This window comes from Ovis canadensis, chromosome 1, assembly GCF_042477335.2.
Source record: "Ovis canadensis isolate MfBH-ARS-UI-01 breed Bighorn chromosome 1, ARS-UI_OviCan_v2, whole genome shotgun sequence".
In the NCBI taxonomy this organism is placed as follows: domain Eukaryota; kingdom Metazoa; phylum Chordata; class Mammalia; order Artiodactyla; family Bovidae; genus Ovis; species Ovis canadensis.
Window position 1 is genome coordinate 30,378,265 of NC_091245.1, and position 288,358 is coordinate 30,666,622.

At 44.3% G+C, this 288,358-nt stretch overlaps 1 protein-coding gene, 1 long non-coding RNA gene and 1 other non-coding gene across 4 annotated transcripts; 1 reads left to right on the top strand and 2 right to left on the bottom strand.

Moving 5' to 3' along the window:
* Positions 1 to 28,279: 28,279 nt before the first annotated feature.
* Positions 28,280 to 190,680, top strand: LOC138441527 (uncharacterized). Of its 2 annotated transcripts, XR_011257383.1 has the most exons (5): positions 28,280 to 28,414; positions 44,205 to 44,397; positions 58,340 to 58,486; positions 84,236 to 84,341; positions 189,618 to 190,680. It is a non-coding gene; the product is annotated as an uncharacterized lncRNA (long non-coding RNA). The 2 variants fall into 2 exon arrangements; XR_011257385.1 differs by lacking the exons at positions 84,236 to 84,341; positions 189,618 to 190,680 and adding an exon at positions 61,096 to 63,068 and having other exon boundaries at positions 28,284 to 28,414.
* On the bottom strand, positions 104,704 to 109,854 carry PHF11 (PHD finger protein 11). Its single transcript, XM_070289460.1, is given in 8 exon segments — positions 104,704 to 105,110; positions 105,113 to 105,193; positions 105,257 to 105,291; positions 105,293 to 105,350; positions 105,353 to 105,451; positions 105,454 to 105,563; positions 105,565 to 105,668; positions 109,846 to 109,854. Coding segments are annotated over 8 exon segments (903 nt in total).
* On the bottom strand, positions 136,206 to 136,310 carry LOC138431591 (U6 spliceosomal RNA). Its single transcript, XR_011253748.1, has one exon. It is a non-coding gene; the product is annotated as a U6 spliceosomal RNA (small nuclear RNA).
* Positions 190,681 to 288,358: the final 97,678 nt, after the last annotated feature.

The following is a 288,358-nucleotide window of genomic DNA, read 5'->3' on the forward strand; positions in this document are numbered from 1 at the left end:
TCAGGAAAAAAAAAGTTGTTACAAGATAATGGTTATAATCCCCTGTGCTATCCGATATTTCCTTTTGCTTACCTATTGTATACATAGTATTTTGTATCTTGTAATCCCATAGCCATATTTTTTTCTTCTCCTCTCATCAGTGTATTTCATTTTAAACAACTTTTTATGATTTTTGGATAAGGGATATATGAGAAAAAAGGCTAAGTGTGTTCCCAAAAAGTGGATATCATTTTTACCACTTAAATTTACACTAAACAGTTTTTTGTGCCACATTTGGAAAATTTTGAACAATGATTTTGCGTTGTTCAGGATCCCTCTCATCATTCCTGCACTGCTATTATCCGGGTTTAGTATGAGTCCATTCACTCGTTCAATGGTGGTTTTCCCTGAGCATCTACTTTGTGGCAGACATGGTTCTAGACTCTGGGGAGACAGCAGGGAATGAAACCGTCTCTTCTTTCATAAAGCTCAGATTCCGATGGGAAGCAAACGTATATAATTTGATGGACTGGATCTTATTTCATCTGCCTCAACGGGTCCTTCTTGTGTTTTGGAAGTAGGAACAAGTCCCCAACCTCCTTCTATTTCACCATCTCCAACATGTGATTTTTGGGACAGTTTTTGGGAGAACTTGGCTATTTGTTAGCAACGCCTGATGACTGAGTTTAATTAACCGTCACAATCCGGAAACTTTTCTAGTAGCTGACATCACAATACCAAGAGGAAGAAAGGAATGCTGCCTTCCAAGGCTGAACTAGTTGTCACAGGGCCGCTGGTCCTTGTGCAAGGTGTGAGAGGAAGTCACACTGCATATACTGCCTCGGGCGGTTTAGCATGGTGCCCACAGCATGGCTCTGAGAACTCATGGACCTGGGTCCACATTCTGCTTTTGCCATGTGTATGTCTATATGGCTTTGGGCAGATGACTTAACCTATTGGAAGCTCATTCTCTGCCAGTTCCCACTCCTACCTGCTGTGGAATGAGGAAAGCAATACCTCAGAAGCTGGGAGTGATGGGTCAATGAGATTTTATACATGTATGTGTGTAGATACAAGGCCTGGTATAGTGAGTGCCTGGCAGAAGGCTCAGTGAATGGTAGCTGTTATTGCTAAGTATAATTGAGTGCTATTACTTCCCTCCTACTAGCTTTATTGAGGTATGATTAACAAATAAAAATTGTATACATTTAAAGTAAAGAGCATAATGTTTTGGTATATGTATACATTGTGAAACAATCACTACAATCAAGCTGACTAACGTATCCATCCCCTCACATAGTTGCATTGTGTGTGTGTGTATGTGTGTGTGTGGTGAGACCACTTGAAATACATACTCAGAAAATTTTGAATATAGAATATGCAATTACCAACCGTCTCTACCAGCTGTTTCCTTTAGTCACTATACTGTACACTTGGTTCCAGAATTCATTCATCTTATAACTGAAAGCCTGTACCGTTTGACCAGCATCTCTCCATTTTCCCCAGCCTCCAGTCCCTGGTAACCAACACCTACTCTGTTACTATGATTTTGACAGTTCTAGATAACACATATTAAATGATATCATGCGGTATTTGTTAGTGTTTCTTAATTTTTACATATAATGGGAACTTGATTAATTCTACTGTAATTAGAAAGCATATACCATACAGTTTGACAAATGCCGAGACAAAGGAAATATAGGTTGGTACAGTTACATATAGCAGGGACACCTGGCAGTCTAGGCAGACTTCCTGGAGGAGAAGTAAGTTATAAGCATAACACTGAAGAACAAATAGGATACAGCTGGTGGAGAAGGTGTCTATGTATGGTGTCTATGTAAGGTGTCTATGTCAGAAGAGCGGTGGCTGAAGGACCTTAGTTTTACAGAGGAGACTTATCAGTGGACAGGACAGATGCCAGTGTAACTGAGTAAATGTTATGAGGGGGGAGAGCTTGGTTCGTTAGGAGCCTGGCAAAGTATAACAGTTCTGCGTCATGAAGTTATGGATGTGTAAAGCTAAAAGGTGTGCTGCATGTATAAACTCATTCCTATCAGACCTGGATTTGAGTCTTCTTTTGCTGCCTAACAATTTTGTTGCTTAGATGTCAGGTCGTGTCCAATTCTTTTGCGACCCTATGGAGTGTAGCCCACCAGGCTCCTCTGTCCAAGGGAATTCACAGGCAAGAATACTGGAGTGGGTTGCCGTTTCCTTCTCGAGAGGATCTTGCCAGTTCAGGGATCAAACCCACGTCTCCTGCATTACAGGCAAATTCTTTACCACTGAGCCACCAGGGAAGCCCACTTAAAAATTTTACCTTGGGCTGGATACTAGATTTCTTTCAGTATCAGTTTTCTCATCCTTACAATAGAGATAAAAATCCCTGCCCGGCAGGATCAACATGAAGCTATCTGAAGTACATCAGAGACAATCAAGCAATTAGTAAAAGGCAGGTGTCTGGGTTCTGCTAGTGGGAGTGGCTTCAATCCCCGGGTGTGAGTTCTTACAATGCCACATTGAGCCTCTGGCCCACCGAGAGACTCTGAGGTCATTCTACCACCGCAAAACACCCAGGAGGCAGCAGGTGGAGAGGACAAGAATAGCCAGGAGCCCTGACAGGAGGTGCCTGTAAGTATGGTATACGCTGTGCCTGAGGCAGAGTCCAGCAAGCTGGTGTATGCTGCAGGGCGCATGTGCAGAGTTCCAGGTGGGATGATTTGGACCTTCTCAGCTCTGCACAAACCAGTCCAACCTAAAGAAAATCAGTCCTGAATATTCATTGGAAGGACTGATGTTGAAGCTGAAACTCTAATACTTTGGCCACCTGATGTGAAGAACTGACTCACTGAAAAAGACCCTGATGCTGGGAAAGATTGAAGGCGGGAGGAGAAGGGGATGACAGAGGATGAGATCGTTGGATGGCATCACTGACGCGATGGACATGAGTTTGAGTAGGCTCTGGGAGCTGGTGATAGACAGGGAAGCTTGGCATGCTGAAGTCCATGGGGTCACAAAGAATCGGATACAGCTGAGCGACTGAACTGAGCTGAGCTCTGCACAGCCTCATGTAATGAGCTTGGCCCTCCTGGGTCTCAATTTCCTTACAAGAAAAATGTAGAAGGAGTTTGCATGGCAAATTTGATCCTCCCCACCAGCAATGGAGAACTAGTTTGAGTGGAATTGAGAAACTTTGTCCAGATTCAGTGGGAAAAAGAGGTAAGATCAATCAGTAGTGTCTTCTCTGAGTAACAGGGGGCTAGTAGCATGTAGGCCATTTACTTTTTACCCTGGGAACTTGCTAGGAACCTCTAACATCATTGTGTGTTTATTTTGTACCAGGCGCCATACTAAATGCTTCTTGTGAATTGTATCATTTAATTCTCTTAACAACACTTTTAAGGCAGGCATTATTGTTATCCTCATTTTGCACAGGAGAATTCTGGCACAGAGAGGTTAAATAATTTGCCCTAAGTGATACAGATGTTAGTTGTGACCAGTGTCTTTTCCAGCTCTCATTGTCTAATGAGACTGACAGTTCTTTGAGAAAAGGAGCTTTATCATACTTATTTTTGAATCTCCAGACTATGATGCTCGGAGAAGGCAATGGCAACGCACTCCTGTGCTCTTGCCTGGAGAATCCCATGGGTGGAGTAGCCTGGTAGGCTGCAGTCCATGGGGTCGCTGAGAGTTGTACACAACTGAGCGACTTCACTTTCACTTTTTCCTTTCATGCATTGGAGAAGGAATTGGCAACCCACTCCAGTGTTCTTGCCTGGAGAATCCCAGGGACAGGGGAGCCTGGTGGGCTGCCGTCTATGGGGTCGCACAGAGTCGGACACGACTGAAGCGACTTAGCAGCAGCAGCAGCAGCAGACTATGATGCTGGGAAAGATTGAGGGCAGGAGGAAAAGGAGAATGAAATGGTCGCGTGGCATCATCGACTCAACAGACATGAGATTGAGCAAACTCCGGGATGTGGTAAAGGGTAGGGAAGCCAGGAGCGCTACAGTCCATGGAGCTGCAGAGTTGGACAAGACTTAGCAACTAAACAATAGGGCCTAAGGGCTTTCAGACCATGTTTATTTCTATGCTGAACTCCGTGGCTCTAATGGACCATGCAGTCCCTTGGGACCTCTGAAAAACTTCTCACACCTGGGCCTAGCTTCAGAGCACTTGCCTCTGAATCTCTGAGACTGGGGCCTGGGTACCTGCGCCTCATGATTGTGGCTAAACATTCTGATTCTTTTTTAACCAAATGGTAGCCCTCCTTCCCTCTTTCTGCTTCATGGCACTGGGGGGTGCTGTTGGATAGTCTAAGAAATAATATTTCCCTCAACCCAGGAAAGGCATTTCATTTTGTTTTCAAATTTATTTTGTGTATCTCTTCTCAAGAACTTGCAGAAGTTGCAAGATGGACAGGAACTAGCCTTTCTGTGGCTCTTCTTAATGTTAACATTGATGTTTAAGTGAATAGATGTATAAAATGACAAGTTTGCAGTTTGTTTTTTTTTTTTAGATTTCCTCTAGGAGCAGGAGTCTGTGTTTAGTAAGAGGAGGTTTGCAAGGAATCATGTGAGATGAGATGGTCTGAATAATAGGCCCCCAGAGGTGTCCACTACCTAATCCTCAGAACCTGTGACTGTTACCTTATGTGGCAAAGAGAACATTGCAGATGTAATTAAGTTAATGACCTTGAGGTACGGAGGTTATCCTGGTGGACCCAGCGTACTCACACGTGTCCTTAAAAGCTGGAAGGGGATGCAGAAGGTTAGATCAGGAAGGGGATGTGAGGATGGAAGCAGAGCCAGAGTCAGAGAGGGATTTGAAGATGTTTTGTTGCTGGCACTGAAAATAGAAAAAGGGGCCCCAAGTAATGGGATGAATGCAGCCTAAAGAACTGGAAAAGGGTTTTCCCCTAGAGCTTCTGAAAAGAACACAGTTTTGTTGACACTTTCATTTTGGCCTAGCAAAATCCATTTTGGACTTCTGACCTCCAGATCTGTAAGATAATAAAATCATGTTTTTACTTTAACTACTACATTATTGGTAATTTGTAATAGCAGCAACAGGAAACTAATACATGAAGACTCCTAGAAATATTAGCCTACCAGGCTCCTCCGTCCATGGGATTTTCCAGGCAAGAGTACTGGAGTGGGGTGCCATTGCCTTCTCCGGTGGTAGACATTACTACTTGGATACCCAGTGGCCCTTCCTCCCTTGCCTTCTTCCCAGGTACTCTTTTTTCCCAGCCTCCTTTGTTCTCTGGTGATCATATGACCCAATGAATCATAAGGAAGTCAGCAGGGCAAAGTGTCTCCTTTCCTGATAAAGGAAACTAGGTATTCAGTGAGAGCTCTTCCATCGTCTCAGCTACCCTTGTGATTTTTCACTTTGGAAACATATTGTGAAAATGTGGTATCTAGAGCTGCAGCAGCCATCTTGGAACCCTGAGGTGAAGGTCCATATATCACATCCTCAACCATCCTTAGGATTTGAAATCATTGTTAGGTCATCCCAGTGCATTCTAACTGTTATACTTTACCTTCTAAAATATGCCCCTAAGTTTTTAGGAGTCACACAGTTTCCTCCAGAGAGTCATATAAAATCAGTAAGTATTTATTGATTACACCAGACTCCAAGGTGAACATTTGGACAAAGAGAGGAGTTCATAATGTATTAATAAGATCTTTGGTTACAAATGTGCTAGAAACCCAACTTTATAGTGCTTCTGTGAGACTCAAATGAGACAAGAAATAAACCTAAAGTAATTAGCATGGTGCTTAACAATGTTGGGCTTCCCTGGTAGCTCAGACAGTAAATAATCTGCCTGCAATGCAGGACACTCAGATTTGATCCCTGGGTTGGGTTGATCACCTGGAAAAGGGAAAGGCTATACCCACTCCAGTATTCTTGCCTGGAGAATTCCATGAACAGAGGAATTCTGGTAGGCTACAGTCCACGGGGTCACAAGAGTTGGACATGACTGAGTGACTTTCACTAAGAAATGTTAGTATGCAAAGATTATTAGAGGACTTCCCGTTGAGGAAGCTGTTTTATGTGGTTTTTGTTTTGAGTTTCATCTTCAAAGAGATCTTGAAAATAAGGAGAATAAAGCTGTTACACTCTGTTTACAAATGAGGAAACGGAGACTCAGATTTTGTGATGCTTTCTCACTGGTACTGAAAGTTTGGGCAGGTGCTCGCTAGGTCTCAGGTTCCTAGTCTCTGTTTTTATGCTTCTATCCTTCATGGCTTGTACAATGTCAAAACCGATAAAAATCATCTAGCTCAGGGATGGTAAATGGATTGTATTTACTTCATGTGCCAGGTCTGATCTACTTGTACAGATTGCCTGAAGCAATGTATTGCATCCTGCTTATGGGGAATGGGTGCTGTGATTGATTAGCAATGTCTGCCCGGGCTTTTGGGTGGATGAGTAAGGGTGATATGTACTTGCTCTATCTCATCTAGTCCAACTTTCTCATTTAACCAGTGAAGAAATGACCTTCAGTGAAGGGAACTGACTTATTTAAGGTTACACAATGAACTAGGGGCAGAGCTTTGATTAATGATTTTTTTTTTTCCACTTCAGTTTAACTTCCTAGACCCCAGTCAGTTTCCAGGGAATACTTATATGCTGTTCGTCAGAATGTAAATTGATGTAGTCACTACTGAAAACAGAATGGAAGTTTCTCAAAAATATAAAAGTAGAACTACCATATGACCCAGCAATTCCAATATATCTGAAATACAAAAAGCAAAAATACTAATCTGAAAAAGATATTAAATACAGGCACCCCAATGTTCATAGCAGCATTATTTATAATAGCTAAGATATGGAAGCAACTTAAGTGTCCATCAACAGATAAATGGATAAAGAAGATGTCACACACACCCACACCCACACCCACACCCACACCCACACACACACACAATGGAATGCTACTCGGACATGAAAAAAAAGAAAATTTGCCATTTGCAACAACATGGATGGACTCGGAGGATATTATGTGAAATAAGTCAGACATAGACAAATACTTGTATATGGAATTTAAAAAATAAAACAAACTAGTGACTATGACAAGAAAGATGCAGACTCACAGATAAAATAGAGAATAAATTAGTGTTTACCAGTGGAGAGAGGGAGGGGTGGGGAGGGGCAGAATAGGAGTAGGAGATTAAGAGGTACAAACCACTGTATAAAGCATAGATAAACTACAAGGATGTATTGTACAGCACAGGCAATATGGCACATATTTCATAATAATATATATGGAGTATAACCTTTAAAAATTGTGAATCACTATGTTGTACACCTGAAACTTTTGCAATATTGTACATCAACTATACCTCAATAAAATTTTTTAAAAAACCCGTCATTTTCCTTACCTCAGCAGGGTTTCCACTGTTTAAGTGGAAATCGTTGAGGCAGCCTAGAACATTAAAGACCACAGGTTCTGATCTCAGCTATGATGCTGTGTGGCAATAAACACACATCAGCTAATCTTTTTGTGCTTACAGATAAATTTACTTCCCCTGGACATCTTCCCCTATCTCAAAGAAACTGGACAGTTTAAGCCTTGTGAACTAGATGTTGCCTAAGACATGTCCGCTAAAGAGGTTAAAATGAAGGGAACTGTGGCATAGGCTATGTAGAGACCTTGACCTGTACTTGCAAAACACACTTTGCAAGTGTGTTTTCAGGCTGTAGGCTGGAGAGGAAAGAAGAATGACTAGATTTGTACTTTGCGAGAAATAAAACATAAGCAATCCTTTACCTCCCAGGTTACAGAGCTCCAGCTTGATGTTTGACATATGACCAGGTGCTGGAAAGAACCCCATTTCCCACGGGCATTTGGCCCTTTGTGGGTGAGCCTGGGTTGCTCTCAGGTTTTCAAGTAATCAGAAGCTCTAGGCCCTTCTGGTTTGGAGGGAGATCAGCGACCCAGGCTGTTGCCAAGGACTCTGGCTGGCTTGTTCATTTAACTGATGTTCCTTAGGCCCTGGGATGTATGCGTGGTTTGTAAACTGCAAAAGCACCTTGCAAATGAGAAGTAGCATTTCAACAACATAAATTATTTCTACACTTTTCAGAGAAGGACTTTGGGGTCAGAGGGCACCTGTGGAAATTCTGCTTATTGGTGACAGTGAACTAGAGTGGCCTGTATATATGAGGGCTTCCTGGTGGCTCAGATAGTATATTTGAATCTGTATACTGGGTCTGTGGCTCAGCTGGTAAGAATCTGCCTGCAATGCAGGAGAGCCCAGTTTGATTCCTGTGTCGGGAAAGATCCCCTGGAGAAGGGATAGGCTACCCATTCCAGTATTCTTGGGCTTCCCTTGTAGCTCAAATGGTAAAGAATCCACCTGCAGTGCAGGAGACCTGGGTTCGATCCCTGGGTTGGGAAAATCCCCTGGAGAAGGGAAAGGCTACCCACTCCAGTATTCTGGCCTGAAAAATTCCATGGACTGTATAGTCCATGTGGTCGCAAAGAGTCGGACACGACTGACCAACTTTCACTTTCACTGGGTCTTCCAGCAGAAACACCATACACTGAAATGGCAGAACCAGATCATAAAAAGTTACTCTTTCTTGCTTATATTACTGTTGTCCTGAAAGTCAGTAGTTTCATGTTTTAAATACTCCGTGGTATTTCAAAGTTTGTGAAGTCCTTTCCCACATGTCATTCTGTTGATTTTCCGCCTGTGGCAGATATCCCTGTTTTAGAGGAGAGGAAACAGAAGTTCAGAGATGCTGGGTGACAGGTGAGAGATCAGGTGGTGAATCACTGGAAAGTCTGGGACTTGACCTGGGGTCTTTTGGGGCTCAATCCGGCGGTATTTCTCTCTCTTGGCGGCAGCCCTTGCAGGGTGAGTGTGGGTACTTGGAGTCTTGAGGAAGGAGTGGAGGTTAAAGCCAGGCGAGGGGCTCCTGTGGTTGGAGCAGCTGGAAGTGTTGGGCTTGGGGTGGGTCTGCACTGGCGGAGGACTGAGCAGGCAGGATTCTGAAGACACAGCACAACCAGGAGATTGGTTTGTTATCACCTGCATTTGGTTGACTTCTGAAGTTGGATTAGGCAATGTGTTGCAGGCTTTACCTGCATAATTGTACTTCATCTGTAGCAAATGCTGTTACTTTTAGGAGGTGGAACCTGAGTCAGGAAGCCTGGACCCCTGACCGAAAGTCACATCGCTTGGGAAGGGACAGGGCCCAGGTTAGCGCTCTGGAATGTCAGCTCTGAAGCCTGTGCTGCTGATGACTGTATGATGCCAGACTGTGCGAGCCTATGAAGTACAGCATTGGGAAGCAAACTTGCAAATGTAGGCTGGGGCCAGCCGGGCAGGCTCTGAGATGCCAGATTAGGGAGCGCTGGGCACTGTTTTGTGGGCAGTGGGAGCCGCTCAGTGGGAAAAGAGAGCAGAAGTCCACCCCTCCTTCTTGAGTCAAACGGAAATTCTACTTTAAGTCGAGAGGGTGCATGCCTGATGTCATTTCCATGGATTCTCATGCTGCTTCACCCCCATTCCTGCTGTAGCCATCCAATGTCTTCTAAAAATATGACAAAAATCACAAAGAACCCCTTAAATTCTGAATCTGTTCTTTCCAAGAGCTTGGTGAGGGTCCTGCGAGGATGTGAAAAGCCAGTTGGGCCTGGCCAACTCCTGTCTGTCTGTCTCTGGCCAGCAGCTCTGCACAGCAGTTCCCCAGGGAGCGTACTCTTTGGCATCCTTGACTTAGCTTCGAGTGCCCTAAATAAACCTTGTGGATTTAAATGCTCCCATGGGGCCTTTCTGGAGCAGAGAGTATTCCTGAAACAAAAACTCCAATGACGTTGATGCGCATCCGTTTCATCAGTCTTGCTGACAAGGGACTGAATTCCTAATGGCCCATTCAGTCAGTCATTGCTGATACCACAGGGGCCTGGCCTGGACCCCTTGCTAGCCTCACAGGTCAGAGCGGAGGTGGCTGTGAGGGATGTGAGGGCTTCCCGGGACTTCTGTCTGGGGATTGACATCATGTGATGGGCTGTGATGGAAAGGAAGGGCCTGGTCCAGACATGCCCAATGTGTTCTTCACAGGAGATGTGGTTTCACATCTGTGGCCTTTCCACCCCCGTCGGATATAATTGAGCACATCTTTCTATTGCTTTATATTTAATACTTTATAAGGATCGTATACAGATATGAGCTCATTGAGTTTTCACACCCCAGGAAACACAAACTACCCAAAATTTATGGGTCAAAGCCCCGAGACTTAGGGGATATCTCTTGGACCAGTTTCAGGGTTCTGTCCTCCTTCTTCCCCTTACAAAATGCATAATCGGGTGAAACTGGAATTTAAAGATTACCAAGGCAGGCATGATTTCGTAGGGAGGTGGGGGGGCGGGGGTGGGGGGCAGTCTTAGGAACAACTCACAATATGCTGCTTAGCAGAGGCGTTGTGTGCTGGTTATCTGTCTTTTGTCCTTGCAGATCCATTCTCTTCTGTACTCTGCACCTTGGGAAGCTGAGTCTAACAGCCTGCTTCTGTGGGTTCATTGCCTCTGGCTTGGGGTCAGCAAATAGTTGGCACTGGCAGGGGATGGGATGGGGGTGGGAGGAGAGTGACTGGCAGGGGGGTCATCCCAGCCCAGGGGGCCACGAGTTAGCTAAGTTGTAGGCAGCCTGGCTGCTGATAACCCCGGGGCACTAAATCCCCCTTGATGGTTTGCTTCAATTCTACTCATTTCATACAGAACAGCCCCTTTGTTCACTGTCCACCCCTTCTACAGATTTAGCGTACTCCCTGAATCTGCTGGGAACCCCCTACAGCTCACTACACAGGTAGTGAACTTGAAAGGGTTGTTTGTCACATACCTGCATTAAAGAGGGTATTGAGTATAAATGTCTGCTATTGATCTGCAGGTTGGACAAGGACAGGCTGTGTCTTTTCAGGCACTAATTGGCAGGTGTGACTTATCTCCCTTGTTGGTCTCATTCTCCTCTGGTTTCTGCCCAGCCAGGAATTTTCCACCTAGTTAAGCTTCCAGATAATGAAACGTCCACTTTGAATCGGAGAAGGCAATGGCACCCCACTCCAGTACTCTTGCCTGGAGAATCCCAGGGATGGGGGAGCCTGGTGGGCTGCCATCTATGGGGTCGCACAGAGTAGGACATGGCTGCAGCGACTTAGCAGCAGCAGCAGCAGCAGCAGCCACTTTGAATGCTGTGAATCTGAGAGAGTGACTCAGGTCAAGTTAAGAGTTGATTCTGGTGCCTGTCTCGTGCCTCATGCTCAGTGAGGGCTGTGGTGGTGCCAGCGATTCTGAGATGGGATCCCAACAGACTGTTCCTGCCACAACAAAACCCCTGGTTGGCGAGAAGTTTTAACTCGGAGATTGCTCCATCACTGTACAAGTGATGATGTTTGTGAATACCTTTGTAAAGCGGATGTGATAATTATCACAGCAAACCACGGCCAAAACAGAGAAAGGAGAAAACTCATGAAAAATCCTGGGTCTGATGCAGCTCTGCTCTGATTTCCAGATCAGAGTTGGAATTGTCTCTATTTCTTTAAAGGTGTGTGCGTGCATGCTAAGTTGCTTCACCCATGTCCATCTCTGTGATCCCATAGACTGTAGCCCACCAGGCTCCTCTGTCCATGGGATTCTCCAGGCAAGAATACTGGAGTGGGTTGCCATTTCTTTCTTAAGAGGATCCTCCTGACCCAGGGATTGAACCCATGTCTCTTAGATCTCCTGCACTGGCAGGTAAAGAAAATACCACTAGTGCCACCTGGAAAGCCCCTTCTTTAAAGGTGCACACAGTTAATCCCACAGCTCTAGGCTCTGATCAGAATCTGTCATCTGTATCTGGTAGACTGCTAAAACAGACCCCCATGGATTATTTCTCCTGTGTCATATCCTTTTGCAGTGTGACCTTGCCTCCTCCTCCCAACGAGGAATTTGGGTTAATTTCTTTACTTTCTGGAATCTAGGTTGGACTTCTGACTTGCTTTGGCAAGGAGATGTAGCAGAATTGACATCCTGAGATTTAAGGAGCCTTTTCAGAAGGCTTTTGTTTTTGCTCAGAGAAAAACATGTTGCCATGTAAAGAAGCCCAGAGTAGCCACTTGGAGAGAGAGGCCACAAGGAGTAAAACACGACACTCTACAGAGCAGAGAGGAGGGTCCCCACTGAGCCCTGCCAGAATTCCCCATCCTTACAACTGGGAGCAAAGAAAATGATTGCTATTGGATGCCAACAGGATGTGGTGTTGATTATTATTTGGGTGGGTTTTTGTGCAGCAATAGAAAAATGGTACACTATCATGTCTGGGTTTACCTGACGCAGAGGGTGATGGGCTTAGAACCCATGCATTCACAAATATTGAACGAATAACTTTTTCAATAAATACTTTTTGTGTTGTCATCTGTTGGAACGAGTCCAGTCATAGATCTGGGTTTGAATCCTGACCTTGTGAGTGATCTTTCTGACCATGACTTTCCATTTGAGAAAACAAATGTGGGACACTCTGAGATTATAGGAGATGATGAATGTACAGCATGTGGGCATGGAGAGCACCAACAAATATCACCATTAATTCTCCTTTATGACTATAAAGAGGGCAAGCTCTTTGCTTTCAGTATGCTTACAGGTTAGTGAAGAAGTATGGTTAATTTGAGGGATGAATATGATAAATTCCAAACCGTACAACAGAGTCCAGGTGAGGGAGGGAGGGATTCCTTCCAGGGAGTGGCTTCCTACAAGAGGTGGCATTTGAAGCAGGGCTCTCAAAAGAAAATAGATTTTAGCAAGACAACAACCTAGGTGACCGGAAGTCTCCTTAATGACAGCAATTCTTGCCACTTGGGGTTTTATGTATTGTTAGATTTTATTCCTTGTTTATCTTTGCAGCTTTTCCCTCTTAAAGTACGATACACTCATGGATCAGCACCAGGGCAGTGCATGTGGGAAGTGGGAAGTGGGATGCAGAGTGCTTCCGTATGCAGGGGCCAGGATCTGTCTCTTCTTTTCTCCAAAGCCTTCAGCCCCAAATGCCTTTGCTCTGAGTGTAAACAGGGAAACACCATCTTGGATTCCAGAGCCACTGAGTAGGGCTGGATTCTAGCCAGATGAACCTGGCATTTTGTTTCCCTAGATCCTCCCAGATCAGCAGCCAGTGTTGGATTTTATACAATCTGGCTGAGGGTGGCAGTGGCTGTGGGCCTCGACCACAAAATCTTCAGCCCTTCTTGAATTAGGTAGATAACATTGCAATCTCAGCTGTATTATAGTTTCAGCATTGGCTATGTAACTTTACTTCTTTGTGTCCAGTTTCCTCCTCTTAAGGTGGAGATGATTGGAACCTCTTTTATAGGCTGTTTTGAGGATTAGATGCAGTGACATATGGGGGACTTTGAAGTCTGTGCCTGGCAGACTGCTGCTCCTAACAAATGCTCTTTCTTTTTGCCATCTCCTCTTGCTGTCACAGATGGGTTTTCCTTTAAGTAACTTCCCACTCCCCTTACTTTCCTCAGTAGTGCCTTAGTTCTGCCTCACTGTTAGCTGCTTCTGTTGGTGGGAAGAGGCCAGCAACATAGCAGGTTTGAAGAAGGATTTGAGTTCTAATCTTTTTTTAGCTTTTTATTTTGTATTGGGGTATAGCCAATTAACAATGTTGTGATAGTTTCGGGTGAACAGAAAAGGGACTCAACCATACATATACTTAGCTGAGTATATGCGTATCCATTCTCCCCCATTTGAGTTCAAATCTTGATGCTATTGTTCACTGTTTTGGTGACCTCGGGAAACTTACTTATGCTTACTGAACTTTCATTTTCTTTCTTGCAAAATGGGCATCCAAATATCTACTTTATACAATCCTTCTGAGATTAAATGACTTAATGAGTGAAACATGCTCAATAATAATAATAATGTTCCAATTTGTAGTTTTGCCATTCACTCTGGCTTCTGTACACTGTTCACAGGCAATAACCAAAAGGACTGAATTTAATGACACTTATAGAGTTGTGTTTTCTGGTGACTCATTTGAAAAATGGAGCCAAGTATTGAGTGAATATTCTGTTGGCCTATCCTTGAGGTCTGATTGTTCTACCTAACTGGAGCCAGCTTCTCTGGAGCAGACTCTGCAATGGTGTGGCCCAGGGAGGAGGTGGAATTGCCACCACTCCATGCCAGATTCTGCACCAGGCTACAGGAAAAATAAGACAGAGCCTGCCTCTGAGTAGCTCCGGGTTTAGCAGAGAGGACCAAAATATAAGGGTCTGACTTCACAGTTTGGGTTGCAGATATAGTCCTCCCCAGGGTCCTGGAATGCAGTCTTCTCTCTAACTTCCTCCTGTTCTTACTAAAAGAAGCTGGTTCATTCTCCTCTAGGAACCCTGTTAGAGTCCCTAGATACTTGCTACTGTGTGTATGGGGAGGCCCAAACCTGCTGTCTCCCAGCTCATCACAAGGAGTTAGACTGCTGTCTAAGGCAGGAGGCTGCCACCTTCTACAGGAGATGACCTGCTCCAGGATGGTCTGGTGCCTGCTAGGCTCCTGGAGAGGGGAAACTGTGTAGCAGCTGTGGTAAAGGGAGTCTGAAGGGGCCTTTTTCTCTATTTTTCTTGTTGCTACTGATGGGTTTCTTTAAGGGTGGATGATTTTCCTTACTAATGTTGAACTTGGGAGCTGACCAAATGGAGAAACTCTTGCCTGTAAACATTGCCAGGTGTGGCAGAAAATACTTGTACCCACTATTATTCATGTTCTTTCCTTCCTTCTGGGCGTGGAGATCAGCTTCACTCCCAGACTCCCTTGAAGCTACATGCAGCCATGTGACTGGGCTCTAGCCAATGGAATGTGGGTGAAAATGATGGCAGCACTTCAAGATCTGGCCCATGTGAGATCCTTGTTCTCGTACTTCACCTACCTGCTGTGTGGAAAGAACTCTAAGGACCTATGTGAAAGGAGTCTGGGTTCCTGACACATAGAGCAAGCTTCCCATTCCCACCAACCTGCACTGGGCTATGGCATAAGACAGAGACAAACTTGTAATGTGTTCAACTATTGATTTAGGCACTGAAGTGATTTTCTCTAAAGTGATTTGCTGCCCCTGTTTCTAGATAACAGAAACTGACCTCATTTGAGGTGGCCCTTTTCAAGGAGCCAGTTATACAGGTGACCAGGAAAATCCAATACAGTGCGATGAAACGGTAACAGGCGCTAGCAGGACAAGCAGAGTAAGCTCCTTTCTCTGGGAGCTCAGAGAAGGCTCTTAACTCAGGCTTGGAGCCTCATTCAAGAAGGGATCTGAAGAGCCACTCAGAGTGAAAGGTGGGGGATGGGAGGAAGAGGAAGAGGTAAGCAGGCACTAAGGAATCTGGGGCAAAGTGAGTGAGAAGGATTTGGAGCCTCCGGCCAAGGCCAAGTTAGGACCTCTAGCTGAAGGAGAAATAAGGATTCCTAGGGCTGCCGTCTATGGGGTCACACAGAGTCAGACATGACTGAAGCGACTTAGCAGCAGCAGAAGCAGCAGGGCAAAGCTTTAAGATCTTGAGTTCTGTAAGAGCTGGTTTGGTTGGCTTGGTTTTAGGATTCAAGCTTGGGGAAGGGCATATGCAGTTCAACAGGAGATGAAGCAAACAGAGCCACCCACAGTCTCTGAATCACTGTCAGCTGGGTGGACCTACCATAAGATCTTCAGGGAAGCCCCTATATGCATCTGAGGTATTCTAGGTGGGGAGTAATGAGAGATGATGGGTTGACGATCTCTTTAAGAGATAGAGCTGGACTTGGTGACTGCTGGGAAGAGAGGAGTTGAAGCTAATATCCAGCTTTTCAGTTCAGGGGTTTTGGATGGATGGTTCTGCCATTCGCTCACAGAGGGGATTTAAGATGAGCAGTACTGCAGGGAAGGTAGGAAAATGAGTCTGGGTTGATGAATCTTGGATTTGAAGGTCGTTCAATACCTGGCTCCATTTTCCACATGGATCACTAGAGAACACAACTCTAGAAGTGTCCTTAAGTTCAGTCCTTTTGGTTATTGCCTGTGAAGGGTGTACAGAAGCCCAAATGATTGGCCAAAACACAAATTGGAACATGACGGGGGACTACATATTCCTGGAGGAAGGGGAGAGATATTGAGTAAGAACCAGATTGAGTATGTATCATTCATTAAGTCATTCAATCTCAAAAGAATTGTGTAAAGCAGATATTTGGGTGCCCATTTTGCAAGAAAGAAAACAAAAGCTCAGTAAGCATAAGTAATTTTCCTGAGGTCACTGAGACAGTGAACAGAGGTTTGACGGGCCCCCTGGAGCATCCCATAAGAGAAGGCCAGTAGGCTGGTGGCCATTTGAGTCTGGATCTCATGAGTGTGGCTAGAGCTGGAGAGGAGTAAATGAGAGGAGAAACAGGGCAAGACTGAATTCTGGGGAGCACAGATAATTATAGGATGGAGGGACAAAGCAGGGCCCATGTAGCTCCTTTGGGTTACCGCAGCCCCCAACAACAAGCCTCCCTTCCTGTTTAGGGTACAGCCATACAATGCCTGGATGATTTCTTTAGCTTCAGCTTTATTTCCCTTAGACTAGCTGTTGGCTGAGGCCCAAACATGCTCCCTTTCTGTGACCACCTAAGCTGGGATAACTCCACCAAGGCAAGTCCAGTTCTGCATTGGGACCCTGCTTTCCTAAGGCTCCCTATCTAAGGTTTGGTTTTCCAGCGCCCCTGCTTCAGCCTCAGTTGTGGAACTGGAGTTTGTGGTAAAGCTTCTGGCTGTAGAATTCATTATGGGCCCCCACTCTCCTCCTCAGGCAGCCCACTGACAGTCTGACTCAGGCATGAGTTCACACTTGGGGAATTTTAATAAATGTTGAGCATCCCAGCCAACCCAGATTTCTCTGTTTCTGTGCCAATGGCTTCTCTAAGGTGATCCCTTCCCATTTGTCATCTTCTGTGCCAGACTTCCTCTGGCCTTTTAATTAAAGCCCCTCCCCAAAGAAGAAAGCATTTGGAAGGTGTGGTGAACGCTCCTTTAAGCTAATTGACCAATGTGTCTGAACATTCATGTGGTTTTGTTTAAAGAGTCTGACCTAGGTCAGAAACATTTGTTTTCTGTAGGGTTCATTTTTTTTTCTTCTTCTTCTTGAAATTTCCATGGAACATTTTTTTTTTTTTTCAGATTGATCTGAGCCAAATATTCTCCTAACTTGCTTAAATTGTCACAGATGATCTTCTGGCAACATAATACCATTGACCCATCTGATTTGGTGTTAGAGGCTGCAGAATGATCAGGTTCCATAAAAACCACCCAAAGGACTTCCCTCTGCCCTTATGAAAGCATTACCTGGACATTGCCCTTCATGCCAGAAGCTACTATGATCCTAGTTGGATCATTTGACCACTGCACTACCCTACCTGTGCTTTTCCTGGAGTGACCTGGTGGGCTCACTAGGTGATGAATCCTCCAGTCACCCTGGACTCCTCTTTCTTTCTCAAATTCCACATTCAATCAGCTACAGGCCTGGGTGATTTGGCCAGTATATATTTATTAAGAGTGGACTCTATGACAGGGATTATGTTTCAACACTGGGAGAACAGTGGCAAACCAGGCGGAAGCAGTGCCCACAGTCCTAGAGATTTCACTTCACAAGGAAAGTGCTGAAACAAGCAATTACAATCAAGAGGGGCAAGTCTTAGGTTAGGGCTACACCACTGTAATCTTCCATTCAGCTTAGGATAAATAAAGTCATCAATGCAAAGTTAGCTTTAAATTGCAAAGGTCTTACACAAACATTGGTCATTCATTAATCTTACCAATGAGTTCTTAGAATCTACTCTCAAAGGATGTGAAAAGAAAGAAGGAAAGGTTACAAGCTTTGGGTTAGTGAGAGCCACACAAGGAGGTGAAAGGCAAAAGCCAACAGTCAGAAAAAGTAGGGCAGGATAATCAGCTCCAGGACTGAAGAAAGTCCATTTTCTCAAACTGCAGAGTCACTTGTCTCTGTGGTAAAAGGGAATTTCTGAACCATGAAGCGGGAAGGAGGCCACTGAGGTCCCTTAACCCATTGCCTTTTCTCCCCATTCTTTACTTCCCACCCAGGAGGCCACTGTTGAGGAAACTGGGTCCGCAGATGAGAAGGGACCAGCTGAGGTCCCACAGTGAACCCATGACAGGCACAGGCTGGAACCTGGGCCTCCTGACTCCTGCTCCAGCTCCAGGCACATATTGAGGGCAGGAGGAGAAGGGGACAACAGAGGATGCATTACCGACTCAATGGACATGAGTGAGCAAATTCCAGGAGACAGTGAAGGACAGAGGAGGTCGGCATGCTGCAGTCCATGGGGTTGCAAAGAGTCGGTCACGACTTAGCTACTGAACAACAAATACTTTCCTTTCTGACCAAAGACATCCCATTTTACCTTTGGGTATCACAAACACAATTACAAACTACTTGGCAGCCTGGAGATGAGCTCTCCAAGACACGATACAGGCTGGGCCCTGGCCTGGTACCTGCTTTGAGGGGTGCTGCCCGTGGTTATAAAAGACTCATCATGACATCTGGTGGTGGTCATGGTGGAGGAAGGGAGGGGCCTCCAGCAGGCTCTGCAGCAGCACCTGGAGCTAAGGTTTGTACTGGATGGACCAGGGACACCCTGAGCTTGCTAGCCCTCATTCATCTTAATCCCATGGGAGCTGGTCAGTGTTGAGTCTTCTCCAAACGGCTCCACGCCAGGACCACTGATTCTTTCTGACCTGGGTGCCAGTTCGGTTGCCTGGATTCAGCTGTCTCAACTCGGTGGGTATGGAAGAAGTCTTGAAGCCTGGAGCCAGCTGGGGTCGCCTGTGTGCCTTAGGATGACAGCAAGACCTAATGTTGACTGAAAGTTTACAATCTGCGCAGAACTGTAAAATTCTGCATGTGGGGTAGTCTATCCAATCCTTCCACAGTCCTGGTAGGAAGGCATTGCTTTGAACACCTTTATCATACAGATGAAGAAACTGAGGCACTGAGGGTACCTCCCACAGACAAGAAATAGCTGCACCAGGGTTCAAACCCAAGCAGGATTATCAGGAAGCATTTAACAGGAGGCTTCCTGTGTGCTGTTTTGGATCTGTCAGGAATCCTCTGTTCTTTATTAATTTCTGAATATTCAGGAATTAAGAGGAAAGGCAGGCCTCTCCCGGTGCTGAGGGATCCAGGCATTTCCTTCATTAGTTTTTCAATACGGTGATAAATACTCTCTTCCTTCTTGTGAACCATACGATAAAAGTGATTGTTTACAATTCTCTCTCTCTCTAATATGGATCACTTATGTTTTGTAAATCCGGAATTTTAATCTTTATCTTTGCTGAGAGTAACTACAGTATATATGCCCACACCATGTTGATTAAAACACCTTTGTTCCATCAGAGCTTTGGTCCCCATGTCTTTCTCTCTCTCTCTCTCTCTCTGTGTGTGTGTATATATATATATATATATATATATTTTTTTTTTTTTCTGGCTGATTTCCTGGAATGCAAAAGCCGGCTGTGTAATCCAGGAAATATTAGCCTCTTTCCTTCTTTCACTTTCTCATCGTTGACTCCGGACCACCAGGTTCCGGGCCATTAATGGACCTCAACACAGGATGATTCCGGGGGCCACGTACTGAACTATTGGGTATGCTGGGAATTGCAGCCCTCTCCCAGCTGGGTCCCCTACGAGTGGGCTTTTGCCTCAGATTTCCTGATCTGTATCTCAAATCCTTGATGAGCTTAAAACCTTCTGTATTAGTCAGGACTCAGTTGCAGGTGTCAGAAACTCAAATAGATTTAAGCACATAAGGAACTGGGCTGGTTTTCTTTACCGAAAAGTCCAGGGGTTGTGCTGAATTGAAGACGGACTGAAGCTAGATGCCCTGATGGTCAATTCAGGATTTTCCTTCTTTTTCTCTGTCCACTCTGTGCTCCTTTGTATTTGCTGCATTCTCAGGCAGGCGTGTCCCCCAGTGAGGAAAGATGGCCACCAGCAGCTCCCGGTTGGTACTTCTCTTCCTGGTTTTAGGAGCAGGTTCCTGCCCTGGTTTGAAGAGAAGCCCTTGTACTGACTCTTATTTGTACTAACTCTGGTCACGTGCCCACCCTGAACCAATCAGCAGGACCATTCCCTCCTGTGTTTTTCCACTGGCAGAACTCCATTCCCAAGTCGTGATGAAGGTAGCGGTAGCAGCCCTCTTTGAACCACTTGGGCTGGGAGAGTTGAAGCTGGCGGAGAGGTGCCGCCAGTGTCTGCCCCAGCTCTTCTGGGTTGCAACAGAGTGTACAATCCAGAAGGTCAAGGAATAGCCAGTACATCAGTCAGGAAGTAGACACCTCAAATTATGATGTGTTGAGAAGTTAATGAGGGCACTCTTCATGACGGGATGGTGGGTAAGGAGATCACAAAGGATGTTGCAGAAACTTGGGGTTAATAGCAGAGAAGTTGTAGTTGTTTTTTTTTTTTTTAAACCATTGCTAATCCTGAAGAAGTGATGGGCAGGGTGGTACCTGACCCAAGGAAGAGAGGGCTGTATGGAAGGGCCCCCTATAGCAGCTGGCCTGCACGAGAGGGATTTAGCCAGCCTGTAGTGACCAGAAAGAGAGGTTGCTTGGGGAATAAATATCCTGACCTCTCTTTTCTGTTCCTTTAATCTCTGGGTCATATTTCCCACTGTCCCCATGAGAACAAGGACACCTGGTGATGTATTTCATGTAAGTCAGTCAGCAGGGACAGAGAGGCAAGTACAGAAAGGTGGTGAGTGGTGGAAGGGGCCAGGGCTCAGCTGCCATGTTGACATGAGACCTTGTTGTTTCTGCTTGAGGTTATTGGAGATGGAAGCATTTATTCAACATAGAGGAAAAGAGGCTAGTATCCTTTCCTGGTATTCTGTCAGCATAGACCACTGGCTATCCCAGACTGAGGAAAGACTGTTGGTGGGAGAAGAGAGGTGAACCCCCTGAGGTCCAAAACAAACTGAAACCTAAAAAGTAGGGTCCACATTAGTGAACAGATTCTGCCTTTTGGAGGAGGTGGGGTTGGAACTGAGGGGTTGGACATCCATATGCAGTTCCAAGTGGCCTTTTTAAAAATGCAGGCTGCCTAAGTTCAAGTTCTAACTGCAAGTTTGGGAGAGTTACTTAAATTGTGCCTTAGTTTCTTATCTGTAAAATGAGAATTATACTATTACCTGTCTGATGGGATAGTGACGCAGATTAAATAAAATGTTCCAAGCACTTAGGACAGTCTAGTACACAGTAAGGGCTCATTACTTGTTAGCTGTTATTGTTGTCATTGGCAAGAGCACTGAAGAGAGTCTCCAGACCTATACACCAGTCACGTTCTACTAGGACTTGCTTTGTGCCTTTGGGCAAGTCACTTTTCCTCTCAAGCTTTGTTTTTCTCTTCTCTAAAGTTAAGGAGTGAGATTCAAAGGTTTTGAAGATGTATTTTGGCTACAAAATTCTAAATTCTGCTAGACCCAAATCTACCACAGATTTTGCAAAGGCGCCCAAAGGGGAAATGTGTTTACAGGGCCCCTCTGACTCCTGCTAAACAGAGCTCAGGTTTCTGCCCTCAGCATCAGGAGGGATACCCAGTAACAGGGACTCATATGGGGCTCCTCTCTGCAGGGGTCTCGGGCCTCATCCTAATCTCTTTTTGGTGGCCTCTACCTGCAGCAGATCTCCTGGGTGCTGCCAGGGACAGGGGCCAGCCCTTTGCTGCTGGTACTTGGGGCAAATCACTCACTTGTGAAGGTCTCCCCTGAGGCCTGAAGCCCACCTTGGGGAGGGCCCTGAGCTGGCTGGGGGAGGTGGGGGACCACTAGGAGGCTGTTACACTGTCCTTGGCTGGGTAGGATAGCCCAAGGCCAGTTCATGCTCTGAAATTCCATCCTGGGGTTTTCAACTGGCAGTTTGATGTCAAATGGCCTGAACTCAGGAAATTTGCCTTCCGATTCTCTTTTCCTGCTTCCTCATTGTGTTTCTTCTACTCCTTTCTCTCGATAAAATGTAAGCCCCTTAGCCTGGCTGTGGGCATCGGCTCTGCTGTCTCCCAGCTCTCCTTCCTGCCTCTGCAGCCCCTGCTCTCTGATGTCCTGATACTCTGGGGGACTCAGTCCCTCAATTAAGTCAAGTGTTTCACACCTCAGGGGCTTGATCCATGCTGTTTCCATGCCCAGAACACCTCTCATCCCTTTTCTCAGTAGGTAACCTGATGCGAAGAACTGACTCATTGGAAAAGACGCTGATGCAGGGAAACATCGAAGGTGGGAGGAGAAGGGGACGACAGAGGATGAGATGGCTGGATGGCATCACTGACTTGATGGACATGAGTTTGAGTAAACTCTGGGAGTTGGTGATGGACAGGAGGCCTGGCGTGCTGCAGTTCATGGGGTCGCAAAGAGTGGGACACGACTGAGCGACTGAACTGACTTCTTATTCATTCTTTGGATCTCATTTACTCCTCAGAGCCTCCACTGACACCGCTGACACCAGTGGTTACCAATTTTTAGAATGTTCTCGATGTTGATTTTCCCAACAGGACGGGGAGGTCAGGGCTATTTCTGCCCAATTCATGTTGGCCTCCCTGTGCCTGGGACAGAGGCCGGTGCTCAGTCACTTCAGTTCAGTTCAGTTCAGTCACTCCGTTTGTCGTTGAGTTCATGTCCTACTCTTTGCGACCCCATGAACTGCAGCACGCCAGGCCTCCCTGTCCATCACCAACTCTCAGAGTTCACCCAAACTTATGTCCACTGAGTCAGTGATGCCATCCAACCATCTCATCCTCTGTCGTCCCCTTCTCCTCCTGCCCTCAATCTTTCCCAGGATTAGGGTCTTTTCCAATGAGTCAGCTCTTCACATCAGGTGGTCAAAGTATTGGAGTTTCAGCTTCAACATCAGTCCTTTCAGTGAACACACAGGACTGATCTCCTTTAGGATGGACTGGTTGGATCTCCTTGCAGTCCAAGGGACTCTTTATAGTCCAACTCTCACATCCATACATGACTATTGGACTATTTGTAACTAATTTGTCCTTCTCCATTTGTTACATTTTTTTGGTCTTTTATTTCTTCCCATCTGCTTTCTAATATGCAAATCTGGGACTTCCCTGGTGGTCCAGTGTCTAAGACACTGCACTCACAATGCAGGGGGCCTAGGTTAAATCCTTGGTCAGGGAACTAGATCCCATTGGCTGCAACGAAGATCAAAAGTACCTGTTTTTCGGAACAAAGGCCTTCGCGGCCAAATAAATAAATAAATAAAATAGACATTAAAAAAGTCAAATGCAAACCTGATGATGTCAGTCATCTACTAAAGATTGTCTGACTTTCCCAACTTCTTGGATAAAGGTTTAATTGACAGGGCTCACCAGAAGAGCTCCTTGCCTTCTTCCCAACCCTGTCCCCATGAGCACTTTCTTCCATTCCCACCCTGGTCCACCCACATCGTTTCCCAAGTGGTCTTTCCCATATAGGCTCCTGCACAGAGTGCTCATTGTCCCTGGACTACCTTCCCTGAATGTTTCCTCCAGTTTTTTAGTTCATAGCCCAAGGGCTTCCCAGGTGGCGCTTGTGGTACAGAACCCACCTGCCAATGCAGGAGATGTAAGAGACATGGGTTCGATCCCTGCGTTGGGAAGATCCCCTGGAGGAGGGGACGGCAACCCACTCCAGCATTCTTGTCTGGAGAATCCCGTGGACAGAGGAGCCTGGCAGGCTGCAGTCCATAGGGTCGCATAGAGTTGGACACAACTGAAGTGACTTAGTAGTAGTAGTAGAGAGTACCTGGTCTAAGCACTCTAATCTCACAGACAGGGAGCTAAGACTCAGCGAGCAGGGGCTTGCCCAAGGTCGCAGAGCCTCTTGGTGCTGATCAGGACCCTTACCTAAGTCTCTACACTGGTCAGTGGTCATTGTACCCATCAGTGAGTACACCAGTCACCTGCAGATTCTGACTCAGCAGGTCCAGTAAGTCTGAGGTTCTGCCTTACTAATGAACTCCCAGGTGGAGTGAGGCTGCTGGCCTAAGACTCCCCTTGAGAGCGCAGCTGCTGAGGACCGCAGACGTCTGAGAGCAGGAGGCCTCTGAGAGCCACAGCGGGTAGGTGCCGAGATTTGATGTCGAAAACCTGGCGCCTGTTCTCCTTCCTGCCATACGTAATCCAGGTGCTGTCAGCAGGCAGCAGGAACACCTGGTTTTGGGGTCACAAATTCACTCAGGCACCTGGCTGCTCCTGACAAGTTTCCCCTCTAAATCAGTCACCTGCCGGAACTGGTGTGTGTGTGCGTGTGTGTGTGTGTGTGTGGGCTGCAGTCAGGTCCAGGTCTGAGACCAGTTCAGTTCAGTTCAGTCACTCAGTTGTGTACGACTATTTGCAATCCCAGGAACAGCAGCACGCCAGGCCTCCCTGTCCATCACCAACTCCCAGAGTCTACCCAAACCCATGTCCATCGAGTAGGTGATGCCATCCAGCCATCTCATCCTCCGTCGTCTCCTTCTCCTCCTGCCCCCAATCCCTCCCAGCATCAGGGTCTTTTCCAAGGAGTCAGCTCTTCATATCAGGTGGCCAAAGTATTGGAGTTTCAGCTTCAGCATCAGTCCTTCCAATGAACACCCAGGACTGATCTCCTTTAGGATGGACTGGTTGGATCTCCTTGCAGTGCAAGGGGCTCTCGAGAGTCTTCTCACGCGAGGCTCGTGGGCGCTGCTTCCCTTCTCTGAGCCTCAGTTTCCTCGCCTGTGAAAATGGCAGGACGTCTGCTTGCTGACTCGCAGGTCGTTGTTGTGTTGCTGGAACGACATCGATGCATGTCAGGTCCTCAGCTGGCATGTAGCAAATAAGTGAGTGTCTGTTTTTCTTATTTTCATTTTTATGGGACCCCAGCCTTCTAGAGGAGGGGTCCCCAGCCTCCAAGATCTAATGCCTGATGTTCTGAGGTGGAGCTGTTGTAATTATACTAGAAATAAAGTGCACAATAAATGTAATACGTTGGAATCATCCTGAGACCATCCCCCACCCCCTGCTTACCATGGTCTGTGGAAAAATTGTCTTCCATGAAAATGGTCCTTGGTGCCGAAAGAGTTGGGGAACGCTGTTCTAGAGAGCTTCTTGGTGATGAGGGAGGGGGAAGTGGAGGATTGGTCAGTTTCCTGTACACAGGGAGGCAGGCTGGGGAAGCTGTGGGAGGGGTCCTATATGCTTGGTCTGAGCATCATCCTGGCTGCTGTCTTTTCTCTTAGCCCCCACATTTGACCAATTCGTCACAGATTCCTCTTCTTCCTAATTTCTGAGTATCTTCCAGATCTGCTCATATCTCTTAGTCTCCAATGCCTAAATAAATGGACTGTGCTTGGTGATTGATCAGTAAATTTCTTAATTTTCCCAAGCTGCCTGCAAGATTTACAAGAAAGAAGTCTTATCACATCCACTTAACAGATGAAAAATCTAGGCTCATGGTGGTCAAGTGACTTCTCTAGCTGGTCAGTGTCTAAGTCAGGCTGAATTCAAGGTCTGTTGGACAATGGAGACTGTGCTTTAGCTTCCATGCTTTGGTCCTAGTAGTCTCAGCTGTAAAATGAGAGACTTAGCTAAGTGATCTTTACATTTTTATACATCCATCACTTGATCTTGCCCATGCCAGATGCCTTTTTGTCCAGTCCTTGAGCCCCTTCCCTTCCCTCGCAGCTCCACGTTCCAAAGCCTCTAGAGTCTCTGGTTAGGGAAAAGGCCTGGCCTGGCCAGAGTCTTTCTAGTCAAGCACATCTTTGGATCAAAAGTAGCACATTCATCCTGATGCCCTGAATTTCCTCTGGAGAAACTGTAGATGAGAAAACTCTCATCATGGAATACTGCTAGGCTCCCTGAAATTGTTTCCACACCTCCCCCCTCCCATCTCCATCATCACTGGTCCAAACCACCATCATCGCTTGGGTTTCATCACAAGCTTCTTGAATTGGCATCTTTGCTTTTTAAATTCCTACTTCATTCTCTAACTAGACTATACTTTATAAATGCAAATCAGATTGCTATTCCCCTTCCTAGAACCCAGTAAAGGCTCTTTTTCCCTTGGAACAAAGTCCAGAACCCTTGCCTGGACCTATGAAGGCCTCAGTGGTCTGCTCTTTCCTTCCCTCACTTCTCCAGACACTTCACATCCACTCTCTTGTCACTCTAGCCATACTGGATGTTTCCACGGCAGGCCTGTGCCTGAATGTTCATCCCTGAGGCTCCTCTGGGAGGTCTCTGACTCCACATGGCTGGCCTGGATCCTCTGCTCTTTCTTTCCCTAAAACCCTGTGTCTCTCCTGCCATAATGGGCCCATGCTCTTATAACCGGCACATTGAACAAATAGAGCTTGGTGAGATACAAGCATGGGACCGATTTATTTCCCTCTTCATTGCCTTCAGATGTGTTTGATATTTAGATGTTTTTAGAGCAGATCTGAGTATTTTATAGCCAGTTAGTTCTTTAAAACTTTAATCTCACATCCAATTTCGAATTTATTTTCTTCCTGGTTCAGGCCAGGGTTTGGCCTGATGGACCTGGATGAGGGAGGGGTTGTATATTTGTCTGCCTTTTCACCCCTCCTCCACTCCCCACTTTTCTGCTTCTGGATCTTTCAGGGATACAGATGCCATAGGGTAGAATAGGCCAGCAGCAGCCATTGTATGCTAGGTATGATATTTTAAAGGAATGAATGAAGGGCATGGGCTTTGGAGTTAATCTCAGATTTGGTTTAGCTTTAAGTAGATTAGTTATTCCTTAGGACCGTGGATGAATCTCTTTCCTTCATTAAAGCCTCTTGCTGTTCCATAAATGTTAATTCTTCTTCCTTATCTGTGATTGGGTGGGGGGTAATAATGCATGTCCCATAGGGCTGTGCTCACAACTGCATGTGATAACATGGGCGTAAAGTCTTAACAACTATTATTTCATTTCCTTAGGATTCCCAAAGGCCATGCGTGCATGTTCAGTTGGGTCTGACTCTGCGACCCCACGGACTGTAGATCACTAGGCTCCTCTATTCAAGGAATTTTCCAGGCAAGAATTCTGGAGTGATTTGCTATTTTCTACTCCAGGGAATTTTCCTGACCCAGGAATGGAACCTGAGTTTCCTGTGTCTCTGCATTGGCAGGAGGTTCTTTACCACTGAGCCACCAGGGAAACACTTATGATTCTGATAGGGTCTCTTCTAATGTCTCTGACTTTACAAGGTGACCTCACAGTTTCTAAAAGACAGAGATCAGGAGGGCTTTTTGTCCCCATTGTGCTAGACTCTGTCCTGAGCACGAGAGGCACACACATTGGATAGATTCCCTCCCTGACCTTAGGGAGCTCAGAGAATTGCTAAGGACAGAGAAATCCCAGTTTAAATTTTGGATAGAAGTGTAATATGTATTATCCTAGGATAGGAAAGACACAGAAGCAATTTTTCTTTTGCCTAAATTTGATGCCAAAGATACCATAAGTGTTTAGAACTTGATGGAAGTGTCATAGGACCAAGCTACCTTTATAGTGCATGAATGGGAAAACAGAGGTCCAGAGAAGAGAAGCAGTGTCTGAGACCACTTTGCTATTTGTTGGGAGGGACAGGAGCACAGCACAGAGTCCCCACTCCTTTGGCTAATTCTTGCTCCTCCTTCCATTAAATGACATGGCCTTAGAAGAGCTTTTCTCATTGCTCTCCCCCACCCCCAATACACACACACACACACACACACACACACACAGACACAGACACACACACACACACACAGATGTGAAGCCTCCCTTATCAACTCACTCTTCAGACTTCCTGTTTTGTAATATGAACCACATCTGTAATCGCTTATTTAATGGCTTTTTCTCACATCAGATTGCAACCCCTGTGAGGGCAGGAGCCCATTCCCTCTTGTTCACTGCTCTGTCTCCAGCACAGAAGGGGCCCCGAAGTGAGAAGCAAGGGTGAAGGAAGTGATGCCATTCAGAATCCCCTCTGTGCCCGGCACTCAACAGCCTGGCGGGGCTGCAGCAGGAGACAGAGTCAGGAAACAGGGTTTTAGATTTAATTTTATTTTTTCTTAGAAGCCAGGAAGCAGTGTTGTGAATGGACAATGGGAGAGATGACACTGAGAGGTACCCAGAGCCTTCCCAGGGAAGCTAGTAATTCATAGTTCCATGGGCATCCTGTCATCAAAACCAGTGTGGTAAGTGTGTGGCCTGGATGTTGAGGGCAGGGACTCAAGAAAAGACACATCTCCTGGGCTCCACCCACTGGTTGGTCTGCTGCGTGGCCAGGCTCTTTGAGCCAGTCGAGGGGGCAGTGACCATCACGAGTGGCCGCTAGCTGCTTTCTGCTGGACATTCATGTATTGTTCAGTATACCCAATCCTACTGGGGGCTGGGCTGCGACTTATGCCTTTCCTCTTAGCTCTGTGATCTTGGGTAAGTACTTTCCGCTCTCTGGGCTTCAAATACCTCCCCTGTAAAATGGGGATAAAAGAGTACTCAGCTAATAGGTATTCTGTGAAAATTAAGGGTGTCAAAACAGGCAAAGTGCTTTTGTTATTGTTGTCAGAGCTCTGGCTTACAGTCAGGAGATCTGAGGCTATGACTGTTTTTCACTATTCATGTCATTGGGGGTGATGACAATGACATCATTAAGTGATGTCTCCTCTCTGAATTTAGTGCCTCCATTTGTAAGACAGGGAACACAGTGCTTGCTTCAAAGGCTAGACAAGACATGAGAACCTGAAGGCCTATTTCAACTGCCTACATCCACAAGGAAGGGAAAGGAAGTCATCCAATCTGCTGATGCTAGGTGAGCGTGGGAAAGCTTTTCCTCAGGCTGCCGTTTAAAGGGCCTCCTGTGGCCCCCTTTATCTGACATCTTGACCCCTCTTCCTGACCCCTTCCCTACTCCTGCTCCCACCAGGGCCTGACTGCCAAGGAACCCAGATTAGAGAGGAACTGTGTTCAGGAAGTGCTTTAACAGGCCAAAGTGGAAACATATCTAAGGGCTGGCCAAACCGGATGTTGTCCAGATCATGAGGAACAATCTGCTTTTGGGGGGCTGGATGGGGAGGGGGTAGGGGAAAGGGCACAAGGTGAAGATTTTGTGAAGCAGTGCTTCTCACAGCACTGACTCTGAGGCAGAAGGAAGAGCTGGTCAATTCTTTAGCAAACCTTCTTTCTAGAACCACAGTCTCCTGGCACCCTGCAGAACTTATAAATCTGCTGAGATTGCTTCTGACCTGATCCTTCCTTCTGTGAGTGTGTACATGTATGTGTGCACAGAGGTGTGGAGGTTGCTGATGGCTTCCTCCCACCTGGGACTGGGAGGGCTTTGGGGTGTACAGGTCAGAATTTACCAAGAAGGCGTAAAAAGGGCAGCTAATAAACTTGCTGTCTCTGCAGCACTTGTGTGCACCAGGCATTGCACTGGATGGCTTGCATGCATTCTTTTTTTGGCTGTGCCATGAGGCATGTGAGATCTTAGTTCCCAGACCAGGGATCAAACCTGTGCCCCCAGCAGGAAGTATATAATCTTAACCTCTGGGTCACCAGGGAAGTCCCCTGCATGCTTCTTCTTAATGAGATAGCCATATTGTTGTTGTGTTGTGTTACTTGCTCAGTCGTGTCTGACTCTTTGTGACCCCATAGACTGTAGCCCACCAGGCTCCTCTGTCTATGGAATTCTCCAGGCAAGAATCCTGGATTGGGTTGCCATATCCCTGCACAATTTAAAGATGAGGAAACTGCATCTCAGAGAGGCTAAGTCCCTTCCCAAGGCCATATAACTAGGAATGAGCCAAGGAGGACACAGCTCTGGGCATCTGGGTGTGAGACTGAATGGAGAGGGTCCCCTGGACAGGAAAGCTGACTCCATTCTTCTGACAGCTCAGCTTCTCTGCGTAGGCTTAGGTTCCTGGCATCCTCTCTTCCCAGCCAGAAGGTGGAAGATAGCTAGAGCAATAGTTATTTCTTGTCTCAGGTGTTTATAGGCTCCTGCCAACCCCTAGACAAGGGGTTGGCCACTATGACCCTAGCTGCCCAGGAATAACTCCACTGGGTGTCCAGCATCTCTCTCTCACACACTTCCTCCTACATGCCTTATTTCAGTCATGATAACAGCAGCTCCTGCTTAGTCAGCTGCTGCTACATGCCAGATGCTGGGCTATGGGATTTTCATTTCTTCTTTAATCCTCACCACTCCTATGAAGTAGGACTGGATATTTCCATGTTGCAGATGAGAAAACTTAGATGTCGAGGGTTTAAATAACGAACCACACAGCTGGTAGTCTGCAGAGGCGAGTGGTACTGCTAGGTTTGTCCAAGTTCACAGTCTATTCTCTGAACCGCTCTGCTTCCCCGGCACAGCCCTTATCACAGGGTAGGACACTTGTCCAAGTGCAAGAGTGAGTCCTCACTAGAATGTGAGTAGAGCCCTTGGTGTGGGGAGACACTGGGTCCAGAGCCCCAGAATACTGGTTTGAACCACAAGGTTGACATTCTCCAGCTATGTGACCTTGGCACTTCATTTTCCTAAAACTTGGTTTTCTCACTGTTAAAATAGAGATAACCATGCCTGGTATAATTATATGGTTATGGTTACACGATTCATGGTGCTATCAGAGCACCCAGCATATGTGTGATTAATGCTTGATACATAGATGAGATCAAGCTGAGCCTTCCTGAGAGTCTGGCTCTGTTGGCATCCTGGGCGCCTCCCACTCACCTGTAATACTAGGTTACAGAGCAGCAGTTTCTACTTTCATGTTCTTCCACTGGCAAGAACTGCTGTCTGGGATACCTGCCTGGTACAGGAAAGGGGGCAAGAGCTCAAAATGCTCTTCCCTGACAAAAACCCAGCTCTATTAGTTTGCACATGATACTCTCATGCTTCCCTCTTCCTTTTCCTTTTCTTAAAATAAACCTTGCACATCAAAATCACTCAGCATCCCATAAAGGGACACAAGCCTCCCCTGAGAACCCCTGGAATCTTGGGAATCCTAAGTCTTCCTCAGTCTTTAGGGAGAGGGGCTGTTTTGAATTTCTTAAGCTATTAATACAATTGAAGACGTGTGTCCCCTCCCTCTCCACTCTTCCCCCAGTCTTGATAATTCCCTATGACCATTAGTACTGAAACATCAGACAGCTAGAAACCCATGCTCCCAGCCTGGTTTGAGTTTTCTTGCTCCACCCTCCCCACCACCCCACCTTCATCCCGCCTCTAGGGCATAGAATAGGGGCTGAGGAGACCCCCTTAGTTAGAGACCACAGGGTGGACGTGAAAGGTAAGCTGGGAAAAGCACAGTCGGGGAGCAACTGGGCTTCAGTCTTAATATTAAAGCTTCACTTTCTGATCTCATAGTCTTGGGGTCACCACTAGATTTCTCTGGGCCCACCCGTTTGTTTGTTACTGGGATGTGCGTGCACGTGTGCATGCGTTCTCAGTTGTGTCTGACTCTTTGCGACCCTGTGGGCTATAACTCTCCAGGCTCCTCTGTCCATGGGATTCCCAAGGCAAGTATACTGGAGTGGGTTGCTGGGCCCTCCTCCAGGGGATCTTCCAGACCCAGAGATCAAACTTGCATCTCTTCAGTTCAGTTCAGTCACTCAGTCGTGTCCAACTCTCTGAGACCCCATGAATCGCAGCACGCCAGGCCTCCCTGTCCGTCACCAACTCCTGGAGTTCACTCAGGCTCATGTCCATAGAGTCAGTGATGCCATCCAGCTATCTCATTCTCTGTCGTCCCCTTCTCCTCCTGCCCCCAATCCCTCCCAGCATCAGAGTCTTTTCCAATGAGTCAACTCTTCACAGGAGGTGGCCAAAGTACTGGAGTTTCAGCTTTAGCATCATTCCTTCCAAAGAAATCCCAGGGCTGATCTCCTTCAGAATGGACTGGTTGGGTCTCCTTGCAGTCCAAGGGACTCTCAAGAGTCTTCTCCAACACCACAGTTCAAAAGCATCAATTCTTCAGCGCTCAGCCTTCTTCACAGTCCAACTCTCACATCCATATATGACTACAGGAAAAACCATAGCCTTGACTAGATGGACCTTAGTTGGCAAAGTAATGTCTCTGCTTTTGAATATACTGTCTAGATTGGTCATAACTTTTCTTCCAAGGAGTAAGCATCTTTTAATTTCATAGCTGCAGTCACCATCTGCAGTGATTTTGGAGCCCAGAAAAATAAAGTCTGACACTGTTTCCACTGTTTCCCTATCTATTTCCCTTGAAGTGATGGGACTGGATGCCATGATCTTCATTTTCTGAATGTTGAGCTTTAAGCCAACTTTTTCACTCTCCTCTTTCACTTTCATCAAGAGGCTTTTTAGTTCCTCTTCACTTTCTGCCATAAGGGTGGTGTCATCTGCATATTTGAGGTTATTGCTATTTCTCCCAGCAATCTTGATTCCAGCTTGTGTTTCTTCCAGCCCAGCGTTTCTCATGATGTACTCTGCATAGAAGTTAAATAAGCAGGGTGACAATATACAGCCTTGACGTCCTCCTTTTCCTATTTGGAACCAGTCTGTTGTTCCATGTCCAGTTCTAACTGTTGCTTCCTGACCTTAGGTCTCCTATATTGGCAGGCAGGTTCTTTACCACTAGTGCCAGCTGGGAAGCCCCTGTCACTAGGGATACTGTTACTTAAGTTGCAAATGGAGGTTTAATGACACATTGTCTGTAAATGACCCAGCCCACTGTGCACACTTAACCTTGACTGCTGTCATTAGACACTTGCCATGGCTGGATCCAGTTGAGCCCAGGGGAAACTTAGAGCACACCCTGGCCGTTTGAGGGCGTGCCTGACCACAGCCTCCCAGTGTATGCTTGTGGGGAACTGGAGCCACTAGGGAGGACATTGTTCACATGTCCCTGGAGTCAGAGGAGAGAGGAGGATGAAAATGTGAGGGAGTGAGGGGTTGATGAAACCTAATTGCTAGTGCTGTTCCCAAGGTTTAGGTCCCAGTCTTCTGAATAGAGGGGTCCAAGGCAAAGGCTTAGGATGTGATTCTTAAAAAGCCCTTTGTGAGGTTTGGTTCCGAGCAAAGCTGTTTTGGGGCCCAGCTGGCAAAATGAGATACAGTTTGAGAAGAGGGCTCTCTTCCCAGTGAATGTGGGTTGATTCAAGGTCTGTCCCGAGGACAGAAAGGTGCAGCTCTGGGGGTCCTGGGAAGGAAAAGCCATTCTCACTAGTAGCAGTGGTGGCAGGGAGGAGCCCCTAGAAGCTTCCTAGACACAGGTGCCCTTGAGGGTAGCGCAGAGCCCAGTGCTTGTGAGATGTCTCAGAAAACCCCAGGGGAGGCTTTGAGGAAGGTAAATTCTTCATCAGCAGGTGAGGGTTCTGAGCCAGTAACATATGAATTGTTACCCAGCTTGCTGAGGTTCTCAGGGGGTGTAACAGTATCAGCCTTGATTCCAGAAACTATTGGAGGTGGGGGAGGTACCCAGTCAGCTTCAGTGGACTGAACTGCTGTGAGGTGTTTTGGTTGAACCCTGATGGCAGGCTAGGCTGGGGAGAGAGGGAGGGGGCAGGGCTCTCTAGGAGGCTGAGCAAGAGCTCTGAGCTCCTGCTTGTTGGCTTGGATCCAGGGAAGGTGTTGGTCCAAAGGCAAAGACTAGGCAGGGTTGCAGGGGCCTGTCAGACTGTGGAACAGTGGCTAATATTTGGTGAGAAACATCATAGTATGGCTGGGAGCACTGCAGCCTAATGGTGAAGTGCAGGAATGGAGCCTATCAGGGTTCCAGTCACAGCTCTACCATGTTCCAAATCCATAACCCTAGGCAAACTGCTTCGGAGAAGGCAATGGCAACCCACTCCAGTATTCTTGCCTGGAGAACGGTCTCTAGGACCTGAGTCATGTTTACCAGAAGGAGACAGGATATGCGCTTATCCTGCCTGGCCAATCATGTAACGCCAGCTACTCCTGTAACTGAGACAAAGAACTGCCTGTATATAAACCGCCATACTCCTTTGTTCGGGGCTCTTGTTGGATTCCCTTGTGTGGGATGAGACTTGGGCCCTAGCGCGCTAGAGATAAACTCCCTTCTTGCCCTTGCAGTACCGTGGTGGACTTGCTCTCTCTCTCGGTCGGTTCGGAGATACGGGCTCGGAGCATAACATATCAGGGTTCCAGTCACAGCTCTACCACGTTCCAAATCCGTAACCCTAGGCAAACTGCTTCGGAGAAGGCAATGGCAACCCACTCCAGTATTCTTGCCTGGAGAATCCCAGGGACAGGAGAGCCTGGTGGGCTACCGTCTATGGGGTCACACAGAGTCGGACATGACTGAAGCGACTTAGCAGCAGCAGCAGCAGGCAAACTGCTTGGCCTGGTGGGGCACTTAGAACCACGTTGAGCAGGCAGAGTGAAAGTGTTGGCTTTACTTCCTGTTGATTATTGTACATGCTGGTGGTTATACATTCAAGGTAGGTAGAGTCTGATCCTCCAGCCGGGCCTTCAGTGGGTCTGCCTGTGAGAGGATGGAGGCAAAAGAGGCCCCAGAAACAGGCTCCAGATCACATGATCTGGTCTTCCAAAAGTTCGTAACAAACAACCAGAGTGCTATGCTATGCTTAGTCACTCAATCATGTCCAACTCTTTGTGACCTCATGAACTGTAGCCCACTAGGCTCCTCTGTCCATGGGGATTCTCCAGGCAAGAATACTGAAATGGGTTGCCATCCCCTCCTTCGAGGGGATCTTCCCAAGCCAGGGTTTGAACCTGGGTCTCGCACATACTTTACTGTCTGAGCCTCCAGAGAAGCTCAAGAATACTGGAGTGGGTAGCTTATCCCTTCTCCAGGGGATCTTCCTGACCCAGGAATCAAACTGAGGTCTCCTGCATTTCAGGTGGATTCACTACCAGCTGAACTACTGGGGAAGCCCAACAACCACAGTTCAGTTCAGTTTAGTTCAGTTCAGTAACTCAGTCATGTCTGACTCTTTGCACTGGGGCGCACCAGGCCTCCCGGTCCATCACCAACTCCCGGAGTTTACTGAAACTCACCCACTGAGTTGGTGATGCCATCTAACCATCTTATCCCCTTCTCCTCCTGCCTTCAATCTTTTCCCAGCATCAGGGTCTTTTCAAATGAGTCAGCTCTTTGCATCAGGTGGCCAAAGTATCAGAGTTTCAGCTTTAGCATCAGTCCTTCCAATGAATATTCAGGACTGATGTCCTTTAGGATGGACTGGTTGGATCTCCTTGCAATCCAAGGGACTCTCAAGAGTCTTCTCCAACACCATAGTTCAAAAGCATCAATTCTTCGGCATTCAGCTTTCTTTATAGTCCAACTCTCACATCCATACATGACTACTGGAAAAACCATAGCCTCGACTAGGCAGACCCTTGTTGCCAAAGTAATGTCTCTGCTTTTTAACATGCTGTCTAGGTTTGTCATAACTTTTCTTCCAAGGAGCAAGCGTCTTTTAATTTCATGGCTGCAGTTAACATTTGCAGTGATTTTGGAGCCCCCAACAGTAAAGTCTGCCACTGTTTCCACTGTTTCCCCATCTATTTCCCATGAAGTGATGGAAATGGATGTCATGATCTTTGTTTTCTGAATGTTGAACTTTAAGTCAACATTTTCACTCTCCTCTTTCACTTTCATCAGGAGGCTCTTTAGTTCTTCTCCACTTTCTGCCACAAGGGTGGTGTTATCTGCATATCTGAGGTTATTGATATCTCTCCTGGCAATCTTGATTCCAGCTTGTGCTTCATCCAGCCCAAAGTTTCTCATGATGTACTCTGCATAGAAGTTAAATAAGTAGGGTAACAATATACAGCCTTGACGTACTCCTTTCCCTATTTGGAACCAGTCTGTTGTTCCATGTCCAGTTCTAACTGTTGCTTCCTGACCTGCATACAGATTTCTCAACAGGCAGGTCAGGTGGTCTGGTATTCCCATGTTTTTCAGAATTTTCCATAGTTTATTGTGATTCACACAGTCAAAGGCTTTGGCATAGTCAATAAAGCAGAAATAGATGTTTTTCTGGAATTCTCTTGCTTTTTTGATGATCCAACAGATGTTGGAAATTTGATCACTGGTTCCACTGCTTTTTCTAAAACAAGCTTGAACTTCTGGGAGTTCACAGTTCACATATTGCTGAAGCCTGGCTTGGAGAATTGTGAGCATTACTTTGCTAGCATGTGAGATGAGTGCAATTGTGCAGTAGTTTGAGCATTCTTTGGCATTGCCTTTCTTTGGGATTGGAATGAAAACTGACCTTTTCCAGTCCTGTGGCCATTGCTGAGTTTTCCAAATTTGCTGGCATGTTGAGTGCAGCACTTTCACAGCATCATCTTTCAAGATTTGAAATAGCTCAACTGGAATTTCATCACCTCTACTAGCTTTGTTCATAGTGATGCTTCCTAAGGCCCACTTGACTTCACATTCCAGGATGTCTGGCTCTAGGTAAGTGATCACACCACCGTGATTATCTCAGTCGTGAAGATCTTTTTTGTACAGCTCTTCTGTGTATTTTTGCCACATCTTCTTAATATCTTCTGCTTCTGTTAGGCCCATACCTTTTCTGTCCTTTATTGAGCCCATCTTTGCATGAAATGTTCCCTTGGTATCTCTAATTTTCTTGAAGAGATCTCTATTTCTTTGCACTGATGGCTGAGGAAGGCTTTCTTATCCCTTCTTTCTATTCTTTGGAACTCTGCATTCAGATGCTTGTATCTTTCCTTTTCTCCTTTGCTCTTCACTTCTCTTCTTTTCACAGCTATTTGTAAGGCCTCCTCAGACAGCCATTTTGCTTTTTTGCATTTCTTTTTCTTGGGGATGGTCTTGATCCCCGTCTCTTGTACAATGTCACGAACCTCTGTCCATAGTTCATCAGGCACTCTATCAGATCTAGTCCCTTAAATTTATTTCTCACTTCCACTGTATAATCATAAGGGATTTGATTTAGGTCACATCTGAATGGTCTAGTGGTTTTCCCTACTTTCTTCAACTGAAGTCTGAATTTGGCAATACGGAGTTCATGATCTGAGCCACAGTCAGCTCCTGGTCTTCTTTTTGCTGACTGTATAGAGCTTCTCTATCTTTGGCTGCAAAGAATATAACCAATCTGATTTCGGTATTTACCACCTGGTGATGTCCATGTGTAGAGTCTTCTCTTGTGTTGTTGGAAGAGGGTGTTTGCTATGACCAGTGTGTTCTCTTGGCAAAACCCTATTAGCCTTTGCCCTGCTTCATTCTGTACTCCAAGGCTAAATTTGCCTGTTACTCCAGGTGTTTCTTGACTTCCTACTTTTGCATCCCAGTCTCCTATAATGAAAAGGGCATCTTTTCTGGGTGTTAGTTCGAGAAGGTCTTGTAGGTCTTGTAGCTTCTTTAGCGTTAATGGTCAGGGCATAGACTTGGATTACCGTGATATTGAATGGCTTGCCTTGGAAACAAACAGAGATCATTGTGTTGTTTTTGAGATTGCATCCAAATACTGTGTTTCAGACTTTTTTGTTGACTATGATGGCTACTCTATTTCTGCTAAGGGATTCTTGCCCACAGTAGTAGATATAATGGTCATCTGAGTTAAATTCACCCACTGCAGTCCATTTTAGTTTGCTGATTCCAAAATTGTCAGTGTTCACTCTTGCCATCTGTTTGATCAGGTCACTTCCAATTTGCCTTGACTCATGGACCAAACATTCCAGGTTCCTATGCAATATTGCTCTTTACAGCATCGGACCTTGCTTCTATCACCAGTCACATCCACAACTGGGTGTGGTTTTTGCTTTGGCTCTGTCTCTTCATTCTTTCTGGTGTTATTTCTCCACTGATCTCCAGTAGCGTACTGGGCACCTACCCACCTGGGGAGTTCATCTTTCAGTGTCCTATCTTTCTGCCTTTTCATACTGTTCATGGGGATCTCAAGGCAAGAATACTGCAGTGGTTTGTCATTCCCTTCTCCAGTGGACCACATTTTGTTAGAACTCTCCACCATGATGTGTCCATCTTGGGTGGCCCTACATGGCATGGCTCATAGTTTCATTGAGTTACACAAGGTTGTGGTCCATGTGATTAGATTGTTTAGTTTTCTGTGATTGTGGTTTTCAGTCTGTCTGCCGTCTGAAGGATAAGAGGCTTATGGAAGCTTCCTGATGGGATAGACTGGCTGAGGGGGACACTGGGTCTTGTTCTGATGGGTGGGGCCATGCTAAGTAAGCAATAAAAATATTTCTGAGAAAGGAGTATGTATATGTATATTTTAGACATTCCAACAGCATAAAAAGTTACAAGGGAAACCGCATTTGTATGTGACCTCAGGGCGTACTCTGGTCCTCCTTAGGATGATCGTTTCCTGAAATGATTGTGCAAATACGCTTAATGTGTGTGTATAGAGTACATATACTATTATAACTCCAAATAAATTCTATTTACTGAGATCTTATGATTCACCAAGCACAACGTTAGTACCTTCCCACGTGTTGTTTCATTTAGTCCTGGAAGAACCTTGTGTGGTTATCACACACATGCAGTATTGTTACTTTGACTGTTCTGTGGATAAGGCAAAGGAGGCTTAGTGAGTACACTTGCCCACAGCCACAGAACTGTAGACCAGACCAGTGGGGGGGGGTCAATCAAGTATAACTGACTCGAAGGGGATGCATGTCCTAGTATTTCACTGCTTGTCAGGAAAATTCTTTCTGTGAATTTTCTGTTTTGACTTCAGAAGGTCTAAACAGGCACTGAGGGCTAGAGTTCATTCTACTGGGACAGAGCTGATTCCGTGGAGCCTCAGCTGTGTCTCCATTGTCCATCTATTACCTGCCCCCTGAAGCTGTGCTGTCCCCATGGACATGACTGGGGCTTGCTCTTAGGGCCCACTGACCTAAGCTTAGATTGTGTGTGTACACACATGTGCATGTTTGTGTCCCTTATATGTGCATGCATGTGTGGGTGACATTTGATTCAAAGAGCTCTGAGAAGCAGCAACCTCTCAGGCTTGCCACCGGGAAAGACCAAAGGGGACAGTGGAACAAACCTTTGTCTGACCCCCCACTCCTTTTTGGCTTCATTGGTTTTTTAAAAAATAATTTCTTTCATTTATTTATTTTTGGCTGTGCTGGGCCTTCATTCCTGTATGGGCTTTTCTCTAGTTGTGGCGAGTGGGGGCTTCTTGTTGCCGTGGCTTCTCTTGTTTCAGAGTGAGGGCTCTAGGGCGCGGGGCCTCCTCCAGCAGCTGAGACTCCTGGGTTCGAGCACAGGCTCAACAGTTGTGGTGCACAGGCTTAGTTGCTCCACAGCAATGTGGGACCTTCCCGGATCAGGGATTGAACCTGTGTCTCCTGCATTGGCAGGTAGATTCTTTACCACTGAACCAGCAGAGAAGCCCCTCATTATATTTTACAAAGAATGAAAGTAAGGCCTGTCCCAGAGAAGGGAGTCACCCTGGGTTTGGCAAAATTTAAAACAAAATAAAAATATTTACTTTGTTCTTCCATTGTGAGGACTGGAGATAATAGCACGGGTTTGTGTTTTTCCAACTGGGTAGTCATAACTTTGATCCCACAGTCATACATGTTGGGGCCTTGAGAAGGCACAGGCTGGTGATGGTGTTCCAGTGTTACAGGTGGACAGTAAATTGCTAGATGCCACTGATTCTTTTTTAATTTAAAGAGAGTGTGAGTGTGAACACACTATGGAGGAAACACATCATAGTGGTAAAGGGTGCGGTCTCTGGAGTCAGACTGTCTGGGTCCAAATTCTGGCTCTGACACTTGCTGGCTGTGCAATCTCAAGTAAACTAGTTAACCTCACTGTACCTAAGTTTTCTCACCTGCAGAATAGAGTAATAATAGTGCCAGCTTCATAGAAAAACACCAAAAAGATAGAGAATTAATATATAGAGAAAGCTTAAAAGAGCATCTCTTTTAAGTGCTCAATAAATGTTAGATAATACCATTATGAGGAACAGAGTGTAAATGTCATGTTCTTTTCAAATATAAACAGGAGACTTCAATGAAATTTTGCACTTTCTCTAGTTGGCCTTAGGCTAAATTTCTACAACCATCTGGGCTCTCTTACTCATTCTATGCATTGAGGCACTTTTCTGGAAATTTTTGAGAGGTGCTGTGTCTGTATAATGCCCAGAACTTGGTGCAAAATGCATTATAGTTGTCATCTTCAACCCTGTTAGTGTCATTCAGGGGAGTGTTACATCTGTCAAATTTGAGAGGTTTGAGTGGTTACGATGCTGCTTTGCAATACAAGAGATGCGAGTTTGATCCCTGGTCGGGGAACTAAGATCGCACTTGCAGCAGAGCAACTAAACCTGAGTACTGCAGCTACTGGGCTTGTGCACCACAGGGAAAGACCCCGCACGATGCAACGAAGGTCCCATGTGCCGCAACGAAGACCTGACACAGCCACATAAACAAGAAAAGAAAGACTAGGAGGTTAAAAATGAGGGCTGACCATTCTCCCTGCTTCTTTGCCCGGTAGCTGTAAATGGCTTTTGGTGATTTCTAAAAATCAAATCTACTGTTAGAGGACAAAAATTTGCCATTTTGAAGGACCTTCTAAACATTTACTAGGTAATAAATCTATGGAAAAAGTTTAGCCTCATTAAAACCTCCCAAACGTTGTAAAACTGATAAAACTCAGTGCTGACAATGGATGATCGGATGGGCATTGCCATTAGGTTGAGTTACACTTGATCCTATAAGGCGAAAATCGCATATAATCAATATTACTCTTGACCTGATTGTTAAGTGTGGCACACCTTATTTGTATTTTATGTGTTAATTGCTCAGTTGTGTCTGACGCTTTGCGACCCTGCGGACTGCAGCCCACCAGGCTCCTCTGTCCAAAGACTTCTCCAGGCAAGAATACTGGAGTGGGCTGCCATTTCCTTCTCCACGGGTTGTATTTTATAGATCCCCATGTAATTTGAAAGTTTTTTAATTTAAAAAATGTCTACAGCACACAGAAATAGTGTACAGAAAATCTCTCTGGAGCCATCACTCAGCTTTGACTCAGCATTTTGCCATATTTGGTTTATCTACCAACTAGCCTTTCCACCTTCTATTTTGCTACAATATTTTAAAGTGGGTCATAGAAGTTAGTTGCTTGTTTACATTTAAAAAAGTTCTTTTAAACCTAGCTATAATGACATTAAAACAACAAAATTAACAGTGATTTATTGATACTATCTAATACCAGGTCTCCTTCATTTCCTAAGAAACATTTAGCAGTTTATTTGTTTGAACCAGATTTTCAACAAGGTCCACATGTTCACACAAATTCCTATGCATGATATAGAGTTGAGAAGCTCTAAGGCAAATTAGAGGAAGAAAGGAAAGGATAATTATCATAATAGCTAGTCATAATGGCTTTATGAAGGGGATGCTTTGAAAACTATTAATGTGTTTTTCTCTTTTGCTTTCTTCCATTCTTGGCCTTTGCTCTAGCTGACTTGAAGCATCCATCATCCTGGGGCTAGATCATGATTTATAACAGAAGGAATGCAAAAAGAAAGGGCAAGTTAATATTCTTCCCTGACAATTTAAATAGAATTATTCAGCAGGAAAATAACCTCACAAGCCAGGTGTTATCTTGAAAAAGGAATTCTAAATTCCTTTAATCTTCCCCTTTAGCTTTTCAACAATGCATTCTGATTTACCCAGCTTATGGAGTTCCCCAGAGTGTTCCAAAAATACCTCTGTGCTCCATTAAGTCATCTCCAGGAATCTGTAGTAAAAGATGGAGGGCATGAGGTGATGGCAGGGGGGCTATCTGACCTTTTGGAATGCCATAAGATAGTGAAAAGGACACAGAGAGAGAAAGGAGGAATGAGAAGGTAAGAGATCATTTTACATTGGATTTTCTCCCATCTCTGGTTCAGCTAGTTGAGAGGTACGTTGGCTGAGTATAACCAAGGGCAGAGGGGTTCATACTGTTGTTCAGTTGTGAAGTCAAGTCCGACTCTTTGAGACCCCATGGACTGCAGCATGCCAGGCTTCCCACTGGAGTTTGCTCAAACTCATGTTCATTGAGTCAATGATGCTATCTAACCACCTCATCCTCTGTCACCCCCTTCTCCTCCTGCCCTCAAATTTCCCCAACATTAGGGTCCTTTCCAACGAGTTGGATCTTTGCATCAGGTGGCCAAAGTATTGGAGCTTCAGCATCAGTCCTTCCTATGAATATTCAGCATTGATTTACTTTAAGATTGACTAGTTTGATCTCTTTGCTGTCCAAGGGACCCTCAAGAGTCTTCTCTAGCACCACCATTCAAAAGCATCAGTTCTTTGGTGCTCAACCTTCTTTATGGTCCAACTCTTCCATCCATCCATGACTTCTGGAAAAACCAGTCGAGACTACTGATATATTGTCTGTGGGCTGCGACCACATCCATATGGCAGTGTACTGTGGCCAGGCGGGGATGGCCACCCAGAAAGTGGCAGGAATTTGGCAGCAAACATTGCCCAAGGAGGGTCTCCATGGTTGGGCAGTGTCAAGAGGCTCTGGAAAAAGGGCTGCGCAGGGGAGTACCTGGCCCAGGCCAAGTTGGAGTCATTGCAGGTGGGAGCGTGTCTAGAATCCACAGAGGAGTCTAGATTGCCAGAGAGAGCTGGTAAAAGGCAAAGGCAGCCAGGCAGCCCCCTGGACTCTGACCAGCTGTGGAAAGCCTACTCTACAAGTTACTCTAGTATAGACACACACTTTGTCTGTGAATCTTAGCAGGTGGATTAGGGACTTCTACCCCACCTGGGCCAGAAGAACCAGAGCAGCCAGAAAAATATGACTTTCCACCTTCCATAACATCACTAAAACCCCATCTCTTCCCCCTTACACCCAGATGTCATTTTGGAGAGGAGCCAGGAAGGGAGCCAGAAGACTGGTGTGTCTGAGAGCTTAAGCCTTCATTTCCCCTTCGAGAGTAAACATTCCTTGAAAGGATCATTTATGTTATTGTGTTATACTGAGGTTCAAACCTCATTAGACATGGAAGCAATCAGGTCATCCTTTTGAATGGTTTTTGGCTATTTCAAAAAATCAAATTTACTCTCAGAGGACAAAGATTAGCCATTTTTGAAAGGCTTCTAAAAACGTTCTAATTGATAAATGTATGAAAAACATTAACCTCAATTATCTGCCCAAATGTAAACTAAAACAACTATCTCATATTTTCTTCTTTGAAATTAGTAAACACTGGAAAAAGTACAGCTACCAGTTAGGAGGAAAAAAGTTATACACAAAACAAAGGAGCCACATGTTCTTAGTCAATCTGAGTTTTGATAGCAGTTAAGTGTTCCACCCTGGTATAAAAGGAACATGAATCAAGCACTTTTTCTGGGCTTGGTGCTGCTGTAAGAAATTTAGATGTGTTATTTCACCAAATTGTTACCATAACCCAATGACGTACGTACTCTTACCACCCCATTTTGCAGATGGGGAAACTGAGCCACAGATAGGTTAATCACCTTGCTAAATTTGCACAGAAAATAGTACACCTAGATCCAGGCTTTGGATTTGGGAAGTCAGATGTGAGAGTCATTTGCTTTAACCTGATTTTGTTGCCCAGATTTGGCCTCTCAAATCCTTTTGCCCCTGTGACAACTATCAGATCCTCAGCACTGACTGAGGTGGGAGGAGAATTTCAAAGCATTCCTTCTTGTCTTTGGTCTATTTTAGCACTGAGCCTCTATGACCTTAATGTGTATGGCTAAGTTTCTTTGTTTCCAGGATTGATAAGGTATTTCTGAAGACACCTAACATAGGCTTAGCCAAGGGTACGTGCTTAATCAGTGTTGTTGACCAATTCCAAATCTTGCTTATTCAGCTCATTTGCATACACTATTGTTTTTGAAAATGACTAAAGAAGAGCCTGGCCACTTGCTTCCTGTCTGTCCTGCTGAGGCTTTCCCTGACCAGTGTCACTCTCATGCCCTGACTTATCTACCACCCCTTACAAGTGCTCTGGGATAGCTACCGCTTTCTCAGCCTAGGCTCAAGAATGAAAACACGTGGAGCAGACTGACCCAACCACATTCTGGCCAGACCCCACGGTCAGCAAGCTGAAGCAGAGCTTCCCAGCTCAGTTTAGTCTGAATCAGTTGAAGTGGAGTTGATCTGCAGATTTGTAATCATGGGAAGAAATGCTTGTTGCTGAAAGCTTTTGAGTTTTGAAGTATTTGTTATGCAGCATTGCAGTCACAAGAGCTGACAAGCCCAGTGGGCTGTGTTCTAAAGTTCATGTTGTTGTTTCTCAGTTGCCCAGCCGTGTCCAACTCTTTGCAATCCCATGGCCTCCACGTCCCTCACTGTCTCCTGAAGTTTGCCCAAGTTCACGTCCATTGCCTCGGTGACACCGTATGCATCACTGATGCGTGTGTCCATCCGTAAAGTCCATATGCGTGTTAATTGTAGGAACAATGTGACCTCCTTGTGGCTGCTTCTGAGAAGGTAAGTGTCTAACTTTAGGAAAGTTATACAGACCTGTATCTGTAGCAAAAGCTTTATTTTCTACCTTAGGAAATAAACCAGAATATGTACAAAAGTCCATTACAGTGTTATTCCTAAAGGTGAAAATTGGAAACAATCTGAAGGAACAGTATTAAAGCCATGATCAGATACACTATGGCTTAGCCACATGATAGATAGACTATTAAACTGTGTTAGGGTTAGAGTCAGGAACGAAACACTTAGATAGTGTTTTAAAACAAATTGAAACTGATCTCCGTAAATGAAGTCTGGGGCAAGGCAATCCAAAACTGTTTTGAAGGATCAATAGTCACAGTTGCCTTCCAGTTTTCTGCTCCATCTTCCTTAGAGCAAGACCACTGTCTTTATGGTTCAGGATGAGTGCCAGAGCACCAACCTTCACATCCATACTTCCAGCAACAGGATGGAAGAAGGAACAAACACATGTGTATACTCTCACTTTGAGGAGACGTCTTAGACTTCCTCACAGGACCCTTTGTTTATATCTCAGTGGGAAAATTAAATCATAACAATGAGCACAGTTAAAAATTTGGATGCTATAACTATGGAAGAAAAGGAGAATAAATATTTGGTTATTAAAGTTATGAACATGAAGACCTCTGGGGAGTCCTGTCTTACAGTTTATTTTGGTATCTGATATCTAGTGACTTTATGATTCAGGTTATCTCCAGAATCTGCATTTCTGGAGTTTGTTGGAGCAAAGGATGTGAGTGTTTCCTAAGGACAAAGTGTGGACCACGGAGGTGAGGGAGCTGGTGCGCATGCCTGACTAGAGTGAGGACCTGATTCAATAGAAAAAGGCAAGTGGTGAATTGCTGGGTTCCCAGGGGTTGCAGAAGCAGTAAGTGACAAGCTGGAGGAGAATGTATTGTTGTTAAGGGAGCTTCAGGTGTGGAGTCTCTGAGAAGCCATGAAAATGTGTTTAAAGAATGAGCTTGAAATGTTGCTGAGCTGAGAAAGTGTGATAAAGCTTTCTCAGGGCAGTATCAGCCCATTAAGAATGTCCTTTCTTTTCCTATCTTGGCCTCCTTTTTTCTCTCCTCAACTCTGGAAGGGGGTGGGGGGTAGGAAAGAAGCAGTTAGCCAGAGGTGGAGGAAGCATGGCAGGGCACAGCGGAGGAGGAAGGACTATGGCTTTCCGCTTCTCCCCACCCCACTCAGGGGGCTTCTTGCTGGCAGCAGGCCTCTCGCCACGGGGAGGGAGCAGTAACTGACTCTGAATCAAGTCTGGAGGTTTGGTTATTCCATGTGTTTTTTAAATTGAAGTATAATTGCTTTGGAGGTTGTGTTAGTTTCTGCTGTACAATGAAGTGAATCAGCTATATGTACAAATCAATGAATCAGCTATCATTTCAGTTCAGTTCAGTCGCTCAGTCATGTGCGACTCTTTGCGACCCCGTGAATTACAGCACGCCAGGCCTCCCTGTCCATCACCATCTCTCGGAGTTCACTCAGACTCACATCCCTTGAGTCGGTGATGCCATCCAGCCATCTCATCCTCTGTCGTCCCCTTCTCCTCCTGCACCCAATCCCTCCCAGCATCAGAGTCTTTTCCAATGAGTCAACTCTTCACATGAGGTGGCCAAAGTACTGGAGTTTCAGCTTTAGCATCATTCCTTCCAAAGAAATCCCAGGGCTGATCCCCTTTAGAACGGACTGGTTGGATCTCCTTGCAGTCCAAGGGACTCTCAAGAGTCTTCTCCAACACCACAGTTCAAAAGCATCAATTCTTTGGTGCTCAGCCTTCTTCACAGTCCAACTCTCACATCCATATATGACCACAGGAAAACCATAGGCTTCACTAGACAGACCTTTGTTGGCAAAGTGTACATGTAATTCCCTCCCTCTTGGACCTCCCTCCCTCCCTCCCCCTCATCCCACTCCTCTAGGCCATCACAGAGCACTGAGCTTAGCTCACTGTCTGTACAACAGGTTCCCACTAGTTATTTATTTTACACATGGCAGTGTATGAAAGTGAAGTGAGAGTATTAGTCACTCAGTTGTGTCTGACTCTTTGTGACCCTATGGACTGTAGCCCACCAGGCTCCTCTGTCCATGGAATTCTCCAGGCAAGAATACCAGAGCAGCTTGGCCTTTTCTTCTCCAGGGGATCTTCCTGATCCAGGGATCAAACCTGGGTCTCCTGCATTTCAGGAAGATTTTTTAACATCTGAGCCACCAGGGAAGTCTGTGGTAGTGTATATATGAGACTAAATTTGTAATAAAAAACTCTAGAACATTAAAAAAATCCCAATATAACAGTGCACAGAAGATTCATGGAAACTGTCATAGTTTTCCTCCAGAGGACAGGGAGGCATTTTCCCCATTGAATAAATTTGAAGGGCTATAGGAGACAAAAATAGAGCTACTATATCCTTTAAGTCCTCTTTATTCACTATACCAGTTACATATAGGATAATTCTTATGTAATAATATTAATTAAAAAGGCAATATACAGATTTATATATAATATACCTGAATGATGTGAAGTGAGAGAGAGACAGAGAAAGAGAGAAGTGGGCAGGCCAGGAAAAAGGAAACAGTCTTTTTCTTTGCCTTGGAAAGGTCTGTGTCAACCAGCCTTTCTCTCTGGGCTCCCCAACCATCTTTCCTGACAGTGGTTAGTGGTCTGTTGGCTTCTATCATACTATAACTCATTTGTGATTATTGCTTTACATGTTTCTGATTAGAGTGTAAATGACTTGAGTCAAAAGTGATATTTTATGTGGCTTTCTCTCCCCAGGGCCTAGGACAGAGCCTGGAAAACAATTAGCACAGAGATAGGTAATACTGATTCAAGAAAGGAAGGATGTTGTTAAAGCAAAGAAATGAAGGAAGGAAGCCAGGTCTAGTGCTTTGTCTGAGGGCTCCAAACTGCGGCAGCCACTCTCCTTTCTCCTCCCAGAATGTTCGGCTTATCTTTCTCAAATGTCCAGCCTTGCGTTAGTGACCTGTGTGCTCATATTAGTTATTTGTGAGCTATCCGAGGTTGGATCTATATGCTGATAACATTAATTATTTAGTTGCTAAGTCAAGTCCAACTCTTTGCGACCCCATGGACTATCGCCTGCCAGGCTCCTCTGTCCATGAGATTTCCAGTTTGGAAATGGAAATCCAGAGAGATTAAGGAGCTTGCCTGGGGCTACACAGTCAGTCAACAGTGGGGTCAGGATTTGAACTTAGTTCTGAGTCCCACAGAGAGGGACAGGAGAGGTGGTGGAGTCTGGTGGTTAATCATGGGCTTAGGGGTCACACAGATTGTTTACCAGCTCATTCCTTACCTTTTGGGTAGTACTGGGCACATTAAATTTCTCTAATCCTTGGTTTTATCATCTGCAAAAACAATGATCATAATAATATTTGTAAGGTTGTTGAGAGTTTTAACTAATTAATATGTATCCAGTGCTTATCACAGTCCCTGTCCAAGCATAAGAGCTCATCAATGGTGGTTACTATTTTAGGATGAGGAAAGTGGCTTAGTAGATGCTCCCTTAGTATGGAGGGATAAATATGTTTTATGATGAGATACAAAAGTGAATCACTTATAACTCCCCCAGGACCACCCCGCCTACCCCATGGCTGAGGAAGAGGTTGGTGCAGCCTATTCAGCCTCCTATCCCCTCGGAGCCTCTCTTAGCATCTCTGTTTGAGCCCAAGAACAGAGAGACATGCCCTTTTTTCACCTGAGAACATAATTTGGTGCTTAGAAAACATTTTTGACTTCAGCACTTTGGCCTTGGCTCACTTTGGGCTTAGCAGGAGAGGGAGGCCTTGGGGGGGAGGTTGGGTGTGGGAGGGAACACAGAGAGGATCTGGGGGAGCACAGAGAAGGTCTAGGGGAGCATAGAGAGGGCATGGGGGAGCACAGAGAAGCAGTTTTGGGGAGCACTTGCTTACTGAGTCCAGAGAGAGAGAGGAGAATCAGGGTCATAGCCTGAGTTCAATGTTTCTTCCCTGGGCCAGAAGTAGTCTTTGATATGTGTGTGTGCATGCATGCGTGTGTGTGTGTGTGTGTGTGTGTGTGTGTGTGTGTGTGAAAGAGAGAGAGAGAGAGAGAGAGAGAGAGAGAGAAGGAATGTGAGCGGAAAGAGCAAGAGGGTCTGTGTCAGTTTGAATGTGTTGGGAGACAAGAAGCAATTGGATGTGATGGGCCACTAGTGCGAGTGTGAGTCATGTGTGTGTGTGTGTGCTCCTGGGAAAGACGAGCAGCTGTGTAGTAGACTTGTCACCATCAGTAGGGGTGACTGTGCAATGCAGGATTCTTTCATCTCACCTCTGTGGGTCTGGCTAGGGAGGTCATGGTCCTAGCTGCTGGGATTGGAATGGGCTGGAGGCGGAGGAGTCCTCTTTATATCTGGGCAGGAAGTCCTTTACGGGGAGATTGGGTAGTTACAGATGCCAGGAGATTGATTATGCAGCCTGATTGCACAGCCCCTTTTCCATTGTGAGGACAAAGAAGCGAACACAGATACAGTGTTTGCACAAGAGATACTGGGGGTCAAGGGATTATGGGATTAGGGAACCCAGTGGCCATGGGATTCTCAAGTTGGAAAAGCCCTGAAGGATGATCTCAAGAGGACCTTCTGCAACGGGTCCTGCTTAGTCACTGGTCGGCGCCTCAGTGGCCCTGCCCACTGGCAACCAGCTATCAGTAAGAGAAGGTTAGTGGTCCTGTTCAGTCACTGGACAGCACAGCAGTGGGCCTCGCCCACCAGCAACTATTAAGAAACACTGGTTAGTGAGGGGAATCAGACAACAGTGGAGTAGTGGTCGTGAGGAGGAGAGTGAGTTAAGAGGTGGATCCCGGCCTTCTCCCTGAGGCCCTCCAGCTCAGTCCCTGGGGGATGGTGCTCTGCAGGGCTCCAGAGCCCTCCCCAAGGCCACCCACTAGCCTGGACCCAAGCCTTGCAGCAGCAGTGACCCTCCCCCTCATCCTGGTCTCTGTGGCCTAATAGCGGTGACTGTCTGCCTGGGTCGCAGTCTGTGGGACTGGTCTCCCCTCTTTGGGCTGCTGGACGAACCTGAGGGCCAGTTGGGTTGGGTGTCTAGCTCCTTCAGCGGTGACAGCTGAGGAGAGTCTGGGAACCTGACCCGGAGGGAGCTGCCAACTGAGCTCAGGACTGGGACGTTGGAGGGTGAAAGTTGTACCTGGGGACCTCGCTCTTTCTTGTCAGGACAGAGAATAACATTCGAAGAAGACCATGACCTGACTTCAAGGACAAAGGATCTGAAACCAGGAAATTTGCAACAACTAAGTATGCCCCTCCCTTAGCTTTTCCTTTGAAAAGGTCTTTGATGAAAGCTTTCAGTAGCTTTGGGGTTTGTAGGCCATGAGCCACCCATGAGCCATCCTTGCATGGCCCTGTAATAAACGTTTCTCTTTTCTAAACTCCAGTGTTTTAGAATTGTTTGGCCTTACTGTGTGGCTCAGGCACACAGACTGGCGAAGTTCAGTAACACATACACTTGACCTTTACCCAAGAGGGGTCTCAGAGACTTGGACTAGAAAAAGGGTGGGAGAAAACCACACAGCTGGAAGGGATTGAATGGCTGTGTGAGTGGGAAGGATTGAGGTGGCCAGGAGGGCGGGCAGTGGTGCAGGGCACACGCTTCGATGGCACCCTGTTGGGATGGGGCAGGCGTGTTAAATGAGCTGGGAGAAGCAGAGCAGTGTTTACCCACTGACCACTGGAGTTGTTGGGGATCAGCACCCAGCCCCCTCCATGTCTGGGAGAAATCAGAGAGATATCTGTGGCAAGAAACCGAGGGCAAACTGGAAATTGAAGTGGGAGCCCAGTAGAGCAACTGGGCAGAGGAAGGTCCATCTCGAGCTGTACAAAAAGAATACTGGGCACCAAAATGCCCTCTGGAATAACCTGACAGCTGAGGTTTGGGTGGTGGGTGCAGTGACTGATGACCCACTCCAACTATCTTCTAAGTCAGGCTGGCTGGCCCTGAGACACTCATCAGACCCTGCAGCAGTCCTAACTCTACCTGAAATACTCTCTCTCTTGAGCCCAGTTTGCTGATCCTGGATCTCTTCCTCTGTCTCAGAGTTCCTGACTTCCTACAGAGCTCTGCATTCCCTACACCTCTGCCAACCTGGACCTGGCATTTGTTCAGGCCTGTGGACCTCTTCCCCTGTCCCCTGTCATAGTTTGGTTGGGATCTCGGTGAAGGTCCTTCACGTGGTGACACCCGGGGGCCAGCCTTGCTCTGCCTTGAGGGAAGGAAGCTCAGGGGAGGCTCAGTTGTAGATGTCTGGCCCTGTCCTCTAGGCATACCCCCCACCAAAGAGAGATGCAGGGTTAGGGGAACTGTCCTTTACATGGTTTACTTGTGGGAGAGGCCCTGGGGCTGGGTCCAAGAGGCCATGCCCAGCCTGGTGCAGGAGCTGAAAGGGAAAGATGAGTTCAGTGCTAGGAAGGGAAGCTAGATTGGAGGCTAGAGTAGTGGGGAGATGCCTGGGTGGGGGTCAGATGAAGGGGAGGGAGGGCCTGGGTGACAAGCAGGTCAAGGTTAGTATGCCGGAGGCTGAGAGAGCCAAGTGGGTCTGAGAGTACAGAGCAGGGCAGCGGGGGACTCAGGACACAAATGCTGGTCCTCTTATATTGCTCCACTGCAGTGGGAAGTGAAGGATGAGATTCCTATTTGCTGGTCATCTGCGAACACATCTTCAACTAAGAGGAAACGGTAAAGTCCGCTGAGAGGCAGATGCCAAGGCAAGGCTAGATATTCAACAGATTTACTGGGGAAACGCTGCTGAAGGATAAAGGGGAGAAAGTGGCAGCAGGCAGGGCAAGCCTGTAGAAGAGATGCGGGTCTGCCCCTGGGAGAGCAGAGGTGAAGGTTAGGAGGGGTGGACAGGAAGGACTCAGACCCAAGCTCACTTCTGAGAAGGTTTTGGCCAGGCTGATACAGGGAGGAGCCCTGCCTTGGGCTCACCCTGAGTGGGGGTGGGCAGGCACCTGCTCCTGTGATGCACTCAGCCACTGGCTGTGCCTGGCAGGGTGGGCAGGTGGCACTGCCCCTGCTGCACTCAGTCACTGGCTGGGAGCTGCCCTGGGAAGCCTGGCCTCAGCCCACATGTGGTGGTGGATCCAGAGGGGCAGCAGTAAGAGAGGGGCTTCCAGATCTGGTGGTGTATTTCCATAGTCTCTAAATGGCCTCAAAGAGGCCGAGGGAGGCGGCTACAAATCACTTCCAGCGGCATGTTATCTCCATACTGCTTCTTCCAAATGCTCACTGGCATTTAAAGTTATTTAATCCAGTTCACCAGGCACAGGAATCTGTGGGAAGAGGGTCAGGGAATCAAGAAAAGAGTCTTGCAGTGCAGAAGCTTTTAATTTTAATTAGGTCCCATTTGTTTGTTTTTGCTTTTATTTCTAATATTCTGGGAGGTGGGTCATAGAGGATCCTGCTGTGATTTATGTCAGAAAGTGTTTTGCCTATGTTTTCCTCTAAGAGTTTTATAGTTTCTGGTCTTATGTTTAGATCTTTAATCCATTTTGACTTTATTTTTCTGTATAGTGTTAGAAAGTGTTCTAGTTTCATTCTTTTACAAGTGGTTGACCAAATTAAAAGCTTCTGCACAACAAAGGAAACTACAAGCAAGGTGAAAAGACAGCCTTCAGAATGGGAGAAAATAATAGCAAATGAAGCAACTGACAAACAATTAATCTCAAAAATATACAAGCAACTTATGCAGCTCAATTCCAGAAAAATAAACGACCCAATCAAAAAATGGGCCAAAGAACTAAACAGACATTTCTCCAAAGAAGACATACAAATGGCTAACAAACACATGAAAAGATGCTCAACATCCCTCATTATCAGAGAAATGCAAATCAAAACCACAGTGAGGTATCATTTCACGCCAGTCAGAATGGCTGCTATCCAAAAGTCTACAAGCAATAAATGCTGGAGAGGGTGTGGAGAAAAGGGAACCCTCTTACACTGTTGGTGGGGATGCAAACTAGTACAGCCACTATGGAGAACAGGGTGGAGATTCCTTAAAAAACTGGAAATAGAACTGCCTTATGACCCAGCAATCCCACTTCTGGGCATACACACCAACGAAACCAGAACTGAAAGACACACAAATGTTCATTGCAGCACTGTTTATAATAGCCAGGACATGGAAGCAACCTAGATGTCCATCAGCAGATGAATGGATAAGAAAGCTGTGGTACATATACACAATGGAGTATTACTCAGCCATTAAAAAGAATACGTTTGAATCAGTTCTAACGAGGTGGATGAAACTGGAGCCTATTATACAGAGCGAAGTAAGCCAGAAAGAAAAACACCAATACAGTATACTAATGCATATATATGGAATTTAGAAAGATGGTAACGATAACCCTGTATGAGAGACAGCAAAAGAGACACAGATGTATAGAACAGTCTTTTGGACTCTGTGGGAGAGGGAGAGGGTGGGATGATTTGGGGGAATGGCATGGAAACATGTATAATATCATATAAGAAACGAATTGCCAGTCCAGGTTCGATACAGGATACTTGGGGCTGGTGCACTGGGATGATCCGGAGGGATGTTACGGGGAGGGAGGTGGGAGGGGTGTTCAGGATGGGGAACGAGTGTACACCTGTGGCAGATTCATGTTGATGTGTGGCAGAACCAATACAATATTGTAAAGTAATTAGCCTCCAATTAAAATAAATAAATTTAAATAAAAAAATAAAAAAATTTCATATATATATATATAAAAGAGTCTTGTGGTTGAAAAAGCACTGGTCTCCAAGATTCGAGACCTGCATTCTCTGGTTCTGTCACTAACTCATTTGCCACCAAAAGCGAGGCATCTCCCCTCTCTGGGATCACATCTACATTTGTAGATTGGGGTAATAGCAATTTTCACCTCCTAGACATGCTGTGAGGATAAAAGAAAATTGTGGATGTGAAAGCTGGCTTTTAGCTGAAGAGAGTCACACAGTTATGTGTGAAAGTGAAAGGGCTTCCCAGTGGCTCAGATGGTAAAGAATCTTCCTGCAATGCAGGAGACCTAGGTTCCATCCCTGGGTCGGGAAAATCCCCTAGAGAAAGAAATGGCAACCCAGTCCAGTATTCTTGCCGGGAGAATTCCTTGGACAGAGAAGCCTGGCAGGCTACAGTCCATGGGGTCACAGAGTTGGACACAACTGAGCTATATAGTTATGTGTGGGTGGACAGCATTCTGCCTGTGGAATACGTATCTCTCTGAATAAATTCTATTTCTCAAAGAAAGAATATACAGATGTGTGATGTTATATGAATTTATTAGTAGGGGTAGGCAGGGGTTATTATGATGAGTAAGTAAGTTATTTAATGTGACATGCTTAGCCAGGCACAAAAGCTTAATAAAAATTAGCTGCTATGTTTTTTTCACCCACAGTCTGCAAGACCAGTTCTATCCAGGGATAATTCTTGAACTCAGAGCTGCTGCTCAGGGCCCACACTGTCCTGGCTTAGCGTCCACTTCCTATGCCCACATTTGCTGGGAATGAGGAGGCTCTGTGGAGGGAGGCTGCAGCCTAAGATTTAATGCTCTCTCGGTTCCTCTGCCTCTGTGAGGTAGGCAGTGTTAGTATCTCTGTTTACAGAACAGCTCAGAGAGGCAAAGTGTTTGTTCAAGGTCATGGAGCAGGCGTTTGTGACAACTTAGAGCTACCTGGGGCAGGAGTCATCAGACTGAACTCCCCCTCTCAGGAGTATGAAAAATGGGTCAGGGATGTCAAGGGCCTGGCAGAGCAGCGGTACAGGCCAGCTCAGCAAAGAGTTTCTTGTTATTGCTGTTGTTTATTTGCTCAGTTTTGTCTGACTCTTTGCGACCCCATGGACTGCAGCACCCCAGATCCCCCTGTCCTTCACTGTCTCCCGGAGTTTGCTGAGATTCATGTCCATGGAGCCGGTGATGCTATGTTTACAGTACTTACTGTTATTTCAGTCCAGGTCGGCTCTGGGTGTGGGGAGCTGCTCCTCAAAAGCTTCCCGACTTCCTTCATTTCCCGGCTGACCAGAGGTGCCACTCACACATCAGTGCACGTGCCCTCTCTGTTAGAAGGCTGGCTTGCTCTGTTGGTGCGTTCCTGGCATGGCTGCCCAGCAATGCCGACTCTGGGGCCTCTTGCCTTCTGGCAGGGAAGTGCCAGGTGCTTGGGTTGTTGCCCATTAACCAATGAGCTGTATCCAAGGGGAAGGCATTTTTAATAGTTCTTTGGCATGTTTTCTGACCTCCAGTATTTTTAAGGCAAATTTCTGTCTCCCCCCTGCATTCATTATTCATTCAACCAACTTATCGAATACTTGAAACACCACCACAAACTCTCACAATATCTATTCATGGAACTGGGAAGAGTGTAAAGGAAACAAGACTAGAATAATCACCATTGAGACTTGTCCTGGGCCAGGCACCAAGCAGGTCACGACCCTTCCCGTCTTTACTCAGCCCTGTGAGGTGGGTGGTATTATTTCCTTGGTACAGACCAGAAAGCTGAGGAGTAGAGAAATAAAGTAATTTGCTTATGGACACACAATGAATAACTGTTGGTACAAAATTCAGACTTTTTGGCTCCCAAACCCAGGCTCTTAACTACTATACTGATTGTCTTCTAAGGGCTCATGTTCCTTAAGAAATGTGTGTTTTAACATTTAGCTGTGCATTGAAAGTAATCTTTAGAATCATTTAGGTCTAGATTCAATTGCACATCCACCATTTACTAGTTGTGTGACTTAGTAGGAAAAAAAAGCTTCAACCATTGAACATTCTAGCTAGCACCTAAGTGCTGTATATACAGCCACACCTTGGAGAGATTGCATGTTGGGTTACCGACCACCACTATAAAGCGAATAGCACAATAAAGCCAGTCACACAAATTGCTTGCTTCCTTGGTGCAAACAAAAGTTATATTTATACTATATTAATCACTGACTCGATGGACGTGAGTCTGAGTGAACTCTGGGAGTTGGTGATGGACAGGGAGGCCTGGTGTGCTGTGATTCATGGGGTCGCAAAGAGTTGGACACAACCGAGGGACTGAACTGAACTGAATAATTATTTTAACTTTATTTCCATTTTGTAGAAGAAAGAATCGAAGTTCAGAGAGGTTAAGTGATTTTCTCTAAGCATATTAGTTAAGGTCCAGTCAGAAGATAGAAACCACACAGTAATTTGAATAGAGAAAGTTTAATATAAAGAACTATAAATGAGTTACAGGGAATATTAACTTCTAAAGGCCAAGATAACACTAGAGAATAAGGGAATACAGGAAGTAAGGAGCAATCTTTTCCTCTAAGGTGGAGGCAGGACACTTATGAAATAATAAGAAATATAAATATATATCAACATAATAATACTATACATATATATATGAAATATAATATAGACATGAATCTGAGCCAACTCCAGGAGACAGTGAAGGACACGGTAGCCTGGTGTGCTGCAGTCCATGGGGTTGCAGAGCTGGACATGATTAGTGACTGATCAACAGCAACAATATATATGTATGTTTCTCTGCCCTGAATCCTGACATAGAGTTCCAAAAGCTCTATGATATCCTGAGTGATGGAGGAGGCAGGAGGACCTCACACGGAGCTCTTAAATCCATTGGAATTTTCTGGGTGAAAGGAGTGTCTTTTGTTTTAATGATGCAACTCTTGGAAGGCTCCTGCATGGTCACCTGAAGTACCAAGCATGATTAAGAAACTTGGAACTTTCAGAACCACCCTCCATCATCTGGGGAGGGGAGAAGGGCTGGAGATTGAGTTAAAAATCGAGCATGCCTGTGTGATGAAGCCTGCATAAAAATATCCTGAATTATGGGATTGGGAGGATATCTGGGTTGGTGAACATATGCACAGGCCAAAAGGGTGGCACATGGCGCACCCCAGCTCTTTGGAGACAGAAGTGCCTACACTTGATCACTTCCAGATCTTACACTATGCACCTCTACCTCTGGCATCTGTACCCTGGTTCATCTGTACCCTTAATCATATCCTTCATAATAAACTGGCAAATGTAAGAAAGTGTTTCCCTGACTTCTGTGAGTCATTATAACACGCGATTGAACCTGAGTAGGAGCTTGTTCAGTTCAGTCTCTCAGTTGTGTCCAACTCTTTACAACCCCATGGACAGAACCCCAGGCTTCCCTGTCCATTACCAACTCCCGGAGTTTGCTCAAACTCATGTCCATTTAGTTGGTGATGCCATCCAACCATCTCATCCTCTGTCATCCCCTTTTCCTCCTGCCTTCAATCTTTCCCAGTATCAGGGTTTTTTCTAATTAGTCAGTTCTTTGCATCAGGTAGCCAAAGTTTCAGAGCTTCAGCTTCAGCATCAGTCCTTCCAATGATTAGTCAAGGTTGATTTCTTTTAGGATTGACTTGTTTGATCTCCTTGCAGTCCATGGGACTCTCAAGAGTCTTCTCCAATACCACAGTTCAAAAGCATCAATTCTTTGGCGCTCAGCTTTCTTTATTGTCCAACTCTCACATCCATACATGACTACTGGAAAAACCATAGCTTTGACTAGATGGACCTTTGTTGGCAAATCAATGTCTCTGCTTTTTAATATGCTGTCTAGGTTGGTTGTAGCTTTTCTTCCAAGGAGCAAGCGTCTTTTAATTTTCATGGCTGCAGTCACTATCTGCAGTGATTTTGGAGCCCAAGAAAATAAAGTCTGTCACTGTTTCCTTTGTTTCCCCATCTATTTGCCATGAAGTGATGAGACCAGATGCCAAGATCTTCGTTTTTTGAATGCTAAGTTTTAAGCCAACTTTTTCACTCTCCTCTTTCTTTTTATTTTATTTTTTTTAGTGTTCTTTTTAATTTTTTTTGTTTTTTAATTTTTGTTTCCTCTTTCATTTTCATCAAGAGAATCTTTAGTTAGTCTTTGCTTTCTGCCATAAGGATGGTGTCATCTGCATATCTGAGATTATTGATATATCTCCCAGCAATCTTGATTCCAGGTTATGCTTTATCCAGCCTGGCATTTCACATGATATACTCTGCATATAAGTTAAACAAGCAAGGTGACAATATACAGCCTTGATGTACTCCTTTCCCAATTTGGAACCAGTCCATTGTTCCATGTCCAGTACTAACTGTTGCTTCTTGAACCTGCATACAGATTTCTTAGGAGGCAGGTTACCGGGTCTGGTATTTCCATCTCTTGAAGAACTTTCCACAGTTTGTTGTGATCCACATAGTCAAAGGCTTTAGCTTAGTCAATGAAGCAGAAGTGGATGCTTTTCTGGAATTCTCTTGCTTTTGCTATGATCCAACGGATGTTGGCAGTTTGACTTCTGGATCCTCTGCCTTGTGGGCTTCTGGGAACCCCAAATTAATACAGTTGATCAGAAATTTAGGTGAGTAACTGGTACTTTGACTTTCATCTGAAGTCCCAAGGCAAACATGGGATTTTGCCCTGAGCCTGTGGGTCTGCATTGACTTCAGTTGGTTAGTGTCATAGCTGAACTGAGGGACACCCTGCTGGTGTCTGATATTGGAGAATTGGTTGGTGTGTCCCCACCCCTCCCTCCACATTTGGAAGTGCTGTGAGTCAAGGACTGCATGAGAATTTTCTTTCAGTATACGAGGAAGGAGCAAATTGGAAGAGGATCCTTACTTCTAGGCTGAGATTCAGACCTCAGTGGAAAGGGTGTGACTTAGTCTACTGGACGCTGGAGAGGTTTGCTGCAGTGCCGCAAAGTGAAAAGCAGACCCTGGGGTACCCACAAAACTCTCTAGGGACCTGGGGTGTGGCTAAGACATCCTGAGGGGTTGCTTGGGAGAGTGCTTCTGACATTTGCTGCAGATTTGCCTTCTGGGGTGTTGCTGAAACTTACTGAGGTGTGAGCACCCTTGAGATTGGGTGTCCTTTACATGCTGGTTGCTATTTACCACAGGAGCAAGAAGGCAAGCACATGGAACCAGGAAGGAAAGACCCTTCCTCCTGTAGCACCCTCTGCCGACAAAGCTTCACGTTTGTCACCTGACGAAAGAAGAAATGTTCACAGGGCTCAGCTCCAGCAGCACAAAGCCAGGCAGCGAAGGTGGGTACAGAACTGAAAGGCAAATCATTGATAACTGGCCTTGTAAGTATTATAACCAATTAAAAGCCAGGTTTCTCTGACACCAACACCTAAATTCTCTCAAATATCACACAGGACTTTTCTGACCTGCAGTTTTCCCATCTCGAAACTGGCAATAATAGAGCTTGTCTCACAGGGATGCTGTGCATTTTAAATAAGATGAATATGTCTAGGTCTGGGACGTTATAGATGTCCAGTGAGAGTTGCCTACTGGCCTGTTTTCTTGCAGAACTGTAGTCTCACTATTGAAAGAGACTTCAGGCATCATCAAACCCATTTTTTAAACTTCTCTGATGAGGTTCAGAGAGAATGATACGTCACAGGTCTCAATTCCTGTCAATGACAGAACAATAATTAGTTCCCGAGCCTCCTGACACCTACTTTTTTCTCTTCTTATTCAACTCTGCCACCTCATATTTGATTTTGGGGCTGAAGTGAATGTGAGGAAGTTACATATGAAATAATTTCACATCAGCTGGCCATGTACTCAGGTTGCAGACTCAGAGAGCTTTCTTATGTTTACAAGGAGAAAAGGTTATTTTGACCAATTCAAGTTTTCCCTTAGTGATCAAATTAGCGCGTTTATTTCATTACCAAATTGGCAACATGTAACAAGCCAAGCTCAGTGATACCATCAACCTTTGGAAAAAGAGCAAGCATAAAGTTCCATTACTATAAATGTATCCTCTTGAACTCCTTAGGTCCATCTGTTATTTCCTCCCGGTTGCTACTTGGGGATCTGGTAACAATATTCCAACCTGAGTCATCTGGGTGGGCTGCAGGCTCTTTCTCATCTCTTTCAGAAGTTTCATTTGTGGGTTCCTCTTCTTATCTATGTGGTCTCTTTGGGAGATTATGCCTGAGAGCTTGGTTTCAGCTGTGTCCTCCAAAGCGGTAACTCCCCTGCTCTTGTCTTCGGGCTATTCCTCTCTGACCACCTTCAGACTTCTCTTTCTAATGTCTCCCGGGTGTGTCCACATGCAAGTCCCCAGACAACTCACACTGTCCCTCCTGCAACAAACTCATCATCTCCTTCTGGATTTACTATTCCTGCTGCCCAGGCTTCTTAGCCACTGAAGACAGAAAATTGAAAAGGATAATGACGCAATAAGAGCTTTATGGGCACCTCCATCCGCCAAACCCTCAGGCAGGACATATGCTTGAAAGCCACTCTCCTGTGCACTGAGTTTGTATTTTAACTGCCTAGCAGAGACTTCAGGCTCGTCTGAGCTGGTCCCTGTTGACCCCTTGAACTTATATTGTCCAACGTTTACTCATTACACTTCCTTTTACTCATTTCTTCACATCTTTGAGTGCAGCAAAGCCTTTTCTGACCCTTAGCTGTCGTACAAGTTGTTTCTCCTGTCTGATGTATTCATCCCCAGGTCCTCAGAGCCCAGCAAGGGCTGGATTCCATGTAGAGTTGGTTATTGTTGTCTGACTATACAAAAGAGGCCCTCATGTTCAAAATTAGTCACTTAAAATGACTAAACTTAAAATAAGGGCAATGGTTTCACGGAGTCTACAAAAAAGGTCAGAGGTTTGGTTGGAGATTATTTTGAAAATGAATAAAAAGTTATCATCAGGTTTATTTTGTCTTTTTTTTTTTAAACAAAATTTAGGTTGCATTGCAGTTACATGTGAATGGCTTACAGTGAACTAAGAATGAATCAAATGTTGTTTCTTTGGTATCATTTTTCAAATAACATATGCTTGGATGGAGTGCAGTCTTTACATTTGACTTTTGCAACATGATTAAAAGCAGGGTAATTTGTATAATTATGAGAGAAAGCTTATTAATTTTTTCTTGAGCTTCATTTATACTGTATTAGAAACACTCTCCATCAAAGCACTCATTGTGTCATTATCCTTTTCAATTTTCTTGTCTTTAATGGCTAACTAGTCTACTGGCCAATCATCATTAATCATTGACACTGCTTATGATTCATGCAATTCTTTACCATCACTTTCACTGACTTCATTACAGCCCTCATCTTTGGAAATTGCAGTATTACTTTGTAGGACGTTTGCATCCTATATTTCTTATGTTATTAGATGAGGAACATTTGACCGTGAAAGAGGGGCCTTCTGCCCATCACATCCTCTTCTTTGTAGGCTATAATCTTTAGTGTCAAACAGTGTGTATGTGTGTGCGTGCTGCTCTTTGAATGAGGGCTACTTTTATAGGTGGGCGTACAATAGTGAATGTTTCATGTTCAATCTTTTCTTCCCATCTGACCTCACAACTGTGAGAATTCTGATAAAGACTACGCAGGCACTGAAGACCTCCCATTGATGTCTGTTTTTCAGAGGTTGTACCTTTCCCGTATTTACCACCCATCATTTCTTAAACCAGCACCCAGGGGGCCTTTAGGGACATCTTTGTCTCCTGAATCTAACACGTGTCCCTTGTGTTAAATGTTGGCCAAGAGTCTTTTGATTGCAAGGGAGCTCCGGCCTCCTGGTGGGGCCCATCCATCCTGTCTGAGATGTGGTTTTGTGGGACAAAGAACACGCCATCTCTTTTGTTCCTTTCTATCTTCCAGGTCACTGTTTTTTTTTTTTTTCAGGTCACACTTTATATACAACTATAGAATGTTGGAACTTGGATGGACTCCAATTAAAATTTATTAGAGGTTTCAGTTCAGTTCAGTTGCTCAGTCTTGTCCGACTCTTTGAGATCCCATGAATTGCAGCATGTTAGGCCTCCCTGTCCATCACCAACTCCCGGAGATCACTCAGACTCACGTCCATCGAGTCAGTGATGCTATCCAGCCATCTCATCTTCTGTCGTCCCCTTCTCCTCCTGCCCCCAATCCCTCCCAGCATCAGGGTCTTTTCCAATGAGTCAACTCTCTGCATGAGGTGGCCAAAGTACTGGAGTTTCAGCTTTAGCATCATTCTTTCCAAAGAAATCCCAGGGCTGATCTCCTTCAGAATGGACTGGTTGGATCTCCTTGCAGTCCAAGGGACTCTCAAGAGTCTTCTCCAACACCACAGTTCAAAAGCATCAATTCTTTGGTGCTCAGCTTTTTTCACAGTCCAACTCTACCCTGAAATATTTCACATGTTCTAACACTTGATATTCACAGCTTCCCTGTGAGGTTGCTGGGTGTTTTTGTCCTCATTTTAGTGATGGGGCTCAGAGAAAGTAACTTGTTTCAGAGTGTCCCTGCTGAGGAGTGGAGCTGAGATAAGGACTGTGGTGTCCAACTCTTACTCTAGGCTCTTGTCCACAGTTTACAATGAGGAAACTGAGACTCCAGGATAGGAAAGGACTTACCCAGAGGCACATTAGCAGGTCAGATGTAAGACCCCTAAACCCCAAGCATTAGCCTTCCCTGTCTATCTACTTTGCTGCTCAGATTGGTTATTGTCCAGTGATTGTTTTAGGAAAGGAAAACAAATTACATATTAAGTTATTTTCAGACTCTTCCTTAGTTGCACAACCAAAGTTCCATTTTATTTACTAATGTCACTTTTAAAGACTTCCAATGATACATTTATTTCATTACTGAATTGGCAATGTGCAGTAATTCAAAATTCATCTGACTCATCAAACTTTCAACACCATTTGACACAGGAACTGTATTGTACTGAGTTTCATTGTCCTACAACAGTCACAGACATTGACATATGATCAAAGAGAAGAAGCATCTGTCCAGAAGCCAGGTTTTCTGATTCTAAATCCAGTGCCCTGGCTCATATGCTTAAAAAAAAAAGTTACTTTTTTTTTTTTTTTTGCTGATTAACATGATGGCTATAATTAGCCAGTACTGTTAAATTTACCCTGCATGTATTGACTCGTCTAATCCTTAGAACAGTCCCCTGCTGTAGATATTATTATCATTCTTATTTTACAGAGACATACACAAGGGGATATATTGATACCGTTAAATATACATGTATTGTCCAGTTTTTATAAAGGTTAATTTTATACTTTTAACTCTTGAATCATCTATTCCCCATGGGTTTCCTTCATGCCCAAAGACATCTGTATACTATGGATCAATAATGCATGGGGCCTCAGTTAAGATATTTTAAGTGGAGCTAATTGAACATCTGACTAACAATGGCTTACTAGTAGGCAGTTCCCCATTCTCAGTAACATGGATGGACCTAGAGATTATTACCGTAAGTGAAGTAAGTCAGACAAAGACAAATATCATATGATATCACTTATATGTGGAATCTAAAAAAATGATGCAAATGAGCTTATTTACAAAACAGAAATAGATTCACAGACATAGAAAACAAACTTATATTGTTGATGAAGGGGAAAGGGGGATAAGGGATAAATTGGGAATTTGGGATTAATAGATACACACTGCATATATAAAATAGGTAAACAACAAGGACCTACTGTATAGCACAGGGAACTATATTAAATATTTTGAAATAACCGATAATGGAAAAGAATCTGGAAAAGAATGTGCGTGTGTGTGCACGCGTGCACACACACACACACACATAACTGAACTGCTTTGTTACACACCTAAAACTTTGTAAATCAACTATACTTCAATAAAAAAAGAGATATGCAGTTCCAGTCTGGTTCAGGGCCAAAACGCCAAAACCAGAAACAGACCAGTACCCCAACACAAAACCAGCCTCTTCCCACCCTTCTGTTCTTTCCTCATAACACAGTCTCTGTCTTCTGGCTCACTGCCTTATGATTTAAATATAGCTACCTCAGGACTTCCCTGGTGGTCCAGTGGTTCAGACTTCACCTTCCAGTCCAGGGGTTCAGGTTCAGTCCCTGGCCATAGAGCTAGGATCCCACCTGCCTCATGGCCAAAAAGCCAAAACATGAAATAGAAGCAATACTGTAACAAATTCAATGAAGACTTTAAAAATAGTCCACATAAAAATGATCTTTTAAAAACAGAGCTACCTAAGCCTCAGACCCCACATGACTATTTTCAAATGTAGGAAGCCCGAGGATACCGAGAGATGCCACGGTAGCATCTCTCTATCAGGTGAGGACATCTTCCTGAAGCCCTTTAATAAGTTTCTCCATGTAGATCGCCATGCACATGTAGGTCATGTAGAGCTGACCTGTCACGTGGCTGCTACTAGTTGCAAGACTAGGGAAATACAAACCTCTATGTGTGTGTGTGCATATGTCAGCATGAAAAAGGTGGGAAGGAAATGTCTATTGGGTATTCAAACAACAGTCTCCATCACACATGATAAACTGGTAGTGAATATTTATCTTTTAATGTGGTCTCCAGGGGCTATCCCATTTGAATAGCTGAACTATTTCATTTGTTCAATTCTAAGACCAATAGTGGGGAGCTGAATCTCATGGTGGAAGTTCAAGAACTAAATATAGTTACTTTGAACTTTGTGATATTATGATTCTATGGTTGCACAGGATGTGCAAAAAGTATCAGGATGCTTTTTGCTGTATAGAACAACTACTTTTCCTGTGATGTTTTGTATGAGTTTGAGTACCTTTGTCCTAAAGTTTATCTTAGCTGAAGAGTGTAGGTAGAACAAAGGGGCCATACTCATTAAAGTGAATGGAATGATACTCATTTCATAAAATGAGATCAGCAATGGGATGGGCTGCCTTAGGGACAGGATTTGTTTCAGGACCAACAAAAAAAGAACAGGTGTGTAAAGAGGTGTAGGGAACTAGGTTTAAAGAAGGTTGAGAAGTGCTTGCAAACGAGACTCTCAACCAGGGCTGGACATTCTTGCAAACGAGATGTTCTGCCCAGTGTAGGGAACTAGATTTAAGGAAGGTTGAGAAGTGCTTGCAAACGAGACTCTCAACCAGGGCTAGACATTCTTGCAAACGAGATGTTCTGCCCAGTGTAGGGAACTAGGTTTAAGGAAGGTTGAGAAGTGCTTGCAAACGAGACTCTCAACCAGGGCTGGACATTCTTGCAAACGAGATGTTCTGCCCAGTGTAGGGAACTAGGTTTAAAGAAGGTTGAGAAGTGCTTGCAAACGAGACTCTCAACCAGGGCTGGACATTCTTGCAAACGAGATGTTCTGCCCAGTGTAGGGAACTAGGTTTAAAAAAGGTTGAGAAGTGCTTGCAAACGAGACTCTCAGCTAAAAATCCTGTTTGTTCCCATGGGAAAAGAACATTGCTTGCACACAAGGATGTTTCTCTGATTCCTCAAAAGGAACAGACCTTGGGACAAAACGGATTCTAAGTTGATAAGGAAGTTCCCCAAAACAAAGTCTTAGCTGCAGTAAATAAGCCAAGGTAAAGGTTATCTCGCCCTGCGCCTGCGCACTGTATAGTCTCTAAATCATAGTGCTTGGCAGCTTGCCCTGTAGGGGGTTGTACAAAAGATATAAAAATTAAGCAGCTGTAAGAAGCAAGTGTTAAAATAAAAAGATTTAAACCACTCTGCAGTGTTGGTGTGTCATTCCGTCGCCGACAAAGAGGAGCTTGACATCATCCTTGAGGGTGGGCTGGCTGGGAGACATCTCTGGGAACTTGGCCCTTTTTTCATACGAAAATGGCCCACACATTGATGACCTCTCCTGGAAGCCTTCAGGGAGGGTGAGCTCTCTTGACAGACTCATCCCCAGAAACTGCAAAGCAAACAGATGTTTGCTTGGGGAAGGTAAGTGTTTTCCCTTCCATCTTATTTTCAAAGATGAGCAGAAAGGACTCTAAGATTTTGCCTGCCTGGTTTAGAGGCCAGTTTGCTTCTGGGCCCAGGGCTAATGTGCCCTCTTGCTACCCGCTGTCTGCTTCTCTGATGGGCAAAGTTGTTTCTTCTGGGGAGATTTGTTGGAGTGGGGCAGAGTTCCTCCTGCCCCTTTAGAAGCTTGGTGGTCACTTTACATGGCAGAGACAGCAAAGCGCAGCAGACGGCAGGAACAGCAGCCTTCTCGTGCCAGGAATTGAACACAGTTACTGCAGTGAGAGTCAAAGGATACCTGTCTGGGAGTCAAGACTCTAGTACTGATCCATCTGGTGGGCACGCAGGCACGGAGCCCCTGCTTCCCGCTGGGGTCAGCCCAGGAGAAGAGTCAGGGTTCCTACCTTCATGTCTAGCGCCCTTGGCTCTATTTATGTGAAAGGAAGAAAGACAATTAACATGGAGTACATTCTATGTGCAAGACATTGTGGCAGTGTTCTACCTTATCAGTGAAGAAATGGAAGGTCAAAAGTGTGAGTCCACGTGCATAGCCATGCAGGTAGGAGGTGGGGACATCGAGGAGGAGACCGAGAGTAGCCTGTCTCCAAAGTTCATTGTCTTTTTCTGTCACTCAATAAGTGAAGCCCAGAAGATGGGGACTCACTTGTCCAGTTCTGCATCTGTGCAGTTTGGACCTTATCTGGGGCAGACTTGGAGCACTTAAGGGTTAACACAGGGGGAGAGAAGGTTAGATTTTCAATGTTAAGGAAATTTTTCTGAAATATTTCTGTGTGTGGCTTTGGAGGTGCTGATGTGATCCTGGCGTGGGGGAGATCTGACGCAGACAGTGTATCTAGGGCAGAGGTGATAAGAAGGGGATTGGGTTGTGGCACAGAGAATGTAGAATCCATAGGGCTTGATGAGGATTGATTAGGTGTGGTGAGAGTGAGTGGAAGGAAGGCATGGCAGCATCCAGACCAAATGTTAGCACTTTGCACGATGGTCTTATCATCAGCACAGTTCCTCCTTCACTTATGCTTCCTACAAATTGTGTTGGCTCTCTTTTGGGCTGAATGCTTGTGTATGTGCCCCCAAATTCATATATTGAAACCTAATCACTAATGTATTGGTGTTTGGAGGTGGGACTTTTGAGAAGTAATTAGGTCATAATGGCACAGATTTCATGCATGGGATTAAAAGAGACCCTGGAGAGATCCCTCATCCTTTCCACCATGCAAGGACTCAGTGAAAAGCCATCTATGAGCCAAGAAGGGGGCTCTCACCAGACATCAATCTTGATGTTGGATCTTGATGCCAGCACCTTGATCTTAGACCGCCCAACATCCAGAACTGTGTGAAATAGATTCCTATTGTTTATAAGCGACACAGTCTATGACATTTTGTTAGAGCAGCTTGCATTGACTAAGAGAGATTCCATCCTGACCAGTGATCCCTCTGTTATGCGGGCTGGCTGAGATTGGTCTTCTTTTGTTCTATCCTGTCACCACCTTCGGGGTCCTAGATGGCCATTCTCCCTGCCAACTCCTGGTTTTACTGAATTAGTTAGGATAACACTTTCTCCAGGGATGATGACAACACTACCACCCCCTGCCCCCAAATCGACTTCTTTCTCCCTCATCTAATAGTTCAAGGTGAGTGGTTCATTGGTGGGTGGCTTTCCATCAGGTGGTGAATCAGGGCTGATTGCCTTTCTGCCCTGTGGATCTCTCAGCCTCTGGGACCATGGAATCCACTGTATTCAGTCAGACAATGAACAAAAGAGAAGGTGGGGCAGACACATCTAACGCTCACCTGACTTGGCTTGGCAGTGCATTGCCACACGTGTTCACATTTCCTAGTGAACAGCAGCGCCCCATACCTGCCTGGATGTAGCGGGGCTGCACAGCATGTTCTCCGGTTGCGCAACTGCTTCCTGTGATAAGTCCATATTATACAAGGATAAGCGAGAATTTGGGTTAGGACTATCTCCAGCTCTAACAGCAAGCACATAAAAGATTAGGTGTCAAATGCCCTTTAGCCACAGCGCATTATGAGATACCATAAAGGAGGCACAAAACACGTGACCCCTGAAACATGGAGATGCTGTTCTGTAGATTAAAGAACAGTCAAATGTTGGCAATTTCATATGATTCCACCAAATATATTGGGGAAGTGTTTCCAAAAGAGCTTTTCTTAAAAATCTAGCTCATAACTTTGGGAAAATACTGCATACTCTATACACATACTCTACTGCGAGAGTCAAATGCACTTTATCCAATTAAAAGCTTTGAAAAATCCTGTATTTAAGAAAATACTGCACTGACTCATTTCTTTAATCAGTGATTTCCTAGGTAACTGCTATTTAATCAGTGGCTTCCAGGCTAATTCATGCATGGAATTCACTTTTCCCAAATGCCTCTTAAACTCTCATAGAGTTAGTCTTTACTTTCTGTACTTTGGGAAACTTTGCATGGAACTCATGAAGGAATCCATGAGGGAATTCTCTTACATAGCAGAAAAAAGTTTTTCTCTACAAAAACCCAGATTGAGCATACTGGTGGAAATGAGCAGTGTGTGTCGAGTGAGTGAATAACTTTGAACTATTAACATTTCTCTGAACATTAGGTTTTTCACCTGCAAAATTAAGATTACCAATTAAAGAGAAGACCTAGGTAGAGAGTTGGCAGTGGGGGGTGGGGTGTTTGCCTATTTCTTCCTTCCAGTATCATCCCGGAGGTTGATGGGAGCAGCCACTTGCCACGTAGAGGACACCTCATTTCAGCAGCCACATGTGGGACTGTTTTGTTCCTGACGTGCAAAACATGTTTAAGCCCAGCTTCTTGAGAGCTCACATGGATATTAGGGTCTGGCAGAGTTATTTTTGTGTGTTCAAGAGAGAAGAAAATAAAGAGCAACATCCTCGTGTTGACATGAAACAGCCGCCCTGAGATTCTGGGCTGGAAACGGGGGGTGGGGGTTATGTAAAACGACCAAGCTAAAAAGTCCACGTGGGATCACTTTTCCATGGTCTAATCTGGGAACCGGAACACTCTGAGCTTGGAATAGAGTTACGGCTCTGGTTGGCGGGTTGGGGGTGGGGGGAGTGGGGTTGATACGCGGGGGCCAGCCTGGCCTCTGGCAGGGCCGTGGACACATCTGTCTGCCCTGACCTCGTGCTAGCAGCCCCTCCTCAAGGCCTGGCAGAACCCCCAGAACGGATCTCCCTCCTGGCCCCCAGCAAGGTTCTTCATTGGCTTCTAAACATGTGTGACTTGTTTGGCCAGCTAAGCCTGAGGCCCCCTGCAAGGTGGAGGAGGGGGGTTTGCTGGGATGGGTCTTCCTCCACCCTGCACACTTGTCATGACTTCCTGCTGAGTCACATGCCTGGTCCTCCTACAGGACCCCACCCCCGGGGCTCTTTCCAACACTAAGAGGAAGCGGGCAGGGGTCCTTATTTGGGACTGAATGCTGTCCCTGTTGTCCAGGTTTCAGTGGGGCTGGTGCCTTACATAGGTCCTCCAGCCAACAGTGGCTTGTGAGCTTTGTTACCTTGGACAGATACTCTAATCTCCTTGAACCTCAGTTTCTTCATCTATATAATGGGGATGATTATTGTTGTTTCATCCCATTCAGCCACCACACATTCATTAAAGGCATTTTTTCTGCATGTCAAGCACTGGAGACACTAAGATGAACTACAAGTGGTTCCTGCCTTAAGCAGGAGATACTCTTGAGACAAAAGAGAATGTGAAAGTAAGTGCCAAGTCCCAGGGTGAGCATCCAGAACATGGTGACTTGGAAATGTCTGGACTTTAAATTTAGAGATACACACGCTTGACTTCCAGCTCGGATATTAAGTGTGCTGTGTGATCTTGGACACGACGTTTTCTGGTCCTTACCCCCACCCCCATTTGTATGATGAGAAGGTTTGACTAGATTATCCTTTTTTCCCCTGACATTCTGTGATTGGATGAAGTTATCAACCGAGAAATCAAAATGAGGAATAAATCAGTCGGTCATTTGGTGTCATGTGTCAGCACCCAGTGGGTGCTGTGGCTCTTATAATTCCATCCTGGGCATGCTCTCTTGAAGACATTTTGAGGAGCTTTTTTGCATTTTTCACGAAAGAGCCTATGGCATCGAACAGACTTAGAAATGAATTCTACTTTTACCACTTACAGGCTAAGTGGCTTCAAACAAATCACACAGTGCCCCTGAGCCTCGATTGCTTATCATAAATTTTGGGGGAAAACATACATATACTTTGCAGCTTTGCTGTAAGAATCAGAGACTGCTTAGGTGAAGCACCTGGCATGTTAGAGCCTCACTATGTGGTCCTGTCATCCAGACACTCGCTATGTGGTCCTGAGTCCCTGGAAAGCAGGCTCTGTACCTGGCCCACTGGTCTCTGCAGGGCTCGGTGCAGGGCCAGGCAGGGAGAAATCCTCTGTTTATTGGATGAATAAATAGGTTTCAGTGCTATGCTTTGTAACTTGGGTCCCAAATGAGCATATTTTCCTCTGTTACAGGAGATATTTAACAGGGGAATGGAAAGAACTTTAGACTTAGATACAGGCTCGAGATGCAGGTGGTATAGTATGGACCCTGCCTGGGAACTCTAACTCCTTGTGGCCTGTCCCGTCTCAGCACTGTTACCTCAAATGCAAATCATCCTGCCTACCTTGCTGGGTTCCAAGATGGTCCAGAGAATTTGTGGCTGTGGAACTGCTCTGTAAACTCTGAAATGTCCTCCTATGTAGTGTTGCTGTTGCCAGCAGTGGTTTGCAGAGGGCTGTGAAGCTGCTGACATCCACCCTTTGGCACTGGCTTGGAGGAAGCTCAGATGGTACAGTGCTCAGGCATGTGAACTTCTGGGGTTGTATATGCTGGGAACATAATCCAGAGACACCAGCTGACCTCCCTTTGTCCCCAGGGGAGCATATGTGCTTGGCTCACTGTCCACATGGACATTAGTGAAGCATTTATGCAACACAAGCAAGGGTTCCAGAGCATCCTAAAGCAATGCTAATTTTTGTGCAGGGCTTCATAGCTTGGGTATCAGCTTTACAGCTATGTCATTTGGGTTTCACAAAGGTTTGCTTAATATACCCATTTTACAGATGGAGAAACTGAGCCCCAGAGAATCTTTTATTGAGCCCTAACTGTGTTGGGTGTTGTTTGCTTTCTCTTTAATCTTTATGAGGGATTTGAAGATTTAGAATCTGAGGCTTAAGGATGTCAAAGGATTTGTTCAAGGTCACACTGTGTATTAATTGGGCTAAGAGTGAAGATGCTCTAACAGAGACCTTAAAATACCATCACTAAAGCCAGATCCAAGAGGGCAGCTCTCTCATGTAACAGTTTACTCCAGAAAGCACATGCATGGAGCAGGCCACACACAGCTCTGCCCGCTGAGCGATGCAGCTACCTGAGTTCCTTCTCATTTTGCCATTAGAGTATTGCCTCGTTGACTTGGTTGAAGTTGTTCTGCCACACACATGAGTCCCAGTCCATGGGAGAGGGGAAAAGAGGGAATGGAGGGCAAGCAATTTCCCTTTATAATGTCTTGGTGAGAATATAGCCACACCAGGCTGCAAAGAAGCCTGGGAAAGGCTGGGTGACCATTTGCCCACCCTGAACTCTGAGAGTAGAGGTGTTCCACTAATCCATGTCTAGCCATCTCTGCTATGCACAGTGGGTGGTGGAGCTGGGTTTTGAATGCTGTCTGTCTGTTTTTCCATAACTCCATTGATCTCTGGGGAGAGGGCAATTTCCTTCCCTGAATTCTGGTCCTCTCTACCATCCCAACATTTTGGCCCATAGAGTCAGAAACTTGTTGGCTTTAGTAGAACTGGGCACTTAGTGTGTGTCAAACACAGAATGGATTTCATGCATTGTTTCAGTTAGTCTTCAAGGAGACAGCAAATCTTTGTGTAGGGATCTCATAAAGGGTCAGTTGATCTGAAATGCTCAGTGACCCTGGGCATGTGGATGTGGCAGTCTAGCTTCTCAACTCCTCCCTGCTATCATCATTGCTTGAGAGCTTGGGGTCTGTATATGTCTTTCAAAATTATGGGACTTTCAGATGATGAGCTGTTATCCAGCCGTCATGAGGAGCTAGACAGATATTTGTATCCTGATATGGAAGGAAGGACCACCTGGCAATATTGGTAAATGGGAAAAGAAAAGGCAGAACACTGCCTACCGCATGCTACAGATAGAGAAGGATAACTCACTTGCCTCTCACAGTGAGAAGACCTCACTGAAGGTCTTCAGTGAGGCTAAGTAGAAGGCTAGAGGCTTCTAATAGAGGCTGTTATTAGAAGGCTAATAACAGTGATACCCTCCCAGAGAATGAGATGCTGGGAGACCAGGAGTGGGAGAAACACTTCTTCATTCTGTACACATTTCCTATTTTTTAAAGTAAAAATAAAAACGGAAAGTAGACCTTGGGATGTGGAGATAGGTAGGTGACCCTGGTTGATGATCCTGAATCTCTTTGGAGCTCCAGTTTCCCGCTCTGTGAAATGGGGAGTAAAAATCATGGCACAGATCTGTGTTACATGAGAAGCACATGCAGGAATGGCCACAGAGGGCTTCCCTAGGGCAGGAGTGATTGTGCATGGAGACTGTTACTCAGCATCATTACAGCTCCTTCACAGTAGAGACGGGGAGTGGCTGTTCTGTTTGTCTCCTGGAAACATGGTCCAGGTTTTGGCATTCTTTTTGGCTCTAGGAGAAACCTCCTGCTGAGAGAACACGGTCCTTCATTCCAGCTGTCTTTGGAAAGCGCTCTGTTGGGAAAGAGCAAGAGGAAATTGGCAAGGTGCCCAAATACTGATTTTCATGGATCAGGAAAACTGGGACCTGAGAAAGGGTTGTCCATCACTGGACAGCCTCGGCCCTGCTGGCATCTGGATGCTGTGCAGTCACTAACCATTTCTGACCTTGGAAACACCGGGCCTTAGATAAGAGACTGGAGGAACTCAGACTTCCGTAGTTGCAGCTCATGGCCTCTAGTGTGGACTCGGTAGTTGTGGCACAGTGGCTCAGGTGTTCCACGGCATGTGGAGTCTTCCTGAACTGGGGATGGAACCAATGTCTCCTGCATTGGCAGGCAGATTCTTATCCACCGTACCACTAGGGAAGTCCTTAATTTATTTTTAATTGGAGGATAATTGCTTTACAATATTGTGTTGGTTTCTGCCATACAATAACGTGACTCAACCTTAAGTATGCGTATATCCTCTCCCTCTTGGACCTCCCTCCCCCACCCCATCCCACCCCTCTTGGTGGTCACGGAGCTCCGCAAGCCCCTGTATTTTTGATGGGTGTGTAAGAGAGGGCCGAGAGGAGCTGAGTCTGCACCATAGCTTAGTGACCATGCCTGGCCAGGAGTGCTATTTTGAGCCCCATCTCAGGTTTTCCTCTAAACTTCCTAGGGATGCTCTCAGGTTAAACCTACCATGTTAACCAATACTGAGCTGTGTGCTTGACAGGAGTTTTTACTTATTCATTCCCTCTGCAGACTGATATTGAGCATCTGTTGCGTATCAGGCCAGTGCAGGACACCTGAGAGGTACAAAGATGAGTTAAATTCATTCCTTCTCTGAGGTAGTAACCAAGGGCTGGGAATGGCAGGGAGAGGAGTAAGTTCGACTTGAGAGGGAAAGAATAAAGTCTTGGGAGTTCAGAGGAGCGAGAGTTCATGTGAGAACCAGAGGATCAGAGGGTGCCATATGTTCATCGAGTGTCATTCATTCGCTCCAGAAACAGTCTCTGGAGGAAGGATGGATATAAATGCTTATTGCCTCCTCCTTCTCTGCCAGATACAGTGCTTCAAGATTTCACGTACATTATCTGATGTAAAATTATAAACAGACAATGTAGAAGGAAGATTATAAACTTGATTATGCAACAAATCTGAATTTAAATCCTAGTACTGACATCTCTTTAGCTGTGGGACTTTTGTAAAAATTTAATTAATGGCTCTCAACCTGCTTCCTTACCTGTCAAATGGGGTTATTCATCAAAGAATTGTCCTGAGGATTGAAAGAGATGGTGTTTGTAAACCATTTCACATATGGCCTGGCACAGAGGAGGCTCTCAGTAAAAATGCTGGCTCTCTTCCCTTTCTGCATCCTCGAGACCTTTTTTTTTTTTAAGAGACAAATTATTGCCTCTCATGTTTTCTAGATTTGGGCTCTGTTCTCTGAAAAGGGAGCACCAATCTAGTATAACACTTTCGACACTTTACTTCCCTAATCTTTCAGGATGAAAGGGTGGGTCTCTTCCCCTTCATTTTACCGAAGCCATCCTATTGCGAACTGAAGGCTACATCAAAGGAAGCTCTGCCCTGAGAAGTGTGACTGCGCTCTCCAAATTTCCATCCCAAATTCCAAAAGGATTTGGGTTTCTGTTTTCTCTGGAGCTGGAAGGCCAAAGCTCCAGCACTGCATGAAAGATCATGCTGGGTCAGTCTCGGGCCCTGAAGGTCTCTCCTACTCAGGGCACCCATCTGGGGTACTGTCGTGGGTGGAATGTGCTTTCCCCAAAGGATACGTGAAATTTCATGTACCTTCTACTTCTTATTTGGAGATAGGGTGGTTGCATATGGAATTAGTTAAGATGAGATCATACCGTAGTACAGTGCGCCCTTAATATAACGTGACTGGCGTCCTTAGAAGATGACCACGTGGTGAAAATGTCGTGTGACAACAGAGACTGGAGCCAAGGATGGATAGCCACTGTCAGAAACTCAGAAGAGGCGAGGGAGGATTCTCCCTTACAGGCTTCAGAGGTAGAATGCTGCTCTTGACACCTTGATTTTTGGACGTCTGAACTCTGAAACTGTGAGACCATACATCTCTGTTGTTTTAAGCTGCCTAGTTTGTGATACTTTGTTATGGCAGCCTGGGGATGCTAATGAGGAGTTAAATGAGTCAAGATTTCACCCCCATCTTAAAAGCTCAGGAACTGGGGCCCCTATACCTCCCCAATTCACCAGCACCATCACTTTAGTACAGGACTTGGTAGAGGAAGTGAGTTTATCCAAGGAATGCGGGAATGCATGGCTGTGGCTCAGAGAAGCGGTGTGAATCGCACACAGCCCCATGGCTAGCTGGGAGCAGAGTCTCCTCCCCAGTCTGTCTCTGAATGCCTAGTCAGCTCTACTAGGACAATAACATAGTTACTAGTTAGCTTCCTGCTTAAGACCTGGGGCTTCAGAGTGTCGAATCCTCAGTCTTCCCACTTGTTGCTTTTTATCTGGTCTTAAAAACAAACACCCAATAAATGTCAGTTGGATTTATTATATAACAGTACAATCATGCTGTTATTAACGATTACTTTCTTATATCACGCATGGTTCACATACATTGCTTCATTTAATTCTCCTGGTAGTCCTTGAGGAGAATGCTTTTATTCCAGACTTGCTGATGAGGAGGCTGAGGTGCAGAGGCCGAACACATTGCCCACATCACCAAATAGGAAAATGGTGGTGTTGGTCCACACATCAGCTGTGCAGCCTCCTGTGGCCCTGCAGGGCTCCTCTCCAGCTACTGCCGTTTAGACTGAGCTTTCACGGCCTCAGTCAGCCACTTATTGCAGGATGGCCTTAGGCCCCCAACCTCCTGAACTCAGCTGTAGTGTCTGGCTCTGCTTGGAAGGGTCAGCTTTCCTCAATTATTTTTTTTTTCTTTGAAAATTGTTCCCTTGCTAAAATATAATTTTTTTCTTAATACATATATTTTATTGAAGTATAGTTGACTTACAGTGTTTCACAGCAAGGCGCACAGCAAGGTGATTCAGTTATACATATACACATATAGAATTTTTCAGATTATTTTCCAATTTAGGTTATTACAAGATATTGACTATAGTTCCCTGTGCTATACAGTAAAACTCTGTTGCTTGTTGCATATGTATTTTTTTAAAATTAGAAATCTAGCATTCTATTCATACTAAGTCAAACAAGTGGAGTCAAAATGCCATATATTTTTAAGTTAGGTAAGAATTCATAAGTTTTCTAAAATATATATATTACACTTAGTATTTATATATATGTATACCAAAGCTTTTAAATAAAATTTTTAAAAAATATTATTTTGAGTATATAAAATCACAACTCTCATACAAATATAACACAAATGAATGTGAAATATTTTCTTTTAACTTATTAATTTATGAGGGGAGTAATAAGAGATTAAATGCAAACTTGACTTACAGAGACTTACATTCTCTTTCAGACAAAACCCATTTGGGTCACTATGAGCAAGAATTATTTGCACTGACCTGAATAGGAAACACTTGCATTATGATGAGTTTCCTACAAGTGAAGTTTTATTCCCCACAGAGTTATCAGATAGCTTAGTCAATCAAACACAGTCAAAGGGGGCATAGCATCTGATAACCCTGGGACCCCTAATGTAAGAAACACAAAAGAGTTTTATCCATGAAATATACAGAACACTTATAAATTACTAAGGAAAAGACAAAGGATCCAAAAGAAAAACGGACAATGGATGCTGAATCCATAATTTACAAAATAGCCAATGAAAATGAAAAGATGCTCCACCTCGTTAGTGGAGCATCAAGGAAATGCAAGTTGAAACTGCCATTAGATACTATTTCACACTTATCAGGTAAACTAGGTAAAAATTGAAAAATCGAGTATTAGCAAGAATGTGGACTCCCAGGAATTCTCAAACACTGGAGGTAGGAGTTTGAATTAGTTAGATACCTTTGGAAGGAATTTTGCCAAAAGCTAGTTAAGTTGAAGATGTGTATATCCTATGAGGAGAGTACTGACATCCCCCAGAGAAAATCCTGTACATGTCCATAGAGAGACATGTACCAAAACGGCCGCGGCAATCTTACCTGTAATAGCAGATGACTAGAAATGCCGTCCATGGGGTCGCTAAGAGTCGGATACGACTGAGTGACTTCACTTTCACTTTTCGCTTTCATGCATTGGAGAAGGAAATGGCAACCCGCTCTAGTGTTCTTGCCTGGAGAATCCCAGGGACGGTGGAGCCTGATGGGCTGCCGTCTATGGGGTCACACAGAGTCGAACATGACTGAAGTGACTTAGCAGCAGCAGCAGCAGAAATAACCTAAATGTCCATCATGAGGAGAATAGAGAAAATAAATGATGGTGTATTTCTGTATTCATACAATGTAATACTATACAGCTTAAAGCAAATGAAGTTGAGTTATATATAGCAACATAGATTTATCTCAAAAACGATGTTGAGTGAAAGGAGCAAGTTGTAGAAGAATCAGAGCAACTTGTTAAAGCTCTAAAACGTGTGAAAACAGTACTTACTTTGACAGAGACATATGTGGTAAAAATGCAAAACTGAGAAAAGGAATGACGCGTATAAACTTCAGGGCAGTGATTTCCTCTGGGATGCAGAGAAGGGGATGAGATTAGGGAGGGTGACATCAACAGTATCTGAAATGCTTTAATTTTTAATACAAGTGAAGGGTATGAAGATGTTCATTATACTGTCCTTTGATATTTTAATATGCTTGAAATAATAATAATAACAATAATACTTACATTTCATTTCCCTATGGTTTAAAAAATGAAAAAATACAGCTTTCCCCTCACAGTTTGAAAAAAATTGCATTTCTCAAAAAAAAAAAAAAAAGATTCACTTCTCTAAAGAACCTCTAAACAACCTGCTAAAGAAACAAAAGAAATTAGTTGATTCTTTTTTTAGAGTCCAGGGGATGCATTATTCCTGGGAATTTGGATCTTAATTTGAGTGCAGAGGAAGCCACTGAAAGCTTGTTAGCTGAGGGGTGATCTCATTCTTGGCTTGCAAAGATTTTTGGAACTGGCTCCTTCTTTCTTTCCTATCCTCATCTACCTACCCCAGCTTCAGTGTTTCTTCTCCTAACTTCACACTTCTGGTAGGTACATGCTGCTTCCTCACACCACACTGTAGTTGCTCACGGTTTCCTTAACTTATGATATCTTTCTCCCTCTTTCTTTCTGGCTAACCAACCGATGCTCTTCCTTCCAGAGCCACCTCAGGCAACACTTTCTCTCCCTTAGGAAGCTCTCCTTGTTCTCTTAAGATGAATTAGGTTTGCCTCTGAATTCCCAGAGTTTGTTTGGATATTGGTGTCAAAACCTTGTTTCATCATTGTCTTTCCAGCTCTCAGCAAGGTGCCTTAGTCAGAAGAAAATGTTTAGGAAAGAGAAGTGCTGTTTGACCAAGAAGGTGTAAACTGGATGTTTGCTCAAACCATGCAACAACCCCACCCTCCACCCCCACCAAACTACTAGTTTTCCAATATTGGCTCACTGGTCATAAAGTAACATTTCAGTGTGAATTAGCTCCCCTCAGCCTTTATGAGACTCGGCTAGGATGTTGGAAAAGAGACTCTGTAAAGGGGGTTGTTGGGGTGGAGGAGAGGAGTGAAGTTCAGAAGGAGATCACGGTGCTGGGTCCAGCCCTAAGAAAGTTCTGATCCCCCCTCAGCAAGCTGGAGATGGTGCGGCTAAGAACACACGTGTCATTACTCCAGGTCAGTGCTCCTTTTTTTGTTCTCCCTTCTGTGGCTTGAGAAACAGCTGCTCTGTATCATCTTATTCAAATCTCTTCTAATACTTGAAACAGGAAATGACTCTCCAGTTCTGGGGTAGTGAACCTGAGCCAGCTGCAGCAGGTGGCTTGGAAGAACCTATGAGGCACCGGAGAATGGATGAGCCTCAGGAAAGCAATATTAAACTTGAACAGGGTCTCAGAAAGGTTTCTGTAGTTGAATCAAGTTATTGCAAGTTTTGTTCCAAAGGTCTGGCGACTCTTCTAAACGTACTCACACATCTGGATATTGGACTGAATCTCAGTAGATCCATCCTTGAGGATCGTCTAGGGACAGACTTTTGTGCAAAAAAGGAAAGGAATGATGAATGATTACGTAGATAATGCTTCATCATTAGAAGGCAGAATAGGACAGAGGCTGTATACAAGATAAGGCTTCCACATCGTCAGGAGAAATGTGGATGGTTGTGTTTAATTATCTTTGAATCTCCAGGCTAAACCAAGGCCTGAGATATGGCAAATTTTCACCAAGGTTTGCTGAATGAAGGGAAGAGCTATGGAGAAATCTCATGACTGGAGAAAGCCTCACCCATCAGATCTCATACATCTGATTTGGAAGTATGTTGGTGACAAAATAATAAATAAAGAGTTCCTGTAAGAGCTTTGGGCATCAAACTGGAAAGATGCCAGATCCACATTATCAACTGGATTAAAACTGAGGAAACACTCAACAGCATTTTTAATGGTTAAGAATTAGGGTGTTTAGGCTATGATGGTGGCTTGCCAGCAGTGCCTAATTTAATCACCCTTTTTTCCCCCATAGAAATCCTCTCAAACACACAATAGGGCCTAAAGCTGCAATAGTCTGGAAGGAATGACCTCCATGAATAATTGGCAGGTCTCTGGGAGGGTTTTTTTCTCTGACCACATCATTGATGGGATGAGGTTGAGAAATAACTCACTTTGACTTCAAAAATAAAACCACAGCACCAGGCTGGAATGTCTACCCCTGCCCCAGAGTGTCTAGCCTTCCATTACTTGGAAGCAGCCTTCTAAAGCAGGCGGCTCACTTCCTACTGTTCCCACTGTCCACACTGGCTGTCTTTCTCCATCCATTTGGTAACTATTACTCCCAATGATGCACCATCCTGGGAAGCTGGCAGTGGGAGAGCACAGGAGGAGTGTTTTAGGAATGCAGCACCCTGGAAAAAAAGCTTAATTGGGGTTAGACATATGGAGTTTTACAGATTTTTCTCTTTTTATTGTTTTATTTACCCTTGCAAGCATATGGGGTCACAAAGAGTTGGACATGACTTAGTGACTGAACAACAACATCAATATTATTTAATGTTCATATCTAACTACAGAGCAGAGAGGTGTCAGTATAATGCCGGTAGCTAAAGTTTTTATAACCCTCTAGAATTTGAAAGATAATTTCAGACTATTTCATTTGCCATCACCTCCAACAAACCCAGGTATAAGAACTTATTTCCCCTTTTCTGGACCCCAGATAGCCATTATCCTCTCAACCACCCTGTGAAGGAAGGGACTATTATGATCTCTGCTTTATAAGTGAGGAGACTGAGGCTTAGGAATGTCAGTAACACAGTTGTTATGAATTGTGTCCTCTCATCTAATTCATACGCTGAAGCTCTAATTCCCAAAGTGATATTATTAGGAAGTAGAGTCTTTGGGATATAATTAGGTTTAGATTAGGCCATAACGATGGGGCCCCGTGATGGGATCAGTGCCCTTGTAAGAAGAGAGATAGACATGAATGTATGGACATCGCAAGCAGCAGTCATTTGCAAGCCAGCAAGAGGGTCTTCACTAGGACAAAACCCTGCTGGTCTCTTGATTTTAGACTTCTCAGCCCCCAGAACAGTGAGAAATCAATGTTTTCTTCTAAAGCCACTCAGTCTGTGGTATTTTGTTAGAACAGCCTGGACTGAGACAGTGATGAAGTCACATAGCCATGTGAGTAGAAGACCTGGGTTGTGAAAGACTTGGCATGTAAAGACCAAGGATCCTCCAAAGCAAAGCAGAGTTCTGGGCCCCTTTATGAGGTTTGTATTAAAAGCAGATTAAAAATGAAGAAACACCGAAACAATGCAAAAATATCATATTTTAAATGGTTATATTTAACAGATTGGGCTTCCCAGGTAGCTCAGCTGGTAAGAATCCACCTGCAATGCTGGAGACCCTGGTTTGATTCCTGGGTCGGGAAGATCTGCTGGAGATGGGATAGGCTACCCCCTCTAGTATTCTTGGGCTTCCCTGGCGGCTCAGCTGCTGAAGAATCCTCCTGAAATGTGGGAGACCTGGGTTCAATCCCTGGGTTGGGAAGATGCCCTGGAGAAGGGAACAGCTACCCGCTCCAGTATTCTCGCCTGGAGAATTCCATGGACTATATAGTCCATGGAGTCACAAAGAGTTGGACATGAATGAGTGATTTTCACATTTAACAAATTATCACCTCAAATACCACATTTCATTAACCTGTTTTGTTTCTCAGCCAGCAAAAAGTATACCAATTAAAATATTTTTGTGCAAAATTGTGTCATTTAAAATGTTGAGGAGACAGTTTCACATCGATTAAAACAAAAATAGATTGTGAGTGATGTATAGCTATGGTCCTACGACTGTGCAACTTAAAGATAATAAGTGGCATTAGTGCTAAAGAATTTGCTTGCCAATGCAAGAGATGTAGGTTTGATCACTGGATTGAGAAGATTCTCTGGCAAAGGAAATGGCAACCCACTCCAGCATTCTTGCCTGGAAAATCCCATGGGCAGAGGAGCTTGGCAGGCTCCAGTGCATAGGGTTGCAAAGAATTGGAAACATGATTGAGCACATGTTAAGAACAATTAAGAATAAGCATATTTATAAACACTATTTTATGGTAAGCTGCAGGTGTATGGACTGCTGATGTGATGCAAGGTTGAGAAATATGGCGTGCAACTTTTGCAGCTCTGTCATTGTATTTTCATGGCTGTATCTCAGGCTCAGGGGACAAGGCTCTCCAGATGGGAATTAATGATCTTATTGTGGCTTCCTAACTGTGTAATGACCTCTCTGGCCTTGTTTTTCATCAGCGAAATAGAAGACTGAATGTTGGACATCCATATCCATCCCTTTATTGCTCACGAGCTATTTCTCTCATTTGCTGGCTGGGCTAGTGTCTCTTTACATCTTCATCTGCAAATATGATGGGCTAGATAGGACGATCTGCAGTGTTCTACTAGGTCAAAGAGCCCATTAGCTCTTTTACAAGATAGTATAACTGAACTGACAAAATTCTAGTCTTATGCTGCTGCTGCTACTACTACTATTACACCACCATTAGCATTCCCACGGCCACCACCGCAGTAATGCATGCCCAAGTGAACGAAGCTCTTCAAGCCACGAGAGCAGTCTAACCTCACTGAGGGCAGCACACCTACCCATAAGTTGCCCTCTATGGGCTCGTTTACAACCTCCAAACCAAACTCATAACCTCATGCCAGCTATAACGAAACCATTAGGAAATAGTTTCTCTGGCATTGGTTGCAGAAAGGGGGGAATTTCCTCTCCTGAGAATCATTGGGACGCTGAAAGATTTTGCTGAAGAGGTACCCACAAAGACTTTGAAAATAAGAGAGGGAGGGTTGTCTTCTGAGAGTCTGACCAGAAATCAAAACATTTTAGATGCAAATAGGCCAAAGCCACCTTTGAAAAGTAAGCTGACACTAGGACCAGAGGTCCATCAACATAGTTAAAAAAGGATGAACCAGCTGTAAGAGGGTCTGCATGTCAAAGAGCATCAATATAAACAAGCCTCTGAGGCAGTGTGAACTCCAACTCCGTTCAGGAGCGTGTCCTAGATCTACCAAGCCAAGCACCCATGCATTGACTGATGCTAGGAGGCAGCAACTCCTGTTTGTTGAGCATCTATTTTTCTGCCAGCAATGGTGTCATAGAGCATCTCATTTAATATCCAAAACAGCCTGGAGGAAGGTAACACTACCACCTTTTTTAAAGATAAAGAAACTGAACTGAGGATCAGAAAGGATAGGGTTTCCAAATGAGTGATACTGGAACTCAAATCAGAGGCAGGCTGTGGGACTCTCAAGGCATTGCTCCTAAATGCAGGAAACACTGCTGGAATGGTCAAGGGGCTACTTATGCTCTCCCTTTGGCCAGTTCCCAAGGATATAGAACCAGATGGCTTCTTGATATGGTATATATATGTATATATATACACAATGGAATATTACCCAGCCATAGGAAGAACAAAATTCTACCATTTGCAACAACATGGATGGCCCGAGAGAATATTATTCTTTGTGAAATAAATCAGAAAGAAAAAGACAAGTATTATAGTCTATCACTTATATGTAAAAAATAAATGAGTGAACCTGGTGACACAGAAACAGACTCATGAATGTAGAGAGCAGGCTGCTGGTTATCAGTGGGGAGAGGAAGGCCGAGGAGAGATGGGATAAGGGTAGGGGACTGAGTGTTACAAACTACTGTGTATAAGTTGGTTGGGAAACAGGGATGTATTGTACAGCACAGGGAAGCATAGTCGTTATTTTGTAGTGATTTTAAATAGAATATAATCTATAAAAATGTTGAATTGCTATGTTGTACACCTGAAACTAATATGATGTTGTAAATCAACTATGCTTAAGTTAAAAAGTTCAACAGAACAAAACACCACCACGTAGATCTTGGTGAATAGTAGGTCTTTTAGACTGTGTCCTAATGGAAGCAGAAGATTTTAAGAAAAGATGGAAAGAACACACAGAAGACCTATTCAAAAAACATCTCAATGACCCAGACAACCACAATAGTGTGATCACTCACCTAGAACCAGACATCCTGGAGTCCAAAGTCAAGTGGGCCTTAGGAAACATCGCTACGAACAAAGCTAGTGGAGGTGATGAAATTCCAGCTGAGCTATTTCAAGTCCTAAAAGATGATGCTGTTAAAGTGCTGCACTCAATATGCCAGCAAATTTGGAAAACAGCATTGGCCATAGGACTATAGAAGGTCAGTTTTCGTTCCAGTCCCAAAAAAAGGCAATGCCAAAGAATGTTCAAAGTACCCCACAATTGCACTCATCTCACAAACTAGCAAAGTAATGCTCAAAATTCTCCAACCCAGGCTTCAACAGTACATGAACTGTGAAATTCCAGATGTTCAAGCTGGATTTACAAAAGGTAGAGGAACCAGAGATCAAATTGCCAACATCCATTGGATCATCAAAAAAGCAAGAGAGTTCCAGAAAAACATCTACTTATACTTTATTGACTATGCCAAAGCCTTTGACTATGTGGATCAAAATAAACTGGAAAATTCTTCAAGAGATGGGAATACCAGACCACCTTACCTGTCTCCTGAGAAATCTATATGCAGGTCGAGAAGCAATAGTTAGAACTGGACATGGAACAACAGACTGGTTCCAAATAGGAAAAGGAGTACGTCAAGGCTGTATATTGTCACCCTGCTTTATTTAGCTTGTATGCAGAGTACATCATAGGAAATGCTGAGCTGGATGAGGCACAAGCTGGAATCAAGATTGCCAGGAGAAATATCAATAACCTCAGATATGCAGATGACGCTATCCTTATGGCAGAGAGTGAACAGGAACTAAAGAGCCTCTTGATGAAAATGAAAGAGGAGAGTGAAAAAGCTGGCTTAAAGCACAACATTCAGAAACCTAAAATCATGGCATCCGGTCCCATCACTTCATGGGAAATAGATGGGAAACAATGGAAACAGTGACAGACTTTATTTTGGGGGGGCTCCAAAATCACTGCAGATGGTGACTGCAGCCATGAAAGATGCTTGCTCCTTGGAAGAAAAGCTATGACAAACCTAGAAAGTATATTAAAAGTCAGAGACATTACTTTGCTGACAAAGGTCAACTAGTCAAAACTATGGTTTTTCCAGTAGTCACGTATGTATGTGAGAGCTGGACCATAAAGAAGGCTGAACACCAAATAACTGATGCTTTTGAACTGTGGTATTGGAGAAGACTCTTGAGAGTCCCTTGGACAGCATGGAGATCCAACCAGTCAATCCTAAAGGATATCAGTCCTGAATGTTCATTGGAAGGACTAATACTGAAGCTGAAGCTCCAATACTTTGGCCACCTGATGCAAAGAAGTGACTCATTTGAAAAGACCCTGATTCTGGGAAAGATTGAAGGCAGAAGGATAAGGGGATGACAGAGGATGAGATGATTGGGTGGCATCACCAACTCAATGGACTAGAGTTTGAGCAAGCTCCGGGAGTTGGTGATGGACAGGGAAACCTAGCATGCCACAGTCTGCACAGGGGTTGTGCAGAGTTGGACACGACTGAGCAATTGAACTGAACTGACCCTCAAATTCATATGTTGAAACCCTAAGCCCCAGTGTGATAGTATTTAGAGGTGGGATCTTTGGGAGAAGTAATTAGGCTTAGATGAGGTCATGAGGGTGGGACCTTGATGGTAGGATTCGTGTCTTTATGAGAAGAGACACCAGATAGCTTTCTCTCTGTCTCTTTGCCAGGTGAAGACCCAGAGAGAAGGTGGCCTTCTGAAATTCAGGAAGAGAGCTTTCACTGGCAGCCAAATCAGTCAGCGCTTTGATCTTGGACTTCGCAGCTCCCAGAACGGTGAGAAATAGATCTTTGTTGTTTAAGCCACTCAGTTTATGGTACTTTGTTATGCAAACTAAGCTGACTAAGACCATAGGAATCAAATTGCTCAAGGACATGGTCAGTCTGATCTTTGAGGAGAGTATACCTCTGGGGGAAGGCTGATGACAGCGAACATCTGAAGGATTACAACTGTTGTTCTCTGTGGTCCTGACCTATTCACCGAGCATCCTTCTGGAGGTAAGTCAGAGGAGAAAAAAATTCTAGCTCCTCAGCAGTTCCACGCCTTGTCAGTAAGGTCAAGGGTGCTAGGTATGGGCTCCCCTCGTGACTCAGACAGTTAAGAATCTGCCGGCAATACAGAAGACCCTGGTTCTATCCCTGGGTTGGGACGATCCCCTGAAGAACGGGATGACTACCCACTCCAGTATTCTTGCCTGGAGAACTCCATGGACAGAGGAGCCCAGCAGGCTTCAATCTATGGGGTCACAAAGAGTCAGACACAACTGAGCAACTTTACACTTTTACTTTCTTCATTACAGTTTATATGTCAGTCCTACCTAGGTCCTCCTCACCCCTGCCTATTGGTATATTTACTAAGGGACTAGAAGCCACTGTGTCAGCCTTCTGGACTGGTCAGTCTTACTTCCTTATTAGCGCCCTGACTGCTTTAAGAAAGTAAGGAAACCACCATGCTATGCTCACTCCTTTGGTTGCCGTGCCAGCACCCAAAACTTTATTCTGGCTCTGCCTAAATGCAGACTACACTCTAGCCAGTGATAATGAGGCTGGCAATGATGATGAAAATAGGTTTTGTAGAGTCTTTTGTACTTGATGATTCAATTTACTTTAAACAAACAAGACCAAGACTACCAAGCCTGAAAGCTCTGCGGAAAGCTTTCTGCAAAGATGATGTATAGTCATGTAAATTTTGAAGAATGAATGGGAAAAACGGAGAAAAATTCCAGGTAGAGGGAATAGCGCAGGTGAAGGTTTGGAAGTCGGACTTGGAAACGTGAATTCTGGGAACTCAGTTTGGTATGGCTGAGGCAAAATGGAACACCAGCTTGGGCAAGAGAAGGGAGCAGACAGCTGCCTTTGCTGGGGAAGTGATGGACAAGGTGCTCAAAGAGGAGCCGGCAAGGTTCAGGGAGAGGTGGAAGCATCATCTTCATATCCATCATTCTTGCCAGATTATTTCTGGGCACCTGCCCTTCCACTGACTTGGGTTGAGTTAAATATGGATGGACGGATGTGCGTGGGATCTCAGTCGTGTCTGACTCTTTGTGACCTCATGGACTGCAGCCCACCAGGCTCCTCTGTCCATGGAATTTTCCAGGCAAGAGTTTTGAAGTGGGTTGCCATACCCTACGCCAGAAGATCTTCCCAACCCAGGGATTGAACCCAGGCCTCCTGCATTGCAAGCAGATTCTTTATCACTGTGCTACCTAGAGTTCAGTGAATTTAATAGAATTGCCCTTTTGATTAGAGCAAGAAAATCCCACTATGGACACTGTGTTTGATTGGACCCTGTGCTGTTCACATTGCAGGAAAACAGGTGGTGATATAGTGAGGTAAAAAGAAGATGAGAGAAATAAGAATTTTTGTTTTTTGAGTGCCAGTAGTGGCTAACCTTCGCTATGGCAGACCTGTTGTCCACATTCTGTCATTTGATCTTGGAACTTCAACATTTGAAGCTCTATTTATGGTTAAGGAGATTCAGAGAACATCAGGGGCTTCTTGCCTAAGGGAGAAAGTAGTGGAAACTGGATTTGAACCAGGTTTTGTCTTGCTCAGCTTTCTCAGGATATTTGAGTCTTTAAGAGTTCTTAGTTGACATTCTTATTTGATAAGCAATGTGCTGTGTGACTGCAGTGAGTCACTCACCCTCTCTGAGCCTCAGTTTTTGGATCTATACATCTATCTCCTTGTAGGTTATGCCCATTCACTCCTATTCTTCCCTTTGGATTCTTACAGAAATCTAATTTTCCTGACTTCATGGTAATCCTTTAAAAACACAGTGTACTTTCCCCAAGTACTCTCATTTTCAGGCTAAAAATTCTTCTCTCAATTGCCTTTTTCTCCCTGCTTTTTGATTCTTCACAGTGAATCATGTGGTTGCTCCAAAAGCTAATGATTTGTTAGGCGGTACAGAAAGAAATATAGCACCTGAATTAAAGGAGGGGAAATTTTAACTTCGGCTCATAACACTTCTGGAATAAAAAGATTCAGCACCGAGACTATGAGGTGTGAAGAAACCAGAGAAATAAGTGAACGTTAGAAAAGGACCTCTCAAAGAACTAGTCTTCCTAATAGAGGAATGTAGAAGTAAAATGGACCTCTCTTCAGCCTTTTAAATAGCTTTCTCCAGAGTCCCATTCAAAACTGTAATCTTAGAGGGTACACGAAATCTTAAACTTCAAGCCTGTGAAGGCATACAGCTAAGAGACTGGTCTAAATGCTCACCAAAGGTGCAGAGATTTTCATGAATTTTGTTCAACTTTTGGCAGCTGGTCTTTTAACTGTGAAATGGGTTGATATCAAGTAATATCCAGCACCCACTGGGGCATGAATTAGGCTCTATTATTAGCTGGGCTTGAGAAATGCTTCTCCTTCTCTGGACTTCTGTTTCTTCATTTGCCAGATGAAAGCATTAGATTAGACGCTGGGAAGGCCATTTGATTGTATCACATAAACATGGCAACTATGTGAGGCATCATGTTGAGAAAAAGTATGAGACTATGTCTGGGCTCAACAATAAAGAGCTTTGTCAGTGGTGAGTGATATTAGTCAGGACAGCAAGTGACAGAAATCCACATGGAACTGCTAAATAAAAAGAGAGTGCATTGGCTCACTAACAGGGTTTCCTGCGGGGAGAACTGCCTGAGACCCAAGGAAGGGCACACAAATTGTTGAAGCTCTTCCCTCTCCATCTCTTGGCTCTGCCTGAGTTTGGTTGGCTCCTTTCCCCACAAAGGCTCTTTTTATTGGGTGGGCAAGGTAGTTGCTGGCAGTCCCAGACACGTGGATGCTTCTAACTTAGCAATCTTGAGGGAAAGAGAGATCTTTCTAGTGAACTTTGGTAGAAAGCCCTGGGTGGCTTCTGATTGGATAGGTTTTGCTAATTTGTCCATATTCAAACAAAAAAGTATGGCCAGGAGAGAGAGTACTTTAGTCCTGGGTCATGTGTTCTCACTCTTGTGCCAGGGGGTGGAGCACTGTGATTAACAGCCCCGGCTAGACTGCATAGCGTGAGGAGGTACATTCCATCTTGTCTGTAAAGATTTTGATTTCATGGAATGAGAGCCTTGCTGGGTAGAGTATTCTTGAAGTGAGGTGAAGTGAAGTCGCTCAGTTGTGTCTGACTCTTTGAGACCCCATGGACTGTACACACCTCCGTCCATGAGATTTTCCATGGCAAGAATACTGGCGTGAGTTGCCATTTCCTTCTCCAGGAGATCTTTCCAACCCAGGGATTGAACTCGGGTCTCCTTCATTGTAGGCAGACACTTTACAGTCTGAGCCACCAGGGAAGTCATTCTTAGATGTAGGTTTTTCCCTTTTATCACTTTAAATACATTGTGCCACTCCCTTCTGGCCTGCAGAGTTTCTGCTGAAAAATCAGCTGATAGACTTAAGGGAGTTCCCATGTATGTTATTTGTTGCTTCTCCCTTGGTGCTTTCCCCCTGATAGCTCAGTTGGTAAAAAAATCCGCCTGCAATGCAGAAGACCCTGGTTCAATTCCTGGATTGGGAAGATCCCCCGGAGAAGAGAATGGCTACCCACTCCAGTATTCTGGCCTGGAGAATTCCATGTATAGTCCATAGGGTTGCAAAGAGTCGAACATGTCTGAGCAACTTTCACTTTCATTTCATCTTAAATTTTGGCCATTTTGATTACAGTGTGTCTTGGTATGTTCCTCCTTGGGTTAATCTTGTATGGGACTCTCTGTGCTTGCTTCCTGGACTTGGGTGACTTTTTTTTCTCAGGTTAGGGGAATTTTCAGCTCTTATCTTTTCAAGTATTTTCCCTTTCTCTTTCTTCTGCTTCTGAAGCTCCTACAATGCAGATATTAGTGCACTTGACATTGTCCCAGAGTTTTCTTAAACTGTCTTCAGTTCCTATCATTCTTTTTCTTTTTTCTGTTCAGTGGGAGGGATTTCCACTACTCTGTCTTCTAGCTCACTGATCCATTCTTCTGTATCATTTAGCTTAATACTGATTCCATTTGGTGTATTTTTTAAAACTAATTTTTATTGGAGTACGGTTGCTTTACAATGTTGTGCTAGCTTCTATTGTACCCTTCTGGTGTATTTTTAATTTCAGTTATTGAGTACACATTTTTAACAAAGAGTTAGAAAATATAGAGTAATTCTGTTCGGTCTTTATACAGAGAGCATTTGTGTTTGAATTCTGTCTGACTGTTCTTTATATTTTCTAACTCTTTGTTAAAAACTTTAATCTTCTTTCTTTGTACATCTTTCTCTTCCCAAGCTCTTTGATCATCTTTTCAATCATTACCCTGAATTCTTCCCCAGATAGGTTGCTTGTCTCTGTTCCACTTAGTTCTTCCTCTGGGGTTTTACCTTATTCTTCTGCCACCTCGTGTCATCTAAGTTGCCATATATGTTTTTATGTATGTGGCATCTTAGTTACATTTCTCAGCCTTGGATGGGTGGCCTTCTGTAGGAGACATCCTATGCATCCCAGCAGTGTATTCCCCTCTTGTCACCCAAGCTGTATGCTCCAGGGGTTCCCCCTATAAGTGCTGCATGGGTTCTTCTGTTGTGGCAGGCTGACTGTATGTGTGGTCTGGTAGGCTTGGTTGGCTCCTAGCCTGGTTAGTTGCTAGGTCTTGCCTGGTGCACATGCTGCTGCCTGCTCTTTAGCAGAGCTGATCATGAGGTGAAATCCTAGGGGGTTCTGGGCTAGTGCTGGCTCACTTGGGGGCATAGTCAGGGTCCTGAAGACTCTGAGGCTGTTGTCCACCCACTGGTAGCTGGTGAAGCCAGGTCCTGTGGATAGTGCCAGTAAGTTAGAACCAACTGGCAACTGGTTCCTGGAGTCTGGCTGCAGGGCCCAGGGATCCCAGAGCTCGTTTCAGATTGTTCATAGAGTGGGGGTGGGGGGACGGTTTCTACCACAGTTGGGTATAGGGTTTGCGGTGTCCCAAAGGTTGTGTTGGCATGTCAGTGGGCAGGGCCACGGTCCAGCTGGTCCCAGGGAAGAGTCCGGCTTGTGTTATGGGATCACAGCTTTCTTGCTTCTCATGCCTGCCCCTTGGTGGGTGAGGCTGGTCTGGAGTCTTGTGCCGGCTTCCTTGTGTGAGGTGCTGGTGCTCCCTCACGGGTGGAGCTGGGTCTTGACCCTCAGGTGGGCAAGGCCACGTCTAGGGGCATGCCTAGAGGTAGCTATGGGCTCTTTAGTCTTCAGGCAGTCTGTCTGCTGATGGGTGGGGCTGTGTCCCTGCCTAGTTAATTTGGTTAGCGTGAAGCATCCCAGCACTGGTAGTGCCGGCTGTCGGGTGGGGCCAGGTCTTGGTGTTAGAGCCGATGTGTCAGTAACCAGGAGTGTTTACATGGTTGAATGTCTGCTATCAGTGTCTCAGTCCCCAGGGTAAGCTGTAGCTGTGCACCCCCCCCCCCCCACCTTTCCAAGAGACTCTCTAAGACCAGGTATGTCTGGCCCAGGCTCCTATTGAATTACTTCTTTTGCCCTGGTTCCCAATATGTGTGAGGTTTTGTGTACCCCCTTTAAAAGTGAAGTCTCTATGTCCCCCAGTCCTGTGCTCAGTTCAGTTCAGTTCAATCACTCAGTCACGTCTGACTCTTTGTGACCCCATTGACTGCAGCACACCAGTCTTCCCTGTCCATCACCAACTCCTGGAGCTTACTCAAATTCACGTCCATTGCGTCGGTGATGCTGTCTCATCTTCTGTCATCCCATTCTCCTCCCACCTTCAATCTTTCCCAGCATCAGGGTCTTTTCCAATAAGTCAGTTCTTCGCATCAGGTGGCCAAAGTATTGGAGTTTCAGCTTCAGCATCAGTTCTTCCAATGAATATTCAGGACTGATTTCCTTTAGGATTGACTGGTTGGATTTCCTTGCAGTCCAAGGGAGACAACCTGTAAACTAATCCCACCGTAAAACTGGAGACTTCGAGCTACATGGCAGAGCAGTCCTGTTTCCCTTGCCCTCCTGCTCTATGCCTGGGTACCACTTCCTGGTAAAGTCTCTTGCTATCAGACCGTGCCCAGTCACTTCAGTCGTGTCTGACTCTGTGACCCTGTGGGCTGCAGCCCCGCCCCCCGCCCCGGCTCCTCTGTCCATGGCTATTCTCCAGGCAAGAATACTGGAGTGGGTTGCCATGTCCTCCTCTAGGGGATCTTCCTGACCCAGGGATCGAACCCACATCTCTTAAGTCTCCTGCATTGGCAGATGTGTTCTTTACCACTAGGGCCACCTGAGAAACCCATGGTGATGGGATTAGCATCCAGGTTGTTCCTGGTCAAGCATTCTGACTCAGGGTCCATCCTGGTGGCGCTTGCATTGTTCAGCCAAAATGGATTCCAGGGAGCAGGATTCTGGGAGGTGGTAGACATGTGGTGTTTCCTTTTGACCTTTCCCAAAGTCTTCCAGTTGGCGATGGCTTGTTAGTTCTTGCTTTGGCAGCACATGTCTCCTCATACAATTCATTTCTGAGTGTTAGACAAGAACCCACTCTCGGGTAGAAGGAGTCCCCCTTCCTGCAACAGTTCTGTCTTTATACCTTTAGTGCAGAAGATCTTTTCTGCTAGGTTCCAGTCTTTGGTTTAAAAGAAAGCCACGGAGGGAGTCCCAGCAGAAGGGGTTTGCAAAAGCCAGTGAAGCAGGAGAAAGCCTGTGAGTGGGAGGCAGTCGGCATCACACAGGCCACACATTCTCCATCATGGGGTTAGATAAATCCTTCAGTTCAGTTCAGTTCAGTTCAGTCGCTCAGTCGTGTCCAAGTCCTTACAGCTCCTCAATTCTATTCTTACGCGTCAATAGCTCAAGTAAATGGCATAGCACACTGTCACTCAAGAGGCCTGCTTGTACTTTCAGCATGACTTGTTGGTATTGTTTAGTTGCTAAGTTGTGTTTGCCAGCTCGTGAACTGTAGCCCGCCAGGCTCCTCTGTCCGTGGGTTTTCCCAGGCAAGAACACTGGAGTGGGTTCCCAGTTCCTTCTCCAGGGATCTTCCCAACCCAGGGATCAAACCCACATCTCTTGCACTGTCAGGCAGATACTTTACATTGCCCTACTGGGGAAGCCCCTCCAGTATGACTGATAGCCATCAAACGGATGGTGAGATCGGCCAGTGACTTCCTTCACTCTTGGCCTCAATTTACTCTTTTTTGGTCATTGTTGTTTTGTTTTGCTGTTTATGTTTTTAAAGTGAAGAGGTTGCTTTTGTCTCAGACATCCTTTCAAAATGCCCTTCTTCTCTAATATCACTGTCCGTTCTGAGCCAAGCCTGTGCAGGACCAGCAGGACTCTGCACCCTCTGCCTAGCAGGAGGGGCGTCTCTGAGTCTGAGTGGCTTGCTGGTGTCTGGGGTGAGCTCTCTGAGCCCCAGCCCACTCCCACCCTTGCTATGTTGGCTTTATCTGATAGCTGGATGCCAACCTTGTACTTCTCTGCCTTCACTGAAAAGATAATTTGTCCCACAGCTCTGAACTGGTAGCATGCTTTTAGTAGCCACCTGGACCTGGAGTTGAGCCAGCCCTGGCCTCATGAAATGTTCAAGTGAATCACTCTGAATGTGCACATTTGCAAATGGCACAGAGAGAAGGAATCTTCTGGGTTCCTGCCCTATCCAGGCTGATTTGTTTGCTTCAAGCTCTGCTCTCTCCTCCAACTCATTATTTGATCACTTTCTTTTTCCCCCTCCTTGCAACCATTCCCCAGTTGCTGCTGGGCGATTTACTGAGTGACACCTGTGTCCTGGCTACTTGTTCCTCTCAAGAATGCGGTTTTGGTGAACAAACAACAATTGTAACTTGTTTCCTTCAGTCCTGTGGGACTCAAGGTTATTTGAGTTTAGAGGTGCACAAAGACTTTATAAACACCCTGGATTTATAGCCACGATTGGCTGTGCTTGCTCTGTTGCCTCAGCACATGCCGGGTGTAATGGTCTGATTCGGGATTGGGCAGAGGAACCTGGGCTGCCTTGCCCTGGACACCTGTATGAGACAAAGTTCAGCTGGAGAGATTGGCAGTTACTCATCCTCCTGGCTCAGCACTCAGTGACTTCACTACCTGGAAACAGGCTCCAAAGCCCTGGCCAAAGCACAGGGTAGGAGAGTGATCGATATTTCAGGCACTACTGAAACTGCCAGGAAAAACATAGAGGGAAAAAAGGGAAGCAGACAGTTTTCTATATGCCTACCTTCGAATTGAGTTTCAGTGTCACAATGCTCTAGTAAAGCCACATGCATCCTGGTTTTATTGAGGGGAAGGAAACTGAGGCCAGAAGAATGAAGACACACAGCTGGATGTGTCAGAGTTCACCTGGCTCAGAGTTCCCCTCTCAGAGGGTAGGTGCTGAAGCATCGACTGATGTGGGCCCACACAGCCTGCCCAGCCAGCCAGTCTGGACTCTGAAGGCCATCAATCTGATTCTTGGGTTCTGGTTGCAAGTCTGTGCGTGCTAAGGCGCTTCAGTCATGTCCAGCTCTTTGCAACCTTATGGACTATAGCCTTCCAGGCTCCTCTGTCCATAGGATTCTCCAGACAGGAATACTAGAGTGGGTTGCCATGCCTTCCTCTAGGGGATCTTCCCGATCTAGGAATCCAACCTGTGTCTCTTATGTTTCCTGCATTGGCAGGAGGGTTCTTAACCATTAGTACCACTTATTATAAATCGGAGCAATTAGGCATCCTGAGAATCTGGCCAAGTGGAAACGTGGGGAGATGAAAGGTCACAGGAGCTGGCTGGGGAGTCTTGCCAGGTTACTTAGCACTAGTGACCCCCCCGCAGGAATGCGGGCTTGGCTTTTTCAGCAAACCCAGAGAGCCTTGCTCTTTCCTCTTCACACCAACAAGAGGCAGTAGAGAGCAGTAACTTCCAGTTTTCTTGCCCTAGAAAAGCGTCCTTTTGTTCTACTTCTTGGTTTTGTGAGGCGAGCATGTTCATTCACTTCTCGGAGCCTTAGTTTCCTCATCTAATTGGGGATGACAAGCCCCACCCGACAAAAATTCCTCCCATGATTTTTTTCAGAAGGCATTGAGGTTGTAGATTTAAATCACTTTGTCAATCAAATATGGACCCAAGTGAGTTTTAATGTCGTCTCAACTTTTTCTTTTATGCAAATTTCCTTTAAATCCTTTCTAGAAGTAGGTGGGTTATAATGAAAAGGCAAATGCAAATAAAAGACATGATTGCTGTAAGATTTTACCTGACAGTTGTTCTGGGAAAATACATTTTAAAAAATCTTGAAATTATCAATAATTTTTGGACACATAGATTATGAGTGATACTCATTCACTTGAGAAACACCTAACAGTATCTTCTATGTGCAATGATACAATCCCTGCCCTCATGGAGCTTACATTCAAGTGGGAGATATTGGCCTTGACCTCCTGAGTTTAAACACATGGGCATGAGTGCACCATTAAACTATTCAATTTTAATCATAATAAATGCTAAAAAGAAGGACCAACTATCCCAAGAACGTAGCGTAGGAAGACCTAGCTCACATTTGGAGGGTTAGGAAGAGTGAAGCTTGAAATGAAATCTGAAAAGTATGTTGGGGTTGGTAGGTGAAGTGGAAAAGGAAACACAATTCCAGGCTTTGGCAATAGCAGTTGCAAAGGCCCTGAGGTGCGAGAGTAAAGGGGAGGGTCAGTGTACCTATACCACCAGGAGCACTTCTGTCTTAACAAAGACTGGAATATGGATTTTTCTATGAGGAAAAATAATCACTGAGATTATTGGGTAGATTGTAGGTATAGAATTTTATTTTTTAGCATTGTTGTAGATCAAAATCAACATGGTCAGTTTTAGGATTATAAAAATGTTTTTAGTATAATTTTCTACACTTATATGATGATAGTATTTGACATAAGAATAATGACATGGAGGAAAAATTTCATTTGGGGGAGCAATTTTTTAAGGACTACCCCCTCAAAGCCGAGTTTTCCTCTTTCATTTTCCATTCTGCCCTTCCTGACCTTGAAATCATCAATGGCTCCACATGGCTTCATGACTTGGTGTGTTTTTCTAGACTTGTTTCTATCACTGTCTCTCTTTCATTGCTCTCTGTTCTCCAGAGTCAGGCTCCTCCCCATTCCTGCAAAACCCTGTCCCTCTCTACTTCCACACCTCAGCTCTGACCAACTCGTTTCCTAGCTTACTTTGTCGTTTTCCTTCCTCCTGAATAAAATCACAGCTGTCCTCCAGGCCCAGGTGAAGCACTACCTCCTCCTTGAATCCAAGGCAGAACAGATGCCAGGCCATGACGTTCTTACACGTACTCCTCGCGGCCAGCCTCTGCTAGGAGCATGCGCTCTGCCTTCCATCAGGTCATTTCTGTCCCAGGCCTGTCTCTCAGAAGACTAAGCTCTTTCAGGATGCAGACTGCCTTCACCTAACCTCTACATCCTCCTTCAAGACAGTCCAGTGTAGAGCACACTGTGGTGCAGGACACGTTAACCAATGCTTCCTCCCAGTTGAATTTAATAGTTGACCAAGAGAATTTCCTCTCAAGCTTGAAGGTTGATAAGGAATTGTTGCCAAGAGGTTTTTCACTTAAAAGTAAGATTTCTCAATTTTATTTTTAATATTGGGTTGGCTGCAACTTTGTGTCTATAATAGGGTTTGTTAACAGAAGTTAAGCTAAATGCTTAGAATAGAATACTATGCCACCATTAAACATGGTGTAGAAGCATGTGCTAAGTTGCTTCAGTTGTGTCCAACTCTGTGTGACCCCATGGACTGTAGCCCATGAGGCTCTTCTGTCCAGGCAAGAATACTGGAGTGGGTTGCCATGCCCTCCTCCAGCGGATCTTCCCGACCCAGGGATCGAACCTGCATCTCTTATATCTCCTGCATTGCCAGGCAGGTTCTTTACCACTAGTGACAACTGGGAAGCCCCATGTAGAAGCACACTTACTGATAAAGATGTTTGTAATATATTGACAATTAAAAAAAAAGGTTCTAAGGCTATATGTGTGTTGTGCCCCTCTTATTGCTGAAATTCAGCTGGGGGAGCAACTCGGGGCAGTGGGCTGTGAGGAGCAGCAACAGGTGATGTGGGTGTGGGCAGTGGCAGGCACTGACAAAGGTGTCAACTGGCTTGGGAGCCTGTGTGGGACACTCTTGAAGATGTCCAGGGATACTGAGGGGGGAGGAACCTCGGAAAGAAGTCCAGGGGCCTGGTGACAGGCAGGTACCAGCTATCAAGTCAGCAAGGTGACTATTCATCTACCTCAGTTGAGCACCCCCACACCTGGTAAGACCTGGAGGATGTTTGGGTTGCATTTACTTGATAAATTATATGTGCACAAAGAAAAGCCTACAAAAATAGACTTCAAGGTATGTTAACAATGGCTGTACCTCAGTAGATGGATAAGGGTCTTTTATTTTCTTCTTTTTGGTGTCTGTATGTTTTCGGATTTTCCAGAAAGAAACATGTGTGGCCTTTATTAAAAAGGAAAAAAAAAAACCCAATAAAAGTTGTTTTGAAAAAAATCAAATTACAAAACACATGTTGCCTGGGGACATGCTTAGGAGCAGAGCCATTTTAAACTAAGCAGTGGCCAAAGTACAAACTGTTACAGCGATGGACACCAGTGATTGGTTCTCTCATTCCCCTTGGTCAGAGAACTTAGCGCGAGTTCAGTCCCCTGCAGCGTACTTGCATGATGCCAGGACCACGTGTGCGCCGACCATCAACCGGACACACTCGCTTTCTGCACAGTCCTACCAGCGTCCACTTCACGGACTCCTTCCAGAAGAAACCACTGTTGCCATTCTCTCTCTAGATTGACGACTCCTGTTTCCTGAACCTTGCTGACCAGAAGAGGGAGCAGTGAGGGTGTGAGGGGCCAGTATAAGCCATGCGGCCAAGGTTCCAGCATTTGATGTGCAGCGCTGAGGCCTGGGTAGCCAAATGCTTGAGAAGTCACTGTTTTCAGCACCACCCTCAGCAAATCAGCACTCATCCTTGGCTCTTGATTTTTAATCCCTTTATTTCCTGTTAGAGTTCAAGGCCTTTTTTGGATGGCAGCTTGTTTGACAAGGGTCCTGATAACCTGCCAAGCTCCTGCAGCCTGGTCCAGCCTGGATCATCTCCCTGGTACCCTCTGACTACTGGGTGATCACATCCCCTCGAAGCTGATGCTACCATGTGTCCGACTCATGGTCCCTGGGTTCTTATTACTGTGCTTGGGCCTCTAGATTGGGCCCTGAGCATCCTGACACCTGCTAGGTTTGTATTTGACTTTGCCACACCAGACGCAAGGTTGAGTGGAGAGGACACTCTCAGTCTTGAGCCAGAAAGGCCTACAGGATCTGTTCCCAGAATCTCTCCATGAGCTTACCTGGTACCCCTTCTCCTCTCAATTCCTGTGCTTGAACAACATTGGCCCCCTTTCTCTTTCTTGAACCCGATAAGCTTCTTTCTACCCCAGGGCTTCTGTATTCACTTGCTGTTCTCTCTCCCTGGGTGTCTTCACCTGGTGATTCTTTTCCGCCATTGGGTCTCAGTTCAAAGACACTATCACAGAGAGGCCTTCCCTGCTCACTGCCAAGGTAGCCCCTCGAGGCTTTCTCTCTTCCAGGGGCTGGCAATTTTGCATAGGACTATATAGTGAATGTTTTAGGCTTTATGGGGCATGTGCCATCACTGTTTCCTGTTCCTCTTTGCTTTCTTTATAGCCCTTAAAAATCTCAAAACCACTCTTAGCTTGCAGTTCGATGTAAACACAGACCATAGGTGAGATTGGGGCCCTGGGCTATATTTTGATAATCCCTGCTACAATTTATCACCATATGGAATTATCTTGCTCATTTATGAAGTTGGTATTGTTGGTCTCTCCCGAAAGAGGGCAGGACATATGTCTGACTTGTATCTCTGGTGTCTGGTACAGGACCTGGCATATCGTAGGGCCTCTATACACTTTTGTTGGGAGAATGAATGAATGAATATTTTTCAGAGGATGATGAACTTGGGCCTGAATCTGTGTCTGCCTTCTTGCTGTTGTTCAGTCGTTAAGTTGTGTCTGACTCTTTGAAACCCCATGAGCTGCAACATGCCAGACTTCCCTGTCCTTCACTATCTCCTGGAATTTGCTCAGATTCACGTCCTTTGAGTCAGTGATGCTATCTAATTATCTCATTCTCTGCCACTCTCTTCTTCTTTTGCTTTGAATCTTTCCCAGGATCAGGAATTTTTCCAATGAATCAGCTGTTTGCATCAGATAACCAAAATACTGGAGTTTCAACTTCAGCATCAGTCCTTCCAATGAATATTCAGGATTTATTTCCTTTAGAATTGACTGGTTTGATCTCCTTGCTGTCCAAGGACTCTCAAGCATCTTCTCCAGCGCCACAATTCAAAAGCATCAATTCTTCAGTGCTCAGCCTTCTTTATGGTCCAACTCTCACATCTGTACATGACTATTTTAAAAACCATAGCTTTGACTACACAGATCTTTGTCTGAATGTTAGTAGCTGTGTAGATTTGGGCAAATAATTTGATGTTCTAATTTTAATCTTGGTAAAAAGACAGTAACGAAAGCTGTCTTGCTGTGTTGTTGGGGTGATGAATTGTGTGTGTGCGTGTGCTCAGTTGTATCTGGGTCTTTGCAACCCCATGGACTGTAACCTGTGAGGCTCCTCTGTCCATGGGATTTTACAGGCAAGAATACTGGAGTGGGTTGCCATTTCCTTCTCTAGGGGATCTTTGTGACTCAGGAATTGAACCCACGTCTTTTGTGTCTCCTGCACTGGCAGGCAGATTTTTTACCATGGTGCTACCTGGGAAGCCCCAGAGGACACCAGCAAAGCACCCAGCCAGGATCAGCTCTCAGTCAGCAGCAGTTCCCTTCTGCTTAGCCCCTTGGGCGGGGTTCTAGCAGAGAGAGCATTTCCCACCCAGTCCCCAGCCTGCCTTGTCCCCACTCCCTTATCCTCCCCTTGGACCTCCCTCACCCAGGTCCCAGTGGCCTTTGTTGCATAGCTCTCCAAGTATGACAAATCTCTTGGAACAGCAGAGTGTTTACAGCAGAAAGAGCTGCACGAAGCTGGGATGAAGGCCACTGGGATGACTGATGGAACCTGGGGGTACAGAGCTATCCCTGTGGGTATGCTGATCCCTTTAGATTTAGAGGATGGCCCCAACCCCTCCGGTTCCCTGGCCAGAACTGGCTCTGATTCTGTCATTCCCTGGATTCTCAGAAGAGAGATGGGAGGAGACCTCATAGCCAGGGCAGAGCTTCTGACCACCTCCCTGTGCAGCTTTTTGCCTTCTCAGCTCCAAGCAACTGGCAGGAGATCCCTGAAGTGTATGTACTGCCCAGCTGCAGCCACATAGAGGTCTTGGAGGAATCCCACAATCCTGGAATGTCAAGCCAGAAGGGAGCTGCAAGAACCTTTGAGAAGCCTTCAAGTGGCCTCATCTATCGTTGCACCATCCAACCTTGTTCGTTGTCCTGTGAGTCTGGCCCCCCTGCAGCTGTGACGGTTCCTCTAGCCCATCTTCTTCTCACTGCCAGAGTCCCCTCTAAGTCTAATCAGGCCACACCCTGCTTTCGAGCCCCACCTCTTGATCGATCCCCACTGCCACTGGACGAAGTCTAAATCCTTAGCCTGTTTTGAGATGCTGTCCACAATCGGGGGCCCATCTACCTTTCCTTCCCACCTGTCACTCATCTCTCCCCACTGTCTGCTCCCCTTCCCTGGGTTCCTCCTGTTATAGCCTTTGTGCCTGGTAACATCAAATGCCACCTCTTCTGGGTTATGGTCCTTGACCTTCCCTCCCCAGGATCTCCCAGCCTCTCACCAGGCATCTAGGGTCACTCTACTATAGCCCTAATTCACAGTATGAATTACTAATAGGCATCAGCTGTTTACATGTGCTGGTCCTCCCACCACCCTCAGTGCTTTAAGGACTAACTTGGCTTCTCACAACCACCCTGCAAGGCGGGTGTTTATCTTACTTCTATAAAGATAAGACACGGAGAAGGCAATGGCACCTGACTCCAGTACTCTTGCCTGGAAAGTCCCATGGACAGAGGAGCCTGGTGGGCTGCAGTCCATGGGGTTGCTAAGTCGGACATGACTGAGCAACTTCACTTTCACTTTTCATTTTCATGCATTGGAGAAGGAAATGGCAACCCACTCCAGTGTTCTTGTTTGGAGAATCCCAGGGATGGGGGAGCCTGGTGGGCTGCCGTCTATGGGGTCACACAGAGTCGAACACGACTGAAGCGACTTAGCAGCAGCAGCAGAGGAATTCTATTTAGGTGACTCACATGTGTCAATTGAGTGAGATCCAGAGGCAGTTCTGCTGCTGATTTTAGTCGCTAAGTCATGCCTGACTCTTTTCGACTCTGTGGACATAGCCTGCTAGGCTCTTCTGTTCATGGGATTTTCCATGCCAGAAGATTGGAGTGGGTAACAATCTCCTTCTCCAAGAGGTGGTTCAGGCGGAGATAACATGCTCTTCATGAGAGTCCCGAGTTCCATGTCAGTGGTCCTCAGGGAAGCTCCTGCCCAAGGACACCTTCTTTCCTTTCACTCAGCTCAGGGTGCCAAGAGCCTTTAGGGGTCCATGGTCAATTCCATCAGAGCACAGGCTGTAGCCTCTGCTGACAGGGAGGCTTGGGGGAGGGTTGCAGGGCTCCTGACAGGTATGCCGTGGTCTCTTAGTGAATATAATTTTCACAGGACAGATGTTTTCTGCTGGTGGAAAAAGAAATAATAAGTATGCTGGGACCCCCCACTTCCATGGCTGGAGTGTCGCCAGCACTAAGTCAACAGCTCTCTTTCGAGTGTGTACACACGTTCTTCCTGCCTGGTCAGTGGCTGAGGGCCACCCTGGGTCTATGCAGAATGTGTGTGTGTGTGTGTGTGTGTGTGTGTGTAGGGGATATATGGCCAAACCTCAACTGGCCTCAAGCGTAATTAAAAAAACGCCTCCTCCTCCAGGAAGCACTCCTATGGTGCCTCATCTAGAAGTGATGAACCCTTTTGGTGCTTATAGCTTCCCACCCAGTTTTCTGGGAGGCCTTGCAAAAAGGGTGGAGCAAGCAGAGTGGAAACACACAGAGCTGAGTTTGGGTTCCCGCGTCCTTGTTTAAGAACCAGTGCTCTTGGGAAATGCAGGTCCTTGTTCTGAGCCCCCATTTCCTCACTCTAGGATAGGAATAACCATGCCCACCTGTTGGGGTTGTCCTGGGGGTTTAATGAACTAACGTGGGCACCTGGCAGAGAGAAGGCCCTCAGTGCAAGGGAATCTCCCACCCCCTTCACAGCTGCCAGCTTTCCCAGGGCACCACCCACATCCTCCGCCCCTCACCTCTGGCTGTGTTGGCTTTTGCACTTCCTCGGGGACAGAAATGAGAACATATAAACCTTGGGGAGAGCCGTGTTCACTTGACGTGTAGTTGGAATGGAGAAAGATTTGGCATCACAGTGAAAAATCCAGTGACAAACTTGACTGTTGTCAAAACATGGTTGCTGTCTTCATTCAAAAAATTTAAATTCAAACAGTTTAAAAATTGTTCAATTTTTAAAATTAATTTTTATTGGATATAGTTGCTTTATGATGTTGTGTTAGTTTCTACTGTATGGCAAAGTAAATCAACTATATGTATACATTATTGTTCATTTATATAGTAAATATGTTTCTAGTTCAAGTGACTTAATTGTGAGCTTTCTGCCTTGGGAATGACGCCTTTTGGGTCCCTCCCGCCCCCTGGCCACAGTGCCCATGACTGATGTATGGGTGGAAGGTGCTGTGTTTACTCTCTTCCCTCAATTTCCCCTGTGTCGGAAGAATAAAGAATTCTTTGGTGCCTGGCTGCCCATACCCACCCGGCTCCCCCAGGAACATGAAAGAGGGCAGGCAGCTGCTTTCATTTCTAATTTGTCTCCAGTGGAATTATCCAGAAGGTGGATTTTAGGGGTTTCCTGGAGACAGAAATGCTACCTGCCCTGTGGCCTGGCCTGAAGGGGAACTTTTCATGAAATATGGCCCAGGTACTTGATGTCGCCTGGACAGAATAATGAAACACTTCTTACAGGCAATTTAGGAGTCTGAGAAACGGGCAGCTGACTTTCAAAGGCAGACGCCAAAGTGTCAGCAGACTTCTCTTAAAGGTCAAGGCTGCGAGGAAAACCTGCCTGAGGCTAAATGAGGGGAGGTTTGGATTTGGGCTGTGAGTGATGGATTTCATTTCAAGCTGTTGGCACTTTGACCACACCTCTCTCCTGAATTATTAGGAAAGGACTGGGCTTCCAATCATAGGCTTGGGTATGAATCCTGATTCTACCACTTGCTGTGTGATCTTGGGAAGTTGACCTCTCTGAGCATCAGTGTTCTCAAAGCTGGAATTGAAATAATACCTTCATCTCTGGTAACTAATAGAAAGATTAAATGTGAAAGTGCCAGGTGCATAACAGGAAGTCAAAGCTTTTTTTTCTTCTTTTACTTTTTTCCCTTAATTGTGTGCTACAAGTTGGGGCTTCCCAGGTGGCGCTAGTGGTAAAGAACCTGTCTATCAATGCTGGAGATATAAGAGACGTGGGTTTGATCCCTGGGACGGGAAGATCCCCTGGAGGGCATGGCAACCCACTCCAGTATTCTTGCCAGGAGAATCCCATGGACAGAGGAGTCTGGCAGGCTACAATCCATAGGGTCACAAGGAGTGGTACACTGAAGTGGTTTCGCACGCATATATGCATATGCTACAAGTCAGGGGACCTGGAGCTTTGCACTGGTCTCATCAAAAACTTTCCATGGCCCTTGGTCAAGGCTTTTGTTTTTTCTAGGCTTCATTTCCTAGATCCAGTAATAATAATTATCCTTTACTAAAGGCTTGGTACTGGTTTAGTTGCTAAGTTGTATCTGACTCCTGCGATCTCATGGATTGTAGTTTGTCAGGATCCTCTGTCCACGGGATTTTCTAGGCAAGAATACTGGAGTGGTTTGCCATTTCCTTCTCTGGGGATTTTCCCCAACCTAGGGATTGAACCTGGGTCTCCTGCATGCAGGCAGATTCTTTACCAGCTGAGCTACCAGAGAAGCTTGCTGCTGCTGCTGCTGCTGCTAAGTTGCTTCAGTCGTGTCTGACTCTGTGTGACCCCAGAGATGGCAGCCCACCAGGCTCCTCCGTCCCTGGGACTCTCCAGGCAAGAACACTGGAGTGGGTTGCCATTTCCTTCTCCAATGCATGAAAGTGAAAAGTGAAAGTGAAGTCGCTCAGTCATGTCCGAATCTTCGCCACCCCATGGACTGCAGCCCACCAGGCTCCTCCGTCCATGCGATTTTCCAGGCAAGAGTACTGGAGTGGGGTGCCATCGCCTTCTCCACCAGGGAAGCCTAGAGGCTTACTATTTGCTTGGAACTGTGGAAAATGCTTCATATGTCCCTTCCTTCCTTCTTCCCAACAAATCAGTGGCTCTCCACACCCATGGGTTCTGTATCTGTGGATACCACCAACATTGCCTTGTGTTAGGTACTAGTAATAAGTACACTAATAAGTAATAAGCAATCTAGAGATGATTTATTGATTACTATAAGTGATCTAGAGGAGGTTCCTAGCTTATGCATAAATATGACTCCACTTTATTAATATAAGGGACTTGAGCATCCTCAGATTTTGGTCCTGGAATCAATTCCCTGGATACTGAGGGAGAATTGTATATATATATTGAGCACCTACTATGTGCTATGCACATACCAGGCATCAGGATATGGCAGTGAACATAATGGACAAAATCTGATGTTCTTACATTTATATCCTTGCAGAGCAGTCAGGAGATAAATAAAATATGTAAGTAATGTTTATATTATGTTAGATGGTGAGTGCTGTGGAGAAAAATAAAAAATGGAAGGGCATAGGTTTTGCACGTGGGATTTTAAATTGAGAAGGGGGGTCAGGTAAGGCCTGATGAAAGGGTGACTTTTCACACAAATATGAAAGAGGTGAGGGAGGAAGCATCTGCTTGGGGTTGGCGGTGGGGGGCTTGGCAGCAGGGAGAAGAGCTAGTGCAAAGGCCCTGATGATGTGGATGTGCCTGCTAGACTCAAGGACCAACCAGGAGCCATGCGTCTACAGGGGGGCGAGCAGAGGGGGTGGGGCTGCCAGTGGAGCACAGGCTTGGTGACTCCGTGGTGCCTGGTTGGCCAATTCAAGAGCTTGTGCTTTTTCTCTGAGATGGGAAGCCAGTGATGTGCGTTTCTTCCTTTTTCTTTTCTTCTTCCCTCCCTCCTTCACTCACTTGATTCCTTTCTTTTTTACTTTAACCAGATTTTTATTCCACAAAATTTTCTTATCTTTACCTTTCTTAAGAAGCTTTTTTGTGCCTCTCCCAGGGAGCTCTGACAATGAAAACTTTTCCAAGACTCACCCCAAACTCCAGCACTCCCTCTTACACCTCTCATCTCTCCATGTTCATCTTCCCATCTGAGGGTTTTGTACTGAAAGGCAATGAGATTGTTGCTTCCATTTTAAAAGACCTCTATTATGTCAGCTAACCTTTCCAACTACGAGAGTGGTTGCGTATGTGCTATAATCCCTGATTAAGTATTTCTTTTTTTGGTAATGTATAATATTAAAATTTATCATATCAAAGAGGCATTATGGGCTGGAACTTGTCTGAAAAGATAAAAACAGTTTATGCATTTAACATTTACTGGACATGCCAGCTGCTGGAAATTCGACAGGGAGGAAAACACAGGAAGGGAGTTTCTGCCCTCAGGCTGCTTATACTGCAGTGGTTTGATGTGCGATACAGTGGCTCACACGGAGAAGAGATGTGAGGGGAAAGGACTCTCGGGTGGAGCAGGTGTGAGGAGATTTCGATGACGACCTCACAGCAGGACAAGCAACCACTTAGCTCACTGGAGTGGGGGAGGGGGAGGCCACCAGAGGATTTTCAGAGCCATGGGAGGCGTGGTCTGATTTACTGAAGTCTACTCAAGAAACATTTCACTAGCAGGGGAGGGGCAGAAGTGAGATGACAGTAAGGAGGGGAGGGCAGTAAGCAGGCGTCAGATGCCCCTCAGCAAGAGCAGGGGAGAGCAGGCAAGGAGCAGGGAGACCCAGGGCCCTGGTGCTGAAGGTGTGTGGCTCTCACAGACCACTCTCCAGATGTCACCCTGTTTGCAGCGATGCTTGATTCCTAGCTTAGGAAATGGTCCTTCTTAAGAAGACAGAGAAGAATCTGAAGTGGAACTTGACGGATGCTGGGAGTACAAGGCTTAAGTCCTGGAGTAGCTCAATCTCTTCCATCAGCTGCCACCACCTCTCTTCAGATTGACGAATTTGATTCTCAGTTGCTGCTTGAAAATTTGCAAGTGTGTCTTCAAACAATCTCCAGTCAAAAAGTGGAGTCCTGATTTCTTTACAGTCTGATTCTGAAGTAGTCTCATCCATGAGTCTTTCCTGAATCAAATGACGTTTGTCTAATATTTCTTCAAGTAAAGCGTCAAGAAGCCCTGCTTCTTTACATTTCTTAAGAAAAGCAGCGTTCACAGTTGCGCCTGCGTGTCTGCCGTCCATGTCCTTCTTCAGGGCCATTCTTTGAGGTGGGATTGCCTGTTGCCAGGATTGCCTGTTGAGAGAGGATTTCTCCTTCCTCTTTTCGTTTTCACTCCTGAAAAGTAGGCTTGTCTTGGTTTGGTCCGCTCACTGTAGTGAGAATGGAAGACGCCAGACAAAGGCTTTACTGATGGTGGATCATTTTGAGGGTCAGCATGTTGTTGGCAAAACACTATACATTCCTTTAAGTCCATCAGCTTGTAGAACTGTGTGGTCATTCTTGGCACAGAAAAATGGTAATTCTTGAAACAGGATTTTAAGTCACATCCCACCGTGGCTCCTGCTTTCTTACAAAGCATGCATTTCAACTTCCTTCCTCTCTTGATTTCTTTACTGATTCTGCATCAAAATTTCTATCATTATTATACGGGTCATGGTCCTCACTTTCCACAAGTGCCAAGGAATACAGCAAACAGTTTTCATGAGCAGCCGTATTCTCTGACTGCTAAGTGCAGGACACGACACTTGAGGTCTGTGGGGCACAGTGCACATATCCCTTTCTGCAATCTTTCTGCAACCTGGAAGACACTGGTTGGGAGCGGGACCGTGTCCTACATGGCCCGCGCTGCGTCCATGCTGCCCCTTGATTAAGTATCAATAGTTCCTTTCCGCATAAGAAAAGGATAAAAAAGGTGAAAACAGAGATACCAGTCCTATTGGATTAGGACCTTATTTAGCCTTAATAGCCACCTCAGTGCCCCTAAAATTGCTATCTCCAAAGACAGTCACATTGGGCATTAGGGCTTAAACATGTATATTTGTGGTGTGTGTGTACGTGTGATAGTCACTCAGTCGTGTCCGACTCTTTGTGACCCCGTAGACTGTAGCTCTCCAGGCTCCTATGTTCATGGAATTCTCCAGGCAAGAGTATTGGAGTGGGTAGCCATTTCCTTCTCCAAGGGACCTTCCCAACCCAGGGATAGAAGTTAGGTCTCCTTCGTTGCAGGCAGATTCTTTACCATCTGAGCTACCAGGGAAACATATATTTGTGGGGGAGGATACAATTCAGCCCATAACTCATAATATCTGTTTTTCATCTATATACTTTCAACATATTTGTGCTTTGAAATTTAAAGTGCATCACTTATAGAGAGAATATTCTTGAATCTTGCTTTTTAATCTAGTCTGTTATTCTGTTTTTTTTTTTAAATTGGGAAATTTTACATTTAGTAAGATTATAAATAGGTTTAGGTTTAAGATTGTCATTTTGCTATTTGTTTTCATTTGTTTGATTTTTGGGGATTGTTTCTCTAATGATCCTTTCCTTTCCTAATTATACATATTTTTGGAATTCCATATTATTTCCTCTGTTTGGCTTCTCATCAATACTTCTTATTGCTTCTTAGTGGTTGCTCTAAAGCTAACAATATGCCTCTTTGGCTTGTCAAAATAAATCTATTTAGACTGGCTCATCACCTTGACTGTCAATGGCACCCCACTCCAGTCCTCTTGCCTGGAAAATCCCACGGACGGATGAGCCTGGTGGGCTGCCGTCTATGGGGTCACACAGAGTTAGATATGACTGAAGCGACTTAGCAGCAGAAGTGTCACCTTGACTCTAGGTTTTGATATGGAGAATCTGTGGAAAGCCCATCTTTCTCAAGCAACTCTAACTTGATGGGGCCAACCGCCAAATCTTTGTCTATTGTGGATATTGTGAGGGCTTGGATTTAGGGCTTTTTATTTTGGTGGGACCAAAGCTGTTCTGTAAAATATGACAGCCACATGTAGCTGTTTAAATTTATATTAAGTGAAATGAAATAAATTACAAACTCATTTCCTTAGTTGTACTAGTCATATTTTGAGTGCTTCATAACTGCCTGCAGCTCATGGTTATCATTTTGGACCAGTCAAGTAACATTAACATCATTGCAGAAGTTCTAATGGCCAGTGTTTATCAAGAGTATGCTTGACTCTAGGGTGTGGTCCTGACTCTTACGTTGTCATCACCTTCATGTCTCAGCTGGAGACCTGGGTGTGAACAAGATTTCTCTCCTATGGCTTAACTGTTCTCTGCTGCTGCTGCTGCTAAGTCACTTCAGTCGTGTCCGACTCTGTGCGACCCCATAGATGGCAGCCCACCAGGCTCCCCCATCCCTGGGATTCTCTAGGCAAGAATACTGAAGTGGGTTGCCATTTCCTTCTCCAGTGCATGAAGGTGGAAAGTCAAAGTGAAGTCGCTCAGTCGTGTCCGACTCTTCGCGACCCCATGGACTGCAGCCCACCAGGCTCCTCCGTCCATGGGATTTTCCAGGCAAGAGTACTGGAGTGGGGTGCCATGCTTTGCTTAACTTTCAGTATCTGTTTTGTTCTCCGCTCTGTTGTGGCTACTCTGTCTCTGAGTATAGCCTAGTCCTGAAGACTCCTGTCTGTGCAGTTCACTTCTCTCTGAGCTTTCCCTCACAGTTCCAGCTGTTGCAGCTATTCTGAGCTCTGATTTCGACCTCCTCAGCTCATTAGAACTATCATGTTGTGTGCACACGCTGGCTCTCTGCTCTGCAGTGGGGGAATCCTCCTCAGACAGAGAGCTGGGGCAATTTTAGGGCTAACCCTGTTAACTCCCCTCCTTGCTGGCATCCTGGCGTTGTGCTGCCTTTTGTCCAGTGCCAGAAAGCTGTTGCCTTCTGTGCTTTGTCCATTTTGTTTGTTTTATTTCACTGATGGCAGGCATATTTATACTAGTACCCTCATTAATTAGCAAGCAACTTAAAACCACAAATTACATGCTCCTGTTTTTAAAACACTCCATTGCTACTGGGTTTTTCTATTGAAAATTTACTCTGCTCAGTAGTTAGCATCACATTGTCTTACTGGTTCCTCTTTCCTTTGCTCCTATTTTTTCCCATTGAGATCTTCTGGGGAAATTCCAAATTCTTTCCTCATATGATATGGAGAATTTAGCTCTCCCCAGATCTTGTCTGCAAAACTATATAGCCAAAATCATAGAAAGGCTTAGCTGAAATAAGATCTTGTTCCCATTTAGTAGGATCTGTCCTCTTTAGATGATAGCTGGAGTTACAGAAAGCAAAACAATTTTTTAATTCTAGCTAACTCACCTCCGTGATTCTCACCCTGAGATCCCCTGATTCTGTCTTCCATCCTCTGGTCAGAAGATCTTTCTAAAACCCAAATCTGACCCTGACACTCTTCTTCAATGGCTTTCCCTAGCCTGTAAGATAAGATCACATATCCTCAACTGACATAGACATCCTTCCATGAACCATTCCTTTCTATATCTCCAGTTCCATCTCTTTTTATTCTACACCACCTCCAACACACACACACACACACACACACACGCACACGCACACGCACACGCACACACACACGTATAGCTTCTGCAAAACTGAAATCTTTGTGTTGGCATCTCAAAACATGCCAACCGGTTTCTTTCCTGTATTCCTTTTCTCACTTTGTCTCCTCTATCTGAAATACCCTTCCGCTATCCCCAACTTTCCTGTCTTTCTCTGTACCCTAACTCATTCTTTAAGGCCGGGTTTAGAAATATTTTCCTTCTGAAAGAATTCCCTGATTCTGACCTTCCACAGCTGGGTCAAGTACCTCCTCAGAAGCCCCGTGGAGCTCCCTCTGTCTCCCTCCCCACACAGACTAGGAGAGGTGGCCTCTGTCTGTCCATTTGGTCTCACTACTGCCTAGTGCAGTTGTCTGCCAGATAGTATGTTTTGCTTTGTATCATTTGTCTACCCAATAGATGTTTATCAAGGTCATAGTATGAGAAGGGTGCTGCTCCAAAATCTCTGCCCTTTGTGAGTTTATATTCTGATGAGAAGGGCAGAAAACAAATAAATTGATAAACACTATCATTCAGGAAGTGATGAGTCTATGGAGGAAAGTAAAACAGAGTAAGGACAAGGCAGGCACGTGGATGCTCGTGTGAATCAAGCGTCTCTCTGATGAGGTGACATTTGAGCAGCAGCCTGAGTGAAGTGATGGAAGGTGCAGATACCTAGGGGACCTCCGATCTCTGGGAAGAATGAAGAACTGGACGTGGGAGCTTCTAGGAGTGCTCAGTGAATAGCAAGCAGACAGACCGGTGGGGCAGAGGCAGAGTGAACGAGGTGGGCAGTGAGACGTGAGGGGCCTAGATCCGTAGGACATTCTAGGTCAGTCTAAGTACTTAAGTTGTTTTCCCCCTGAATTTAAGGAAGCCATTGAGAGGTTGTGAACAGCAGAGTGACATGATCTTACTGGTGTTTTAAGGGCTCATGCTGGCGGCTCTGCTGAGAACAGACTGTAAAGGAGCAAGCGAGGAAACCCGAGGCTGGTTGGGCGACTGCAGGGTCAAGGCGAGTGAACATGTGATTTGGACCAGGGTGTTAGCATTGGAAATGGCTTAACATTGGCTTAGTGTGTATTTGTGGAATAATGATTAAATTTCTTTAGCTCCCCTGTGAGCCTTTTGTAAACTTTTGGAAGGCAAGATCTGTATCTGATTTATCTTTCTATTCGAAGTACTTAGAACAAGGCCTGCCAAATCATAGGAGTACAATATTATTTTTAAATGTTTTTCTTTCTTTTTAAAAATCAGTAAGTTTCTGAGCATGACATAAATGGAGGGAAGGACGATATATGATATCTTATTGTTACTCCATTTTCTAGATGGGGAAACTGAAGTTCAGAGAGGTTAAATCTTAATTAAGTTCTCACAAGCCACAGGTGATGAAGCCAGTCTGTAATCTCAAGTCTGTCTGAGCTCATAGCCCTTACCTTTTCCATTCTATCAGCTAGGCTGGTATAGAGGTGATGGTAAGGCATGGGAGGAAAGACTAGACGTGAGGGCCCCGGCTCTGAGTGGCAAATCCCACTCCTGATGATAGACAATGCCTCCTTCAAAAGCAAAGCTGTAATCTCTGTCCTAGGCAGAAAGACCTGCTTTTGGAAAAGCTTCCTTTTCCAGGCAGAGTCAACATGCACCTGTGTGACTGGTCCTTCTGATTCACACATGGGGGTTGCATTTTATTTTTTTATTTTTTGAAAATAAAAAGAAAATGAAAAAAAAGTGAAATCCCAGTTGCCAAGTCTGTTAACGACACACATAATGGTGTGTTAACACGGGTGATTATCGAGCTGGACAGCACCCAGCTTTCTGCCAAAACAAACCTTTCTGCTCAGCAGACCTGGGAATGATTGAGCCAGAATGGGACAGAGCGAGGAGGGTGGACTGCAATCTTCCATGGTCTGGAAACAATTAAATGCCATGGCTGTTGGCATTGCTGACTTCCCCGTGGGCTCTGGTGGGAAGGGCCAGACCCCAGATCTTCTATGAACCTTCCACAGGACCCCAGGCAAGTGACCACCACCTGTTTCTGGATCTCGGCTTCTCCTCCAGGGGGATATCTAAGTTCCATCGATTCTAACCTTCTGTGTTTCTGGGAGAACTTCAAGGAGCCAGAGGTTCTCAGGCTGTGGGTGCCTCGTGCACTCAAGGAGGCTCCAGTCTGTACAGCAGAGCTGGGTTGGCACCACCAGCTCCAGAGCCTGTGAAACACCTTCAGATTGTTCTACCAGCTATGAAACCTTGGGCATCACCTCAGTCTCTTGTTTTCTCGTCTGTAAAATGGTAAATGAACTTACCTTAGAAGGCTGTTATGAGGAGTAAATAGAATACAAGACGTAAGGTTCTTAGCCCAGTGCCTGGAACACAGGAAGTCATAAATACATGTTAGTTTCTTTCCTTCCCCGATTGCACTCTGCCTTCATCCTTTCTTCTCTCCTCCCCTTCCTACCTCTCCCTTCCTTCATTCTTTTTTTTCTTTTTTCCCCTTCCTCTCCTCCCTCTCCACTTCCTCCCCTTCCCTTCCAGAAGAAAAATCTGTCTCCTATTGTGGTGCTGTGAGCCAGTTTGCTTCATTCAGTTGCAAATTACTAGACTGCAGGGACCACATAGGGGTCATCTTTTTATCCTCTCTCTCTGTGTGCACAGAGTAGGTGCTCAATAAATGTCTGGGGAATCAGTGATTGACTTGAAGGAGTCAGAGGCAAGCCTGCCATCGCTGGTTTCTTGGCTCTCTCATCCCTCTTTCTTCTGATGGAAACATAAAAAGCATATACTCACACTCTTACTGGCTTGCTTACAACTCCCTCCCTTCCCAAGGCTATAAAAAACATTATATTCTAAAATGAAACAAAGGTAATGGAAACCAGAAAGCCGTGTTTTGCGTGCGATCGAAAACACATGTTAAGAACGAGGATTTGAAATGATGAATCTGCACGAAGCCATTGGCAACGATCCCCTGTCTGCCTCTCTGCTCTGGTCGGGAGCAGGAGCGTGCAGATTTGCAGTAGCCCCCACGCTGAGGCAGCCTCGGTTGTCAAGGCAGCAGACCGGGCATGGCCTCGGGCATCTTTTTCCTTTCAAGCTCTCCTGGAGAGTGCTAGGTTATATGGGGGTGAGGATCACGGCATTCTTCTGACCTTTGGAAACAGGGGGAAAGGATCCTTTTGGGTTCTGAAAAAGAGGCCCTAGTTCCCCTTTGCCCTTATGATGAGAAGAGTCACTGTCAGGTGGTGATTCCCTCCTGTTTAAATATAAACTGAGGCATGTTAAAACTTTTGAGTTTATTTAAGCAAAAATCATTTTGAACCAGACAGCATCCAATCTGGCAGATGGAAATGAGCTCCAAGAGTTGTATGAAACGAAAGACTTACAGGCAGAAGGGAGCAGGAACAAGGAAGTTATACCTGGCAGGGGTATATCAGGCAGATTACCTACTTAGGGCTGGTCAGGTAATTTCTGATTGACTGAGGTTCTATTTCTGGGAGAACCAATACTGTAAGTTACGTCTTGGTTTGGTTCACCAAATCAACTCCATTTTTAACACTATGAGATAAGGATTTAATCTGCGTTAAGTCAATAGCTATTTTGCAGGGTCATTCTGGATATTCACTCTTATTTTACAGGTGATGCAACTAAGTCGTATAGGTAGTAAGTGGTGGGCTGAGGTTATAGTATCATTAGTAATATCCATCATCGCCGAGTTCTCATTTACTTACCTATGCGTTCATTCAGTAGATGTTTACTGAGTACCTGCTGTGTGCCAGACCCTGTGAGTTAGTTGGAGATACAGCATTGAACAAGAGAGATCAATGTCCTTGATCTTACACTTGGCTGGCAAAGATGTCGTGACCTGCTTGATGTTCAAGGTCATTGAGTCTGGTGTAAAAGAAATTCCAGTGACTATGAGCCTTTGTGATACGAGGTACTTGGGTCTGAGGTGTCAAGAAAGCTGTCCTGAGGAGTGACCTCAAGATGGTCCTAGAAGACAGGAGGGGCTAAACAACTAAACTGAGGTAGAACCTTCCTGCCGAGGGAAACAGATAAAAGGGCAGAAAAGAGCACGATGTGATCAAGGGAGCAAAGAGGCATGGAAGACCAGGTTTCCACCCTATATTCCATTTCATCCCCTCAACAACCATAAGGGAGATATTTTAGTTATTGCCTTTCTTTAACAGAGCATGAAACTGAGCGAGGTTCAGTGGTTTGCCCAAGGTCACACACCCAGCAATGAATTAGACCCAGTGAGTTGACTCCCCTGCCTATGTTGAGTCTAAAACACATAGCATATTTTACAAGGCCTCGGTCAGATGAAAGGTAAGACCTTTTAGAGACTAAAAGTGAGAACTCTGACCAGGAACTAGCGAGCTCTGAATCCTGAGGCTCTGTGCTGTGGGGCCTGAGGGACTCCACTGGCAGGGACAGATGAGCCCATGCAACTGTTGAAGAGTTTCAGGCCATGGGTCTCCCCTACCTGTAGAGATGGCAGGCTCCAGGGTTGGTAGATGACAGCCTCATATTTCCATTCCTAACACTGCCTTGGGGACTCTCTAGACACCCCAAGGGTCTGGATCTAAAATTATTTAAGGTCCTGTGTTTGCACGTGGTTAAAATTGTAGCTTAAATATTGCCTCTGCCAAGAAGCCTTCCTTGAACACTTCAAGCCTGATGCCCATTCTCTCCTTTGTTTCTCCCACATACACCTTCCTATCCCTGCTCCCTGACCTGGTGGTTCTTCTTTTTCACTGTGAACCACACTGCGTTATGTATATTTGTTCGCTAGGCTGTCAACCCCTCCTGAAGGAGGGCTCCGCAAAGCTAGAGCTCGAGTCTCATTCATCTCTGTGCCCAGTCCAGTCCAGCGCCCCCTGATGTTGGCTGATGATAAGTGAACACCCCATTTTCCATCTCTATTGGAGGGATAGCAGCCTCGGATATTCAGGAGTTAAATGGCTGTCATGAGCCTAGAGGCAGGCCACGCTGGAAATGAGATCAACAGTGGGAAGCATGCAGAAGAGCTCACAGAACATGCTTCTAGGAGAGAGGCCACAGCACCTGCTTTAAAGTGGGCACTGCCCTTGTTGGTGTTTCAAGCTCAGGTGAGACCCTGGGGAGGTGGAGCCCAGGCTGGAGAGGGTGGGGCTGGAGAGGAAGAGCTGCATTTCCTAAATGGTTTCCATCTGCTCTGCCGGTGTCCAAACTCTTGGAGTGAAATGACATTTAACTCCCTCCTGCCTGTTCACCCATACCATAAACTTGTACCGAGCATGAACCATGTGCCAGTCACTCTGCTGTCTTCTGGGAAAATAGAAATGGACTGAGTCTATCTGTGGGAGAAGAGAATGGAAACAGATGTGATGCAAGTGCTTTACATGAGAAGGAAGACGTAAAACCCAGAACCTGGGTGAGTCACTTTGGGAAAACTAGGAGAGATTTGCAGAGAGAAGACATTTCAGCTCGGTCTTAGAGGACCAGAGGAGATTGAAGGTGAAGCAAGGTGTTCCTGGCAGAAGAAATCGCAAAAGCAAAGGCCCAGAGGAATGCCTGGGTATGTCCTGTCTAGAAAATAAAGCAAAGTTGGTTCATTGCATCAAGAACGTAGGGCACTCTTGGGGCGTGGGGTAGAAGGAAAGGAAGACACAGGGACAGGTGATTCAGCACCTGAATTTACCTTATGCAGAGTCACAAGCACATTGTCTGCAATGAAATGGGAGATACTAACCCCTGATGGGAGTAGGCGATTTATGCTTCTTCGCATGATTGGTTCTGCCAGCCAAGCACAAGAGGAGCCCAGTAGTCAGTGGAAGAAGCTGGATTGTTTAGATACGGAAGATGTGGCCAGTGCAGAGCAGGAGCCCACTGGGCTGCCACACTGTGGATAACAGGGTCCACTATAGGACGACCAAGCATGGGCTTCAATTAGAATGAGAACCAAGAGCTTCGGAAGCAGTGCCTCTCCTTGGTGCTGCCCCTGCTTCCTGTAAGCGAGAGCTGGTAAAAAGCTCTCCAAGAAGCCTAGATAAAGGAAGGAGGAGGGCAGTGAGGGCAGGGAGAAGGGAACCCATGAGGATGTTATGCTCTGTACACCTGAGGTCCATTGTCCTGGCTCTGAGTAAAGATGGAGGTCACCATGCGCAGAGTCCACAGCAGCCGTGGCTTTGGGAGAAAACACTGTCAGAAACACCCAGGCTGAAGGAACTTCATTATCACTTGCATCCAGGCACCTGGCCTGGCCCAGAGTGCCACACTGACCTGGCAAGCCTCTCCACTTAGCTGTGTACTGGACCAGAGGGGCTCACATTGGACTCTGAGCTCAGGCTGTATGTTTCTTCATTACCTCACATGTTTCTGGCCCTGCTTTTGGAAGCCTGAGGTTGTTGGTTCCCCCTAGCTGCTCTGTCTCCTTGAAAAGAGTAACTCCCAGGTACTTTGTCATTTCCCTGATAAACAACTAGCCACCATTCAAGATTCAACTTAAGAGAGTAACACATTGACTAAGGATAGGGCTTTGGATCTGTCAGACTTGTGTTCAAACCATGCTTTTTGTCTTACTGGTTATGTGTGTGTGTGTTTTTTTTTTTTTACAGGAATGCCTTATTGTTTTATTAGTATGCTGTCACCCCCAAAACACAGATTAAACCTCTGATCTTTATACACAGGGAGCTCAGTGTGTGTCATACACCCTCCCTGCAGCAGGTCAGCTGTGTATGCGGGGGCATGTCATATGGTTGGCCGATTGAACAAATTTTTGTTTCACTTAGCATGTTTACTGAATGCCCAGTTCTTTACCTTTGAATGTTCCTTTCCTCATCTATAAAACAGAACTAATGACAGTACCTGTCTCACAGGGCTGTTGTGAGAATTAAATCATATAATGTACGTAAGGGGCTGCAATGTGGTGTAGTATAACTGTTCTCCAAAAGCCGTTTAAGCCCTAACTTCCCTGCACTGTGAATGTCAGTGTATTTGGAAATAAGACTTTTGAGATGAAATCATATCAGATTGAAGGTATGTTCTAGATCTGAAGACTGGCATCTTATAGAAGCAAAAGACACACAGAACAGAGCAGATAGCTGTGTGATGAAGGAGGCAATAGTCAGGAGTGAAGCAGTTAGAAGCTAAGAAACACCCAGGTTGCTTGGAGCCACCCGAAGCTAGAAGAGAGGTGTGGAACAGATTCTCCTTAGACCCTTCAGGAGGAGCCAGCTCAGCTGACACCTTGATATCCAGAATCTTGAACTTGCAAGAATACTTCTCTGTTGTTTTAAGTTACCCAGTTAGTGGCAGTCTGTGAAGACAACCCTGGGAAACTAATACACACGACAAGTACTCAATACAGGGTGAGCATTAACATTAGTGGGGCTTCCCTGGTGGCTCAGTGGTAAAGAACTGCCTGCCAATGCAAGAGATGTGGGTTCGATCCCTGGGTCGGGAAGATCCCCTGGAGAAAGAAATGCTTAGCCACTCCAGTAGTCTTGCCTGGGAAATCCCATGGACAGAGAAGCCTGGTGGGCTACAGGGGAGCCTGGTGGGGTTGCAAAGAGTTGGATATGACATGACTTAGTGACTAAACAACAATTTAGCCTTATTATACTCTCTGAAGCCTTTCTTTAAACTCTGGGAAGAATAGACTGCCTCTTGAAGTCCCACTATACCCTGTGTATCTCTGACACCCTTTAAGGGAATTAGCTCCTTATATATTCATCCCTGACATCGAACTTTGAATCCTTGGAGAGTAGGAAATGTGCCTGACGCACCTTGTGTCTGCAGCATCCAGCACAAGGCCTGGCACGAGAGGAGGCACTTAGAAAAGACTGGACAAGAAACCAGGCTTTCTGGCTCCCTGTTGGCCCCTGGGGTCCCTGTCAGCCTCTTGCCTTGATAGAATACTCCATGACCGAACCCCGGGCATCTGGCGCCCCTCCCCCCATTCTCCCACATCTGGCTGAATTAGGTGTGAATGAATGAAAACCATAAGGATCCCATTTGCTCTTTCCCTGCTTCTTTTTAAGCTGCATGGATTTAGAATTAATCAGCCAAGCATGACTGAGAGTTTTGACAAACTCAAAATACTAGAGAAAGAGTTCAAGATGTTTTGATGATCCTCAATGCAAAAATGGTTAAGCTGCTGGCCCAGGCATTTGTTGTATCTGAAGTCAGTGGAGTTTTGGACCACAGCAGCCTGCCCAGTCTCCTAGGTGAAGTGGGAGATACACAGAGGGACACTGATGGTTTGTCTCTTCCTTGACCCCAGGATTCACACTGCCTGGGCAGTAGTCAGTACCAGATGGACCAGAAAGTCAGAATGTTGAGCATCTTCCCAGCGTCAGAGCTTCTGCCCTTGGCTCAGGAATGGAATCCCAAATGTTGCAGTTTGGGACAAATCTGACACCACTCACTACTCCCAGGGTTTAGATTTCAGTTCTGGAAGTTCACGATGACAGGTGTACAGCCAGGCCCAGCTGGAGGAGAGAGTCAAGAGGTTAAATGACTTAAAAATTGATGCACAGCCTTCTCTCTAAGAAAACAAATGAATTTCTTTTTTTCTTATAACAAAAACAGTAACTGCTTTTTTGTCATGTGAAAACATAATTGTAGAACAATTTCTTTGGGAAAGAAACCCGCTTATAATTCCACCTTGCAGAGATACCCACCATTAATACTTTATTACATAGCTTTCTAGATAGTTTCTATGCATGTGTATGAATGTTCAGTGCAGTTCAGTCACTCAGTCATGTCTGACTCTTTGTGACTCTGTGAACCGCAGCATGCCAGGCCTTCCTGTCCATCACCAACTCCCAGAGCCCACCCAAACGCATGTCCATTGAGTCAGTGATGCCATCCAACCATCTCATCCTCTGTCATCCCCTTCTCCTGCCCTCAATCTTTCCCAGCGTCAGGGTCTTTTCCAATGAGTCAGCTCTTCACATCAGGTGGCCAAAGTATTGGAGTTTCAGCTTCAACATCAGTCCTTCCAATGAACACCCAGGATTGATCTCCTTTAGGATGGACTGGTTGGATCTCCTTGCAGTCCAAAGGACTCTCAAGAGTCTTCTCCAACACCACAGTTCAAAAGCATCAATTCTTCGGTGCTCAGCTTTCTTCACAGTCCAACTCTCACATCCATACATGACTACTGGAAAAACCATAACCTTGACTAGATGGACCTTGTTGGTAAAGTAATGTCTCTGCTCTTGAATATGCTGTCTAGGTTGGTCATAACTTTTCTTCCAAGGAGTAAGGGTCTTTTAGTTTCATGGCTGCAATCACCATCTGCAGTGACTTTGGAGCCCAGAAGAATAAAGTCAGCCACTGTTTCCACAGTTTCCCCATCTATTTGCCATGAAGTGATGGGATTGGATGCCATGATCTTCGTTTTCTGAATGTTGAGCTTTAAGCCAACTTTTTCACTCTCCTCTTTCACTTTCATCAAGAGGCTCTTTAGTTCTTCTTCGCTTTCTGTTATAAGGGTGGTGTCATCTGCATATTTGAGGTTATTGAGATTTCTTCTGGCAATCTTGATTCCAGCTTGTGCTTCATCCAGCCCAGCCTTTCTCATGATGTACTCTACATATAAGTTAAATAAGCAGGTGACAATATACAGCCTTGATGTACTCCTTTTCCTATTTGGAACCAGTCTGTTGTTTCATGTCCAGTTCTAACTGTTGCTTCCTGACCTATACAGATTTCTCAGGAGGCAGGTCAGGTGGTCTGATATTCCCATCTCTTGAAGAATTTTCCACAGTTTATTGTGATCCACAGAGTCAAAGGCTTTGGCATAGAGCAGGAATAGATGTTTTTCTTGAACTCTCTTGCTTTTTCAAAAATCCAGCAGGTGTTGGCAATATGATCTCTGGTGACGGTAAGTCAAAGTGTTGCTCAATTGTGTCTGACTTTGCAACCCCATGGACTGTAGCCTGCCAGGCTTCTCTGTCCATGAAATTCTCCATATAAGAATACTGGAGTGGGTAGTCATTCCCTTCTCCCAGGGGTCTTCCTGACCCAGGGATCTAAACTCGGACTCCTGCATTGCAGGTAGATTCTTTACCATCTGAGCCACCAGGGAAGCCCCAAGAATACTGGAGTGGGTGGCCATTCCCTTCTCCAGGGTATCTTCCCAACCCAGGGATCTAAACGGGGTCTCTTGCATTGCAGGCAGATTCTTTATCATCTGAGCCCCATGGAAGCCCATGTGTGTATATGTTGCATATAAAGATTAACATTGCACCTGGTCAGTTCTCAGAATAGAAATGATGTTCCCCAAACTGAGTAGTGGGATACTCCAATCACACATTTAAACATCTAACTTTTAAAATAAGAGATAATTGGGACAAAAATTGGGAGTATAATGTCATGCTTTTTTGTACACTGATTCTTTAGCTATTTATCCTTCAGATTTTGGCTTACATGCTATTATCTTGGCAGCTTTCTTGACTGGAGCAGGGTGCATGCTCTGACAGTACCCCGTGCTCATATAATGCTGCAGTACCCCGTGCTCATATAATGCTGTATCACAATGCAATTAGACATTAAACATTTCCAAGCATAATTTCTGGCTCTCCTGCTGGACTATGACTTAGGCAGGTGAACACTTCCCAACACAGCCCACACCCCCTGCACCTGACCCAGTAGACAGTCCCTGAGTTCCAGGGCTGAACAGGAGGCCTGGAACACTTGAACCGTTGACAATGGACCGTTGCTCCATAGACACCTAATATCCCTGTGAACATCTCAGTCTTTCCCAAAGGAAGCTGCTGCCGTTTAAGCCCAGTAACTGTATCCCAAGGAAAAAGATATAGCCAACCTTCTGGAGTTTTATTTGATTCTGACTCCAAGCTAAACCTAGGAATTCAGAACTGTACTGTGGTTTATCATTTAAACTGGAGGGTGGAGGAGGACTTTTGCAGGCCAAGAGATAAATCGAGATCTCACTTGAGTTCTCTTCATTGGAGGAAAGCTGAGCACTAATTCTCCTTGTTATGATTACCCACATCTGGATACATAGCTGGAATGGCTATCTTCAGCAACTGACAGCAATTGCACACTGCTTCCTGGACCATGGGAAGGCCTACTATGGAGCAAGGATCACAGAGAAGACATTAATATTCACCAGTTACACAAAAAAGAGAGATATCAAATTCAGTCATACTGCATTTTTGAGCAGAGCTGAAGACACTATCAGAACTATCAGAGGCTTGAAAGATACAAACAAGTTGCCTCCTAGCTCATCCCCACTGAATTTTTCCATTTGCCAGGGTTAAAGGATCCTTGAGTTGATAATGGTTTATCATACATGTGATTAAGTGGAGAACCCAACTGAACTGCTGTTTCAGATGTGGTCTCCTCCTGGAACTAAGGAATACAACCCCTGACATTGGATGAGCAGCCGTGAACAGGCAGATACATTTTCCCCCATTCTGAGTCACAGTGAACATCAGAGGCAATTCACTTGCCTCTAGTAGGGAGAAGGCAATGGCACCCCACTCCAGTACTCTTGCCTGGAAAATCCTATGGGTGGAGGAGCCTGGTAGGCTGTGGTCCACGGGGTTGCTAAGAGTTGGACATGACTGAGTGACTTCACTTTCGCTTTTCACTTTCATGCATTGGAGAAGGAAATGGCAACCCACTCCAGTGTTCTTGCCTGGAGAATCCCAGGGACGGGGGAGCCTGGTGGGCTGCCGTCTCTGGGGTCGCACAGAGTTGCACACGACTGAAGCGACTTAGCAATAGGGAGAGCACTCATACATTTACTATCCTAATTCAGGAATGTGTAAATTCTCCCAATCCATTATACAATTTATTCTGCTGGGTCTTGATGGCTTCATCATCTTACAGAACATCATGTTTGTCCAGTAGCTTGGTGACAGTATGGCACCTTGGCACAGCTGAAGGAGTCTGAGAAAATGGCAGAAGCAGGAAGGCCATTCTGACCTCTTCCCACACCCCTCACCTTACTTCTCCATGAAACAGGTCATAAAGCTCCCCTGTGAAAGGTACCCTCCCTATACCAGAAGGTAGGAAGACATTCATAAGAGATGAGGGATTTGAGGTTAAGACATTTGTACAAAACTGTGCAGTCAAACCTTGTTAAACACACTCTTATCTTCCCAGTTACCTCTTCCCTATTTATTACCCCAGCCCAGCACCACCTCCCCTTTCTTAGATTTAAATGTTAAAACTTTTTAAAATTAGTTTTTATTGGAGTGTAGTTGCTTTACAATATCATATTGGTTTCTGCTGTACAGCAGAATGAATCATACATGTATCCCCTCACTTTTGGACTTCCTTTGTCTTCTCAATTCTTCACAAATTTATTGTTCCTCTGTTTGAAAGATATAAAAGCTTTCTTCTATGGTTACTTCTCTGGGCCTTGATTTTCTTGTGAAGGCTCCCTTGCACATGTCAAAAGTTCAATAAAACTTGTATGCTTTTCTCCTGTTATCCGTCTTTGCCAGTTTAATCTGCAGACCTGGTCCGGGACCTTAAAAGGGTCAAGGAAAACTTTTTCCTCTCCTACAGCTAGTAAGACCTAGAACTAACAGAGTCCTTAGATGTTTGGCAAGATACATTTGTGCAGAGGGTGAGTTGTACATTCTGTGAAACTGAGCGCCTGTACAATTCCGGTAATCTGTACAAGGTCAGATAGGAAATAATTTTAGCTCTGGGCACATAGTGTCTCTTGCAACCACTTATTTTTGCTATGTAGTGATAAAGCAGCCATAGACAATATGCAAACAATAAGCATGACTGTGTTCCCACAAACTTTATTTAAAAAACAGGCTGTGGGCTTGATTTGGCTTGTAGATCTTAGTTTGCAGACCCCTCCCTGATCTAGCACATGTCAGATAGCTCCTCCAAGGAGAAAATGGTCTTTCTTGATCTCCCTTCCACTATGAAGGCAGAGAAGGCAATGGCACCCCACCCCAGTACTCTTGCCTGGAGAATCCCATGGATGGAGGAGCTTGGTGGGCTGCAGTCCATGGGGTCACTAAGAGTTGGATGTGACTGAGAGACTTCACTTTCACTTTTCACTTTCATGCATTGGAGAAGGAAATGGCAATCCACTCCAGTATTCTTGCCTGGAGACTCCCAGGGACAGAGGAGCCTGGTGGGCTGCCATCTGTGAGGTCGCACAGAGTCGGACACGACTGATGAGACTTAGCAGCCACTATGAAGGAGGCATGATGGTAACTGGGTCTCTGAAAAATTTGGAATTCAGTTAATGTCGCATTTGGGTATATTGTTCTTACCCATTTGCCAAGTGACCTGAAAAAACTAGAAGCCTTAAAGGGGCCCAGATTGAAAGAAGGATCTCTGAGCTCTTCCAAAATGCAGTCTGGGTGGCTCTCTGATCACCTCTTCTGACCTGGGGATACAACAGGCTTCATGCGTCTACTGTGAATAAAGGTGCTAAATGGTCTCATATGAGGACACCATTCTGATATTCTTACCTTCCTGAGCCTCCAGCCCTTTCAGTATTCTGCAGGGGCAGTTTCGGTACCTCTTCCTCATGTATTGATACTATTGGCCAAATTTGTGCCCAAGCTTCAAAGAGCCATCCCAACTGCCTTTGAGGCCTCCTGACTATTTATAGCAAGTCTTGGATAGACGGTTGGCTAACTGAGCTGTCATTTTCTTTTTGTCAGGGCTTCTAAAACTGTTGACCACAAGTAGCCATATCTACAGTCCTTACAGTTACCACCACTGACATGTCATTCAATGTCCCCATGCTTCCTTTAACTCCTTCCAACCTCTGTCTTGGTACTTTGTACTTCTGGGGATTATCACCACCCCACCCACCACCAGCAGTGGGTTCTTATCATCTGGCCAGTGAGTATTACAATTCCAGAATCCCACCTGGAAGTGCTACTTTCCAGGGCCACATCGTTTTTGTTTTTTTTTGAAGACTCTTTTGGTTGTTGTGGTAGACCATTTTAAAAGTCTTTATTGAATTTGTTACAATATTGCTTCTGTTTTTATTTTTTTATTTTTGGACCACAAGACGTGGAATCTTAGCTTCCTGACCAGGGATCAAACCTGCACCCTCTGCACTGGAAGGTGATGTCTTAACCACTGGACCACCAGGGAAGGCCACCAAGACCACTTCTTAATCTCAGCTTTCGTAGATTCAGTTATCCCTGAAAGCAGATCTAGAAACAAGTGTTTATGGGCAGGTTATTGATATTGGGATGTGACTCCAGGGAACATAGGTGGGGGTCTGGGAAGAGGAAAACAGGGATGAAAGGAAGGCCAATGTCAGGTTGTGTTATTGAGCTGATCACCATGGTGGGTGATTGGGACTTTTCCCCTGGGACCCTCTAAGAACTTCAGAACTGTCCACCCAAGTGATGAAGGAAAGAAAGCGGTTGTCTATTGCTTCCATGGAGTGCTGCCACCCTCTTATTTCTAGGTTTGCCTATGCCTGCCAACTGAAAGGGCCCCTGTAGGCATCTTGCACCACAGTGTCAGAGAATGCCAGGGCAAACGCCTGAGGTAAGTGGCAGGGTTGAGGCCATTATCTATCAGGCTAAGTCTGCAGGCTTGTTGCTGCAGTAATAGGTGGTTCAGTTCAGTTCAGTTCGGTTCAGTCACTCAGTCGTGTCCAACTCTTTGCGACCCCATGAACCACATCACACCAGGTTTCCCTATCCATCACCAACTCCTGGAGCCCACTCAAATCCATGTCCATTGGGTCGGTGATGCCATCCAATCATCTCATCCTCTGTTGTCCCGTTCTCCTCCTGCCTTCAATCTTTCCCAGCATCAGGGTCTTTTCCAATGAGTCAGCTTTCCGCGTCAGGTAGCCAAAGGATTGGAGTTTCAGCTTAAACATCAGTCCTTCCAATGAACACCCAGGATTGATCTCCTTTAGGATGGACTGGTTGGATCTCCTTGCAGTCCAAGGGACTCTCAAGAGTCTTCTCCAACACCACAGTTCAAAAGCATCAATTCTTCTGTGCTCAGCTTTCTTTACAGTCCAACTCTCACATCCATACATGACCACTGGAAAAGCCATAGCCTTGACTAGATGGACCTTTGTTGACAAAGTAATGTCTCTGCCTCTTAATATGCTATCTAGGTTGGTCATAACTTTCCTTCCAAGGAATAAGCATCTTTTAATTTCATGGCTTAAATCACCAACTGTAGTCATTTTGGAACCCAGAAAAATAAAGTAATAGGTGGAAATGAAGATAAATTGAGAGGATGTGAAGCAAGCAAAAGAGGTGATGGATATACTGTGCAAGGGTTCATGGCTTCTCCACTCCATGTCTCACTCCTTGAGACCTTGAGACTCCTTGAGACTCCTTCTCCACTCCTAGTACCTAGTTTTGCAGCCCCACAGACCGACTCGAAGTCCCTGATATGTACGGTGAAAGAAATAAGGCAGTGGACTGATTATTATGACAATCACTGGTTTTATCATAATCTCCTTTTCTGGATGAACTTAAAGGACAGTAAATAGCATATTGAAGATTTGGATATGACAACAGGTGGGAGGTAACTGATGACAAGTTTAGGATGTTTTTTTCCAGAACGTAATACATATTCTGAATGGGTGACTATAGATTTAGGAACTGAGAGGTGGAGGTGGGGTGGTACCTTTTATAACTGAAAGGAATGATTTATGCTCAGAATGTTGCTTCTTAATTTGGGATTCTGTGGTTTGCTAAACCTTAGAAAGTACCCAAGGAAGGAATAATCTCATTGGGAAAGCAGTCATTCTTCTACTAAATTAAAAGTTATAGGGGGGGTTCCCTGGCCACTTGGGCTCTAGAAGCCGTGCAGAAAACAAACAAACAGAGTTTGGTTTATGTGGTTGATCTTGACCAATGAAAAGAAACTGTATTTGAATACAAAGTAGAGGGCAGAGAGGAATATGGTGGGAACTCTGATGATTCCTCTGTTCTTGTTGTATTACCGTGCCCCCTTGTTAGACTGTTAGACCTCTACAGGAACAGGACCACCAAGGACTGAGATCTTTTGAGACTGAAGAGTTGGGTCACTTCATTAGAGAAGATCCTTCATAAGTTGTGGTACTGGCAGAAGAGGGGAAATGTGCAGTGTGTAGTGGATAGGGGTCCTCCTTTATGTTGCTCTGGATTTGTGTTCACTTACAGAAGAGAGACCTGGAGGAAGCATGGCAATCCACTCCAGTAGTCTTTCCTGGAGAATCCCCATAGATAGGGGAGCCTGAGGGGCTATAGTCCATAGGGTTGCACAGAGTTGGACACTACTGAAGTGGCTTAGCACACACCCACAGAAGAGAGAACTCTATCTTTTACTGCTATTTTCTTGCTTGTTGGAGGAGGGGGCTCTGGGATTGAGCAAGGTATAGCTAGGGATGAAGGCTTCATTTTCTTCCTTCATCTTCTTTTGATTAAAACTTTGACTGAGGCTCCACCTTCAACAAGCTCTGCTTCCCAGATTAGGGTTTACATATGCCTAGGGCTATGTGGCCATGTGTTGGAAGACATGAAGCCATCTGCTGGGTATTCATTCTACTTGAAGAATTAGGAAAACATTTAAAAACAATTAAAGCCAAAATTATGAAGCAGATTGTAAAATGCACATGGTTTTTTTTGAAAGGAGAAATGATAGCTCCAAATACATTTTATGTTTATAAAAAGCTGCTTGGGACTTCAGCTCTTCCTTGTTTCCTTCAGTCTCTCTTCTGGAGTATGTATCATTACTTTCATGAGTAAGGTTGCATGGCATTGATGTACTGATATATGCCCTGGCTTCCAGGAAGCTGTCCTTGCTTCCTTCTACAGGCATGTCTCCCACCACTTTCCACAACATTTCCCAGCTGTGATCACACCCAACACCCAACTGCTCCTGTTCCCCGAGTGTGCACTGACCTTCATACTACTACCCTTTTTGCTGTCATTTGTAAATTTTTTTCTTTCTGAATTGCCTTCAGAATCCAGCTTTGTGCCCTGTTTTCCAAAGCTTTGTCACCCCTTCCCCAAGAATAGGTACTAATTAAGGGAATCATTTTTTCAGATACTTTGTTTATAGTACTTCACACCCAATCTGTCCTGGTTTCTGGATGATCTCCTGTGACTGTTGATCTGAGTATTACTGTTTACGTGGCTGTTTCCCCTGTGAGGGTATTAGAGATGAAGATGAATCTAAGCCCGTGACTATTTCCCTAATACCAAGCATCCTGCCTGGCAAAAGAAAAAACAAAAAACAAAAAACCTCAAGTATATGTTAAGATATTTTTGCTGAATAACTGAACAAATCAATAGAGGAATGACCCTGGGGACCCTAGACAGCTCTCTCTGCTGACTGGTGCTGGTGGTGGGGTTTCTGGTCACACAAACAGCTGTCCCATTTAAATTATTTGCTCTTTCCTTTTTTTTTTTCTAAGCCCCAAAGACCTTGAGGCACAATAACCTCTTCGCCTGCACGAATTTTGCAAGTCATCAATTTCTGATCATGGCCCATTTCCTTTGTCAAGGGGAGAAAGTGATTCCCTGCAGTCTTCTGAATTTACAGAGCAAAGCTGTCCAGATGTGTCTGGCCTACCTCTCTGCTCCCTCTCCCTCACAGCCCCCCTCATTTTCCTTCCAAATGAAATTCATTCCTGGCTGAGGAGAGAGAGGAAGGATTAAGGGGTCCACATGCAGCTTCTTTCAAGCTTCGGGGGAGGGCAGATGGTTCCTGTCAGTGTTTTCTTTCCACGCAGATTTTGTTCCCTAAGGCAAAACTCAGGCTGTGCAACCCAGGCTGGTTTTGCCTCAGTGTCTGGGGGGTGGAGGGGCCCCACCCCAGGCTGGGTCAGTGCAGGGCAGGAAGAGACCTGCCTGTTGCTGGCTTCAGAGTTAAGAAGTGCTCTGGGATCCAGGATGGACGCATTGTGCTTCCCTCACAGCTGGGCTGTGTTCATGTTTCTTACTGTGAACCATGTTCAGAAGCAATTCTTAGAACTCAGAGAATTCGAGAAAAGCCAGGTAGGGAATTCGCAAAGTGAGGGCTTGTAAAATTGGAGTGATTTGTTCAGAAGGAGAGGATAAAAGTGGATGTTCTAAGCAAACACCATAGTGGGAATGTGAAATTTACCAACAACTTGGTACATTTCAATCCAACAAATATTTGTTGAGTACCTAGTGTTAAATAGGGCTTCTCTGGTATCTCAGCTGGTGAAGAATCTGCCTCCAATACGGGAGACACAGGTTCAATCCCTGGGTCAGGAAGATCCCCTGGAGAAGGGAATGGCTACCCACTCTAGTACTCTTGGCCTTCCCTGGTAGCTCAGGCTGTAAAGAATCTGCCAACAGCTACCCACTCCAGTATTCTTGTCTGGAGAATTCCATGGACAGAGGAGACTGAGGGACTATAGTCCATGGGGTCACCAAGAGTCGGACCCAACGGAGCGACTTTCACTTTACTCACTAGTGTTAAACGTGATTCAAGAAGACAATGTAGGTGATAAACAAACTTCATGAAGCAGGATGGTCTCCAATCATAGTACTGCAACGTGAGGGCAGTAGGCAGGAAGCTTATAGGGTAAAGAATAAAGAACAAGGAAGAGAAAAATAGAAAATATCTCATTGGCTGGGGCCACCTATCAACCTTGTTTGTGGTGAGAAGGAACAAGGAAGTAAGTAGAGAGCCCAGAGCTGGCTGGGCATCTGGGGACAGGCTGACCAGTGGGAACATGAAAGCTATCCACATTTTGGTTTCCTGATGTGGTACCCTGGGCACGAGGGACTCCATCTTGGGCCTAGAAAGTTATTTCTATACTAGTATGTGCCAGAGATGTGAGTTTATGGGTCTGTCCCACATCAGGCAGAAAGTTACTAGCAGACAAGGACTGTTTGCTTTGCAGTCAGATAAAAAGGATTCAAAGGGTTTGGGGGTTTAGTGAAGGATCATGTCCTCTGGACCACACCCCAAACTGGATGGCAGGGATCAGAACTGAATATGGTTTCTGAAGTCAGGCTCGCAGCCTGACAGCTACAATGGTGTAGATGTATGGCTACAAAGTTCAGAAAAGCAAAGAGAAGAGAGTAGTCAATTCCGTCTGGTGGGGTCAAGGAGAATCTGAATCTGAACTGAACTTGGAAGAAAGAATAGGGCTTCTTTGGCTGGATGGAGAAGGGGGTTTTAGGTTGAGAAACAACAAAGACACAGATGTATGAAAGAGTATGTACATTTGAGGGGGAACAGTGAATAGTTTGTATTTTTCAGAGTGTTCATTCAACGATTATTGTTTTTTTAAAAAATATTTTCTTGTTTTTGATGTGGGCCATTTTTAAAGTCTTTACTGGATCTATTACAATATTGCTTCTATGTTTTGGTTTTTTGGCCTTGAGGCATGTGGGATCTTAGTTCCCTGACCAGGGATTGAACCCTAACCACCTGCATTGGAAGGCAAAGTCTTAGCCACTAGACTACAGGGAAGTCCCCACTGATTACTTCTTAAACACCTACTATGTGGCAGAAACTGTTCCAGGTGCTTAGGAGGCAGGAGTAATCAAGGCAAGTTTCTTTCTTTCTTGCTGTACTAGTTCATTAGACTGGTGGCTTGAAAAACAAAAATTACTTTCTTGACATCTGGAGGCTAGAAGTCTGAGACGGAAGTGTAGGCAGGATTGGCTTCTTTTCTGGCTGTGCTGCATCTTTCCTGCCTGTGGGCCTTTTCTAGTTGTGGTGAGTGGGGCTCCTCTCTAGTTGCAGTGTGCAGGCTTCTCATTGTGGCGGCTTCTCTTGATGCTGAGCACAGGCTCTAGGGTGTGCGGACTTTAGTAGCTGTGGTTCCGCGACTCTGGAGCACAGGCTCAATGTCTGTGATGCAGGGGCTCAGTTGCTCCTTTGCATGTGGGATCGTCTTGGATCAGGGATTGAAGCCGTGTCTTCTGCACTGGCAGATGGATTCCTTATCGCTGAGCCGTCAGGGAAGTCCCAGGACTGGCTTCTTCTCCAGCCTCTCCTTGGCTAGTAGATGGCCGTTTTCTCTGTGTATCCTCCTATGGCCGTCCCTCTGTATTTGTCTCTACCCTAATTACTCCTCTTATAAAGACACCATCATGCTGCATCAGGGCCGACTGTAATGACCTCATTTTAACTTAATTACCTCTTTCAGAATCCTGTCTCCAAATACAGTCACATTCAGAATTACTGGTGGTAGAACTTCAACATGTGAATTGTGGGGGCTACACAGTTTGGCTCATGACACTTGCTGGGGTTTACATTTTAGTGTGTGTCAGGTTTGGTGGTGGGTGATTTAGTCGTGTCCAACTCTTGAGACCCCATAGACTGTAGCCCAACAGGCTCCTCTGTCCATGGGATTTCCCAGGCAAGAATACTGGAGTGGGGTGCCATTGCCTTCTCCAGTGGATCTTCCTGGTCCAGGGACTGAACCTGGGGATTGAACCCAAGTCTCCTGCATTACAAGCAATACAGATTCTTTACAGACTGTGTCAGGTTTGAGGGGCAACAAATAACTATACCAATAAACAAATAAACAAATTAGGTAATGTTATTTAAAATATTTTAAAGTATTTATTTATTTATTACTTATTTTTGGCTGCACTGGATCTTAGTTGCAGTATGCAGGATCTTTTGCTGTGGTGCAGAGGCTCAGTAGTTGCAGCCCATGGGCTTCCCAGTGGCATGTGGGGTCTTAGTTCCCTAACCAGGGATCAAACCCATGTCCCCTGCATTGAAAGGCAGCTTCTTAATCACTAGACTGCCAGGAAAGTCCCCAAACTTGGTAATTTTAGATAATGATAAGTATTGTAAAGAAAATAAAAACAAGATAATGGCATAGAAATTGGCCATTCATTATTATGTATTATCTCTATATTATAGCAAATATATAAATTTATTTTTTTTCCAGAAAATGTTGGAACACCTTATCTGAACCAAGATTTAGCTATTTTGCTGGGAATCATTTAGATTTGTTGCAAGGTCCCTCAGGCATGATCCTTGCCCTTGAGAAATTCATAATGTAGTAGAGGGAACCTATGTACACACAGGAAAACATATAAGGAGACCCCGCCATGGGAGCTAAGTGGCTCATCAGGAACACTGGTGCTGTTTCAACAGGGTGAGAGGGGGTGGGCAGTGGTGGGATACTCCCTGGCATCATGTGGGGATATCAGGATCTTTGGGCTCTACTCAACAGGGAAAATCCATTTCCATCTTGGGTCCCAGAGATGAAATTCTTTTGCCAGCAAAAGGAGTAGAATAAAACATTCTTTGATGATGGCAACCGAAGCTCAAAGTATGCTGGTCCTTTTCTGTACCTGAGGCCAGGAAGACACAGAGGCCCAGGTCAGGAAGGACTGGCCAAGTACCAGCTGGGTTAATTTATCATAAGATGTAGGCATTTGCTCTGGACATCATGATGGATAAAGGCTTGGGCTTACAGTCCACTTTGAGCAAGCTCTGAAGGAGAGATTGAAAACACAGATCCCCTAGGAAGTGGCAGTGTCAGCCTGGATCCCTGGTCAAGAGCAGTAAGGGGCTTTCTCTAAGGGGAACTTCAGAAATCAGGTGGTACAAGGGGAGAAGTCCGTGGAAGCCAAACTGAGCCTGGAGAGGAAGTTCACTGGTCCCACAAGGAGGAGGAAAAAAGCCTCCATCAGTTAGTTGTTCAGGCTGGTGAAGCTCCAGGTTTAATGGGCCTCAGTATCTGTTGGAGATGATGGGGCTGCGCCTGGCAGCATTCAGTAGGGGGGTGTCTGCATAGAACCTTGGACCATCATTTTTTTTGCCTTCATCAATCTTTATTTATCTATTTTTTAATTTTAATTTTTACTTTATTTCACTTTATAATACTGTATTGGTTTTGCCATACATCGACATGAATCCGCCACGGGTGTACATGAGTTCCCAATCCTGAACCCCTCTCCCACCTCCCACCCCATATCATCCCTCTAGATCATCCCTGTGCACCAGCCCCAAGCATCCTGTATCCTGTATCGAACATAGACTTGCGATTCATTTCTTACATGATAGTATACATGTTTCAATGCCATTATCCCACATCATCCCACCCTCTCCTTCTCCCTCAGAGTCCAAAAGTCCATTCTATACATCTGTGTCTCTTTTGCTGTCTCGCATACAGGGTTATCATTACCATCTTTCTAAATTCCATATATATGTGTTAGTATACTGTATTGGTGTTTCTCTTTCTGGCTTACTTCACTGTGTATAATCGGCTCCAGTTTCACCCATCTCATTAGAACTGATTCAAATGAATTCTTTTTAACGGCTGAGTAATACTCCATTATGTATACGTACCACAGCTTTCTTATCCGTTCATCTGCTGATGGACATCTAGGTTGTTTCCATGTCCTGGCTATTATAAACAGTGCTGCAATGAACATTGGGGGTACATGTGTCTCTTTCAGTTCTGGTTTCCTCAGTGTGTATGCCCAGCAGTGGGATTGCTGGGTCATAAGGCAGTTCTATTTGCAATTTTTTAAGTAATCTCCACACTGTTCTCCATAGTGGCTGTACTAGTTTGCATTCCCACCAACCATCATTTTGAACAAGCTGGCCAGCCCCATGTTTAGGATATAGGTAGTGGACTGCTGATCACACTGTAGGGAATTCTGCGTTATTATATACACAAGGGACTTAAATTGACTGTATGATAAATTGTATATAGTGTTCTAGCCTAGTTTAGTCATTCTCAACTATATAAAAAGTCCCTAGTAAAAGCAGTTGTGCAACTACAGTGGTATCTAAATATGTGCCCAGGCAGGTTAGATCCTGCCTGATAATCTCCATCACCATCCTGCTACCTGGAGCAGGCAAAACCAGAGTCAAGCTCTCCTGCAGACTTGCGGGGCGCCTGAGGAGCAGAGCACGGCAGACTGCATTGCTCAAGTTCCCAAAGCAGCTGGAAGGGAGAAGGAGAAGACAGTGTGTGCTGTTTTAATATGATTTCTCATTACATTTATTGAGCATATGCTATGTGCCCGACACTTGGGTTCCCCTAGAAGCAGACACCCCTGAGAGGAAGACTGAAAGGCAAACAGTTTAACTGGGTTATGATCCTAGGAAACACACACAGGACAAAGAAAAGGAAAGGAAAGGAAACCGGTAGGGAGTTACTATGGACAGCTGGAGCCAAGTTACACAGGGATCCTCTGGGAGAAGGAGAACAACTGACCCACTTTACCTGGGGTTAAGGGGTTTGCTGAGATGAACTTTCAGTGAGAAATTGAGGGAAAGTATGAGAAAAGTGTTAGTCACTCAGTTGTGTTATGTCCAGCTCTTTGACTCTTTGTGACCCCATGGACTGTAGCCCACCAGGTTCTTCTGTCCATGGAATTCTTCAGGCAAGAATACTGGAACGGGTTGCCATTCCCTTCTGCAGGGGCTATTCTCGACCCAGGGATCGAACCCAAGTCTCCTGCATTGCAGGCAGATTCTTTACTGTCTGAGCCACCAGAATCCAGGGAAATCCCAGGCAAATTCAGACACATCAGTCACTCAGTCTGGGAGTCACTGTAGCATATATGCCTAAACTATCCCAAATGAGGTTGAGGAAACCCAACTGTTCGTAATCCACCAATTTCCTATCTGACTGGTTAGGGAAGATGCAGTTTCTAGATGCCCAACCTAGGGAGGCAGTTTCTCCTTACAGCCCCTGAGAAGTCCCGAGTGCTGAGTAAACTAGTCTTCTGACTGGTGCAGGCGCAAGAGTGCCTCTCACGGCATCCCTTTGCATGACTGACCATGTTTTCTGGTCTCATTTCCCTTTTTCTTCACTTTCACTGACTGGACTTGTGTCTCCTAAGTAAAGCATCAACCCTGTATGTAGTCTTTGCGTCAGGCTCTGCTTTCCAGAGAAGCTGGTCTAATTTGGCTGAATTATGGGAGACCTGAGTTCAAATCTCAGTTGTTTGGCTGACTTGCTGTGTCACTTTGGATAATTTTTCTCTTCTAGACCTCAATTTTCCTTCTTCCAAAATAGTAGTTGAAGCTATATGATGTCTGAAGTCTTCTCCTGTCCCCATATCCTCCGGTCTTAAAAGATTCTCCTAAAAGAGCCTTGTGAGTTCCCTGCTAAACCCGAAGCCTCAGACTCCTTTCAATTCAGTCTTATTTTTCCCCATCACTCTTAACGAATCTTGGTTTCCTGGGCAATTTTTATTTAAAAGAAAAAAGGAAAGCAGGAGAAAGCAAGTTTGGAAACTCATAGCCCCTACACCCCAAGGAGATTTTCCTAAAACAATCTCTCTCTCTCTTTTTTTTTTTGGTGGGGGCAGGGGGAGACTTACTTTGCAAGGAAATTTAGTCATTCTAAAATGGCCTTTGAAACCAAAGACTATGGAAAAGTTGAAGGAAAAGCACAAAGTGATTGGGGATAAATAGTTCCATATGAGTTACTGGATATAATATTCCTTCTTGTACTACTCAGCGCTGGCTGAAAGCAGACACTGCATGCTTGGTGTGTGCTAACAGATGTGTGTTCAGGCTTAATGGGATTTTAGAAGGGTCAAGAATTCCCCCAAAGTATATTTGCACCACTCTGTTTTCTGAGGGTCATGAGAAGCCACTCAAAATCTCACCTCCTTTTTGTTGCCAACCCTGAAAGTTTTCATTCACTTCTTTCTATGGTAAGGAATTTGGAAAAATCAGAGGGTAGATATTGGTGCTAATAATAAGTAATAATATGAATAGTAATAAATTAATATTAAAACAAGTGATAATATTAATAAGTAATATTATTCCCATAAGATGTATAGAAAACCTGAATGAACTTCTTGGCCAATACATTAATCATACAATCATTACCGTTTATCAATGTGTTATGTGTTAACTCATTTGAGTTTCACAAAGTGAGAAGTTCAGTAACTTGTCCAAAGTCACATGGTGGTGGAGGGGAAAATGAACTTGGATTGGATCTGCACTGATGGAAAAGAACAAAGTCTGTGCTGTGGTCATGGGTGAAATGAGAAGGAGGACTGTGAACTGGGCAGTAGATTGGAGCAGAACCTTTTAGGTAGCTTCCAATTTGATGTTTGCTTCTTTGGGCAGTAGAGAATCAAATAGCTATTATAAGCCAAGCCTTGTGAAAGTCACTCAGTCGTGTCCGACTCTTTGCAAGCCCATGGACTATACAGTCCGTGGAATTCTCCAGGCCATAATAATGGAGTGGGTAGCCTTTCCCTTCTCTAGGGGATCTTCCCAACCCGGGGATCAAACCCAGGTTTCCCGCATTGCAGGAGGATTCTTTACCAGCTGAGCCACAAGGGAAGTCCAAGAATACCGGAGTGGGTAGCCTATCCATTCTCCAGGGAATCTTCCTGACCCCGGAATCGAACTGGGGTCTCCTGCATTGCAGGAGGATTCTTTACCAACTGAGCCATCAGGGAAGCCTGTGGTTGCAAAGAGGAATCAAATACAGCTATGTACTTTTGGGAGGTGACATTTGGGAAGATAAGGTTTTTTACAGAAGTCACTAACCCTAACCCTAATCCTAACCCTAATATATGGAATGCTTCACAAATTTGGGGGTCATTTTAGACATAGATAATTACCGTCCAGCAGACATGAGTGAGCAAAAGGCCAGGGACAGTTACAAGGAATATCCAGAGGCAGCATGCTGCATTGGCAAGAGTCTCAACTCTGGGGTGAAAGCATGGTTCAAAATCTGGTTCTACTGTTTCCTAGCTGTGTGGCCTCTGGCAAGTTACTTAATCTCTCTGAGCCTGAGGCTCAAGAAAGATATATCACTGGAACAAGACTTTGAAGTTTATACAAGATTTGAGCATCTAGAAATATTAAGGAAAGAAATACATTAAAATTATTAGAGTTATAAGAGTATGAGTAATTTCTTTAAACATTTTTTCTATGTAGGGGGACAAACATACATGAAAACAATAGCAAGTATTTCTGAGTTCTAGATTTGGCAGCAGAATTGATTTTTTTTTTTTTTTTTGAGAGAGATTTCTTTATTGTTTAGGGAAAACACTGAAATTGGCTTTTGGTTCTGGAGCAGCATGGCCAGAAGCCAGTCTGTAAGGAGAGCTTGAAGTAGAGTGTCTGCTTAGTTGCTCAGTTGTGTCCAGCTCTGTGACCCCATGGACTGTAACCCACCAGGCTCCTCTGTCCATGGGGACTGTCCAGGCAAGAATACTGGAGTGGGTTTCCATGTCCCCCTCTAGAGGATCTTCCCAACCCAGGGATCGAACCAAGGTCTCTTACATTGCAGGTGGATTCTTTACTGTCTGAGCCACCAGGGAAGCCCTGAAGCAAAAGGAATAGGTGGTAAATTGCTCTGCATCCTCATCTAGAAGGTGCTGTTGGCTTCCTGGGTATGGGGCACATGACAATAGTGCCTGTGGCAGAGAGTGACTGTTGTTTGAGAAATCTGGTTCCTTTTCCTGTTGGGCACAAGTTGTTTTATGTTTCCCAGCCTTTTTTTGCAATAAGGCGTAGCCATTTGTTCTAGTTAATGGAATATGGGTGGAAATTTCACATGCCACTTGCAACACTGGCCACATAAATAAATCATTTACACAAGATTCCTTCTCTTGCCCTGTCTTCAGACTGGGTGTTGATGTCCAGAGAAAGCTGTGTAGAAGACAGCAGATCCTCTGAGCCTGGGTCCATGTACAGTTCTATGCAGTACAGCTCTGTGAGCCCTGCCTCTCATTGGCTGGACTTTGTAAGGGTAGACAAACTCTTCTTTTAAACCCCTGGGATGTCAGAGTTTTGCTGTTAAAGTAGCTAGTGTTATCTCAACTAATATAGTAATACATTTTGGGCTTCTTCAGCAGTATCCAGAGGGAGGGAACTGGGGTCATGGAACCTAGGGGAGAGGAGGTAAGAGGGAATTCTCTTTCATGAGGTTAGTCCAGATGGAGAAAAATGGCACCCCGCTTTCGTTGAGGATGGTGGTCCCTTATATAGACTAAGGACGTGGTCTTTGGATTCAGTGCCATCTGGGATTCATTTCATTTTTCTATTTTACTTTTCAGTGTTGTAGTGCCCTTGTAGTCCCTTCAGGACTTGAGTAGAGTTGGTCAAACACTCAGGTATAGCATCACCTGTACTTTGGGAAATTAAGGGACGATCAATGCTTAGGTGTGGGAAGGCCAGGGAAGATGCAGTGGCAGCTTGGGGAAGCTTGAATGGGTAGAATTGAATGGTAGAGAAGCTTGGAGCAGAGGTCGCAGAGAGAGGGGACCACCTAAAGAATGTAAGTTATCCTGGGATCTTCAGAAGTAGCTGGTGGTAATGTGGGTGGAGTGTGCTTTGTTCCTACAATTATGCAAGTTGATATTTTCACTGTGTTATAGTCCCTTAGATTCTGAGGGGGCTCTTTAGATGTCTCTTTACTGGGGAACTCCAGGATACTTGAGTTGCCTGTATTTTTAAAGTTTTCTTCAATGTTTATTAATTTTTATAAAGGGAAAATACATTCTGAAAGAGCATAATAGAAAGCAACGAAAATGAAAGGGTCTGGAACACAGCATTGGATCTAGTAGATAGTAGGTACTCAATTAATAGTTGCCTTTTCTATCCTAATGTTCATCAATTTATTTTATTATTTAAAAATTATTTCATTGAAGTGCAGTTGATTTAGAATGTTGTGTTAGTTTCTGGTGTATAGCAAAGCGATTCAGTTATACATTCTTTTTCATATTCTTCTCCATTATGGCCTATTGTAGGATATTGAATATAATTCCCTGTGCTATACAGTAGAAGCCTGTGGTTGATCCTTTCGACACAAAATAGGTTGCACCTGCTAATCCCAAACTCCCAATCTATTCCTCCCTCACCCCCACCCCCTTGGCGATCATAAGTTTGTTCTCTAAAAAATATGGACTATTTCACAAATTTGTGTGCCATCCTTGTACAATCTTGTGTCAACTTGTCTATATCATTCCAGTTTTAGTATGTGTGCTGCCCAAGAGAGCACCATCATCAGTTTAATCACAAATTCTTGGAAGGAGGAACTTGGCATTATTTTAAATGATTATTATTGTCCATTGGTTATCAGATGCATTGTGATTTTAGAACAGTTACGTGGGAAAAAATGTCCTCTGAGACTTAAGAAAGTACCCTGGGGTGGTGATCTGCTTCCTGGTGTTATACTTACTTACTCTCCTGGGATGCAGAAGGCTTCCCCAATGGGTGCTTTTAAACAGTTAATGTAACAAAAATCCAACTATTTAGATCAAATCACTGTCTTTGCTCTTGTGTTTAGAGTAAATATCAGTTTATTTACCACCAGTTCTTGAGTCATGATTTATCAGCAGATCTTGTGTGGGTTCCTGGAAGTGGTATGACCCTAGTCCTATTCACATGCTCCCGATCCTTACTTCTCCTCAAGAGGCAGGATCTGGGCTGACATGGCAGATTGTGATGTTCTCTGGAAAACAAAGTGGCCCAGAGAATGCCCAGTTCTGATGTCACATGACGGGAATCAGACGCCAGCAATCTGGCTTGAATTCAGTTGAAATGGGGGAGGGAGGAGGAACTTAAAGCCAGAAGCAGCAGCATCTCATGAGGACCTACTGTGTGCCATGGTGTGAGGTGCTTACACTTATGATCTTATTTAATCTTCACAACAACTCTGTGGGATGGTGAGTATCCCATGTCACACAGATAGGAAAGCCAACATTCAGAGAGGTTAAGTCTCTTGTGCACAAGATGACATGGTTAGGGACAAACCCTGGTTATTCTAACTCTAGAGCCAATGCCCTTGACCACAGCACCATGAAAGACATTGAACATAGCTGGTGATGTGGTGCTTGGAGATGAGAAACATCTCAGAGGGAATGCAGTTGTTGTCTTCAAAGCCCTAGGAGGCTGAGTGATGAAAGCTTACAGGGCCAGAGAGACTGGAAGTATCCCCAGAGGCACACAGCTAATAAATGGTAGAGCCAGGACAGTAACCAGGGGCTGCTGTAAGATTTATTTCTGCTTCTATAAGAAGAACAATTACTTCAGAGAGTTATTGGAAGATTAAATGAAGCTGCATTTGGAAACCATGTAGTCCTGATACTTAGTAAATGCTCAATAAATGCTTAATTCCCACCTCACCCATTTCCTTTTGCCAAAAAGAGCTGATATGTGGAAGAATTTTGTTAAGTGGTCCCTACTGTCTAAAAATTAGAGATTTAAGAGAGTCAGGGTGAATTTTCTCTTAAAAATTTTTTTTATTAAAAAAATTAAAAACAAATTTGAATTCATTTTTGTCTGTGCTGGGTCTTTGTTGTTGCATGGGCTTTCTCTAGTTGCAGTGAGTGAGGACTACTCTCTAATTGTGGTACACAGGCTTCTCATTGCAGTGGCTTCTCTCATTGCAAAGCAGACTCTGAGAGCCTGGGCTTCAGTAGTTGTGACTCATGGACTCAGTGGTTGTGGCACACAGACTTAGCTGCTCTGCCCCACGTGGAATCTTCCCAGACTAGGGATCAAACCCATGTCCCGTGCATTGGCAGGTGGATTCTTAACCACTGGACCACAAGGGCAGTCCCAGGATGAATGTTTAATTCAATTCCACAGATGTTTTCTAGACACCTACTAAATGTCAGACCTAGACCTGGTCACTAAGCATGCAGAGACAAGATGTGGGCCATGCCTTTAAGGAGTTTCCCTGGTGGTTCAGTGGTTCAGACTTCACTCTTCCACTGCAGGGAGCATGGGCTCCAGCCCTGGTTGGGGAACTAAGATTCCATATGCCACTTGGTATGGCCAAAAAAAGAAAAAGTTCAAATCGTCACTTTCCACAGGTTAGGGACTGTTGACTGGCTGCTGGGACCATCTGCTCTGCCTTGTCCCCTACATCCCAGACAGAGAGGTTCTGTTCACTCAGAACCAGATGCAGAAATGTAAACCAAGAGGCTTAGCATGCTGAAGTGGTTATTGCAGAACTAGGGGTGGGGTGGGGGGGTGGGGTGTGTGCAAGTCCTCGGCTGACATTTGACATGGAGGCTGTGATCAGGGCCGTGGGACCACACACATGCTTCCTGGGTATTTCCTGATATTGGGTGAGTGAGGACAGGGGGAAAGAGCAATGACCCACAGGACAGGAAAAGAGAGGATTACAGTATGGTTTGACCAGGGTTCCAGATGATATGAGCAGCATGGAGCAGGGAGCGCCTGTGGGTCATAGTCATTGGCACTGTGGTCAGCTCTGCCTGGCTGAGGAAGTAAGGCTGCTTGTCCTTCCTGAAGGGAGCCTTCAGCCTCAACCTTGAGGCTGGGCTTCTTGTCTGTCTCCTTTGAGTCTGTGAGCTCTCTGGGGAGAGACCCTCTCTTCGGTCCTTGCAGTATCTTTCATGGGGTTGTGCAGGCCTGAGACAAGTCTCTGTTTCCCTAAGTGCATCCCTCACTGCTCCCCATCCTGTGCCTCAAATGTCAACTAACCAGACCACTGTGATCTTGGGCAGCAGTCCACCCACATGTGTCCTCGTCTGGTGCTGCCTTCTGGAGAGAACGTGGGCTTTGGAGTCAGAGAGACCTGTTCTCATGCTTGTCGAGGCCTCACCTGTACACCTGGGAGGTTCTCTTGCAGGGTTGTTGTAAACAGTAGTCACGCTGCATTTAGATCAGTTGAACATAGTCTTCCAAACGTCTTAGTAATTATTATTGGTTAAAGCAAAACATCAACTTCTATTTAAAGTTAAAGTAAATCCTTCAGTAAAATAAGCATGGCATTCAAATTAAAAAAACACATGGCAATCATACATGAGAACCAATCTAGAAAAGGTCTTTTTACAAGTCTGAATGTTTAGCATCCCACACGTAGTGCCTCTGGGCACAATATCTTGTGTCGAGCACAGCCCTAAAGACTCTGTTCCTGGGTCAGGCACACAAGGACGGCCACAAGGTACTGACACTGCAGTCTGTCCTCCTTCTGAGTTCCTTTTAAAGGCCTGAGTTATGTAGGGGCTGTGTCCCAGGCTCCCATTCCTCAGGCCTCAAAGATGAAGCTGTGACCCAGCTCGGCGGTTTCATCTCAGTTCCCATGGAAGCAAGCGGTGAAGTGATGAACTGGAAGCAACACCATCTTTATTCCGTTGCCACCTTGCACCGCAAAGAATTTCCATGGGGAGGCTATTTTTAGCACTGTTTTCTTTAACGTGTCTACCTGTGTTCTTGGATGAGACACTAGGAATTCTTGTCTTTCTATTTCATTTTGTCTGCTCCATTCATCCCATTGCTGTTCAGTCACTCAATCGTGTCCAACTCTTTGCGACCCCATGCACCGCAGCACACCAGGCTTCCCTGTCCTTCACTGTCTCCCAGAGCTTGCTCAAACTCATGTCCATTGAGTTGGTGATGCCACCCAACCACCTCATCCTCTGTCGTGGCCCCTTCTTCTGCCTTCAATCTTTCCCAGCATCAGGGTCTTTTCTAACGAGTTGGCTCTTCGCATCAGGTGGCCAAAATACCGCAGCTTCAGTTTCAGCATTAGTCCTTCCAATGAATATTAAGGATTGATTTCCTTTAGGATTGACTGGTTTGATCTCTTTGCAGTCCAAGGGACTCTCAAGAGTCTTTTCCAACACCATAGTTCAAAAGCATCAGTTCTTTGGCACTCAACCTTCTTTACAGTCCAACTCTTACATTCATACCTGACTACTGGAAAAACCATAGCTTTGACTATATAGACCTTTGTTGGAAAAGTTAACGTCTCTGCTTTTTAATATGCTGTCTAGGTTTGTCATAGCTTTTCTTCCAAGGAGCAAGCATCTTTTAATTTCATGGCTGCAGTCACCATCTGCAGTGATTTTGAAGCCAAAGAAAATAAAATCTGTCACGGTTTCCATTGTTTCCTCACCTGTTTGCATGAAGTGATGGGACCAGATGCCATGATCTTAGTTTTTCGAATGTTGAGTTTTAAGCCAACTTTTTCCACTCCTCTTCCACCTTCATCAAGAGGCTCTTTAGTTCCTCTTCACTTTCTGCCATAAAGGTGGTGTCATCTGCATATCTGAGGTTATTGACATTTCTCCTGACAATCTTGATGCCAGCTTGTGCTTCATCCAGCCTGGAATTACGGAGAAGGTAATGGCACCCCACTCCAGCACTCTTACCTGGAAAATCCCATGGCGGAGGAGTCTGGTAGGCTGCAGTCCATGGGGTCGCTAAGAGTCGGACACGACTGAGCGACTTCACTTTCACTTTTCACTTTCATGCATTGGAGAAGGCAATGGCAACCCACTCCAGTATTCTTGCCTGGAGAATCCCAGGGACAGGAAAGCCTGGTGGGCTGCCATCTATGGGGTCGCACAGAGTCGGACACGACTGAAGCGACTTAGCAGCAGCAGCAGCAGCAGCAGCAGCACTCTGCTTTTAAGTTAAATAAGCAGGGTGATAATATACAGCCATGCCGTACTCCTTTCCTAACTTGGAACAAGTCTGTTATTCCATGTCCGGTTCTAACTGTTGCTTCTTGACCTCCATACAGGTTTCTCAGGAGGCAGGTAAGTAGAAAAAGTGAAAGTGAAAGTTTGCTCAGTCATGTCCAACTTTTTGTGGCCTCATGGACTATACAATCCATGAAATTCTCCAGGCCAGAATACTGGAGTGGGTAGCTGTTCTCTTCTCCGGGGAATCTTCCCAACCCAGGGATTGAACCAAGGTCTCCCACAATACAGGTGGATTCTTTACCATCTGAGCCACCAGGGAAACCCAATAATACTGGAGTGGGTAGCCTATCCCTTCTCCAGCAGATCTTCCCAACCAGGAATTGAACTGGGGCCTCCTGCATTGCAGGCGGATTCTTTACCAGCTGAGCTACCAGAGAAGATGGTATTTCCATCCCTTTAAAAATTTTCCACAGTTTGTTGTAATCCACAGGGTCACAGGCTTCAGTGTAGTCAATTAAACAAAAGCAGATGTTTTTCTGGAATTATCTTACTTTTTCTATGATCCAATGGATGTTGGCAATTTGATCTCTAGTTCCTCTACCTTTTTAAAATCCAGTTTTAACATCTGAAAGTTCTAGGTTTATGAACTATTGAAGCCTAGCTTGGAGAATTTTGAGCATTACTTTGCTATCGTGTGAGATGAGTGTAATTGTTTGGTAGTATGAACATTCTTTGGCATTGCCTTTCTTTGGGATTGGAATGAAAACTGACCTTTTCTAATCCTGTGGCAAAATGTGGTCCACTGGAAAAGGGTATGGCAAACCACTTCACCACTCCTGCCTTGAGAACCCCATGAAAGTATGAAAAGACAAAAGATTTATCCCATAATCAGAGTAAAATTGATTAGCTGAAAGACTGTTCCTTCTGACTACTCCTTGCCCACCTGGGGTCCTCGGGGCTGAGACACCCTGGGCTCCATGGACACCAGCTGCCTGTTGGGTGGCAGTGGCCGTACAGACCATGGAGCGGTATGGGGACCTGGGTGTGGGCAGTGACGCTGGGTCACCCCCTTCTCTGTGTGTGCTTAAGCAGCAGCTGTTCTAAATCTACAGCTTGGAGGGGTTGCTCACAGCCATGGGAGACCAGGACTCCCTCTGTGCTGCTCTGAGCCCCACCAATGACCATTAGTCCCGAGGTTTAGCATTTGACAAACATGCATTGACCTCCTACATAAAGATCACTTCCTGTGCCAGGTACATCCTGTTATAAGTTCTCTTTCAGTGCCTTTTCCCACATAATCCCTTGGCCTTGGACTAGCCATCTGCTTTCTCTGTACCTGCTGAAGTCCTACCCATCCGTCAAGATCCAAATGTGGCCTCTTTTTGATAGACAGGTGGTCTTTTCTCATGCTCTCCTTGTGCCCAGGTACTTGTTCAGTGTGGGGCATCCATAGCTTATGCATTTCTTTAAAACAAGGGTCTAGTTCTGTGCCTAGTTTGCAGAACTTCCTCCTGCCTGGGGTGTTCTCCTTCCTTCCACCCCAACTCCATTCACCTGATTCATGCCTCCTCAGTGTTTCGATCTCACTTTCTTGACTCCACAGACTGGATGAGACTACCCTCCCCTGTGCCCCCACAGCACTCTGTACCCCTCTCCCCACCACCATCATAGCACCTCTCATTCTCCACAGTGACATGTTACATTCTTTCTCCTCATGTCTAGAAAGTCAGTTCTGGGGAGACAGAAATCCTGCTTGTTTGGTTTACTTCTGTGTTCTTAGTGCTACCTAATAGCCCTCCAGGCACATTGGAAGCACACAGTTAATATTAGACAAATGAATGAGGAAGTCTTGGTTTAGGTTTAGGGCTATCCCTCAGTGGTGTGACCTTGGAAATGTCAGTCTGCTTTGAACCACAGTTTCTTCTTTGCTAAAGGGACAGATAATCTCCCAAATCCCTTTCAGCTTGGACACCCTGCTCTCTTGTGCCCTGTTTCACCTGCTATCTACAGCTCACGTTCTGGCCCATCTAGCGTGAGTCATGCCCAGAGAAGTTCAGGCTCTTATTCGCTTGGAGGATTTTACATTCTTTGGAGAACATTTCACTCTTCAAATATTATCTTTCTGATGTGGTCCTTGGCAGCATCTCAGATTCTGCCAGCTCACACGGGTCAGTCCCTCCCCAGACACAGATGCCTTACCTACTCCCTCAGTTCCTGGCAGGCTGGACCTCGAGCATCCCCATCAGAGGCCCCAGGAAAGGGTGGGAGCTGCCAGGCCTGGGATGGAGTGTGCTGGGATTCTCATGCAGCCAAGAGGAGGGCCAGCTGTGACTCAGTATTTGTGAAATGTTAACTTGTGGGGTGAGTAAGACCAGATTGAGGCTGTGTGTCTTGGGAAGTGGTGAGTCTAATTAATTGGAATTGGAGCCAGGAGGCCAAGGTCAGTTCCTGCCATTGCTGCTCCCACTTCCTAACTGTGTCCTCATTAATCTATCCTTTCTGAGCCCCAGCTTTTTAATCTATAAAATGGCTACATGAACACCCAGCTTCCTCACCCCTAGCATGGTTTAGAAGCATGGGGTGACACATTTTCATTTTTATAGAATACCTACTATGTGACACACTTTACATCTGCTATTTAATATAATCCTCAGAACAATTCCATGCCATTGAGAGGCGCAAAACCAACTCTGGATTTCCTTATAGCAGCACGTCCTCAACTATTTGTTGGAATGTGCCTTTCTACCTGGAATATATTTCCACCTGAGGTTAACAGGTAAGGATTTGCTGGTCAAACACATTTGTTTAATCCCAGGTTTCCCCAGATCAAGCAGGACCACCCAGAGCATTTTGTAGAGGCATGTGCACCCTTGAAAACTCAATGGCATACATTAATTAGATTTAAGGGACAAGCTCCAGCCACCCTGAAACTCTAAGTTATATGCATAGCAGTCTGGAATTGGGTTCCCTGATGTTTGAGTTGTTAGAGCTTCTGTCTCCCCAGACAGGACCTGCCATAGCAGCCATCCCTAATGACTCCGATTATGGAATTGTACTTTCCACCCCTAAGACTCTCTCTGGGTTCTGTGTGTTCAGAGGTCTCTGTGCCAAGGTGGTCTTTCATCAGGGTGCTTAGCAATGGGTCCTGGGGCTGGAAGCTGAATCACCATCTGGATATTTTCAGGCTCCTTCTTACCCTCAATGAACAGGTGGAAAAGGAGGTTACTGTGCTTTTATGGTGGTTAATCTTGATGACCAAGAGAAAATAGGTTGCTGCTAACGAAATTGGGCATGGAGGGGTCTATTTGAAATTAAGTTCCTCTGTGGAGTCTTCTACAATTTTTTTTTTCATGTTCAGGAGTTTGAAAAAAACAAAAAACAAAAACAACTTCTAAGTCTCCATACTGCTAAGATCACCAACAGCTCAGATCTTTCAGGAATGATTTGGTTTGGGTCACCCCACAAAGTCAAGAGTTCTGACCAGCTGAGATGCTGGCTGAGAGTGGAACAAACACAGTATTTAATTTTCTCTTTCTCCCTCACTCTTCCTAACTATAATTTCATGACAAGTTATTGAAGATATTGCTAGGATTTTTTTTTTTTTGGCTGTATTATAATAAACTTCCCTTTTTCCCCTTTGTTTCTCTTATGGTTTGACTGGTGCAGAGTGGGGGTGGTGAATTTTACAGATTTGTCTTCAGGCTCTAGCGCATTCAGACAGAACTGTGGTGGAACTAGAGGAGGAGAAATATTACCTAGAGACCCCAGATGCATTGCCTAGATTGATAATTGATGAGTGTTTGGTTGACTTCCTGTATGCAGAGGGCAAGGACGTTCCCAAGGATGGAGAGCCTCGTCGTGTTAGATTTTTGTTGTTGGGTAATAATAACTGTTGCCATTGTCAAGCTCCAGAATGGAAGGACGATCTATGTGAAATTTGGGCAGCTAGCAAGGAGACTGCTGCTGCTAAGTCACTTCAGTCGTGTCCAACTTTGAGTGACCCCATAGATGGCAGCCCACCAGGCTCCCCTGTCCCTGGGATTCTCCAGGCAAGAACACTGGAGTGGGTTGCCATTTCCTTCTCCAGTGCATGAAAGTGAAAAGTGAAAGTGAAGTTGTTCAGTCATGTCTGACTTGTAGTGACCCCGTGGACTGCAGCCCACCAGGCTCCTCCATCCATGGGATTTTCCAGGCAAGAGTACTGGAGTGCGGTGACATTGCCTTCTCCGGGAGACTGTCCCTTCTCCGGGACATCGTTAAGTTTTCTGCCCGGTTGTCAGCATTTTTTGAACTCCTAGTTGCAGAAGTTTAGGCTTTACGGGTCTGACTCCTCAAGGATTCACTGGTCAGACCTACCCAAAGGAACAGCTAGAGGAAGCAGGGCTTGCTCAGAAACATTCGTGGGCCAATGTCAGGGTAGGTGTCCAGGGCTGGGGCAGGACTGGTTCTATGAGGGTAGCTGTAGCCAGGGTAGTTTGCACTTGTGCTCGGCAAGCCTGCAGCAGTCTCAGCAAGTTTCTTCTGAGGCTAAGTCTCTAAGCATCTTCTTAAACTTTCCTTGAACTTGTCCTCTGCCATTCCCAATATCTTTGAAATAAACTTTAGTTTCTGATTCTTGCAGCAAGGAAGTCTGAGACATAAACATTGAAATAATAGTAGTAGTAATATAATAATAAAGTCATAATAATCATAATAATGGGCTTCCCTGGTGGCTCAGATGGTAAAAAGTCTATAATAATAATAATAATAATAAACCTCTACTGAACACCTCCTGGATCCAGGCACTATATCCTATACTTTGTTGCTGTTCAGTCGCTAAGTTGTGTCTGACTCTTTGTGACCCCCATGAATTGTAGCCCACCAGGCTTCTCTGTCCATGGGATTTTTCCAGATAGGAAGCCTGGAGTGGGAAGCCATGTCCTTCTCCAGGCGATCTTCTTGACCCAGGGATTGAACCCATGTCTCTGGCATTGCTAGGTGGATTCTTTACCACTGGTAAAACCCAATATTATATACTAGGAATGCATTATTTCATTTCCTCCTTTCAACATTTTGGTGTATTTTTGCTTATTTGTTTGATTTTGTTTTTTAGTAGCAGAGGTAACCAAAGCTTGGAGCGATTTCAAAATTTGTCCGAAGTGACAAATTAGAAATTTCTGTCCATGAAACTTGAAAGGCAGCAGAAAATAAGTCAAGACTAGGAAAATGATGTTTTATGTTATGAGGAGATTTGTAATGAGAAAGCTGAGAAACCTGTATGCAGGTCAGGAAGCAACAGTTAGAACAGGGCATGGAACAATAGGCTGGCTCCAAACTGGGAAAGGAGCACATCAAGGCTGCATATTGTCACCCTGCTTATTTAACTTATATGCAGAGTACATCATGTGAAATGCCAGGCTGGGTAAAGCACAAGCTGGAATCAAGATTACCAGGAGAAATGTCAATAACCTCAGATGACATCAGTTAGAACAGGGCATGGAACGATGGACTGGCTCCAAACTGGGAAAAGAGCACATCAAGGCTGCATATTGTCACACTGCTTGTTTAACTTATATGCAGAGTACATCACGTGAAATGCCAGGCTGGGTGAAGCACAAGCTGGAATCAAGATTGCCAGGAGAAAGGTCAATAACCTCAGATGACATCACCCTTCTGGCAGAAAGCAAAGAGGAACTAAAGAGCCTCTTGATTGAAGGTGAAAGAGAAGAGTGAAAAAGCTGGCTTAAAACTCAGCATTCAAAAAACAAAGATTGTGGCATCTGGTCCCATCACTTCATGGCAAATAGGTAGGGAAACAATGGAAACAGTGACATTTTATTTTCTTTGGCTCCTGCAGATGGCGATTGCAGCCATGAAATTAAAAGATGCTTGCTCCTTGGAACAAAAGTTATGACAAACCTAGACAGCATATTAAAAAACAGAGACATCACTTTTCCAACAAAGGTCTGTATAGTCAGAGCTACAGTTTTTCTAGTAGTCATGTATGGATATGAGAGCTGGACCATAAAGAAGGCTGAGCGCTGAAGAACTGATGCTTTTGAACTGTGATGTTGGAGAAGACTTTTGAGAGTCCCTTGGACTGCAAGGAGATTCAACCAGTCACTTCTAAAGGAAATTTATCCTGAGTAATCATTGGAAGGACTAATGCTGAAGCTGAAGCTCCAGTACTTTGGTCACCTGATGCAAAGAGCCGACTCATTAGAAAAGACCCTGATGCTGGGAAAGATCGAAGGCAGGAGGAGAAGGGGACGACAGAGGATGAGATGGTTGGATGTCATCACTGACTCAATGGACATGAGTTTGAGAAAGCTCTGGGAGATGGTGAAGGACACGGAAACCTGGCGTGCTGCAGTCCATGGGGTTGCAAAGAGCTGGACACAGCTGGGTGACTGAACAACAATGAGAAAATTTCCAGGTGGCTCAGTGGTAAATCCACCTGCCAATTCAGGAGACTCAGGAGACACAGGTTCAGTCCCTGGGTTGGGAAGTTCCCCTGGAAGAGGAAATGGCAACCCATTCCAATATTCTTGCTTGAATAATCCCACAGACAGGGAAGCCTTGCTGCTACAATCCAAGGGGTTGCAAAGAGTCAGACACAACAGAATGACCAAACATGCATGCATGAGAAAATTTAGAACTTGCACAGCAAGAGAGAACAGCGTAACAAATCTCTGTGTACCCATCACCCCAGCAAATCAACAAGAATATAGTATGCTATATATTATTTATGTTTATAATATAAGCATGTATCACATAGGCCTTATAATTATTATATATTATATAATATAATATGTTTATATTATTATAGTATAAAAGATCTAACTATTTTGAGTTTTTGCTCATTGTGAGGTTTAAGAGTTTGTAGTTGACTATATTTACAGGAACAAAATTAAATTTTATAGTAAAATTTCAAACTATATAAAATTAAAAATATATGTCAGAATGTCATTAAGAAATAAAAGGCAAAAAATAGATTGTGCAATTTATTTGCCACATACGTGATATTTTAAGAATATCTTTATTATATAAAGATATTATGCCTAGTGATAAGAAAAATAATGAAATATAGTAGAAAAGTGGGTCAAAGGTGTAAGCATATATTTCTTAGAAAAAGAACCGACAAGTTTACTATCACGTTTACTACTAATCAAAGCAATGAAAATAAAGAAAAGGTGTTTTCACTTTTTTTCATGAAATGAAACATTTTAAAATGGATATTCACATTCTGTTGAAAGGGTGATTTAGCATAATCCTGTTGGAAATTAATTTGACAAAATGTGTTATAGACTTTAAAAAGTTTATATCCTTTGATCCAAAAATTCCAAGAGAGTCTTCTAAAAAATTATGAGAGGTATAAAAAGATTTCTATGCAAACAATTTCACTGCAGCATGAACTATTAGAATTGAAATATTGTTGTAGGGGGGGCACCTCAAAAGCCTAACAGTAAGAGAATGAGAGAAAGTGAAAGTGTAAGTTGCTCAATAGTGTCTGACTCTTTGCAGCCCCTTGGACTGTAGCCCACAAGGCTCTTCTGTCCATGGGATTCTCCAGGCAAGAACACTGGAGTGCATTGCCATTCCCTTCTCCAGGGGATCTTCCCGACCCAGGGATAGAACCTGTGTCTCCCACACTGTGGGCAGATTCTTCACCATCTGAGCCTGGTTGTGTAAATTATAGTGCACAGAAGTAATAACACAGAACCATTTTCTGTGGAAAGTAGTCATATACATAAAGTATGGTTTTATTTATGTAAAACTCCTCTCTAACACACACACAAAGAAAAGAAAATTGGAGAGAAATATACCAACACGTTAAGAGTGGTTATCACTAGATTGTGGGATTGTAGATAAAAATAAAACTTTCTTTTCAATCTTTCTGTACTTCCTATTTTTTCATGAGGAATGTGTATTCCCCTTTAGAATAAAAAAAGAAAGTAAAAATTGACTTAAAATTGTTATCCAGCAAAAACTTTCACAACTTTACCATTGTGAACCATGTGAACTTTGTAAATGGTTGTTTTTAATACCTAATCATTAATAAAACTAATAATTATGGAGAACTCTATGCAGTAATACTGATAATGGCAATTGTTCAGTACTCAACTATGTGAAAAGCATTTAAGCATTTCTATTTATGGTATCAACTGCTACCTGTAAAACAGACTTATAGGAAGGATTATAATCCTTCCCATTATGTAGATGAGAAAACAGAGACTCCTAAAGGATAAATGGCTTGCTCAGAGTCACAGAGCTTTCAGTGGTGGAGCCAGCTCTTAAATTCATTAGTTTGACACTTCTTCACTAGAAGTCCACTGGTGAAGGCACTTTCCTCCTGGGCAGCATGAAATAAGACAGCCCTTCCAAAGTGAGCCTGCATCACAAGACCGCATAAGTCACGGTCTTGGGTTGGCTCAATGCTGAGTCCAAACTCATTTGATTGTTAGAATCAATTAACAATCAGAAGACTGATTTGAAGAGAAAACCCAGTTTTCCCTGAAGTTGAGGAAAGGTTTATTCAATGAAAATAGGGAGAAAAGCTGCAATAGAGCTGAGGCAGGTACTTCCTGACCTTTTCCTAAACAGAAGCTTCTGTTTATTCATTTTCTAGGCCTCTATGCCTGACCCATACCCTGCAGACGGACAGTCTCTTCCTTTAGGAATACCAGTATCTTCAATTAGGTTAAAGCCAAGGCCTCCAGGTCTGGAAGCATTTTCTGCCTCCTTCTGTGACTGTTCACATCTCTGTGATGTTGTGTAAAAGGTTAATATTTAACTTACGCATGGTGACTTTCTTGTCTTTAGTTTTTCAGTTATGAACAATGCTGGGCTGGGTCCTTTTGGTTTCCCAGACTTTCCCACACCTTGCAGGCTGGTGTGAGGATTAGTGATGGTGGTGGAAAGCTGATTATTCTGTAGACTCCACGAAGATGGAGTAATGCTAGCCTTGTCCCCATATGGACTTGCAGTTTTTGGCCTGGTGCCCTGCACGTAGCAGGTACAGCAGATCTTTGATGCGTAACAATATGAATGAATGAACATGGCGCATAGCACAATGTGCCTAAGAGCCTGGGCTCCATTGCGCCCTAGCCATGTTACACTGTTAGCCTGCCCCTCTCTGGCCCTTAGTCTGCACATCTGTATGGCAAAGGGCTTGCATTGTCGGCCTCAAGAGTCCCCCCAGCTCTGACATCTGTTCCTGTGTCTAAATACACCTGCAGTGAGCCGGGGCTCAGGGAGGAAAGACGATCTTCCCAGCCTGTGCCCAGAATTATTTGATGTGTTCTCCATGTGAGATGAGGAGCCTGTGGACCCTCCTGGGGCTTGCTCCGCCCCCTATGCACCCCCATCTGGGCCTCTCTCGCATGGCAATCTGCAACATCTGTCAGAAGCACTTGGTGCCAAGATGACTCTTGCCTCAAATATGTCCTTGGAAAGCCCTGGTGATAGGGAGCCTGCCGGGAGTTTATGTAACTGGATGAGTGGCCAGGAGAGCGTGAGCAAAGGGCTCTGTGAGCCCTCATGGTGACTCAACAACAGGCTTCATGCAGCGTGAAAACTCCAGAGGACAGAGCACCTTGGGGACTAGGGCAGGAAATTCTGCTGGTTTGCCATTTCCTTCTCCAGGGGATCTCCCTGACCCAGAGATCAAAGAAGCCAGGTCTCCCTTATTGCACAGACTTTTTACTGTCAGAGCCATCAGGGAAACCTGTCCCAACATTATATATATATATATATAACATATATATATGATGGTTATTCCTCTTTTGACTCTAAAAAGAAAGGGTTTGGAGTAGCTGACCTAAACATAGAGTCTGAGTAATAAAAGAATGAAAAATAAATGAGGAAATCAGGATGAAGGAAAAAGAAACTTTTCGGGTGGAGGTGGGGGCGGGTATTGACCCTCTAGATCCACTCTCCACCCTTCTCTATCCTGCTGTCTGCTCTGGGAACTGACTGGTGTGACCTGTATCTAGATTCTCTGTGGGTTTGGCCATGGGAATGACTAGCAGGAGGTCAGAAGGAGAACAGGGTGAGGTCTCTTTGGGCAGGCTGCATCCTTCCAAGTCCTCTCAAGGTAACCTTCCCAACAAGACTTTCTGTTTCTAGACAGGTAACTGCTCTGTCCCTCAGGAGGAGGGCTGAGAAACCCCACTGTTACTGGCCCCTGGTCACTGTATTTCCCTTCCCTCCGGCCCACACCTCTGTAAGTAGTCCCTCTGTAAATAAAGCCTGCTTGAATTACACTAATTTCAGTGGACCATCTGTTTCCTGTTAGGACTCTGGCTGATATATAAGGATAGGTAGAAAATGAGAGGCAGTCAGGAATAATGGTCATAAATTAAGTACAAATCACAGTGCCCTGTACATGCGCTCCCCTCAAAAGGTGCATGTGTATATGTGTGGCTCATTTGACTCTGACCTTCCCAGTGACCAAAGCAAGAACTGGAGGAGGAGACCTCTAGCCTTATTTCTTCTTCATGCCGGAGCCTGAAGGCTCTTCCTTCATAAATCAGCCACCATCACTCCCATTACCTGTGTTGTGGATTGAATTTTGTCCCCACAAAAGGTAAGTTCAAGTCCTAGCCCCTCATACCTATGAATGGAACCTCACTTGGAAGAGGGTCTTTGCAGAGGTAACCGCATTAAAAGGCGGGCTCACCCTTACCCCGTGACTGATGACCTTGTAGGAAGAGGAAACGTCTGACACAGAAACTCACACAGGGGCACATCATGTGAAGATGGAGGCAGAGGTGGGGGTGATGTGCAGCCACCAGCAACTAGGATAGGTAGAAAACTGGGACAGATTCTCCCTCAGAGGCTCCAGAAAGAACAACACTGTTGACAGGACTGATGCCTTGATTTCAGCTTTCTAGTCTAGAACCGTGAGAGAATAAGCTACTGGTTTTAGCCACCATGTTTATGGTTCATTCATTATGGCAGCCCTAAGAAGACTCCTGCCTCTTGATATGGCGCCAAGCCTCTTCATGATCTGGCTGCACCTACCTTTCTGAATTCATCTCCCATCCCTCATCAGCTCACACTTTAAGCTCTGGTTCTCACATATGCCATGGTCTTTCTTATTTCCAAGCCTTTGGCTATGTTCTTGTTGTTTTGAAGAACTTTTCTGCTTTACTGGACTTGACTAAAATTTTGTCACTCTGAGACATTCACCTCGGGCATCACTTTCTCCAGGAGACCTCCCCTGTCTCTCCCAGCTGTGTTGGGCCCACCTGCTTTGGACTCCTACATTATCATAACAGAGAGCTGAAGCATTTGTTTCCCTTTCTAGATAATAACATCCTTAAGGGCAAGGTTCTGTCTACCTCTGCATCTCCAGGGTCTAGAACAATGCCTGGTACCTGGTAGATGTCCTGTCGATGTTTCTAGAACTGTACAGTTCCTCAGCATGACGTGATCTGATACTTACTATAAGCTAGGTACTTTTCAAGCTTTGTATGTTTTTCATTTGTGGATGAAGAAGGTGAGTCTTGGAGAGTGTGATGGTTAATTTTATGTGTCCATTTGCTAGGCTTTGTGCCTGTTTGCTTGGTCAAAAATCAGTCTATGTATAATAAAGATGCTTTTAAAGATGTAATTAACACAAATCAGTTGACTTTGAGTAAAGCTGCTTAACTCCATAATGTGGGTGGGCCTCATTCAGTCAGTTGAGGGCCTCAAGAAAAAAAAAAAAAAAAGATGGAAGTCCCCTGAGGAAGAAGGAATTCTGCCTCTAGATGGCTTTTGGACTCAAATGCAGCAACAACTTCTAACCCTAAAGAAGAACTTCTAACCTTCACAACCCCTTTGTGACGCCATGGAGTGTAACCCACCAGGCTTCTCTGTCCATGGGATATTCCATGCAAGAATACTAGAGTGGGTTGCCATTTCCTTCTCCAAGGGTTCTTCCTGACCCAGAGATTGAACATGTGTCTCCTGTATTTCCTGCACTGCAGCTGGATTCTTTACCTTTGAGCCACTGGAGAAACCCCTTTAATTGAACTGATAGCCTACTACCTGCTCTACAGATTTTGGACTTGCCAACCTCCACAGTCATGTGGACCAGTTCCTTAGACTAAATCTCTCTTTCTTCACGTGTATCCTATTGGCTCTGTTTCTCTGGAGAACCCTGACTAACAGAGAGAGGATATTTTCTGAGGTTACACATGTACACATAGTTGAACTGGCATTGAAATTAGGTCTGACACTATAGCCTAGGCTCTTCCATTTCAATCTGCTGCCTCTTCACGCTGGACAGTTAGAGATGAGGGATGAGCTGTATGCTGTGCTGTTGTCCCTGACAAATCTATCTTGAGCAATCAGCTCCAGGCCTTGCATGAAGTATGTTGATCAAATGAGTTGTGTATTTACTAAATCTCATTTCACTTTTGCTCAGGAAGCAGAAATGTTTATTCCTTTAAAAAACACAACTGCAAAGTGAGGCAATATAAATTGGGACCCAGTTCTTTAAAGTGGCTGAGATGTTCATTGGCAGAACATTAAAAATGAGAGATGTTGGTTTTAGCTCTGAACAGCGATGCTGTTTTTCATTTCTGGGTCATATAGTATTTACACAGCTCGGAAATGATGGCAGCACCCAAATACCCATTCCCATCTGTATGACAGCCTGCCTTCCAGAGAATGGGCATTCTAGGAGTGGACCTGTGTGAGGACAAGGCGAAGGGCAGCCTGGGGAAATTACCCTTTGTTGAGAAGTTAGTATTTGTTTCTTCTTTTAAAAAATATTTATTTGGCTGCCTTGGGTCTTAGCTGTGTCATGCGGGATCTTTTGTGTGGCGCTCTGACTCTAATTGCAGTTCTGGGCTCTGGAGCTCGTTGGAGTAGTGGCTGCAGTGCATGGGCCCAGCTCCTCTGTGGTGTGTGCTATCTTAGTTCCTTGACCAGGGTTCGAATCTGCATCCCTTGCATTGCAAGGCAGATTCTTAATCACTGGACCACCAGGGAAGTTCCGAGAAGTTAACATTTGTGTTTTACCTTAAGCCTTACTACCCTTTAAGTTAGTTCTGACACCATTTTGCAAATGGTGAAGCTGTCTCAGATGGAGCAGTAGCTTGCTATGTTTGAGAAACATAGTCAAGAGATATTTGTGAGCAGCTACTATGTGCCAGGCACTGGGCTGCGTGCTGAGAATTCAGAGGTAGATAAGCATGATAGATGTTGGTCCCTGCGAAGTTAATACACTGCTGAGGCAGAAAGGGATGAAATAGATGAAAATAAAACATGTCCAAGTAGTGTGACTCTGTGCTGCTAATGGCAGGGCTGGGATTCAAACGAGAGTGTGGAAACCTTCAAATCCCAGACTTGTTTTGGGTTTCTTTTCCTGCTTTGGTGGTGTCCTTGTTTTATAATGCTTCTTATTCTGGTGCCTTCCTAGGGACTGCTACTAAAAAATCTCAAGTTTCATTTTTCTTACCTGTAATAATAGGAAGTTGATGTGAGGCTCAGCTGAGAGCATGAATGAAGAAGGGCTTTATAAATATTAAGAAGCTCTCCAAAGGCTGGTTTTTCATTAACAAACAAACATGTTCTGTGTGCTTAGTCATGTCTGACATTTTGCAACCCCATGGATTCTCTATCCACAGGATTCTTCAGGCAAGAATACTGGAGTGGGTTGCCATTTCCTACTCCAGGGGATCTTCCCGACGTAGAGATTGAACTGGCGTCTCTTGAATCTCCTGCATTGGCAGGTGGATTCTTTACCACTGTGCCATCTGGAAAGCCCCAGCAATCACCTGTCTAAACCTTTTCAATGGATAGCTGAGCGTTATTCAAAATAGTATGAGGGTGATAGCCAGGGTGAGATTTTTCTTTGCATAATATATGCAAAAGAGGCTTTAAACAAATTAATAGCCAAATAAGATTGGGAAAAATTAAATATAAAGATTTATAATCTATATAAAATTTAAGTTAGTTTTCTAGTTTTTCAACCCTCTGTTAGTTACAGTGAGCATTTCCTTACAACATGTTTATCACAGAAGTATTTTATTTACCAAGTAAAGGAAAAAAGCAAGCATTAGGTATTTTATCCACTCGACTGAAAGCAGGGAGCTCTGTATTTTAAATTCTCCAAACCAGACTTCTCTATCCTTTTCTTTTAGGCGAGACTGTTGTTGCTTATAAACTTTGATCCCTGACCAGAGTCTGGTTCTGAAGACTCTATCTTATGCAATTTGTGACAAGTATAAATATCTAGGACATAGGCAGCCTTCGTTTTTTAGAGGTGTTGCTTTTTATTTAATTTACTTCCTGACCTGTTTGACAGTCATTATCTGATAGCCTACAATGTAATCTCTACCTTCAAAAATTTTAGCGAAACCATGACATTTTTCTCTGTTGCCCTGAGGTCTATAGATAATAATGCCTGGGACAGAGTAACTGTTTAATAAATGATAGTTATTGTTAAAATAATAATAATAATTACTATTGTTATTATTATTGTTGCATATGTATTTTTATTATTACATATATATTTTTTCATTGCATATGTAGTTTCAGAATGGATAGGTAGAAATTGGAATGTAGGCCCCCTCAAAAAAGAAACCAAATAAAATCTGTGAGTAGAAAGCAACTTTAAAAAATTGTGTATCCTTTTAGACCCTCATTCCTAGCCTGTTTTTTCCTATGTTACACAGGGTTCGAACATGTTTAGCATTTAGGTTATACACAGAGGATTAGAAGGAACAGAATCTTCCTATAAGGAAAGGAAGAAGTTTGTGTATTTCTATCTGCCAGATACTGAAAGGTTATCAGTGTTCTCTTCCTGCTGATGGTAGGATCAGAGCTGACTTTGACCCTGGCTCTTCTCCTCACTGGCAGAGTGTTATTTGGGGTTGCATGTCACCAACCTCTTTTATTTTAAAGAATAAAATGAAATAAAGTGTAGTCACTCAGTCATGTCTGACTCTTTGCAACCCCATGGCCTGTAGCTCACCTGGCTCCTCTGTCCATGGAATTCTCTAGGCAAGAATACTGGATTGGTTTGCCATTTCCTTCTCCAGGGGATCTTCCCAACCCAGGGATCGAACCCAGGTCTTTCACATTTGCAGGCACATTCTTTACCATCTAAGTCACCAGGGAAGCCCTTAAAATGAAATAATTGTTATGAAAAAGTAATGACACCAATTTTATGGTGATAATAATATCCTTTCCATAAAGTTATTAACAAGGAGAACGCACATTTGCCCAGCTCTTTGTATTGCACATGACCTTCATCTACATGGTTACTGTAAATCCCCTAAGAGCCCTGAGCAGTCAAGGTGTGAATCCCCACTTGACCAGTGAGCAAAACCAGGCCTGGGAGTGAGTAATGCCTCTCTGGCTATATCACTAGTTAATAGCCCTGCTGGGTCTAGAGCCCCAGCTCCCCTTCCTTCCGTCTACTTTGTTGCTCTTAAATATAATTATTACAGCCATCAAGTACAGTAGAATATGTCTTAAGCAAGGGGATTTCCATCCTCCATTTCCCAAGACTCTTCAATTTGTTTGATGCATTTGAGTTAACAAGCACCCCTTCAGTGCCTAATACATCAGATCCCATGAGAAGCTGGGGTGATGAGTGTGGAAGAGAAAGAAACATGCTAGATGCATGCCAGTCTGCAAAAGACCCCAGGTCTAATGGTACATGAGGACATTAACAGAAGAAAGAAAATTAAAAAAAAATTCAAATGGCTTTTATAATGTAAAATTATAACAAAGTGAGCGTGGATAAGACTCATATATTTCCCCAAATCTGATTATACAAAATTAAGTTATTTTGTTATTTTGTTTTGGAGAAGCAAGGCCATATTCTGGTGAGCAGGGTAGGGTTTTCTTTTGAAGAGAATAATTGATTCCATTGTCAGTCATTCTGGGAATTGTTATTTCTGGGAGAGAAGATGGGTAAAATTTTGAACTGGGTCAAGATTTTGGCTCAGACTTTGAACTGGAGATGGAGGATTGAGACAATTGTGATAGTGGTATGAACAAGAATTGGGGGGGAGGGGTCATATTAAGATGAATAATGGACCCCAAAGATATCAATTCCTAGTCCCGCTAACCTGTGGATCTTATCTTACTTGGAAAAAGGGTCTACTACAGCTGTAATTAAGCTAAATCTCTTGAGATGGGGAGACTATCTGGGATTATCAGGGTGCTTCTGAAATTCAGCAACATGTATTCTTCTAAGAGCAATCAGAGGGAGATTTGAGGACAAACAGCAAAGGAGGAGGCAATGTAATCTGGAAGGCAGAGACTGGAGTGATGCAGCCACACATAGGAAGAGGCCTTCTTCAAGGAGCCGCACATCAGGGAGAACACCTTCTCCCCAAAAGCCTCTGATGGGAACATGGCTCTGCCTACACCTTCATTTTGGTCGTGTGACACCGATTTTGGACTTCTGGCTTCCAGAACTGTGAGAAAATACAATTCTGTGGGTCTAAAGCCACAAAGTTTGTTATAGCAGCCCTAGGAAACTAATACAGCAGCTTAGAGGATAATCAGCTGCCCTTGGCCAGGCAGAGGACATGCATTTGCAGTGTCCCAAACCTCCAACTTCACTGGTGGCAATGATGGCAACTGCAGCACTGGCCCAAGGGGTCCAGAGGTGCAAGGGGATTCTGGAGCAGCCAATATCCATGGCAGCCTCAAGGGGTGGATATGAATTCCAGGGCCACTAGCAGGGATGAAAGGAACATAGGACTCCTCTTGGACTGTGAGGAGAGTAGGCCTTTGCAGGGATGGATAGGGGGCATCAGTGTTCACTGCCAATAGAGAGCAGGGACTTTGGCGGATGATGCAGCCTGGAGGCAGAAGAATGTGTAATGGCAAGGACGGGCCCATCCCTCACACTTGCAGGGCCTGGAGCAGGAGTTCACATGGAACCTGTACACCATATGTCTAAATATTTAAAAGTTATAAATCAACTCAATAAACTATTAAGCAATATATTTTGAAAATATATTTTGAAATTAAAGCAATATGTTATGTTTTGAATGTAGTCTTGAAACTGCATTTAAAATGTTTTTAAATGAGTAAAAGTTGGCAAAGTATAAAATATGACTGAATTTAATTGTTATTGAATATATCTGAGTGTTCTGTTGATGAGCCAAAAATGTTTGGATGAGTGACAGACATACATAATTCATAAATTTTGATTTTATTATTCCATAAAATTAATTTTCTTGCCTCCACTTCTGCAAAATTAGCAATTATGCTTTTTAATCTTCCTTATGTAATGCCTTTTTTTATCTTTGATAATATTCCTTGCTTGGAAGTCTGCTCTGTTTGAAATTAATATAGCTACTCTTGCTTTCTTTTGATAGCATGGCTTAAAAATGCACAAAATAAATGAAAAAAAGAGAAAGAAAACAAATAAAATGTGGCCAATGAGAATTTTGCTTTCTGCCCAGAGGAACTTTTGCTACTATGATAAAGGGGTGAGAATTCTAGTCAGATTATGATAGTCTCACCGATTCAGGAGTCAGAGATGAGAGTTCAGGGAGGTGGACTTTGCTGGAATTTGCAGAGTGGAAGACCCAAGGGGAAGGCCCTACACAAAAAGCTCCAGAAATCGGCACGGGTTTCTTTTGAGTCTGTTGTTAAATATTAAGCTTCCCACACACAGAGGGAAACTATGCAGCCATGAAAAGAATGACTGGTGAGCTAGAAGCAGAACAATCCCCAAAGCTCTCATAGTATTGAGAGAGATTTGCAACCAGAGCAGAGAGATCCCATTGAATGCCTAAGACATTCAGTGAACAGCAGAAGGATCATCTCCTATGAGAAGTCCTAGACAAACCCCAAATTAACAAGCTGAAGTATAATCTTGAAAGGATCAGGGTGATCCATAAGTTATTTAGCTGCCTGCCAGAACAAAGCTGACACTCTTTATAGGAGGACAACAAAATCTAGCACACAACAATGTACGGGATTGAATTAGAAATTATTAGACATGTTAGAAGTAAGAGAATGAGATAATAAAAAGAAAAATCAGCCAATAGAGACAGGTCCAAAAGTGACAGATAATAGAATTAGCAGACAAGATCTTTGTAATAGCTATAAGTATGTTTAACTATTTAAAGGAAAACATGGACACAATAAATACTGAAATGGAAGATTTTAAAAGAACAGTGAAATAGAACAAATAGGGGAAAAATATATTTGTTTTAAACAAAAAATCCACATCTAGTGGGATAACACAGATTGGATATTATGGAAGATACATCTCTGAAACAATAAATTATCTGCCTTCGTTTACTTGGGCTGCCATAATGAAATGTCACTGACCAAGTGGCTTAAACAACAGAAATTCATTTTCTCATAGTCCTGGAGGCTAGAAGTCCAAGATCAAGGTGCCTTCAAGGTTTGTTTTAGGTGGAACTGCTCTTCCCAGCTTGCAGATAGCTGCTTTATTACTGTATCCTAGCATGCCCTCTTCTCTCTGTGTACATACAGATGAAGAAGAAGAAAGAGAGAGAGAGAAAGAGAGGGAGAGAAAATGACCTGGGATGTCTCTTCCTTTCTTATAAGAACACGAGTCCTTTGGATTAGTACCAATTCTTATGATCTTATTTAACCTTAATTCCCTCCACTAAAGGCCTTATCTCCAAATAAGTCATGTTAGGGATTAGGGCTTCTACACATACATTTTAAGGGGGCACAATTTGTTCTACAACAGTATCCAAACTAAGGCACAGAGAGGAAAAAAAATGCTTGAATGGAAAAGACAGAACCCCTATTAACCTTAGGAGATGCTGGGTAAAGGATATACAGGAACTCACTGTACTATTTTTTGCAATTATTCAGTAAGTCTAAAATTATCTCAAAATGAAAAGTTAAAAATAAATTTCCCCACAGAACAACAACAATAAAAACATCTTAATGCCCAGATAGCTTCACTGATAAGTTCTACCAAATATTTAAGAAAGAAATAGTAGCAATCTTACATAGATTCTTTCTAGAGGAAGAGGGAATACTCTCCAACCCACTTTATGAACCTATCATTACCTACCCTGACGCTAAAATCAGTCATAGATACTACAAGAAAGGAAAATCCAATATTAACTTCCCTTATGAATACAGATGCAAAATATTAGCAAAAAAATTAGCAAATCATGTCCAGCAATATCCTGTATTTATTCCAGAAATACAAATTTTGTATAACATCTGAATTTAGTTAATGTAATACATGATGTTAATAAAACAAAGGAGACAAGAATATGAATATTTCAATAGACACAGAAAAAGCATTTGACAATATCCAACACCTATTCATGATAAAATTTCTCAGCAAACTAGGAACAGAAGGAAACTTTCCTAACCTGATGAAGGTCATTTACAATAAAACCTCCAACTGAGACCTCATACTTGAAGTTACGAATGAATACCTTCCCATACACTCAAGGATGTCCATTTTCACCAGTTATATTCATTATTTTACCAGAGACCCCAGAGAGTTAATAATGTAAGGTGAAAAAAGGCACTTAGATTGGAAAGTGAAAGTCACTCAGGGGTGTCTAACTTTTTGCGGCCCCATGGACTGTAGTCTGCCAGGCTCCTCTGTCCATGAATTCTCCAGGTAAGAATACTGGAGTGGGTAGCTGTTCCTTTCTTCAGGGAATCTTCCCAACCCAGGGATCGAACCTGGGTCTCCCACATTGCAGTGGATTCTTTACTGTCTCAGCCACCAGGAAAGTGGCTCATATTGGAAAGAAAGAAGTAAAACTGATTTTATTTGTAGATGACATGATTATTCATGTAGAAAATCCCACGAAAACTACAAAATCTCCTAGAACTAAATGAATTTAGCAAGGTCATTGGATACAAGTACAATAGGCCCAAAATCAATTGTATTTCTATATAGAGCAAGAGACAATTGAAAATGAAATAAAAAGCCACTGTAATTTAAAGTAGCATCAAAAATAGGAAGTAGAATAGGTTTATTTAGATATGTGCAAACTGTAAAACACTGGTGAGAGAAATTAGGACCTAAACCAGTAGTGTAATATACTGTGCTCAAGAATCAGAAACTCATTAGTTTTAAACATCAGTTCTCTTTCAAATTAATCTATAGATGTAATGAAATCCCAATAAAAATTCCAGAATAATTTTTGTACAAATTGACAAGATTATTCTAAAACTTACATGGAAATGCAGAAACCTAAAGTAGCTGAGACCCTTGAAAAAGAACAAAGTTGGAGAAGTTGCCATAACCTGATACCAAGATTTATTATGAAACCATGGTAATCATGACAGAGCGGTATTGTTGCAAAGATAGACGTGTGGGTTAATGAAACATAGCAGAGTCTAGAAGGAGACCCACAAATAGAGATATAGCCAGAGAAGAGCGACCCAAGCAGTGATAGCTACTGAATTGCAAGCAGACACTTTAGATTAGAGCCACCAGGAGGGCAGCCAGTTATTGAATACTATTCTTCAAAATATCATTCAAATATCCAATGTCACTTTTTTTTTTAATGGATGCTATAGAAGTGTGGGCATTTTCTAAGTCAGATTTTTAAAAAATTTCATTAGTTTCTCGTGTACAGCAAAGTGATTCAATTATGCATATTCATATGTTCATTTTTTTCAAATTTTTTCCCATATTGGTTATTACAGAATATTGAGTAGAATTCTTTGTGCTATACAGTAGGTTCTTATTATTTCATATACAGCAGTGTATATGTTAATCTCAAACTCCTAATTTATCCCTCTGCCCAAACATTCCCCCTTTGGCAGCCATAAGTTTGTTTTCTAGGTCTATGAGTCTGATTCTGTTTTATGAATAAGTTCATTTATATCATTTTTTGAGATTCCACATGTAAGTGATATCATATGATATTTAGCTTTGTCTGACCTACTTTAGTTAGTATGATAACTTCTAGGTCCATCCATATTGCTGCAAATGCCATTATTCCATTCTTTTCACAACTGGGTAATAATACTCCATTGTATATATATATACTGCATCTTCTCTGTCCGTTCCTCTGTTGATGGACACTTAGCTTGCTTCTGTATCTTGGCTATTGGAAATAGTGCTGCAGTGAACATTGGGGAGGGTGTATCTTTTCTAATTATGGTTTTCTCTGGATATATGCCCAGGAGTAGGATTCTGGATCATATGGTAGCTCTGTTTTTAATTTTTTAAGGAACCTCCATACTGTTCTCCAATGTGGCTGCATAATTTATATTGTACCAACAGTGTAGGAGCATTTATTTTTGTAGACTTTTTTTAATGACGGCCATTCTGACTGGTGTTAGGTGATAACCCCGTTGTAGTGTTGATTTGTATTTTTCTAATAATTAGCAATGTTGAGGATCTTTTCCTGTGCTTTTGGGGCCACCTGTATGTCTTCTTTGAAGAAATGTCTTTAGATCTTCTGCTCATTTTTTGATTAGGTTGTTTGTTTTTCTGATATTGTCTTATTTTTAGATCTAGGAACTTCAGTTTTTTCCTACTATTTTCAACAAAAAAACTGAAAGACTTTCTCTTTGAGTTTTTCTTTTTTCTTCTCCTTTGTCCTTTTTAGCTTTTGTATTTTCTGAATCTCACTTTTTGAAGTTTCTATCATGATCACAAATTTTATTCATTCTCAATGATATATTCTAAAGGATTGAAAATAAAGTGTAATTGTATTTAATGTATACACAATTTGAATATTCTCATTAAAATGTAAAAATTAAAACAATATATCTTTCAGAAAATTTATTTTTGTGAGATAGTCAAACTGAAAGGCAAACTACAAATTGTACTCAGTGAATATCAAACTATAAAATATTTAAAGGTAAAACTTTTTGAAGTTCTAAATAAGGATATTTACATATTTTAATGAAAGCAAAACTATCAAAAAGTGGAACAGTCTATGGCCATTTAGTTACCCTTTTTTAGGGCTATTGTCATTTCACTCATGTTCCTTCTAGACTTGTATATAAGATACACTTTTATGAGCAACTGAATTAATATTACAAAGTTTTCCTTAGCTACTATGACTATTGTGTTCATTTGTAAATACCTTTGAAATTATGAATTCAAATGTTAAAAAAGAAGAACATGAACTCTCAGCATTCCTAGAAACCAATACTTTGCAATATAGGAATTGATGGCAGTCAGGCTCTCTGAATGACAGTTAATCTGTCTTTTGTCCTCTTTAGGCACTTTGACACTTCAGTTTTCTCCATTCTCAGAAGGAGGGTCATTTCCGATACTGTCAGCACAAATTCTCACAGTACTTGGACCCAGCTGCTCTTTGATTCAGGGACAGAAGGAAAGGATGTCTTTTCCTGGACCTAGTATAGAGTTAGTCCAGGGACTGGCTGTGTTACAGGTGGTACTGTGCCAGTGCTAAGCCTCAACCCTCAGTGTGTGTGTGTGTGTGTGTGTGTGTGTGTGTGTGAGAGAGAGAGAGAGACCCTCTAACCCACAGGCCCAAGACTAGGGTCCCTCTTACCCAGGACTAAGGGTGGTTCTGGGCAAGCCAACCCATTGAGGCCTCTCAAGCAGTACACACATGGGCTCTGTAGAGCAGAAGTATATAGAAATATAGAGAACGGTACAGCCCCTTTAAAAAAAAAAACACTCTAGATGATTCCTAAATTCCTTGCTCCCTCTGTTCTCAGCAGAGCTGTCTGTATGCTATTGAGCTCTCATCTAACTTGAACCAGAGAAATTTCATTTTAAAATTTTAATCAGTTTTCTATATTGGACTTTAGCCCGTGATTTTATTAGGAAACAAAAGTTTCTTTTGCTAAAAAAAAAAAAAAAAAGCAAAAGATGGAAAAAAGTGATCTGGTCCAATTACCACTCCACATTCCCTTTCTAATTGGGAAGACTGAGGCCAGAGAAGGATGGTGACTGTCCAAGCTGATTGTCCAACAAGCTGCAAGACTTGGACCAGAAGCCAGGTGCCCAGACTGCCTGCATGTTCCGCTTCCTCATGCCCCATGGAATCAATCAAGGATGGGATAAACAGCATATTACTGTGTTGATCTCAGCGAAGAATTTTAATGATCTGTTCAGTCTCTTCCCAGAGCTGGCCTGGCCCTTAGTGGGCTAGAAGACACTGTGTCCTTTCCTTAAGGTTTTGGAGGCCATTGCCAAAATCAGAGATCTCACGCTTATATGTGCTCTTGGCCAACTTGTAATTTTTCCATTGCTTATAGAGTATGTGGTGGGAAAACAGCAGGCACCAAGTTTGAGCTTGATCCTATTCGCTTCCTGTCCATATTTGGGTCTTTCCCTCTCCATTCCATCCTATATTCATTCGAGATATTTATTAGGACCTATGGACCATTTATCACAGTGTAGCGTCTTGGAGACATGGTTGGCTTTCATCTTTCTTTAATCTACTTCTTTGTCTTTGTTTCCCGTTGCAACTCTCATCTGCATATGTGTTTGTGTCTCTCTGGGCCTTTTGGTCAAAGTGTCTTTTTCTTCCCCCTTTTTCCTTCTCCTTTCCCTCCTCTTCCTCCCACTCTTATATTGCCATACCTTTCTCTGTTTTTATCCCCCCCCCCCTTTTTTTTTGCTGTTTTTGCTCTCTCCTTTTCTACGTTTTTTCGGATGTGGACCATTTTAAAAGTCTTTATTGAATTTGTTGAGATATTGCTTCTGTTTTATGTTTGCTTTTTGGCCACAAAGCATGTGGGATCTTAGGTCCCTAACCAGGGACTGAACCTTCACGCCCCTGCATTGGAAGGTGAAGTCCTAACCACTGGACCACCGGGGAAGTCCCATCTCTTTCTTTTTCTATTTAGTTTCTCTCATTTTCCCACTGTCTTTTGCTCCCCCCTCTGTTTCACCTTCGTTTCTTCCTGCATCTCCGAGCTGGCGTGTCTGTCTGCTTCTCTGTCTACTCTCAGATTCTCTCTACAGACTGTGTGTGTGTGTGTGCGCTTGTGCACAAAGTGGGAGGCTGCAAAGGTCTCTTGAATTTCTGCTTTTCACACAAATCCATGAGGGAACACTGAAGCCGCCCCATTTGTTCATCCAATTTCACAAGATTTTCCTTTTCTGATTATTTGATTATGTAAACACATTTTGATCCCACTGAGAAGGAGCTCTGGATCTCACTGGGCTTGTGCATTGGACAAGCAGGGATGAGATTTTTTTTTCAGGTTGTAAGGAGGCCTGCCCTAGCTTTAAATACTACATGTTATGAAAATAAGTTGCTAGGCCCAGACTAATCTATGAGGGTTTCATAGACAAGGTAATATTTGATTTGGGTCTTGAAGCATGAATAGGAGTTTTCCAGGAAGAAAAGGGAGGAGAGTATTATTTATAGAGGAAATGGCACAGAAGGATAAAGTCTGGGAGACTGAGAACATAGTGTATAAGAGAATGAGGCTGGAAAATTTTGTTGGGGCCCAAACCCAGGGACTTTGGTTGCTAGGATGAGGAACTTGGTCTTTTTCCTGATGGCCATGTGGAGTCATAAGAGAGTTTTAGGCAGGAGTGTGGCAGAGTTAGTATGGTCAATGACAGGGAGGTATTGAGACTAGAGACCTAGAGAACAGGGGGGAAATTGAGGCCGTCTTCCAGGTAAGAGAGGATGAGCCACAGTGATAATATTCCTCCTGATTATATCATGCTTTTTCTTAAATATATCTCCATCTGCTTGCCTGAGGGTTTGTATTCATTTAAAATTTTTTAATGAGCCTGTTCTGTGTACTCAGGTGTGAGGCAGTAGGGGTATGGAGATGACAAAGACATGGTTAAGCTCAAGTCTCAGGGAGATTACAGTTGAGAGGGAATATGGACATCAACAGGTTTCTTTGCAACCCTTCATTATGAAAGGACAGAGTAAGTAACAGGGGGATGTGGGGGTCCAAGGCGGGAACCTAGCAGCTGGGGAGGGGGCCAGTCAGGGTGGGCTTCCTAGAAGAAGTGAAGCTTTAGTTGAGCTTGATTGGCCTGCATAGTTTTCCAAGTGTAGTCTCTGGTCTAGAAGCACCAGCATTCCCTAGGAAATCATGAGAAATGCATATCTTAAGGGCCCATCCCAGTCAGAAGAAATCAGAAACTGGCTGTGGGAGCCTGACCATCTGTGTTTTAACCAGTCCTTGAAGTCTGCTGAAGCTTGAGAACCACTGCTGTAGGTAAGAGAGGAGGAAGTTGCCCCAGGCCAAAGAAGCTGGTGTGCAAAGGCAGGGAGATGGTGCCTGATGGACGGGAACATCATTCAGGGGCTGGAGGGTAGGGCTGCTGTGTGATTGTGGCACAGAGGAATGTCAAAGTCTGGCTGGTACAGACAATGGAGGCGTGTGGGTTGTAGGGATGGGAAGCCACAGAAGACCTTTTGAGAGGCATAGTCAGATTTCTCTTTAGAGTCAGTGTGAGCTATGCATATGTAAAGCAGGCACTCCATCAGCATCCTTCATCTAATGTCTGGGCTCCAGATCAGGGAGGTCAAACAAAGGCTCTTTTCTCTTGCCAGCTCTGGTCCATCAGTAGCATCTGGCTGAGTACTGTGTTGAGGAACATCCTGAAGTCAAGTCTGGGATATAGAGAAATGAAGTTTGTGACTAGGTAACCAAGGTAGGCATGGCCGTGAAGCTGTAGGGAGGAGGATGTGTTGGCTTATGCGGCCTATATTAAATTTGAGGGTTTCTTTTTTTCCAGATAATTAGCACAATGAAATTGAAAACACATGTTTTTCAGAACTCACCTGCACTCAGGAAACCCAGCATTGCTCCAAGTGAATAGTTGCTAGAATCAATTCTAAATTATGAGAAGTAGAGTCCCTGAGGGACACAGGACTCTCTCCTTTTCACAACCCTCCACAGTGTAAACTCCTCCTGTTTCTTGACACAATGACTGAATTTCCACCATCATGCTTTTCTTTAGGGCCAGGCAGCTCAGGTCTCTACAGAACAGAAGATGCTACAGAAAAGGAATCAGTTCATCAATAGCACATCATTCAGCTGGCCACATCAGTTAGTTACCTGCCACATGCAGGACCCACATCTTAGGAGGGCAAGGACATACACTGTTTAGTAAGAAAATGCAATATATATATATTTTAAGCACCCATGTTTTAATAGTTTGAACTGTTTTAAGTGGAACGTTTCCTCAAATGCCTGGTGTCATTGTCTTTTGAAAATAGTATACAGAATATAATAAATCATTAGCCGCCCCTCCTTTTTGTTCTTGGATGGCCCACTATCAGAAATATTATTTCTTACCATGTCCTTCCTTCAGATGCATGGAGGGCTCATGGTCGCAGCCCCAGTGCTCCCAGGCCTCAGTACTTCTTTGAATGTATTTTTAAAGGCTTCTTTCTCCCACCTTCTTCTTCACTTTCTACCTGCCTTCATTTGTTGCCATCAGTGTTTCTGCCTTCAGGAAAGTGTAACATTAAAGAAAGCTTTTCCATCCAAGTAGCCCTCATGTCACAGGAGCCTGAATGGGTGCCAGCTGAGAGGCCTGGAGCACAGCCCCAAGTGCCCTTCTCTGGCACAAAATGGATCTGAAGACTTGTATTTCATGCTTAAAATTTATGCAGTCTTAAAATTCCACTCTGTAATATGCAACATCTGGGTTTGTATTAATTAGCGAGTGAGAGTTGCTCAGTCATGTCCTACTCTTTGTGACCCCATGGACTATATAGTCCATAGGATTCTCTAGGGCGGAATACTGGAGTGGGTAGCTTTTCCTGTCTTCAGGGAATCTTCCCAACCCAGGGATCGAACCCAGGTCTCCCGCATTGCAGGCGGATTCTTTACCAATCGAGCCACAAGGGAAGCCCAAGAATAATGGAGTGGGTAGCTTATCCCTTCACCAACAGATCTGCCCGACCCAGGAATTGAACCAGGGTCTCCTGCATTGTAGGCAGATTCTTTACCAACTGAACTATTAGGGAAACCCTTGTATTAATGAAGATATCCTTAAATCAAACAGTATTTAAATTACTTACCAGTAAGTGAAAAGGATGCCCCAGGTATAGTATTTATTCTGTTACTTTGCACAGCCCTCTGCCCTGCACCATATACCTCTGTGCCCTGGAGACTGTGTGTGCTACAGGTGGGAGTCATGGCAGGGTAAATACCAGCTGTGTGACATTAGGTAAGTAACCTCACCACTCTGAGTTTGGTTTCCTCATCCACATATAGAAGCAGAGAAGACAAGAAGAAATAAAGCACGTGGCACAGACCCTGGCACACATTAGGCCCTCAGCTGTCGTTGTTCAGTCACTCAGTCGTGTCTGACACTTGGCGACCCCATGGACTGCAGTACACCAGGCTTCCCTGTGCTTCACCATCTCCTGGAGTTTGCTCACTCACGTCCATTGAGTCGGTGGTGCCATCCAACTATCTCATTCTCTGTCATCCTCGACTCCTCCTGCCTTCAGTCTTTCCCAGCATCAGGATCTTTTCCAATGAGTCAGCTCTTCACATCAGGCCCTCAATAGATTTTAAGTCACACATCAAGGAAACTGAGTGATGCTCACCACAATATGAATTAATTAGTCTTAACACATGCTTTGGCCAGGAAGGAAGGGACTGTTGAAGGGTTGCCTTGGAGTTTTGGATGATCTCTGTGATTTACCCTTACTGTAAGTTTCTGGGATCTTGCTGTGAGGACGTAGAGGAAGGAGGGGTTCATTCCTACTGGGGGATCCTGGATGGTTTCAAGGAGATGACACTGGAGCTGGATCTTGCAGGGTGGGTAGGTATTTAACAGGCTCATTGTACGGTCAGCCACCCAGGATGACTCTTCTCTTGCTCCCTGTACATTCCCTGGTGCATCTTCATTGATTGACCAGCCTACACACTGGCCCCAGCTGGGGATTGTTTTAGTTGTTCTGATCAGAATATCAGAACATCTCATCAGAATATCTCCACCATATCAAAGAGCTTATCAAAGGGACCATGAGGGCCATGCTCCTCTGCCAGTTTTCCTGGTAACAAATGAGCCCACCTGATGTCATTTCCCCTATAACTGGTAACCTCCCCCCTCCCCCGGAAGTGGAGATGGCCACCATCTGCCACACATGGTCGCTCTAGGACCTTGCTTCAGACAGCTCAGCTTCCCCATCCGTTAAACCATAGGCGTCTCTATCACTGACTCCAGACTCTTCTGTTTCCAGGCTCTCTCTTCTGTCTCTTCTGTAGGCCTGTCAACACTCATGACTGGTGAACAATGAAATTCAGGACTGGGTAAATGGGTTTGGGTGTGAGCCTGGAGGGTCCCGCCTGTGTTAAGAAGTTCAATTTTCATTCAGTTGGCCATAGGGAGCCATTGAGGACTTTTGAGTGTAGAGGTAAGTTAAGAACTGCACATGAGAATGATCATTAGAATCCAAGCCTCCTGAGGACGGATCCTTCCACCCGCTGTGTGATTCTGATAATGCCTGTAGCAGTATCCAGTACAGTTTAGTGTCCAGGAACTGACATTTGAGTGAATGAGTGATGGAATCACTATGGCAGCAGGCATTTTTAGAGGACTTGCCAGTAGGCAGGAGAACCTGTTCAGAGGCCACAAGTGCTGGTGCTCAGGGGCTGGCAGTGGGATGGGTACAGGCACAGCTGCGGGAAATGCTGGAAACATCTCTCTTCTGTCCTCCACACTTCCTGTGGGGCACTGACCACTCCCTGAATTCAGAGAAAGTTTAGGACAGCAGAATCCCTGCTGACAGTCCCAGCCTCATGTTCTTCCAGAGCCTCTGTTCCCCTCTGCTCCCCATTCAGATTGGAACACAGTCCAGGCACGCTCTAGAGAGGAAATGGTTATTTGCATCTGAACATGAAACAGCATTTTCTGAAGCTGCAAGCAGGGCCCAGCTGGTGTGAGTTGAGTTTGCTCACAATTGCAACCAGCTTGTTTTAATTTGGGGCAGGGGGAAGGGGTGAGACTTCATGAGCCAGCTTCCCAGTGGGAAGACACTCATAGACACACAAACACACACGCAAATGCAGCAGGCCTGCGGTCCTGGCCAATCTGGCTGAGGAGAGGACTTCCTAGGGGGAGGCGAGGAAGGACGGGAAAGGGTTGTCCAAATGCATTCTTCTCAAGCCCCAGGGGAACAGCTGCTTTTGGACGCTGGATAAAACCGCTGGGACTGATTGGAAGTGCCCTGCTGGTCCTGGAGCCATCTTACAATGCCGGACACCGACTGAGCACTAAGCATTTTGTCAGATGCTTTACTTGATGGTTTTCTGCAGAAGGCAGGTGGGGGGAGTGCTGGAGAAAGAAGTAGGCTGGTTGCCAAGGCCTTAAGTTGATTTGAAAAATGATAAATGAAAGTTGAAAAAGTCACTGGGATGAGACTTCAAGGACACTCATTTGAAATTTGTTGTCCCAAGTGAGACTCAGCTTTATCCTGCTATCTAGTATCTGAACATAAACGCTGGACACAAGCATAGAAACAAACATGCAATCAGAGCAGATTGTTTCCTGTTATTGCCCTTTCCCCCCCCCCCCCCCTTGCTTTCCTCATGTCTTTAATCCCCTCTTGATGCTAATAGTCCAGATATGGTCTGCAGAGGGTTGTTTGTCCCTGCGTCCTCTGATCATAGTCCCCATGGTGGGTATTTGTTCATGAGCAGAGGCAGGAGACTCTGGGGCCAATGGTGAAAATTCTCAGGCTGTCACTGAAGGCAGTGATGAGAAAGCTCTCTCATAGGGGAAGTAGGCAGCATGATACTCTGGAAATATCTCAAGCTTTAAAATTTCACAACTATGAATTTATTCCTAGTTCAACCATGTAGGCAGACAGCTTAACTTTCCAGCCTAATTTAACCATGAACTTGTGAGTTGGATATAATGATCCCTCATCCAGACTTGGAGAAGGCAATGGCAACCCACTCCAGTACTCTTGCCGGAAAAATCCCATGGACGGAGGAGCCTGGTAGGCTGCAGTCCATGGAGTCGGTAAGAGTCAGACATGACTTAGCGATTTCACTTTTCACTTTCATGCATTGGAGAAGGAAGTGGCAACCCACTCCAATGTTCTTGCTTGGATAGTCCCAGGGATGAAGGAGCCTGGTGGGCTGCCTTCTATGGGGTTGCACAGTCGGACACGACTGAAGCGACTTAGCAGCAGCAGCATCCAGGCTTAGATAATGAACTTATCTGACATATAATAGCTAATATTTAGCTCACAGTACTAGGTATGCTAATCACTTCAATGAATTAGCTCACTTGCCTTTTGCAATAACCTTAAGAAGGACAACAATTATCCTCACTTCATAAGCCCAGGGAGGTTATGGGCTTTGCCCTAGTAAGTGGCAAAGGTGGGATTTGAACCCAGGCAGTCTGACTCCAAAGCCAGTGCTCATCACCATTACTCTATGCTACCTCCTGGCACTATGGTGTGCGCAATAAGAGGGGCTCTGTGCTGCCTGGGTTCCCCTCCCTTAACTTCTCTCTTCAGGGAGCCAGGAGTCTTGCAGAAAGTTCTCTGGCAACAGTGGAGCAGTTCTCTCTGTTAATTAGGTGTTTCATTTTACTGCCAGCCTTTTGTTTTCCCCCTGGAGATCTGGAAGTATTTCCAATAAATTGTGTTTTAAGGAAAGAAATAGAAAAAGACAGTCAGTGGCCCCCAGGTTCGAGACTGCACGGTTTCTTTGGGCAGGGGAGAACAATTGGGCCATTGTCTGTAGTAATAGGACTTCCTGGGGAGGCAGCTGTGGGCCTTGCTCCCTGGTTTTATTTTAGCAATGACCAAATCGACTCCCTTTTTGTCCCCTCCTGTTTGGTCAGTAGTGTATTTTATTCTTAAATGGACCACTCCTTATTCCCACGAAATAAATTAAAATTTTGGTTCTGGACTTAGCACAGGGATGTGGCATGGGCTTGCTTGCACCTAGATGGGGACTGAATATTTTGGAAAACCTGCCTTTGTAGAACTGAGAGTTTCCTTCTGGTGAGCATGCTGGGATCTTCCCATTCCCGCGTCTTGGAGAAAAACCTTAGCATTCAACTCTAGATTAATCAGCATGGCTTATTTAGGTTGATGGTGATCCTGGCCCAGAATATTCAATCCCTTGCCCTCTGGTTATGTGTTTAACATCTCATGCTGCTACTACTGCTGCTGCTGCTAAGTCGCTTCAGTCATGTCCGACTCTGTGCGACCCTATAGAGGGCAGGCCACCAGGCTCTAACATCCCTGGGATTCTCCAGGCAAGAACACTGGAGTGGGTTGCCATTTCCTTCTCCAATGCATGGAAGTGAAAAGTAAAAGTGAAGTTGCTCAGTTGTCTCCGACTCTTCACGACCCCGTGGACTGTAGCCTATCAGGCTCCTCCGTCCATGGGATTTTCCAGACAAGAGTACTGGAGTGGGGTGCCATTGCTTTCTCCATAACATCTCATGAGCCAGAAGCAAAGGGGAGAGTTGGGTGGTGGAACTGGGGATGGCCTCTGATTGACTGAATTGAGTTACTGTCCCACTGTACACCAGAATATGTGATGATGGCCTAGTTGCTTAACTTCTTCACTGTAGACAGTGATCTTCCATGCCTACTCTACATCCCAAATCCATGGAATGATTGGCATGCTCAAGACAGCCTTAATTGTGTATGGTTCTCTATGAAATGCCATTTCCCTTCTGGCCATTCTAACCTAATTTTCAAATCTCAGTTCCAAAGTTATCTGATTCATGGTGGTGTTTGATGTGTTTCCTTACAGGAGATATTTATTATTTTTCTTGGTTTTAATCTTCTTCCTTCTCTGTCTTACCAATCTTTAGATGGCAGAGTTGGCTCCCACCAGAGGAGCTGAAAAGATAAGACAAATAACTTTCCCAGTGTTCTTTGCATCTAGTTTTTGCCAGCCAGACAAAATCACCTAGACTTTCTTTAGAAGCTAGGGGGGAGCTGGGGATACTGAGGATGACAGGTTGCACAGCTACAACCTTCTTCATTTCTGTAACATATTGCAAGGGCATCGTTATAGTAAGAGCTTGTTTATTCCACTGCTACATTCATATTCCCTTTGCCTCATTCACAACCTTACTTAATCATGGATCTTGACTGTGTGACTGTTACCCTCATTGCTAGAAGGTCAAATCCTGTAGTAGACTTGGATGTGTTGAGTTGCTAGGGTCTTCCTTTAACTTCACCACTAGTCCTATTAGTTCATGTTGCAGGAGCACCAGTCAGCCAGGTGGTAGTGTTGATTTCTAATTCAATGAAGCACTGTTGTGTTCCCTAGTTGAAATTTTCCTTCCTTGGGAATCAAGGCCTCAGAACCAGCAGAGCCCTGCATGTGTAGGAAAGGAAATGAAATTTTTGTGAATGGGTCATTAGAGTTCATGCTGAAAGAAGCTCCTCCTACTTCTTGGTCCTCACACCCCAGTATTCTGGCTATGAGAAAAGGGCATCAGACATGAACTGGAAGTTTGGAACAGTACTCCAACCCTTCAACCTCAAGTGCGTGTGTCATCTAGCAAGCACCATTTGTTGTTGTTGTTCAGTAACTAAGTCATGCCTGACTCATTGTGACCCCATGGACTGCAGCACACCAAGCTTCCCTGTCCTTCATTATTTCCTGGAGTTTGCAAAAACTCATGTCCATTGAATTGATGATGCTATCCAACCATGTCATCCTCTGTCATCACCTTTTCCTCCTGCCCTCAATCTTTCCCAGCATCAGGGTCTTTTCCAATGAGTCCAATGAGTTCTTCTCATCAGGTGGCCAAAGTACTGGAGCTTTAGCTTCAGCATCAGTCCTTCCAATGACTATTCAAGGTTGATTTCCTTTAGTATTGACTAATTTTATCTTGCGGTTCAATGCATTCTCAAGGGTCTTCTCCAGCACCACAATTCAAAGAATCAATTCTCTGGGGCTCAGCCTTCTTCATAGTCCAACTCTCACACCCATATATGACTACTGGAAAAACCATAGCTTTGACTATATGGGCCTTTGTCAGCAAAGTGATGTCTCTGCCTTTGAATACACTGTCTATGTTTGTCACAGCTTTCCTTCCAAGGAGAAAGTGTCTTCTAATTTCATGGTTGCAGTCACTGTCCACAGTGATTTTGGAGCCCAAGAAAATAAAATGTCGCTTTCCACCTTTTCCCCTTCTATTTGCCATGCAGTGATGGGACTGGATGCCAGCACCATAACTCAGTCTTTAATAGGCCATTCCACCCTTTCCCACTCTATCTGTCCCACTCTCTGCTTCCGAGTGATTAAGTTCATAATAAAACTCATGGTTCTGAGCTAGTTGTCCTCCTCTCTGTAAAATGAATTCTTTGATGAGAAGCAATGTTGTGATGGATTCCATGACGGAGAGCAAGACATTCTTATGCTTATAGATGATGTTGTCAGGCAGGGAAGTAAAATTCATATACATGTTGTTATCTGCCAAAGTGAGGATAAAGCACCTCCATGTGATCAGACCATGTGACTGAATGGTCTCCCTTGAAATAATGCCATATCTGAGGCTCAGCCATGGCCTCTGCTGTTGCTGTTGAACACGTGCACAGGTTCAATAACATAGACTTCTGTGACCAATGTTGATCTTGCCACAGGACTGCTCACCTCCATTTCTGCGACTGTGACCACCTTGTTTCTGAGTCCATTGAAAAAGCATCAGAGTGGCTGGGAAAAGAAGCTACATGTTCATAGAATGAGATACCTTGACTATCTGATTATTGAGTGTTCCTTTGTAGTAGCTAACATATTTTTTGTGTGAACATCTTTTTGTATCTTTTTTGTGAACATTTTTATAAAGCAGATTCTTTACCAGCTGAGCTACCAGAGAAGCTGTGATCATCTACACAGACACAGATAGCCTCCTGCTGTGTGCCTTACTCTGAGAGGTCCACCCTCAGGCCTCCTTGACACCATCCTTTAATCTTGTTCTTTTCAATACCCACCTACCTGGGCGTCTTGATCACCTTGGGCCTCCTCAGTAAGCTCCAGGTTATTACCTGGTGTAAACGCTGCAACTTGGTGAGAGGGGTGTCTACTTTGGCTGTTCAGATGCCACTTAGTTTAGGATCTAATGAATGGAAAACTCGGAGGTAAACAACAGATTCTCTTTTCTCCTTACTGGTTGAGTTTCCCATCCTAGCAGCTGGGTTTTCAGAAAGGGCAGAAGGCCAACTACAAGGAAAGCTCCAGGCAGCCCAGCAGGAGAAGAGGTGAGTCATTTACTTCTTGAGGAATTCGGTTCTGTTATGTCCCATTAATCTGGCTTCATCAGGAAATGAGCTGTGTCCCTTAAGTCAATTTTCCAATAACCCTTTCATATGCAAAATTTTTATGTAATCATTTTGGGTAGAAGTCTTTCTAAACCAGTTGCATGCTTCTCTGCCTATTTCAGTGGAGGACCCTGCCCATTTTCTCACTTGCTCATGCTCTTTGGGGGCTGTATGACAAGGTAGACAAGAAAGAGCTCTGGAGTCAGATCTGAGCTTGAATTTCAGCTTTGCCATTTTTGTCTCTGGGCTCCAGGGACCTCAAATGCACTACAGGTTTAAGTACCTTGGCTCTGATCATCTAGCTAGAAATCTGTATCCCTCAGGATCATTGTGAGGGTCAAGCACACAACAAAAGGGAAGGTTTGATGCTGTCAAAACACCTAACACATTTTAGCTACTTAATAATAAATATTACTTCTTGGGAGTGGGTTTGTTTCTTGTTCAGCAATTTTCTTACCATCTCAACTTGCTATGTCTAGACTGCAGAGGGTCACCTATGCACTTCAAGGGTTATGTCTTTTTCACTCTATCTCCAGCTGCCTAGGGCCTAGCACACAGTTGGACACAGTATAGGGGTTGGAATGTCTTTCTTTCCATCACACAGAAGTGTGCCAGCTCCTCAGGGGAAATGAAGCTTCTCCTGATGTAAGTTCTACAGCCAATTTGGCATGTGAAGGTCTTGGGCCAGGTAGCAGTTCTGTAGACTTGGGCTCTCCAAGTCTCTGGAATGCAACAGTCAAGTTCTATCTCCAATGCTGTCCGCGAGGTTTTCTGTTTAAGAAGTGCAAATGCATCACTGCTCAATACTGAAAGAAAAAGGAGGAATAATTTTCTTATTAAGCTATTCACAAGCTCCAAGAACTGTAAATAAAGACCATGGAAATTTCCTATTCTACATTCTCCCCCATCACACACACACACACACACACACACACACACACACACACACACACACATGCATCCTTCCCCTCAGAACCACTCTTGCCCTTCACGCAATTGGTAAGTCATGAACAGCAAGTGGGAAATTAGGAGTGAGGGTTATGCCATATAAATTTCTTTTTAAATTTTAAGTTCCTGGAGCCAAGACCAAAGCCACATATTGACAAGGGTAGGGCATGCCTCTGACAGCAACTTCCTGCTAGGCTTCTAGGATGCTGATTCATCTTCTTGTGCAATGAAGACCTCTCCAGAGAGAAAGGAAGGGGAGGGAAGGGAAGCAAAGGAGCACTCTCACTTATAAACACTTAGTATGTGTGAGGCTGTATATATGCTGTTCACTTAATGCTGACAGTCACTTTGTGTGGTAGATATTATCATCCACTTCTTTCAGACCAGGTGAACAGTTTGAGAAGCTGAGTAATTTGCCCAAGTTATGAGAGCTGATACAGGAAGAGTTCTATTTGGTGGATGCTAGAATGTTAGACTAGACATCTGCCTTGAAATACTCTGTCCCAATACCCCACCCCACCCCAGGCCCCAGAAGCCTAGAAAAAGGAAATAAATATGAAAACTCTGGTATAGGTTATTAAAAATTTTTTTTGATAGAATCTTAAGCATAGTATACCAGAATACAAGAATGACAGTTGTCATTTTTTCAAATATAGAACATTTTATGAGTTACAAGTGTTTTACAATCCCTCCTCTCTTTTCCTCTCTAGTCCTTTCTTGGACAGCAGCTCCATGCTGTTTCTGTCACATGAGTTCTGTGGCTTCAGCTTTACCATTAAAATGGGCATAATGACTTGTGCATTAGCTCTGGTCCCTCCGTTATATGCTCTTTTGGTACCTGAAGCTTAGTAAAGTTATAACTAAGTAATTATTAATGTTTGTGTAATTGTGTGTTTACCTGTCTCTTCTGTGGAGATCTCTTAGATCTTGCTTCCCATTCCGTCTCTAGCTTTTGTGTTATAGGGACCTTAGCCACAAAACTAGGACTCAAATCTGAGTATAAGGATTTCTGCCAGGAGGAAGTAGGAAGTGGAAATGATACATTTAAAACTATTAGATAAAATTATAAGCATCTATTGTTTGAATTCAACTGTGTGATGCTAGTGAAGGTCTGTGAACCCAGGGTGCACAGCTGATGCATGGGCAGGCTGCCCATACCTGCTCCAGTGGGTGGGGTTGGGAGGATTTGGTGCTGACTCAACAGTCCTTAATTTGGTTGGAGTGTGGGGGAGGGTAAAGAGAGTGGTGGTTGGAGTCTGGAAAGCACATGAACAAGTTTTGTTTCATTGGCAAATTTCACTGGAATACTTTTTTTTTTTTCTTCTCCATGTGACTGGTAACACTTGAGAAATCCTGTTTTGAAGGAAATCATTGGTAGTCAGAGGGCTCGACCCTTGACTTTTCCCATCCAAAAAATGGCCTGGTTAAGGCTAATAGAGATGGTGATGCTGTAGCTGTCTAAGGAAAAGCAAAGAATATGTCCACTGTGTGATTCTGGGGAGGCTAGGTTGATGAGCTAGCTAGATTTTGCCAAGGAATCAGCCAAATTCTCTTACGATGTCTTTGTACAACATCTGTGGAATGCTCTTGATAGGTAATTTAGCATCTCAGCTCCAGTAGGAAATGAGGCTAGTTTGGGGTGATTCCCTGTTGATTGATTATCTTTCTTTGTGCCATAGATACTGATGTTAGAATCTCAACTTTAAGTATTCGGGGGATTGTTTTCAGGTAACTTAGTCACTAACATGTATTAAGCATCCAATTAGAGCCAGGCACTAGTTGCTCCCATTGTCTAATTCTCCCAATGACACTCTCTGGTGGGCACTGGTTTGCTTCCCTTTTGAAGATGAGAAAATAGAGGCCTAGAAAGTTTTTGAGAGATGTCAAGGTTACATGTGCACCTTCTAGCATTTGACATTTAGGTGGAAGACCCAGAGCTGAACGGTGGTGTCCTGGAAGAGTGAGGAAAAGGAAACTAGTGTTTCTTAGCAACCATGTGCTGCGCACCTGCTCAGTGTTTGACTTCATCGTGTTGAAAGTTCACAACACACTTAGGAGAGGGCACTGCTCATGTCTCCATTTTAGAGAGGGAAACCTGAAGCTGAGCAGTGAAGGAACTTGCCCAAGAAGGAGATAGTGAATGGGGTAAGTTTGGACCTCCAGACATGTGCCCGGAAGCTCGTCCTCTAGTCACTATGTATAGCTCCTGCACAGCAAGTGTGCAGGAGAAGCTTGGGTATCTAACTGGGGATCAGGGATGTTGGTGAACTTGGGAGGCTGCAGGAGGCAGGAGGGTGTGGCAGCCCCGGAACCCTGGGTGTCACGACCAGTCAGTGTCTGCAAGCTTCCTCCTATTGTCCCCCTGCTGTTTTGGAGTTTTAGCGTTGTGTTCCTTCTCAGCTAAAAATAAGGTTTTGTTTGCACACAGGGCAAAGGGCCTGGGACCCTCCTGAGAAAATCCGCAGAGGAAACAGGACACAGAGTGGACTGCAAAGGCAGGAACGGCACTCCTAGGCTCTCAGAGGCTGGAGGCACGGAGCGGGAAATGGCACTTCCCCTGTGTTTTTATGTTTAGCTGGGGTTTAATTAATAACCAGCAAACAAGTCTATAATTAACTTGATTTCCCTTTTGGCCAGCCAAGGGAATCATAATAAAGCTCCTTTTTAAGTCCATGGTATTGCTGGAAGGATGGGAGGGAAAGCAGGCTTTCTAGCTCTGCTTGCCCAATACTGAGGGCCCTGACTTGCATTCCTGGCTCCCTTCTCCTGCAAATTGTATTATCTGTACCAGATGTTGCATTAAAATAAGAATTACTATACTTCAGGGCTCAAATTATATGTGTCTGATTTACTGCCCTGCCTCAGTTTCAAATGCTACCTTGCAGAATGCTGATAAATGATAGCTGATTATTTTGCAGAGTGCCGAGGCTGATGAAGATACAAAGAGCGGGAAGGGGTTAACTGCTTCCAGGCTGGAACCACTTGGCTGGCCATTTGCATTCTCCTTCTGAACAGTTCAAATCTCCCCATACCTACTGCACTGAACATGTACCATTTGGTTGTTTTTATTCTTCATCTTCAAAATGACATGCTCAAGATGCTTGGCTCCTGAGATACTAAGGCACATTGTATGTAGCCATGAAATTAGAAGATGATTGCTTCTTGGAAGGAAAGCTATGACAAACCTAGACAGTGTATTAAAAAGCAAAGACATCACTTTGCCAACAAAAGTCTGTATAGTCAAAGCTATGGTCTTTCCATTAGTCATGTTCAGATGTGAGAGTTGAGCCATGAAGAAGTCAGGGTGCTGAACAGCTGGTACTGTTGATCTGTGGCCCTAGAGAAGACTCTTGAGAGTCCCTTGGACAGCAAGAAGATCAAACTGGTTAATTCTAAAGGAAACCAATCTTGAATATTCCTTGGAAGGACTGATTCTAAAGCTGAAGCTCCAATACTTTGGCCATCTGATGAAAAGACCCTGATGCTGGGAAAGATTGAAGACAGAAGGAGAAGAGGGCGAAAGAGGATGAGATGATTGGAAGTAATCACTGGTTCAATGGACATGAACTTGGGCAAACTCCAGAAGATAGTGAGGGACAGGAGGCCTGGCGTGCTACAGTCCATGGGGTCACAAAGAGTCAGATATGACTTAGAGACTGAACAACAACACAATTTTCCATAATGCATACTCATTTATCTGTTCGTGTGATTGTTTACCTGTTTCCTCTACTGTATTATGGGCTTCATAAGGCCAGGAACTGAACCTGTTTACCACTGTAATTCCAGAGCTTAATACAGAGTGAGGCACAAATGCACATTTTTTAATTGAATGAATGTTTAGGGGAATAGTCAAGCTGCCTGCCTGCCCCATCCCTTACCTGCTCCTCATCCTCTTTGATTATTTCTCCTTCCAAATTAATGTCTTCACCTATTTCTGAAACCACCTTGCCCTACAAAAAAGCTCTCTTACTAGCTTTATGAACTTGGGCAAGTTCCTCGACTTCCCTGAGCCTCAGTTTCTCCTATGTGTAAAATGGGGGTAACAACAGACCTGCCTTAATCTGGTCGTTGTGCAGATTTAAATGAGTCAGCGTATGAAGGCACTCTGAAGTGTTCCTGGCTCATGGAAGATGTTGTGTAAAATGGTTAAAGCAAACACTTTATAAAAAGTGTTTTCTTGGTGAATGTGCATTTCCTCTAATGTGACTTTAATTTAGGCCTTTGCTCTGGCTCTGCTTATCCCAGCCACACCCTTTGGCTTTGATTTTGCCATTCTCAGCATTCCTGGCCTCAGAGACGGCACAGGTCAACCAAAAGAGCAGCTGACCCAGACTTGGGAAGGCTGCTCAAAGGAGTGGATGCCTGCACTGGTTCTTAGAAAATGGAGAAGACTTTGCCAGGTGCTGAAACAGGACAGAATGTTCCAGGCAGAAGGAACAGCATGAAGAAGGCCCAGAGGAGCTGGAGGACAAGATGCTTGGGGACCACGGCTCACATCAGGGCCTAGTGTAGATGGAGTAGAGAATGCAAATCAGTGTAAATGCAGAGGAGCCTGGACCTTAGAGGACTTCACATGTCATGCTAAGGAGTTTTGATAGTGTCAAAACAATTGACATCTTTGGCAGAAGAGGACACCATGGTCATCTCCAGTGGCCATAAAAGGGAAAACTGGGCCCACAGCAGGGGTCATGGTCCTGTTAGAAAGGGGAGACATGAATGCTTCAGCTGCATTCAGTCCTGCTCAGCGCCTGCAGAGATGGCTCCAGGTTCCAGGAGCACTTTCCTGGGAACCATATGGACTCCTGGGAGTCACCAACTTTTTAAAACCAAGGTTTGAAAGATGTGCCAGCTCTCCAGGCATGGATGAAGCTTCCTTCTCCTCATTTCAATTCAGCTGTCATAGGTCTCAGGGGATGTCACAGATTTGTGAGTGAGCAGGCAGCTGGAGAGGAAAGAGGTAGTTTTGTGGAGGTTTATCGAGTTCATCAGGCTCTGTAAGGAAGCTTTCACATGCTGGAATGAACAATTTCTTTCAATGTTCCCCAAAATCATGAGATGTAGGTATTGTGAACCCAGTGTTTATAGATGAGAAATCTTAGGCCTAGAGAAGCTTTGAAAATTTGTTCAGCTAGTACTTGAGAGTGTTAGACTGTTTACACCCAAACTGTTGTCATTTCTACTTTACCTGGCTGTTTGCTTTACATAGTACCCACCGTAGAGTGATCCTTTGGTACATGTGTTATTGCTCTGCTGGATTCTGAGCCTGTTCAGCATCCAGAACTGGGCATTTCACATATTAGGTTCTCAGTCTGTGTTTACTGATTGGCCCAGTGTCCTCTAAACCTACAATGACTCCATCAGTCACTAGAGGGCATGATGGATATGCAATGTGGAGTGAAATTAAGAGTTACAGATGATTTAATTACTCAACTCTCCTCCCTTCCACCCATCCTTCATTTTATATATGGATCATTAATTTGTTCACAAAAATTTTGTGAAATGTCTGACATGTATTACGTACTATGGGACTCTGTGGTTAAAACTTTCAGATTTCTCATTGTTTTTGGTAACTACAGAGGAAAGACACCACAGGTTTAAATCATAAGAACACATAGAGAGCTCTTCACTCAGTCTTGGAGTAAAAGAGAACATTTTTGAAAAGGTGATATCTGAGCTGGGTTTAAAAGTGAGTTGAAATTTGCCAAGTGTAGAAGGGAGAGAGAAAGATAGTCTAGGTAAGAGCCAGCAGAAGCAAAGGCCAGAAAATGAGAAGTAACATGGTTCAGAGACTATAAACAGATTGAGATGGAGAGATGTAATGGAAGCCTGGAGGCAGGTCTGGAGATGTGGGCATATTCTTGAATGTCAGGATGATGACTAGCCCTGAGGTCTGCAGCAGAGTCCATGAAATATTTTAGGTGAGTTGAAGGTGAGAGAGAGAAGAGATTCTTTTCATGGTCTGTTTTGTCTTTCAGAAAGATCACTTTGGTTGCAAAGTAGAAAAAAAAAAAACTGGGGATAAGAAGAGCTTGAAGACTGTATTAATCCAGACAAGAGATGATGGTGGCCTGAATTAAGGCAGCAGATATGAGAATGGAGAGAACTAGATGAAATTTAAGATTTAAACAAACTTTAAGGAAGTGGAATTGATACATCTTGTTGACTAGTTAGAGATGAGGGAGGCAAAAGGGATTCCCAGGTTTCTGGTTTGAGTGACTGATGGATGGAGGTGACATTCACAGGGGTGGGGAACATGGAAGCAAGCAGTAGAGTTTGGAGGAAGTTGACAAGTGCAATTTTAAACACATTGAGTGTGAACTGCCTGGGGCACATCTGGGTGAAGAAGTCCAGCAGGCCTCTCCATGTAGAGCTTTGGTGCTTAGAGAAGGCTCTGGGATGAAGAGTCAGACTTTTGGAGGAACAAGAATATGGATGGTCTTTGAAAACATGAATTTGAATGACTTCAAGTAGGATTAGTGTTTGAAAAAAGAAGAAGTAACAGGTGGAGGGGGAACCTTGAGGAGCCTCAACAGTTAAGGATTAAGATCTGAAACGGTGTAGGAAAATCTCTTCAAGAATTACATCATTGAATCCCACGGGGGCAGACTTTCAGGAAGGTTTGGTTAACAGTGGTAAGAGCTGCAGAGGTCAGGAAAAAGGACTAAGAGATATCTACTGGTTTAGAAAATAATATGGAAAGAGCAGTTTCTATGAAATAGAGTCGAAACCAAGATTCAGTGGCTTGAGAAATGATTCAGAGGTGAAGGCAGTGAGTGAAGACGCTCTTAAGGGAATCTTGGGTATGTAGGAAAAGGAAAGGAGTTAGGAAGAAACTCTCTAGGATGCAGAATTAAGTGGGAGTGGTTAAATGTAATAGAGAATCTTGGCCACATTTATGAAATCACAGTGACTCAAGAGAAAGAGGCTGAAGATAGACGATGGAGAGTGGATATAGACAAATTTATGGGTGGCAGGTAGACTGCAGGGGATGGAAGTGACGTTTGCCTAATGGAAGCATTTCTATCCCTGGAGAATACAGAAAGAGACTGTAAACTGAAACAGGAGGGGATGATTCCCCCAGCCACACTTGTCTGAAGCTGAAAATTAGTCTTGTGATTCTGTTGCAAGTCTTTATGGTCATTTTGTCTACCCATCTGTCCATTCATCTAGTTTCCAATCATCCCCACACTGGAATCTACCCATTTACTGGTCTGTCTGAGACACATCCAACTTGGCTGAGCCAATTCCCATCTCTATATGTGAGACCAGTCATGCTGAGTTTATTATTTTCATTCTCTTTATAAAGCCCCCAGATAAAGATCCTTTCCAGGCACTGTTAGGGACGGAATAAATGAATCAATAAATTAATATACACATGAATACTCACTCCAGATCTCTTTTGTCCAAACATTTGACACATACTTATTAAGCAAACATTATATGCAAGGCACCGTGCAGATGATAGGGCCATGATAATGAGCTGAGTGGTGCTTATAGAGCTAACCGCCTGGTTAGAGATACAGATCAGAGAGCAGGTGCCTGCACAGCTGATGCATTTTTGGGGAAGAGGCATAATCTATACACAGGAGGCTGGAGGTGGCTTCCTGGAGTGGGTGACTAACCAGAAACTGAGCTCTCCAGCTTAACCCATGTTGACAACTCTAGTCTGTTGTTTTAAGAATAGAAACCCAGAGTATTTCTATCAAAATCTGCCATACATAAATACATGAGTGAACAAATGAATGAAAGAATAAATGTGTCTTCCATCCTATTAACAATATTTATAGTCATCTATCATTGGAAAAGACTTTGATGTTGGGAGGGATTGGGTGCAGGAGGAGAAGGGGACCACAGATGATGAGATGGCTGGATGGCATCACTGACTCGATGGACGTGAATCTGAGTGAACTCTGGGAGTTGGTGATGGACAGGGAGGCCTGGCGTGCTGCAATTCATGGGGTTGCAAAGAGTCGGACACGACTGAGCGACTGAAGTGAAGTAAACTGAACTGATCTTTGAACATTTGCTTCCCAGAAAGCATTAGCCTCCAGTAACCAGTGGCCCAGTGTCAGGGGATTTTGTAAATAATGAAATGTTCTAATTTCATCCTGTTCTTTCCTAGCATTAGTATTTTTCTGGAGGACTGTAAGTATCTTATCTGACTGTAACAGGTATTTAAGGCAAGGCCCTTGAACTTAGGACATGAGGGACCTATTTTCAGTTGAAGTCAGCTTCTCCTCTGGGCTGCAAGTCATTTAACTGACTCGTGTGAGCCCTGTGAACATGACTGTCAGTGGAGGGTGGTTTTGCTCAGAAATTGTGGAAATGACTGGGAGAGATGGACAGTTTTGGCTACTCCACCCCAGTCTTTTGGCCACACCACCCAGAAACCAATCTCCAGAAGAGAATAGTCTTCTCCTTTTGCAAATCTCCAGAGGAAAAAGAATCTACAGTTTTAACACACCTCCATTATAGTAATTAGAAATGATAAAATCAGGAAATGCTTTGGGTTAGAGACAAGGTTGATAGATGTCTTGAGGATCTACAGGCAAAGCTTTGCTAATAAAAATAACAGTGACTCCCGTTGAGGAGTCAGGCTATCTATGTCCCCATCTAAGGAAGTGAAGAAGAGACAGGGGGCAGTGCTGAATAGGGGATAGAGAAGGGCTCAGCCAGGGTCATGTCCCCAGCTTGACCACCAGGGCCCAGGAGCTGCAGGGGACATTTTGAAATGCTCTAGTAAGACCCTATCATTCACCACAGGCTGAAAGGGGGAATTCTTTTTTTACTTAACACAGAGAAAAATACTCCAAACAAACAAGAGTTACAAACCAATCAACAAAGGTCTTCTAAAGACTTACTGGGTGCTGTTTGTCAGGGGTAATACAAAATAATTAGAAAGCTAGGAAAAAAAAAATCTATTACACAGAAGAATCTGAAGAATACTACTATCTTTATAAAGTTAAATACTGAATTGAATGGTTCAAAATCAGGGACTATCAAAATTCAGAGAAAGTGAGGGTTGCTGTGGCGTCAGCTGCTCATGAAAGGCCATAAAAAATGAAATCTTGCTATTTGCAGCAACAAGAATGGACTTGAAGGTCATTATGCGAAGTGAAACAAATTGTTAATAGAGAAAGACAAATACTTTACAATATTATTTATTTGTGGAATTTAAAAGATACAACAAACTAGTGATAAGTCCAACAGGGGGGAAATAGCCAATATTTCATTAAAAAAAAAAGACTGCCCAGGAGTCACCTTTTCTGAGAATCCTGTCTGACAGCTCCTTCTCCCCCAGCCACTGTTTGGGCTCCCAGCCATGTGCTGTCATAGTGTGTGACATACTTGACCTAATACTTGACTTGCCTCCTGGTGCTTGCCAGGTCCTCCACTTGCCCATCCCCGTGAGTTCCAAGCAGTACTGATACAATGTGGTGTTTGGAAGACATTGAGCAAATACCTAACTTTCCAGGCTAACTTCCCTTATTTGAAACACTGGGGATAATAACATATCTCTTTCTCTATCTACTTACCTATCCAGCTATAAAATTATTAATATTATTATGATCTTTTCTATTTGCTCCCTGATGCATTTTTGACTCTCTTGCTTTGCTCTGGAATCCCAAGATTGACCCTTGTGGACTGCATCACGTGGAATCGCTCCCTTGAGGACCAGTTTGGCTCCTGGGAGGTCCTGGCAGGAGGTGGAGCAGTGGGAAGAGAGAGGTGCTGGGTATTACTTCGCTACCCCACTGCCACGTTCTTGGCAGCATTTTGCGGTTGATGTCCTGCTGGTTTTCATAGCTTCACTGACACAGTCTTGGCCCTATCCTGTCCCTCCAGCCCTTGGGGTGCTAATAGCTCACTGCTGTTGCCAGTGTTTGGTGCTCCAGGGTTCTCATCTGTTGCCTTATCTCTGTCCCTTTTCTTTCCAACAGTCCTTTTACAAAATCTTTTTGTTTTTGTTTTGGACCGTCTGTGGTGAACTTGGTTTCCCTGATGAATACCATTGCCTAACAGGGATGTTGTTGTATGGCTGGTAGAGGTCACTTGAGTTTTGTTCTTTTTCTCCTTCTGCAGTCAGACTGGCTGAGAGCCTGTGTTCAGCTTAGACAAAAGCCCTCTTACCCACTCCACTGTGAGTGGTTGCTCTTGCCTGATGGCTGGTTAGCGCAGGGGTCTCAGACATGCTGACAGTCCTGGCCTCTGTGGTAGAGGAATGTTCTCCGGGCTACCCTAGCTAGTAGAGGTTTGCCCCCCTTTTGCTAGAGGTTTTCCACTACATCCCCAGCTTCAGTTCTGATCTTCCTACCACCTGGCTCCTTTGGGGTTTATCAAGGCCTAAGAAAGATGTGAAAGTGTTTTCTTCTTCCTCTTTGGACCATGCCTTAGTCTGCTAGAGCAGCCATAATTGGATGCCACAGACTGGGTGGCTTAAACAACAGAAATTTATTTCTCACAGTTCTGGATGCTGGAAGTCTAGGATCAGGTACCAGTAGGTTTGGTTTCTCCTGTGGCTTCTGTCCTTGGCTCTCAGCTGCCTGACTTCTTGCTGTGTCTTCATATGGTCTTTTCTCTGTTGCATGCCCTCCTGGTGTGTCTTCCTCTTGGAAGGGCCCCTAATCTAATTGGATTAAGGCCCCACTCTTATAGCCTTGTTGTTGTTGTTCGGTTGCTAAGTCGTGTTTGACTCTTTGTGACCCCATGGACTGCAGCATGGCCAGCTTCCCTGGCCTTCACTATCTCCCGCAGTTTGCTCAGATTCGTGTTCATTGAGTTGGTGATGCCATCTAACCATCTCCTCCTCTACCACCCTCTTCTCCTTTTACTTTCAGTCTTTCCCAACATCAGGATCTTTTCCAATGAGTCGGTTCTTTGTATCAGGTGGTCAAAGTATTGGAGCTTCAGCTTCAGCTTCAGCATCAGTCCTTCCAATGAATATTCAGGGTTGATCGCCTTATTTAACCTTAACTGTCCCTTCAAAGGGCTTCCTAGGTGGCTCAATGGGTAAAGAATCTGCTTGCAATGCAAGAGATGCAGGAGACAAGGGTCTGATCCCTGGCTTGGGAAGATCTCCTGGAGGAGGGTATGGCAATCCACTTCTGTATTCTTGCCTAGAGAACCCTATGGACAGAGGAGTCTGACGGGCAACAGGCCATGGGGTCACAAAGAGTTGGACATGACTCAAGTGACTAAGCACACACCCATGCATCCCCTTCAATGCTCTATCTCCAAAAGAGTCACATTGAAGATTAAGGCTTCAACATTTTGGGAGGACACAATTCAGTCCATAATAGGCAATGATGGAAAGCATGAAAAAGCAGACACATCAGCTCAGACACTTTAGGAAGAGAAATGCCTTCTTTCTCTGTGAACAGAGGACTCTAACTATATTACAGCCCACAGATCTGCCTCAGGGCCAACTTTCCATCCTCTTAGGTCTAGAGGAAAAGACGTGGGCTTCAAGCCAGTTGGAGCAAGAGACGTTTTCTCAGTTTTCCTTTTGCCTTTGTTTTTTTTTTTTTTTTTGCTTTATGGAGAACACTCTTGAGCTACAGGAAAAGCAGGTGCTTTTCTTCCTATAGTGCCAAAGCCTCTCCTGCGACATCAAGACTTGCCCCTTGGTCTTTCCTAGTGACATTCTCTTTTCCAGCTTCTTTTTCTTCCTTCTCTCATGTTCTTCCTTCATTTTCTGTTTCTGCATCTTCTTCCTCCTGCTGCTTGTGCTCCTGCTCCATGGTGATGTGCTCCTGGAAAGCTTTGGGTGCTCCAGGAGCACAGACATGATGCTGCCCAGGGTGTTCAGATGGTGGGTGCTTGGCTCTGACACTGATCACCCTACTTTGTTATTTTTTTTTATAATTTTATTTATTTTATTTTTTTCTCTATTTTTTTGTTTTTTATTTTTTAAATTTTAAAATCTTTAATTCTTACATGTGTTCCCAAACATGAACCCCCCTCCCACCTCCCTCCCCATAACATCTCTCTGGGTCATCCCCATGCACCAGCCCCAAGCATGCTGTATCCTGCGTCAGACATAGACTGGCAATTCAATTCTTACATGATAGTATACATGTTAGAATGCCATTCTCCCAAATCATCCCACCCTCTCCCTCTCCCTCTGAGTCCAAAAGTCCGTTATACACATCTGTGATCACCCGACTTTGGATGGCTTCACCTTCTTTTTGCTTTCTCTTCAGCCTCCCTGGCTTTTTTTTTTTTCCCCCTCACTCCCAAAGGTGTGGGAAATTGAATAGAATGAGTGGAGGATAGAGCTATGGGAAAGTGAGAAACTTACCCTTGAGTTGGAAGCAGAAGTGGTGCTTTTAAACTTCTAGGAGGTTAGGAAAGATGTCTTGGGGCTAAATAAAGAGAACTCGCAAGGACTGGATTGAAGGAGTTGAGTGTGATGAAATGGTTTTATGAAAAGCTACTGATGTGTGTGGCAGTAAAATGCCTACAAGTGTGCATGTAGTTCAGTTCAGTCAGTTCAGTCGCTCAGTCCTGTCCAACTCTTTGCAACCCCATGAATCGCAGCACGCCTGGCCTCCCTGTCCATCACCAACTCCCGGAGTTCACTCGGACTCACGCCCATTGAGTCCGTGATGTCATCCAGCCATCTCATCCTCTGTTGTCCCCTTCTCCTCCTGCCCCCAATTCCTCCCAGCATCAAAGTCTTTTCCAATGAGTCAACTCTTCGCATGAGGTGGCCAAAGTACTGGAGTTTCAGCTTTAGCATCATTCCTTCTAAAGAAATCCCAGGGTTGATCTTCAGAATGGAGTGGTTGGATCTCCTTGCAGTCCAAAGGACTCTCAAGAGTCTTCTCCAACACCACAGTTCAAAAGCATCAATTCTTCAGCACTCAGCCTTCTTCACAGTCCAACTCTCACATCCATACATGACCACAGGAAAAACCATAGTCTTGACCAGATGGACCTTAGTCGGCAAAGTAATGTCTCTGCTTTTGAATATGCTATCTAGGTTGGTCATAACTTTTCTTTCAAGGAGTAAGCAAAGCACAACTTCTGGGGGCCTGGGTAGGATAACCTGAGGGATGACAAGCTGGTGGGAGTCCACCTGGGATCAATCTGGACATACTTACCCAGTGGCTCTTGACCTGCTGTGCTCATTGCTCCCCTGGGCCGTTCTGGAGGCCAATCTGTTGTAGAGCTTGTTGGCTGCCTCGTTTGTTGTATTTAGAGCCAGAGCCTGGGCTGAGGAGACCTCCTCCCCTCATGACCTCTGAGCTATCCCCATCACGAAAGATACATGTTGCTTTTGTATTTCTAGTTATACAAGCATTATGCTTCATCCTAGAAAAGTGGGAACATATGGAAAAATATACAAAGAAGGGGATTAAAAACACTGTCCTGATATCAAAGAGATCTGACATCAGAGTTTACAGAAACACTGTTAACATTTTGGTATAACTTCTTCCAATACATTTTTTTCTTTGTCCGTGTACATTTACATGTGTGTGCATAGAAACGTAAGTGTTCATTTAACTCATATAACCTGCTTTACATCAAGCTGGCATGAAAACAATGGGCTGATATTAATAGTTATAATGTATATTTTACTGGCTCCCCCCTCTTTTGCAAAGGCCTTCTGAATTAGTTCTGGGAAGTTCTAAGGAATTTCTCAGATGAACTGAGGAACAACTCCTTTGTTTTTTTGTATTTTCAGAATTGTGGTCTTTACAGCAATATTTGCTCAGGAGGCCTCCAGGCCTCTGACTGTGCCTTGCTTTTGCTGCCAGGGCCCACCTTCAAAGCTTTTCCTAATGGTCGTTGTCATGAATCTTACAGCTGCCATTGACTTTGGCCCCTCCTGGTGCTGTGGAGCCATCTTCCAACTACAGAGCACAGGTGAGCTCTCCAGAGCCTGCAGGAAACCAAAGCCAAGCTGATGTCCCTATGGAGGTGGGAGGCTCTACCCCTTTTGGCTTATATTTTGGGGCACAAAAAAACCTGCTTTAGGTCCTATGTAGCAATTTCTGCCAGAACTTTTTATTGAAAACAGTTGGGGTAAATAGGCTTGAAAAATGGCCAAGATCAGCTCTACCTCTGCCTTCAAGCACTTGCTGCCCCTCAGCAAGAATTGAAATCTAGTCCCAATTCTTTGAATCTGGGCTGGTTCTAATGACTTACTACCAATAGGACATGTCCAAAAGTGCATTCTGGGACTAGGTCATAATAAGGCTTGCCACTGCTACTTGGGTCTCTTGAAATGCTCGTTCTTGGGCTCCTTTCTCTTGGAACCAACCACCATATGATGCGAGGCCTTATAGAGGGTCCATATGTAGGTGTTCCAGTTGACAGTCCCATCTGAGGACACAGTCAGTACCAACTGCCAGGTATGTGGGTATGCCATCTTGGATTTCCAGAGTCCAGCCTTCAAGTGACTCCAGCCCCAACAGACACTTGACTGCAACCACATAAGAGACCCTGATGGAGAACTGCCCAATTAGTGCAAGGAACCATGAAGGAACAAGATCAATTGCTCCTTTAAGCCACTAAATTTTGGGGTTGTTTGCTGTACTGTCACATAATCTAAACAGCAGAACCTCCTCTCTCTTGGCTCAGATATATTCTGAGTCCCCAAGGAACTAAGTGACGGACATCCTGTCTCCCAGAGCATCCCCTGCCCTGCCTATGCATGGGGCTCTCTGTCTTGGCCCCTCCCTCCTATTGCTAACTGCTCTCCCAGGACAATTCTTCTGGAGTCATCCCATCCTTCCACCCACCATTTCCAGACATGCCTCAATCCCAAGGGTACATATTGCTTAAGCTCTAGCTGGGAACTCTGTGTATACAACATGAGGAGCTTCCTGTACATACAATTGTGTTTAATAAATTCATTTTTCACTTAGTGTTGTATTGGAGTAATTTTCTCATGTCATTAGAAATTCTGCAGAATTAATAGTCCATCATTTGAATTTATACCATCATTCACCCGTTTTTGGAAAATTGTCCCCATCTCTTTGTCTGCTTAGACTATAAAAAAAGCTGAGATGAATATCTTTGTCCATAAATCTTTACTTAGGTTCTCATCTTAAGGAAATAACTGAGTAGTCATCAAAGAGCATGACTTTTTAAAGACAATGGATAATGTCAAATCACTTTTCAGAAAGAGCATACGAAGCTACCCATCACTAGTCAATTTGATAGGCAGAAATTAGAATAAGAATAAAATTTTTATTTTAATTTGCATTTCTCTGATTCTTGGTAGTATCAAATAAAAGTTTTTTTTACTCTTTCATATTTCTGCTATGATTTTTCTCCTTCTTTAGCCACTATTAATTATCTCCTATGTGCTAAGAAATCAGCTTGACCACAGGAAGTGAAAAATTAGGTATAGAACCCTAAGCGTGTACCACATGGCTTGAGAAATAGCATTAGGACTGTGAAGTAAGGAAAGGACTTGACCTGAGTTCATTTTGGACTTATTCTTAGTCATGTTTTTAGTAAACTTGATTGGGTGCTACATGGCTGTCTCGCTCACCATTCGTTGAACCAAGGATAGGCAAGGAACAAGCAGAGAAGCTGGAAGAAGATGCGAGGAGCCTAGGAACTGCAGACAGTACTTGCAGCAGCAAGGCAACTTGCTTTACTCTCTAATGGCTGACACAGCAGCAACAACGACTACTCAACTTAATACAACTCAACTCTCTATCAAGAGCTTTTCAGGTGGTGCTATATAGGACTATACCACGATGTGTGTGTGCAATGCCACAGATGATCCCAACTGTAGGATGTGAGTGGCATGAAATGAGACAGCCTGACCACTGCCACTTGGCCAATTGCTCTCTCCTGACTATGCCTCTGTGGAAAGACAATCACTTTGGCATCTGCTGTGTCTGTCTTCAAATGTTGGTTCTGCCACTTACCAGTTATGTGACCTTGGACAAGTTATTTTAATCCCTTTACCCTTAAATTCCTTGAGTGTAAAATGATAAAAGTGTAATGACCTCCTGTGTCTGTTGTTGGGATGAAAAGGGATAGTATTAATAAAAAGATAATAAAAGTAAGTATCTTAAGCATGGTATCCATTCCATAATCATCAATGCCTATTCCACCTTATCATCTCTCAGTCTCTCCCTCCCTCCCTCCCTATGGTTTTGCTCCTGCCATACTTCATTTCGCTCACATCATTTCTCAGCTCTCTTATAGTTACCACTCCTCAACTAGTCGCCCTTTTCAGTGTCTTATTCCTCCAATTTATTTGCCATATCATCTCTGACTATCTTTCTAGAATTAAATCTAATCATGTTTTTACCTTACTTAAAACCCTTTGCTGCTGCTGCCAAGTCGCTTCAGTAATGTCCAACTCTTTGCGATCCCATGGACTGTACCTCACCGGGCTCCTCTGTCCATGGGATTCTCCAGGCAGGGATACTGGAGTGGGTTGCCATGCCCTCTTCCATGGATCTTCCCAACACAGGGATTGAACCTGTGTCTCTTATGACCTCTGCATTGTCAGGTGGGTTCTTTACCACTAGCCTCACCTGGGAAGCCCTAAAATTCTTTAAGAGCTCCTTCATATGACTGGGACTTGGCTCCTCCTAGCCTTCTAGCTATCTCTTAACCTCTCCACCTCATCATAGCATGTATTTTGGCCACACAAGACTGCCTAGAGTCCCTGACACAGCGCCCCCCTCCCAGAGTCTGGCATCTGTGAACATGTTTTCTTATTTGGACACCTTTCTGCCTCTCTTGTCCAGATGGTTATTTCCTACCCATCCCTTAGAAATTATCTGAGGTGAGACTGTCTTCTCCAATCCTACGAGCTGGTCAGGTGGTCCCTCCTCATGTTTCCTCATCATGGCATAAAGATCAGGAAAGCACGAAGTTCCCTCCCCACCTTCCTTGCAGGCAGGAATGGCATCTTTATTCCTACATCCCTTTCACAGAGCCTAGCACAGGGTTTCTCAACATCTACACAACTGATGGTTCCTGGGTGGAGCTATAGAAAACCACAGTGCTTGTGTATCAGTGCACTAATCAGAGGTACTTTCCCATGGGGCCAACAGGATGGGCTGATGGAGGAGATGGATTATGGCAAGATTGCACATTCTGGGGGTGGAAGCCTTTATTGGTGCTTGAAGAACCTATTGTCCTGGTCACATGTATATATTTTCATCTGATGTTGGAAAGCTGCTGGCCATGCACTTTATGGGTGGTGGATTATATAACACCCTGTTCACAGTGCTCAGGTAGGTGTGAGTACTTATTTTCTGTCGTATTTTCAGTCATTTATTTTCCAACAGGGCCCAATCACAATCCACACAATGTTTTTTAAGAGGAGTGTAAATATTTGCTGAATAGTATCTGAATTTGTTGTTATGCTTCAAAGTTTTTTATCATCAGTCTTGTGATGAGGCTTGCTATGAATGCCATGTAGCATTCTGAACTGGCACAGATACCCTAAGTATTGTTGGACCTGCTGGGTCATCACAGGTAAGTCTAAGAATTTACTGCATTACAGCCTTGACCAGGCAGAGAACCTTCTCCTCTTGTGTACTTCACTTAAAGCTGATAGTTTACCTCCCAGATGGGTGAAAGTGGCAAGCCAAATGGAATCTATGTTGCCTCCAAAATTCAGAGGCTCACCAATTGTTGTGCTTCTTTTTAAGTGGTAGGAAGTTTAAGGTACAGTAAGTTAATATTCACTTTTGGGAGATCAGCATGAATAGACTTACTGGTACTCATGGAACTCAGGGCTTCTCCAATGGCTTAGAGGTAAAGAATCTGCCTGAAACGTGAGAGACTCAGAAGACTTGGGTTCAATCCCTGGGTCAGGCAAGATCCCTTGGAGATGGGAATGGCAATGCACTCCAGTATTCTTGCCCAAAACATCCCATGGACAGAGGAGACTGGTGGACTACAGTCCATGGGGTCGCAAAGAGTTGGGCACAACTGAGCAGAGAGCACACAAGGAACTCACAAGTCTGCCATTCTAATGAGATTTCTCTCTCATCCCCTAGCTTGCCTGTATTTTACCATAAGCATCTATAGTATTTGCTATTTCCTATGTTCTGGCCCTAATAAAATGATACTATTAGTGTAATGAAGTAACATTTTGCCACCTAGGAAAGATGGTGAAGGTCTTTGTGGCTTAAATTTTGTGGCATAGAGTGGGAATTTTGCTATTATCTTGACCAAGTATACTGCTGTTTCTGCCTGGAGAAAATAAACCTCTTCTTGTGTTTTCTGTTCATTAGAGAAAAAAATCAGCCACTGCATACCAAATGTCTGATGTTAATGATTTACTCCAGTAAAGAGCAAATCTAGAACAACAGATATTTTTTGGGATGCCACCTTATTATTTTTATTCAAAATCAATATTGCCCTTCATTTGTCAATCACTGATGATGCCATAGGCTCTGGAACCCCCTCCTCTGAATTCCCTGGGTGAAATAGATGATCTTCTATTTCTCTTTTTGAGTTTAAAGCCCATTCAGAGATAGATACAGTAAATGCATAGTAAAACACTACATTTATGATTGATAAAGCTGACTGGAACATGGCTTTCAATCAGAAGCCAAGTGGGTGTGCTTACATTTTGCTTCTAAATTTTGACTCTCTCCCTATCACTGGCACAGTGGACCCACTATGGGCCTTATCCTAGCGCTGCAGCTTGCCACACTAAATATAAGGCATAGAGAAGCACAAACTATGCATTCCTTTAAGCAATTTAGAAAAACAGAAGGAGGATGGAGCCTCGTCGAGCATGTTGAATTCCTTTTCCTAGACTCACCAATTATATATTGTAGAAGAAGATGACTTCTTCTCTTCCTCTGGAGAAAAATCAAGTGAGGAATGGAGGAAAAGGCCATCAGTGCAGCTTGTAGCTACATCATGCCAGTCTCTGCCTCTGTCTTCACATGTTCTCTCCCTGTCTGTGTCTCTTCTTCTCTTCTTATAAGGACACCAGTCATATTAGATCAGTGTGTGCATGCTAAGTTGTTTCAGTCATGTCCAATTCTTTGTGACCCTATGGACTGTAGCCCACCAGGCTCCTCTGTCAGTAGTATTCTCCAGGCAAGAATACTGGAGTGGGTTGCCATGCCTTGCCCCAAGGGACCTTCCTGACTCAGGGACTGAAATCTTCTCTTGGCAGCAGGTTCTTTACCACTAGTGCCACCTAGGAAGCCCCTTATTAGATTAGGACCCACTCAAATCCAGTATGACCTCATCTGAACATGGATACATTTGAAAAGCTCCTATTTCCAAATAAGGCATACTTATAGATACAGGGGCTTAGGACCTTTGTGTGGGACAGAATTCAACCCACAGTAGTGCTAAATTCTTTAGAGATTTCTTTCAATGACACTTCCTTAAGACTACTGCAATTTCTTTTTTGTCTCAAATAAATAATACGTTTTAGAAGAAGCTCCTCTTGTACAGTTTTTTAAATCCTAATTGTTATCATTCTGCACAGTTTTTAAAATTCAAGATTTACAGGCTACAGTCTATTAGAAAAAATGTCCTACCATTATGGGTGTGGCCTGCTTCAGGGAAATCAAAGAAACTCTTTGAATTCTCCACAGGAAGAAACAAAACATTTCTGAACTGAAATACAATGAGTCTAGGTAGGATAGGATTTATCAAATGAAAAACTTATTTTTCAAGAGAGGTGGAAAAAACCCTAACAAATAAAATGCCTTTCACAACTAGGATGTGACCAAGCTTCAATATAAGGAAAGAGGAATCTTATAAAAATATAAAAAATTAAAACAAAATATTTTAGTTCAACATTTTTGAGCTTCCCCTGTGACTCAATGGTAAGAAGATGCTTGCAGTGCAGGAGAGTGGTGGTCTTAAGGCATGCATGTGTGTGCTAAATCACTTCAATAGTGTCTGACTCTTGGCTACCATGGACTGTAGTCTGCCAGGCTCCTCTGTCCATGGGATTTTCCAGGCAAGGAAGTAGGAGTGAGTTGCCATGCCCTTCTCCAGAGGATCTTCCTGACCCAGGGATTGAACCCATGTCCCTTATGTCTCCTGTATTGGCAGGTGGGTACTTTACCATTCGTGTCACTTGGGAAGCCCATGTCTTAAAGGATCTTACTATTAAAAAGAAATAATAACCTTTCATGTTCATACAGTTAGTGGCAGCTCACTAAGTGCTTTCATGTAGTAACTCAGTTGTGACTCAAACTATTGTGAAAGATTTTGTTTTAAAACATAAGGAAATTGAGGCAAACCATAGGGATGAATTGACTTGTTCAAGATCAGATGACTGGTCATCTGACCACAGAGTTGAGAGCTCTGTCTCTCTGGCCAGAAGTTCCAGATAATTCTGTAGGGCATGCTAGTGGAGCCTATGGGCTTTTCTATACTTTTACTTTTTAATCCTTCATTGAACTTGAATATGATAGAGCAATTACTAAGTCAATCTCTTTGAGCCAGAATTTTACTAAGTGCTGGAGTGCATAATTATTACCCCTAAGTAATTCAAAGACATAGAAACTGATATTCTATGTGGTTCATTAGAACTGATACTCCCCTTAGTCTAAGTGCTGTGGTAGATGGTGCCTTGTAGTGCCAAGGATCTCATTTAGGGACAAATCCACCTGTCTGTGGGGATGGAAGGGTCTGAAGAGGCTTCACAAGTTAGGGGACCCACACTGAGCCTTGAGGGACAAGGAGAATAGGGTAGGAGGTGGAAATATGGATACCTGCCTGCAGGAGAAGTGTAGGGTGGAATGCAAACAGGAATGGTGAGTGATGGGTCTGCACAGGTAAGCAGAGTCCCAACCTGAGGTTCTTGAGTGAAAATCCAAGTGTCTTTGACTTCATTCAGTGGGCCATAGAAGGGAATGGGGGAGGAAATAGGGAGAAGAAGAGGTTATTTTAAACAAGTGGTTTTCAGTTGGAGACAGTTTGCCTCCTTCCCTCCTGCTCCCCATGTGCTGTGCTGTGCTTAGTTGCTCAGTCATGTCTGACTCTTTGTGACTCCATGGACTATAGCCTGCTAGGCTCCTCTGTCCATGGGGATTCTCCAGGCAAGAATACTGGAGTGGGTTGCCATACCCTCCTCCAGGGGATCTTGCCAACCCAGGGATTGAACCCAGGTCTCCTGCATTGCAGGAGGATTATTTACTATCTGAACCACTAGGGAAGCCCAAGAATACTGAAGTGGGTAGCTTATCCCTTCTCCAGGGGAAATTCCTGATCCAGGAATTGAACTGGGGTCTCCTGCATTGCAGGCAGATTCTTTACCAGCTGAGCTACCTGGGAAGCCCCCTGCTCCCCATACTGCTTCCCATACTGCTCCTGGGCATTTGGCAGTATCTGAAGACCAACATAAACAACATGTTAAAAAGCAGAGTCTTAGAGGAAGGTAAACTTTCAAACTCATTCTATGAAGCTGCCATCACCCTAATACCAAAACCTGACAAAGATGCCGCAAAAAAGAGAAAAGTACAGGCCAATATCACTGATGAACAAACATAGATGCAAAAATTCTTAATAAAATTCTAGAAATAAGAATCCTGCAACACATTAAAAAGATCATACACCATGACCAAGTGGGCTTTATCCCAGGGATGCAAGGATTCTTCAATATCTTCAAATCAATCAATGTAATTCACCACATTAACAAACTGAAAAATAAAAGCCATAATATGATTATCTCAATAGATGCAGAGAAAGCCTTTGACAAAATTCAACATCCATTTATGATAAAAACTCTCCAGAAAGCAGAAATAGAAGGAACATACCTCAACATAATAAAAGCTATATATGACAAACCCACAGCAAACATTATCCTCAATGGAGAAAAATTGAAAGCATTTCCCCTAAAGTCAGGAACAAGACAAGGGTGCCCACTTTCATCACTACTATTCAACATAGTTCTGGAAGTTTTGGCCACAGCAATCAGAGTAGAAAAAGAAATAAAAAGAATCCAAATTAGAAAAGAAGAAATAAAACTCTCACTGTTTGCAGATGACATGATCCTTTACACAGAAAACCCTAAAGATTCCACCAGAAAATTACTAGAACTAATCAATGAATATAGTAGAGTTGTAGGATATAAAGTCAACACACAGAAATCCCTTGCATTCCTATACACGAATAATGAGAAAATAGAGAAATTAAGGAAACAATTCCATTCACCATTGCAATGAAAAGAATAAAATACTTAGGAATATATCTATCTAAAGAAACTAAAGACTTATATATAGAACACTATAAAACACTGGTGAAAGAAATCAAAGAGGATACTAATAGATGGAGAAATATACCATCTTCATGGATCAGAAGAATCAATATAGTGAAAATGAGTATACTACCCAAAGCAATCTATAGATTCAATGCAATCCCTATCAAGCTACCAATGGTATTTTTCACAGAGCTAGAACAAATAATTTCAAGATTTGTATGGAAATACAAAAAACCTCGAATAGCCAAAGCAATCTTGAGAAAGAAGAATGGAACTGGAGGAATCAACCTGCCTGACTTCAGGCTCTACTACAAAGCCACAGTCATCAAGAGAGTATGGTACTGGTACAAAGACAGAAATATAGGTCAGTGGAACAAAATAGAAAGCCCAGAGATAAATCCACACACCTATGGATACCTTATCTTTGACAAAGGAGGCAAGAATATACAATGGAGAAAAGACAATCTCTTTAACAAGTGATGCTGGGAAAACTGGTCAACCACTTGTAAAAGAGTGAAACTAGAATACTTTCTAACACCATACACAAAAATAAACTGAAAATGGATTAAAGATCTAAAGGTAAGACCAGAAACTATAAACCTCTTAGAGGAGAACATGGGCAAAACACTCTCTGACATAAATCACAGCAGGATCCTCTATGACCCACCTCCCAGAATATTGGAAATAAAAGGAAAAATAAACTAATAGGACCTAATTAAAATTAAAAGCTTCTGCACAACAAAGGAAACTATAAGCAAGGTGAAAAGACATTCTTCAAAATGGGAGAAAATAATAGCAAATGAAGCAACTGACAAACAACTAATCTCAAAAATATACAAGCAACTCCTGCAGCTCAACTCCAGAAAAATAAACGACCCAATAAAAAACTGGGCCAAAGAACTAAATAGACATTTCTCCAAAGAAGACATGCAGATGGCTAACAAACACATGGAAAAGATGCTCAACATCAACATTTGCAAATCAGAACCACAATGAGGTAACATTTCACACCAGTCAGAATGGCTGCTATCCAAAAGTCTACAAGCAATAAATGCTGGAGAGGGTGTGGAGAAAAGGGAACCCTCTTACACTGTTGGTGGGAATGCAAACTAGTACAGCCACTATGGAGAACAGGGTGGAGATTCCTTAAAAAACTGGAAATAGAACTGCCTTATGACCCAGCAATCCCACTGCTGGGCATACACACCGAGGAAACCAGAATTGAAAGAGACACGTGTACCCCAATGTTCATCACAGCACTGTTTATAATAGCCAGGACATTGAAGCAACCTAGATGTCCATCAGCAGATGAATGGATAAGAAAGCTGTGGTACATATACACAATGGAGTATTACTCAGCCATTAAAAGAATACATTTGAATCAGTTCTAATGAGATGGGTGAAACTGGAGCCTATTATACAGAGTGAAGTAAGCCAGAAAGAAAAACACCAATACGGTGTACTAACACATATATATGGAATTTAGAAAGATGGTAATGATAACCCTGTATGAGAGACAGCAAAAGAGACATAGATGTATAGAACAGTCTTTTGGACTCTGTGGGAGAGGGAGAAGGTGGGATGATTTGGAAGAATGGCATTGAAACATGTATAATATCATATATGAAATGAATCACCAGTCCAGGTTCGATACAGGATGCTTGGGGCTGGTGCACTGGGATGACCTGGAGGGATGGTACGGGGAGGGAAGTGGGAGAGGGGATTCAGGATGAGGAACACGTGTATGCCCATGGTGGATTCATGTTGATGTGTGGCAGAACCAATACAATATTATAAATTAATTAGCCTCCAATTAAAAAAAAAACAGAGTCTTTACTTTGCCAACAAAGGCCCATATAGTCGGTTATGGTTTTCCCAGTAATCGTGTATGGATATGATAGTTGGACCATAAAGAAAGCTGAGCACTTAAGAATTGATGCTTTTGAACTGTGGTGCTGGAGAAGACTCTCGAGAGTCCCTTGGATTGCAAGGAGATCCAATCAATCAATCCTAAAGGAAATCATTCCTGAATGTTCATTGGAAGGACCAATGCTAAAGCTGAAGCTCAAATACTTTGGCCACCTGATACGAATAACTCATTGGACTCATTGGAAAAGACCCTGATGCTGGGAAAGATTGAAGGCAGGAGAAGGGTATGATAGAGGATGAGATGGTGGGATGGCATCACCAACAAAATGGACATGCATTTGAGCAAGCTCTGGGAGTTGGTGATGGACAGAGAAGCATGGTGTGCTGCAGTCCATGGGGTCATAGTCAGACTTGACTGAGCGACTGAACCGAACTTAACTGAACTGGGAGCAGTTTTGGGCTTCCCTTGTGGCTCAGATTATCATGATGGTGAGGGAGAAGTTGCTACTCGCATCTGTGGGTAGAGGCCAGTTATGTTGACAGATATTCTACCATGGACAGGACAATCTCAAACAAAGAGTAAATCAGCTAAATATAGCAATACTGTCAAGGTTGAGAAACCCTGTTTTAAACAAGGGGGTGATAATTCTGATTTTCTTTTTCTGTGTTAGAAAGACAATGGAAATTGCTATAAGAGCCTAGGAATTGCTGTATGACCCAGTTAACTTATTCTGAATGTTCTTTCTTCTATAATTGACTGAGTAATATTCCATTGTGTATATGTACAACATCTTCTTTGTTCATTTCTTTGTTGCTGAACATTTAGGTCACTTCCACATCCTGGCTATTATAAATAGTGCTGCAATGAACATCAGAGGGCATGTATCTTTTTAAATTATGGTTTTCTCTGGGGTATATGCTCAAGAATGGGATTGCTGGGTCATGTGATAGTTCTATTTTTAGTTTCCTAAGGAACCTCCATACTGTTTTTTACAGTGACTATACTAATTTATTTAACGTATTTCCATCAACAGTGTAGAAAGATTTCCTTTTATCCACACCCTCTTTGGAATTTATTTGTAGCCTTTTCAGTGATGGCCATTCTGACCAATATGAGGTGATATCTCATTGATTTGCATTTAGCTAATAAGTAGTGATGTCCAGCATCTTTTCATGTGTTTGTTGACCATCCATAATAGACTGAATATATGGCATTTTCACATTCTGTTTTATTTTTACTCTCCCTATTCCACAGTTATCAGACAGTACTCTATGAACTTACAGCCCCTTAGAGTTATGCAGTGCACAAACTGAATGATAAAGGAATCGAGTGTAAATTTTTTTGTTTTTTTTTTTTTTAAATTCAAATGTAGCTGAAAAAGGTTTACTATTTTGTGTTAATTTCTGCTGTACAGCCAGTTGATTCAGTTATACATATTGACATTTTTTTCATATTTTTTTCCACTATTTTTTTAATCTCAGGATAGTGAATATAGGTCCCTGTGCTATACAGTAGGACTTTTTGTTTATCCATTCTCTGTATAGTAGTTGCATCTGCTAACCCCAGCCTTCCAATCTACCCTTCTCCTCCCTCCATTCTGGCAACTACAAGTCTGTTCTCTGTGTCTGTGCATCTGTTTCATAGGTAAGTTCATTTGTATCCTATTTTAGAGTCTACATATAAGTGGTATCATATGATATTTCTTTCTGATTTATTTCACTTAGTATGATAATCTCTAGGCCCATTCATGTTACTGCAAATGGCATTATTTCATTTTTTTATGACCAAGTAGTACTCCATTATACATATATGAACCACATCTTCTTTATCCACTCATCGTTTGATGAATATTTACGTTGTTTCCATGTCTTGGCTATTGTGAATAGTGCTGCTATGAACATAGGGTTGCAGGTATCTTTGAATTATAGTTTTGTCTGGATATATGCCCAGGAGTGGGATTGCTGGATCATATGGTAACTTGAATAGAGCTTAAATTTTGTGAATGAATGACCAAATGAATAAATGATTGGGCAGTCCAAAGAAGGGAAAACTAATTGCATACCAGGTGATGCTGAAGGAGAAACTTGTCATTAAAAATCCCAGCAAGGTATCACACCGAATTTCCAGGGAGCATTGATGTAGAAACAAACAGCTCTCTGCCAGGGCCCTCTTGGCTGACACTTCAGAGTCTCGGCTGGCGAGGGGCCCTCAGAATGGAAGCTGGGTTTAGATCCTGGAAAATTACTAGGTTTTCTGGTCTCCTGGGTCCTCTGCAGTCTTATCAGTGCAGCTTTGTCAGGGTTTCCATCATAAACCCTGGGTATGGGGCTAAGTGGCCTGTAAAACCTGACTCTAGGCTAAAGTTGGCAGGAACAGATCATGCTAAGATGCAATTAGTTCGACTCGCGGACTCTTTGGTTGGCTTCTTTGCTTAATTGGGAGAGCACAACCAAGAAACACAGGTTTGGTGCTCCTTCTGTCTCTACGGACAGGCACAGAAAAGCTTCTGTTTCAGGGAAGGAAAACAGGCCCACTGCCAATGCAGAGCTCTGGGAAGGAGCGGTTTGGAGAGGGCTGCTCACCAGAGGTTGAGAAATACTGCTGGGCAGGTGCCAAAGGCAGTGCTGTGACCTGGGCCAGCCTCTAGCCTGCCTAGTCCTTCATGTTCCCATGGTTAAATTATGTGGTCCTTATGGCTAGCTTTTGTCTCTGAGTGGGGGTGTTCTGGGATGGATAGTTGCAGCAAAATAAAATGCTTGTTTAAAGCCATGCTTCACATGGAAGCTCTCTTTACTCCATGGTGACATTTATGCATTATTTTGGTCATTGCCTATTATTACATCTTTGTCTGGAGTGAGTAGTCTGGAACCATAACAGAGTCAGACTTTGCTCCAAATATAGGCACTGTCCCTTGCCCAAGGATACACATAGGAAGATTTTTGACCTCATTGGGGTCTTTGTTTCTTCATTTCTTAAAGTTGGGAAAATAATACCTAATTTACAGCATTGGGATGAAATGTAAATTATACAACTTATAAAAAGACTAACACTGGCAAAAAAAAAAAAATCAGTCAGTTCAGTTCAGTTGCTCAGTTGTGTCTGACTATTTGCGACCCCATGGACTGCAGCATGTCAGGATTCCCTGTCCATCACCAACTCCCGGAGTTTACTCAAACTCATGTCCATTGAGTCAATGATGCCATTCAACCATCTCATCCTCTGTCATCCCCTTCTCCTCCCACCTTCAATCTTTCCCAACATCCTTCACATCAGGTGGCCAAAGTATTGGAGTTTCAGCTTCAACCTCACCCCTTCCAATGAACACTCAGGACTGATCTCCTTTAGGATGGATTGGTTGGATCTCCTTGCAGTCCAAGGGACTCTCAAGAGTCTTCTCCAACACCACTGTTCAAAAGCATCAATTCTTTGACGCTTAACTTTCTTTATAGTCCAACTCTCACATCCATACATGACTACTGGAAAAACCATAGCTTTGACTAGATGAACCTTTGTTGGCAAAGTAATGTCTCTGCTTTTTAATATGCTGTCTAGGTTGGTCATAACTTCCAAGAGTAAGCATCTTTTAATTTCATGGCTGCAGTCACCATATGCAGTGATTTTGAAGCCCCCCAAAATAAAGTTTGCCACTGTTTCCCCATCTATTTGCCATGAAATGGGCTGAATGCCATAATCTTAGTTTTTTGAATGTTGAGCTTTAAGCCAACTTTTTCACTGTCCTCTTTCACTTTCATCAAGAGGCTCTTTAGTTCTTCTCCACTTTCTGCCATTAGGGTGGTGTCATCTGCATATATGAGGATATTGATATTTCTCCTGGCAATCTTGATTCCAGCTTGTGTTTCATCCAACCCAGTGTTTCTTATGATGTACTCTGCATATGGGCTTCCCTGGTGGCTCAGAGGTTAAAGCATCCGCCTCCAATGCAGGAGACCCGGGTTCGATCCCTGGGTCGGGAAGATCCCCTGAAGAAAGAAATGGCAATCCACTCCAGTATTCTTGCCTGGAGAATCCCATGGATGGAGAAGCCTAGTAGGTTACAGTCCACGGGGTCGCAAAGAGTTGGACATGACTGAGCGACTTCACCTTCACCTTCACTCTGAATATAAGTTAAATAAGCAGGGTGACAATATACAGCCTTGACGTACACCTTTTCCTATTTGGAACCAGTCTGTTGTTCCATGTCCAGTTTTAACTGTTGCTTCCTGACCTGCATATAGGTTTCTCAAGAGGCAGGTCAGGTGGTCTGATATTCCCATCTCTTTCAGAATTTTCCACAGTTTATTGTGATCCACAATAAGGGCTTTGGCATAGTCAATAAAACAGAAATAGATGTTTTTCTGGAACTCTCTTGCTTTCTCGATGATCCATTGGATGTTGGCAATTTGATCTCTGGTTCCTCTGCCTTTTCTAAAACCAGCTTGAACATCTGGAAGTTCACGGTTCAGATATTGCTGAAGCCTGGCTTGGAGAATTTTGAACATTACTTTACTAGTGTGTGAGATGAGTGCAATTGTACAATAATTTGAGCATTTTTTGGCATTGCCTTTCTTTGGGATTGGAATGAAAACTGACCTTTTCCAGTCCTGTGGCCACTGCTGACTTTTCCAAATTTGCTGGCATATTGAGTGCAGCACTTTCACAGCGTCAAAAAATATGGCTTCCTTAAATAGAAGATTTATATTACTAGTACTAATACTATTGCAATAAAACACAACGTGATAAATGCTGTCATTGAGTATCTATTGGGTGGGCCAGAATGTTCCTTTGAGTTTTCCACAGATGTCATGAAGAAGCATGAATAAGCTTTTTGGTCAACCCAATATGTGTGTGTGTTCTCAGTCACTTAGTTGTATCCGACTCTTTGTGACCCCAAGGACTGTAGCCTGCCAGGCTTCTCTGTCCATGGAATTTTCCAGACAAGAATACTGGAGTGGGTTGCCATTTCCTATTTTAGAGGATTCTCCTAACCCAGGGATTGAACCCACATTGTTTGAACCTCCTGTATTGGCAGGGGATTCTTTACCACTGAACCACCTGGGAAGCCTGGCCAGATGAAGGCAAAGATGTAAAAACTCAAACGTGTGAGTGGGTGGAAATGGGAGGGGAATCAGGGAAAGCTTCATGGAGGAGGTGACATGACCTGAAAACTGAAAACCAGATTATAAATTTTCCAGGCAAAGAAGAGAGGAGAGAATGCTCAGCTTAGTCTGAACAGCATATGCACAGCACTTGTGCATAGCTGGTTTGGAGCCTGAGGACACGTCTGTGTGTCCTGATCACAGGGCACGGGACAGAGGGAGGGGTGTGATGGTGCCATGGACGATCCCATCTGAAGCAATTCTTTCTTCCCATCTCTCTTCTTTTTCTCGTTTTCATTTTAGAACATTTTTGTACATGCATATTCTTTGGTGCACAGCTGCATAAGGGAAGGAACTGGTCCTCCATCACATGGGGAATTAGTCAGAGCCTTGGTCTTTGGGCCCCAGCCCCAGCTCTGGGCTCACTGCTCTCCCCTGGGGGATGTGGTCTTTTCTGGGCTCCTTTTCCTTCCTCAGAGCTGACTTCCTACCTCTGGATCTGCTCAGTTCTCTACCGCTACCCTCTACCTCACTGCTTGGCCTGCCGGAGGGCTCACTCCCATAAAGTTCTCTTAAAAATTTTTTATGACTCCTTAGTCCAGGCTCCCAGTCTACCCTGCGCCACATGTGGGCTTGTTAATTCTTTCAAAGGTCCACGTATGGCACATCGTAGGGATGGAGGCTCAGATCTACAGGGCAGCAGCTGCGTTCACTCTGGGGAAATGCCAATAGATGTCCATCTTCCAGAGTGAGGGGCAGGGGTCAAGCTGAGAACTAGTAGCAGGCAGGCAAACACATTTTGAACACCTGCTATTATGGAAGATTGTGCTGGCTACTTTTATATCTGAAATTGAGATTCACAGCCTGATGGTATTACTAAATACTGTGGATAATTTACTCAAATTTTCCAAGTCTCGGCTTTCCTAAATGTAAAATGGAATCATAGCACTGATGACTCCAGAGAGAGCAGATCAGATTCCTCAGTGGCTTTGAGCATCTCCAATTTTTATATTCTCGTTGATCTGTTCAGGTTTGTAAGAGACTCTTAGATGAAGCAGATAATTCCTTGGCTCATCAGTTGAATGGTCTCCCTGGAATGGGCTGTGAATACTGGACCTTGAGTTAGGACTAGAAGCCAGAGGCTCTGTGTGCCAGCTTGAGAAGGTTTGGGGTCAGAAGAGAAAATTAATTGCGAAGAGCACAGCCCTCATTTTTCCCTTTTGTCTTTGGGACGTGGGTGCTCAGGGCACAGTGAGGGGACCTACTTAGGTTCACCCAGGTCTGTTAAAGCTGGAGAAACAGGGAGAAAATTTCTAAAGCCTCCTCCCTCCTTGCAGTCAAGTCCACTGGGGTGTGTTTCTTATGCCCAGGAGGCATGTGCTGTTTGGGAAAGAACCTGACTTTGAAGTTAGCTGGGGTCTCCCGTTAGCAGTTGGGTGTCCACAGGCAAGTCACTTAACCCCTCAAGTTTCCTTCTACATGAAACAACATTCATGTGACTTTCCTGAGGGATAAATGACCTGGCACACAGGAAACACTCTGTAAATGGTAGTTCCCTTCTCCATCTTTCCAGAAATACCTTTTCCCTCTAAGGACTACTACCCAGCCCCAGGGCACAGCTCACTAAATTCCCTATAAAATTCGGCTTCTCTGGGCCCAGCTTTGGAAATTACAGCAAGTTGATTCATCACATTGTTTGAATTATGGCAATATGAAAATACAGAAAACCCACTGGGAGTCAGCCTTTTCCCATATATAAAACAGGGTTATGATGCCATATAAACTTTTAAAAGAGAATACTTTAGTTTATATCTTCATGCGTATGATTGGGGAAAAAAGAAGGAACAAGTAAAGAAAAAAGAACACACTGGCAAAGAACATAATTCAAACCAACACTCCTGCTTATTAGTCCCTCAGGTCCGTTTTCTTTATCTTCATTCTTCATCTTCATAACATCCTGGATCTGGCGCCCACACTGTAATGGGCTGGGGGCTTTCAAGGGCCTTCAGGGTCTGGCTGTTTCCCTGAGATCCCTCAGCTCATCCCCTCCTCTCCATCTGCACTGCGACAGCCTGCATCCTGGTCACCAGCATCCCTGCCCTGGACCACTGACCACTTTGCAATGAATTGTCCCATGACCTTGCAGGATGCAACCTGGAGGTTGGATGAGAGTGAAGAAGAAATGCAGGGGACACAAATTGGTATGTACTTTTCACCATGGGAGACCTTCAGAGGCCCCGAGTGCCCTCAGGAGAAAACCTGAACTCCTGAACAGTCCTGCCAGCTCCCCACAACCCAGCACTGCCTCTCCAGGTTCTTTTTCCATTTCTCTCTCCTTTCCTTGAAAATGCCCCTCTCTGCTTCCTCTGCCTGAAAGGCTCCCTCCTCTAAAATATCTTCTCTTTTGCTAATTCCTATTCATCATTTAAGACTCAGTTTATATGTAACTTCCTCCGGGAAAATTTAGGAATGATGAATGAATCTATTTTCATATTCATTCTGTGATCTGCACAGGGCAATGACAAGACTGATTTTTGTCCATCGTTCTATCCCAGTGCTTGGCAAGGTACTTTCTTACTTGATGGACACTTGAAAAAAAATATGTGCTGTGTTGTGATGACTGAATTTAGTCCCAATCTGGGTTCTACCATCTTTGATACTCAAAGTCACTTCCATGGTAACTTTATCACCTTTCTCATCTGTAAAATGGGCACAAAGATACCCACTCTGCAGTACTATTGTAAGAATCAGAGACAAGATAATAAAATGTACAGCCGATAATTGTGGATTTAATTTCCCGAGTGCCTACTCATTACAAGGTTTTGGGGAAAGAAGAAATTTCTAACCTTGTGCCCATCAGTCATGCTAAATTAATCAATCCTGGCTAATGCCTACCAGAGAGGCACAACGGTAAATTCCTGGATCAGGGTTCTGTTTACACTTGGAAGGGAAGGAGTATCACTTCTTAGTTTTCAAATGAGACCTCCTCTTGCATGGCAGCACATGAAAGAATTGCCTGGGCGTGTGTCCAAGTTTCTGCATGCAACATATGTGGATGTTCAAACATAATTTCATTTATTCATGACCCCTACCTGTCAAGAGTCCACATCTAAATCAAGAAATACGAATGATTAGTCTTTATGGTAAAGGTGTAAAGGGAATGATAGTTGTGTAGCTTACTAATTCTTCTATTATTTTTCATCCCTCTGTCTTTATATGCTCATCTATTTTGTAGGAAACAGCAAAGATGGCTAAAGATCAAACTCTCCTAAATAAGCATGAGAGATTTCTCTAGTTGCCAATCTTCTTACCAAAGCCACCAACAGTTTTGGATCTGGGCAAAGCACTTACAATGGTATCTGAAGAAATTCTTGGCAAAGTGGGCTGGCAGAGAACCCCAAGGCTTGGAGATTAGAAACAGACTACAAGATTATTAAAAGATCTTTTCCTAATTGTCCACTATCTTGTAGTTAAACTGTATGTCCACTTAGATTACCTTGTGTGATCTTTGTGCAAAACTCTGATATTGTACGAGTTGGTATTATCCAACTCACTTACAGAGTAGGAACAGGCTCAGAATTCACCCAAGGTTGACCAATTAATGCTACTGCCAAGACTTCACTTTGGTTTTGTGACTCAAAGTCCTCTTTTTGTCCTATATGTACTTCATCCAGGCAGGCTGAGCCCCGAATCCCTGTTCTTATCCCTGCCTCCTCCTTCAGTCTGGAGGTCTGAGGAGGGAGGGATGCTTTATGCACTGCCCCCTCTTCTCTGCTCTCAGTCTCAGCCCCTGAAGCCTATTTTGCCCACTTCTCCAGATAGAACCCACCACTCCGCCTCTGCTCTGTTCATCTGGTATGCTAATGAGTAACAGGTAGGTGTGATGCAATGTGGTCTGAGCCACAGGGAAGTATGAACTACATTGTGGGTTTCTGCTTAACTACATGGTATCAAGGGAGAGGGCAGGATAGGGAGGATCTAACAATAGCTGGGTAGATTCAAGGTATCTTACTTCTCATAACTGTGCACAGTATATGTTTCTATCCCTGCTATATGGATTGCTGTTCAATTGCTAAGTCATGTCTGACTCTTTATGACCCCTTGGGATGCAGCATACCAGTCTCCCACAGGCCAGGCTTCCCTGTCCATCCCTATCTCCCAGAGTTTGCTCAAATTAATGTTCATTGAGTTGGTGATGCTGTCTAACCATCTCATCCTTTGATGCCCTCTTCTCCTTTTGCCTTCAATCTTTCCCACCATCAAGGTCTTTTTGATAAGTCAGCTCTTTGCATCAGGTGGCCAGAGTGTTAGTGCTTCAGCTTTAGCATCAGTCCTTCCATTGGATATTCAGGGTTGATTTTCTTTAGGATTGACTGGTTTGATATTCTTGCAGTCCAAGGGACTCTCAAGAGTCTTCTCCAGCACCGCAGTTCAAAGGCCATCAATTCTTCGGCATTCAGCCTTCTTTATGGTCCAACTCTCACATCCATACCTGACTACTGGAAAAGCCATAGCTTTGACCATACAGACCTTTGTTGGCAAAGTGATGTTTCTGCTTCTTAATACACTGTCTAGGTTTGTCATAGCTTTTCTTCCAAGGAGCAATCATCTTTTAATTTCCTGTCTGCAGTGAGTTTGGAGCCCAAGAAAATAAAATCTGTCTCTGCTTCCACTTTTTCCCCATCTATTTGCCGTGAAGGGATGGGACCAGATGCCATGATTCTAGTTTTTTGAATGTTGAGCTTTAAGCCAGCCTTTTTACTCTTGTCTTTCACCCTCATCAAGAGGCTTTTTAGTTCCTCTTCATTTTCTGCAATTAGAGTAGTATCATGTGCATACCTGAGATTGTTGTCATCTCTCCTGGATAATGGATTGCATTATGATTAAAAGCAGATCTTGTCTGCACAAGGAAAAGGAAAGGTGCCAGAGCCTTTATTGAGTGCCTGCCATGTGCTAACACCTCACACATGTACAGTTGGTTGACTCCTCACATCATTCTATGGAGGAAGGGATGAGTGATCCCATTTTAGAGACAAGGAAAACAAAGTTTAGCAAAGTGGAGTAATAGGTTCATCCAGGGAATAAGTGGTAGAAGCCAAAGCCCAAGACTTGGTCCCTACTGCAGTTCCAGGAAATTGCCCCACATGCCCACAGGCCTGTCTGATGAGAGGATGTCAATCCAGATTAGTACTGTCCAGCATGCTGGGATGAAGTGGAGACAGACTGCAACTATTAGATGAGGAAGAAGGAGGGGGTTATGAGGTGTGAACAAACAGGAAACAACTGGGATATGATCATAAGGAAAATGTAGGAAATGTTCCAGAAAGTCAAGCTTTTTTTTTTTTATTGGAGTACAATTACTTTATAATGTTGTGTTAGTTTCTGCTGTACAACAAAGTGAATCAGATACATGTATATGTGTATCTCCTCCCTCTTTAATCTCCCTCCCACAACGCCTCCAGCCCACTCCTCTAGGTCATCACTGAGCAGCGAGCTGATTTCCCTATAGCTGTTTCTCACTATTTTACACTTGGTAGGGTATATATGTCAATGCGACTCTCTCAATTCGTCCCACCCTCTCCTTCTTGCTCTGTGTTCACATGTCATTCTCTACCTCTACGTCTCTATTCTTGCCCTGCAAATAGGTTCATCTATACCATTTTCTAGATTCCATATATTGCACCAACATATGATACTTGTTCTTCTAAGAAAGTCAAACTTATAGAGCTGTTTGCAGCAGATGTGGTGGGAAAGTCACCTTCTGGCCCGAAAACCACAAGTTCTAGGGAAAAAACATCATATCAAATCACAGAAACTCTTTGAAGAAAAGGGTCTTTCATTCATTTAATCGGTCAGTTCATGCTTATCAGTTCTCTACTACGAGCCAGTACTATTCTGGGCATAGCAGGTTTGAGGTTGAATAAAACTCAGTTCCTGCCCTTGGGCTGCACATTATAGAAAGGTTATGGAGAGAGAGACACGTGTTACTGGGGTGACCAGTGTACAAACTGATAAATGCTACGACTTTGAAAAGTGCAAAATCGGGGCAGGGGGCTCATAAAGGACAGAGCAACTCTGCCTGGGGAAGTCAGAGAAGACTTCAAAGAGGAAGTGATGTGAGCAAGACCTCAAAGGAGGAGTAGGCATTTTCCAAGTGGAGATGCAAGTAGAACACATTACAGGCAGAAGGAAAAGGGTGGCAAAGGCACAAAAGCTGCCTGTGGCAGATTCAGGGGAGAGCGGGCAGCTATACATTCAGTGCCTGAAAAAATGTATATTAATATAATGTGTCTGTTCTAACCCTTTAATGTCTGTGTCCTCCAGCCCCGTACTTTTAACACAGAACATAGACCTCACCCAAGGAGACTGGTGAGTGAGTGCAGATGGCCCAGTTATATAATGAGGAACCAGTACTCAGCTGCCAGCTGATTCCAGCACTTCATCTCACCCACATCTCAGCAATGTCATTGCAGGAAAGCTGTCAGTGTGGATGCAGTGAGGTGGTTAAACCCAGCAGACTCAGGCACTGGGGTGGTTAAATCCCAGCCTGAATTTGACTCAGCTGCTTACTAGTTGTGTCACCTAATAGACTCTGTGTGTCTCAATTTCCTTGCCTGTTAACTGGAGTGGCAGTGTACCAATCTCCTAGGGTTGTTGTGGATTGAACTTGACCATTTTGTGTTTGTATTAAGTGAAGCAGTCTCCCCCTCTAGGTCTTTCTGATGGAATCCTAACATGACTGACTTTGGAGACAGTTTAGTCTCAAACTTCTGAGGCACATGGAATAGTTATTTGAATGGGACCTCAGAAATCTTTTAGTCCAACTTTCCTGGTTTGGAAAGTTGGCCTTGTGATCTTGGGCAGGGGGCTGAATTGCAACATCTGGGTGCTAGTGCCTAAGAAGGAAAGTATGACTAAAGCACCCAGCAATACTAAGTGCCAAGTACTGAAAATACTGAGATTCCACAATGCACCAGCCTCTGTTGTGCTTTCCAGAAGTTGGCTTGTTTATCTCTCCCAACAATCTCATGAGGCAGCAACTGCAATCACTTCCATTTTACCAATGAAGACACAGCAACATGGAGAAGTCAAATGGCTTTCTCAAAGTCACAGCTGGTCCATGGCAGAAGCAAGATTTCAGTTTGGCATTCTGACCCCAGAACAGGTGTTCCTTTGGCATGTCACCTTACCTCTCTATGACAAGGGCAAGAATGGCTACCTCTGTTATTACTGTTTCAGAGTTCTTCACTCAAGAACTGGGAGATCTGGGAGATGAAAATCCCCAACATAATCCATACAATTAAAACTATGTGGTGCAGTGGTAGAGCCCACCTGCCAAGGTAGGAAACTCAGGAGATGTGCATTCGATCTTTGGGTCTGGAGGATCCCCTGGAGTAGGAAATGGCATCCCACTCTAGTATTCTTATCTGGAGAATCTCATGGCCAGAGGAGCCTGGCAGGCTACAGTCCATGGGGTCACACAGAGTCAGACATGACTGAGCAACTGAGTACAGCACACATTGTTAGGTCACATTTATTGACCATAAAATGCATAGATGTATAAATATTAATAATGTCAAATTGTCACAGAGCATGTTGTTGTTTCTGTTTAGTAGCTAAACTGAAATCATTATAGAGCATAACAAATGCATCAGTTCAGTTCAGTTCAGTTCAGTCGCTCAGTCGTGTCTGACTCTTTGCGACCCCATGAATCGCAGCACGCCAGGCCTCCCTGTCCATCACCAACTCCCAGAGTTCACTCACACTCACGTCCATCAAGTCATTGATGCCATCCAGCCATCTCACCCTCTGTCATCCCCTTCTCCTCCTGCCCCCAATAAAATGTGTAATAAGCAACTTGGAAAGCAACGTAAAATAGTCTCTCAGCTACCTTGGTCTGTTTCTTTGTCATTTTATGTCCTTGACTTGAGCTGACCCCTGTGTTCCTGAGTTGCTGAGAAGGACTGTCCACATGGCAGGGTTTTCTGGTCAGTGTTCCCGGTCAACAAGCAGTGATGACAGCCCTGGCTGCAGTGGGCGGGAGTGATGCAGCTGGGAGCACGTCTCCATTTCCTCTCCTGGCTGACTTCACTCTTGACCAGTTCCTGGAAGGAGGGCAGCTCATTGCATAGCCAGAAGGGCCTCAGGTCTCAGCAGTTCCTGAGAATCCCTAAAATTCATTTTGTTTCTATCTTCCCTGATGACATCACCCTCTCTAGAGCTCATTTTCTTCTTAGGATATGTCAAGCTGATTTGGGGAAAGCCCGTTACGTATGGCCCTGTATGAAGCGTTGGGAAAAGTTCTGCCAGGGGACAGGGAATCAAACTTCTCGGCAGAGTTGGGCCACTGGCTGACTGAGTTGTCCTGGGAAAATCACCGCCCCTCTGTGGGCCTTAGTTTTCCCTTTTGTAAAATGAGGAAGTTGGTTCTATGATCTGGAAGTTTCCTTCTGGTTTGAATACCTACAGTGTAGCATCCAGGATTCCCTGGTGGCTCAAATGGTAAAGAATCTGCCTGCAATGCAGGAGACCCAGTTTCGATCCTTGGGTTGGAAAGATCTCCAGGAGAAGTGAATGGCTACCCACTCCAGTATTCTTGCCTGGAGAATTCCATGGACAGAGGAGTCTGACAGGCTGCAGTCCATGGGGTCATAAAGAGTCGGACATGACTGAGCAACTTTCAGTTCAGTGTAGCATCCATCTATCAATACTTTAAGTCATAAATGAAGCATATTTATTATTGAGCATGTTAAATCTAGAATGTTGATGCATTAAACCTACAACACAGAACCTTGAATTGAGGTAGAACAGGTTACCTGAATGATGCCTTCCACCCCATCCCATTCCCACTTTCTACTATATTTCACAGGCATTTTTGATGGTGGTTTTAAAATAGATCTACAATTCTTTTACACTTGTCTTTTCAATAAGTGCTGTCTGATTCTCCTGCCCTGTGTGACTTCCAAAGTTAGGTCATAAAAGGTACATATACACAATGGAGTATTACTCAGCCATTAAAAAGAATACAGTTGAAGCAGTTCTAATGAGGTGGATGAAACTGGAGCCTATTATACAGAGTGAAGTAAGCCAGAAAGAAAAACACAAGTACAGTATACTAACACATATATATGGAATTTAGAAAGATGGTAACAATAACCCTGTATGTGAGACAGCAAAAAAGACACAGATGTATAGAACAGTCTTTTGGACTCTATGGGAGAGGGAGAGGGTGAGATGACTTGGGAGAATGGCATTTAAACATGTATAATATCATATATGAAACGAATCGCCAGTCCAGGTTCGATGCATGATACTGGATGCTTGGGGCTGGTGCACTGGGATGACCCAGAGGGATGGTACGGGGAGGGAGGTGGGAAGGGGGTTCAGGATGGGGAACATGTACACCCGTGGCAGATTCATGTTGATGTATGGCAAAACCAATACAAAATTGTAAAGTAATTAGCCTCTAATTAAAATAAATAAATTTAAATTAAAAAAAATAATGAAAAAAAAAATCATCACAGAGGGACTTCCCTGACCCGTGGTTAGGAGTCTGCCTGCCAATGCAGGGAACACAGATTTGATCACTGGTCTGGGAAGACATCACATGCTGCGGGGCTGCTAAACCCATGTGCCCCGACTGCTGGAGCCCTTGCGCCTAGAGTGTGTGCTCTGCAAGAAGAGAAGCCACTGCAATGAGAAGCCCATGTACCACAATGAAAAGTAGCCTCAACTCCCTGTAACAAGAGAAAGCCCTTGAGCAACAATGAAGACCCAGCAGAGCAAAAAAACCAAATAAATTTAAAAAAAAAATCACAGATTCATCTCTATTCTTGCTGTAGGATTGCTCACCCTGGGGAAAGCCAGCAGCCATGTTGCATATGTTCTCAAATGATTAAAAAAATTTCCTGGCATTTGGGAATGTCACAGTTTAGAGTATAGCCAGTTGCATGTTTCAGTAAGCCTCAGTGACTGCTGAGTGAGCTGGGCAACAGTAAGCATGAGCTCTGCTGTGTGGGAAGGGAAGTTGAAGGTTGGAAAAGACAGCTATTCAAGGACTATCTCTATCCCTCTCTTTCACGACTTGATATCTATCTGAATTATTGAGATTTGGGCTTGTGGAATATTTTAAGGATTTACTTTCAGCTCAAAACTAAAAACTTCTTCCTTAATGCCACACTGCTTGGAGGGGCTAAATACATTTGTCGGGATCTAGAAAACTCTGCCCATCCAAAATAGGAGGAAGAGAAAGCAAACATGTGGTTGATTCCCGCAGAGTGTGAATGATAGGAGGTCTCCCCATGGTTAAGGTGCTTTGCTTTCTCCTACTTTGGTGTCATCATAAAAAAAAAAAAAAGAAAGACTTCTGGCATTTTTCAAGAATAGCGATTCCCCATATTTAGGTGATTTTTGCAGCTTTCAAAATGACTTTCTTATGTCCCATCTCCTTTGTTATTTACCATTAGCTCCAGGGGGAAGTATTGGTATTATCCCCTAAGATGGGGTTCATTTTATGCATCAGTTGGGTTGTATCCAGACATTTGGTCAAAGGCAAGTCTAGACATGACTGTCAAGGTAGTTTTTTTGGATACCAGTCTACTCAGTAGACTTTCAGTAAAGGAGATTACCCTCTATAATGTGGATGGATCTCAAAAAGACCTTAGATAAAACAGGCTAATCTCCCCTGAAGAAGAGGGAATTCTGTCTCCAGACTGTCTTTTTATTTGAGCTGAAGTATTATCTCTTCCTGAGTTTGGCCTGCTGGTCTGCCCTGAAGATTTTGTACTTGTCAGCCTCCAAAACTGCTTGAGCCAATTTCTTAAAATCTTCCTCTCTCTCTCTCTCTCTCTCTCTCTCTCCAGTTGACTCTTCAACAACATGGGTTGAAACTGCACAGGTCTGCTTACACGTGTGTGTGTGTGTGTGTGTGTGTGTGTGTTTCCCAGAAAATATAGTACCTATATTTTCACTTTCTAGAGCTTTAAATTAATTAAGTTTGGGTAAAGAGATCACAAGGCTGTGTTGTGCTTAGCCACTCAGTCGTGTCTGACTATTTGCGACCCCATGGACTGTAGCCCATCAGGCACCTCTGTCCATGGGGATTCTCCAGGCAAGAACACTGGAGTGGGTTGCCATGCCCTTCTCCAAGGGATCTTCCCAACCCAGGAATCAAATCAGGGTCTCCTGCAGTTCAGGCAGATTCTTTACCAGCTGAGCTACCAGGGAAGCCCAGAGCTTCTGAGATGTGGACTCAGAACTGGGGTTTGAATTCTGATTCTATGTAATGGTTTCAGTTTCCTGAACTTGAGTGGGTCATCTATCAATTCTTATGTTATTGAGGCAGAGATAGCAATACCTATAGCTCTACCTTCCCCAGAGGCCACTAGTTTTAATATTTTGGAGCATTTTTTCCCCAGTGCTTTATAGTCTCTTTTCTCTTTCCATGTGACCAGTCTCATGATCTATGTTGAATAATAGTAACAATAACAAATAACAGCAATATTACTTACCACATTCCAGGTCATATTTTAAATGTCCTCTAGCAAGTCTTTGCAGAGAAGGCAATGGTACCCCACTCTAGTACCCTTGCCTGGAAAATCTCATGGATGGAGGAGCCTGGTGGGCTGTAGTCCATGGGGTCACTTGGGGTCGGACACGACTGAGCAACTTCACTTTCACTTTTCACTTTTGTACACTGGAGAAGGAAATGGCAACCCACTCCAGTGTTCTTGCCTGGAGAATCCCAGGGATGGGGGAGCCTGGTGGGCTGCCGCCTGTGGGGTCACATACAGACAGACACGACTGAAGTGACTTAGCAGCTTAGCAGCAGCAAGTGTTTGCTAATTTAATCCAGACCCAACTCCACAGGTAGGTGCTGTTATTATTGACATTTACAGATGAAGGAAATGAGAAGTAGGAGAGATCGATAATTTGCCCAAGTTTACACAGTTAGTAAGTGGTGAAGCTAGGATTTGAATTTGGACAGGGTAGCTCCAAATCCTTTGTTTCTAAGGAGTATGGATTTCAGAGAAAGAGAGGAAAGCAGGAAGCTGAAAGCTGTTTAGCTATGGCTTCCTCCCTCCATCCCAACAAGGTGGGAGTGGAAAGAACACAGGATTTGGGGCTGATGAACTCAGTTCAGGTCATCGCTCTCATTTATTAATGTGACCAAGCTCTGCTCCCTTTCGGTGTCCTCATTTACAAATGAGGAGTTAGAGACTTAAAATGCCCTTTCAGTGGTGCTATGAGGACCAGAGATAAGATACTCAAAATGTCTAGTGTGATCCCTATACATAATCATTGCTCAAGAGACAGAAGTTGTTGGGGCTGTTGATGAAGGTCTTTTATGTCCAAGAAATAACAAATTCCCAAATGCAGCCCTGCTGGTGAATGGTAGAGGTGTTGACTGCATAAGAGGTGGAAGAAATAAATGGGAGGGTGAGGAAAGGGGTTCAGGAGCATCTGTCAGTGTAAGTGGCCCCTGACGTTAGAGACTCACAGCAAGCCTGAAATATTCTTCAGGGTAAGGATGGTGCTTTCTCATTCATTCATTCAACAAATATTTCTAAAGCACCTGTGTGCCAGACACTATTCTAGGTGTTTGAGCTTTATTAGTGAGCCCCAGAGAAACAAACAAACTCTCACCTCTTGCGAGTTACGTTGTAGTGGGGGAAGATAGGCAATAAGCAATAAACACAAGAAAAAGGAAGTTATTGAGTACATGGCTAAACTGGTAAGAGCTATGGGAAAAATAGAGCAGGTTAGGGGGATTGGGAATGCTGGTGAGGGGGTGGGGTAGGACAGTTACAGTTTTAAAGACAAGTTAACTTTGGACCAGAGACTTGAAGGAGGAAGCCATGTGTATATCTGGAAAAAATTGTTCTCAGCAGAGAGGCAGGTAGGCCAGCGTGGCTGGAGAGGAGGGAGCCAGGTGGACAGCGGCAGCAGTGGTCAGAGTGATGACAGACACCTGGACCACAGGGACTGGAGCTCAGGCTTAAGTCTGGCTTATCCTCGGAGTAAAATGAGGAGTCAACTGAGGATTCTGAGTAGAGAAATAACTTTATCCATCTTTTTTAAAAAAAGAAAAACACCAATACAGTATACTAACACATATATATGGAATTTAGGAAGATGGCAATGATGACCCTGTATGCAAGACAGGGAAAGAGACACAGATGTATATAACGGACTTTTGGACTCAGAGGGAGAGGGAGAGGGAGAGGGTGGGATGATTTGGGAGAATGACATTCTAACATGTGTACTATCATGTAAGAATTGAATCGCCAGTCTATGTCTGACTCAGGATGCAGCATGCTTGGGGCTGGTGTATGGGGATGACCCAGAGAGATGTTATGGGGAGGGAGGTGGGAGGGGGGTTCATGTTTGGGAACGCATGTAAGAATTAAAGATTTTAAAATTTAAAAAATAAAAAACTAAATAAATTAAAAAATATATAATTTTATTTATTTTAATTGGAGGTTAATTACTTTACAATATTGTATTGGGTTTGCCATACATCAACATGAATCTGCTACAGGTATACACGTGTTCCCCATCCTGAACCCCTCTCTCTCCTCCCTCCCCGTACCATCCTTCTGGATCATCTTTTTAATTAAATGGATCATTCTTGCAGCTTGGTTGAGAGTGGGTGGTAGGGAACAGGGTTGGCAGCAGGCATGCTGGATGGGAGGCTGCTGCAAAGATCCAAGTGGGAGGGGTTGATACCTCAGACCAGGATGCTAACAGAGGTGGTAGGAAGTGGTCTATACCTGGAAGGTAAGCCCAGCCTGGTTTTCTGACAGATTGGATGTGGGACTGGAGAGAAAGGATGACTCCGAGCTACTGACTTGTCTGACCAGAAGATCTGGGTTTCTCTCAACTTAGGTGAAGACTGGAGATGAAGCAGAATTTGGGATGAAGACCATGTGTTCAAATTTGGAGATGCTGAGTCTGAAATACCTATTAAATACCTATGATATCTAAGGATTAGATGTCTAAGAGGAGATGTTGAGTGGGCAGATATATGAGTCAGGGATTTAGGGGAGAAGTGTGGGATTAGGATGCATACTTAGGAGTCGTCAGCATATGATCTGTAAAACCATATAACTGGTTGATATCATCAAGCGTCTGTCTGTCTATGTATCTATGTATCTGTGTCTTTATCTCTGTGGGTATGAATATATGTATGTATCTATCATCTATCTGTCACTTCTCTCTCAATCCAGAAAAGAGATACGAAGAAACTAAGACTGGTGCTCTGTAGCCCTCTAACTTTAGGAGGCAGGGAGAAGAGAGGAAACCAGAGAAAGAGGCTGAACAGGAGTCATCAGTGAGATAGAAGGGGAATCAAGAGAATGTTGAAAGCCAAATAAAGAAAGAGCACCATAGTGGAAAGCGGAATCAACTGTGTCAAAAGCTGCTATTCGCTCGAGGGAACTGGTCATTGGATTCAGCACATGCAAGTCATCTGTAACCTTGGCAGACTCACGTTCATAGGATGCAGGGGTGGAAGCATGACTGGAGAGGGTCCAGGTGAAACTTCAGGGCAGGCATTGAGCCAGGGAGAATACCAAAGCTCTTTGGAGGAGTTCTTTTGTAAAGGGAAACAGAAAAATGGAGCAGTGGCTGGAGGAGTGTGAAGAGTCAATTTTGGGTTTTGTAAGAGAGATGGGAAGGACACAGGTGTTTGCTGGAGGATGGAAAAGGCAGAGGGAAAATTGGAAAGCATAGAAGAGAATGGAGGCAATTTCTCCATAGGACAGACTGTCTCTAGAGACAGGAGGAATGGAAGTAACCATAGGCATGGGTACAGGGTGGACGATGGACATGAGGGTGTAAATGTGTACAAGTTATCTTCAGAATTCATGTTTCTCAGTGACAAGAGACAACAAAGTCATCAGCTGAGATGGGGGAATAGGGAAGAGGTGCCAGAGATTTGAGGAAAGAGGGAAAACTGTGGAGTACAGTAGGCCCCCTGTATCCACAGCTCCTGCATCTGCAGATTCAACCGACCATGGATCAAAAATAGTCAGGGAAAAAAAATCCCCAAAGTTCCAAAAAGCAAAACTCGAATTTACTGAGTTCCAGGAGAAGGCAATGGCAACCCACTCCAGCACTCTTGCCTGGAAAATCCCATGGACGGAGGAGCCTGGTAGGCTGCAGTCCATGGGGTCACGAAGAGTCGGACAGACTGAGCGACTTCACTTTCACTTTTCACTTTCATGCATTGGAGAAGGAAATGGCAACCCACTCCAGTGTTCTTGCCTAGAGAATCCCAGGGATGGCAGAGCCTGGTGGGCTGCCGTCTATGGGGTCGCACAGAGTTGGACACGACTGAAGTGACTTAGCAGCAGCAGCAGCAGCAGCAATTATTTACATAGCATTTTCATTGCATTAGCTATTATAAGTAATTTAGTGATGATTTAAAGTATCCTGGAGGATGTGTGTAGGTTATATGCAAATATCACACTATTTTATGTAAGGAACTTGAGCACCGGTGGATTCTAGTATCTTGGCGGGGGCGGTAGCTGAGACTAGTCCCCCCAGCGGATATCAAGGAGTGACTATAACCTCTAGTTTTTTCCCTTGTCCTTTGTAGAGGAGTCAACACAGGGGAAATGTGAAAAAGACTCAAGACACAGAAATGAACTGGATTTCTGGAACATTGCCCTCCCTGTGCGCTAGTTTTGGCATCTGGTGAGGTTTGAGTCTTGGCTTCCTAGATATGTGGCCTCAAGGATGTCATTGTCACCTCTTTGATTTAGGTCTCTCATCTGGAAGGAAGGGGTTATATGAGGTTACCAGTGTTGTGTGCCCAGCTGGTGCCTAGCACATAGTGGATCCTGCAACAAGTCCACTGCCGTTTTCCAGGCGTTGTTGCTGCGTTATCCCAGTGGACGGCACGATGACCTTGGAGTCTGAAGAATTTTCCATTTTTGCACCTCAGTAAAGCAGAGGTAATATAATCACAGACTTAAACTAACCATAAAGACTAACTCCCAATTTTTTTTCCTCTTAAGAGAGGAAGAAAAGATTGCGTGAATTCAGATTTACCATCTTCCAAACAAATTGCTGAGTTTTTTCTCTTTCCAAATATATAAATTGTAGAATGGACAATTACAAAAGATAGACAAGCAGGGCCAGCCAGGCCTTGGCTGGCAACTTTTATGTAAATTGCTCTGCTCCTCATCTCAGGTCCTTCATTTGCTACGTGGGAAATTGCAGCTCCTTCTGTTGGGCAGCTCCTCCTGTAACTGCACTACAGCTTCAGAGCCTGAGGGAAACAGGGCTGAGCAGCAGATATAAAAGCATTTTGCAAACTGTGGAGGATGGGGAGGTGCTCAGGTAGTGGCTGGTGTAGCCCTGAGGATGGGGGGCTCCTCTGTAGCTGAGCTGTCCCAGGGCTCAAGAGTGGCAGCAGCTCATTACAGCCCAGAGCTACTGCTTCAGGACTGTTCCAGAAGGCCTCACATGCTTCTTTTAGTTCTGACTTTTGCAATATTTCTTGGTGAAACCAGGAAATGCTGCTTATGCTCTTGACTAGAAATAAAGTACAAAAGGGTCAGGTGGCCCAGACCTTGAAAGGGAGCAGATGGGCAAGAACACAGCACTCCTTTCCATCTCTCCCAGTTCTCCAGGGGAAACCATGGCAGGCAGCGTCCAGTATATAAATGTATATAAATACATCCTTTTTCATCACTGACTCAATGGACATGAGTTTGAGTAAACTCCAGGAGTTGGTGATGAACATGGAGGCCTGGTGTGCTGCATTCCATGGGGCCACAAAGAGTTGGACATGACTGAGCGACTGAACTGAACTGATTCCTTTTCAGATTCTTTTCCATTATAGGTTATTACAAGATAATGAATATGGCTCACTCTACTATATATTACTATATACTATACAGGTAATCACTCACCTAGAGCCAGACATCCTGGAATGTGAAGTCAAGTGGGCCTTAGAAAGCATCACTATGAGCAAAGCTGGTGGAGGTGATGGAATTCCAGTTGAGCTATTTCAGATCCTGGAAGATGATGCTGTGAAAGTGCTGCACTCAATATGCCAGCAAATTTGAAAAACTCAGCAGTGGCCGCAGGACTGGAAAAGGTCAGTTTTCATTCCAATCCCAAAGAAAGGCAATGCCAAAGAATGCTCAAACTACCACACAATTGCACTCATCTCACACACTATTAAAGTAACGTTCAAAATTCTCCAAGCCAGGCTTCAGCAATACATGAACTGTAAACTTCCAGATATTCAAGCTGGTTTTAGAAAAGGCAGAGGAACCAGAGATCAAATTGCCAACATCCGCTGGATCATCGAAAAAGCAAGAGAGTTCCAGAAAAACATCTATTTCTGTTTTATTGACTATGCCAAATGCTTTGACTGTGTGGATCACAATAAACTGTGGAAAATTCTGAAAGAGATGGGAATATCAGACCACCTGACCTGCCTCTTGAGAAACCTATATGCAGGTCAGGAAGCAACAGTTAGAACTGGACATGGAACAACAGACTGGTTCCAAATAGGAAAAGGAGTACGTCAAGGCTGTATATTGTCACCCTGCTTATTTAACTTCTATGCAGAGTACATCATGAGAAACACTGGGCTGGAAGAATCACAAGCTGGAATCAAGATTGCTGGGAGAAATATCAATAACCTCAGATATGCAGATGACACCACCCTTATGGCAGAAAGTGAAGAGGAACTAAAAAGTCTCTTGATGAAAGTGAAAGAAGAGAGTGAAAAAGTTGGCTTAAAGTTCAACATTCAGAAAACAAAAATCAAGGCATCTAGTCCCATCACTTCATGGAAATAGATGGGGGAAATAGTAGAAACAGTGTCAGACTTTATTTTTTTGGGCTCCAAAATCACTGCAGATGGTAATTGCAACCATGAAATTAAAAGACCCTTACTCCTTGGAAGGAAAGTTGTGACCAACCTAGATAGCATATTCAAAAGCAGAGACATTACTTTGCCAACAAAGGTCTGTCTAGTCAAGGCTATGGTTTTTCCAGTGGTCATGTATGGATGTGAGAGTAGGACTATGAAGAAAGCTGAGCACCGAAGAATTGATGCTTTTGAACTGTGGTATTGGAGAAGACTCTTGATAGTCCCTTGGACTGCAAGGAGATCCAACCAGTCCATTCTAAAGGAGATCAGTCCTGGGTGTTCATTGGCAGGACTGATGCTAAAGCTGAAACTCCAGTACTTTGGCCACCTCATACGAAGAGTTGACTCATTGGAAAAGACTCTGATGCTGGGAGGGATTGGGGGCAGGAGGAGAAGGGGATGACAGAGGATGAGATGGCTGGATGGCATCACCGACTCAATGGACATGAGTTTGGGTGAACTCTGGGAGTCGGTGATGGACAGGGAGGCCTGCCATGCTGCAATTCATGGTGTCACAAAGAGTTGGACATGACTGAGTGACTGAACTGAACTGAATTGAACTGTACACTAGGTCCTTGTTGTTTATCTATTTTATATAATAATACAGTGAAAGCGAATGTGAAGTCACTCAGTCATATCCAACTCTTTGTGACCCCATGGACTGTAGTCTACCAGGCTCCTCCCTCCATGGGATTCTCCAGGCAAGAGTACTGGAGTGGGTTGCCATTTCCTTCTCCAGGGGATCTTCCTGACCCATAGATCAAATGCGGGTCTCCTGCATTCCAGGCAGATCCTTTGACCTCTGAGCCACCAGGGTAGCCCAATAATATCTATTAATTCCAAATCCCAAATTTATCTTGCTCGTCTCTTTGGAAATCATAAGTTTTGTTTTCTATGTCTGTGAGTCTATTTATGTTTTGCAAATAGGTTCATTTGTATCATTTTTTTAGATTCCACATATAAGGGATTTCATATAATATTTGTCTCTCTCTTTCTGAGTTACTTCACTTGGGATGATAATCTCCATGTCCATCCATGTTGCTGCAAATGGCTTATTTCATTTTTTTAAATTTTGAATTTTTTAATGGAAAGATAATTGCTTTACAGAATATTGTTGGTTTCTGCCAAACATCGACATGAATCAGCCATAGGTATGGATATGCCATTCTTTTCTATGGCTGAATTATATTCCATTATGTATACATACAGCACTTCTTCTTTACCCATTCATCTGTCGATGGGTCCCCTGTGTGTGTGTGTGTGTGCGTGTGTGTGCACACGCGCGTGTGCTCGCTCTCAGTCACTTTGGTTGTATCTGACTCTTTGTGACCCCATGGACCGTAGCCCACCCTCACCCCCAGCTCCTCTCTGCTGCTGCTGCTGCTAAGTCACTTCAGTTGTGTCCGCCTCTGTAGGACGCCATAGACGGCAGCCCACCAGGCTCTGCCATCCCTGGGATTCTCTAGGCAAGAGCACTGGAGTGGGTCGCCATTTCCTTCTCCAATGCATGAAACTGCAAAGTGAAAGTGAAGTTGCTCAGTCGTGTCTGACCCTCAGCGACCCCATGGACTACAGCCCACCAGGCTCCTCCATCCATGGGATTTTCCAGGCAAGAGTACTGGAGTGGGGTGCCATTGCCTTCTCTGCAGCTCCTCTCTACGGCTTAATAAAACAGATGACTGAATTCCTTCCTAGTGTTTCTAATTCAGAGATTCAGGCAAGGTCGGGGGGTGGTGGTGTGGTGTTGCTTCAGGTCTGGCATTTCTAACAAGCTCCCACGTGAAGTGGATGCTATTGCTCTGGGGACCATGCAATGAGAACCACTAATCTAATTTCTATCCTTCCCTTTATTTTCCTGCTCCTGCCATAGTGACCTTCCCAAAACACTAATCAGACAGTGTTGATCCCAGTGTTTCAAACCTTTCAGTGGTTGCCTAGTGCCCTCAAGAAAAAGCTTATCTTAGAGAGCCACTCAAAGCTCTGCCCTCTTCCCTGTGGCCTTGACCTCCAATTATGGTGCTTGGTGTGCTGGCCTGGGTGGTCTTCCCTCTGAGGGGCAGGCTGCCCTAGAGAAGATCTGAGGTGCCAGACAGGGTGCTCTCTGTTTGTGACTTTGGGCAAGTAACGTACTTCTCTCATGTGTATGGAAACTGAACATAGTAGTTGTAGGGAAAGAGCAAATGAGCCAAGAGGGCAGGGGTCTGGCTGTCTTTCTCCACATCCTCTTGCTCTCACCCCACGTTTTGTAAATAATGACTTTGCATGGTTATGTAACAGCTGAGATGTGCATGAGCATCAGGACCTATGGAAGCACCACCTGAAAAGCCCTTGGGGCTATATCCACTGGAGCGACCACAAGAGAATACAGCATGTCTGTTGCTGCTGCTGGCTTGTTGCTGTGCCAATCAGGAGAGAACAAGCATGTTTGTAGTTCCCACAACTCACGTCTTCCTCCAACTTCTTCCTATCTGCTGCCTTGCCCACCCTGGCTTCAGTGATCAGCTAGACAATTGGGGTAGTTGTCAGGATACAGGGAGACAGCAGTGTTAAGAATTCTCTCCTTGTCCTGGAGCTGGGAAGGCCAAATAAACTTTATGGAGGGCACTCAGCTCTGTGGCTGCCCCATGGCAAGTCCTCAGGGCCTCCCCTGCCCACCTGACCTGCCTTCCTGCCCCCTGAGCACTGTCAGCAGTGGCTGACAGTCTCTTAAGTACCACTGGAAGGGCACGCCCCAGGCCAGGTCTCTTTCAACAGGGTGGTTAGGGAGGGCTTCCTGGAGGAGATAAAACTTGTGTGTCCCTTTCAGTATGGCCACTAGATTGATGTTTTCTGTACCTTATTTTATTTTTCCATGGGATTTTTTTTTCAACTCATTCTTTCACGTATACAAGTATGAATCAAACAGCTCCTCCATGTCACACACTGTGCTGGAGACACAGAAGAGAAGGAGGCTGTAAGCCCTGGAAGGCAGGCCTGTGCTGTGCGGCAGCAGGGCAGGAGGACCTTTGCCGTGGGCGTGCCTGGAACCAAAGCTCCACTGGGCCTTGCCCTGGCTGTGTGAGCTTGCACATGTTATGGCCCATTCCTGGGCTGTGTTTGTGAAATGGGGCTGAAAGGGCCCAGATCCGAGGCCAGTTTGGAGGAGGGAATGAGACAGCTGACAAAGCAGGGGCAGAGAAGAGGGACTCTTGAGATATGAGCCTGTTCTCTCCCTGACTGAAGGGAAAGAGGGGGCTCTAGAGCTCTTAGCCTATAATTTGCTGAAGGCGCTAGCAGCCCCTGAAGGTAAGGCTTGGCTCTGCTAGCCACCACCTGTTTCTCATCTCCAAAGCCCAGGTCTAGAACTATTCCAGGAGCTTTCAAGAAGGGTCATAGCCCTCACTGGGATGAGAACTGAGGCCCCCTGGGACTGACTCCTAAGGCTGTGGAAGCCTACTCATGGAGACCACCATCCCAGAGGGCTTTCTCTGCTCTGCGGTGGGTGCTCTGCCATGCACTTGGCACAGACTTCACTACAGCAGCCCCTGAGAGAAGTGTGAGAAAGCACTGGGGTGTGGTTGTGTATGGGTTCTCTAGGGTTGCCCTATGAACAGCCACAGGCCGGGTGGCTTCAACAACACATACTTATTTTCTCACACTTTTGGAGGCTGGGAGTCTGAGCTCAGCAGGGTTGCTTTCTTCTTTCTTTGGCTGTAACAGTCTGGCTTCTCCCTGTGTCTTCACATTCTTCCCTCTGTAACCATCTGCGTCCAGATTTCCTCTTCATATCAGGGCACAGGTCGGACGGGTTGAGGGTCCTCCCCAGCTTTATTTTACCTTAATTACCTTAGAGACCTTATCTCCAAACAGTAACATTCTGAAGTACTGGGGGTGGGTGGGGTTAGGACTTGGACACATGAATTCAGCCCATCACAGGTGGCCAGCCCCCAAGACTGTCGCCAGTGATCCTGCCTCCTCGTTCCACAGCCTGGTGTAGTCTCTTCCCACGCTCTTCCAGAGCTGGCTTGTCTCTGTGGTTGGCCAGCTGTGTGTGCCAGAGCAATGGCATCGCTTGTGATGTTGTTGTTGTCCAGTTGCCCAGTCATGTCTGATCCTGTGCGACCCCATGGACTGCAGCACTATCGCTTGTGATAGGCTGTTCTAAAAGACTGGTTTCCATGTTGGTTGCTCCTGCTCTCTCTCTCTCTGTCTCAGATCACCTGCCCTGGGGGAAGCCAGCGGTCCTGAGGTGAGGTTGATGTTGTGGGGAACTGAGGCCTTCTGCTGACAGCCGCAGGAGCGAGCCATTGTCAAAGCAGATCCTCCAGCTACAGTCAAACATTTGGAAAACAACCTCATCAGGAGAGTGAAAAGGCTGGCTTAAAACTCAACATTCAAAAAACTAAGATCATGGCATCTGGTCCCATCACTTCATGGCAAATAAATGGGGAAACAATGGAAACAGTGACAGATGTTATTTTATTGGGCTCCAAAATCACTGTGGACGGTGACTGCAGCCACAAAATTAAAAGACACTTGCTCCTTGGAAGGAAAGCTATGACAAACTTAAGAGTATTAAAAAATAGAGACATCACTTTGCTGGCAAAGGTCTGTATAGTCAAAGCTATGGTTTTTCCAGTAGTCATGTATGGATGTGAGAGTTGGACCATAAAGAAGGCTGAGTGCCGAAGAATTGATGCTTTTGAATTGTGGTGCTGGAGAAAACTCTTGAGAGTCCCTTGGACTGTACGGAGATCAAACCAGTAAATCCTAAAGGAAATCAACCCTGGATATTCATTGGAAGGGCTGATGCTGAAGCTGAATTTCCAATACTTTGGCCACCTAATGCAAAGAGCCAACTCATTGGAAAAGACCCTGATGCTGGGAGAGATCCAGGGCAGGAGGAAAAGGGGCCGACAGAGCATAATATGATTGGATCGCATCACCAACTCAATGGGCATGAGTTTGAGCAAGCTCTAAGAGATAGTGAAGGACAGGGAAGCCTGGTGTGCTGCAGTCCATGGGGTTTCAAAGAATCCGATACAACTTAGCAACTGAACATCAGAACAACCTCCTGAGAGGTCTTGAGCCAGAACCATCCAACCTCAGTCTTCCTGGATTCCACACACTCAGAATCTAGGTGAACTAATACATGGTTATTGTTTAAAGCTGCTAAATTTCAGGGTAATCTGTTACTCAGCCATCGATAACTATTGAAAAAATTAAGGGCACACAGACTGTAAGTGCAGCCCAGACTGGATTCTTGACTGTCGGGCTCTCCCATCAGATCAGTGCCCTTTTCAGCACAACCTGTTAATAGAGCCAAGATTAGCTTTGCATAGGGATGGTTGCTGTGAAGAATGCAGGAAGAAGCAAAAAAAAAAAAAAAAACAAACAAAAAAACAAACAAAACCAAAACCAAAAACAGAGAGGAGAGAAGAGAAAGAAGATTGTTCATAACCAGTTGGGGAGAGGCTGACGGATACAGCTAAAACCACACATCAGACAGGTGAAAATAAGGGGGCTAAGGCCACACCAGTCTGTGGCTCCAGGGCTACAGCTGCTCCCCTGCTGCCTGGGTCTGGTGTGTGATCAGAGGAGCAGAGATATCCACAGGATCATGACCAGCCTGTGGGCTGTAGGCATCCCCAGAAAGGCTGCGTTAGTCTACAGTCACTCTGGTCTATCAGATCAAAGGCCTGTCCTTTTTGATTCAGAGCTTTGCAGCACCCAAGGACTGACTAGGAGGTAAGTCATAATAAACATTTCATTGCCTACTGGGTGCCAGGCATTGAGCTAGATGTGTGATTTAATTTTATACTGGAAAGAAACCTGAGCAGAGCATACTTCTATACTCATTTTACGGACAAAGGAAATCAAATTCAGAGAGCTGAGACACCAGGGTAATGTTTCTTTCCCAGCTGGTGTGTAAAGACTTGAATCCAATTCTACTTCGTTCCATTTGCTCCACTTCACCAAGCTCTCAGGCATTGTCTCTGCACCAACCTGTATTAATGGATAAGGAGGTAGATTGCAAAGAGACTTATTTAAACCCAATTTTGACAACCTCACACTGGATTATATTTACTTCCTTCCTTGGGACAGAGGGAAGCACAAAAGGTTTGAGAGCTGAGAACTAGGCTTTGCCTACCCTTGGACACTCAAGGAAGGCTTCCTGGAGATGGCGGTGCCTAAACTGAGTCCTGACAGAGAGGTTGAAGTTAGACAAATGGAAAGAGTGGAATGTGCCTTAGGCATATGTGAGCACCAGCCAGGTGTTCTTGGGAGCCTGGATCTTCAAAAGTATGGCCCAGGACCAGCCTGGCAGCCCCAGCATCACCCAGCAGTTGGTTAGAAATATAGAATCTCAGCTTCTAACCCAGACCCATAGAATCAGAATCTGAATTTTAACAATAAGCTGGGCCATTCATATGCACTTTTAAGTTTAGGAAGTGCTACTGAATAGGGAGTTAGCATGTGTAAAAACAACATAAGATAAGATGAGTAAGGTAAGGCAAGGCAAACTTCCTCAGACACATGAGTAGGTGCAGTGAGGCTGGGATAGAGGTGCAATGGGGGTGCTAGGCATGAGGCTGAGCCGTGGGCCCAAGTCGAAACTGTTTTCAGGCTCGGGGAATTGAGGTCAAATCTGATTATTTAAAAGAAGACAAATATCTGGATATTGATGAAAACTATGCTGATTTTTGGAGAAGGCAATGGCACCCCACTCCAGTACTCTTGCCTGGAAAATCCCACAGACGGAGAAGCCTGGTAGACAGTCCATGGGATCGCTAAGATTCGGACATGACTGAGCGACTTCACTTTCACTTTTCACTTTCATGCATTGGAGAAGGCAATGGCAACCCACTCCAGTATTCTTGCCTGGAGAATCCCAGGGACGGAGGAGCCTGGTGGGCTGCCGTCTCTGGGGTCACACAGAGTCGGACATGACTGAAGCGACTTAGCAGCAGCAGCAGCAGCAGCATGCTGATTTTTAAATGCTGTCAATTTAAAAATTAGAAATATTCTAATGGTTAAAAAAAAATGATGCTTTTGGGCTGTTAGTTTGTAGCTTCCTGCTTCTATTTCTGAGCATAGAGTCTGTATCTTCATAAGTGATATTGAATGAATGAATGAGTGAGTGAATGAATGAGGTGGAGGGGATTTGACTATTTTCCCAGTGCCTGCAGAGGTAGCTAAGTATTCCTCTTTCCATAGTTTTCCACCTTAGTTTTCTCACCAAGGTTCCAGCTGATGATTTCTAAGGACCCTTCTGAATCTGACCCTTGGTACCCCTAGGAGAATGAATTTTCTGTCCTGAGGGGCAGAATCAGAGGCACTGATGCAAGGCAGCTGCTGTGTGCCAGTTCTTGGGATTTTGGAGAATTCAGGGTTGTTTATGGGTGGTGTGTTTTCTCCTTTGCAATGGGGACTGAGCGTTCCACCAGATGAGAGGAAATATCTCCTGATGCAGTTTTTCTTTCTTCTGGGGTAAAGCCTTGTAAAAAGAAGGTCCCCTGTAGACATGGAGGGAGATGAAAAGGGAGGCAGGGCAAGCCTCGGGCCTTTGGCAGGGTCTTCCTGCTCATCTTCATTTCATGCTCTTCTGAGTCTGGCTTCTCCTTTCCCTGCCACTGTCCTAGCTCAGACCACCCTTGACACACTTTCTAAGGTTTTCAAAAGCCCTCCTCCTCTTCTTGATGCTCTCATCCCTGCCTCTGCTGCTCGGAAGAACCCTGTCCTCATCTTACCCTTTCTCTAGAGGAGAGCATTTAAATTGGAGCCTGAGATCATGTTACCAGTGAGCTCATATAGGAACTCATGATCCCATCTGAGAAGCTGTTGGCCAAGCTCCCCAATGAGAGACGATGGGGCAGATGGAATGGGAGAAGAATTTGGCATTTCACAGACTTGGGTTCAAAGCTCAACAATGCTGTTCACTGGTTGGATGTTCTTGATTGAGACTTCAATCTCTGTAAGCCTCAGTTTATTCATCTGTAACAACAAGGTAATAATACAGCCCTTATAAATGTGTTGTGAAGATTTTTTAAAAAGTAATATTTCTAAGCAGTTGCTATATATAAGATACTACGAAAAGGACTTCTTTGTATTATTGCATTTAATTCTCACAACAATCCTATGAACGAGGTGCTATCATTATGTCCATTGTACAAACAGGAAGACTGAGATACAGTAGAGTTAAGCAAATTGTCTCACAGGCAGACCCTGAATCTGCCTGTGCAGATTCTGATCCCAGGGCCTCACGCAGGACCATTGACTTGGATAAACCTAAGGAAATGTCTCAGACATGGAGACTATCCTCATTCAGCCTTCAGTTCAGTTCAGTTCAGTCTCTCAGTCGTGTCCAGCTCTATGCGACCCCACGAATCACAGCACACCAGGCCTCCCTGTCCATCACCAACTCCCGGAGTTCACTGAAACTCATGTCCATCGAGTCGGTGATGCCATCTAGCCATCTCATCCTCTGTCATCCCCTTCTCCTCCTGCCTCCAATCCCTCCCAGCATCAGGGTCTTTTCCAATGAGTCAACTCTTCACATCAGGTGGCCAAAGTATTGGAGTTTCTGCTTCAGCATCAGTCCTTTCAATGAACACCCAGGACTGATCTTCTTTAGGATGGACTGCTTGGATCTCCTTGCAGTCCAAGGGACTCTCAAGAGTCTTATCCAACACCACAGTTCAAAAGCATCAATTCTTTGGTGCTCAGCTTTCTTCACAGTCCAACTCTCACATCCATATATGACTACTGGAAAAACCATAGCCTTGACTAGACGGACCTGAGTCGGCAAAGTAATGTCTCTGCTTTTGAATATGCTGTCTAGGTTGGTCATAACTTTTCTTCCAAGGAGTAAGCGTCTTTTAATTTCATGGCAGCAGTCACCATCTGCAGTGATTTTGGAGCCCCCCAAAATAAAGTCTCACACTGTTTCCTCATCTATTTCCCATTAAATGATGGGACCAGATGCCATGATCTTCGTTTTCTGAATGTTGAGCTTTAAGCGAACTTTTTCGCTCTCCTCTTTCACTTCGTCAGGAGGCTTTTTAGTTCCTCTTCACTTTCTGCCACAAGGGTGGTGTCATCTGCATATCTGAGGTTATTGATATTTCTCCCAGCCATCTTGATTCCAGCTTGTATTTCTTCCAGCTCAGCATTTCTCATGATGTACTCTGCATATAAGTTAAATAAGCAGGGTGACAATATACAGCCTTGACGTACTCCTTTTCCTATTTATAACCAGTCTGCTATTCCATGTTCAGTTCTAACTTTAGCCTTAGTAGGAGGTTTAATGGACCAAACAAGCATTAGGTGGCCAAATTCAAGTTTACTGAAATAATTTTTGTAAAGGGGTTTCAAATGGATTTTCACTGACATTATCTTTCACTTGTTAGCAGCTCTGAGGGGTTGGTATTACCTTATTTTTTCAGATGAAGCAACTAAGGCTCAGAGACCTAGCCAACAGTTAAGCCAAAACTCGAATCCATTTTTCCTAAACCAAAACACAAGCTTGTTCTTATTCATCCTGGTATTTGTCACTGTTAAGAAATGAAAGGGGACATCTCTGGTGTTCCAGTGGTTAAGACTTCACCTTCCATTGCATGGGTTGTGGGTTCGATCCCTGGTCAGGGAACTAAGATCCCACGTGCCTCATGGCCAACAAAAAACTCCCAAAACATAAAATAGAAACAATATTGTAACAAATTTAAAAAAACTTTTTTTTTTTAGTTTTTTATTTTTTAAATTTTAAAATCTTTAATTCTTACATGCGTTCCCAAACATGACCCCCCCTCCCACCTCCCTCCCCACAACATCTCTCTGGGTCATCCCCATGCACCAGCCCCAAGCATGCTGCACCCTGCGTCAGACATAGACTGGCGATTCAATTCTTACATGATAGTATACATGTTTCAATGCCATTCTCCCAAATCATCCCACCCTCTCCCTCTCCCTCTGAGTCCAAAAGTCCGTTATACACATCTGTGTCCTTTTTCCTGTCTTGCATACAGGGTCGTCATTGCCATCTTCCTAAATTCCATATATATGTGTTAGTATACTGTATTGGTGTTTTTCTTTCTGGCTTACTTCACTCTGTATAATTGGCTCCAGTTTCATCCATCTCATCAGAACTGATTCAAATGAATTCTTTTTAACGGCTGAGTAATACTCCATTGTGTATATGTACCACAGCTTTCTTATCCATTCATCTGCTGATGGACATCTAGGTTGTTTCCATGTCCTGGCTATTATAAACAGTGCTGCGATGAACTTTTAAAATGATCCACATTAAAAAAGTCTTTAAAAAAAAGCTAATGAATTATATTATTCATTAATCATATTAGTAACTCAGTGAACAAAAGGACACAAGACAAGTTGATCTTGATGACAGGAGCAAAATGTACAAGTACAAGCTGGGTTTGGACCACTGGCTTCTGTCTCACTGCAAAGACCCACGCAGAGGGGTGGTAAGGAAGAGGGATTGACATCACCGATTCTGAGCTGGGTGTTCCCAAGGATCAGAGGGGAGTTTGAAGTATAGGCTTTGCCAATTTCCTTACTTCAGATTCCTAGGTGTACTTATGCCTTGGCTGCGGTGGAGGCAAAGACAGGAGTACTCAGGACCTAAGATGAACACTTTTCTAGGCAAGTCACAAGACTAAACTGAGGTTAAAAGCATCTGCCTGTTGGGTCTAGATTTTCCAGCATGCTTTTTACCTTAAACATTTCTACTCTAGCCTCATCAATAGCATTCTCTGTTCCTCACCACCTTAAATAGTTTAGGCTATGTTCTTTCTTACCTTTGGGATTTTGCACATGCTATTTCTTTAGCTGGCGACAGGAAGAGTCTGCAGGATGGGCAGAACGGCAGAGAGAGGTGAATGCTGTTAGAGGAAAACTCTCAAAGGTGCTGGGTTGAATTGTTGTTATTGTGTAGTCACTAAGTTGTGTCTGATTCTCTTGCGATCCCATGGACTGTAGCCTGCCAGACTCCTCTGTCCATGAAATTCTCCAGACAAGAATAGTGGAGTGGGTAGCCATTCCCTTTTCCAGGAGATCTTCCAGACCCAGGGATCAAACCCAAGTCTCCTGCCTTGGCAGGCAGATTCTTTACCGCTGAGCCACCAAGGAAGCCTGCTGGGTTGAATAGTTACAGCTTAATGATCTGTTACTTATTAGCTGTATGGCATTGGACAAACTTCTTAACTCATTTTAATCATTTGTAAAATAGGGATGAAAATAATAACTCAAAAATTTGACGTGATTAGCAAATGGAATACCTAATTGGCTGCTGGAGGACAAGAGAAGATAATGCACTTGTAATGTTTAGCACTATGTCCTGCAGTCAGTTGGCCTGCAGGAATGGTGAGCTCTTCTATTATTAGCTCTTTATTATTATTATTATTAGCTCTTCTATTATTATTATTATTAGCTCTTCTATTATTAGTCTTTTGGAAGGTGTTCCTTGATGCCGTCTTCCCCCATCAGATTCACGTGTTTGTGCTGTGTGTTCTCTGAGCACCTATTAAAATTCTGATTCTGTAGTTTTGGAGTGGGGTTCAGATACGCCAGTCCCTTTTCAGCAGTCATTCCAGGTGTTTAGTCCCAATTAACTTCATTGTCTCAATTGGTGTTTCTTAATCCTTGCCCATAAAATATGAGGCATTTTTGTGAGTCTGAACTCTGTGATGGTGGGAGCTGCATCTGTATTGGACACTTTGAACTTCCAACCCTTACAGGCCCAGATAACCCTGGAGGCTGAATGCAAGCATGGATGGCTTGCTGATGCTTGCCTCTGCAGTGCTTTATGGATAAAGAACTCAGGATATATAATGTGTCTTCCTTTCCTGATATCACTGTTACTAGTTAATTATATTCATTTGTCCCTGCTCCCATCACGTTTCTGTCTCCTTGTTGATGCTAACCGATAAAGGGTGATGCAGTATAATGAGTAAGAGCATGAATTCTGGAGCCAGAAAACCCCAGTTTACCCTTTCATAAATGGAAATATCAATAACCAGAGCTTTGTAAATTATACAGGTCTGTGGGCTTGTGCTGGCTGGTCTCTGAATGGATGGTTTCTGAGTAAACTGTGGAGAAATCCTGAGGCACATTTTCCTTTATCAAGTGTCTCCAAGCTGTCAGGACCTCTAAGTGAAGTAAGGTTTAGGGAACGCGGGGCCCTTGAATCCTGCTTCTCTGTCATATCTTGCAGGGCCCAGCTCTATGATGGCCTGTATGGGCCTTTCCAGGAGTCTCCCAGACCAGAGTGGCAGGATCAGAGACTGATGGTGTGCAGGGGCTGGGGCTCAGACAGATGGGTGTAAAACCAAGCACGTGGCCCACCCTCTGTTCTGCAAGGATTAAGTCACTGATCTCTGCTGTCACTGACTGAGTGCACCTAAGATGAATTCAGGACGAAGAATAGGATAAGGTGTTCTGTGCTCTGGAAAAATGAGACCTCTTACGTATTTCAATTGATCTTAGGAAAAAGGTTTTATGAGTCCAGATTCTTGCTTCTTCCCATACATCAAAAAGCACTAAAATGGTTAACTGAGATACCAGTCCCTCTTCCTTCACTGAGATGTATGCTTGACTGCACATACTGTCTTGCCAGAATCATACACACACTGGCCTCTCCCTCTGGCTCTTTAGAGCAGTCCCCCCAGAGATACTGACAGGCTATTTCCCAGGCTATAGTCCTCATTAAGGCCCTGAATTAAACTCAATTCACGGTTCTTATGTTGTGTGTTTCCCTTTCAGTTGAAAGGGGTTATTCCCTACTCAACAGCACTTAGCTTTCCCTAGCAGCACCCCCAAGAAAGACCCTCACATCCCACAGGGTCTGAGTCTATTGACAAGTGAGAATCCCAGCTTCACTGTCATCTAGGTACCACCCTGGCTGGTCTGGAGGCCTCTCATCCACACCCTACCTGCTGTGGCCTGGATCCTATTTACAGCTTCACTTTCACATTGCTACTGCTGCTGCTAAGTCACTTCAGTCGTGTCTGACTCTGTGTGACCCCGTAGACGGCAGCCTACCAGGCTCCCCCATCCCTGGGATTCTCCAGGCAAGAGTACTGGAGCAGGGTGCTGCCGGGAGCCAGCGTGAGGAACTCCGCCCATGGCAAAGGTCATGAGGAAGGAGCCTTCAGCATACGCAAAGGCGGGATCGAGCCTCAGGAAACCCCCTGTTCCCAAGCATCTACCCCCAAAATCAGAGTCTGCCTACTTTACTGTTTTATGCTCTTACCTATACCTCTGACTTTACAGGGGGCTCTCCCCCATCACCTTTCTCAGAGAAGGAGTTAACCTACAGCTCCAGTTAATAAAAATTCCTGGGCGTGACAGGAGTGTTTCAACTTACGAACTCCTCTGAAGGTTATCTAGCCTGCCTGTACAGGTTCGTCCAGCCACATGTGATTGTTTACAGCCTCCCAACCATGAGAGGCACAAGATGCTTTAAACTTTCTATATACAGATTCTTTTGAGAAGTTACAAAATTATTAGTATAGTATTAGTGGGTTGATTAGAAATTATATTGGTGAAGGGTTTTTCATTTGTTGAGCCAATATTTGCTGCTAAGTCTCCATATTCCCTGCCCTTATAATGAATATAACTAGCATATAGAAGAAATAAGTATTAACCTTTACGATTAATCATGTTAACCTTAGGCTGAGTAAATTCCTTTCTTCATTGTAACCCACTACAGCCTCACCCTAGAGGAATGCAACTTTATCTGGTACCTTTGGAGGGTGGTGCCTGGTTTAAGAAAAATCACCCCTGGAAAATAAGTTTTGGTTGACTGACTGTTATCAGAAAGAAAGGATCATAAAATGTCAGCAGGCCTCATGGCCAGAAGATGATGTAAAACCCCTAAGACCTTTTTTGTATACATTTATATGAAGCACCTGATTTTGATAAAGGTCAGGACTGCTGACCCCCACGTGACTTTAAAATTTCCGTTTGTCTTTATGTGTAAAAAAAGGTATATAAGCAAACCTGAAAATAAAGAAATCGGATCAGTTTCTGGAAAGACTGATTCCCCCGTGTCGTTCTTTCTTTTTCTCCGTTTTTCTGGCTGAATTCCTATCTGGAGCGTGGGTGCTCGCCAAGCCTGCTAATTTTGCCCTGGCTTTTAAGTTCCACGTGAGAGGGAGCCCAAGGCAGGGCACCCTCTGATATTCAAGTGGGCACTGGTGGCCTACGTAGGTGGTGCAAGCTTCTTGTCTCGAAGCTTTATTGGTATCCCACGTAAACCAAGTTATTCAGCCTTTTTTTCTCCACTAATTTTCTTACTACACCATTTCTTTCTAATCTCCTTCTATATCTTTAATTAAGCAATTAATTCCTAGGATGCTGACTCCGTCCCCACTTCGAATTACCCTGGATCCACCGGGGCTGGACCCTGGCAGGGTGCCATCGCCTTCTCCGTACCTTCACATTACAGGCATTTAACCTGTAACAAGGCTTCTACTCTGAGCTGGATGGTGGGTGGAAGATTGGCTGAGTACTCCTAACTGGTACCATATGTTTGAATGGCAAGGAAGGTCCTGGATTAGGGACCTGGAGGCCCACATGGGCTCTGAGTTGTTAAGTCCCGAGAGCATTGCAAGAAGCCACCAGGACCTGGAGCTGTGTATGAGGCCATGCTCGGTGTGGATTGTGAGGGGATTTCCCTGGGTTAGTTTCTGAGAGAACCGTAGGAAAATCTTGAAGCAGGATACTGAGGATTGAAGAGAGCAGTGACTTACTTGTAGCTCCACTGTGAATCAGTCAACATCCGAGCTAAGACTTCAATCCAGGGCTCCTGATTCCCAGCCAGGGCTGTTTGCACATCCCCACAGTGTATCCCCTTTCCTTCTAGGCATCGTATTGTCCTCATCAGTAAAATGGGTTTACTTCTCAGGTTGCCTCGCATATGCATGTGAGATTCAGCCTGGCTTTTGGAGATGCCGCCAAGCTCCCCTCAAGGCATGGCCCAGGAGACTTGCTCAGAAACTGGACAGAAACTTGGTTCCTTCTCTTTCTCTGGTTTATGTGTGACCAGAGGCCTGTTCTTTGACCACCTGGTTCTCAGAGTTTCCAAATGCAATGGGAAATGAAATTTCTGCTCTTATGGAATTCAGAGAGCCGTGGTGCGACCAGAGCCAGAAGAATCTAGTGAGACTTTCCAGGTTTGTGGGACAGAAGCTCTGGTGAGTGAGCGCCTTTGCTATGGGGCAGGGTGACCTGAACAAGGCACTGAGGGCCAGTTACTTAAATCTCAGTTTATGTTTCTGTGGAATGGAGGTATGGAGTTTTTTTGGACTGGGTTGAAAGGATCAAACAAGGTAATGGACTTGTAAATATTTTGTGAGATAGACATTGTTCTGAGAGGTTATTTATGAATAAAGGTGTTGTTGGCAAACAGTAATGATCTTAATTTTTACAAGTGTAACTTATTTTGTACCTCTCATGTTTTAGGTATTTTATTAGACACACTGTATTTATTTATCACTAAACCTTAGAATAATCCTATGACTCAAGGTGGCAAAAGAGCTTCTGTATATTAGCTCTTAAATCTTTAAAATAATCTTTATATTAGCTCTAAAATCTTCTTCTTCTTGCTATTCAGTTGCCAAGTCATGTCTCACTCTTTGCGACCCCATGGACTGCAGCACACCTGGTTTCCCTGTCCTTCACTGTCTCCCAGAGTTTGCTCAGATTCAAGTATATTGAGTTGGTGATGCTATCTAACCATCTCATCCTCTGCTGCCCTCTTCTCCTCTTGCCTTCAATCAGGTGGCCAAAGTATTGGAGCTTCAGGATCAGTCCTTCCAGTGAATATTCAGGGTTGGATTCCTTTAGGATTAATTGGTTTGATTGCCTTGCAGTCCAAGAGACTCTCTAGAATCTTTTCGAGCACCACAATTCTTATTATACAGATGGGAAAACTGAGGCTCAGAGAATGAAGTGGTCTGCCCAAGGCCCACGAAGATGTGGCTGAGCTGGGACTGAAACTCCTTCTGACTCTAAGCTGACACTCTTTCCATCAGTCTGCATTCTTCATGAGAAACTCAGTCAGTGGTCAAAGTCCACCATCCTGGGTGTGAGAGTAAGCTCCCGGATAGCAGTTTCAGAGCAGACATTTTAGTTCTGACCATTGAACACTCCAGAAACCATGAAAGGCTGAATCCAAATCATTTCTGTTCAGCCAGTGCCACTCTTCTGCCTTGAAGTGTTTTCTAGTTGAGGGTAAAGAACAAGGGCTGAGCTGGTGTGGTGTAGATAGATGATCAGGCTGCATTCCAGTGGGAGGTTGGGTCCTGGGCCCTGGCCTCACAGGGATGGTTTCACACTGTTCAATCTGTGAGGCTCTCAGCTATCTGGGCAGGTCTAGATGTCAAAGGAGAGGACTGAAACGTAAGATCTAGGCTGGGAGTTGAGTTCAAGCCAAATGTGAAGGTTGAGCTCCGTTAAGCACTGGATGTCCAGAAGTTCAGGGGGAAGACAGGCAGTGTAGAAACATGGAGCTAGGAGGAAGCTGGTCTCGGCCACTTCATTCACAGCTCTTCTGTGCATGCTGCTAGCGGCATACTTCCTGGGCACTGCTGTCTGCTGTTCATGCAAGGTTCTTGACGGAAGCTTGCGGAGCTTAAAAGAGCTGACCTCCTTAAATCTGCATACAACTCCATCCTCCAGACGCTTATCACACTAACCTGAAACCATCTCTCTGGAGAGAAAGACTGTGTCTCCTCCTTAAGTATCTGCAGCCCATGGCTGAGTTATGAAACACGATGCAAAAGGCCCTCTGTGAAGTTTTATTATATTTATTTCTAAACGTGAATATTTTAATCAAATTATTTGTAATAAAGAAAAAGGGAAACCTTCTAATGTTCATCGATAAGAGAATGAACATTTAGAATGTTCTAAAGAGCATTTAGAATGCTCTTATTAATGAAATACTATGAAGCAGAAGAAAAAACAACGAACAGGCCAGAAGTATTCTTAAGGATAAATCTCATAGACAAATTATTATATGAAAAAGGCAAGTTGCAAAATAATAAATGCAATATAACAACATTTGAATATAGCTTAAAATGTACAAAATAAAACATATTTAGAGACGTTCACCTCTTCCTCATGGTTTTCCTTGATGGTTGTAAGAAGGTAGGCCTTTGAACATAGGTCTGTACCTACTCCCTTTCTGCCCTGCAGCTTCATGGCTGTGTGTGCTTGGGGAGATTCCTCTCTGGGCTCTACTTTTCCAGTTGATGACAAAGCAGGCAGAATAACACAGCGGCAGCCATGGAGCTCTGAAAGTCCTCAGTCACAGCCCATCCAGGACCTGCCACAGTCTTTGACCCAAGCCAGTGACTGAATACTTGGGGCCTTTCCTGCCCGGCACGGGAGTCCTCCGGGGGGGTGTCTTTGCTGCGAGGGTCCTGTTGGGTTGGGAGCCAGTTGTCAGTTCTGCGCTGCTATTAGGGTCACTCTCTGCGAATCCCACTTCCTCCCTGCTTTCCTTTTCCAGGTGTCAGATTCTTACCTGTCTGTTGGACTTTCCCCACCTAATCCTGCCTTCTCCCACTTGAAACTTTTACAGACACTACTCCCAATCTACCCTTTGTACCCCGATCTATTCTCAGTGTCTGCTTCCTGGAGGATCTAACAGACTCATATACCTACATAATAAGGGCACAGGATACAGTAGATGTAACAGTCATCATAGCTGATATTATTATTACTATTAGTATTATTTCCCCTGATTAAGAAAAACCTGCAGCCCCTCTGATCAGGTGAACCTAGAGTGACAAGAACAAAGAATGTCAGTCCTCAGTCTGGCCAGCAATTATCAGGCAGAACCAATTCTCTGCATAGCTACCGTGTACTGCAGATCATGGCTTGGGGCCGGAGGGCAGGGGCTGCTGAATCTCAAAGATCTTAGTTTCACAAATGATCATATCCATTTCAATTGTTCTGCTCACAAAGGGTACAGGCACACACTTGGAGTGTGCAAAGCAGCTTAGGTTTCCTGAGGAATAAACGAATTTTAAAAAGAGGAATATTTCATACTTGACATGCTCAACACTTCCTTCCTGATGCCTAGTGGAGGGTGTCTTGGACAATAATTATACTTGTCAGGACTGGAAGACAATCAAACATGAGCTGCTCTGCTCTGAGATTTAAGACCCTGTGGGATATTTTGCATACTGGTTATATTGCCACCTTTGGTGTTTTCACATTTATTGTCCCCCCAGGGCCATAAAAATGTCCTGCCTTTTATAGAGTGTGCAGATTCAGAGATCCCCTCTGACCCTCCTGTCCAACCCACCAGAGTTGGAAAGTTCTTGCTTTGTAACTGAAATGCTACCCTGCAATTAAGTTGTCAGGCCTGGGCACCAGCATGTTAGAAGAGGGCTCCCTGCTTACTGCCCATAATCCAATTAAGTTTACTGAGAGACCTTGACATTGGGAAGGCCCCTAGCACCTAAGACAACCCACTTTGTACCTTTGTGTGTGTTAGTTCCATTTGACCATCTGACCCAGTTTGCCTTGCATTGTCTTTATTTGTCTATTATTGCAGTATAAATATTACTAGTACCTCATTTCCCTCTTAGATATGGAGTAGTATCTTTAACAAAACATAGGTATGCATATGCATATTTTTAACATAAAAACAGTGAAAGTTTGGAGTCATGAAGCAGATACAAGTTTATAGGAATGAGACTGCTTTAATTTATTCCTAATTGTTTATTGCACGGTTCTGTAATGCTGCTATACAGGGTCCTCCAGTGAGTTTCATGAAAAGTCAAATGAGCACCATCTTGAGTTTGACGAAGTACAGTCTGGCTTGAAGTCAAGGGTATGGCATGAATAACCACTCAGGGCTCTTTTGAGTTCCATGAATGCATGAAATAGATCAGTGGGTGCTGACAAACCACCAGAGTAATTAGTTTTTGAGGTTAAATGAATGTGATGGTGATAATTAAAATGATAATAAGCCAATGCATGATAGTTATATGGTAAGCTAGGCATTGTTCTAAGTATTTTATACTTAAATACTTAACTGATTTAATCTTTACTACAACCTTGTAAAACAGATACTATTATTATTGCCATTTTACAGATAAAGAAATCAAAGCACAAAGAGGTTCAATAGCTTCCCAGAGCCATGAGATTTTTAATATTGGCACAGAGAGCCTTGTTTTGTATCCTATTGTTTTGACAGGAAATGCTGGAAGGATACAGACAGGGTCTGCAGCCCTTGGGCTTTCCCTCTTGTTAACTTGGCCCTAAGTTAACTTGCGCTCTCCCTTTAGTCAGAGAGTATGTGTAATTTATCATCTAAACTAGGACAGTTTGGGGAATGGAAAGGAGTGTTACTAATAGTTATGCTGGAACTAGGTATAAATGGATTGGCAATGTGGACAACCCAGGTCTTCTGACCATCATATATTTGAAATCCGGCTTAAACTCTAGCTTAAATCTACTCTAACAACAAAAAATTAAGAGAAGGAGCTTTACATGTCATCTGGGAATAACATGGATATATGTGAAAGCAGAGGAAGAATTGTCTTAGAAAATAGTTTTGAAGAACAGTGAGGACTTCTCCCTCCTTCCAAGTTAACACGTTAGCCTGCCATGGTTTCACGGATGTCATGGAAAACTGGTGACCTCTGGGTTGGAGACAAAGAACTTTATTACTCACGGCACAGTGAGCAGCACAGCTTGCTTATGTGATGTTCTCTTGTCCCTCAAGTCCTGAGGTGGGGGCGGGGGGTGACGCCACGAGGCCCAGACAGGTGCTGCAGGGAGACTGAGTTTGCTTCAGGACTGATGAAACTCGAGTTTAGGAAAACAAATCTTTTATAATGGCTGCATGCAAATCCACCTGACCTTTGCCCTGGGGGAAGACATTGCTTTTATTCTCTGGGGGCAAATAAATCTGCCTTCTGCTCTTGAGGGAGACTCTAGTTTCCAAGTCTGTTTGTTCTACAAACATCTTTGAAAAGATAGTTGGTGCCTTGGGACTTCTTTGGTGGTCCAGTGGCTAAGACTTCATGTTTCCAGGGCAGATGGTGTGGGTTCGATCCCTGGTGCAGGAAGTTCTGCCTGCAGCATGGTATAGCAAAAAAAGAGAAAAGGAGGAAAAAAAAAAGGGTGCCTCTGCTTACGGGATATGCAGAAACATTAGGGGCCCATGGAGAATTGTTTCCCAACACAATTGAGTGTCACAGCCCCAGAAATCTCTGCAGCGCCTTGGCTGGGATTTCTGTACCCAGTAGGGGATGGGCAGATGACTTCCAGGCTTCCTACCAAGTCAGGGATTCCATGAAATTCTGGTTTTCTTCCTCTGGTTTTAGGAAAGTCTGAGGTTGAGACAGGGAAAATGATGAGAACAAATGACAGAGAAGTGCACAACTGTTCTTTTTCCATTTGTTTCTTTTCTCTCTTTAAGACTGAGCATTTTTTGGCAAACTGTTGTAACATTAATACTCTGCATGGTGGATGTTTTCTGTCAGAAATTCTACAGATGATTAATGTGAGGAGAGTAGACACTTGTTAGAATTATTATTCATAAATATGGTAAATATACTTTTCCAACTATCAAAGTAATTTGCCATGATTATTCTAAAATATTTCAAAAATCAAGACACCAAGTAAAATAATCACCCCATGGTGGTTCAGTTGGTAAAGAATCTGCCTGCAATGTGGGAGACCTGGGTTTGATTCCTAGGTTGGGAAGAGCCCCTGGAGGGGGGCATGGCAACCTACTCCAGTATTCTTGCCTGGAGGATTTCATGGGCAGAGGAGACTGGCAGGCTAGAGTCCATGGGGTCACAAAGAGTCCGACACAACTGAATGACTAAGACAATATTACCTCATGGCAGCCACTGGTAAAATTTTGGTTTATAGTCTTTCAGGATGTGTGAGTGTGTTTACATACATATAACCATAATTGTCATTGTAAAAATACAAATGTCAACTCATTATTATTTTCATTGCTTTGGATACTATGGGCAGTTTTCATAAACATAATTTTCAGAAGTTGGATAATATTACATTAAAAGCAAACCTTTATTTGCTGCTCTGCTGTTTGATCTTAAGTCTAATGTATAAGATCACTGGTTCTGGGATGTCTTATATCACCACCACTTCTAGCTTTACAAAGTTGGATTAGCTAATTACCTCTCTGAGCCTCAATCTCCTCAACTGTAAAATGGGGACAATCATAGTCTTTTCATAGAGTTGATAGTGAAAACTAATGAGATTGAAATCATATTTATTAGTCCTTTGATATGTGAACCTAAATGAAAAGTATTTAACACATGCTTATAATTATTACTATATGTAGTTCTTCTCCATTATAAACCATGGTTCAGTGAACATCGTGTGCGATTTTCCAAGACTTAGGATGATTTCTTTAGAACAGATTCCCAGAAGTGCAATGACTGGGTTAGACATTTATGACTCTAGATTTGTGTTTGGAAGGTGACCATTCAATAATTGATCCCAGGTGGAGTGTGAGCACTATGGTCAGTATGAAGGCAGAATAATTCCATGAATGAATGTTTTAATGCCATACAGATCTTGTGGATGCACGTACAGCATAATTAGCCACCGTGCCCCGTGACCCTGAATCACCAGTGGAATGATGGACTCTCTAGGGGGCTCACAACTGCTGTCTCAATGGCCAAATGGCCAGATTTTGCTTCCAAATGTGTCATGTTTTCTTGGCACACTGTATAACAATGAAATTTAAATGTCTTTCTTTGGCCACAGGCCCTCCCTCTCTGTTTTATTCTGTGATGGCTTTATACAGTGGGGTGGTCCATGAGCCCCTGTGTCCTACAGAGCAAGAGCTGTATCTTATTGCCCAAGATGTCCCAGTGCTCATCCTGGAGCCTGGCATAGCAGAGGGTTTCTAAATATGGGCTGGCTGAAGGATCTTGGAGAAAGCGGCCCTGCTATACATGCACACAATTTCCTGCCTCACTCTGAGGACCATGGTCTGGCATTTTTTTTTCTTTCCAAGTCTCAGTTTTCTCATCTATAAAATAAAAGACTTTAACTAGATGTCCTAAAATATTTCCTCTGGTTTAAAAGTCTGTGTGCCTGTTACATAATTATAATGATGAATTCCTACTTTGTGCCAGGAGTTAAGAAACTTTACTGTTCCTTCAAGGAGTTTACTTTTAAGTTAGGAAATATATAATTGCCAATTATTTTATGTGCATAAATGCCAAAAAATTTGGCATTGGGCAATACATGATTAAATCTCTAAAGAGCAGGGAGGATGTATAGCAGGAGTGATTCAATTGTACAGTGAGCGTTGACAGAGCACACACAGTCTATGAGCCAGGTTCTGTCCTAGATATTACACTGACACGTCGTCAAGGGAATGGGCCATGAGGCACTAGCTGGTATTCAAAACCAGCAGTATGATCTTGGAAAAATTATTTAATTTTTCCTTGAGTCTCACTTTGCATATATGTAAAGTGGAAGTAAATAAAGATTTATGGAGGGAATTTGACTGTTAAGTCAGTTTGAAAAATATGGAATGACTTGAAGTTTGAGAAACCAGTATAAGTTGCCATTATTGTAAATTTTGTTTGGCTGTTGATTTGCCATGCTTAGCATTGAGGGGTGTGGAGCGGGGCCTTTGGCGCTCCACTCTTTGGTCTGGTGGTCCCTCTGAGTACAGCTTGGTTCCTCCGATCCATACTGTAGTCAGAGTGAGCTCCCAACAACTCATCTGATCATGTCACTTCCTGCTAAAATCCCATAGGACATGTAATTGAAATATAGGAGGGGGCCCAGGGGCTTCAGTTTGATGTATAATGTTTTATATTTTCACCTAGGTAGTAGGTTCATAAATATTATTTATAGCACTTATACTTTGTGTCTGCTGAAATTATTTTTTTCAATTAGAAATTCATGTGGAGGAAGTACCAAGGCCACCATGCTCATTGCCTTGTCCTGACATCATGCACGCTGTCTGGAAGGGGACACAGAATCCTCCAGGGTGGTGGGAACAGGAGGGCTCTGAATCAATTCTTTAGGTCATTTGAGACTTTAAGAACGTACTATTTTCTAGAAAGAAACCAAAACTGTGTTCATGAATTGGAGTCTTTCTTTTCCATACAGTGTTTGATGGTTTTCCCAGGGAGAAAGAAAAAGGTGGAAAAAAATAGAAAAATACCCCAAATGTATGCAGTCACAGCAAAGGAGAAAAGGGTCCTCATTGCCCAGCTTCAGTATGAAATGCAGAGGAAGGTCCTAATTGTCTCCCAGGCCCCAGGGCCCTTTCTAATTTATAGAGGGAAGGGCCCAGGAGGTAAATCTCGATGTCATTTTCTAAGCCTCCTAAAATGAGCCCATTAAACTACTGGCTCATGAATGGAGGCGTTTTTCCCAGGGTTGGAGGCCCCCACCCTCCTCCTATACCTAGTATCACCCAAGTCACCGCCACTCTAAGAGGCTGAGTGGCACATCTGACAATGCAGCATTCAGGAAGGCCTTCCTGGATGGGGTAGGAAGACTGTTTTATGCCCTGTTAATTACTGCAACAATTTATAAAATTCATGACAAACAGAAAGCCCTTACAGAGATTGTATTTCAAATGGTATTTACCTGTAACAGAATCCCCTTTGTTTGTAATTCCTGGATTTATGAGCTGTTGCACAACAAAATGGAACCACCCCTTGTCCCCATGGTGGGCACTGGCTTCAGGATCTTGATTGGGCCATGGAGATGGAAACCTACCCAGGCTTGGACTGAGACACTGCCATCCCAGATCGACTTCCAGTCCTTGGCACTTCTCATTTTCATAGTCTGTGAACTTGGGGGAAGGGAGGTTGGACCTGGGCAAGTAAATTTTCTTGCAAAGAATCTCCGTGTCTCAATCTGGAAGGACCTTGGGCATGAGCTAGTCCAACTGTGTATCCATCATAGTAGTCCTCCCTATGGTTTCTCTATCTCTGTTTGCATACTGCAGTGACGGAGCTCCTTACCTGAAAAAGCACCCCACATGATTGCCTTTGGTTTCTAGTCTTGTCCCTTTCCTTTTCTCCCCAACCTTCCCTTGGCCATAAGAGTGATTTTCCTAATACTCACACCTGATCTAGTGGTCCTGCTTAAAATCCCTCAATAGCTTCCCTTTGCTTTGGAGATAAGGCCCAACTGTGTAACAAAGCCTGCAAATTCCTGCCTGGAGTGGCCCCTGTCTTCTTGTCTACCTTCATCTTCTTGTCTACCTTCATCTTCTTGTCATCCATTTTGCAGCAAAGCCAAGTGAATTTCAGTTGTGCACTTGCATTAAAAGCTCACGATAAGAATCATAAATCAAAGAGACCAAGGACTTAACTTCGGGGCAGCAAGTGAGAGTGTGTTTGTGGAGCTGGGGTGGTGCCTTCTCCAGTGTCCAGTGTTGGGGTGAGGAGATCAGAGCCCTGCAGAGGGAAGAGAGGATGCTGACAGCTCCAGAGATGAGAGGGAAGGAGGACTCTGGCAGGAAAGGGCAAAAGTGGAGGAGGATCAGAGTCCTGAGGGCCAGGGAAAGACCTGCAGTTCTGTCTCTCAGTGACTCCAAGCCTTTGGCGTGGACAGTGTGGAAAGCAGCCGTCCCCTCTCCTCTGCCCCACCCTTGAGGCTGAGAAGAGGACCTCTGCTCTCCTTTTCTTTGCACAGCAGGGCTGGCTTTCAGTGAATTTCCGGTACCTCAGGGAAGACTGTCCATCTCTACAAAGGTGCTAACTTTATGAGTCTTGGACACAGAGTCACTTTCATTTTCTCCTCAGTGTCAGAATATGTGTCTTCTGTGAGATAATGCAGGAGGGGTTCAACCTTGCATCCTCTGAAGCTGAGGACTGTTTAGTGAGCAGTTAAAACCTGGGGAGACTCTGTACTTGAACTTTTCAAAGTTCTGGTTTTAATTGGGCTGCTGTCTATGGGGTTGCACAGAGTCGGTCACGACTGCAGTGACTTAGCAGCAGCAGCAGCAGCTTTCTTTTAAGGGAAGAATTGTTCTACATAGAGTTCTAAAGAAAAGAGCATGAACCTCAGTCCATCAGGTTTCAGCTGTTCTACTTACTGGAAGTGTGGCCACAAACACAACACTTCCTCCCTCTTCGTCTTGGCTGTAGTTTTGGAAAAAAAAAAAAAAAAAGAAGTCGTTGCTTGGAAGGGCTTTTGGAGATGATCTAGTCTTTAGGAAGCATAGACTTGATTCCATTGTTTTTTCATCTATTTTGATAGACTTCACACTAACCCCTAATTCTCAGAGTTTCTCTGCATAGAATGAAAATAATCTGTTATTATAAATATTATAAGGATGAGGTTTCTGCATTTTCCTTTTCCATCAAACCATATTGTAAAGAGAAGGGGAAAGAGAAGTTTCAATTTATCTAAGTCCAGGTGTGGGAAAGGGGGTGTTAGGATATTTTTAGCTGTAAGTAACAGAAGACCTGACTCAAATGGCTTAATGAAAAGAAAATTTATCTTTTGATGTTTTGGAACATTAGAACTATGGGAGGTTCTGGGGCTAGGAAACTGAATTGTTTGAGGATGTTGCCAAAGATCCCAAGCTGAGTCTCAATGGCCCCAGCAACACACCTTCATGTTTCATTGTCCTCTCTCTTAAACCCAGAGTGTATGAGAGCAAGGAAAGAGCAGGCACTGGCTATGGGTAGACTTCCAGCAGCATCTGCCCCAGAAGGGAACCCATATACACCACACATCCAGCAGGAGGGCAGGTTGATTCAAGGTCATGACCATTTCAAAAGTAGTTCAGCCTTCATATAGATACACCCTGTCCTTGAATAGACAAGGAGAAATTTGGCATTTTTAGACTCAACTTACCTTGGGTTCAAATTTAGCTCCACCAGCACTAGACATGAGAGCCTGGGCAGATACTGGATGGCTATGTGGTTTAGCCAGTCAAGGGAATGCGGATCAGAACCATAATGAGATACCCCTAAAGACCCACCCACAAGAATGACTAAAATTAAAGACACTTTAATTTTAGAATTTGGAACAACTGAAATATTGGTGAGAGCGTAAATTGATATATACCCTATGACTGACCAAGCATTCTGCTTCTGGTTATAGGTCTAACAGAAACAAGTGGCTATGTCCATCAAAAGACATCTATAAGAATATTTATAGCAGCATTATTCATAATAGTGCTAACTGGAATCCACCCAGATGTCCATCAACAGGAGAATGGAGAAATACATTAAGAATGGTGGATGCGGTCATGTGCAGCTCAGATTCCCCTTCAAGGCGAGACTTGCTGTCCTAGCTTTTGCCAGCGCCACTGGCAGACAACTTTCAGGCTGTCAGCCCCTTCCAGCAATGCCTTGGCTGTCCCAAGCCACCTTGCCCAAGGCTTCCCTTCCTGGGGGAGGCCTTATCCACACAGCCATACCACTAAGACCATTTTTAGCTTTAGGTCACCTTGTGAGGTTGCCTGGGTCTGTACAGATCTCTGGAATTCTCCTTCTTGCCGATCCCATGCCTGCCCCTCCTTTCCACGGCTGTCATCCCAAGGGCACTTCCTAGTGATGATACTGAATGCTAATCTTTGTCTCAGAGTTGGAGTCATAGAGAGCAAACCTGCAGCGTATGGTGAATCCAGGCAATAAAACACCGTGCAGCAATAAAAAGAACAAACTATGACAGAGGCAACCTGTGAATGCTGGGTGAGGAGAGCCAGCTACAAAAGGGAACACAACATAGAATTCCATTTGAATGAAAGCAGAGGACAGCAAAATGGCTTGATAGAAGAGGTGAAAGAGGCCAGAATAACAGTGACCTTGCTATTAGATACCCTTGGGTGGTGTTGGAAATAGTCTATATCTTGATTCATCAGGTGGTTACACACACACCCACACACACACACACACACACACACATATGTTTATATTGAATGAGCATTTTATTGAACTACACACTTTGATTTGTGTACTTTACTGCATTGTTTTACTTCAATAACATGAAAAAATAAAATAATAAAAGAGACTGTATTGAAATTGTCTCTGCTTCCTGAATTCCCTAATGGCTCAGATGGGAAAGAATCTGCCTGCCATGCACAGGAGATGTGGGTTCAATCCCTGAGTCGGGAAGATGCCCTGGAGAAGGGAATGGCAACCCACTCCAGTATTCTTGCCTGGGTTAGGCAGAGAAGCCTGGCGGGCTACAGTCCATGGGATCGCAAAGAGCTGGACATGACTGAAGAGACTAACACACACACTGCCTCCTGATAGTCTGCAGCTCTCTGAGAGCAGAGGCTCTGCCTGCCCCAGAGTGGGTGTTTAGTAAACTTGAAGGAAATCCAGTCAAATAGCAAACCCTAAGTTACAGGCATACAGTGTAAATCCAATGAGATAACTGGTGGAAAGATGCTTCGTAACCTGTAAAAGTTCTGTGCAAGAGTTAGGACCCAGCTTCTGAATTTGGACAGACAGAGGTACAAAATAAGCTCCTCAGCTATTCTGTGTGGCCTTGCGGACATCACTATGCATCTTTGTTCCTCAGTTTTTCTTTTAATCTTAGCAAAATGGGGTAAGAAAATGTACCTACTGTTAGGGACCAAACGACGGGCTCTAGGACCTGAGTCATGTTTACCAGAAAGAGACAGGATATGCGCTCATTCTGCCTGGCCAATCATGTAACGCCAGCTACTCCTGTAACTGAGACAAAGAACTGCCTGTATATAAGCCGCCATACTCCTTTGTTCGGGGCTCTTGTCGGATTCCCTTGTGCGGGATGAGACTTGGGCCCTAGCGTGCTAGGAATAAACAAACTCCCTTCTTGCCTTTGCATTACTGTGGTGGACTTGCTCTCTCTCTCGGTCTGTTCAGAGATACGGGCTCGGTGCATAACACCTACCTTGTGGGGTGACTAGGGCAATTGAGATACTCTGAGTTACTTAGACTAGCGGCTGACATGCAAGTTGTCAAAGGCTAACAGCATTATCTATAAAAAATTTTCCTGGGGTAGCCTCTCTCTGGTAAAGTTTCCTCTCCTTTCCTTCCCCCACTCCTTACTTCTCTGGAGCTCTCTAGCATCCTGGGATCCAGTCATTTATGACCTTAAAGAAACGAGCTTCCCCAAAGCGAAACTTCCTACAGAGAAGATTACCCACTGAGGCAGGCCCGCCCTCCTGAAATCAGGATCTTTGAGCAACATTTTCTCCACCAGACGAGGAAAAGAGGTGCCAATGGGCTACTTATGAAATATCTGGGCTTCTGCACCTGGTCAACCTTGGGTGAGGGGGCTGCAAATGGTGAGAGGCTAGATGGGGGCTTACCTGTGGAAATCTTCTCCATCACTGTTGAGACCTTGAGGGCAGAACATGATCTCAGAGCAGGCTCTTTCTCCTTACAGTCTGGGCTGGGACAAGTGGCCAAAGATGGAGTTGGATTCTGGCTAAGAGCCTAACAGCAGGGGATATGTGGCCTGAAGGAGCACTAGCCAAAGCTAGACCCCCAGCTCTCTCCATAACTAGCTGTGTGACCTCAGCTTTTCACTTTTCAGTAAAACAAGAGATGGGACTAGAGAATCTGTAAGGGCTTATTCAACTCTGAAGCCTGGGATTCCAAGAAGTGGAGTTTGGTGCAGTAGACTCCGATGAAATGAAATTTGAAAATCCAGCTCTGTCAGTTTGGCAATTCTGTATTCTTGGGCAAAGGGTTATCACTCTTTGTCCCTTTGAGTTTTGTCTGTGACTAGGGGGTAATAGAGGTGTACCCTAATAGAGATGGTTAATTTTTTGTGGCAACTTGACTGGGCCACAGATGGCCAGATATTTAGTGAAACATTATACTGTCTGTGGGTGTTTTGGGTGCGATTAACATTTAAATTGGTGCACTTAGTGATTTTGGTGGATGAGGCAGCAGTGAGCGGTGGTGTGAAATGAGATATTAATTCTGTCCAGGAGCTGAACCTGAGTAGCCTAGGGGCTCAGATGGTAAAGAACTGGCCTGATGTGCAGGAGACCTGAGTTTGATCTCTGGGCCAGGAAGATCCCCTGGAGAAGGAATGGCTAGCACTCCAGTATTCCTGCCTGGAGAATCACATGTACTGAAAGGCTATAGGCTACAGTAAAGAGGTGGTTAAGTCATTTATATAGGTCAGTTCTTCCACGTCTTTGTTTACCTTTAGCCAAAATCTGGTTTCTTTTCCCACACCTGACCTACCCTGCAACCTTACCCTGTGTGTGCACGTACCCCTCAGTCAAGATAGATCTCAAAGTGAAGGCTTCTGTGAGGAGCAAGACTCATTAAGGCCTGGCGTTATCCCATGACTTTTGACAACCAAGGATCCTTTCTGCATATGTGTAGTGTTTCCATGTCCCAAAAGGGAGGATGGGGGGCAGAGATCCCTTAATCCTTTACTTGGACACAGTTTTGTCCCTCTTTGTCTTTGCCATTATTGTTATCTTGAAGTGTTTACAAGAGTCAGTTCAGTTCAGTTCAGTTCAGTCGCTCCATCATGTCTGACTCTGCGACCCCATCATGGACTGCAGCATGCCAGGCCTCCCTGTTCATCACCAACTTCCAGAGTTTACTCAAACTCATGTCCATTGAGTTGGTGATGCCATCCAACCATCTCATCCTCTGTCATCCCCTTGTCCTCCTGCCTTCAGTCTTTCCCAGCATCAGGGTCTTTTCCAATGAGTCAGCTCTTCGCATCAGGTGGCCAAAGTATTGCAGTTTCAGCTTCAACATCAGTCCTTCCAACGAACACTTAGGACAGATTTCCTTTAGGATGAACTGGTTGGAACTCCATGCAAGCTGAGGGTCTCTCAAGAGTCTTCTCCAACGCCACAGTTCAAAAGCATCAAGTCTTCGGTGCTCAGCTTTCTTTATAGTCCAACTCTCACATCCATACATGACTACTGGAAAAACATAGCCTTGACTAGACGGACATTTGTTGGCAAAGTAATATCTCTGCATTTTAATATGCTGTCTGCTGCTGCTGCTGCTGCTCCTAAGTAGCTTCCGTCGTGTTCGACTCTGTGCGACCCCATAGACGGCAGCCCACCGGGCTCCCTCATCCCTGGGATTCTCCAGGCAAGAACACTGGAGTGGGTTTGCCATTTCCTTCTCCAATGCATGAAAGTGAAAAGTGAAAGTTAAGTCGCTCAGTTGTGTCCTACTCTTAGCGACCCCATGGACTGTAGCCTACCAGGCTCCTCCATCCATGGGACTTCCAGGCAAGAGTACTGGAGTGGGGTGCCATTGCCTTCTCCGAATGTGCTGTGTAGCTTGGTCAAAACTTTTCTTCTAAGGAGTAAGCATCTTTTAATTTCATGGCTGCAATCACCATCTGCAGTCATTTTGGAGCCCCCTGCAAAAAAGTCAGCAACTGTTTCCACTGTTTCCCCATCTATTTGCCATGAAGTGATGGGACCACATGCCATGATCTTAGTTTTCTGAATGTTGAGCTTTAAGCCAACTTTTTCACTCTCCTCTTTCACTTTCATCAAGAGGCTCTTTAGTTCTTCTCCACTTTCTGCCATAAGGGTGATGTCATCTGCATATCTGAGGTTATTGATATTTCTCCTGGCAATCTTGATTTCAGTTTGTGATTCATCCAGGCCAGCGTTTATCATGATGTACTCTGAATATAAGTTAAATAAACAGGGTGACAATATACAGCTTTGACATACTCCTTTCCCTATTTGGAACCAGTCTGTTGTTCCATGTCTGGTTCTAATGGTTGCATCTTGACCTGCATACAGATTTCTCAGGAGGCAGGTCAGGTCATCTGGTATTCTCATCTCTTTCAGAATATTCCACAGTTTGTTATGATCCACACAGTCAAAGGCTTTGGCATAGTCAATAAAACAGAAATAGATGTTTTTCTGGAGCTCTCTTGCTTTTTCAATGATCCAGCAGATGTTGACAATTTGATCTCTGGTTCCTCCGCCTTTTCTAAAACCAGCTTGAACATCTGGAAGTTCACGGTTCACATATTGCTGAAGCCTGGCTTGGAGAATTTTGAGCATTACTTTACTAGCATGTGAGATGAGTGCAATTGTGCAGTAGTTTGAGCATTCCTTGGCATTGCCTTACTCTGCGATTGGAATGAAAACTGACCTTTTCCTGTCCTGTGGCCATGGCTGAAGTTTTCCAAATTTGCTGGTATATTGAGTGCAGCACTTTCGCAGCATCATCTTTTAGGATTTGAAATAGTTCAAATAGCTCAACTGGAATTCCATCACCTCCACTAGCTTTGTTCATAGTGATGCTTCCTAAGGCTCCTTCCTAAGGCCCGCTTGACTTCACATTCCAGGATGTTTGGCTCTAGGTGAGTGATCACACCATTCTGGTTATCTGGGTCATGAGTATCTTTTTTTGTACATTCTTCTGTGTATTCTTGCCACATCTTCTTAATATCTTCTGCTTCTGTTAGGTGCATACCATTTCTGTCCTTTATTGAGCCCATCTTTGCATGAAATATTCCCTTGATACCTCTAATTTTCTTGAAGTGATCTATAGTCTTTCCCATTCTATTGTTTTCCTCTATATCTTTGCATTAATCGCTGAGGAAGGCTTTCTTATCTCTCCTTGCTATTCTTTGGAACTCTGCATTCAAATGGATATATCTTTCCTTTTCTCCTTTGCTTTTCACTTCTCTTCTTTTCACAGCTATTTGTAAGGCCTCCTCAGATAGCCATTTTGCTTTTTTGCATTTCTTTTCCACGGGGATGGTCTTTATCCCTGTCTCCTAGCTCATCAGGCACTCTGTCTATCAGATTTAGTCCCTTAAATCTATTTCTCACTTCCTCTGTATAATCATAAGGGATTTGATTTAGGTCATACCTGAATGGTCTAGTGGTTTTCCCTACTTTCTTCAATTTAAGTCTGAATTTGGCAATAAGGAGTTCATGAACTGAGCTACAGTCAGCTCCTGGTCTTGTTTTTGCTGACTGTATAGAGCTTCTCCATCTTTGGTGGCAAAGAATACAATCAATCTGATTTCGGTGTTGACCATATGGTGATGTCCATATGCAGAGTCTTCTGTTGTGTTGTTGGAAGAGGGTGTTTGCTATGATCAGTGTGTTTTCTTGGCAAAACTCTATTAGTCTTTGCCCTGCTTCAATATGTAATCCAAGGCCAAATTTGCCTGTTACTCCATGTGTTTGTTGACTTCCTACTTTTGCATTCCGCTGCCCTGTAATGAAAAGGACATCTTTTTTAGGTATTAGTTCCAGAACGTCTGGTAGGTCTTCATAGAACCATTCAACTTCAGCTTCTTCAACATTACTGGTCAGGGCATAGACTTAAGATTACTGTGATATTGAATGGTTTGCTTTGGAGATGAACAGAGATCATTCTATCATTTTTGAAATTGCATCCAAGTACTGCATTTCAGACTCTTTTGTTGACTATGATGTCTACTCCATTTCTTCTAAGGGATTCCTGCCCACAGTAGTAGGTATAATGGTCATCTGAGTTAAATTCACCCATTCCAGCCCATTTTAGTTCATTGATTCCTAAAATGTCTACATTCACTCTTGCCATCTCCTGTTTGACTACTTCCAATTTGCCTGGATTCATGGACCTAACAGTCCAGGTTCCTATGCAATATTTCTCTTTACAGCATTGGACCTTTCTTCCATCACCAATCCCATCCACAACTGGGTATTGTTTTTGCTTTGGCTCCATCTCTTCATTCTTTTTGGAGTTATTTTTCCACTGTTCTCCAGTAGCATATTGGGCACCTACTGACCTGGGGAGTTCATCTTTCAGTGTCCTATCTTTTTGCCTTTTCATACTGTTCATGGGGTTCTCAAGGCAAGAATACTGAAGTGGTTTTCCATTCCCTTTTCCAATGGACCACATTTTGTCAGAACTCTCCACCATGAGCCATCTGTCTTGGGTGACCCTACATGGCATGGCTCATAGTTTCATTGAATTAGACAAGGCTGTGGTCCATGTGATTAGATTGGTTAGTTTTCTGTGATTGTGGTTTTCAGTCTCTCTGGCCTCTGACAGATAAGAACAAGAGGCTTATGGAAGCTTCCTGATGGGAGAGACTGACTGAGGGGGAAACTGGGTCTTGTTCTGATGGGCGAGGCCATGCTCAGTAAATCATTAATCCAATTTTCTGTTGATGGGTGAAGCTGTGTTAGCTCCCTGCTAGTTACCTGGGGCCAAACTATGGTGGAGGTAATGAAGATGATGGTGACCTCCTTCAAAAGATCTCATGCATGTACTGCTACATTTGGTGCCCCCAAGCTTGCATCAGGCCACCATTGACCCCTGGCCTCTGCTGGAGACTCCTGGACACTTGCAGGCAAGTCTGGGTCAGTCTCTTGTGGGGTAACTGCTCCTTTCTCCTGGGTCCTGGTGCACAAGGTTCTGTTTGTGCCCTCCAGGAGTCTATTTCCCAGTCCTGTGTAAGTTCTGGCAGCTCTATGGTGGGTTAATGGTGACCTCCTCCAAGAGGGCTCATGCCACACCCAAGTCTGCTGCACCCAAGGCCGCTGTCCCTGTGGCAGGCCACTGCTGACCCATACCTCCTCAGGAGACGCTCAAACACAGTTCTGTCTCAGTCTCTTTGGGTCCCTGGGTCCTTGTGTGCACAAGGTTTGTTTGAGCCCTCTGAGTGTCTCTGGCAGGAATAGGGCTTGATTCTAAACACGAATTCGCCCCTCCTACCATCTTGCTGGGGCTTCTTTGCTCTTAGACATGGGGTATCTCCTTACAGCTGCTCCAGTGCCTACCATCTTACTGGGGTTTATCAAGAAACTTACTGGGATTTTATGAGTCAAAGACTGGCTATTTTCCCTGTTTCTGTTGTTACTTCTATTTGAGAGGGCACATAGGAGTCTGATTGTAAATGCCTTAACTGGAGCCCACCAATCTCTTGTCTCAAGGAAATGCAAACAGGAATCTAGTTGTAAGTATCCAGCCTGAAGCCCACTTCTTCCTGTCCCATGAAATGCAAACAAGAGGCTGGCTGTTAATGTCTAACCTGCAGCTCATCTATCTCCACCTCATTAGTAAAGCAACTTTCCCTTAGTAATGGGAGGGGGCTCATCCAATCGGTTGGGGGCCTGAATAGAACAAAAACGCTGAGTAAAAGGGACCTCATCCTGCCTACTGCCTTTGCATTAGGACATTGGTTTTTCCATGCCTTTGGACTCAGGGTTGAAACATCACCTCTGCCTGGGCTTTGAGCCTGCACGTTCAGATTGGATCTCAACCCTGAGCTCTGCCGGATCTCAGGCCCTTTTACTCAGACTTGAACTACACCACCAGCTCTTCTGGGCCTCCAGCTGGCCAACTGCAGATCTTGGGACTTGTCAGCCTTCGTAATGTGTGAGCCAGTTCCTTAAAATAAACCATACACCCACACCCATATCCACACCCACAAACACACACACATATCCTGTCAGTTCTATTTCCCCAGAGAACTCTGACTAATACAGTCTCCTTCCCATCTGCCTTGTCAGTTTTTCAGGAAAATCTTCATGTTTTTGTTTCATGCATCTTTCAACTCATACTCAGTTCAGTTCAGTTCAGTTCAGTCACTCAGTCACGTCCGACTCTTTGGGACCCCATGAATCACAGCACGCCAGGCCTCCCTGTCCATCACCAACTCCCACAGTTCACTCAGACTCACATCCATCGAGTCCGTGATGCCATCCAGCCATCTCATCCCCTGTTGTCCCCTTCTCCTCCTGCCCCCAATCCCTCCCAGCATCAGAGTCTTTTCCAATGAATCAACTCTTCGCATCAGGTGGCCAAAGCACTGGAGCTTCAGCTTCAGCATCATTCCTTCCAAAGAAATCCCAGGGCTGATCTCCTTTAGAATGGACTGGTTGGATCTCCTTGCAGTCCAAGGGACTCTCAAGAGTCTTCTCCAACACCACAGTTCAAAAGCATCAATTCTTCAGTGCTCAGCTTTCATCACAGTCCAACTTTCACATCCATACATGACTACTGGAAAAACCATAGCCTTGACTAGACGGACCTTAGTTGGCAAAGTAATGTCTCTGGTTTTGAATATGCTATCTAGGTTGGTCATAACTTTTCTTCCAAGGAGTAAGTGTCTTTTAATTTCATGGCTGCAGTCACCATCTGCAGTGATTTTGGAGCCTCCCAAAATAAAGTCTGACCCTGTTTCCACTGTTTCCCCATCTATTTGCCATGAAGTGATGGGACCAGATGCCATGATCTTCGTTTTCTGAATGTTGAGCTTTAAGCCAACTTTTTCGCTCTCCTCTTTCACTTTCATCAAGAGGCTTTTTAGTTCCTCTTCACTTTCTGCCATAATGGTGGTGTCATCTGCATATTTGAGGTTATTGATATTTCTCCTGGCAATCTTGATTCCAGCTTGTGCTTCTTCCAGCCTAGTGTTCCTCATGATATACTCTGCATAGAAGTTAAATAAGCAGGGTGACAATATACAGCCTTGACATACTCCTTTTCCTCTTTGGAACCAGTCTGTTGTTCCATGTCCAGTTCTAACTGTTGCTTCCTGACCTGCATACAGATTTCTCAAGAGGCAGGTCAGGTGGTCTGGTATTCCCATCTCTCTCCCAAATAATACAGTGGCTATTTGCAGAGAGCAAAACATCACAACAGTAGAATACATTCCATGTGTCCTATGTTGTGTCCATTTTTATTATTTCAAGTGTTTTTATAATTAACCCTAGGGACACAGTGACCCAGGGAGATAATAAAGCAGTTGTTCCCTTCGTTTTTACTTTAGCAATGTAGTTAAAGTATAATTGACACACAATAATCTACACCGATTTAAGTGTACAATTGTGATGAATTTTGAGATATGAACCTATCTGTGAAACCATCAGAACAGTCGACATAAATAAAATACCCGTCCTCTAAAGTTTCCCTGTGCTTCGTTGTAATCCATTCCCTTCCCCCACCCCACCCCATCCCCAGATGATCACTATTGATATGTTTCCTTTTTGTATGAAAAAAAAAAGTAAAGTGTTAGTTGCTCAGTCATGTTTGACTCTTTGCAACCCCGTGGATTACAGTCTCCCAGACTCCTCTCTTCATGGAATTCTCTAGGCAAGAATATTGGAGTGGGTACCCATTCCCTTCTCCAGGGGATTTTCCCAACCTGGGGATTGAACTCTTGTCTGAAGCATTACAGGCAGATTCTTTACTGTCTGAGCCGCCAGGGAAGCCTTTCCTTTTTTTATAGTCACTGAGAAAACCGAAGACCAGAAGGTAATACGTCCTGCCTATGACAGGATTAATATACAGACTCCTGACACTTGGCCCAGTATTCATTCTAGAAGACCATCATAACTCATCCTTAGCAGAAAGGGAGAGAGAACCATTTATTGAGCACCCGCCATATGCTAAGTCCCAGGCTAGGTGCTTTATATGGTAGCTATGTAAATATCGTAGCCTGCACACTCCTTTGGCTCTAGACGCCTTCTCTCTGATGAGCATTATCCTCCATCCCTGAGTTCTCACTTAAGCTCACATATCCAGTGTGAGCTTGTACATGTCTCTTTCTTGGAGGTTTAGCAAGCATCTCAACCTGAGCTCACCTAAACGTCTCTTTATTTACAACCTACTTTCCTCTAGTTCCTGAACAGTAGGCCCTGATTCTTCTATTCAAGTGCTCAAGCCAGAAATTTTGAGTCAACTGATTCTTCCTTCCCTTCACCTGGGACCACTGCTACCCCTTGGTCAAGCCACTGTCGTGCCCTACTTGCTGCCCCTGCTTTCTTTCTTGCTCTGCCCTCTATAATCTTTTCTCCATGCATCAGCCAGTTGTTGCTGTTTAGTCACTCAGTCCAACTCTTTGTGACTCCATGGACTTGTAGCCTGCCCAACTCCACTGTTCATGGAATTCTCCAGGCAAGAATACTGGAGTGGGTTGCCATTTCCTTCTCGTCAGCCAGTAGTCTTCTTAAAACATATGAGATCATGACACTCCTCTTCCTAAAACCCATCCCCCTCCACCCGCCTCACACCCCCCACCAGTGGCTTCCCAACACATTTGGAATAATTGTATGTTTTTACTTAACCTCATGAAGTTCTGTGTGATTTGCCACTTTTGTGAACTGGTATTGCAACCCATCCTGATCTCCAGACACACACACAAGCCTCCAGCTGTTCTGACCTTCCTTTTAGTGCTTGAACATATTAAGCTTATCACTGCCGTAATTCTTTGCTTAGAACACTATGCTCCCCTTTTAGCTTAATATGGATAATTTCTATTCTTTCCTAAGCTATCAGCCAAGGACAAGAGATGGTAGTTATCACCATCTGAAATTGTTATTTTTTTGATAATCTGTTCATTGCATGTCTTCCTTCTTGAGAACGAGAGTAGGAACCTTGCATGTTGTATTTACTGATGTATATACTTATCTATCTCCAACACCTAGAAAAATATTTGGCATATTCTAGGTGCTCAATACCTATTTGTTGAATAAATGGCCAAATAATAGGTGTCTTAATCACAGTAATTGTTAACAATCCTCACGGTTAAATATTTCTCTACTGCTATGTAAAAACTCAACAAGTCTTCCTAATTCTTTCTCTCCTCATTGTTTTACTTGGCTCTGTGCTCTCCATAGTGATGAAACCTTTAAACATTTTAACTTCTTTATTTTCCTACCCCCTCGTGAAACCTCTCCCCCTATACCCCCAACCCCTACCTCTTGGGTTTTGCCAAGTAAATTCAGCACTTTCATTCTATTATCCCATATTTTCTTACAATATGCCTCTTCTGTTTCAATAATCCTCACTTAACTCATATTACAATTCCCAGTCAAGCATTCATCATTTGTTTTTAGATTTAATAATAAAACACCATAAGATTCATTGCTTACTACTTTTTCTTATACTTGTCATCCTCTGTATCTTGAGACTTTTGTTTTAATTTAAGTTTCCTTTGGTTAGAATCCTTCTCAAGTGGTTTCTCAGTTAGGGGTATGCCTTTTTTTAAAGGCGCATAACTCTTTGACTTCTTTAATGTTTGAAAAGTTCTTTCAATAAGAATAGCAACAATTAGAAGGCTCTATTTGGTAGTAGTTTGTGCTATTGCTGGGGGAAGGGGATATGACAGAATAGTCAAGGGCCTTATCTTCCTGGAGCTTACGTTTTTTTCTTGGCCTTTGCACTGGTGGAATAGACTAACGCAGGAATTAACACTCCCACCCTCAATCTCGAAGGCTTAAAAAAATCCCAAGTGTCCTTTTTACTCATGCGAAGTTTGCTGTGGATCCCAGGGAACTTACTAGGGAGCTTACTGACTATGAGAAGGCTCAGTGTTTTGAGTCTATATCAACAAGAGCTGCCTAGATCACATCAGTTCAGTTCAGTTCAGTTCAGTTCAGTCGCTCAGTCTTGTCTGACTCTTTGCAACCCCATGAATCGCAGCACGCCAGACCTCCCTGTCCATCACCAACTCCTGGAGTTCACTCAAACTCACGTCCATTGAGTCGGTGATGCCATCCAGCCATCTCATCCTCTGTCGACCCCTTCTCCTCCTGCCCCCAATCCCTCCCAGCATCAGAGTCTTTTCCAATGAGTCAACTCTTCACATGAGGTGGCCGAAGTATTGGAGTTTCAGCTTTAGCATCATTCCTTCCAAAGAACACCCAGGACTGATCTCCTTCAGAATGGACTGGTTGGATCTCCTTGCAGTCCAAGGGACTCTCCAGTGTCTTCTCCAACACCACAGTTCAAAAGCATCAATTCTTCAGTGCTCAGCTTTTTTCACAGTCCAACTCTCACATCCATACATGACTACAGGAAAAAACATAGCCTTGGCTAGACGGACCTTAGTCAGCAAAGTAATGTCTCTGGTTTTGAATATGCTATCTAGGTTGGTCATAACTTTCTTTCCAAGGAGTAAGCATCTTAATTTCATGGCTGCAATCACCATCTGCAGTGATTCTGGAGCCCCAGAAAATAAAGTCTGACACTGTTTCCACTGTTTCCCCATCTATTTCCCATGAAGTGATGGGACCAGATACCTTGATCTTCGTTTTCTGAATGTTGAGCTTTAAGCCAACTTTTTCGCTCTCCTCTTTCACTTTCATTAAGAAGCTGTTTAGTTCTTCTTCACTTTCTGCTATAAGGGTGGTGTCATCTGCATATCTGAGATTATTGATATTTCTCCTGGCAATCTTGATTCCAGCTTGTGCTTCTTCCAGCCTAGTGTTTCTCATGATATACTCTGCACAGAAGTTAAATAAGTAGGGTGACAATATACAGCCTTGACATACTCCTTTTCCTCTTTGGAACCAGTTTGTTGTTCCATGTCCAGTTTTAACTGTTGCTTCCTGACCTGCATATAGGTTTCTCAAGAGGCAGGTCAGGTGGTCTGGTATTCCCATCTCTCTCAGAATTTTCCACAGTTTATTGTGATCCACACAGTCAAAGGCTTTGGCATAGTCAATAAAGCAGAAAGAGATGTTTTTCTTGAACTTTCTTGCTTTTTCCAAGATCCAGTAGATGTTGGCAATTTGATCTCTGGTTCCTCTGCCTTTTCTAAAACCAGCTTGAACATCTGGAAGTTCATGGTTCACATGTCGCTGAAGCCTGGCTTGGAGAATTTTGAGCATTACTTTTCTAATGTGTGAGATAAGTGTTATTGAACCATAGTTTTAAATTTTTTTTATTGAACTTTAGAATTTAGAAATCACGTGTATAGTACTAAAAGGTGTTTCTGTGTGTGTGCTTTCACACTATCTCATTAAGAATTCTAACAGTATCTTTGCCTCCTTAAAAGCCACATGTTGGGAAAGGTCTCCCTGCCTCAATGGCTTCTGATCCCTTTAATAATATCTGGCCTGTAAGTACATGTTTTGTAGAGTATGCACACAAGGCATTGGGGTCTTTTGGGCCAAGCGAGGCCAATAGGTAGTGGAAGAGAGAGAAGTTTTTTTTTTTTTTTTTTCTGGTAGGTTGTTGATGACAGGTTTGTTAAGATTGGGTAGGGAAGGGAGCCTCTTTGTTATAATATTCCAGTGGAAATGGGGTGTCTTCAACCCCATGTTGCCACTTCCCTCTGACACAGGCACCTCTGAAAAATAGCTGACCTCTTCTAGAGCCACACAGAGCTAGTTGGAGGGATGGTTCCTCTCCCTGACCCTAGAGGGTCCATCATGCTTTCTTCCCATGACCTCATAATTGAAGTCTTCACTGCAGATTCTTCTAGGAAGGCAAGCCTCTTTTCAGGTGGGGTTTGAGTTCTTCCTTTGGTGTTAACAATGAATGAGTCCCTCATCTTGAGTCCTATTTCCCAGTATTTGAAGTGTCAGCCATATCCGGCTTTTCTTCTAGGCCACTACAATGAGCCAAGTTTATTTTGGTGGTTGAATGATCCCTGGAAGTTAGAACAGTGAAAAGACCCTGAGCACATATTCAGGTCATTATTCTGTAGAATCCTCCAAGAATTTCCTCTCTGATCTTCCCATCTTCTTATCTTTTCAAGCCCCATTTCTTTATTCATAGTGGCATGCCAACCTGTTCCCCTGAAAGAAGTCTTATAAAAAAGGGAGAGCAATAGTTTGAATTTGTCACTGTTATCATACTTTTATTTGCCTACAGATCAGATACTCTATCTGGTGCTGGCAACCTTTTGTGGTAAGTCTAGGATCAACAACTGAGGACTAGCTTAGGGAGTTGACACCCTGTCATCCGCATCCAACTGTCATTATTGAAGCAGCCCCCAAACAAAGATGGGCAGGTAGGCACATTGGGATAATGTGTCTCTGGCAAGGGGAATGGGTTGGGACATTTCATGGTCGTCTGTGAGAGTAGTCATTTCATCATGAGAGTATACCTTTGAAATGTCTTTGTTGTTTGTTTCTTTCCTGATGGCTGGCAATGTTGCCATGTTTCCACCAGATATACAGAAGGCAAGTACTGGGTTCAAAGCGCTATGCGTCATCTAATATATGTTGACTCCTTCACTCCTACCACATCTCTGTGTTGCTATCCCCATTTTACACATGGGCAAGTAGGGCTTAAAGAGAAGAGGTGAATGAGATGGCAGCATCGGTATGTGAAGGTGGTTTGAATGATCCCAATGTCCATACGCAGGTTCTGTGCCATTAATCCATGCTATGCTCAATTTTGACTTGGTTTTGAAAGATGAACCGGTATTTCAAGAGCAAAGAAGTAAAGGAAAGGTGGTTGGTTTGCCAGCCCACAAATAGGCAGCAGTTGGCCATAAACGGGAAATGGAAAGGGGTCCAATGTGATTGGATTATATACTACAGTTCAGTTCAGTCGCCCAGTCACGCCCAACTCTTGCCACCCCATGGACTGCAGCACGTCAGGCTTCGCTGTCCATCGCCAGCTCCTAGAGTTTGTTCAAATTTGTGTCCATCAAGTAGGTGACGCCATCCAACCATCTCATCCTTTGTCATTCCCTTCTCTTCCTGCCTTCAATCTTTCCCAGCATCAGGTGGCCAAAGTGTTGGAGCTTTAGCTTCAGCACCAATCTTTCCAGTGAATACTCAGGACTGATTTCCGTTATGTTTGACTGGTTTGATTTCCTTGCCATACAGGAGGGTTGTTATGGAGGGATGAGATTTGAAAGAGAAGTTAATGCCAGATGGTAAAGGATCCCATCTCTTCCAAGCTGGCAAAGATTAGGCAAATTGCTTCACCTCTCTGAGGCTTAGTCTTCTGATCTGGAAATACCTTTCCTGATTGCATCCATGTGTGTGTGTGTGTGTGAGTGTGTGTGTGTGTGTGTGTGTGTGTGTTCATGTATTCCCATGTGTGTTTTCCTGTGAAGCACCTAGTAAGTGCTTAATGAAAGTTAATCCTCCCTTGCTTTTCAGGACCTGGCAGCTGGCTGGAAGAGGGGGTTAGGGATGGGAGGAGTGAAGGGATGGCAGTGCTTATCACCTCCAGAGACCCCAGGCTTCTTCCAATTCCAACAACCTCTTCACATTTGAGAGATCAGCCTCGGGCCCATTTGGTGTTAATTACAGCAACCCAGGCTTCTCTGTGTGAAGGAAACAGGCCCTCGTTTCTCTCATTAAAGTAAAATATGACCCATTTTTATGCTTGCGTATTTTGTTGCCGAGATTACGAGAATCATCCTTTCTGTTTATACGGAACGGAGAAACGTTACACCGGGAGGGCGGCCGGGGGCCCGAGTCTGGGGAATAGAAAGCAGATGTGGTCCTCACTGCAATTTTCCCTTCCAGCCTCGCAGCCCTCTCCTCCTCACTGCCTCTTCTCCCTCTCTGAAGCATAATCCTTATTTCAGATCCACATGAGGTAAGCGGACTGTAGGGGAATAAGCTCACATTTATGGAGCTCTTTACCAGGTGCCAAGCTCTATAAACAAGTTTCCCCCTAAATTCTCCCCCAAAGCTTCAGGGGTGGTTGGTATTAATCGTTTTTTCATTCCCCAGTTCCCTCAAACCAGAGATGCCCAAAGTCTTCCCAGTGCTTTGAGATGTGGAGAAAAATGAATCCTCCTGATCACAGATGCAAGTACAGACCTTGTGCACAGGCTTTTAGGTCCACAGAGCTGTCACACATATCACATGATAGAGGTCATCACAGGTCAAGGTGACTGGAGGTCAGAGGGTTCAGGGATTCGTACAAGGTCAAGTTAACTAGTGAGCAATGGGGATTCAGGAAGATTTTAGGCAGAGAACTGACAATGTGCATTGCGTGATTTTGAAGGATTGCTCTGGTAACAGTCTAGGAAGTGGGTGGGAGGGAAGTGAGAATGTTTGTGGTTGTTATGTTCTCCATCACAGGCATTCAACAATACCATTGTAGTACACCAGCAGTCAAAGACAGTAGGTAAGTGAATGAACATAAATGATGTAAATAAAACTTTATTTACAAAAACAAAAGCTGGCTCTCATCTTTCTTTGTGGGGATGTACTCTTGTTGGGCAAGCGAAGCCCAGGTGGCACAGTGGTAAAGAATCCACCTGCCAATGCAGGAAACACAAGACATGCAGGTTCGATCCCTGGGTTAGGAAGATCCCCTGGAGTAGGAAATGGCAACCTACTCCAGTATTCTTGCTTGGAACATTCCATGGACAGAGGAGCCTGGTGGGCTACAGTCTATGGGGTCTCAAAGAGTCAGAAACAACAGAAGCAAATTTGCATGTATTCTTGTTGGATATATTATTTATTATTGATTAGACCCAGGCTCTATGAAATTCCTTTTTGATTTCTGGATTTTTGTCTGCCAGAGATAAAATAGTTTATCTGATAGAAAAAAGGTTCTGCTTTTTTTGTCCTGAAGGACATTAACTAGTTTTGTATCTAACAAGATATCTTATTCCAATATTCTCTCTGTAGTACTTATGTAATATCAATACTCAGCTCTTCAAAAAAACTCCAAGCCAGCTTTACTATCAGGTTTCCTCATTAATGAATTAAATAAATCTTGAACACATGTTAACTTTATGCTATCATGATAGTCATTTTTATTTTAACTTTCTGAAAATTATACTGTACTTCAAAAGAGGAGAGATGTAGGATAAGGCTGTCATCCAGAAAAGATACAGAGACTATGGAGATGTTAGGGATTTTTAAGAGGTATCATTGATAGGACTTGATGACTGATGATATGAAATTGTGAGAAAGAGGAGTGAGAATGAGTGGTTCCCAACTGTAGCTTCATGTGGTGACATTAACTGCCCTGGCCTTCACAGATATAGGAATACCATCACTGACTAATTCCCTCCAGCCTTGGAAAGTTGCGTAGTTGACAATGGATCTGAGGAGTGATGGGCAAATGGCAAAGAACCAGGTCAACCTCTTAGCCTCCCCATCCTTACTGTCTTTTTTGGAAATTCAAATACTAATCTTGATAAGTTAGTATTTGGAAACCTGAGTTGAGAATTCAAATATTAATAAATTGTTTCCTGGGGTATTGCAGGAATACTGCTTTTGGGGAGAGAGGTCAGAAAGAGGAAAGCACACAGACATCTGTGTCCCTTTCCAAGTGGGGCTGTATGGTGGGAGGATGTGGAGCCCTGGAGGAGGTGTGGATGGGGGGCTCTGCCCTATGCTCAGTGAAGACAGATGTCCCAGCCCTCATGAGGTTTATATTTGAATCAGGGAAGATATTACACTGTATTATAAATTCCTTTTCCTCATTTCTGGGAGAAATTTATCCTCTACATATATTGCATACCAGCAGCACAGCAGATATACATGTTCATCAGTGAGGACTGATTAGGTAAATTCCATACAATAGAATGCTAGGTTATGGTGGGAAAGAATAAGAAAGTGCTATACATCCTGATGAGAAATGATCTCCATGGTGGGGTGTGATGTGGCGAGAACCAGGTGAGAAATGATTATGGAGTGTGCTACTTTTCATGTCAGAATGGGGGAAAATAAGAATACATATTTTTATTTGCCTGAAGTAACTCTAGGAGGGATACCCAAGAAACAAAGGAATGTGAGACCTGCTGAAGTGAAGGAAGGTGGGTGGATGGGACAGGGTTAGAAGTCAGTTTTTCACCACTTTACACCATTTTATGTTGTTTTGAACTTTGGATAATGATGGGGATAGTGTAAGGTACCTCTAGGAGTAGTGTATAACTCAGAGTAAAATAACAGGGAAGGCCCCCTGGAGAAGCTGACATTTAATCTGATAAGTTGGAGTTGGCCGGCAGTGAAGAGCAGAGGAATGTTTCAGATAAAGGGAACAGTACAAGTGAAGAACTTAAGGTGAGAGAGTATGGGAATTGGGGAACTTAAATTCATTATGGCTAAGGGGAAACTTGAAGACTTGCAGTTAAGGTAGGTGGAGAGGGCTGACATTTATCGAGGGCGAACTTTAGGCTTACCTGCAACAGCACAGCGTGTGCCATGGGCTTCCCATACACCAGGCACCCTGCCTGACCCCCCACCTTCTTCGTCTCATCCATTCCTCACATGATCCCTACTTTCCAGGTGAGGAATAGAAGCTCCATAGTTTCAGTAGCTTCCTTAGGTCATGCAACCACTGAGTGGTGGATGGCAAGCCAGACTGCCTGCTCCTCTATTTTGTCACCTATAATATGAGGACATCGGCTGTATAGATGAGATGGAAAGCATAGGAAGCACCTGGCTCAGTGACTGACACATTATAGAGACCTCCCTAATCTCACCTACCGATAACTGGTGGCACCCAAGTCCAGGCAGATCACTCAAACTCACAGCACAGCCTGCTGGAAAGGGTTGAATTGGAGAGAAAAGAGAACTCAAAATACGCAGTTGAAATTCTTGACTCACAGTAAAAACAATTATTGTAAAGAAAGGAGCAGGGGAGCCATACTAAATCCAGATCTCTTAAATACAAGATTCTCAACCCCTCTCCTTTTGCAGCTTGGGGAAGGTCATTCAACAGCAGTGACCCTGAGCAGAGCTGCCATGAGCTTGGCCCCTGCCAAGCACGCTGCAGGCACCATCCCCACGTGGTCTCAGCTGCTGCTTGCTGCAGCTGGCTTAGATACGCATCATTGTCCCCATTTAATAGCCAAGGGCGCAGAAGCTGAAGGTTAGCCATCTTGCCCAAGGTCATGCAGGTATAAGCACTGGACCAGACTTGAAACTTGTTCTCTGCTGGATGACAGGTTTTTTCATTTTAATCTATACCCAGGTGATTAGTGCACAGTATGAAAAGAGCTATGATTCTGTCCAAGTCTCTGACTCAACAAGGCTGCAGAGAAGGGTCCAGAACCTTCTAGAAGGATGAAGTGACCTTCGACTGGAGTCCTGAAGAAGAAGAAGATGCTGTCCAGGTAGAGTGGAGACAGAAGGGTACACCAGGTGGAAGGACCAGAATGGACAAGGGTTGAGAGGGAAGGAGGTCTGAGGCTCATTTGGAAAATAAGGCAGCTAGAGAGGCAGCAGGAGAGAGTGGGAGGGACGGGCAAGCAGACCTGACTCCATATATGAAACAAACTTTATCTTTCCCTTTGGCAAGTCCATCGTCACCCTCTGATCTAAAAATGAGAAGAGAGAGGCCACTGAAAAGTGGTTTCCCATTTGAACCAGGTTTGCTGTGAAAAGACCCAGCTGGCCGGTGGAGGATCATGTTTCCTGTCTGGATGGCCTCCAAAGAGGGGTCTTCTGAGGAGGCCGAGTGTGGCCAGCCGCTCTGCTCCTCTGTTTAATCACTTGCTCTGTTTGCTCTCTCACTGGTTCCTCGTCCAGTTGCTGTCCCCGCACCTCATCAATTACCCTGGGCTAGAGGAGGAAGGCCTACCACACTGCTGTGGAGACCCCCAGTGCTTGGTGCTGACAACGCAGAGCTGGACTCTATCTGGCCTGATGATCTGGGGATAGATAAGGGCCATTAACACCTCTCTTAATTACAGAACCCCAAAGCGGGCCTGCTAGTCCCCGACAGGCAGAGCTGGGAGGAAATGTGAAGATCCAGGCTTCATCTGATTTTATTTATTTTATTTAAATGAGTTAATATCTGAGAGCCCTAGGAAGAGTGCCGAGCATGTAGCAAGTTCCAGGCAAGCCCTTGGTGTTGTTAATTGTGCATGCTTAGTGGCTCAGTCATATTCGGCTCTTTGCAGCCCCATAGACTGTTGCCTACCAGGTTCCTCTGTCCATGGATTTTTCAGGCAAGAATACTGATTGTCATTGTCTTCTCCAGGAGATTGTCCTGAGCCAGGGATTGGACCCTTGTCTCCTGCATCTTCCTGCATTGGCAGGTGGATTCTTTATCACTAAGCCACCTGGGAGGCCCCATGGGTGTTATTAGTGCTCTTATTTTATAGGCAGAAATGAGACTTGCTCAGTTACACAGCAAGTGATAGGCTGAACTGGGACAGGTCCAGGCCAGGGCTCTTTCTCCGACATATTGCTGCACTGGGAAGGGCTCTGAGGGTTTTGTTTCCACCTTGTAGCTGGCATTTTGAGCTCCATTTTAGGATCAGTTCTAAGAAAAGTCACAATAGAAAGTTTGTTATCTTAGGGGAACCACTGACAAAGGCTGTTTTTCTTCATTAAAATGTCTCTTCATTTGATCTCATCCCTGATCAGCACTGTACAAGAGGCATCTTCATTTTGTGGATGAGAAAATCGAGCATATACATACCACACCTGAAGGCCTGCTCTCAGAAGATGCTCACACATTTTAACTCTCTCAGTCATCTGGGTGAGCACAGTGACTGAAATTCGCTCAGTCGTGTCTGACTGTTTGCCACCCCATGGACTATACAGTCCATGGAATTCTCCAGGCCAGAACACTGGAGTGGGTAGCCTTTCCCTTCTCCAGAGGATCTTCCCAACTCAGGGATCGAACCCAGGTCTCCCGTGTTTCAAGCGGATTCTTTACCAGCTGAGCCACAAGGGAAGCCTGAGTGCGGTGACTAATGAAGATTAAAAAAAAAAAGCCAACGAAGATGTCTCTGTGAAAATTTATCTCCCACCTAATGCAGATCTTTCTCCCCTCCCAGAGTGCAAAATGAGAAATGATGACTAGAGAGAGTTTGGTGGGGTCCCCAGGGGGTCAGAGCTGAAGGGGAGGCTGGTGGGTGGCCTGTTGCTGGGTGGGACGAGAGTGCCTTGAGGGGCACCCATCTGTCTTGTCCTTTGACGTGTGGGGTAAACTTGTACCTGCTTCTCATTCAGCAGAAGCATCTGTACTATCTGCTTCTGAGAAGAATGTCTAAATAGAATCCAGGCAGGCTGACTTGAGATGAGTTTTGTACCCATCTGGGAAAGGTGGGTGGTGGGTGGGCCAGCAGGCACTGGGATGGCCTTATCCCAGAGAGGTAAGGCTGGAAGGGGAAAGCCAAGAAGACCCTTGCTTAGGGAGTAGCCACCAAGGCTACTGAGTCTGTGATATTCAGCCCAGAATTCTTTCTGAAATTTGCTGCAGTCAGTTTTATGGGAAGTAAAAGGCAGTTAATTCTGTTTTATGAGGGATGCAGCTCAGTGGTAAAGAACCCACCTGCAATGCAGGAGATAAGAGAGTCACAGGTTTAATCACTGGGTTGGGAAGCTCCCCTGGAGTAGGAAGTAGCAACCTACTCCAGTATTCTTGCCTGGAAAAGTCCATAGACAGAGGAGCCTAGGAGGCTATCGTCCATGGAGTCACAAAAGAGTTGGACATCACTGAGACACACAAGCACACATGCTGCTTACAAAAAGGCATGATATAGCACACTGGTTTAGGGCCCTGTTTCTGGAGCCTGTGTTCAAATTTTAGCTACACTTCTCCCTACTAACTGTGTGACTCTCAGCATTTCTCTCTCTCTTTTTTCTTTTATTTTGTGTGTGTCTCTATTTCCTCATCTGTCAAATGGGAGACTATTGCTATAACTTACATCATAGAGTTGATGTAAGGCTAAAGAGTTTATATATAGGAAGTGCACAGAACAGCATGTAAGCCCTAGCTAAATGTTGCTGTTACCTCACACCAGTCAGAATGGCCATCATCAAAAAAAATCTACAAACAATAAATGCTGGAGAGGGTGTGGAGAAAATGGAACCCTCCTGCACTGTTGGTGGGAATGTAAACCTATGCAGCCATTATGGAGAACAAAATGGAGATTCCTAGGAATAAATCTACCTTGGTGGTCATATAGTTGCTAAGTTGTATCCAACTCTTGAGATCCCATAGATTGTAGCCCACCAGGCTCCTCTGTCCATGGGATTCTCCAGGCAAGAATACTGGAGTGGATTGGCATTTCCTTCTCCAGGAAATCTACCCAACCCAGGAATCAAACCCGGGTCTCCGGCATTGCAGGCAGATCTTTTGCTACGAGGGAAGCTCACATGACCCAGCATTCCCACTGCTTGGTGTACACCCTGAGAAAACCACAATTGTTTCTTTTAACCATGATTCTAAAAGACACGTGTACCTCAGTGTTCATTGCAGCACTGTTTACAATAGCCAGGACATGGAGGCGACCTAGATGCCCATCAGCAGACGAATGGCTAAGAAAGCTGTGGCACATATACATGATGCAGTATTGCTCAGCCATAAAAGGGAGTGAATCTGAGTCAGTTGTAATGAGGTAGACAAACCTAGAGCCTCTTATGCAGGATGAAGTAAGTCATAGAGAAAAACAGACATCATATATTAATGCATATATATGGAATCTAGAAAAAATACTGCTGAACCTATTTGCAGAGAAGGATTGGAGACACAGATGTAGAGACACAGCTGGGGAAAGAGAGGGTGGGCTGAACTGAGAAAGGAGCATTGACAGACACACTATCATGAGTAACATAGATAGCTAATGGGAGCTGCTATTTAACACAGGGAGACCAGTCTGGGGCTCTGTGATGACCTACAGGGGTGGCAGGGGAGAGGGGAGGGAGGGGGTATGTATATGATTATGACTGATTCGAAGTGTTGTATGGCAGGAAACAACACAACACTTTAAAGCAATTTTCCTACAATTAAAAACCAAAAATGTTGCTGTTATTATTGCTACAAATTAACACCTACACAAGTGGCGCAGTGGTAAAGAATCCATCTGCCAACAGGGTTGGGAAGATCCTCTGGGTTGAGAAGATCTCCTGGGGAAGGAAATGGTCACCCACTCCAGTATTCGTGCCTAGTAAATTCCATGGACAGAGAAGCCAGGTGGGCTATATAGTCCATGGGGTCACAAACAGTCAACATGACTGAGTGGGCACACACACACACACACACACACACACACACACACACACGCATCGGGTGCTTTACATGCATCAGTCTCTTATTAAATCCCCACACCTAATTCTCCCACAGAGAGCAGTAGGCCTAGGTATGGACTCTGACGACCTAACTCCAAAGACTATATGCTTTCTCCTGGGCCAGGCTGACTCTAAAATTCTTTGTCTTCATCTGAAATCTCTTGTTTTCTTGAAATGTCCCCCACTTTCCCCATTCAATGAGACTGTAGAGAGATCAGTGAGAAGGTCGCTTTATGGGCATCCTATGAAGCCATCCTATGAACCGCCCCCTCTCTGGGGCCAGGGTTCTTGGCCAGATGGAAAGGCCCCATGCACATGGCCTGCTGTCAGACTCCAAGGTTTGCCCCCTATGTTGGATTGGCATCTGTGTAACTGTAGGTGAGTCTCATCACCTCTGGGAGCCTCGTTTCCCTCTGCCTTTTCCATCTTTACAGCCTTGTGGCTGGCTGGGCAACTCAACGGGGCTGAAAACATAAGGAGCTGCTCATAGATGAAGTTTTGGGAGATGTGAAGAGGCCTCAGCCATTGTCATTCTTGTAGATAATAAAAAATGAAAAAAAAAAAAGCCAGATAGCATTATAAAATAGGATGTGTTTAAGATCCAACCATGATCATTCTTTTTCTAATCCTGCTGGGACATGTCTGGGGCTATACATTTTACCTCTTCAAAGCCTAAATGGAATTTCTAATGAGGCCCTTTGGGCCTGAGGGGTGGGCCAAGGCCCCTCCTGATTCCTCTGAGAAAGATAATACGTTAGCCTGGCTGCTGCACCCAGCCAGGCCTAGACTGAACTCCGTAGGTGGGGCTGTCTGTATTCCTCAGAGTGCCTGGCACAGTAAAGTTTGAGAATCTTAGAGAATGAAATTGACCTTCCCTCCTTCTCCTAGGAGAAGCCTGGAGTCTCCAATCTCTTCGCTTTTCCTCATCAACTGCCTGACCGCTTCTCACCACCTTCTTCTATGCCTGGTTCAGACTCAGGACTGAGGTTGCCGTGTCTGTGGAACAATTGCTGCCTCTGTGTGTTCTCATCTTTTGGTGCAAAGTCTATCTAGAGAGACCTAGAGCTACAGGGGCGTGGGAGTACAGAGCTATATTCCTGGGTAGTGCTGAGCCCTGCACATGGGTGGATGAGAGCCCAGGACTGGAGCTGTGAGCAGCTCAAACCCTGAGAGCAGATGTGATGATGACCCGAGAAAGCTAGTGACTAGCCCAGAGCCTGGCACACAGATGTGCTTATGCATGAAGGAATCAATGCGTAAGGCAGCCCTGGGCCCTGGCTTCCAGGTCCCCTTGGTGCACCCACAGACATCTGTCCTCTACTCTCCGAGTCACAACATTGGCCTCTTGTCATGATTGCTGCTCTGTCCTTTGATCATGAACTTTAGTACAGGCCTTGCATATTGTCTCAGCATCTTCAGCACCCATCACTGCATCTGGCCCACAGTGGGGCCAGATATATTGAAGGGATGAATGAATGGCTGTTCCTACATTCCATTCATCCATGGCTGCAAACTTGAGGAGCAAAACCAGGCACCCCAGCTCACTGTTGTGATCACAAGTGCAGTCATGCTGTTTCCTGCTGCTTGAGAGCTTTATGTAACTCCAGGCAGCATGAGGAGCATATAATAGGAAGGGCAAGTTGAGGGTTACGTGGAGACATTTCAGCAAGCATCGGCTGCAGATACAGCCTGGGGTGGAAGACAAAAACACGTTGGCTTGATGTAAGCATTGTTTCTTGCTCAACTTGCTCTTTGCCCAGAATTGGCTCATCGCTTAAATGGCCAGTGGGGTTCATCTTCATGGAAGGAGGGACATATATTAATAGGCACCCACTTGGTTACATGGAGCAAAATGTTTCCTAAAGATTCTATCCTAAGGTCCCTCATTTTACAGAAGAGACCTTGAAGCCTAAGAGTTAAGAAACTTGCTTAAGGCCACAGAAATAATCAGTAGCCATATGACTTGCTATGATTTATTGAGTACTTCTTGTGGAATAGCAACTTATTTTCATAAGATTCTTGATTAAAGGGGGTTTCCCTCATAGCGCAGTTGGTAAAAAATCTTCCTGCGATGCAGGAGACCCTGGTTCGATTCCTGGGTGGGGAAGATCCCCTGGAGAAGGGATAGTCTACCCACCCCAGTATTCTTGGGCTTCCCTTGTGGCTCAGCTGGTAAAGAATCTGCCTGCAATGCGGGAGACCTGGATTCGATCCCTGGGTTGGGAAGATCCTCTGGAGAAGGAAAGTTTACCCACTCTAGTAATCTGACCTGGAGAATTCCATGGACTGTATAGTCAGTATAGTCTAAGGGGTTGCAAAGAGTTGGACATGACTGAGTGACTTTCACTTTGATTAAAAAACTTTATGGATTGGGTTTAATTACACCCATTTGACAGAAGTAGAAACTGAGGCTCAGAGAGATCAAGCAACTTCCTAAGTGCTACTTGTTAGAGATCAAATTGCCAACATCGCTGGAACATCGAAAAAGCAAGAGAGTTCCAGAAAAACATCTATTTCTGTTTCATTGACTATGCCAAAGCCTTTGACTGTGTGGATCACAATGAACTGGAAAATTCTGAAAGAGATGGGAATACCAGACCACCTAACATGCCTCTTGAGAAATCTGTATGCAGGCCAGGAAGCAACAGTTAGAACTGGACATGGAACAACAGACTGGTTCCAAATAGGAAAAGGAGTACGTCAAGGCTGTATATTGTCACCCTGCTTATTTAACTTATATGCAGAGTACCTCATGAGAAATGCTGGACTGGAAGAAACACAAGCTGGAATCAAGATTGCTGGGAGAAATATCAATAATCTCAGATATGCAGATGACACCATCCTTATGGCAGAAAGTGAAGAGGAGCTAAAAAGCCTCTTGATGAAAATGAAAGAGGAGAGCGAAAAAGTTGGCTTAAAGCTCAACATTCAGAAAACGAAGATCATGGCATCTGGTCCCACCATGTCATGGGAAATATATGGGGAAACAGTGGAAACAGTGTCAGACTTTATTTTTTTGGGCTCCAAAATTACTGCAGATGGTGACTGCAGCCATGAAATTAAAAGACGCTACTTCTTAGAAGAAAAGTTATGACCAACCTAGATAGCATATTCAAAAGCAGAGACATTACTTTGCCGACTAAGGTCCGTCCAGTCAAGGCTATGGTTTTTCCTGTGGTCATGTATGGATGTGAGAGTTGGACTGTCAAGAAAGGCTGAGCGCCGAAGAATTGATGCTTTTTAACTGTTGGAGAAGACTCTTGAGAGTCCCTTGGACTGCAAGGAGATCCAACAAGTCCATTCTGAAGGAGATCAACCCTGGGATTTCTTTGGAAGGAATGATGCTAAAGCTGAAGCTCCAGTACTTTGGACACCTCACGCGAAGAGTTGATTTGTTGGAAAAGACTCTGATGCTGAGAGGGATTGGGGGCAGGAGGAGAAGGGGACAACAGAGGATGAGATGGCTGAATGACATCACGGACTCGATGGACGTGAGTCTAAGTGAACTACGGGAGTTGGTGATGGACAGGGAGGCCTGGCGTGCTGCGATTCATGGGGTCGCAAAGAGTTGGACACGACTGAGCGACTGAACTGACTGAAAAGTTGTTGTTAGGTAACTGACAGAGATGGGACATCAGTCTAAATCTCACAGACTTAGAGCCTGTGCTACAAAGGTCATTAGTCAGCAGAATGTATACATTGGAATCACCTCCAATATTTATAAAAAATACTCATGCCAGAGCCCCTACTTCAGACCTGCTAAGTCAGAACCTCTGTATTTTACATAAGCTCCGTGAGTCCTACGTGCTTGCACGCTTGAGCATCTCAGCATAAAAAACTCACCTTCTCTTAGCCCTAGGTTTTCTTGTCTGAAAAATGAGGGACCAGCAGCTCTTTCCAAGGATCCAAAAGAGCTTATGAATGTGAGAAGGCCTAGCACAGTGTCCATCAGGAGTTCTCTGTAATTGCCGACTTCCTTGTCCTGGCAACCAAAGAGTGCCTGGAGGGCCTGGGGTCTCATGTGTGTGTACATGACCCCACTTTGCCAGAGACCCAGAACACTGTTTTCTGGGCTTCGGGGTTCAGTTTCCTGATTGTTTGTTATTATTCTTAATAGAATTCAGGAGAAGGCCATGAGTGGGCCAGACATCTGTGATAAATCTGCCAGGGTTTTTACAGGAAAGATTTCCCAAGTTCACTGTATCCTATATTTCTTGCTTTTCTTTCCAGCTACAGCCCAGCCAGGAAAATATCTTGCTTGAACTGAAAGAAAACAGCCCGTTAGCCTCTGGTGAAAGTTGACTTAGGGAATATGAGGGTCACATTATATAGTGAATGAGTGTGAGGATGCTCGGGTCTTCTTCTGAAACACCAACCTGAAAGGGAAAAGGGGTATTTATTGCAAACCTTCCTGTTTCAGTTCTTTTACCAAGTGCTTCACATGTGTTTTTTCACATCATATAGGCCTTTCCCAACGGGGAGGTGAGGAATATTATTACCCCTATTTTACAGATGAGAAAACTGAGGCTCAGAGAGTTTGAATGACATGACCAAGATCTTACAGCTATGTGAGCATGTTTGAAGCCTATAGTCTTTTCTGTACCACAACTATCTGCTCAGGCCGTCTGTTTCCCCTAATATTTTCTAATAACCTTGATGAATTTTATGACTAAAGCAAACAAATTTAAAAAGGTTGTCCCTCCCCACCCCCACTCAAAATAGAAATCTTTCTAAAATGTAGTGTTCTTGCTATGCTTGGAATCCCTGGAGACTGGTGCCATGCCTGACTCTAATGGGCAATAAATAATGGGTGGTTGAAGGGATAAATGGGTGAATCTTTTGTTTACCTGCCAGGTCCCCATTTTTTCCAGTGGGGTGTCCCTGTGCCAATTTTTGTCTCTACTTCAGGCTTCCCCCCAGTGTCTGGGGCTGCTCCTCTAGGAAATTTTTTGCTTTGTGGCAAGCCTGGAGCCCAGGGGTTTGCCCTCTTGTGCTTAGCCTTTTTTAGATATAAATAAGCAAGCTCTCATTTTCAGTCTCTGGATTTCCATTCTTAGATGTTCAGTTCAGTTCAGTTCAGTTGCTCAGTCGTGTCCGACTCTTTGGGACCCCATGAATCGCAGCACGCCAGGCCTCCCTGTCCATCACCAACTCCCACAGTTCACTCAGACTCACGTCCATCGAGTCCGTGATGCCATCCAGTCATCTCATCCTCTGTTGTCCCCTTCTCCTCCTGCCCACAATCCCTCCCAGCATCAGAGTCTTTTCCAATGAGTCAGCTCTTCGCATGAGGTGTCCAAAGTACTGGAGCTTCAGCTTTAGCATCATTCCTTCCAAAGAAATCCCAGGGCTGATTTCCTTTAGGATTGACTGGTTGGATCTCCTTGAAGTCCAAGGGACTCTCAAGAGTCTTCTCCAACACCACAGTTCAAAAGCATCAATTCTTCAGTGCTCAGCCTTCTTGACAGTCCAACTCTCACATCCATATATGACTCCTGGAAAAACCATAGCCTTGACTAGACGGATATTTGCTGGCAAAGTAATGTCTCTGCTTTTGAATATGCTATCTAGGTTGGTCATAACTTTTCTTCCAAGGAGTAAGCGTCTTTTAGTTTCATGGCTGCAGTCACCATCTTAGATGTTAGTCATCATCAAATGTATGCCCAAGCTTTACTTTGATTATATTTAATAATAATAATAAGTATAATTTTTAGAGCCTCCTATGTATTTTTGCCTGGAGAAAACCCATTGACAGAGGATCCTGGCAGACTATGGTCCATGGGGGTCGCAAAGAGTTGGACATGACTGAGCAGCTAACCACAGTATATGTCCAAGATGCTCTGTTGAGCATTTCATATACAGTATCTTGAATATTCACAACAACCCTACTGTAGTGGATTGAATAGTGTTCCCCCCAAAATAAATGTCCAAATTCTAACCCTAGTAACTATGAATGTGACCTCATGTGGAAACAGGATCAGTGGATTAAATTAAGGATTTTGGGATGAGGTCATCTGTATTTAGAGTGGGCACTCTATCCAATGGCTGGTATCCTTATAAGAGAAGGGGGAGATTTGATTTGACGACACAGACAGAAGACCATATGAAGATGGGGACAGAGGTTGGAGTGATGGATCTACCAGCTGAGGAATGCCAAGGACTGCAAATGGTCACTGGGAGCCTGGAGAGTGGCAGGGAACGTGTTCTATATCAGTGTCTCTAGTGAGAACAACTCTGCCAACACCTTGATTTTGGACTTTTAGTTTCATGAACTGTCAGAGAGTAAGTTTCTGTTGTTTTAAGCCAGTAAGCATTTGGTAATTTTTTAATACCTGTAATACAGAAATGCTTTTTTAGTTTTATAGGTAAGAAAACTGAGGCCAAGAAAGAGTTTATGACTTTGTCCAAGGTCACAGAAGTAGCAAACGCCCCAGACCAGCCTGTAACTCAGCTCAGAACTGGCTTCTTGGGCATGCCACCTGTGTAGCTTTAATACTCTGTTGTGCTTTCTTAAAATCTTAATAATTTTTGATCAACAGGTCTTACATTTTCATTTTGCACCGGGCCCTGCAAATTATATAGCTGTTCCTGATGGGATCTCTCTTGTTGACAAACCTCTGCTCTTTCCTCTGACTCTGCAGGGTTACAGCCACATACATCCTTGGTCTCCACTGGTGCCCACAGCCGCACTCTCCACCAGTGTCCCCACTGTGGTAAGCTAAGGCCCATGCAAAGAATTGACTCATTGGAAAAACTCTGATGCTGGGAGGGATTGGGGGCAGGAGGAAAACGGGATGACAGAGGATGAGATGGCTGGATGGCATCACCAACTTGATGGACGTGAGTCTGGGTGAACTCTGGGACTTGGTGATGGACAGGGAAGCCTGGTGTGCTGCGGTTTATGGGGTCGCAAAGAGTCGGACATAATTGAGCGCCTGGACTGAACTGGACTGAACTGAAGGTCCCCAAAGATGTCCCTGCCCTATCTCCAGGACCTGGGCATATGAGACATGGTGTAGTAAAGGGACTTTGCAGTTGTGATTAAATTAAGAATCCTGAGATGGGGTGTCTGTGCTGGTGGGCCTCATGTAATCATAACAGTCCTTGTAAAAGGGGCACAGAAGTTAGGGTCCAAGGAGAAAGCAATATGATGACAGAACAGAGAAAAAGGTGAGACACTTTGAAGATGGAGAAAGGGGCTGCTAACCAAGAAATGCAGTGGCTTCTCAAAACTGAAAAAGGCCTGGAGATGCATCTTCCCATCAGAGCCTCCAGAAGGTGCCAGACCTGCTGACACCTTCACTGTAACTCAAGCTGAGTTTGGAGTCCAACCTCCAGAATCATAAAAGAATAATTTTGTTTTTAAAGCCACTAACTTTTTGGCAATTTGTTATAACAGCAAAAGGAAACTACTATACCCTGCTTCAAAGACTCCCTCCTACCCTTGCCTTTAAATCTGTAGAAAAAAAATAAATCACTCTGTAAGTATTAGGGAAGAGAAATAGAACTCTTGTTCAACAGAAAACATTCAAAACATCTACATAATATTTATATATAGTTGTAAAAGTCACCGATTTTCAAAGGCAAGTTTCCTTTTCTTGAGGTTCATTTAATATGTAAGAAAAATATTCCAATATGTATAGTTAAATCATGAAAATTATTGATGCGAAACAATAAATATTAGTTTGGAATTACAAAGAATATTAAGAAGTATGCCTTTGAAAAAGCTCTCCATGCTTCTGTTTTAATCTTTCATTATTCTAAAAGGGAATATAATTTTAATGTTTATGTTATTTAATGGTCAGATTTCTGCCTAGGACATAAAAAGTAGTTAAACATTAAAAAATTGGTTGAAATATGAATTTAATCTAAGGCCCTTTTGTGAAAGAAAATGGAAGAAATGCAACCATTAAAAATAAACTAAAACTAAAAAGAAAAAAATTGAAAGAGAAACCAACGTCCATTTCCCTTTGCCTGATTTTCAAGGTTACATATCCCTTAGATTTTGCCCAAAGTACCTTCCACATCTCCATCCAGCTGGCTCATACCAGCCACACAAAGATGTGTAGCTGAAAAAGCATGGATTTGAGATTAAGTTGTGTTCCACAACTTCCTGTCTATGTGAGTTCAAACAAGTTATTTCATTGATCTGGGTCCTATTAAGTCCAATTCACAAATGAGAGAATTCGTCTTTAGGGGTGGGTTGTAGAAAAAATGAACCAAGTCTAGCATGATGTTCTGCATTTCACAGGTGTTGGAGAAAATGCTGTCAAGTATTAATTGTTGTCCCCTCCTTTTTCAAAGAGTGGCCAGCATGTTCCAGACTCACTGAAGCATGGTCATTAGGGTAGAAACACTGATTTTAAAAAGTCACCATTAGGATTTCTAAGCAGACCTTTGAAGTTCCTAGCAGCAAACAGTCTACAAAGAGGACAAAGCCTTGACCAACTCAGGGCCTGCAGTTTATGCATTAAGCAGCTGAGGATCCAGGAATGCTGCTATTGTCTTAGTTAAAAAAAGCCCAAGGCTTTCTGGGCTGGTAGAAAGATGGAATAGCTGGAGAGGAGGGCAACAGAGTACGTCTCTGGTCTCAGTGTTTTCTTTTCCCTCTTGAAGATATAAAAGAGGGTGAATGCATCCCCAAGTGAGTTTGATGAGTCCCAAAGAAGGGGGACTGGGGAACTTAGGGCCAGCATCTGATTCCCCATTCTGGGACAGCATGAGACCCACAAGGGTCTCCCTCTGCTTTGTCCTGGATGGGTGGAATGATGATATAATGGGATATTTGCTTGCTTCTCTAGCTGAGCTGAAAGTAACAGTGACTGAAATGAGAAAGGTTATTTCTGTCACTCGACGTTTAGACTAGTTGGTGACCCAGGAAGGAAAGGCAGCTGTGTTCCACGAGTCCTTCTTTCTCATTACTCCCCTATCCTAGGGGGATGGTTCTGGCTCCCTGAAGCATCTCAATCATGAGAGCTGTGGTTAGTTCTCATCTACCACACCTACACTTTAGTGAGCTGAAAGGTGGGAAAAGGAAGGAGGGAAATGGAAGCAAGCTGCTTCCCTTTCAAGGCATGGCCAGAAGTTTTACACTTTGCTTCTTTTCACATCCTATTGGCTGGAACTTTATCATATAGACATTCCCAGCTGCAAGAAAAGGGTTGGAAATGGAATCCCTAGCTGATGGTTATTGGACAAGCTGAGACTTATAGGTGTGGGGCTTTAAAGTTAATGGGAATCAAGACAGAATGGATACTGGGGACAATTAGTAATCTTGCTACAGAAAGCCCTCATAGAATGGCAAATATTTCCCCATTGAATCAGGCAGAGTTCAATCAACGAAGCAGAATCATTATAATTGTTATGGAATAAAGGATTTATTTTAGAAACAAGACCTCATAAAATTGTAGGAGAAGATGGGGAAATAAAGGTCTGAACTAGGCAGTTGGAGGAACAAAGAAAAGTCTCTAACCAACATTTCTGAGACTGTTGCAGTCAGACAAGTGAGGGAGAAAGAGCTGGATCTCAGGACCCTCTGCATCTGCCCATTCCCCCATCTAAGAATGGCACTGAAACATGTATACTATCATGTAAGAAACGAATCGCCAGTCTATGTCCAATGCAGGATACAGGATGCTTGGGGCTGGTGCACGGGGATGACCCAGAGAGATGTTATGGGGAGGGAGGTGGGAGGGAGGGTTCATGTTTGGGAACGCATGTACACCTGTGGTGGATTCATGTCAATGTATGGCAAAACCAATATGGTATTGTAAAGTAAAATAAAGTAAAAATAAAAATTAAAAAAAATACAACAGCCTTAAGAGAGCACTGGATGCTGCTTTACTTCCACTTCTCAGTCTTGCATACTTTTCTCTTCTGACCAATTCCAACCTGAAATTGTATAGGAAAGCTAGTCTGGGAAATGTAGTTCTATTAATAGCTTAGTCAAGTTGACACACTTACAAACCATAACATTTGTGTGGTGTAGAGCAGTGGAGATTGATATGATATTGACATGGAATGGGTCTAGGGATTTCAAGAGTGGGCAAGGGATGATGGGCAGTAGGTTCTGCATTTGTCTCCATGGATGTTGGTACTTAGGATGAGAAGTCTACCTCCCTCGGCCTCTCTCCAGTGCCTTGACACCACGTGCCAGCCCCTCCATTCCAGTGTTCCTCGCTGCATCAGGGCTAAGGTACCATCTTGGGATTGGTCTGGGAGGGACAAAACTTTGACTTGAGAAAAACCTAGTTAGTTTAAGAAAAACCTCAAGTTGATTTTACTGGGATTTCTTCCCTTGGGCAGAATATGGACTTCATTTCAGTTCAGTTCAGTAGCTCAGTCGTGTCCAACTCTTTGCGACCCATGAATTGCAGCACGCCAGGCCTCCCTGTCTACCACCAACTCCCGGAGTTCACTCAAACTCATGTCCATCGAGTCGGTGATGTCATCCAGACATCTCATCCTCTGTCATCCCCTTTTCCTCCTGCCCCCAATCCCTCCCAGCATCAGAGTCTTTTCCAATGAGTCAACTCTTTGCATGAGGAGGCCAAAGTACTGGAGTTTCAGCTTTAGCATCATTCCTTCCAAAAAAACACCCAGGACTGATCTCCTTCAGAATGGACTGGTTGGATCGCCTTGCAGTCCAAGGGACTCTCAAGAGTCTTCTCCAACACCACAGTTCAAAAGCATCAATTCTTCAGCACTCAGCTTTCTTCACAGTCCAACTCTCACATCCATACATGACCACTGGAAAAATCACAGCCTTGACTAGACGGACCTTCGTTGGCAAAGTAATGTCTCTGCTTTTGAATATGCTATCTAAGTTGGTCATAACTTTCCTTCCAAGGAGTAAGCATCTTTTAATTTCATGGCTGCAATCACCATCTGCAGTGATTTTGGAGCCCAGAAAAATAAAGTCTGACACTGTTTCCACTGTTTCCCCGTCTATTTCCCATGAAGTGATGGGACCAGATGCCATGATCTTAGTTTTCTGAATGTTGAACTTTAAGCCAACTTTTTCACTCCCTTCTTTCACTTTCATCAAGAAGGACTTAGTCTATAGAAAACAGGGTGCTTTGTAAAAAAAAAGTAAGTTGCACTTCTTATACACTTCAATATGTACAGTGAGAAATTCACATGTACTAAATAGGTAATCAACACATCTGTCTTTTTCCTTTTCACTGGATCCCACCAAACCAAAGGATGTCATTGGCCCTTTAATGAGACATGCTCTGGATTTTGCATGGCAGCTACATGAACACCTCCTCTGTTAAACATTCCTGCCCTGCCTTTTCTGTGTGCTCCAAGGAGATTTGTCAAATGTTTGTGTGTGTGCCTATTCAATGTGATGTCTCACAAAGTGAATCATGAGCCTTCTTGGGTAGGGCCTTCATTTACTGTGAGTCTCTGTGTGCCAGTTGCAGGAAGCAGCTTCAGTGAACACTTGTTGACCATTTGACTGGGTATACCTTCCTCCAAACTGTGAACAAGAAAATCAGTTGATTGTTTTATTCTGAATAGTATGCTGTTCCCTAATGGTGTAAAATTATACACACACACAGTTCTGTGTCAATGTCATTTGATGGTGTTGATAAACATACACACCTTCTACAACTACAGGTAACAGGAATCTACCTGGGTCTTCAAATGTTAACTATGAATTATGTCTCCATCTCATTTCATTTCCTCTACTCTTCCTTTTCCCATGTCCTTTCCCCTTGCTTGTACTGAAGAAAAACATCTCTTACTTCAGGCTTTTGTTCCTGTGTTAGTTTCCTGAAGATGCTGTAACAGAGTACCAAAAACTGGCTTAAAACAACTGACATTTATAGTCTCACAGTTCTGGAGGCTAGAAGTCTGAAATCAAGGTGTCATCGGGGCTGTCTTCCCTCTGTAAGCCCTAGGGGAGAATCCTTCCTTGCCTCTTGCTACTTTCTGGCGGCTTCTGACAATGTTTGTCTTGTAGCTGCACGGCTCCAATCTCTGCCTTTGTTGTCATATGGCTTTCTCGCTCTCTCTTGGCTCCACATGGCCTTCCTGTAGGGATACCACTCACTGGATATAATTCAGTATGACCACATTTCACCTTGATTACATCTGCAAAGACCATATTTCCCAATAAGGTTATGTTCACAGGTACTAGAGATTAGATCTACAATCTATCTTTGTGGGGATGTGACTTTTCCTACAACTGTCTCCATAGCTTTGTCTTTTGCACTTGGAGGCAGCTAAGTTCCAAGCTCAGATACTCCCAATGATACCTGCAGCAAGCCACTGCATAAGTTCCAGAGGAGCCCTGCTAGAGGAGGGCGGAATCCTATCCTCTTGGCCTTTGATGAGCACAGTGGCCTGTGGGGGCAGAGGGATGAGGTCCACTTCTGAGTCTCCATCACAGCCTCACGTATAAAATCACACAGTACTTGAGGCCAACACAGCATTGTAAAACAATGATCCTTCAATTAAAAAATTAGAAAAAGAATCACACAGTACTTGATATAATAGGGTAGGAAGTACAGAGACCTGGGCATCCCATTGGCTCCATCACCAATAAGCTGTGTGACTGGAACAAGCTGCCCCTCTGAGCATCAGGTCACTACTTGGTTGAGTCTAGACTGAACATACTAAGCATTTGCCATATGCAAAAATAGGAGTCCTGGGACACAGGGATAATTAAGGTTCTGTCCTCAATGAACCTAGCATTCAGTGGGGGATGAACCACTCACCTATGAGGTTCTTTCTATGAGGATCAAGGCTCTTTGTAGTTCATAACCCGCTGTGAACATGTCAGCAGCAAAAGCGACTCATGGAGTTCAGGCCTGGAAGAACTTGTGACCATACCACAGATCCTCCATTAAGCTTCCCTCACTGCTAGGCACAGACAATTGAAATTCAGGAAAGAACATTTATTTTTCATTTACTTGTGTATTAATTTGAGCCTTGATCACGTGCCAGGCACAGGGCTAGGTCCTGGAGATACAGTGCTGAACACAGCAGGTAGAGGCTCCGCCCCAGGGACCTTACAGTCTACAGGAGACACAGACATTCCACAAGGGGCATGTTCTGACCTTCCCAGGAACTCTTGCTTTGGCTTTAAAGGGTAAGTAATTTTTTATGTTTTAAGTTTATCAACCTTAAACCTTGTCTTAGTCTATCTGGCCTGCTATAACAGAATATCATAGACTGGTGTTTTATAAATAAGGAAATTTATGCCTCACAGTTCTAGAGGCTGCAAAGTCCAAGATCAAGGGGTGCTGTCCTGATTGGGAACCTTGTGTACACCCACTTCCTAGTTCATAGATGGCCATCTTCTTGCCATGTCCTCATGGTGAAGGGGAAAGAGAGCTCTCTGGGGTCTCTGTAACAAGGACACTAATATCATTCATGAGGGATCCACCCTTATGATATAATTACTTTCCAAAGGCCCCACCTCCAAATACCATCACCTTCAAGATTAGATTTCAACATATGGACTTTTTGGGGGGCATGAGGATACACACACATTCAGTCTATAGCAAATATCAACAGATTCCAGGTATACAAATCAGTCTTCTGACTTTCGTTGAAGAATCATTTCCATATTATTAAACTGGTCTATGTAGGAAGCAAGGATGAGATCTGTCTCTGCTTGGAGCAGGACTGTTGTGCTGCTTGAATGAAATCATATCTGGGCAGGTGTATAATAAAGGTTAAAATATTACCAAGGAGAAAGAATTCTGGATGTATTGTGATGTCTCTCTGTGTGTGTGTGTGTGCATGACAGAGCAAGAGAAAAGTAAGAACATAAGCTGTTGTGTGTGTTTTTTGCCTGCAAAAAAAAAAAAAAAAAAGAAGAAGAAGAAGATGACAAGGCAATGTGGAAGATGCTCTCCCTGGGCATGGTGGTTCCCTGTACTCAATTCTGAGAGAGCAGTTGACTCAGATAGGGCACCTGAGAGCCCATCCTGGGGGAAGGGGTCCTGCCTGGATCTTGGAGGATGAGCAGGTGTTGGCAGAACAAAGAGGATGCAGGGGGTGCAAAGGGGCAGCACCAGAGAATAGTAAGACGTTTTCCACTACCTGTAGCCCCCAAGTGCAGGGGCCTGCTAGCAGGGAGACCTCCCTTCTTACCACCTTCTACATCCTCCTTACCTACTCTCCTCCCCCTCTCCCAGAAGTGTGGGCAAATGGTTAATCATGGTTCAGATCCCAAGATAACGAGGTAAACTCATGAGCAGTGCTGGGGGGATCACTGTATGAAAAGGCAACGCACGGGAGCGTGACTTTCTGGTTTGCCCCTCTAGATCCAGGAGCAGGAGAGGAGCCAGGGACCAGCTTGCAAGGAGGAGACCCAGCCTCTTCCCGTTTCCTTCAGGCATGTGCTCAAGGGCTTTCAGCTCTGGCCTCTTGTCCCTCACATTGGCTGCCTGGTGGTCTGATTCCAAGATCTGAATTTGGATCTTCAGCTTCAGAAAAAGCTCCAGCAAACTCCACGTGGAGGGTTTGGATCCAAGTCCAACTATTAATATAAACTTTGATTTTTCGTGTGTAAGAGAGTCCAGGCAATCCTGGATCCCTTAGTCTAATAAAAATACAAGTGTACCCCACAATCATTCGTCATGCCATCTTTTGTGTGTGGACTGGCTTTCAGCTTTTCCTCACTTCTTTTTTGCCCTGCTGGATCAACCAGAGCCGGCCACCCCATTCAAGCCAATTTCCCATAGTCTTCTTTTCTTCGTCCACTTACCTCACCCTATCCTGTGTTTTACTGGTGTTGACATCATCTCAGAGTCTGGAGGAGGGCTCACGGTGTACCTCTTTTGTATTCTCCACCACATTAAGCACATTCAGGACAAATGGTTCATAAACATTTATTGGACTCAACTATTCCTGGCAGAAAAGAGGGAAACTAGCATCAGTGTAAGTTATGGTGGGCCTAGAGCTACCATGATTTCTTCATTCATGCCTCCAACCACTGTTCCCTGAGAAATCTGTCGGCTGTCACAGACTACCTGTCCTCATGGAGTTGATGGTCTCCTTTTACCAGCACCATAATGCAGAGGGTTTGTTTTCTAACTTGGTGTTTGCCAAGCAGGAAACAGAAAGGCTCTGAATGGGGAAAGCCAGCAGATTTGCTAGCAAAGAGGCCCCCAGATCTGCAAGGAATGGGAGGCAGGCCTCCTGGGAAGGCTTCCTTGTGATGCTTTCGTATCCCCCCTTGGCCTCTGCAGCTGTGTTGTGTGAGATTGGAGCCAACATTTATCACTTGCCTGCCCCTTGGGACTGCAGTCACCTTCCTCCCCATGTGGCAGCATTTCTAGGCCCTGGAGGGAGACAGGCTGTGGACCAAAGCCAGGCCAGTTACCAGAGCACTTTTTCTCCTCTCTTGAAATGTGTGATGCTTTCCCCACATGGCTGTAATTGGAGGGTCCCTCCCTTTTAATAATCCTTTTAAAGAAAAACCAGAGCAACACCCGGATGATTTGCGATGACGAGGATGAGATCCACTTTTCCCATCCTCCTGACATCTGGGAGATGAGCAAAGCAGAGAACAGAGTGTTTCGTGCCTTCTCCAGCACCTTCTCCCAGGCGGGCGTTCCCTCCAGCGTGGCAGGAATGGCCCCTCTCCTGCCAGAAAAGAACTTGAGTCAATGGCTTCATTCCCGATGATGTGTTTTATCAAACACATGGAGCATCTCCTTAATGCCAGAGCAATGCTGGGTCCTGAGGGGACAGAGAGAAGGAGGTGCTGCCCTGTCCTCAAAGATAGCTCCATCTGGAGGCATTCGGGGAAAGGCGGAGCTTGAGGAGGAGGTAGATTTTCACTGATCGAGAAAGGGAAGGTGTTTTAGGCAGAGGCCACAGCCTGGGCAAAGGTGTGGAGGTTTGAGAAGGGCATCTTGGGCTGGGGG